The sequence below is a fragment of the Argiope bruennichi genome, chromosome 10 (genome assembly GCF_947563725.1).
Source record: "Argiope bruennichi chromosome 10, qqArgBrue1.1, whole genome shotgun sequence".
Lineage (NCBI taxonomy): Eukaryota > Metazoa > Arthropoda > Arachnida > Araneae > Araneidae > Argiope > Argiope bruennichi.
In genome coordinates, this window is record NC_079160.1 from 40,897,726 (window position 1) to 41,186,083 (window position 288,358).

General features: G+C 28.9%; 7 protein-coding genes across 7 annotated transcripts; 3 read left to right on the forward strand and 4 right to left on the reverse strand.

The window, feature by feature from the left end:
- Nucleotides 1-6,942: 6,942 nt before the first annotated feature.
- LOC129988396 (integrin alpha-PS1-like) lies at nucleotides 6,943-154,526 on the reverse strand. Its single transcript, XM_056096620.1, has 25 exons — nucleotides 154,258-154,526; nucleotides 38,725-38,855; nucleotides 35,147-35,226; nucleotides 33,457-33,639; nucleotides 32,155-32,308; nucleotides 30,586-30,790; nucleotides 26,595-26,679; nucleotides 26,199-26,304; nucleotides 24,124-24,367; nucleotides 23,851-23,955; nucleotides 21,722-21,953; nucleotides 21,458-21,607; nucleotides 21,223-21,302; nucleotides 18,966-19,113; nucleotides 16,692-16,772; nucleotides 15,807-15,886; nucleotides 15,553-15,633; nucleotides 14,722-14,824; nucleotides 14,008-14,127; nucleotides 13,331-13,390; nucleotides 12,813-12,941; nucleotides 11,789-11,908; nucleotides 10,832-10,933; nucleotides 10,604-10,732; nucleotides 6,943-9,438 (listed from the first exon to the last, which is right to left on the reverse strand). The coding sequence occupies exons 1-25, from the start codon at nucleotides 154,515-154,517 to the stop codon at nucleotides 9,349-9,351; spliced, it is 3,258 nt and encodes a 1,085-aa protein (XP_055952595.1). The 5' UTR covers nucleotides 154,518-154,526; the 3' UTR covers nucleotides 6,943-9,348.
- A 27,622-nt stretch (nucleotides 154,527-182,148) lies between these two features.
- Nucleotides 182,149-183,110, forward strand: LOC129987507 (degenerin mec-10-like). Its single transcript, XM_056095480.1, has 2 exons — nucleotides 182,149-182,983; nucleotides 183,067-183,110. The coding sequence occupies exons 1-2, from the start codon at nucleotides 182,149-182,151 to the stop codon at nucleotides 183,108-183,110; spliced, it is 879 nt and encodes a 292-aa protein (XP_055951455.1).
- Nucleotides 183,111-191,952: 8,842 nt separating this feature from the next.
- LOC129988197 (tubulin gamma-1 chain) lies at nucleotides 191,953-204,976 on the forward strand. Its single transcript, XM_056096355.1, has 11 exons — nucleotides 191,953-192,112; nucleotides 193,641-193,691; nucleotides 193,799-193,860; nucleotides 194,841-195,008; nucleotides 197,810-197,958; nucleotides 199,493-199,706; nucleotides 201,045-201,194; nucleotides 201,305-201,457; nucleotides 202,771-202,932; nucleotides 203,017-203,208; nucleotides 204,435-204,976. Exons 1-11 carry the CDS (start codon nucleotides 192,064-192,066, stop codon nucleotides 204,456-204,458), a joined length of 1,374 nt encoding a protein of 457 aa, XP_055952330.1. The 5' UTR covers nucleotides 191,953-192,063; the 3' UTR covers nucleotides 204,459-204,976.
- A 444-nt stretch (nucleotides 204,977-205,420) lies between these two features.
- On the reverse strand, nucleotides 205,421-210,760 carry LOC129988428 (BET1-like protein). The gene is made up of 4 exons (XM_056096654.1): nucleotides 210,590-210,760; nucleotides 207,578-207,651; nucleotides 206,490-206,546; nucleotides 205,421-205,731 (listed from the first exon to the last, which is right to left on the reverse strand). The coding sequence occupies exons 1-4, from the start codon at nucleotides 210,609-210,611 to the stop codon at nucleotides 205,564-205,566; spliced, it is 321 nt and encodes a 106-aa protein (XP_055952629.1). The 5' UTR covers nucleotides 210,612-210,760; the 3' UTR covers nucleotides 205,421-205,563.
- A 98-nt stretch (nucleotides 210,761-210,858) lies between these two features.
- LOC129988445 (coiled-coil domain-containing protein 113-like) lies at nucleotides 210,859-225,189 on the forward strand. Its single transcript, XM_056096673.1, has 8 exons — nucleotides 210,859-211,329; nucleotides 211,819-212,062; nucleotides 214,749-214,904; nucleotides 216,582-216,662; nucleotides 219,043-219,198; nucleotides 219,662-219,769; nucleotides 223,394-223,549; nucleotides 224,817-225,189. The coding sequence occupies exons 1-8, from the start codon at nucleotides 211,106-211,108 to the stop codon at nucleotides 224,868-224,870; spliced, it is 1,179 nt and encodes a 392-aa protein (XP_055952648.1). The 5' UTR covers nucleotides 210,859-211,105; the 3' UTR covers nucleotides 224,871-225,189.
- A 24,233-nt stretch (nucleotides 225,190-249,422) lies between these two features.
- On the reverse strand, nucleotides 249,423-253,122 carry LOC129987509 (ATP-dependent DNA helicase PIF1-like). Its single transcript, XM_056095481.1, has 2 exons — nucleotides 252,225-253,122; nucleotides 249,423-249,436 (listed from the first exon to the last, which is right to left on the reverse strand). Exons 1-2 carry the CDS (start codon nucleotides 253,120-253,122, stop codon nucleotides 249,423-249,425), a joined length of 912 nt encoding a protein of 303 aa, XP_055951456.1.
- A 69-nt stretch (nucleotides 253,123-253,191) lies between these two features.
- LOC129987510 (uncharacterized) lies at nucleotides 253,192-255,635 on the reverse strand. Its single transcript, XM_056095482.1, has 2 exons — nucleotides 254,843-255,635; nucleotides 253,192-254,741 (listed from the first exon to the last, which is right to left on the reverse strand). Exons 1-2 carry the CDS (start codon nucleotides 255,633-255,635, stop codon nucleotides 253,192-253,194), a joined length of 2,343 nt encoding a protein of 780 aa, XP_055951457.1.
- Nucleotides 255,636-288,358: the final 32,723 nt, after the last annotated feature.

Here is a 288,358-nt window from a genome sequence, read left to right on the forward strand (position 1 = left end):
TGAAAAAGATAACTCAAAAACACTAAAAGTTAGACGGGTGAAATATGTTGTATGATCTTTACTCCAACTTTTCAGATTTTTATTAAACTTTGAGTAAAATTTGCTCGGAGAAAGTCCGTCTGTCCGAATACACGTTAACAGGATAACTACAAAAATGAAGAGAGTTAGGTAGATATAAGATTCGGTACACAGATTTAACATCTATAATGTAGACATCTGCTAAATTTTGAGCCAAATCCAATGACGGGTTGACTGTATGTCGGTCAGTACTTTCAGAAACATGTAATCGCGATAATTCGAAAACACAATGGCTTAAATACATCGAATTTTGTATGAGAATTTGTGACTACAAATGCAGTTTTGGGCCAATTTTTTATTTTTTTCAATCGGTTGAGAAATATATGCTTAAAACAGAAATTAGATTTGCGGGTACTATTAGCAGATTAAATAAAAATTTCAAGTTCAAGCCAAAGATTGATGTTCCGTAACTATTGAACGTCATTGCCGTGCAAGGCGTTTTCTGGGATAACACCTTCATTAATTTGACTGAAACACAAATTCGATTTTTGGATATTATTAACCGCATGCCAGGGATTAATCGCCAAATAACTCGTCACAGATGACAAGACAGATTCAGTAAAAACACTGAATTCACGCCAAAAGTTAATATTTCGTATATGTTGTTCGCCAGTGCCCCATAAGGCATTCTCTGGCATGACAAATTTATTAGAGTATGTTAGAAAATTTTCTTTCCCTGGTTTATTTTTCGTATCCAACATAATTTATTCTTCTAAGAAATTCAACTGAGATATTTTGATGCATAGATCAAAAAAAAAAAAAAAAAAAAAAGAACCATTTTTGGAATTATGTTTGAGAACCTGTATGTTTAAATGTGAATGCGAGAGCCTGCATTGAATGGATGAATTTAGACAGATGGCAATTATATTAAAATTATAGATATGCATCAAATTTTGACTTAAATCTGACCAAAAAAGTATTTTATTAAAGCACATATTAGATTGTTTCCATTTTGCAACGGAATTAAGCAAATTAGGTGATATTTGCAAAAAAATTTAATATGCATATTATCAAATCGCGTTGAATGTAAATATTAAATGCACTTATTTACCTGCATACCACTGCTTATATAATCTCTCTGGTAAGTATATAGCTGACAAATTATCGAATAAGTAATAAAGTTCTTACTTCTTCGAAGGATAACTATAAGTAAGAAATTCTCACTGCGTCTTGGTGAATTATCCTTCCTTCACTTAAACATTGATTTGAAGACCGCCGTCACAACAGCACGGAGGCGGGAATTAAGTCTTGAGCCCATTCGTCATCGTCGATCTCGATACAACCTCTTCATGGAAGTGATAGTAACTCGACTCCACAGCTTTAATGAACTCATCTAATAAACAACAGCCAACTTCCAAATTGGAAACTTATCATTCCCTTGCTTAATGTTTTTTCTTGTTATAGTTTTTGAGGGAATTCTGTGAAAAGCAAAGCGCCAATTGTATAATTATATGTATTATCTAATGATGGATCATACCTATTAAGGAAGAGGCTGATAAATGGACCTGTATTGGCTATTTTGTAACTGATCTTAGATCTAGTTTATTACTCCCGGTGGCCGGTCAGTCGCACTGGACAATCTGTGAAGATGGGCAAGATGATTTCTTATGACCATTATTAATATTATTTTTACATACCCCTAAATTGTAAGGCACATATCCACAGAAGTACACGTATCACCGGCTAGATTCTTTTGTCCCTTCTATCCTAATAAATTAAAATGCCGTTGATATTGGTGTTGCAAAAAAAGAAAAAGAAAAAAAAACTGTCTTATTGGTTAACATAATCACTTCTTCAGCAAAGCAAAAAAAAAAAAAAAAAAAAAAAAAGCGAAAAAAATATAGTAAAATTTTGTGATTTCTATAGAATACTAATATATTTTGAACAGTTTGCGTTAATACCTATTATTAACATATTATTTTTAATAAAAATATTATCTTAAATTTGAATATTTCTAAACTCGAATGAAAATAAGAAAAACCCAAATACAACATGGCAAAAATAATTTAACTTTTTTTTTTCTTTTACGTAATTCATATCAGCTATTTTTATCAGAAATTTACCATTTTTTCTATTTTTTTAGATTAATGTCTTGAATGCGACGATTTGCAGCATGCGGAACATATGAAACGAGATGCGACTGAATTAAATATATTTATTTACTATCCTTTCGATAAAAATCATTTCGTAGAGTTTTATTGATTGCTATATTTACTTTATTGAATGGTTTACTACAAACGATGCTTTTATCATTTTTTTTATGATATATGTAATTCGACGTGAATACGTTGCAATAACTTTATTTTATCACATAAGTGATAAAACAAAGCTAACATTTGACATACAATAGCTAACATTTGAAAGAAATTTAAGAGAATTTTATTGATTTTTACATAATTAAGTAGGAAAAGTTTTAATACTTTCTACTCAGAAAAAGCGAGCAAATTTCTAAAAATAAAATGATTGTAAACATGAAAAAGCTTTAGAAAAATTGTATAAAAAGTAACAGAGAAAGAAGCAGACGATGTTTCTTTCAAATGTTAGCTATTTTAATCGTTTGCATTTTCCCAAAATAGCGAGAATGACAAATATTTGATTCAAATCGTTGTTTACTTGTATTTTTGAAAACCGTTGTTTATTTCCAACAGACAATTCATTTCTTTTTTTCAAAAATAGATGAATTGACCGTAAACAGTCACTTCCGCTTTTGAAAAAGGACTTATTTTCGCCGAAAATCAGTCCCTTTATAAAAGTCCCTTTGAAATTCTGAATCATTTTACTCAAACAAAGTGTGGAAAAATAAATCGAGAAAGGAAGATTTTGAAGATACAATCGTAATCTTCACCATATTGAGGTAGGCAAATGAACATCCGACACAAATAAATATTTTAATCCTTTGTAGTGTTTTGTACTTTCACTCTGATTTAAACAGCGGGTTAAGTATTTATACACGAGTGGTATACCTTTCGTTTATTAAAGATGAAGGTAGAGTTAAATATTATGTAGTTCTTTAACAAATTACTTTCTCTTACAGTTTCATATAAAACGACTTAAAAACAGCAATGCAGATTCATTGTCATGAGTTTATCTCAAGAGCAATTGTTGTAATAGGTTACCTACGTCGTGCTCGTTGCGTTTATTATTACAGCACAAAAATGAAAGTAAAGTAAAGAAAATATACATGGTGCACTGAAATCACATATTGAAGCTCACGACTATTCACAGAATTAGATAGTGTAGTAAAGAATTAGATAGTGTGCTATTAGTGCTAGACTATTCACAGAATTAGATAGTGTAGTAAAGAATAAGATAGTGTGCTATTAGTGCTAGACTATTCACAGAATTAGATAGTGTGGTAAAGATTTAGATAGTGTTCTATTAGTGCTAGACTATTCGCAGAATTAGATAAGCGAATTCCGCGAAGACTCAAAATAACTAAAAGAATGACACACACACACACACAAAAGAAAAAAAAAAGACCTCACGAACTTGTTTTTGAAAATCTTTTATTTAGAGAACAGAGGAAGGCCTACACAAACAATTATAGCTTGATAAACAATAAATCTCTGTATTTGCATGGGTTTTTTTTTCTTTTTTTTAAAGTGGTTTATTTTTTTAAAAAATAATATTGTGAATCACTTAGCCAACCATGAAACAAATTACACTCCATTTATCTTTAAGATATATATATATATATATATATATATATATATATATATATATAAATTCTGAGAATAATCATAAATAAAATTAAAAACCCTTGTGAATCAAATGAAAGCACAATAATTAGATATCTTGAAAATGTTACATAAAAAATCTCCAGACCTTGGGATTTACCAAAATAATAAGGTTCTTACGTATTTGTCTATTTTGTAGACAAGCACCGTTGAAGGAGGCGCAATTTCTTAGATAATTCTTTAAAAATGGCATAAGCGCCATCTGTAGGATAAAAATTAAAGCTAAAAATTTAAATGTTGTTCAAAGATTAACCAAAAGATGGCAGCACGACTCATGGATTCGAATTTTATCATGTTATTGCAAATTGCAAATACTGACTAGCAATTTTACTAACAGAATAATAGATGGCAGCACGATTTATTGATGTAATGGTGGCTTGTTATTTGCAGAGACTGCCAATGAAATAAAAAATGCTGAAACATGTTTTGAGGACTCGCATGATAAATAATTGTATCCAGAAAGCTTCGAGTTATGTCTTCGGAAAATACCATAAAAACCATTGAAAAGAAATTTCAAATTTTATTCTTTCGTGTTTAAAACTATTTGAAAAAGAGCAAAAACTTTATTCTGATTATTTAGATATAATTTATTTTTTTCTTACAATAAATACAGTCACATCACAATTTGTAAATATAAATTTCATTTTCATCTATGGAGCTCAAACAGAGCACGATATAGCAAAAGCAAAAGGCATCTAGGATAATTTTTTGTGAGAAAATAGGGCAAAAGGGACCGCCCTATTTTCTCACCCTCTCCATCACATTTGATTTTGAAAAGTAAAATAAATTAATTATTTTTTTGTCTCTGTGATATCTCGTCTCCCAGATTAATATCTGCAATATTCATGCCTCCTATCTTTATTGCTTCTATATATCCCAAGGTTAAAGTATTTGATGTAATATGAAGGCAGTAAAATTATTAAAGTGAACTATTAAGTGTCTTAAATAACTTACTCTACATGTAAATCTTTACATAAATGAAACCATTTTGCTTTTGCTGCGCCATCTGAAAATGAGGCTTTCTTGATATTTATTTTACAAAGTAATTTGGTAAGAGCTCATTTTGTTAAGTTAATATTTCCAAGCAACTTTAAATTTTGCACCTCGCGTTCATTAAACCCTCGGTTGTGTATGCGTATGAACTGCAATTATTTTAGTTGGTAACATGTTCTAAAATATCTGCAGTTAAGTATCAGAAATCCTCTTACGAAATTTGAACTTCTTGGGTTAGAGAATTTATCACCCCATCAGACCAGTAACAAGTAAATAAAAATTTGTATCAAATAAAATAATTGAGAAGAAAAATAACCATCTGTTTTGGAAATCAGGAATGCCCTTGCCCCTTAGATTAGATGCCTTAATTAGTACCATATAATTTGCAGTCACTTCCATGAACTTGATAATTTAAGTGATATTCATAATCAAATAACTTAATATAACTTTTGATGTGATTGATGCATCAGTTCTATGTATTACCATTTTTGATTATGTATAAACATTGTTATTTTTTTACTGATCTCGGTTTTACATGCATTTTCCTAACTCAAAATTAGACAATCTTTTGGAATGATAACTCATAATTGTATCTCACAACAATTTTTAAAAATTCATTCAAATCATAGATACAATTTTACAAATTAGAAAGAACATAAATTGATTTTTTATCATGGGGATTAAGAAATACAAAGAGATTATACGTCCCGAGAGTTTCTGTAGGTTCATTGTGTAACTGGTCAATTTTAATTTCTTATTTTAGTAATTTTTGCTTCTTAGTCCGTATTTGATAAAATCTAGGAAAGAAACCAAATGCTCACATAAATATATAAAGATATTGTGAATATCAAATGCAAATTTCTTCAGCTCATGAATGTGAACTATTTTTACAGAAGCTATTTTTTATATAGATGTTATACAGTAGTATGATTATGTAATGAAAATAAGATTTCACTTTTTTTTTTTTTCCTCATTTATTTAAGTTCAACAAATTTGGAGCTCCATAAATCAGTCAAATGACAAAAAAATTCTTATCGGTATTTGTAATAATGATGTGCTGTAAATTCAATAAAATCTAAGAATTAAGTTCTTTTACACATTTTTTCTAGATTTCTCCACACAAGAAAATCGAATCTGCAATATTTATTTTGGACTGAAGTAATGCTGAATATTTTAAAATACAAGCAACTTAAAATCGAGTATTGGTAATGAATTTAAACCTTTTAATACATAGCGATGTAGATCTGCATTGTATGTTTTATCACCTCAAATCTCTTTATGTAGCAACCTTTGCATAGTGTTTTTTTTAATTTACCAAAACTATTTTATTATTTCTAAATGCAACTAGTTCTTTGATAGTTTATTTCTTATTCTATGACAATTTTCATTGTTGGTGCGTTTTGTCATTTGACTTATTATCCGAGTACAATTTCGTTTCGGCGGGTGTTACGAATTACGATTATTTATGCAAAAGTAACAAAAAATATACAAGAAAAATTATTTTCGAATAGAAACAAAGAAAGCGCAACGAATAATATTTAAATTTTTGCATATATTGATAAATTTATGAAAGAAAATTGTAACTTTTTCGTGATGTAAATATATATCAATATGCAAAATGACTTCTACATAAGTTCACTAAACCATGAGGATCATCTTATCTTTTGTCGTCTATGGATACAGTACGAAGAGACAGTGTTGATCACTGGCTTATATTTTCAAACCGATTGAGGTATAAAATTCCACTATATAAAATACCACAGCGGTCATGAATCAAATGCTATATCCCTTTATGTTTAAATGCTAAAAACAATTGTTTCATGAATTTTCATTTTTTGTAATGTAATGAGAGGTATTATTTATGTTTGAAATATAATATTAATTTGTGCAGAAGATTTGTAGAACTCAAGAAATGATTGTTCTTGATGATGTAGAAATATATCAATATGTTCTTTTGAAAAAAAAAATTCTTATGATTCTTTTTTCCCCCATTAGCTACAAACATCTCCCATTTTATTTAAAATTTTATTTCTTAAAAATAAATATTCATGTTAATGTTATGATGTTTTAAACTAATTAAATATTATTACTATATCGTCCAAGACAAAATTTCAAGAAACACTACAAAGATGGATTTTTACACAAGCATACAATCTTTATTAAATTTCATATTTCAAGCACAACCAAACATAATTGACAAATTTCTCTACTAAACGAAATACACCAACTTGCACAATTTCAATAAATGAACAATTTAGGTAACAATTATAAAGGATATATAATGCAAGCAATGATACTAATGAACATTAAGAAAACACATTTCATATGATACAAATAAGGGGAAATGTATGTACAAATCACTGGGTTCCAAACACAGTATGTCAATAAATAACTGAAAGATGAAGCTCTTTGTAAGCATGGAGGAAGACAAGACATCATTCATCCATGCTTATTTGATGCGAAAATGCAAGTATGTACATAGTCGACATTATTAATTTAAATTCATTAAGTGGTACAAGTGCCTAAATGAAGTAGACAAAGTAATTATGCTGAGAATATGCATGCCATAAGTACATTTACAGTTCATTATTATAGTTTTAATTTAAATTCATTAGTTTATTTATGTTTGCTTTTGATACAATAATTTTAATATTTATTTCTAATTAAGTATGATTACAATACTTGAAAAAGTATTTGGAATAAAATTCATGACAGATCCACAAAAAGTTATGCAATTGGAAACACAATCAATACATCCATGAGTGCCAGATTATTTTGATGAAATAAATAATAATTTAATGACATGAAAATATTTCATTATTTTTAAATATATTAATTATTTATTATAGTTATGCTCAGTATTCTTGAAATTAAGCCAAAATAAATATGCATATTAGTTTCTAAATACACATTCAATTAGAGAAAAATAAATGAGAATAAAATTGAACAGAAATCAGTGCATAAATACTTCAAATATTTCTCTAATGTATAAATATTCACTTTAAATTTGATATGGTCAAAAGCATTCATGAATTATGTAAAAATTTAATAAATTTAAATAAAAATATGTATTCAATTTTTTTAAAAAGTTGTCTTATAAAAATATAAAAAAAAGACTATACAATCCTCTTTCCCCATTATTATGTTTTACGTCTTATGAGGACACACTCTCTTACACTTATTTATAGGGTCCTGAATATATTGTTTTTAACTATATAAACGTATTTGATATTTGATGAATTCATTTTGTTGATTTCAATGAACTCGAATGCATGTGCATCATTTCAGCTACGGAGAATAACATTTTAACAGGAAAATAAGTACAATTGAAATTAATGTCAGGTTCATCCTGGACATAAAAATGGCACTTGTTAAAGGTTGAGAATTTCAGAGTTAACAGTGCAGAATAAATAAAAAAAATTTATTTGAGTAAATTATCAGCATAACAAATTATTATATTTATTATTAACATGAATAACAAAAAACGATTTTAAAGATGTAAAAAATTGCCATCGGTGAAAAGTCTAAGCATTAAAATTTTATGACTAGATAAAAAATGGATTAATTAATTGATTTTTAACTTAATTAGTTATATACTGACGCCAAATAATTACGCACTTAGGGAAAACAACATCGAAAAGATCATAACTTCAAGATGCTGAATATAAAGTAATTTATAATATTAAACATTAAGCTTTAATGTAAAGAATAAAAAAGATAAGCTTGAAATATAATCTAGCATTTTCAATATGCATTTTCATTGTTTTTTAGCATTTTTGCTTAAATTCATCAATTATGCTTCTGCACCAAGCAAATAAATGCAAATATCTCGAAGAATATAAATATTTAACAAATATAAATTTATAAAATAGACTACACAAATTAGAAAATATATTACCTCAATTACAGTATATCTTCTAGTCAGATTTAGAATAAATGTGGAAATAACTTTTAAATCTTCGTATTCATTTGAAACAAGTGCATTTTTATATAAAGTGAAAATAACAAATAGTAATAATTTATCTAGGAGCAAAAAAATTTTTTCTTCTTCCAGTTCAAATGAATAAAAATTTCTTAAGTTAAATTATTTTTAAAAAAAGCAATAACTAAATTTAGATGCATTATAAAATAATTATTTTAAAGCTATATTTATAGTCGAGTTGGGAAAAACATTTCACAATATTTAACAATGAATATACATGTCACCAACTTAACATAAGCAAAAATTTTGTTTTGTACAAGGATTCAAAATATGTCTAAAATAAAACAACAGAAAACACAATAATTTTCCAAGAAAGCATTTAATTTTAACACCACATAGAACTCCTCTGTAAAACTTTATACATATGTACAAGTTAATTGAAATTTTGTCCAATGATTGTTATTATCTTGAAATCATTAAGGAATTCAATCACAGATAACTTCTGTAGAGTTAAAACTTGAAAATGGTAGCATAGTCTTTGATAGTGTGGCCCAAGTTTTAATGTCATTCAATTAAAAAAAATCACAGATTTCTTCATGACAAAGTTTATGTATCTCTTCATATGCCATTATATTCCTTCTCACGTAATTCTTTATCATGCATTTCAGCTGGCATATAACCTGGCTTCTTTCTCTTGAAGAATCCAAGCTGGAAGGGAAATAAAAATTTTCAACAACACAAATTTGATTATATGTATATTCGACATAAAATATTAGAATTTTCATAGGCATTTAATTTTAGAGCAAGATACTTTCCCCAATTCTAGGAATCAATAAGCTGATTGTATGCTTAAAAAATATTTAAAAAAATGTTTATTAGATCCTGCACAGTGAGTATTTAAAAAGTAATAAAATTACGAGTGTCGTCTTATCTTTTTACAAGAGGGAAGAGTACATGAAAAATCAAAAAAGTATAACCATTCAGTTTTAATATTATCTAATATCTAAAATACAACTTTACTTTAATATATATATGATAGGCTAATGTGATTAATAGATATCATTAATAAAAACCAGTAAAAGTGATTAATAAATTTATCACATTCAACAATACCAGTTTATTAATACAATATGTATTATTAAAGCTACATTAGTACTTATAAATTAACGTTGAAAGAGTCAATATATAGTACCAAAACCAAATTGGAATTGCAATCCTATGAGCGCACTTCTAACTTCAGGAAAGAAAACAAACATCTTTTTAGTTTAATAAACATTTCATTTGTTTGTTTGCTTTTGCCAACTAATCCTTCATTGTTAATTAATAAATACCGCTATTTTTAAGCAATGAAAATTAGTTTTTCATAATGATAATATATGGCATAACAACAGTATATTATATACATATATATATGTAATGATATTTTATCATTACATACATATATATATATATATGCAATTCAAAAACATAAAAAAATGAAACGAAAATAATAAGTGCATTTATATATTATTATTAAATGTTTTTGCATAGTTATGTTTATTTGACAATAAAAAATGTTTCTAGCGTAATATACAGCTGTTATGAATAATTAAGGGAATAAATTAAATAACAAGTACTACTATATTTATGTCATGGAAACTAATGTTCTTATAATAATTATATGATGCATAATAACAAAAACTATTAATAAATATATATAAATATACAATTAAAAAACATAAAATGAACCGAAGATAATAAGTGCATTTATACATATTATTAGATTTCTTTGCAAAGTTATGTTTTCTAAGTAATAAAAAAATGTTTCTAGCACAACATACAGCGGTTATGAATAATTAAGAGAATAAATTAAAAAAGCTGTTAAAATATTTACCTTCCACAAACAGAATATGAGAAGGATAAGAAGAAGAAGGCCTCCACATACAGCTAGAATTATTATCCATAAAGGAACCTCTTCTGGCTTCTGATAGAGAGGAAGATCTGGCAAAGCTTTTGTAACAGCCTGTTTATAAAAACATACACATTTAGTTGAAGACACAACAAAATGATATTAAAGATTGCATGTATAGTTAGACTAATCACAACAAATATTAAAACTTACAATAGCTTTATCATTATCTGTCTTCTGACGAATATCCAGTTGAGGATCCAAGTAAATACTAGCACGAGATAAAATGTCTACTCTATCAACTGTTGCATAATCCTAAGAAGTAACAAGAGGTTTCAGTTTTCTTGATTTAAACGTACTACAGATAAATTTTTGTACCTCAAAAGGATACACATGTGAGCTATGGCTCACATACAATATGATTCATTATTTGTTTACTAAAAGACATATGTGCATAGATTTTAAAATATCTATAAATAAAGGCATGCAGTAATTTTATATAAATATAGCACTAAATGCTAAATCTAAACCAGCAGAAATTTCAAATGCTCTCATTTAAATTAATAAATAATATAAATTCAAGAGAAGATAATTAATATTTTTTATGCAAAATAATACATTATTCGATTAAATCTCAAAATGAATTGACAATATATAATTAGATAAGCTTTTTAAAAATTATATTTGAACATTTAATTTATATGAAATATAACTGATTGACAATTGTGTAAAAAAAAAGTATTTCAGGTAAATGTAGATTAATGCAGAGAAAAGCTTTTCAGAAATTAGTTCTTACAGCAAAATGATGAAGGAACTGTCATAGCAGTTAATCATAACAACATGATTTTTTCAAATATTATAAAAAAACTGACAAAAAAGTAAATAGAAAAGATTATTAATGATCTAAAATGGGGGATGCTAATACTTTATTATTTTAATTTATAATTTGTCAATCTTCCATGTTATTATTCTAGACTTATGAATTCTCAGTAACACTACAAAAATCTTGTAGAATCTTAAAAACACTACATATCTTTAAAAAATGCAATTAATAATAAATCATAAGTAGCAGCTTTACAAAATGTAACATTTTTATAGATTATATCCATACTGTATATCTTTTAAAATATTAAAATGAAACATAATATGCTTGAGAAAAAGGAAACAAACCTCCACAAAAGTCTGACTCCATAATCTTGCTCTTATACTTATTAAAACATTTTTGTCAGGTTGAAGATCTCGGAAATAACATTTGAAATAATGACATTTTGCTGTTCCTTCTTCACAATCCTAAAAACAAAAATTGAAATGTAAATTCAAATTATATCAAATATAAAACTATTGCTTTATACATATTATTTCTTTTTCTTATTAAATTACATCATGGAACTGAAGCAATAAAAAGTGAACAGTTCTATTCGAATGTTACTGAAACAATAAATCTAAATATATTTAATTTATCCATTAAATGATTTTTCTCACAAATATTTAAACCTCAATTTTAAAACCATATGTTTAAAATTTTTAAACCTGAATTTATAAAAAACTTTTGAATTAAGAGAAGTAAATTGTCCTAAATAAATTGTTATTTAAATTCATCAAAAAAATTTAACAACTGTAAAAAAAAATGCATCTAAGATAATTTATATTATAGAAAATAAGCGTTAATAAACTAGCTACCGACATATTTTTTTAGAATTTATTAATTTTACATGAGTAGACATATAGAAATATAAAGAAATTCACAAATACACGAAATGAAAAATGATGGGGAAATCTTGGATTATACATATCTATATGTATAATCCAAGTATTGAGAAAATGTACACAGATAGAAATCAAAAGAAATTCACAAATAAATGAAATGAAAAATTAGGAGGAAAATTTTAGATTATACACATTGATATTTATAATCTAAATATTGAGGAAATGTGCATAGAATACAAATGTAGAAGAAATTTAAATTTTAAAATAATAATAATAATGCTGAAAAGCATTACTTCATTTTAGACATAATGTAAATATTTATTAAAAAATGCTTGGATGTCATGCATACAACTATTAAAGTGCAGATTAAGGTAGCTATTTAATTAAGAATAAACAACGAACCAAAAATCAATTCCTTGAATTTAGACCAATTTGTAAATTATATATATATATATATATATATTAGAAACAACAAAATTTTACAAACCATAGTAGCTATATTGAGGGTCCTGGGATCCAATCTAATTTCTTCAGGAGCTTGTCGTTTGACTCGAGCTTCAGATTTAGCATGTTCACCTTCAAATTCTCTAATGAATTGATCTTCTTCTCTTTTTACCTAAAAATGACAAAAAAATATGTTAGAATGATAATAAATATAAAAAAAATGAAATTTCAAAATTTAAGAACTTTTAAACACCGCATAGATTTAAATTCTAATTAAAAGCTTATTCATTATTAATTTTGAAGAACTCAAGCATAACAGTTTATCATCAATTTGTAGGAATTATGCAAAATTTCATTTTGGAAAGTTTTAATAACAGACATGTATATTTTCATTATGGGAATGAAAATTATATGATGAAAGAAATATAGTTATTTTATTCATTTATTAATGTTTGGTAAATTTGTAATCCATATTTTTGATATTTCATGCATATCAAAAATATCATTAATAATTACGTTATAATATAAACGATTTACATTATGAAAAAGTATTACAAGTACCTGAAGTTGAAGAGGATTTACAATATATTGATCAACAACACAATATCCATTACCTTGCACCTAAGAATTAAAAAAAATATTGTTAATGTATTAGCAATTTGTGTGCAGAATTTAAGTAATACATCTCTGTTACATATTTAAAAATTACTCAAACAGTTCCAAATAAAAAAATTATCAAAATGAATAACTGAAAAATAAACTTCATTTTAAAATCTCATGAAATGTTGCAGGTATTATGAAATAACATGAGATACAATAATACAGTCAAATATTTCAGACTTTTCTTTTTTATGTTACAGATTTTTATTATAGTGTGGCAAATGTTTAAACAGCAGATTTACATCTTACTGATTATAAACTGCTACGGCTTTATCTGTTTGCTTTTGATGATAAATTTTAGAATAGTAATGTAGCTAATATTTTAAAAAACATGCATACGATGCAAGTTTATAATTTATGGTTTCAAGATTTGTCACATTAAATTGTTAAACAAATTATATCTTATGTTCTAAAAAGCAATTTTAATTATTTTAAAAAGAATTTTAGGAATTTGATATCCACAACAATATTGACTATTTTCAGATATTTATTAAAAAATATCTTAATTTTGCATACTCATCTTTTATAAGGAAAAAATGCAATAATATCAAAGTGAATTTCAAATGATCAACACTTACTTTTGGGGTTTCCATCATATATAACAACCACTTTCCATTTTTAGTGAATGTCTCGGTTTGATAAGGCCATTTCACATGAATTTCGATTTCTTTTGCTTTCCAAGGGCCATAATTTATCAACTGAAATGATTGTTATAATTATATAAGTTACATTTTATAGAAATAAAAGACCATAAATAAATGAGAAGGATTATTCTAACTAAGCATTCAATTGAAAAATAAAAAAAAATAATTCATAATTTTTAAAAAGAATCAATTAAAAAGCAATTTATTTTTATTACATATTTCTACTAAAATTGTTTTTTGGGAATATTCTAAAACTTTTTTTTAAGAAAGCAATTCATGTATTTTAAAAAGGGAGAATTATAGAAATATTTAAATAAATTGGCTACATAAGGTTTATTTTTTTACTATTCAAAAAAAAATCAACATTAAAAATGAAATTATTAATCATCTTAAAATACCACTTTCATAGCCTCATTACATCAATTAATCATTTAATACAATAATATTTAAATATGATTCAATAACTGTACTGTTTGCTACTGAGCAAATAAGTAATAATATTAACATTTAAAATAATCACAAGCAAATGTGAGTAAATTAAATATGCATTTCTAAGAATAATTTAGGACATTATTGCACAGTTACATTAGTCAAAGGAAATTTAATAATCAATCTTAATCTAATCTAAAAATCTCAAATTTTACATACTTCATATGTGTGTATGACGAGGCTGCCAATATCTTCACCAGTTTTCATTTCTTCTTGTGGAACAACATGTTCCCCATATACCACTTGTTCAGGATTAGAAACACTGCAAATTAATACAAAAATATTAGAATGCAAAGTTAAAAAAGATTTCCTTTATTAATCTTCAATATTTTATTTAAAAAATTTTGGGATACAATATTAGTTATACATATACTATAAAATATGTTTATATCCCAGACTATCATCTACATAACATTAAAAATTATTTGTACTAATTTCCTAAAAGATATTTCAAGCAGAAAAGTTTTTCATAACTGCTCTCTATTTGCATTTCTCAAAAAAAAAATTATTAAGAAGGAACTTTTACTTTAAATTATTATATTATTTTATAAAGTATCTAAAAAAAATCATAAAGATTTATATTAACACTGCATAGTTTAAAACAGTTCGTATAAAGAAACACAGAAAACAGTTTTAGAAAATTCAATTTCAGGGAAAGAATATATAATTATTCTTATTACAAATGCTCTGAAACATAAATAGAAAGTGGTCATTCTTTTAAATTGTGAAAAGGATGCACGGACAACAAAAATTTGACATAAAATCCCTCAAATACCTAATTCTTCAAAATGAAATGATTATATATGCGTATTTCAATTGTGATATATACAGAAATAAGTGATGCAGGAAAAAATTTTTGACAGAATTTTTTTGCTTTTAAGAATAATTTCATTTGAATAATTTCTTTAAAATGAATGCATCTGGAATTTTTATTTTCAATAAACTGTTAAAATTTTTTAGAGTGCTTGACAAAATTAAAAATGTGCTTACCCTCTAAGTTCTAATTCTGCTACTCTCACTATATCGGCAACCAACACAAAATCATCTTCAGGTTTTTGTTCAATGCTTGTTCTACAAAAAATATGAAACAGTCATAAGGAGTAATCTTTAGGAACGGTACAGCACATATTAAATATAAATGAATTGCCATCTAGTAATCAAAAAATAAAATTTTCTCATACAGAAATTAAAATCTAGATTATCTGCTTAAAAAAAAATTGATGCTTTTTTTTTAATGTACTTACGTATTGGCTTTCAAAGTAAATTTGAGTCGTTTTTCATCATCAGAAACATTCCTTGGGCTGAATCGAAGTTGAAATTCCACCTGGTGGATGATTAAAAATATTTTACCAATAATTTATATAATTGAAAATATCGGTGAGAAATTTCACAGTATGTAAAATTCAAATCTTACAAAAAGATAGCAAATAAATTCCATTTTTTTTATATTGTTTAATTTCAAAATCATACATTTAAGTTTGCAAATATCAGAAACTCAGTATTTTAGGTTTATGTAATAAAGATGGTAACGTATACTCCTAAATATAAGGCTAAAATAAATGAAGTTATCATGGAAAAACGAATTATTATTATTACTTTTGTATTGCATAGTTTCTATATATGAAATACAAGTTTTATCCTCTGTTGATAAAGATTTGGAAAAAATGAAAAATTTTGACTCATTTATGCTATTTAGTAATGATTAGAAAATATACATGTTTGTAACTAGATGCTTCTGTTGGTTATTATCTTATTGTTTTAATCAGAAGGCAAAAATTATAAGCTGCTGTTTAAAAAAGCCTATTTAAAAATTAAAAAAAATAGCACTATAATTTAATAAATAAAGATTTGGAATTTGATCCGAGAAAGTTATTAATATAAGCAAAATTTTTCAAAGCTAACACCTAGCATTCTTAATTTAATATAATTTTTCATAAGAACATAAATTATACACATGAAATGACCACTGACATTAATAATTCACAATAGTTTGCAAATCATTCAGTGTGGGAAGCCAAGGCATGAAGTATAAAATTTGGAATTTCAAATTTATTATATTTGTGATAATAGGTAATCAGAATGTAGAAATTTTTATTAATAGTTATCACGAAAATAATAAAGATACATACCTCGCCCTTATTCATTGGATTCCCTATTTCGCATTTTAGAACAGTACTGTTGTGAGGCACACATTCAACTGGCTCTCCTCTCTAAAAAGTGAACAGAAAAAAAAATGTTATTATTATTATTTGATTGTTGAGTTAGCTTTTTATATTTTTCTCCCAGTAGGAAACACTGGAGAGTAGGGGGAGGGAGAATGCAAAGTGAATGGGAAACTGCAAATGTGCAAAGCGTGATTATAATGTAACTATTGTATTTCAATATAATTTGTTTTGATATTTAAAAAAATGAACTCAGAATAAAAAGTCAATAATTTTTTTCCCTGAAAAGATAACTTTTAAAATTAGACACCCAAATAGCAAAAGATATTTTTACAATATTGTGATAATATTTTAATTTTACTTGCATTAAACAGTAATGTAAAAATATTTCACAATATCTTGATTATGTCAACTCAACATAACACGTTCAAGATCACCTTCAATATTTACAGAGTCATAAAACAAGCGGAAGGGAGTCAAGGATAAGGTAAATACTGATACCAGAGCACTAGTTTCTGAGAGGAAACCATGGAAATAAATCACAACAGTTTAGAGATAAATTTAGAATCATGAATGGAAATAAATCGTAAATAGTTTAAATAATTTTTTCAAAGGCAGTGTTCAGTCCTGAGTATCATTCAGATGTAATATGCCACAGATAAGGATAAAGTGTATTTCAGGACAAGTCACTATATTGAACTCAAAAATAATGGAAAGTTATACAGAAAGTATCGTATTCACAACAGAAAGCTGGTGGTACATAAAGTACAGTGTTATTGGTGAAGCAGAGATAAATGGAGATGGACAAGATATTAATATTTTGATGTTTTAATAACATTTGACTAAAAAAAGTGATATAAATTTTATAATATATAGTTTTTGTGACCTATTATTAAATTTGCATAAGAATCTTTTTTAAATCCCCTTTTTCCTATCGCCGCGCAACTGACGATGATGCCGCGTTTTTAACATTTTAAATTATATCTACTAGACATGTAAATATTTTGCAGTTGTATAAAAAACAAATCGAAACTAAATGAAATAATTCCCCAAAAAATGAAATTACAATATTACCAACATTTTTCAAGAGACCTAAGGATTAGTGATAAAAGGGAGGGAAACCTAAATAGCGAAAATCTCCTTATCATTAAGCTCCCCCTTTCCTCCTCTAAGCCTACAAAATTAAATATTTATTCGGTTTTGATTTAATCTTTACATAAATAATTTTAAGTTGCAAATTTTGACAAAATAAATTAAAGTGCTTAATTGCATATTACTTTCTAGCACGTTTTGAGTGTATCATATAGAAAAAAAAAATGTGCAAGTAAAATTTAAATAAAATAATAAAAGGCATAATTATTTAAAAATCAGAGTGTAATTAAATTTTAAAGTATAAAGCGCTACATTAATATAATAAAAAAACTTGCAATTGGTAATTTATCAAGAATAATACTACAATAAAGCTTCAAAATTAAGTTAAATAATATTTTATTTTTATTTGAATGATTCGATTAAACAATAAATAAATAAATAAATAACTTAAAAAATCGCAAAATTTTTTTTAAAAAATCTATAATTTATAATATATATATCTATAATTTATTTTGAAATTTAATAGATATTAAAAGCAAATTCATCTTCACAATATTAAACAAAGTAAATTAACACTATGTCGCCCAGTGACAAAAACTTCGGCCAAATGGCGTGTACTAAATAATTTCATTACCATGCCATTTACCCTCTTCACCTATGTGTCCGGAGGTAAAGAACCTATTATATCCGGTGGTAAAGAACCTTGAGTTCAAGCATTCCGTGACATTTCCTTCAAATCGGCAAATACCGATGACACAACAATGGTGTTATGCAAACTTTTATTTATTTTGTGAATTTTCATTTTATTTTAATTATTTACAATTATTATTTATATCAAGATAAATGTTATTAATTTAATTATTTGTTTATTCATTTTATAAATATAAGATATTATAAAATCTCGAAAAAAGCCAGCGACAGAAGTCTCACCAGCAGCACCAAAAAAAGAATTCTTATCAGATGTGTGGACGGCATAATGTTAATCTGGCAAAAATTAAAACAAATATTATTATTGAAATTTAAACGACACATTAGTCACAGACTCTATTGCAAGATTTAAAACTACGTACTAATTACCACTATAAATTTATAAAGAATTTAATATTTTAAATAAATCTCAGATTAAATTATAAATTTTTGAGAACTTACCACAACTTTCCGACCAATATAGCTTAGAGTGTTAGGATGAAAAACATACAACGAGGCATCGTACGCCGGTTCTTGATGGTTGTATAAAGTAATTGAAAGGTTCACTTGTTGCTCTCCCAAGTATAAAACAGGGATACCAGATTCTTGCCTGGAAATATCAAATAAGCACATTCAAACACTTTAGAGCAAGGAAATATACCAGACATTTCAAAACTATTTTTAATAAATTAAATTAGAAATTAAAATGTCAAATGTGTTCTCATAGATTAGTGTTAATGCATGAAAAATCTAGAGCAATTAAAATTAAATATTTGAGATAGAAGTTGATTTGCTCTGTTTAGAATAAAAGATGACAGTTTAAAAAAAATGTAAAATGTTTTTCACGTTTTTTTAGAGTAAAAATTGGTCCAGTAATTAAAAAAAGAAAACACACTTCTTTAAAAAAAAAAAGGAAAAAAAAATAACATAAAATTTCGGTGAAAATAAAAATATATTTCATATAATTTACTAATAGTGGATCAATACAAATATTTAATATTTTTAATTAAAATCGGGTAATCAAAAAATTATAAAGCTGATTCATTTTTCTTTCATTTCATGCCAATCTGATAAAAAATTTTAAATAAATTTTTTTAAAAATTGAGCAGATGAGACAACGTTAAATCTAAAATCAGTATATTTCGGACTTGATTCGCCATGATCGGCCAGAAAGGGGAAGGGAATATAAATGTCTCGGGAACCAATTCAAAGAGGCAGGTATGTAATGATATTTCAAATCTAGTTTAAATTCTAATTAATTTCCTAATTTTTATCTTAAATTCGTCACAGCTACATTCAAAAAATTTCTCATATTTCCTGATCCAATTCCCATTTTTTAAATTTAATTCATTCAACATGCTCTCTAGAAAACTGATGACGTTCGCATTTCCCAAACTCAGAACGAAGGGATAAAAATCCTCAATGTTCATAACATTCCTTTAAAGATACCCAAGATTCCCTTTTCTACATCGACATGTGGCAAAGAAATCCTTATCAGAATCTCATAGAAAAATCACTAAAGGGAAAAATTTCTGTCACTTTGCTTTTAGATCGCGATGTAAAAATACATCCTCGTACACAAATTATGGCTCCCGTGGTGAAATAAATCGAAATTAAAATTTCAAAAGTATCTTCTTTTCAACCACGTATCTTCTAAAATATTTATATGTATATAATTCAGATTTTAAAAACATAAATCAGTAAATAAGGGAAGAGGAGAAAAAAAATGAATACTTGGTCACTGTATACTTTTCCTACGTATGTGCTGTAAAAGGCTGAATTTTTACAATCGAATTTGATTCTAAAAATGAAAGATCTATGATCTTGAATACATCGTTCAATGAAGATAATTTATTAATTTGAGGCTCTTTTGAAGAGGCACAACGAAATGTTCAGGGACAGATCTCGTAAAGTTTGGCTAAGTTTATATTACAATGTGTCAGTGCAGACACCCCTTCCACATATTTTGATGTAACACCATCATAAGGATGCTTGTTCCTTCAGAATTTAGATTTAACGTTCACTAAATCCGCACAAAAGAAGGTTGGTTGATTGATTTAAGTTTAGCAGCACAAGAATAGCCAAGAATAGGCTATACTCCGCTAAACGTATGGTTTGAAAAAGGCCGCGGTGCCCTGGTGGTAAGGTCTCGGCTTCGGAACCGGATGGTTTCAGGTTCGTGACCCGATTCCACCGAAGAATCGTCGTGTAAGGGGGTCAGTTGCACGTTAAATCCGTCATGACCAAACGTCCTCCCGCTGGTGTTTTGTGGTGTGGCGTAGAGAGGGGGGTGCCAGCTCAGGTGTCGTCTTCGTCATCTGAACGCGGTTCAAAATGACGAGGTCCGTCCCAAAATAGCCCTACTGTTGCTTCAAACGGGACGTTAATATAACCAAATCAAACCAAAGTATGGTTTGAAATGAAACCGAGTGAGGGAAACCTTACATAAAAGAGGGATCTTTTATAGAATTGGATCTCGAAATAGCGATTCTTTGATTTCTAAACAAATGTAAATCAAATTAAAGAAGGAAAACCACTTCAAAACTAAAATAGGTTGGATTAACAAAGAAATTGAAATAAAGGTATAAGTATACAATAAATCATATCGGTTATCAACATTTGGAACAAATAAAAATTCAAGAAAGAATATGTATAAACTGTATATATAAAAAAAATTTGACTGGCATTTTTACATAAATAAAAATTTAAATTTATTTACTTGGGTAGATTTAATTCTGCAGTCACATGTAGATCGGATTCACAGATGTCATTGTCTCCACAATCTTTGAGGAATTTAGCCTTTTTTTTTAAAAATAAATATATTTTAATATCATTCAAACAAAGGAAAAAAATAACATGCAAAGATTTTAAATTGATTATGAGAATAATGAATGCAAAAATGAGATTTTATATGCAACAGTAATGTATTCAGTGTTCGTTGAATAAAAAGTTACCTCAAAAACTTTGGATGCCTCTTGTTGATTCAAGATGGGATATAAATTAATATCTGGCAATTTGCTGCCTTCTGGCGTCATACGAGGTTCTTTTTGAATTAAGGTGTAAGTCAATTTGAATTTGATAGGAGTCTGAATATCTGTTTTTTCCTGAAAAAAGAAACATAAAAATAAACAAATCTGAATGATTTAGCCATATCAATGCAATTCTAAAAAGTTTATTATAACAAATATTTAATAGGAGTAAAAAAAATTATGAGTTACTTTCAAATAGACAAGCTGTCTGGAACAGTGTGGATCATACAGTGAAACTCCCCGAATGACAAGTTCTTTTTCTACAATATTAGGAGTTTCCGAATCTAAAGAAGCCTTGAATTTGGCACGGTAATATTTCTTTCCAGTAAAAGTTTCGGCTTCTATCCTGTATCGCAGTTTGATGTAGGTTCCATGAGAAAGTACTGATGAATTGAACTGGAAGCAGGCTTCGAAAGAAAAACTGAAAAAAAAAGTAAATTTAAATTTTAAAAATCTTTTTAATTTCAGAAAATTTTAATTTAATACTGCAAAAGAAAACGTTAAAAAGAATAATATCTTATTATCTTCTGTAATTTTTTAAAGCTTATTTTGAAATTCAAATTAAATTTTGCTTAAGGTTAATCCAGAGGAAAATGACATTGAAGGAACGAATAGTTTTACTGGCACAGATACGAAGCACGGAATGCAGAATTTCCTAAATATCAAAGAAATATAATTTAGCAAATAAAAAGTGCAAATGAAATGATTTGAAGTATTCAGAACAGGTTGCAAGTATTCCACAATAAACTGCAGATTAACGGAGTTATATTTAAAAAATGGGTTGAACTAATGCATAATTTTGAGCTATACATTAATTTCATAAACACGGAAACTATACCATATGCCAAGTGCTACGAACTAGTGAGCACTTTTGATCTACTCTGGTTTTGAAAGTAAATATTTCCATTCCAATGAGATGCCTAGCTCAGTTTAGCTGAAATTTCAGCTCGATCCATTCTAATTCTGAACTGACTGTGAACTATCTCGCCCACTGCATTTTGAATTCCAAGTTAGAATCAGAAAAATCTCTAATATTAGCAAATAAAATTAGGCACTATTTTACTTTAAATACAGAACAACATGTAAAGCTCATAGTTCAAAATTTTGTTGTGAATTTTCATTAGACTAGCCTCCTAACTTCCGTCAACCCTTTGCTTTCCTTTAATCTTTGGCCAAATTTCTTAAGGGGACAAAGCTACTATGAACACTAAACGGAAAGTATGAAAATCATTAGCCAGCACTTCAAATAAAAAATTCTAAATAAAACAAAAGGATAAAATATTCACCTTAATAAATTCTTATAAGTATGCACAAAACCGTAATGATACATTTGAAAAATGGATATAAAGAAATACAAGACGGGAGGAAAAAATATTTCGTATATTAAACATTAGAGTATGGCAAGGCGAAATACAAGACCTAGTTTAAAGAGAGAGATTTTGTGAAAAGCAGTACGCTGCATTCAAGTCATTTTTGTCAGGCAATTCATTTTTCCTAAAGCTTTGGTGCCTTTATATTGCATGAAGATTTACCAATTCTTGTTTCTCCACATCTCTAATAATAATAAAAGCCAAAATCCACCAGTATTTATACCTATAAGTACTCTACATGAAAGATTACTACATGAGAGACTTGGTCTAGTTAGCAATTAAATTATTTAACCTACATTTCATAGTACAGCAAGGCCACCTTTAACCACCCCTTGCACTGGAAAGATCTGCCACAGCCACGCACGTCGAAATGCTTTTATCCAAAACTGTCAATGACGTGTGCCACACATCAGCACACAATCATCACATAAGTAAAAATGATTTTCGAGATCATCAACTGAAATTTTTGCCAGAACATAGTTTATAGAAGCTCAGACTTATTTCGAAAATTAGTTCAATTAGAAGTTATAATTTTTTTTCTTTTTTTTTTTTTTTTTTCTGATTTCAAATACTTTTGTGTGATCCCACTATGAGTTACACTGAACTGTTTTGGCATGCGCATTTATGAATATTTTGCAAGCCCAAGTGGTTAAATTATATACAAGGCGATTAAAGCTTCAACTGATTAAGGCCTCGATGCGAGCGAAATCCAAATATTTTAACTGTACAGTGCTTATACTAGTTTATAAACAGAGGTAAAGATCTGCCGATGCAATATATGTATATACGACATATGTTCAGGGAATTGCTAAATAAACATGCAATTAATTGTGTTTAAAGCAATTACTTGATATCGAAAAGATATTTGTGCTTTCTCTGTTTATTCTTTTTCATATTTCCAAAGTGAAAATATTTAATAAGAGTAACATAAATGTTGCTATGACTCACCAAACAAGAGATGAATTTTTATCCTCGGGGCATCCTTTTTGTTTGGGATCAATGCTAGAAATATTTCCTTCGACATGGGTTATGATGTCTATTATCGGTCTAGATCTAAAAATAGAAAATGCTTATTAAAGAGAATATCTTTAAAACATTCATTAAAAAAATTTCACATAAAAGAAAACGAATATGCAAGTTGAAACATGACCATAAGCAAACTAATTAATAATTTAACATTTAGATAATAGGTAAACACAGATTAAAACAATTTTTAATTACCTAAGTAATATGATACTATCACTTCCGTAAGCACCAACTAGAAGATCCGGATAACCATTGCTATCTAAATCAATTCCGCCAGACAAAGAATAGCCAAATGTGCTCAAATCCCTTCTCGATCGAACTTCTTTGGCGAGATTTTCAACTTTAATCACTTGCGAAGGCTCTGTAATAAGTCCATTTTCGGATCCTAGATAAATGTAAACGACTCCTTTCTCTTCATACGGAGCACCAATTGCTAGATCTAAAAAATAATGGATAAAATAAATGAGGGAAAAAAAACTTTTTATGATAAGTTCCATGTTTTATTCTTTAATAGTGAACTGAACGGAGCAAATAATGTTGATCGATGATGTTTATTTGTGTGCTACTTCTTCGAAATTAAAACAATGTGATGAAAATTTTAAAATAAGCAAAAAATTTTAATGTGTTTAAAAAATATTTACTAATTTAATCTGGGTAGCAAAATAAGAAATCCGAGTATTTTTTTCCCAAGCTCTGATGAAACATAAAATAATAATAATAATTAAAAAAAAAGACAAGTGTCGAGAAAAAAATGAATTCAGTTTTAAAAGTTTTGTATTAACATTGATATTTTTCGATATAATCGGCATGAATATTCAGGCATTTAACATATAAATCGACCTAGTTTTTTTTTTTTTTTTTTTTTTTTTGACATTGACAAATTCGATTTGGGTACCAGAATAATAAAGCCGACTTTTTTTTTCCAAGTTCTGTTGAACCATTAAAAAAATGACGTCGTGAAGAAAATGAATTCAATATCAAAAATTTTGTACTAACATTGCTATTTTTTGACATAATCGGCGTGCATATTCAGGCATTTCTCATATAGATGGACCTAGTATCGCTTTTTCTCTTCGAAGAACATTGCAGCCGAAGATGTAACACAAACTTGGAACCTTCCTATGAAGTATCTAATTAGACTGGGAGTTTAATTTTCTTTTAAAGAAAGAACATGGAATAGGAATGCCTAAACCTTAAAAAAAATCGCAATTTTGACATGCTAGCTGCCCAATTCATTGCTTAGGATTCTAATATTTTCTGTTTCCCTCGAACGACTTGAACAATCTTATTGGACCTTATCTTCTATCGTGACAGTCATGTGCCCTCATCCATTTTCATGAAAAAATGCGATACTGAGTCGAGTAATTTTCATCTCTCTTCTGAAATGCAAAACTAATAAAGAAGCCAAAAGAGTAATTCTAGATTAATAAGTAGTTTCAAATGAATTTGAAGGTCCATCTCAAAGCTCTGGCAGCAAAGTTCTTCGAAAAGAAAACCAGACTGACAAATGACACCGATCAGAGAAATATCTGAATTTTCATAATGGTTATGTTAAAAAGTAACCATGATTATGCATAATGTATTGTAATAAGTTAATTTTTGTTTTTTCATTCTTGTCTTTTTTTACGGTCCATTGAAGCTAAGGGGAAAAGTGGTCCCTTGCATATAAATATTATGTATATATATATATAAATTTGTATATGCATATAAATATTATGTATATTATATATATTATATATATATATATATATATATATATATATATATATATATATATATATATATATAATTTGTATATGCATATAAAAATAATGTATGTATATGTATATAAATTATTAATATCAGCAAAATCGAGCATGTCTACCAACATCGACGGACTGCATAAAGATTTAAAAATCGTAATTTTTCGTAATTAAAAATCGTAATTTTGAAACAATATATCTATTGGTTCAAATAACATAAAATATTATTCTTTACACAATTTAAGGAAATTTTAATTTAACATTTTTACGGAAGAATTCAGACTGAAAATAAAATGATCCAATATCTAGAGAGGGAAAAAAAAAATCCAATATAATAAATAAAATATATCATAACGAACACAACAAAACACTACTCTTCAGGCAAAGTTAGACTTCAAACAAAATTCCGTAAAAACTCTATATGCTTTTAAATTATAATATTATTTAAAAACTGCAAAACCGATATTTAAGGCTGGTATTTTATTCATTCGATCGGTTTGAAAGCCTGATATTAATTTTGATTTTTACCTGGATAGCCATCTTTATTCAAATCACCCAAAGACGCCAGAGAAAATCCAAACTGCGATTCGGATTTTCCAGTCAGTTTTAAGGGTTCTGTTTCTGGTGTTATGCCCTGGAAAAATATTGCGTTAAGTATTTATTAGATTTTACAAAAACTATATATTTGCAAAGATAAAATATAAATTATGTATAAATTTCAGCAAAATATATAAATAAATAAAACAACATATTAGATATTTAATCTTCAATATAAATGTATAAAAAAACTATAGTCTTTTCCCTAAAGGAAATCGAAATTAAAAGTATTAAATTCAGATAATAAATTGCATAGAAATCTATTTCGTGAAATATTTTTAAATACTTTAAATTAAATTGAAAAAATAAATAAATCTGTATGCTTACTTCTTCAGAGTTCATATAAATATAAACTGCACCTCCAATTCCCTTTGAATAGTAAAAAGGTGCACCAACTATAAGATCTAAATACCTGTAAAAAAATAATAAAGATTTAACTCTAATGGAAATAATTTACTCTTCCCATTTTTATACTAGCCGTTGTACAAGCGACTCCGCCAATATTTAATCGTTTTATATGTATGTAAGAAAAAGGAAAATATATACATCTAGGGAAGCAACAAAATTATTTAAAAGAACTTCTAAAGGCTGGTATGTTTTTGCGTTTAGTTTAAAATTATTAAATAGTTTATTATGCTAGAGGATATCTTACTTTACAAAACATAAACATTAAAAAATAGTATAAAAAATTTATTTACCTTTAAAATAAAAATAATTTAACTCAAAAGTGCAAAATTTCATATATTTTAATATTCATTTACAATGATTTTAAGCGATTTTAATCATTTGAAGACAGATATCCAGTAAAATAAAATATTTTTTCCGAAAATATATTTAAAATCATTTCACAACCAACACAACGAAATAAAAAATATTGATGCAGATATAATAATGTAGATGAGTTTTGCTAAAGCCATAAAATGAGACACAATAATTCAAAATAATAAAAATTATAACAATTTTTCGATTTAATTTTTTAAAAAAAATAGAAACGCAGTTAATAAAAATAGTTACAAAATAAACATTAAAAATGTTGGTAAAATGCTAAAAATTTAGACAATTAACCAAATTCTAAGGCAACAAAAACAAAAATTCATTTAAAATGATTAGAAGAGATTTATTAACATTTTTAGTTTCATAATAAAATCTATTGATTTGGTGATGGAAAAATATCATTTAAATTTAAATAAGAAATAATAATAGTAATAAAATTAAGAATGATCCAGCTGAAGTTTTGAAATGGAAAGAATTGCGTGAAAATAACGTAGCAATCACGTCAACAATGATTTTAGATTCAATTCATGATACCAAATGGCATTGTTCAGGTGTCAATATTCTGCAAGCTAATCGTCTGATTGGCTTGTAAATGCAATCCTGCTTAAATTTGTCTGACAATGCGTTTGTTTCTTTATGCGTGACATTTTCGATATCAAAACAATTTTAAAAACAGAATATCAATAAATGCATCAATCATAAAAAATAAAAAAATATATCAATCTAAATATGACATTGATTTTCACAATAAAAGCTTTTATTCATTATGTTAGAGTTTGCATGCAGGAAGACTTAGAATTATTGTAATTAATATGACATAATAAAATCATTTTTCTCTGTAATATATTCGGAAATTATCGCAGAAAAACGCCAGAATTTCGTTTATTTTTAATTAATTAAAATTAAAATTTCAACCAGCAGATATATGTTTTAGTGCAGTTTTATCCTCCAAAGTTTAAACGTGCCAAGTTTGGTAGCTCCAGGTCAAACAGTTTTGCTTGTGGAACGTCAACACACAGACAGATACTAAATTTTTAATACAACACACTTCTTTCTTGCTGACTTATTACCAAAAAAAAAGATAAAAAAAAGATAACTCAATATTTCAATAATTAAAAAAAAATAAACATAGTTTTTACAAATAAAATGATTTAATTAGAAGGATTTACAAAATTTGTCTTCTTATTCTGCCATGAATATTTTAGTGATACATGCAAAACTTGTAATTGTTTTCTTTTAAATACTATGCTAATTTTCCTTAAAAATTAAATTTAGCGTAGTTTAATTATTTATACCATCGTCCATGCACATTTGAAATGAATTTCTTAACTATCAGTCTTATTCAGATGAAAAGGATGATATCAGAGCAGGCATTCTCCAAACTCCTATGCCATACAGGAGAGAGGAAATTTCATCTCCGACATCGTATTTAATGTGATCCTGATTCTTTAAGTGACATTGATTTCCGAACCTAATCAACCCCAAGCTCCGAAGTGCAAAATTTTAGTTAACAGTGGCTCCAAGAATAAAAAAAAATAACCGATCTTTATTAATAATAAAGACGAAAGTGCGTATAAGTGTGTTGTCGCTTAATAGACTAGACCATTTGACTTAGAGCTACCAAATTTGGCACATAAATTCCCTGGATGATAGGAATGTGCATCTCGGAGAGATGTTGTTGAAATTTCAATTCCTTAAAAATCAAGCGAAATTGGGGTTATTTTGTGATAATTTCCGAAAATATTATTGTTCAAAAATGAGTTTTACATCATTTCAAAGATTGCCTTTATAATCATACAAATTTAGTAGTTATGCACTTTTTTTTAAAATTTTTTAATACAATTTCCACCATTGGATTAAAATTATTGCCCTAAATTTTAAACCGTTTTCATTGTTTCTTCAAATACTTAAACACATGATTCCCTTTCAATGAAGAAAACCAAAAAAAGAAAGGCTGTATTTAGCATCTATATAGTTTAAAAAACGAATTAAAAAAGTAAAATATCAATACTGTAAAATGTGGAAGATACATGAAGCGGACATTTATGTTTTTAACAGTGTTATGATGTCATAGGACTAGTCTCCATTAAAACAGCTCGTACAGAGAAGGGACACACATTTAAAATAGCACCACCTTAATGTCTGACAATTCGATGGAATCATGGACATGAACTTATATATAAACGATATAATTGTATTGTAATAAAGTCAATCAGAGAATCAGCTGGTCTTTAATGGTACTAGTATATTAATAAAGTAATATTCTATTTGCAAGTGATATATTTAGCAAGATTAATAAGTCCAGATCTATGCTTTCTTGCATTTAGTACCTTTTTCAGGTACAATATGATTGTATATCATACATGAACTCGACATTTATTAGGATTTAACTACTAAAAGTATTAATTTCATGTATAAATTCTACTAGCTTTTCCCCCAGACGAACCCAGTACAAAACGATAAAAATTCACCAACCGTCTGGCTTTTGAATTAGAAGAACATTAAGTTCAACATCCGATTATAACAAAAGGATAATCGCCGATTCAATATCCAATCACAGCAAAAGGATCTATTATATGCAAAAACCTGGTTTATCCATGTCCCACCTACCTTTCCGCTGATATGATGTGAAGTTCAGGAAAAGGAACAACTAGATTAAGTGCTGCTTTCGTTATTAACCGCGGTTGGAAATCAAGAATTTTTTTTTTCTTCAAAACAATCGTCATGCAACTTCAAAGGAGACGTTAATATATCTATAGCAGCAGGAAATTAATTCCCTTTGTTGTTTTGTAATTTACATTTAAAAAATGTTTAGAATTTTAAAACTCTAGTCCCAAATATAAAGACATGATAATGTTTTAAGTTTGTACGTCTTTATATTATTATTAAAAATCTACTCTTTGATTATAGCAAATACAAAGTGCATATAAAATATATATTTAATGCAAGCGCAATACGCGTGCGAATGAACACAATTATTACCCGGTACACTTCAGTTTTAACGGCGATCAAACTGCGCCAAGAAAAAATTTCGCCAAGTTATAAAAACATACTGAAATCGCCAAATTTCCGAATTTTTTTTTTTTTTTTTTTTTTTTTTTTTTTTTTTGGTTGTTGTTAAAACCGAATTGTACCACTCAGTCATTAAAAAAAATTGTTAGAAAAGTTAGTTAAAAATATTTTTAAATATTTACAAAAATTAAAACAAAAGAGTATAAAAATAAAACTGAAATCACTGGAAAGATATTTTTTTAAATTTTAAAATGGTATAGAAGTTGAATTTGTTTGATAAAATGCTCAGGAATTACTGAAAGTGAAAAATTTGAACATTTCGATTAATTTCAACTTAATTAAAATTTAATTAATATTTTATAAAATCCTTTGTTAGTGAATGCCTAAATGATTCAAGAAATAACTACGTGCCGAATTTGCCCAGTAGAGGATTTTGTATTAAGCAACATGCAATTTATAAAAAGTTCCTAGCCATAATAATTAAAAAAAAAATTCAAATTGGTCCTTTTAAAATATTAAATCTGTAACTTACCCATCACTATTTATATCCATAGATGCCAATGAGTAACCGTAAGATGATGCAAATTGTTCTCCATCTAAAACCACTTCAGTGGAAAATGTCGATTCCATTTTATTCTTCTTGTAAAATACAACTTGACCGGTTCCGTTACCTCTGGGAGCTCCTCCGACAAAACTGGTTTCATTTCCAAAAAATTTCCCAGTAGTGACGGACATCCCTGAAAGATTGGATTTTAGATAAAATAAAAGTAAATGGAATGTAGGTAATTTTTACATACATGGCGATATTCATGAAAGACGTATAACAACATGCAATAGAATGATAAAGATTAGTTGAATAGTGAAACTTTCTGTAGTAAAACACTTTTAAAAAAAAAATCATATTCTGTAAAATTTAGAATTATTTGAGATTATATATATCTGAATTAGAGAAGATCTGTTCTCTTCTCCATTTACAACTATCGTAGAATTAATTGCACTTTGGCGACATCTTCAACTCGCGAGCTCATGAGCAATATTTGGATGATGACATTACTATCCATAGGTGCAAAGTTATTTACATGTTGTAAATTGCCTACAAGCATAAGACAGAGATGCAAATGTGTTACGTGGCCATTCAGAGTTGGGAGGTACGTGGTGAGCGCCTCTTACTCCTATACGCCTAACCGCTAATGTCATCTCTACATTTAAAGAGAAGCAAAAAGTTTCTAATAAAAAGAAAGAAATGAATGCAATAGTTGCGAATTTCAGATGTATCGGCTACCATCTATGGTTGATAAATGAGATTTTTTTATAACTTCGCAGTTTATGCTTTCAATTTAAAAATGAGTAAATTTGAAATTTCATGGATAAAGTATGGGTAGTATAAAGAATGACTTTAAAATGAATGTATAAAGTATAAATGTATAAAGAATGTATAAGATGCAAATCCATAAAGAATGCATAAAGAATGAATGTGTAAAATGTATAAAATGATAATGATGACGTTTTAAATCAATCCGTTTAATCGTTTCATAAAAACATAATAGTCTTTGGTTTATTTTCTTACGTGGAAACGTAAGATTCGCTTGAACTGTTTCAATTAGAATTCAAATGCAATGCCAATAGGATTTTTTTAAAGCATACTAAAAGAAAAATGTGCAATGTGAATGCTATATTGAAAGTTAAGTGCATGTAATAAAAAAATATGAATAGAGACAAAAGAATGTTTTGTTACATAATTATAACTGAATTTCCTGTATTTTACTATTTTAATTTCTGCATTTTATAACTATATTTTTAATCTTTTTTTCTTATTCAAAATGTTGCTTTATTTTCAATATGGTAGCAGGGCAAATATTTAGTTCTACTTGGAAAAATGCATTTATTATGATTTTTCTGCATTTATACGATAATGCATTTATTATGATTTCTATAACTGTTTAATATGTGCATGGACTTACCGTATTGCTTCATATAATTTTCCTGTGAATTTTTAAAATTAAACTTTTTAATGAATGCACCACCATTGATTTTTAAAAAAAAAATAAATGCATTTCTTGTATTAATTTTAAAAAGGGTACAAAAACATAATAAAAAATACCTAAATAACTGTATTTGTCAATAGGTGCATCGTCGTCCAGAAGAGGTCCATAGTACCACGTTTTATCGTCCCTAATGCCAAATTTCACACTGTTGACAAACACTGTTCCTCTCCATGTGTATGGTCCGGGAGAACCGATTATTAGCTTGTGATCCTTTAAATAATAAATACATTTAAACAATATCATAAATTGTAAATATAATGGATTAAACAAATCTTATGCAAGTTCTTAAATGGAAATATCCTTCATTATTTTTTACACAACTAATTTTGTTTATCACAGTAATTTAAACATTTAATTTTTAAGTAAATTCGACTAAATTTGTAAAAGTCACAAGTGGTAAGACACTTGATCATTTTAGAAATCCCCCATAGTATCTCGTCAAATATTTGCATCCATAACACTGAATGTTAAGGAATATTTTAGAAATGTACTCAAAGAGCAAAAAGAAAACATGCACCTTTTCCTAATTACCCAAATAAAAAGGGAAAACGTCAATAAATCAAAAAAAGACGGATATTACAATTTTATTCAGCAAAAGAGTACGAAAAAAAAATGCATGAATATTGTTTCTCAATTACCACAGATGAGTTTAGTTCAGTTATATTTGTATTCCACTTTAAAGCAATACAAGAACATATTTGGAACATCGTAACTTTCAATCATGGTCAGGTAACGAAAGCAACACTTTAGCAGGCGCCCTCGTATACTGGTTTTCACTCCACACTAATGGGAAAATATTTGTGATCTCAGTATTCGATAGATTTGTAATCTGCCTCGATGGAGAGCATTTGTGGTTTCAACACTTCAACCGGCGCCCTCGTATACTGGCTTTCAATCTGAAATAATGGGAGGGCAATTGTGGTCTCGATGGATTTAGAGGGAAAATGGTTCAGTTTTCATTGAAATCGAGTTTTCGAAACTGTGACTCACTGATTACGATCAAATGACTGTCGCACTCAAAATGAAATCGGAGTTCGTTGAATAGTTCACGAAGTGAACCAGAATTCAGGTTTGCAAAGACACAAACTGAATTGCCACCAATTCATAAAATGCCTACTGCAAATTATTCAAACCAACTTTGGAGGCAACACCATACATACATACATACCTAAATACAACAGACATTGATTAAAATATGCATCAATATTTATACAACATCGATTTTGAATCAGATATTTTAAGTACCGACATTAAATCAAATTACAATTGTAATTGTAAAATCATTAACAGAATAATAGACTGCCCAGTTGATTTTGTAGGCAATAAGAATATTAAGTCTAATTACATGGTATGCATACTTCTGATATGTCTGCACTGGTACCAGCCTGGCAGTAACCAAACTGCTCGTGTGCTTTTGCTACTGGACGGTTGAGGCAAGGCTCCCATTCCCTATGGTTGGCCAAAGTCTGGCTGAGAGAATAACAGATTCCAAGACCCCATTGGTAATCAGGACCCTTTTTGATGTAACGGTGAGCACAGGCCTGCAAATAAAATAAAAATATTTCAAAACTTATTATCTTTTAGGAAATAGTCTTAATGTTTCATTATAATTAATAATGAAAAAATAAAAAGAATGAATGATTTAATAACATAACCTTCAATAGTGAGATAGCAGGAGCAATTTAAAAAATAATCAAATTCCGGCTTACAAACGTCCAAGAACTCAAATAATTATGTTCTATAATGAAGTTTTCCGAGCTCAAAGTATCTTGGACGACATAGTATGTCTCTTATCTATAGACAATAAACATCATTAACACGACTTCAAGGAATAAACCAATGATCTACAAGTTTATTTAAGCTCTTTTAACTCTTGGATCCTATGCCTGCATGTATGTAAGCTGATGTCCGAGAAAAAGGTGGACCTACAAAGTTTTAAATACTGATCATAATGTTTTAGCTCTTCAAGATATAACATAAATTTTGTAAGATATTTCAGTCCCAGATTTTCATAAAAAATGTTTAACATAGAAAGGATTTATGAGAAATAAAAGATAATGCGATGATTATATTCCTACATATTTAAATGGACTTCTGAATAATTCCATACGTTATGAAAAAACCCCAAAAGCATTATAAATCACGAGTATGCGGATGGAAATCACTGGGGATATAGAAATGATTTGATATCGAGTTATTCCACTGTGATGACGGAATTTCTCTTGTGGGAGACATTCGGCCATAGTCGGCGATGGCCATCAAGATATCCATTCGCAGTTCCTCTATTACTATAGCGACAATATCATGTAAATTACCCAAAATGCTTAGAAAAGACGGGGTAGGTCTTCATTCGATGCATTATGGTATTTAATTATAAAGAAACTTTTAATTGTTTTCAGTAAAAGCTTCTTTCAAGAAAGGGGTGAAAAATTTCACATTACTAATGCGGGAGTTCTTAACATTCTAAAAAGAATAAAATCATTAATTCTTCATACGATTTAAAACGTAGTGCAAAACGGGATAAGATCATGCAAAATCTGATGAGAACGTGCCAATACGGTTAATTTCACACAATTGCAATAAACCGTAACACAGTGACAGATGTCATATATGACTAACAGTGTAAGCCAGCATCTTCTTAAGTTACCATCAATTAAACGCCGTGGATACAAACAATTGTCTTTTATTATTACCCAATAAAATGAATTTGTATGAAATAAAAACTAGATTTTGCACCTTTATAACACCATCTAGTAACCACCATTTACAGTATCACACTATTCATATGAAACAACTTATCCGATTTATTTATCTTGTTTCAGATGCAAAGAAAGTTAATACCCTCATAAATCAAGAAGATAACAAATAAAAATTCTAATAATGCAAAAAAGCATTAAACGTGGAAAGATTTCAAATGCAATCGATAAATGTCAATGAAGTAGCAAAGATATATTAACAAATCATTCACACACAGATTATTATAATTAACGTCGTGAGAATTTAAATCGTGCTGCTCAAATGTAAAGGATTACAGAATATAATTATTACCAAAACATAGCCTCCAGGACCTTGACTTTTCACAGTAACTCCAAGCCATTGATCATCTTTAATGACATCTTCTTCGGGAGCTACAAAAATAAAAGAATAAAGTTATTCAAATACATGCAAAATACAATTCAATGATTCAAAGATTTTTCATACGAAACAATCATGAAAAATTAAAAAAAAAATCATAGCTTATGAGATTTAAATAACTATATTCATGATTCCCTTGCTGTTCATAATTTAATGATTATATTAACTTTTAATCACGTGAAAATAATTATCAAAATTTGAAATGAAGAACACATTTTTGATCAACACTTCTTACGCTAAAAGAATGAAGTGGACGAGGAGGGAAAACCTTTATTAAATAAGGATAGAATGGAAATGATGTATTGAAAAACTATTTTAATAAAATAAAAATGAAGGCATTTTAAAAATAGCTTCAGCCTGATACTTTTAAAAATATATTATGAGCATCTTTGCATGTTTTATCTTCCGAACACAAAATATGTCCTCAATCAGAAAGATGCTAAAAATTCATGTCAGAAAAGACTTTCCTAAATTGTATAGTGAATGATATTTAGAAACATTCTTAAGAAAAATAATAAAAAGGATGAGATTGATCCATCAAGAGAAGGAATGCATAAATTAGATTTTTTTAAAAGTAATATACCTTTCCGAAACTACACGAGATCAATTTGGCCTCATAGAGGTGTCGAAAATTTCATCTCAGCTAACATATCATGTTAAGAATTCAGTTAACCACGTGGTCTTACTGGGCGGAGCTAGCTGCCAATCATGTAAATATCACATGGTCTCCCTGTTGATGTTAGTATATTTTTTTTCCAGTAGAAGCGAACTTGACTCCTGTACTAGGGGGAGTGTTATCTCGGCTCTCTCTCTCTCTCTCCTGAGAAATTTTATGTCTAGTTCGCTAGGCCTACTACACTATGGCGTAATCCTGTGCCTTTTGTTGTTGATGTTACCAATAAACCACATACAAGACAATATGTGTCTTCAAGTCATTTCACCCAGACCACAATCTTCACTATCAAATAAATTATTGTGCAATCAAGAAAAGCATCAGTAATTTATTCATATATCACACTTAAGAGGTAGGATACTCAAGTCTCGATTTCAGGAAAAAGTGAATTGCGGGTTCACGAGTCGATTCCATCAAAGATACATCTGGTAGGTGTTCTAGAAACATTTTATCTGCGAGCGTAGGTTCAAAGAACGCAGGTGGTGACGGAGAGGCTTAGAAAAAGGCCCTTTTAACACTCTTCATCTGACTAGAATCAAAATTATGCAGTTGGTTCCGAAATAGTTATGATGTAACCTCAAACCAACATCAATCAAATTATTAATAAATCATTAGCACACTAACGTGAAGACACAACATTGTAGGTTATATACTTCACGTAGTGATGTGGATGTCTGATGAGTGGCATATCATCAGATGACGCATGTTTATCTGACTGCAAACCAAAATCAAAAGGCAGTTCCGAAGTAGTTCTCATGCAACCTCAATATCAATTAAATGATTATGGAATTCAACCATACTAAAGTGGAGATGGCATCACTGTGAGACAAATACCTTCACATGATTGTCTGGTGTTTGATGTCTGCTGTTTGGCGTAACAATTCAGATAACATTATGTTCACCTGATTATGCATCAAAATTAAAAAGTTTATTTCGAAATAGTTCTTACGTAATTTTTCAAAACGGGATGACAGATTGAATTTGACTGCTATCTATAAACATGATGGTTTTTCAGTGGAAATGGATGACGATATAAGTTATTGAAGAATCAGCTTAACAAGACACGGAACATGCAACGAAAATCAAGACATTCTTACACTTAAGAATGGTTAATTTTTCATAATTTAAATAAGCTCCTGGTATAAGAAAAATATTGTTAATAAGGCATGGTAATTTCGAGAATGGGTGATTGATTCAGGCGTTGCCTTTGTTATTTGAATTCCTCATTGCGGTTAAAATAACATGGTACATACCAAGTAGTTCACGTATAGATTTAAAACACACACACACACACACACACACACACACACACACACACACACACACACACACACACACACACACACACACACACACACACACACACACACACACAACGTTAATTTGATCAAACCTAACTAAAAGAAATAAAATTTCAATTCGTGGAAAATTGAAAAAAAAAAAATGAAGAATCATATTTCATAAAAAGATTTCCGTTTACAAATTAATAAATGATTTTAGTACGGAAAATTAATTAAAAAATGAAGTAAAATCCTTTCAAAAATTAGGAATTTATTTCATATTTCACTGATTATTTGTCTTTATTTTATCGATATTTTTCCTTCAAATTTCCACTCCAACTAGTTTTCGTAGAAGCTGAAGAAATAAGACGCATGTAAATTTATGCAGTCGAGGATGACAGTCAAAACATCATTTTGTAAGCAGTTTTCTGTTCAGATAATTTATTGCTCAAATTCTAAATAAAATATTTGTTTCTTGATTGAAAAATCTCGAGACTTGCAGCTCCAGCACATTTTAACACGACTTTGTTCTGCAATATAATGATGCATTGTTTTCTAACTGAATAGAAAATTGAAGATGAATAATTCCGATTGTTTAAATGCAAGCTTATTTGTCAAATCTGCGGCAACGGGTAGCTATAAACTCGTCATCATAAATATATACAGATCGATCTTTTGTTTCCATTTTATTCAATGCCTGCGCTGGACTTCATTATTATGTGGCTGTACATTATAATTCAACAATGTTTTGATAGGAAATTTAACGGCTAACCAAACGAATTATTAAGATTATAGTACACAATTCAAAACATGAAATTCTAAATTTTTCACGATTTGCATGAGTTTTATAATGTTCATTAATAATATGTTGTTAGTATTAGCTGAATAAAATTTTAAAAAACTTTATAAAAACACAATTTTTATAAATACATTGTAAAGTAAATATCCCCCCCCCCCACTACTAGTTATTTTCTCCTCTGTAATCTTCAATTTGTAATTCATGATTATAAATATTATAGAATCGGGGAGACAATTTTTATCAAATTCACTACCATATGGCACCACTAGTATAGAATCAAATTTTAATTATAATAATTGATTGGTAAGCTCTAAAAATGCTTGCCATCGACAATAGACAAGTATGCCTAATTTTAAAACTTTAGCACAATAGAAAGTGAATAAAAAACAATAACAAAAAGAAATAACGAAAATAAAACAGGTATTAAGAATCTTTAATTTTAAGAGAGAAATAATTTTTGCTTAAAATCTTTATTCGTTTCTCCCTCATACAAAGTTCCATTATTTATCTATTTTAATATCTATCTATTAATTTCTTTATCTATCCGTTTTAGTGAAATCATTGCAATAAATGAGAAAATATTCTACACAGATATAATCCGTTTTTCAAAAATGCGAAATTATTAAAAATAATCTGATTTTGACAATCAAAAACGTTCAGTAATGTATTAAATTCTATGACTGTTAATTAGGAAGACTACGCTTTTCTATTATTGAGGATGTGAGAATGAAATACTTACGATCGTCTTCGTTTTCTATATTGATTTGCTGGCAGTCTTTGAACCACGTGGTAATCGGACATCTATACACAGCTCCGGAATGGTTTGTACCTGGTTGACTAGTTGAAGCACGGGGAGATCCCACCAACAAACTGTAACAGATACAAGATACAGTTAACTTGTATTATAAGGCAACGTACATTTTACATACTATTAAAAGAAATAATACAAGCAATAATAAAGCCTTAAAAAAGTATGTTTTGGCAATTCTTTAAAATGTATGAAATATTAATTGATTTTCATCAGAAATCAAGAAATCAGATAAAAATTTGAAACTTCTACTTTTTAAAAATTCTTTTGTTTTAAAAGTTTTAAAAACAGCTTCAAATATTTTCTACTTTTTAATCTGTAATACAGTTAATAATCCGTCACTCTAATTATTTTGGAAATTTATAATAAAATTTTCTCAAATTCACTACCAGATAAAGCATCTCTAATACTGAAGACGAACTAAATACAATTAATCAGTTTAACAACAATTAAATTTTACAAATATTACGGTATTGCATTGATATCGAAAGAGCATAACTGTATAGAATTTAAACCTCTAGCATATCAGAAGAATCGATTGAAAAATTTTACCATTACAAGCAAAAAACATAATCAAATTAAATAAAAATATGCAAGACATTTTAAAATCATGAATAAGAAAGAAATGCTCCAGAGAAATATTTTCCTGCGCCACATGCAGTTTAAGAAGCACCGCCTTACAGAATGTTTTCTTTGAAATATATTTTTCATTACACTGACATCAAGGAAAGTGTTAGAATTATTTTTCATCAAAAAATATCGTGCAATTAAAATTTGGATCTATTTAAAATCCATCCAAATTATATAAAATACTCATATAAGTATTTTGTTCTTTCTATAACCTAGTTAAGATGATACTTTGTGTTATCGCATTAATTCAAATTAGTCTTGATTCCATATAATTTTTCTACTAATTTATGATAACTATAAATGACTGACTTCAATTTATAAATTTTAAAAAATAGAATATTCGATGAATGTGTCGCATGGAGGAATCAGTGAAGTGGTAAAAGTATAACAAAATGAAAAAGTTTATTCTCGTGAAAATCCGTGAGTGAAACATTCTAATCTATGATCATAAACACGATCATTATGCAGTCAATGTGCTTCAGTTAGTTAAAATTACAGTTAAAAAGATCAAAATTCAACGCTAAACGAAACAAAATGTAAAGAGATACAAACTCCTAGTTCGAAAAGTCGAAGCCTGATAGTGTTTTAGGCTTGATTCATAGCTACCTTTATTTTTCAAATTTACTTTTAATTACATGACAACGATAATTTGCACATAAAAAAATATAATTAATACCGTCGCAACATGCATCGAATACAAATCCAGTAATTAAAACAACGAAAAGTACTGCTGCAAATTATACTAAAAAGTAATTTGTGATTTTTTAAAACTTAGTTTAGTTATATTAACGTCCCGTTGTAAAGCAACACTAGGGCTAGGGTCAGATGACGAGGACAACACCTGAGCTGGCACCCCCCCTCTCCACACCACACCAGTGGGAGGACGTTTGGCATGACGGATTTAACGTGCAACAGACCCCCTTACACGACGGTTCTTCAGTGGAATCGGGTCTCGAACCTAAAACCCTACCACCAGGCCACCCCGTCCTTTTTTTAACTTAGAGAAAAGAACTACAAATGAATAAAATTTGTATAGTTGAAAAGTTTATTTTTAAATATTGAAATATTTGCTGTAAAAGGTGAAATTTAAGTGATTTTGAGCGATAATTTCGATTTTTTAATCAAAGTTTTGAAAACACTTTTTTAGCGTGCGCCAATCACTTGGAGAATTTAAATTTGGTTCCTCTAGATTCAACGGTAGATAAAGTGGAGCAGAACTTTGACGGAGTCCTCAATTTCAAAAACTGGACTAATTCTACTAATTTATTTTACCACTTTGTAGATGTATTTAACAAAACGGAATGCTCAAAGTTCATTTTTTAAGTGAAATTTAAAACAATACCTTTTACTTTCTAGTATACGTAATATAGAAAAAATATAGTAACCTTTAAAAAAATTCAAACTCGAGATTTTGACGAATCTCCACGTTTTTGACCTCTCTGAGTTCGAAAAACACAAATTTTAGAAAATGTTTCTCAGTCTGTTGCAAAGATAACTTAGAAACGCTTTGAACTAGACGGTTGAAATTTGTTATGCGATCTTTACGCCACATTTGGGGATTCCTATTAAATTATGAGTAGAATCTGCTCAAAGGAAGTCCGTCTGTTCAGCTGCTCGAATATAAGTGTAAGTTCGATTATAATGTAAGTTAACACGATAACTTAAAAACGGAGATAGATAGATAAGATTCGGTACACAGACTTAACATCTATAGTGTAGACACATATTAAAATGTGAACCAAATCCAACAACGGGTTGACAGTCTGTCGGTCAGTACTTTTGGAAACATGTAAATGCGCCAATTGAGAAAGCAATAACTTAAATACATCATATTTGGTATGTTGTTTTGATATTACAAGTGCAGTTTTGTTCCAATTAGTTAGAAAAAAATCGTGTCTAAAACACAAATTCGATTTTTGGATACATGTAATGCACAATAGAAATTAATCGCCAATGATGACACGATAGATTCAATAGAAATGCTACATTCACGCCAAAATTTAATATTTCATAACTTATTGTACGCCAAAGCCATGTAAGGTGTTCTCTGGCATAACAAGTTTATTAGAGAGTATGCGAGAGACCATTCCCGCTGTTGGAGACCATTCTCAAAGTTGGTTGACGTCGCTGAATTAATACTATAAATATGGTGAGTGAACAGCTGGGCACTAAAAGCAACTAGTTATCCATATTAATTTTTGACAATCTTTCATGAACGAAATATCATTTAAAAACATACAAATAAGATTTCTTTTTATCATAAACAATCCTGTGAACCAACTACATAATGTAAGAATAATAATAATAAATAAGAAAAATAAATGAAATTCTTTTCCTATTTGATTGGAACAAGTGAAGCAGAAATTAAAGTACCAGACATTACGTCAAATTCGCTCACAAATTTACGAACTCGCCCATTCGTTCATTAGAAAGGAGAGAGGGGAACGAACACGTTCAGGAAGTGCCTAATTGTAGTTGATGATGATTGTTGCCAACCGTCACTGTCACTTTCTCGGTATTCGTCGGAAAACCGCCTTTGACACTGCTCAGAAAAACATAAAGTACGGCTCAACAGGGTGCTCTTTAGTTTTTACATCAGATGTTTCAAACGTGATTCACAGCATTCAGAAAAAATGAACCCAAAATAATGGCCATTCCTGTCAGTGTTCATGAAAAAAGTACATTTTTTCCGAAAGAAGTTGTCAGAAACGTTGAAGAGGGCATTCGTATATGAACTCTGGCGTGCAATTCGTGGAAAAAAAATTAGCTTTAATTTTGGTGACAGTGAATATAATAGGTTTAAAGAATAGCACATTTGGCACCAATTATTGTCGGTTTCGTTTAGCGATTTATACAAAGGAATCAAATCACATGACAAAAGTAATGGCGCATGTCACTTAACTGTTTGTTCTCTTGACGCTTTTTTTAACGATGAATAAGTAGGTGGTGATGGTTCGATGGATTTAACTTGCATCGCGTAAACATGAATTGACATCTTTTTTTCCAGAAAAATTATCAAAATCTATTTATCTAAAATTGACTTGAAAACCTTTCTCCTCTCTAATCAATTTCATTAATAGATTAGAGATGTCTCCAATCTCCCCTTTAATAGCTGATGAACTGATAAAAAACGCACAAAAGTATTCAATTATTTCCGTAATTATATAACATCAAATATGTTATCTGCAAATAAGCTAGAATCTTATAAACATTTTTGCTTCAGGCTATACTCGGAGAATGTGGGTTTATATTTCATGCACCATGCTTCATAAAAGTAGTGGACATAAAACAACGTTTACACTAGAGATTAGTACTTACAAACGTTACTTATATAACAAACAATGTTTTATCATTTCAATGCATAAATATCAATAATAACATTTGCTCTTTTCAAAAAATATATTTACATTACTATGTTGTAATTACAATACCATCATGTCTTTCAGCAAACGTACTAAATGCATTCTATGGGTTGATAATTTAAAGTATTGCTTAATTTAAAGGCAAGGATTACATAACTCACTTTTGAAAATGTTACGGTTTCTTTTTTGGAAGATTTATTTTGAAGACACATGAAGCTAGGATTTCTTCTTCCGCATTTTTTAAATATAGTTCCTAGTTTCAATTCTTGCTCCTATACCTTATTTAAAATTTATTGCTGACAAAATCCATTTTGAATTTTGAATAGTTCAGGAACACGTGAAATGATTATGGTGAATTCCTAAATTCATAAAAGATTAAAAAATAGTGTTTAACTTATTAAAATATGAAATTTTCGAATACTGCCATTAAATGTATGATAATTCTTTCCTTCTATTATTTTTTTTAGTCTTGTCCCATCCTATCACATCATTAACCATGAGAATTATAGGAATATATTCAGATATTTTCTTACAAATGCAAAGGATTTCTATAAGTAGAATTAATATACCTCCAATACTTTTAGTAGTGTTAAAAGTTTGTCACTATTTAGGCTTAAAAACTATTAAGAAGATCTTTAGTTCAATTGGTAAGTGAACTCAAAACTTGTCTTTGTTTGAATTCTAGGATTACAGCCCATTTTGAAGTTGCATGAGGACTTGATGCACTTTACAGCTTTTGATCTGCTTTTGAAATACAAGGACAACACTTCTGCCTTCATTTCACTTTCCAAACTTCTATATACCTGTCAGTATGAAGATGTTTAATCATCATTAATATACGTTTAGCATTCACAAAAGGAATCGAATCATTAAATAAACACTTATCTTTGAAATGAGACCTCATAGCAAACCGTCAATTCTCGAACCAGAGATTCAGCGGTATTAAACACCGAGATATTTTAAAGATTGTTGCCTTTTTATTGTTACGTTATTCCATTTAATTGTTGACCTGTTGACTAATTTGCTTATCAAGATATTATATGATTTTTCTACAGATCTCTAGGCCTACTACACTATAGCGTAATCATGTGCCTTTTGTTGTTGATGTTACCAATAAACCACAAAAAAGGCAACATGTGTCTTCAAGTCATTTCACCCATGCAACACTCTTCACTATCAAATAAATTATTGTGTAATCATGAAATGCAATAATTTTTATCCTTCATGAAAAAAGTAATGATTTTTTTATATAACATATTATATCTGCAAAATAAAAATAAATAAATAAATAAAATTGAAAAAGTAGTTACACAATCTTTTCATCTTGATAATTTTGTTCAGAAAACTCAGAATACATTCTTAGGGGTATAATGGCTTGATTTCATAATTTTATGAGAACTGCAATGCTTCAACTATCCGATTTCTAATTTAACCAAATACTGCATTAAAAAACAAACATTTTGGTTTCTCTATCCAAATATACACAAAAGAAAATTATTCACTTGTCGTTAACAAAAGGGTTGGAGAAAGGACACGAAAAAAGAAGAAGAATGTTGCATCTTGAGCTATAACATTCTTCTTAAGGAGTGACGATGCCATTAAGGGTACTTGGGCGCCAAACGATTAAGAAGGTCATCGGGCGAAGACGTGCTCGAAGCGACCCGCAAGATGAATCGTCTGCTACAAGTGGCTCGTGGCACCAATTGCTTTGCTCTTGAGTAACAGCACAGAAATATAACAAATGGACTTTCACTCAGGTCAGAGTGCTTGGAAAGGTGCCGAATAAATATTAAATAACTCCTTCAACCACGTATTTAACCGGTCAAAAGTATGAGAAAGTCTTGCATAATGCATTGGAAGTCTCTGTTATGCATTCTCTAATAACCTGTGGACCGCTCATTATATTCCTCTAACCGTACAAAGAAAATAAAAGGTAAATTTTGTTAGAAAGGCTTGACATAGAAAGTATTTGGACCATCCAGGCATTTTAACAACTTGGAAACAGTAAATGAAAAATAAAACAAATGCATAATGTTTTTGGGTTTTTCAGTAATAACAGTAGTAGGCAGTCAGTGAGACCTTTATAGTTTCAATAATCTTTTGATTCTATAAAAAAACCTTAATATTAATAACCTTAATAATAACCTGTAGATAAGCCCTCTGTATTAATAAAAGTATTCAAAGTCAATTGTCAAAAAGATAAAAATATTAATTTACACAGAGTAGAAGAAATCAAAGATCAATGCAATAAAATTTGCGCGGATTAGACTAAGATAGAGCACTAAAATAATAAAGCCTTGTATTTTATTACCTTTGGAACATCCATTACCATTTTTTTTTGAATAATTACCAAGATTTCTTATAATAATTTAATAAAATAACGTTATATAATTATTTCCATCAGGTAGGTAACAATATAGGGAATACAAGGTCAATAACGAAAGAATTTTATAGCAGCTATATCAAGTTATTTATAAGAGAAAGATTAAGCACACACATGCAATTACAATATTATCTAAAAACTTCAGAATGCTATTTATCATTCTTCTGTCCGTATCTCTTATTTATACGAAAATGTATCTTAATGTTTCAGAATCTACGACCATCAGCAATAGAGTGATTATAATAATATTGACAGACCCCATGAGAGATGGGCAATTTTGAGCGTATCGTATTTCACTGGCAGGATATTCATTTTGTGTGTGTATTTATAGCAAATTAAGCGTATCTTAATGGATCAAAATCTAAGCACATCAGAAATAGGGATGAGTGAAATAATACTGATAGCCCCCACGAGAAATGGGTAATTTTGTCCCTATCAGATTTCATAGAAAGGATATTTATTCCTGCAAACTCCATGTCAGGGGGAGAGAGAATGTATAGCTATTTCATTCAGGGGATTGTACTGTATAGGAGATTCCCTTCCTATTCCAAATAGTGATTTGCCGAATAGATAGTCTTACCAATATTCTTCAGTGCTAAATTTGTTGTAGAAGAGAAGTGACTAGCAGATTAGAATATGATTTTTCGTGTAGATAAAATTTGTTATGAATAAGAAAAATATTTGATTGATGCAGTAGAAGCTTTCACATCCTTCCGAAAACAGAATTTATTAAATGTTTTATTTTAATTAAGATATCTGAGCAGTTCTTTTATTTTAAAATTTTTATTTTGAATTCTGCTTATGTGACTAAACGACTCGTATCAGACAGATACATTCTAAATTACTGCCTTTTGGTTTGTAAAAAAATAATAGTAATAAAACAAATATAATTTTTTAAATAATTAGTTCCAGAAGAATTATTTTTCAAATTTATATGGAATATGGTTTCTCTTTTTTCAATAGTGGTAATTATAATATTTTAAAGGCCGTTCAATTGGTATTCGTACTATACACTGTCTCAAAGTCAAATTCCCAAAAATCCCGAATAGAAGTCACATGTGCTGGCTTTTCTGATTCAATTTCACAAAATATCTAAAATAACTTTCCAAATTAAATTTTATAAAATCTAGTTATTTAAATTCAAGATAAAATCTAGTTATACTAAGTTAAGAATTATAATTCAGTTTTATAAAATCTAGTTATATTAAGTTAAGAAATAACTTCAGAAAGAAAAATATGCATAATTACTTAATAGTTCTTTTTATATTATTTTTCATCAAAATCATAAAAGGGAAAAAAATTGTTTCCCCTTTTAAATTTCATATTACTAATATTTATTTACTTATTTCTAAAGATGACATTTTCTTAGTAACAGAATATTTTTGTTTTGCTTCCAATTATCAGTTATTTTCTTTATTATTTTTCGAGATTTTTTTCAGCTTTTTCAGAATTTCTCTTTCTATCATTTCATTACCTACTAAGAAAAAGCAATCGACAGTTTATTATTCATTATCTCATATTAACACAAATGAACAAAAATTCAGAGAAGATTGTTCACATGGATAGTTATGTTTAGTTTACACTTATATCAAAACTACATTGATATGTATATGCGTGTGTGACTTTTAAAACATATCTATAGTTTTCAACTTTTCTTGATAAAGCTTGTACTTATGTTTTTCAACACAGGGTGAAGTTCACTATCGCCCATCCGAAAGATAATTAAAAAATAAGTTAAACATTTTTTAAAATGTATTTTGACTATTTTTCCAAAAAAATATCTCACAAACATGTCTTTTTACATCGGCTAAAATTCTGAAAAAAATTACCTTTTTAATAATACAAAAAAAAATTTATATACAATTTGTAACAATATTTTTAATGTGAAAAATTCAAACTATAATAATTTCATTGTTCAATCAAACCATTGAATCGCGTGTTTTCACCAATATTAAATTGAGATTACAAAAACTACTCTTTCTTAAAAAGAACTTTTTCTAACGTACAGAATTTTAAATCATCTGCAAACTGATTCCATTAAATTCATATTTGTTTCTATCTTATCAAAAAACAAGGTGAAATTTGAAATAAATTCATTTCTTATTAATAATTTAACAGCCAGAAAATTCAATACTCGGACGAGCAAGTTGCCAAATGTAGCCTGTAGAGGAATAAACGAGCAAAATCAATTTAAATAAGACAAAAAAAAAAAAACATAAAAAACAATGCAGAAAAATATATAATCTTGAAGAGCAGTTTCTTTAGACATTTAAAAGTTGTACATAAAAGGTTAAAAGTCACTAAATAATATTAATTCAGTTCCGTGTTAATTAACCTGAGCCATGAAAAAGGGTAGCAAATTAATTAACTGACAGAAGAAACACGGGAATAATTTATTGTGAATGCATTACCTTAGCTTACATTTCGTTAAAATGCAAATCTGAAAGAAAATTGAAATAATTTATTTACATAGGAAACCAATCTTCCCAAATGAAGATTTCTGACCTTCATCACAATTAATTAGGAGACAAAAATGGCATTTAAAAACAAGACATTTCATGTAATGCAATTAAAAATAAATTCTTAAAATACTTTCAGATAATCAGTAATTAATATGATTAATTTTGTGGCTATCCAAATGTCAATCAATAACTGACAGTTACTTCATTATTTAAAATGCACTCTTTTTTGTGAGGAAATGTAACAAGCATAAAATAAAACTTGTTTTTATTCTGATCATAAATATAACTGCTAAGCTACCAGAAAACGTTTTTGGAAGCTAGTTTTTTTTTGTCTGTAATCCAAAAATATAATTGAAAAATATAAATTCAATCTGTTTAGACTTTTTCTAGATTGCATTCTTCTTTGTATGAAAATTTTCATAATAATTCCAAAATTTGAGAACACAACTGAAAGTATAGGTTTAAACAGTAACAAAAAATTCTATCTCAAATAATTTTTTTCATTTATTTTAATAAGTAGTTTTGTCAATATGATCTTAGTTACTATTAAAACTTAAATATAAAAGCACTTTGAGAATTTTGTTATATCGAATAAACATCAAAAGGGGATTTTCAAACATGAAGGGGAAGGGATTTTTCTTATAGTTGCGTAAACTTTTCAAAATTCCAATATAGTTCTAAAACAACCACCAACTTTCCCAGGAGTTGTGAAAACAATTTCACTGATTCGGAAGAGATTGGAAACCTCTGCGCAACGTAAATATATAAATAAACTTCAATGAACTAGGATTTCTGATACATAATATATAAAATAAATTCATCAACTAAAAAGGAAGTAAATATAAGTATTCAGAATAAAATGAAGAAAACGATTTTATTAAGAATCAAGTTTAGAAGAGATTATATTTTAATCTTTCACTGCATATGGTATTTGATCAATTTTTTTAAAAAAATTTTAATGTTAAAAGTAAATAGAACATTTTTTGAAGTGAAAAATTAATTCAGAATTTTTACAATAAAATTTGGAATAGAAAAAAAAAAGACTTTTTAGAATAGAATTTAGAATAATGAAATTTTTGAAAATTCTATTTTGATTTTGTGTGTGTGTGTATGTGTTTTCTGCTATTATATGTGAGCTTCCGATGTCAAAAACACTTCTTATTTTGAAATTTAAGAAATCGTGCACTGAAGGGTTAATCATTTATACCTATTTAGATATGTATATTCAGAGGAATCAAACCACTGATGTCACAAACAATCTTGAGAAAAATTGAGGAGTATTTATAACAAATGTCATATACACACGCAAAAAATAAAAAGTCATACACTCCAAAACTACTTTTTCAGTAGCAAATCCAACAGCTACTCTTTAAAATAAAATAATGTCACCCACTGGAGAAAGAGCATAAAAATTTACTGCACGGGGTAAATCCAGGCGCGTCGGTTGCCAAGGCAACCGGATTCTCGTCCAATGTAGCAACATCAGTAATCCCAAAACGAGCTTACCGTATTACATAAGGATATCCTCCGCTTTAGCCCCACGTTCCTTCCATTTACTCCCTCCCCCCAATCCCTCAACTCCAAGGGAGATTTTCTCATCTCCAAATGTCAGATCTCTATCTCAAACGCGTGTGGGTGGATGAGATGGGCTCGTGACAGACACGACAGGGGTATGTGGGATATGATTTTCTTCCCAGATGTTTCAATTACAAATGGATAGATGTTTATTTGGAGAAATTTTATAGTAGGAGGAATCGAGGTAGGAAATTAAAATTGTGGTTTGAAAAAGAATGTAATAATATGGGTATTTATAAACTGTAATTGGGGAATGAAAATTTAAAGACATGACAATAAGAAATGCACAAAAAAGGGGGAAAAGAGATAAAAGTGAAATGTAAAGTAAAGTAAAATATCACCATTTAATGGCTATCCTTTTTGATATTGAGACTGATTCGATCACGCAAGTGCACTTTATAATCCATGAATTCAATGAATGAATTTTCATAAGCTGAATTAACGCAATATATTTTTATTATTTTTTTTATTTAAATTGCTTATGTATTAGCATTCTACAACATTTAATTTTCATTTTATTAATTTATTGGCATTTTACGGCCGGCATCCTTGCATAGGGGAAGCGCATCTTCCCCATGATCTGGGCGTTCCGGGTTCGAATTCCGGTTCGGGCATGGTTGTTCTTCATCTGTGTTCTATCTGTGAGGTGTGTGAATGTGCCCCCTTGTAAAAAGGGGTTGTGCAAGCGAATGTGTGAGTTTCATCTTCATATGAGCTAGAAGTCAGACTTCTGCCCTCGGGTGCTCAGGGGTCTTTACCCTCAGAAGTTACTGCACCCACTTTCCATGGTAACGCGGACACGACATCATCGTCATTGGTATTTTACTTATTTATTATTTTACTATTATTACTGGTTATGCAGTCATCAGCAACACTTCTTACAGATATATATTACTTTTGTCATGGCATCAACAAATTATTCAAGAATAAATGTTTCCAAAGAATTTTAATTGATTAAAATAAATAATTGAAAACATTATTCAAAATTATTTAACACACATTTATTACCGATTGGGTGAGTATATGAGCGAAATAATTTTTTTTTAAAATCACACGGCGTAATTTAGTTGATCAAACAAATGAATTGTAAGACATTTACAAATTTTTTTCATTAAATAGTCACTAATCTCATAGTCAGTTTCATTCATTTATGCTTTTTTTTAAAGTCATCATTGCTCGGTTTATCATCATAATAAACTCCCACATATATTTGTAATAATTAGCGGACTCCAATGTTTTTGCGTTCATGTTGGGAAAAAATGCCATTTTTTTAGCCATGTTAAAAAATTATTTCACCTTCAGCATCACTATGAGTGAGATTTTGAGAAGTAGGCATTTTCGACTATTTTTATAGTTTTTGTTATCTATCAGTTTTTCGTAGCTTTCCATAGTTTTTCACTGTATATCCGTAACTTCGTAGTTTTGACCTAATTTCCGTAGCCATTACGGAACTTCCTTAGCTGTTGGAGGGTAAGTATAAAAACCTTAAATTGCTACAGAACACTCAAATTTAAGTTCGAGCGCTATTTTTAGTGGTTCCCTCCAAGCGTTCAAATGTTATGATTTTACAGCGGAGGAGACAAAACTATAAAATTATAGTGCCCGATGTTATGTATCGCGGCGGCTCGATCATTCAGTTCACCCCAAATACCAAAGAAGGGCAAGGGTAATTCGTTGTGGTTACAGATTTAAGGTCAGAACATTTAGCTTTTGTAATGAATGAAATGACCTTTTATGCATTTAATAATATTTCTGAATATTATTAAATGCAAAAATAATATCTGATATACAATACCGACATCATATTGGGAGCTGTGGCCTGGTGGCAAGGTCTCATCTTCAAGACCGGAGGACTCCAGGCTCGACACCCGATTGCACCAACGAAACGTCGGGTAAGCGGCCCTGGTGCACGCGAAATCCGTCGGAGCCAAATGTCCTCCTAATGATGTGATGAGAAAGTCTTGTCATCCACTCTATCATCTGACCGCGGAACAAAATTACGAGGCCCGTCCCGAAATAGCACTAGTGCTGCTTTAAAATAGGATGCGAATATAACTAAATTCAACTTCTTTTACTGCAAAATTTTCGGATGTTATAATTTTTTATCGCACAAAATTATTTATGTAATAAAGTGATAACCAATATATTTAGTAAAATATCACCATATGTGTCTCTATTTATTGTTGTTAATTATAAATAAATATTTTAAACCAGCTCTTTCTTTTTGAATAACTTTATATATCTAATAAAATCTCTATAAAAACAAAAACAAAAAACTGCAAAAATCATAAATAAAGGCGATGATTAATAAGATCTGAAAAAAAAATATATCTTATAACCTAAAAAAAATTTGCAAAAAGTAACCCACGCAAAAGAAACGCATGGAATTTACATATGCTAACTACTGAATGTCATAATCTTCACAGTTGTTAGCATGACGACTTGGTAGAGTGTTTACACTAACAAGCGGTTCTGTTTACTCTTTCTTGACCTCAAAAACCTTAATTACTCTTAGTTCTACTTATCCAATTTAGATATGACTAGGACGTTATCGCTCGCTCATCATTGATGTTGATACGGGTAAATTTAGAATTTTTATGTATGTCCTTCCGAACCAAAAGTCGTGAGAACTCGACCAGGACGTGAATCAACTCAAGAATCTAACCATGTAAACAAAGTGAAAAAAAAAAAAAAAAAAAAAAGAACATGCTTATCATTTATTCAATTTGAATTTTTAGACGCTTTTGGATGAAGGATGCTGGACGATATTGGTTGAAGGTTAAGGACTGAGAAGTGATATATTGTTATTTTTAAGAAAGCTTTCTGCAAGTTTTTCTTTAAGAAAGAATATAAACAATTTATGAAGTAGTAAAAATTTATTGTATTTTTTTATAACTATAACTATATTTGATAAATATGACAATTATAAACCCTCCACCGTTTAGTTCCCTAAGCTGTTGTAATATTTTCAATAAACTTTGATGAAGTAATTTGTACGTTAATTCATCATTGGTTGACCTTGGATAAACTTTTTTTAATAAATAGATATTGCGGTAAACTTTTTCTTGTAATAAATTATCTTGTAATAAGAAATAACATAATTTTTTATTCATCTATCATCACAAATAAATCATCTATACTTATAATAAAGCTCAATGTGTGTGTGTGTGTGTTGGCGCTCTACAGGCCAGGTCATTTGACATACAGCTATCAAACTTGGTACATGTATACCTTAGAGGTCGGGAATGTGCACCTGGGGTCCCTTTTTTTGAAATTTTAATTAGAATTTTAATTATTAATTAAAAACTAACTTTCCCGCCAAAAAAATCTTCCGTTTTCCCCACCGCCAACTTTTCCGCCAAAAAAAAATCTTCCATTTTCTCCACCACCAAATGAGTAAGGCTTTAGTTCTTTTTTTCTCCCAACAGTAATGAGGCAAGGGTTAACATTTTTCGGTGGATTATTTCAAACGATTCTGTTTATTTTCTTAATGTTTGATGCATTTAAAATTAAACATTATTAATGAATCGATCTTTGAGATTCATTCTGAAGTACTTTTGAATTAAAATAACACAGAATAAAGGAAATTAAAAATGTATAATCTGCATAGCGTTACCCCAACTGGCGTAGAAAAATTCACGCATTTGCGTTACCGTAAGTGGCGAAGAAAATTCACGCATGCGCATTATGTTCTGATTGTTGCCATGACAACCAACGGACGATTTAAATTATTTTTAGGTTAGTTGCATGCTTTTGTAAGTAAATTGTATTTATGTTAGTTATATATTTTTTGTATATGCTTATAGTTTTAAGTACATCGTTTTTTAAGTAGTTTTTTTTATTCTGTTTTCAATGATTTAAATTATTTTTAGGTTAATTGCATGCTTTTGTAATTAAATTGTATTTATGTTAGTTATATATTTTTTTGTATATGCTTATAGTTTTAAGTACATTATTTTTTTGGTAGTTTTTTTAAACCTGTTTTCGACCGATTATTTTAAACGATTCATTTTATTTTCTTAGTGTTTGATGCATTTAAAATGAAACATTATTAATTAATCGATCTTTTCATGATGAATCTGAGAAATTTTTGTTGACAAATTCTTGAGATATTACATAAATTACGAAAGATATTATTTAGTGACCATAAAGTTTAAACGCTCAGTGACTCTATTATCAGTAATCATATTATTAAAAAAATGCTTTGTTTCAGTAAAAAATATTATATTAATTGCAGATTAATCATTTACACTTTAATTTAAAGCATAATTTCTACGAGGGGTAACAGAAAATTAGAGAGATACATATGACGTAATGACTGAAGGCCTTTATAATATTATGAGTGAATTATATGACTATCAAAATTTGAAGTTTTAAAATATTTTGCTGAAGAATCTATTAAAGTTGGAATCGCGAAAAATATTTAATGGTACGACCGGAGTATTCCGGTTCAACTTATTTAATTATTAAAATTTAAACGAACATTAAGATTGGCGAACCGGCTGGTCGCCAAAGGCGGCTAGTTGGTTTATATATTGAGATGAACTTCCATTTATAATAAATAGAGAAATACAAATAATATAATTTATTGGCTGACTTATTATCAGAAACAAGTCACTGATTGATATGAGATAAATTTTTTCTAATAGTAAATAGAAATTATATTATTCTTAATAAACCACAGTGAAATAATTTATTTGTCAATCGATCATTCAAAACGAATTTATTGGTTAATATTGAGATAAATTTTCTTATAACTAACAGATATTGCGGTAAACTTTTTCTTGTAATAAAATAGAAATAACATAATTTTTGGTTCCTCATAAACCATCTTCATCAACAAATCATTGGTTGATATATTAAGATAAATTTTTTTTATAATAAATTGAGAAGTATAAATAATATAATTATTGGTTTATATATTATCACAAATATACCATTGTTTGATACTGAGATAATTTTTTTTCCAATAGCAAACAGAAAAATAGAAATTACATAATTTTTAATTCCCCACAATGAAATAATTTATTGGTCGATCATTTATTAAAAACGAATTATTGAATGATATTGAGATAAATTTCATCTTAGTGCAAATAAAAGTAATAATAATTAGCAGAGAATTTTCAAAATGGTTGGAAACTCTAAGCTATTTACTACTATGCATACATTTAAATTAAAAAAAATATTTAATTCACAATATTATGAAGTATTTTAATTAACAGTGAATTATTACCAGCCAATATATAGAAAATAATTTCCGATTTCTCTACAGGAGTTAATAATTCACAAGTAAAAAGTTATTTCTCGTCTTTTCACTATATTAAAGATGCTAATTTCAAATTAAAACTAAAAACTGTAATATATATATATATATACTGGTCAAGAGTAATTGATTTCCATATGAAATTAAAATTATAATTTCGTTAATTTTTTTAGCAGACTAAATTGGCATTCTGAATCTTATGTTATATATTTCGTTTCTCAATGAGATGTAGCTATCAATATTTTTTTAAAAATATAGGCCCGTTAAAATTTATTTTATTATATTACTGGAATAATGGACTGACAAAACCAGCAAGAACTCAAAGGCAGACATGTTTGTTTTTTTAAATTTTAAAGCAAATTTTACATTATTTTATAATACTGTTACTAATAAACCATTTGAATTATAACAGGGATATCATATGGAAATTGATCGAAGGAAACAATTAAAAAGTTTTCATATGATCAGGAAATAAATCTAGAACAGTGATTCTGAAACATTAATCTCTCAAAATCCCTTTTTGAGTTAATAACATTTTTTTAATGAAAAAAATCTATTTCCGCCAAAAAATTAAAAAACTTTTTAAAAAAAGTTTTTAAAAATGAATAATAGTAATAAATAAATAAATTTAAAAAATGAATGGTTCGAAATTGGAATATACATGGCGCAAAGTGTTACTTTTACCTGACTTTATTTTTGAAATCGTAGAACGAAGACATGTTCTTAGTACAAGAAAAAAATCAAATGAGATATATATTGCATGTTATGGTATTTTTGAAAGCTAAAAAAATTATGAAAATAACAAAAAATTTTATACGAAATCTTTATACCACCTATAGGAATTTTATTTAAATTTATTTATTTATTTTTTTACTTTCAGAAATACTATAACATGAATGTATACCTTTTTTTAAAGGTTTTCGTAACAGTAAGTATACATTTATGATCGAAGAATGTGAAAATAAAGACCAGGGAAGGATAACGTTGTTTTATAAGAAAATGAAGCTTTAAATAAGAAATAATAAAAGGAAACACAAGTCATGCATATTTAGCACATTTTAAGAGAATATTTTATGAAGATGAGTATTTTATTTACTTGTTTTTACAAATGATTAAGAATCCTAGAAAAAGCAGTTCTTTGATAGAGTTTTGAACACCTTCTTTGTTCCGTCTAACAATTTACAAAATTTTGCTCTATAGAATGCCTTGAAATTATTCAGTCAAGAAATGTATAGTTCCAACTAACACTGACGTGAAAAAATCATCTCACAGTTAAGAAAGGAGAAAATGCTAACCCTTCTACATTTAGCAACGTCAAATATCTAATTAACGAAACTTGCAAGCATTAAAGAAAGGAAATTATAATTACTAAGGAAATGAAAGAAAGGATGTATCTATATAATGTTATATATGCGTCATTCATTAAGTTACTTACAGTAGTAAATATTCTTAAAACCACAAAGAAAAAAAAATGAATGAATTTAATAAGACACAAGCAGCCTTCAAAGATGCCGAAGCATTCTCTTTGCCTAATTTTTTCGGAATTAATCAGCAGAAATACGTTCCCACGCTTTAGTTGCAAAATTTTATAACGCTTTACCAAGAAATACTTGAGTAACATATTGAGAAACAAAATTCCAAGTATTTTTTAAATCCCTAATTTCTACAGAAAAGATTCCTGTTCCAATTTATAATAAAGTAAATAAAATCATTTTAAACGGTTATTAGAAAGGAAAAAAAGAACCGTCCAAGCATTCAGTTACGTAAAGAATCCTTTAAAGGAAGTCTTATCATTCCGGAGAAAGAGATAACGCGGAATTTTGCATAATATGTATTGCTTCCGCAGACAGAGGCATACATTGTCTCTCTGTTCCCTCTGGAAATCTCGGTAAGACGATAAGGCACTATATTTCCCACATTTAGGCTAGAAATCACGAAAATGTCTATTAGATATGCAATAAATAATAAAAAGAAGTGAGAAGTAGAGGAAAGAAAAAAAAAAAAAAAAAAAGACCCTGAACTTAGAGGTTAACTGGAGCAGATAGGACTTCCGGACCAGAAGAGATGATCCAATTTGAGGCTAGACAGTGATGATGGTGATAATAATCTGGAAGGAAATGATTCATTTCGCGGTTATTACTCTTATGATGCTACAACTCCCCAAGTTTTCACCCCCTCCCCCATCGCTTTGGCGTGAGAGCTGGACCTAACAGACAAAATGCAGTCACTGAAAGTGACAGTTTGGACAATAATAGTGTTACTACTTCCCATGGTACAGCTGAAAGTGCGAAAAAAAGATATATTAAGTGTTCAAAATGAGAAAAGAATGGCTCTCCGTTTTAAAATATGACACAGAGGATGTTAATGAGAAAAGAAAATGATAGTCCGAGATTTCCGTGAATAAGAATCTGATTTTTAACGACAGGGATCAATTTGCCAGAGAAGGATGTAAATGCTCACATAAATTCAAGTGGCTAATGCGGATATTTATTCACAAATAAAAGTATATCAAAATGAAACAGAAAAAAAATCGAGGAAAATCCATTCAACAGAAACTAATACTATTTTTAAATACATTCAAATTTTTCAATTCTTTACTTCTAAAACAACAACTTCTTACACTTTTGAATGCTTTGTTATCAATCCAGCCTCGAATCTGATTTGAAATTTTGAATTATGCATTGTTTTCAAATTCTTGTTAGGTAATGATTGTTATGAAAGCAGTAAAATAGCAAAAACTCTCCATTAATTTTTAGGAAAACTTTTAATCATACTTTTGGACTTCCTAAGCAATGAAGAAATCCTTACACTCACAAATGCAATTCTTCTTACGTTTCGGACTGTAAAAAAATATAATTTCAACAAATAAATTAAATTGAAATGCAAAAGATAGTAGCATTACAGAAGAAGTTAAATATAACCAGAGGAAAAGATTTACCTTCGATAGTATAAAACAGTGGCAGATTTAGACAATTAGCGGGCCTAAATAGTGTACATTACCACTTTTAATAAACAAGCCAATTTAATTACAAACCACCACATTTTTAATACAAACAACATGTTAATGATTTTTAGGTTATTTTTATTTTATTTACTTTGAAAAATGTACATATAATTATTTATTTGTTTATTATGACGTATGTTTGTAAGGTATCGATGTTTGCACACAATATCATTAAAGCGGATGCTTATTATTACCATCATAATTAAATAATCATAATAAACAAAAAATGATCGGGTTATTTATAATTGATAAAGTATTGACAATATCTTAATAATTTATAATTAAATGAATTCTTATTTTTTACATATTTATTTACTTGTAAACTAGACCAATGATATCTTTGAGCCGGCGTCCCGGCATAGGGATAGTGCGTCTTCCGAGTGATTACCATGCGGGACCCGCCGGCGTCCTACATGGTTATTCTTCTGCGTTCTATCTGTGAAGTGTGTGAATGTGCCCCCCTATAAAAAGGGGTTGTGCAAGCGAATGCGACTCATGAAGTGGCTAAGTCGTACGACGCTACTGAAAAAACAAGAGACGCTCACTCGGTTTAAATCGCTGAGAGATCTGTCAGCGGGCTTGAAAAGTGCCGTAAGCAACAACAACAACATCTTTTAAATGGACCTAGGAAATCGGAACATCCGTCAAGGGCTTGAACGTATATTGATCTGCACTTTTGTAAGCATGCAAACACGATAATTCAAAAAGCATCGACTTAAATAAAGAAAATTTGGTATGTGATACAATTGCAATTCTGCGCTATATTTTGATTTTAAACGATAACATTCGAAATACACAATACTTTATCTGATACTTTATAATAAGCCGCATCGCAGTGATTAATCACCTAAAAATACACTCTAATAAGCTTTTTCATAACTATTATGTAGCATTTACATGGTTAATACTACATTAGTACATTTATATAGAAAATATGCGAGAATGTTTCAGGGTGACCATTCCCAAAACTTTAATATAATTTATCTATTTATAAGTAAAAATTATGACAAATCAAGTCACTTTATTTAAAAACAGAAAAGAAGAAAGAGATTTTCAACTTATGATAAATAATCAAAATAATAATAATAATAATAATTTATCGGAATATATTTCCACCCTTATTTAATATAAGTTTAGTTTAGTTATATTAACGTCCCGTTGTAAAGCAACACTAGGGCTATTTTGGGACGGACCTCGTCATTTTGAACCGCGGTCAGATGACGAGGACGACAGCTGAGCTGGCCTTTATTTAATATAAAACATATCGTTTAGTTATTATGATATAATTAAATATACAGGCTTTTTTTTTAAATTACAGAACCCGTTATCACAGAACTAAGCCGTATAAATATGGATTAGAAATATGCAGGCTGACGATATTTTAATACAAATTATTAAAAAAAATCCTTCAAAATTAAATTTAAAATATTTTGAATTTCTGAAGTTAAAACGGATGTGAAAGTTGCCTACCCTAAAGACAGGCTGTAATAACACTTAACGTTTTTGATCATTTTCATTTTCTTATCAATAAACATTAAGAAGCACATCAACTCTTGTAAAAAAAACAGTTTACAGCTTTTTCATATTAAATTACTAAACCACTTACATAGACAAATGTATAATTATGCTTCTTATTACTTTTCGGATTGCAAACGGTTAATAATAAATTCAACAAATAAAGTAGATTGAAATACAAAAGGTAATAGCATTACAGAAGTTGGATATAACCAGAGGAAGAGTATTTCCCTCATTTTCTCATCAATAAACATTAGAAAGCATATGTAATTCGTGTAAAAAAACAGCCTTATTCACGTTAAATGACTACGCCATAACCAACATTGATGACAAAGGCCAAATTCGGGAAGAGGAAGAAGATTCCGACTGCTCAAGCATTTCCTTCCCAGGCTGATAGCAGAAAGAGAGCGAAAGCAAATAAATTAAACAAAATAACAATATCACTCAACGCACAAGATCAAGGGCAAGAAGACATCGCTGACAGACAAGGTGGAAGAACTCGGTCGCAGTTAACTCCTCGAGGTCCTCCACCCTCCATAAAGAGCCATGGTAGTGAAAATTTTATGGGCTACCAAACAAATAAGTACAGACAGAAATCGGGTGAAAACGGGGCCAGTTTTATGATGATCCGATCACCGATTAACGGATAAAACGGAAGCGGCAGTTAAGTGTTGAAAGGAAGGATTTCTGGGTGCGGCACTTGCCGATATCTTGGAATTCCTATCTTAACAATGATGTGTGAAAAAGCAGAGGATGACGATGTCTTCATCTATTCATGGACAGCCGATGCACGCGTAAATGCTGTAAAGATAAAATGATTGCATGTGAGGTCACTACCATGTTTCTCTTTCAACACTGCATACAGTCCACCATTGTTAAATGAAATTTCTAGAATACAACGGTTTACAATTTTGAGTATTAGTCATATAACTAAATTTAGAGAAAAGTTTAACATTTATTTAAGATTCTCTATAAAATTTTGATTATGATCGTTCAGAAAAAAAGATTCGGTTTTTCTGGTATTTTTGTATTAACCAAATACCAGCGATTAATCACCAAAAATGGCACTCTAATAGTTTCGTTCATAACTAGTGTAAAACAATGATATATGTTTAATACTACATTATTTTATTTATTAGCGAGTAAACTAGAAAGTTTATGGGGAACCATTCCAACTGGTTTCTACAATACGTATAGCAAATGGCAATATAGTAATAAAAATTGTGATACAAAAAATTTAAGCCTAAAGAAAAATAAAATCTTATGTTCGAAACAAAATAATGATACAGTTGAGAAAATTCTTAATAACCTAGATATGATTTCTGAACAGCTATGAAAGAATATAGTAATCTCCTAATTTTTATTGTGAAATATAAATTATTTCTTACAAAAAAACTCACAGGAACTACAACAGTCATATATTTCTGCTCCATTCATGAAATATTTCACACCATATGTAATCGATAAGATCTGTGGTTACAGCAGAGACACGGAATGGATGGTAAATATTGTATCAGATACAACTAAATAAAGCTACTTAAATGGAAACAGAAAGTAACTGCCTCCCACTTATCAGCGAAGACCGAATGCGTAAGTGATAGATTTTAGGAATTCCGGAGTGCTAAGCGAATGCAATTCCACGAAAGAAGCAATAACTATTTTATCCAATCTCATCAAAGAAAAGTTGAGGGGTCGTATACAACATTTTAAAATGAAATAATCGTTTTAGTTTTAGTTGAATTATTCAATAGTTTTGAAGCCACATTGGACTATTTTCAGATGGTCCTTGTTAATTTGATCCATGGTTGAATGATGAGGTCATGTCAGAATTGGCATCCCTCTCCAACCTTTAAGCCAAACACACAGATTGTAGTTCGAATGAATTAATATACACTAGTAGCATCATAACGAGGATGAACGGAGTTCGGTGTATAATATTTATTTATCACTCCCTTTACTCGAATAATGAGTTTATTTTTACTTCTAGAAACGTAAAATAGGCGTAAAAATATTATCCTGACGTCACTCTTATAGACTTGCACACGGTGCATGCATACCCTCCCCTCTCCTCTCCTTTCCCTCTCTCAAATAATAAATCATAAGTGGAATCATGCCTCGAAAAATATTAGGGTGTCGTTGCATAAAATGAAACAATAAGATTTCATTAAATAATTTTTCACATAAATATACAGCAAAATTTCAAAAAATTCTGTTTATTTCCAAATTTAAAAGAGTGTTAAAGAAAGATTACTAATTCTAAGTGAACAAAAATAAAAGTGTTTTTAAAAAGGATATTTTTAATAATTTACTAGCCGCCTTTGAGGAATTATGGAATGCAATCGTTTTTTGCTGCAATCATTAAATTATTTATATGGAATACATTTACTTAAAAATTTCTAAACAAAAACTATGAATGGCTTTATCTGGCTCTGCTAATGCAAACATGCAGGCTTATCTTTTAGCCGTCTATGCCATCGGTTTCAGTCATACCAGAGTTCTTTTACAGTACGTTTCATTTGCAACCTCAAAAAAGTTCTTTTGACTTTTTGGTGAGATTGGAAAGGCGTAATTTTCTACGAGCTCCTTCCTCAAGGTGAAAAATTAAATTCTTCTAAATACTGTTATCAACTGGGTCAATTAAAAGCTGCCATAGAAAAAAAAACTGGCCAGAATTAATGAAGCGACGAGGAGTGGTTTTCCATAATGACAACGCGAGACCATATATTGCATTAGTCGTAAGAGAGAAGCTCTTGCAGTTTCATTTGGATGTCTTATCGCATTCTGCATACTCTCCAGATCTCGTTCCATCTGATTATTACTTCTTCTGTCTTTACAAAATTCTCTTCGTGATAAGCGGTTAAATATGCACCAGCGAAATAAAAGCGCGCATCGAGGATTATTTCTTGTCCAAAATACAACAATTTTGGGAAGAAGGCTTAATGAGGCTTCCTGAGAGATGAAAGAATGTAATAGAGCAAAAGGCTTCTTATATAACAAAATAAATAATATCTTAAATAGTAAATATTGTGTATTCATTTCATAATAGAAATACGGAAGAAACGTATAGGGCACCCTAATAGATGGGTATACTCTAAAAAGAATCATTTATGTCTTAACATATTTTTCAGGATAAAAACTCAGTAAAATGATTTACATTGATTAGCTTTATGTTTTTTTTTATTCAAATTCAATTATTCCAACAGCTCTTATTTTCAGTTCTTCAGAAATTCTAAAGAACTCTTCCGCTAATTCTTAGTCACAAGTCTACCTCCGAACACAAAATGAGAAACCGAATTACAATCATGGAACAACCCCTTCCGGTCTTGTTTTCCGAGTAGCCATCGTAGGAGGCAGATGGACAGAAAAGTGAGACATCGTCGTAATTCGAGAGCTTCTCTAAGGAAATTGCGTCATTTAGAAAAAGCACTGACAGCGGCGGAAGTAGCGAGTAAGCTCCTCTGACCTACGCAGAGCAACAATCGGATCTTTTTACACTTTTCTTAAACCCACAACCGTCGTACCCAACGTTAGGACAGAGAAAGAAAGAAAAAAAAATGCGATGCTATTTGCCTGACCTCAACAATTCGCATGAAAACGCATGTACGAAGTGTTACGACATAATGTGACGTTGCTTTGGAAGATGAGTATTTCTTCTCCCTTTTTAAGTCGGGATGCACACACAGGAATGACTTAAATTACAAGAAGATGCGCCGCTTCTCATTATTCACCGGATTGTGAAATCGTTAATAACACAGAACCGAATGAACAAATCCATCGCAAAACAATGAGATATTTTGAAATCGGATTGCATCGAAGGTAACGCTCAGAACAAATTCTTCGCATGGAAATTTGGTGATTTGGAAAGTTCTAGCAAAAAGACTTAAAAAATTTTTTAATATTAACTTTGATAACATAGTATTAGGAAATATTGCACAGAAACTGACTTGATGTGTAATATGTTTATTTTATATAAATCCATCTCATACACATATAGGGCTGAATTAAGTTTTCTAAGGGCAACTTTTTTCCCCCGCCACAGAATATCCCTGATCTTGGAATCTCTAGAATGCTCTATTGTTTGAATGGATATGCCTGGAAAGATTTATTAAGAAGAAAAAAAAATAATAAAGTTTACATACAGCGCACAAAATAATTATACACAATACAATAATGAAAAAGGGAGTGTTTGGTAGGGAGTATGAGTTGAGGAATTTTGATGATGTTAATATTCCTTGGAGAAGGACTTTATTGAGGAAGGGAAAAAAATTATCCAGGGTTTTGGTCAGGGAAGATCAGTGCTTCGTTATCTTGAAGAAACCGCACAAGATTTCTAATTTTGATTTTGGACATCTTGTTTCCCAAAACGTTGATCCACCAGATTCGTTCGTGGTTGAGTGTGGGTTTTCGAAAGGCACTAAGGTAATACAAACATCAGGATCCATTTTCCTGCATAAACTTTCAAAACCAAATAATTTTTCAATGGTTTTAATTTAATATTTATATAAACAATTTTAAGCAGAACATTTTTGACAATAAGAAAATAGCAATCATTGTATTTGTATTTCAGTATATCGCATATAAAAAAATATACAGTGGATATTTCAAAGTAATTTTAAATGTAATAGCTAAAAAAAGAGTTACAACAATTTTCTAACCATAATTAAAATAATATTTAAAAATAGGTCCGACTTTTACTAGAATTTCACACTTTTTTAGAATTATAAAATAACATGACATAATACTTGCAAATGATAAGTAATTAGGAATGTCGTTACAACAATGTTTAATTAAATTAGTATTTGATTTTAATTTGAATAAATTCGATTGCATCATTATAATTAAATGAAAGAGTAAAATTAAATAACGTTCAAAATATAATGAGATTTTGAAATAGGATTTCTTCAATAGGTGATGTTCATAACAAACTCTTCGTATCGAAATTTGGAGGGGAAAAAAAATCCCGAGTTTCTCTAATCTCGAAAATCTAAATGTGCGAGTTCCCTAGGCCTATGTCCTTAGGTCTGTGTTTCTTATTAATAATTCGGCGCCGTATACAAGTATCTTATATGCCACGAGCATTTCTTTCCAAAACTAGATAGAATGAATAATACAATGTAAAAATTACTCATTTTGATGCATTTCTATATGAATATAACATTGAAGTTCATTCTAAATGTGTACTTCAACCCTTAAACAAAGAATTTATTTAACCCTCTACTCAGATTATGGATTCTATTTGAGAATTTTGTTTTTCTATCCATATAAAAACTTAAGAGACATCAGAGATACTTAAAGATATCCACGTGGATTTTATCATTTAAATTAACTGTTGATTCGACTCAACTGCAACTTTAACCGCTTAACTGTTTTGCCCGAGTGTCTGCCATACGTTCATCGATTTATCGAATTTTGATAGTTGTAAGCAAAAAATAAACCATTCATAACGATTATAATTCAATATTAAAATTACTTCGAATACATAGATAAGTCAAGTATTCAATGGATTTCTATTTGAATCAAAATAAGAAAATATTCCCAAAACAGAAGATGTCATCTTATTAGACAGTAAAGAAAATAAAACAGTTAAGGGGTTAAATATCGAAAATTCTGTAATTGGATGTTTGAGACAGGCATGTTATTGTAAGCAAAGAGGATAAAGGATTCGATAAAATTTAAGAAACATACATCAGATCTTTATAAAAAAAAAAAAGAAGAAAAATTAAGTATTTAGTTCCATTTTTTATATGCACATAAATAAAACAAATTCATTTTCTTCTCCCAATATGGTGGAATTTTAGCATTTGTCTTTTATATAATGGGAACTAATTATATACTTTTAAAAAGAAAATTATTTTTCGGATTTTCATCTGGTTTGTTAGAATTAGAGAAATTTTGAATTTAAACTATGCGTTATTATGTATGAAACTTACAATTTTGAACCTCGATTATGTGATTAAGTATCTTCATTTTAGAATTCGGCATTTTTAACATATCATAACAAGACTGTTACACCGTATTGGATCTTCAGATATATGAAACCTAGATACGCATGTAGCATTTTAGCAGTTATCTCTTTTGATTGCAAAGTCACCGTCAAATCACTTTTTTACTTAAGATAATCATACTTATTTAGATTCGAAGAAACAATATCTAGATCCTCGGAGTTTCAAAGCTACACGGTTCTCAATTTTTAAGCAAATCTATCGTTACTTTAAACAGAATGCAATATAGTAAATTATTCCTTTTATATTCTGGCTTTCCCAGAAAGAAGAGTGAAAAGAATGCAGATACAAATTTCAGTGAACCTACTTTAGCTTAAACAATAATAATCTATTGTAAATTTATTTTATAATATTGATACAACGTACTTTTCAATAGAATTTTATTCAATATAATACACTTTTCTATATAACTTTGTTTTATATAACATATTTCTCTGTATAATTATTTTATTCAGCATATTTTTTACTACAATTTTATCTCATTTGATATATTTTTCTGTATAACTTCGTTTTAATTAATATACTTTTCTTTATAATTTTATAAAATATAATTATCTGCCTAATTCTGTATATTTTGACAAAAAAACATGTTTTGTAGTTAAAATGAATTTTTTATATGAACTTTAATCCTTTTGTCTGATATCTGATCGGATTACTGAGAGTCAATAGCATCTGACTTTTACAAATAAAGAAAAGGTGTTTATTCAGGCTAAAAAGATTCAAGACCTTATATGCATTATTCAAAATAAGCAACCACAATTTTTAATCAGAAATCGCCAAAGGGAAAGATTAAAAAAAAAGAAAAGAACCGAGAATAACATAGACTTTTCTTTTCAAATCCGTTGCCATTTAAGCTGCAATCCCTATCATTCGAAGTCATATTCTAAATTATACAGGATTCAGGATTGTAGTAGTAATAATAGGTTCAGTCACCGAGGCATAAAAAAAGCGATATTTGTCCTCGAAGCACAATGCAGTTGTCGTTTGTAATTACAAGAAAAAGGTTAATACACGAAACAAAGAGGAACTCAGAAGGGGTTGAAAGGATTACGTATCGGGAATCTAATTACTGACGTCTAATAATTACATTGTCCAATCAGTATTCGGCAGAGAAAAGGAACTAGAGTATTAATTTGGGTTGACATCATGATTAGAAGATGAATTACTAAAACGGCACATTCAGAAATTTAGCTTCTAATTTCCTTATGTTTACAGAAAAAAATTACTTAATTAAAAAGAATACATGTTTATTAATGCATGTATGTATTAGATTATTTGAGTAAAACTTGGGTTATAAAAAGGTGAATTTTCAATAAAAAATAAGCAATTAAAAAAACACATGGTTACTAATGCATTTATGTATTAGATTATTTGAATAAAACTTGAGTTATAAAAAAGTAAATTTTCAATAAAAAATAATTATAAAAGATATAATAAGTTAATCAAATGAATGATAACTTTTATATTACGGTAAAATGAGCCTAAAAATCATAAAAGATATAAAAAGTAAACCAAATGAATTATAACTTTTATATCAGTAAAAGAAGCCTAACAACAACAACAACAAAAGACCTAACATTTTGTTTCCATTTATAAATTTTTTCGTAACAGTTAAATATATCAGAAGACTGAAACTTTACCCCCAGCTATAAATTCTACGATATTTCGTTAAGATTGAGTAAAATAAATAAATAAAAAATAAATAGAATAAAAAGTTGCGACTTTTCTAAATGCATCAAGTCGAAATTCAAAACCTTTTCGTAAATTTCCTGACCACACGCATGCTGGCTAACCCTCAAATATTTATTAATATATTTGAAAAAGCTTTTAAGAATTAAAGAGATTATAATAGTGCGTTTTTAAACTACATATTTTTTTTTCTTATTAAAGAATACGATTTCAGATTAATGAGTCTATATTTATGACATAAAATGATCCTATAACAATTTTGGATTATAAAATCATTTCATTAACATCCATAAATGATATTTTCATTTTTCTTTAAAATATTATAAATATTTATTGCATTTATTTTTCATCCGGAATGATATTACAATGATATAAACATTTTAAAGTAAATATAGACATATAAACTTTAAAGATAAACAATATTAAAGTAAATAATATATATATATATATTATATAAACAATAATTATATAATGTTATTTTTATCATTTATAAACAATAATAAAGATAAAACTATATAAATGATATTACAATGATATAAACATTTCAAAATAAATATAGACATATAAACTTTAAAGATAAACAATTGTATTCCTCAAGGAAGTTTTGAATAAAGCTTCGGTCAAAGCATTCTTACTTCAAAGCGGAGTATTGTATATGATTGACCCTGCAGCCCCAATCTGAACAAGGAAGACGAAATTGAGGCTAAAAATTTACAGTAAATATAAATATGTAAACTGAATCATTTTAAATGGAAGACAATGAAATAAACGCAGCTTTAAATGTGATTTCTAAGTCATAGCCTAGAACTGTTTTTCTTCGTGAATAATGTAGTTGTTAAGAATAGTTTCCACATCCTTGAAGTTTAAACTGTATTTTCTTAAATATTTTTTTTGGTGGAAATCCGGAAATGTCTTGGCAAGATTGAATTTTCTTAAACGGCGCCGCCGTGTAGTTTGAAAACACAATTTAATTTTTTTTCCCCTCCTTGGCAAAAGTCTAATGTTTACTGTTTTGTAAACAAGTTTTTAAAAATAAATTTTGTTATACTAATGGCAATGGCTAGCAGCCAAATAAATAAGAATAGAAATGTTACAATATCGATTCTATACATTATCGCTACATATCAAAATGATAATCTAATCTAATCTAATTATTAGATTAGATTATCATATTTTGCTGTCCGCGCTTATTATTTTTAGAATTTAAATATTGAATTTTTATGACAAGAACATCAAACGGAAAAAACTAAATCGTTTGCAAAGCAAACGATAAAATAATTTATTTTATATTTTTGTTTTATATTAGGATGTCCCAAAAGTTTCTTTATCATCGCGCTATGAATGGCAATATCTGGCTCTGATTGCGTAAATATGCAGACTTATCTATTAGCCGTCTATGTCATCGGTTTCAGTCGTCCCAGAGCTCTTTTACAGTACGTTTCATTTGTGCCACAGTCCTTTTTAAGACTTTCCTCCACAGCGTTAAACATGGGTAAAGAAAGGCGACATTTACGGCATTTAGGTGGCATCACTGAAGACAAAACTTGGATTTTATATGAAAATATGTATAGAAAACGCACTTGGTGAAGGACAATAGGCTTTCAAATGTCGCTGGGACTACACCCCCAAAAAAGTTCTTTTTTCCATTTGGTGAGATTCGAAAGGAGTAATTTTCTACGAGCACCTTCCTCAAGGTGAAACAATAAATTCTACGAAATACTGTCATCAACTGGATGAATTAAAAGCTGCCATAGTAAAAAATCGTCCAAAACTAATGAACTGACGAGGCGTTGTTTTCATTATGACAACGCTGAGATCACATATTGCATTAGTCGTAAGAGAGAATCTCTTACAGTTTGATTGGGATGTTTTACTGCATCCTGCATACTCTCCAGATCTCGCTCCAGCTGATTATTATTTCTTTCTGTCCTTAAAAAAATTCTCTTCGCGATAAGGGCTTTAAATCCATCAGAGCGAAGTAAAAGCGCAGCTCGAGGATTATTTCTTGTCCAAAACTCAACAATTTTGGAAAGAACACATAATGAGACTTCACCAAAATTAGAAATAAATATTAAGTTAACAGCCAAGGAATCAAAAAGAAAGATTAAATGAATCCGGCCCGAAGACTTTCTCAAGGGTCACCCTCAGGCAAGGATTCAAACCAGGGATTTTTTCTGTGAGGGGTCTGACTTTCGTCCAACAAACTGACCCCTCGTGACCCGAAAATCCCAGAAAATTGAGGTTTTGGAGATAAATTAGTATCACAAGATTAAAACAAGTAAAAACACAAGCAAAAAAAACAATCCAAATAAGACCACAGAAAAATCCCTGGTTTGAATCCTTGCCTTAGGGTGACCCTTGAGAAAGTCTTCGGGCCGGATTCATTTAATCTTTCTTTTTGATTCCTTGGCTGTTAACTTAATATTTATTTCTAATTTTGGTTAAGTTCATTTGTGTTTTAGTTGTAGCAGCATTAGCGCTCTCTGAATACAATGTATATTTTATAATTTATTATATAGATTCAGAAAAATTATATAGGTGTTTTTTGCACATTGTTTATTTATGGATTGATAGTTTCTTATAATGAGACTTCCTGAGAGATGGAAGAAGGTGATAGAGCAAAATGGTTCTTATATAACAAAATAAATAATTTAATAAACTGTAAATATTGTCTATTCATTTCATATTAGAAATAGGAAAGAAACTTTTGGAACACCCTAATACTTAATAATAGAAATTTATAAACTAAAAAATAGGTGTTCAAAATCTTAGTTGAATTGAGTTGATTGAGACGTGTTATTCATTATTTTGACTAATTAACCTAATTTATTGCGCCAAGGGCAAAAAAATGAAATCTTAACGTTTATAAATATTTTTCCACCTCTGTTTATTCCGCACGCTATGCCCCCCCCTGAGTAATTTTCGACTAAACATTTTTCAGCAAGAAAAATGTATCTGCTGACAGAAACGCGTGTAAAAAATAACTCAACAAGATTGGTGGGTTAAAGATGATGAGTAGGGAATGGAGAAAAAGATGTTGGAGAGGAGGGGAACCATAGCAATAACCCTGTTCTCACTTTTTATAGATGTCAACGGGGAGGCAGGAGAAACATGAAAGCATTCCTTATTCTTTATTGGTATGATTTACGCTTGTAGCAATCCGTTTTGTGAATACTTTCTTCTAAGACTCTATATAGTTCTATTATCAAATAAAAGCACTGAGCATACGTTTGGGACATATGTGGAAAAATAGCAAAAGCTGAGTATAACAAGGCTAAATAAACAAAAATTAGATGGAAGTTTCCTATTTTTTTTTTAATTGTACCTCATAAATAAGTATAAAAAATATGTAGAGCATCATACAAACATTTACAAATTAAGACTCAAAACATTCTAAATAGTGTGTTGGCAATCAAAGAATAAAATAATTTAACTTCATATTCTTCAGTTATATTCGTAAATAATCTTATATCATTATAAAATATAGTTAAATATTGTAATAAATATTAATAATATATAATAGCATGATAATTAAAGATCCATTTTCTTGTCAAAATAATTTAAATTCATAATATTCAATTATTATATAATATAATATAACTAAATATTGTAACAAGTAGTTATTAATTATATATAATAGCTTCATTATTAATGAAGATTAATGAGCCAGTGTTTAATTATAACTAATTTTAGATGTATTAGAATAACTATTTATATTTGTCTAGGATATATAGTTTTAATTAACAGCATGGCTGAAAATACAGTTTTGTAAAGATGTTATGCCTTGAAAAGCATTAAAATTTTATCGTTTTGCCGGAAACATATTGATGTTTCTTTCTTAACCAAAAAAATCGCCTATTATCTTTCCTGCTCAAAATAATTTTTTGGGATCTTTCATGAGATTTCTGTCACATAAAATATTTAAACATTGATCTCCAACTTGAAATGAAACGCACAGTTATCACAAAATTACCTAGCTCAGAATTTCAGCATATCATCAAAATGGCCAAATATATATGTTTGTGTGTGTGTCAAGGAAAGGCATTTTACATTCATTATGAGCATGCATTAAAATTATTTTATGTAAAAATTATATATCCAAAAATAAAGCAATGTGCAGCATATATTGAGAATCTTCCTCCACCACATGATATAAATTGACGCGGATTTAAGATTATAAATAAATAAAATAAAACAAATTAAAATACTTTGATTTTTTTAATAGAAATATAAAACGCCTATAATACATTAAAAGCAGCAAATTTATGAGTGCGTTTGCTTCAAAGAAAGGGATATATTTCGAAAAATAAAGCAATGTGAAAATTAAGAATTGCTCTCTTTATTTCTACATTTAAGTTCTTAGCTAAATTAAAGATAATTCTTTTACGAAAGCTTACTTTTTACTATCAGCTGGCATGTTTTCTAGATAAGAGAAGTCTCGTTCTCGTTGATAATTAACGAAACAGACCCTGAGTGAATCTTCGTAACTCTAAATCTGACAAAGGACTCATTTCGTGAATGTTCGTAAGGATGCAAATTTTGCAGGACGTAAATGTTCAGAATTGTTCACATAGTTTCATTATAATTATCTTCCTAGTGTTCTGTTGACTATCCTTCAATAAATTTAAGTTGTAAGTACAGATATTAGATAGAGGATTTTTTTTCTACAAAAGTAACTTTTGCTCAATAATCAAAGAAGTTCTTTTACAGTATATCCTTGTTATTTTATATTTATCAAAATAAAACAAAAATATTTAAATCAAAACTGTCTTATAGCCATTCGAATTATTATAAAATAACAAACCTTTAAACCACGTTTGAGACAGAAGGAAAAAAAAAAGACAAATATTATAACATACACAGACATAAAAATTGTGGTAAGCCGCCTCCAGCTGTTTTGCAATTTTCTATGTTAATAAAAACCACACATCTATTAAAATAAAACAAAAAATATTGCAATCAAAACTATCTTACAAACCATTCAAATTGAAATTAAATAACAAACTTGAGCGGTAGGCTTGGGAAAAAAAAAAAAAAAGGAAACAACAATGCAACACGCACAATCATAAAAGAATTGTGGTAAGTCCACTATAACCTCAAATCTTTGCGGTTTCACTTTACGGTCATTTCATTTCTCGTTAGTTTAAAAATAATCAAGTCACGCTTGAGATTCATTTCGGCATCATAAAAGATGTCACACATCGTTGCGATCAACTGCTTTGCACATTCTTTACCTAAATAGGTTGTGGTGAGTATTACACAAAATAAACCACATCAAAAAATGAAAATATAAAATTCGTATTATGTTTAATGGCAGAGCGTGAGAAGTAACTGTAATCTTTTTCTCCGCACACACACAAAGCTAATTCTTTATCCTGATTTTTTTCCCCTGCGCATGATATAATTCACAATGAAATCAGTATGAAATCCTATAATGTACTAGAAGCGCAAGTTGATTAAAATTCTTATCAGAAAGGACTAAGAATATGGAATGTCCGAGAAAGAAAAATTGACTGTAAATATTCTTTAATGTTGGCCGACAAAGTTATAACCGAAAGATTAAGTTTTTACAGAATTCGATTAAATTACAGAATAAAGACCAGCGCAAGATATATACAAGATATTCCTGAATTCATGGACCAGACTTTAGTTATATACACATAAAGAATTTTTTAATAGCAATGTGGGTTCGGAAATGAAAAGTTTTGGCTTAAAAACAAAAATGTTAAGGAAATGAAAAGGAAGCTCTTTACCTTCATAATATTACAATAAGAGCACAAATGTGCCACTACCAACATCGATTTAACCTAGTAGCGTTTAACAAGTGATTGGCGTCTATTTACATCGCGATAAAAGAGCAAAAGAAACAGAAATTTTTCCCTTCAGTGATTTTACTACCAAATTCTGATAGGGATTTCTTCGACGCATGCCGACTTGGGAAAGGGAATCTTAGGTATCTTTGAATAAATGCATATAGGTATTAGGGATTTTTATTTCTTCGCTCGGAGCGTGAAACTGGAAAAGTCATTAGTTTTCTAGAGCGCGAGTTGGAAATAATTAAGTAAAAAAATAGGATTCAGATCAGGAAATAAGAGAACCTTTTAGAATAAAATATGGGTTAATTTAAGATAAAAATTAGGAGAACAAAGTTTAAATTAGATTAAAAATATCATTACATGTATATATATGCAATAAAGGTAAATTTTCCGTGTTTTTAATTCATATGTATGCTTTGGACTAGTTCTTTTCCTTTCGCTTGGATATCCATGTTTTTAAAATTCAAATTTTTCTTTAACTTCAGGGTAGCAGAAGACTTCCGTTTTCCCATGCTTCTTATTTCTGTAACTTGTAACTATCCAAAGTAAAGCTGCAATATCACGTGAAATACAGCTCATATCACACTCTCTCAACCTAATTTGAAAAATAACTTTTTTAAAATATGCTTAAATAAATAAAATTGTCATTTTAAGAAATCTTTTTTAGTTCCTTTATCAGAAATTATACATATTAAATGCAAAAAATACTTTTTCATGAGATTTTATAAAATCTTTTTTTTTTCGTTTATATATATATATATATTTAGTAAAATGGGAATTTGGAGTGCGTTCTTTCAATATATACGACATATTCAAGAAATAAATGTTTTCTTTGAAAACCGAGTACTATTAAAATGAAATTCTCTTTTAAAATTTATGTACAATCTATAAAAACAAATGATTAAAGGAAAAAGAAAAAGAAGCCATCTCAGCAACGCACACAAGAAAATATATAAGAAAACTAAACAATCATAAACAGCGATAACTCGCCAAAGCCTTTCCACCCCGTTTCGAAACCACAATTTTTCTAGGTTGAAATGAACAAGATTTCTTCTCTCTCTTTGCCCGCATTTCAATTTCAGAGCACGGAGAAAAGCAAGTAAGATGACAGATATATTTTTAGATGGTCGTCGCTGTAACAGGTTCTCTATCCAAGAGGAGCAGAAACAGAGCATTCACATTTTTCTAAAAGTGCCTCTGAGTGGTTCTAAGACATTACAACAGGAGAATTTCAACTTGAGAGCGCAATCAGACAAAGTTCATGGAAGTAAGACTTAAAAGATATTGTCAGGGTAAATGGTGGTACACGGCATCTATTTTTAGGGGATGAGCTCGGATCGGATGAGACAGACTTCTGCTACGCTTTTCACTGTAAATTTTTCCGATTATCTGCGAATTACTAAACCGTCAGTAGATAATCCATTTTCAAGGTGAAGAAAATGCGACTCCTTCCGCAATTTGAGGAAAGATGTATTTCAATTGTCAGTTGGTTTTATTTTTAAACTTTGCTATGTGTTGTCATATTCGTACCTAAGACTTGTTTTATTCCATTTATTAACTTTCATAATCATGTAACCAGATGCATTAAAATAAAACCGACGATCAAGTTTCATTCAGTTTATTATTTTTAATATTTATATAGTTTAAGTAAAGAGATCAGACAACTTGGAATAAAAAGGGCGTTTGAATAAATTCTCTGAATAGTCCGATTTTTACTTAAAATAAATCTTCGTAATAACAAAATAGCTTAGGCAGAATTCTGCTGCTTAACTTTTACTAAATTTATACATACCATATTTGAATAATGTAATAAATTATTGTAATTTCTATGAATATTATTAGCTACTTGCATGTATTTTGATCATTTTTTTCACTTTAAAAAAAGCATTTATTGGGGGAAATTGATACAATATATAACAATAAAAATATTTTCCATCATTTTCTACAATTTTTCCCGCCATTTTCTGCCCAATAAGTCTTGCATTGATTGTTTTCGAATTTTTTTTTGGTCTTCGAGGCCGTTCTTCGTCATTGACATCGAAATCGCCACTCAAACCGATAATTAGAATATAACGGAGCAGCATCACCATAAGTTTCTAAAATTATCTGATGGGCTTCGGCAGCAGATTTCTTCAAAAAAAAAAACACTGAATGTCGAAAATGAAATTTAGAGCGTTCCATGATTGGGGTCTTTATACACTGAATAACCCAATAATATTAAATGGAAAACTTTCAAAATGATAACAATAAAGTAATAGAAAATTAGTAAAACCCAAAACCATTGTCGTTTATACAGATACTTCGCATGTTTATTAGTAGGTGTCGCTGATTAAAACACATGCAAGCACCTAATACAATTTTCTGTGACATGTAGGTTCTGCTATCATTAGTGTCAATGGTAAAATGATCAGACGTTCTGGGTTAGTAGAAACGATAATGTTTCCTAATTCTTTATCCTGAATCAGTTGTATTTCCAATGTCTTCCTGCTAAGTAACATTAATGTTTTCTTTCAAAACCTTCAGAAACATTTTATTTTATTCTTTTTCTAAACAACTGATCAAAAAATAGTAGCTTTTATTCTTAAATTGATCATACTGGTTAAAAAAATCTCAATTACATTTAATGTAAAATCAAATTAATTAATTTTCATAATTTTAAGATGGGTTTTATTGTTATTAATATTTTTCTTAATTCCAAAACGATAAGTTGTGTTCAAACATCGATATGTTCGAATATCTTTAAGTAGTACAAAGACATTTTCAATTTTTTTAGATAAATATTTCCATTGAATAATGTTATTATGTAATACCAAAAGAAAAGAAATAATAGACGGTTTAATAATAAATAAGTGTGATATCCAAAATCCGAAAATCACTAAAAATACTTTTCTAAACACATTATTTCACACAAAATATTATATTAAGTATAGTTTCTGTGGCAACATATATCATTTGACGCATTAGGTTACTACAGAATCTTCATGAAAGGCATATCAATATTTGATAAGGGAATAATAAAATACCTCCTTTTTCTGCATCAAAACTCAATAACTTTTATCAATAAAATAACAGATCATGGGGAATATAATACAGTTATCTATTTATATTCATGTACATGTTTCATAAGTGCAGCAGAGTGGCCTTTTTCTGAAGAAAATTACCGGCAATCGGCCAGGCACGGAGCAGGTGATGACACGCAAGTAATATAGCATCTGATGGCCGTCGAAAACACAGGGAAATGATTCATACTTTCAGCGGAAATCGTTTGCTCAGTTTTGTCTCAATGTCAAGCTCAGAAAATTGTAAAAAAGCAGCGAGAAATAGAAAGTGCTTTTGTTTAATGAATATTTACATTTTAGATAATTTAAGTTATCAAAATAGTATAAAATTGTGGAAAGAAGAGAATATACAAGGATTTTATTCAAAATTAAGTTAAATGCCCTGCATGCTCAAGTTAATGTCAATATGTAAAATAAATGTTCAAGTTAAATGTTTACATTTTTCTAGATTTTTAATTCTAAAATTTTTAAAATGGAAAAAGCTTCTAGTGAACTCATTTAGCATATTATTAAAATTTATTCACAAGAGAGATTTTATTATCTTTATATAATAAATTATTTTTCAATGAAATGAAAGCAATACTACTCTACATTGCGATGTATATATATATAGTATTTTCATTCAAATAAAATTGGAATATTTCATTGTAAAATTCATGTTCGAAAATATTTTAATGCTTTTAAGATTTATTGTTAGCAAGATTATCTCACTAACAGAATCATTCGTAAACATTTCATATTCTTTAAAAAATTGTTTAAAATAAAATCAAAAGCACAATAGATCCTTAATTTAACGATTTTAATTATTTTCGATTCAATGGAATACGGATTTAATGGACAAAATTTGACTATTGTAACAAATGTAACGGGGGAAAAAAGTGTTGAGGCAAAAATTGGACCAGAACTAAATGAATTCTTTTTATTTAATTATTAGCCGCCTTTGGTGACCAATTGGTTTAGCAAAAATACTGGTTGTAATTAATACTGGTTAATTGTGCCAATTCTGTTTAGTGTGTGTGCAATAATTTAAAAGCAATCGAATTTCATGACGTCATACAGCTATTAAGAATTTAAGTCTCAGGGTAATCTATTTCAAATTATTTTTACTGTTCAATTTCAAATGTGATATCCCATTTTAAATGAATTCACGATTCATAGACATCCTTTCGTTCCAATCAAGGTTTTACTCTTTCTTTGAAATATATTTGCATTATTCATGTAACAGAAACAATAGTAAGTATTCTTGAAATGCATTTCTTTTTATGTACTTACTTGCACATTCTAATTGATAAATTTAAAATAATTATTTTTGATTATTTTACCTTTTTATTTTTAAAACAGATTATTATGTCAAAAGAACATTTTAAAATGTTTCCTTTTTATTATGATATTATATGCTAATTACTTTAAATCAGATTTTCTGAAATTAACTATAACTATAACACTGTTACTAATGTGTTAACCGTAGGCCAGGGATTTATTGTCAAAAAAAAATCAACCAATATTTCACGGTTTATGACAATTAGTCACCGATAAATCACCAAAAATTGCACGCCAATAGATTCTTCTGTAGCTAAAATTTCATATTGATCATCAATGGCATGCGATTAGTATATAGTCAAAAACGTAGTGACCAGGGAGCAAGGTAAGCAGAGAGGCCCAGAGCATCAGACAAAGTGCCTTGGTGATAAAATGATGGTGAAAGAGAGCAAAAATGATACCAAGCCACGAACGCAATTTGCACATGCTAATGATAAGTAAGAATGAAAAAAAAATAATATTACACCTGGACGCCATTTAACTCCACTACGCCAAATTTTAAAAAAATGATTCTGTATTCAATTCAAATAAAACTGTTATATTAGTCAGATCTTTAAAATCAAACTGATCACCGTGTAAATATTATCGATGGTAAATATTTTTTCGCAACATTATTCTTCAGAACAAAAATTATTAAGAAGAATTTATGAAGCGAATTTATGAAGCAATCTGCAAGAATATACTTCGAAAGTTCAAAAATTGGATTTTACCTTCAACCAAACATTCACCTTGCAGCATAGATTTTTTTATATCAGTCGTCACATGAAACTTTTAAACATAACATTTGCTGCCCACATAGTTATTTATCCACCTCTTGCATAATGAATTAGATTTTAAAATTTCTCCATTATTGCAAAGCCATTTATTGTTTATATTCCAGGAAGTATCAGAAATGAAAAAAAGATTAAGTTACATAATTGAATATTAAATTAGGTTTTTCCAACTTCATAGGATGTAAACAACCATTATTTTTCACCATCATTCGCTATATATGAATGTAGCTCAACTTAATTAATTTTATAAGTTAAGTCAGTGCTACTCTATAAAAACAAGTTTTATAGCAATTTTTAGCTTTAAGCATTTGGTACCAATTCTGATGAAGCTATGCAACACTGGAAACCTTTTAGATGCGTAATGATTACAATTACACACTAAAACAATTCAGGAAAGTAATGACAAAAATTACTACTAAAATGGCGCGTCTGATTTGCTGAAGCACCATTTCCTTTAAATTGTGTCCTTTCATAGTACGACTGATTGCAGAAATTTATTTTAAGACCGCTATTGTTATGTATTTTACGAGAAGAAAGGCCAAATTGTCAAGGAGATTTAAATATTACCCAATATTTCGCTAGAATATATATACTAAAAAAAAAAAAAAAAAGGAAAAGAAGTTGTAATCCTGTTATTTGTCGCTAAGGTGCCAAGATGCAAGAGAAAAAAAGAATAAAATTTCCGACGTCTGCCGTGGCCGCACAGGTGGTCGGCCTTGAAACTTGGTTACGGTCATTCCCATCAATACATACAGCAGCTGCGGGAACAGAGCAGATAGTGAAGGTTGGATGGATTGATAAAAAAAATAATAAAAAGGATGAACTTATATTCCAATACATTATTTCGTGCAGTTCAACAATGACAGAGCCTGAAAGGAAGAATTTAAAAGAGGAGTTTCAGCCCAAATAAGAAGTTTTCTCATGTTGTAGCAGAAGGGAGAAAAACTGGTAAAGCAAGTCTTGGAAACGACAGCAACTGCTGAATTTGAGATGACGCAAGATAACTTTAACACCTTTGCGTAAATATTTAATTATTATTGCGTGCACGAAGATATTAATAAAACATGACATCTTAATTTATTATCAGATTTTTTTTTCTAAACAAGGGCATTTGTGTAAGCGGTTGAATGAATGTAAAGATCATGATAAAATACATTGTAGTTGCTGATGATTTATGTGGTAATAGGGATGATGAGTATGATCTACAAGAAAACTTGAAAAAAAGGAACAATTTTATTTTTAAAATATTATGATTTGCCCGATATTAACTTCTACACTTTAAATTTATAAAATGTAATTTTATATGAAGAGGAAATGATTTTTTATTGAAAAAAATAGCAATTTTTATCTGATATTTCTTTTTTTTTTCCGACAAAAAAAAAGTGTCAAGAACACAGCAAAAAAAATTTACGTTTCCACATAGTTGTGGTTATGAAGAAAGCTTTAAGTGCTTATCTCACTTAAACAAGACCAGAAAAACCACAAGAGTTTCAGATATTGAATTTCGATTAGGCACTGTAGTGACCTCTCACACAAAAGATTATGAACTCTTGCCTAAGAGGTCTGCGCGCTTCAGGATTAACGTCACCACGTTAGCCCTCTTTTACATCGAGGTATGAACAAAGATCTAAGAATAACCAATTCTTACAGCAAAATACTTTGTTCCTTGATAAAAACCTCTTGACACGTCCTTGCCCACGCTTTCTGCAGGACTTTTCTGTATTACTAAGCATCCTCCCACGCAAAACTCTTCAAATCATTATTTGCATAGAAAATGCAAAAGGGTGAGATGTTGCAAAAGTTGACAGTGCAGCTATCGCAACAGGGCACGTTGTCTGTTTGCCCTCCTTATTACAGGAGTGCTAATTCCAGACGTCTTTATTTTCAGAGGAAGATGTCTGCCAGTCTCATCAGACGAACTTTCTATCCGCTGCTGGCATGCCACCAACGCGATAAGGTGCTACTGCTGAGGTCAGGGAGAATTGAGAGAAAAAAAAAAGAATATGTGAGTGGGAGGGAACAAAAAAAATATTAGTTCTGAAAAGAATTTGTTGAGTTGTTGAATAGAGCTTTCTGAGGAAATGAAAACTGTCAAAGTGGGTTACAGTCAACAGATAATTTTGTCAGGTAAGCATCAACGTGAAAGTTTTATTGCTTTTTTGTTTGCAAGATCATGAATAACTTAGCTCAAAGGGAATTTTCAACAGTTACAGTCAATGGCAAATCAAGCTGACATTAATACTGATGGATGACGTCATGTATCTTTTCAGACAACTTAAAGCAATCGAATGAGTTCTCTATAAATAAATCCTAACAGTATTTCTTTCTTTCTTCTTTTTTTCGTTTTACTTTATGAATATAATTATGTCAAATAGAATATCAATTATATATAATTGAAATTATTTTTTAACTCATAATATCATATTACAAAGATTACTTAAACAGTATAGTAATATACCAAGGGACTATCCAGATGCTATGAATGGGTTAATCAATGACTATAATATAGCTAATGAGTTAATCAATGACTATAGCTTCCGAATCCTAGTGGAATTGCGAGAATGTTCGTGACACAAAACCTTGAAACATGTGCTTTTGTCTCAATAATTAACAAGAGAAAATCCCAGCTAATTGAAAAAAATCACAAGAGTTTTTTTTTTTTTAATTAAAAGATGAAAAAGTATGTTAGTGCAGTATTCTAAAATAGTGCATTATAAACATTCAAATTGAAAGTCAATAATTAAATATTAAATTGTTAAAATATAATAACAGCCAAATCATGTAATGAAAATGTATCATCAAAATTAATAAAAGACGAAAATTAATTACCAGCATTAATAAAAGAAGATAGCAACTAACTGGTTTCTTTTAATACGGTACAAAATATTCAAATACCGAAAGAAAAGAAACAACCCCCTCCCTCAAAAAAAAAAAAAAAAGTGAAAATAGACTGACTAGCTTTAAACTTAAGGAACTCACACAGTAACTAGAGAGTTCACAGCTTTTCCGTCAGCAGATTTTTTTTAAGGAGGATCAAGAATTCGTGAAAAACTTTCAAAAATTATCCACTCCATAATCAATCATTCTTATTATTAAGAACTACTTTATGAAAGGAATAGCACTTGAGTCACCCAGTGTATCTCTAAGAATCAGTATCAAATCTCCCCACCGGCGAGAAACGCTACAAAATTAAAAACTTCGACTAAAAAAATTGAGCCCACTATTCAACTAAGTTTCCCTCTCAGCCATTTTTCATCGGTTATAAAAGTAAACCGCAATCTTAACCCAAAGTCTCTTCATGACCCAGTGGGGGTCAACGGATGACAGACAGTTCAAAAAATCTGAATTAAAGTCTACAAAAACGAACGTGAAGAAGATTAAGGAAGAAGTGCACCCAAAATTGACAGAACAGAACCTTATTTTTTTTAACGACCGATCTTGCTACTCTGAGAAATACTCATGAGACAGGCAGTGAAAAGGGAGACGAGATACCAGAAGGAAGAAAGGAGAAAAAAAAATCCTAACACGAGTTGAATTTTTTTCTCTGGATTGGGGTGGGAAGAGAGCCAGTCCCCAAAATGCGGGCCCCTCCCATGAGATATGAGGAGGGAATAATGATGATCAATTCCTCTGGAACAACTTGGAGGGCAGGGTTTCCGTTCCCGCTCAAATTTCTTCATTTGGATGATGCCAATTTTTTTTTTCGGTTTTCTGGGAGATCGTGTCAATTTCTCGCCAAATTAAGCACGCCGCTGCCCACATCAAGCCAAATAAATATAGATGAAGTGAGGCAATCGTGCTTGATAGGCAGTTCCTAGATTTTCATTCGATACCTATTACTATGGTGAAAGAATGCTACTTGTTGTGATTCGATGATACATAGAAGTAAATTAGTCTTCCGAGCAGAAAATGAAGGAGTGCCTATGTGGCGTAACATCAAGAAGTCCACACCAAGAATGGTAGAGTTAGTTTTATTTTCTGCCTTAGATTACGATATTTTGAGTTATAAGGCAGAATTAAAGTAATTCCACACCTCAGAAGATAACTTTACTCAGTTCAAATAAAATTATAAAAAATGCATCCGACATTCGTCTCATGGAGAAGAAATAAAAAATGAATCCCCGCAATAGAAAATCGTGCTTTTTGAGAATAATGCTGTTATTTTTATATTACAAATTCAAGGCTGGCTGCCAGATTTCTTCAGATATAAACTCATATCGTTGTTAAAAACTAATCTGCATATTTGCATAATTATAAAAACTATAATACTATCAAGCAAATTTCATTCATAAATCAATATAATTAGTGATTTATTATTTTATAAGAGGAATCGCTTTATATACAAACAGTTCTCACAATAACTTCGTTATCCAATTCGCACTGCAGAAAATCTAGTTATTCGGAAATCTGTGTCTTAAAGATATGCAAGATTATATCTTTCAAATAGTTGAATTAAATTTACAATGTATTGTGAGGATCATTTGTTAATATCAATATAGTTTTTCCTTTATTTACAGAAAAAATAAAAGAGATAATTTTCGGAATTAAATATAAACCTTTCATACATTCCAAGGGCTACTTTTCCAAAAGAATAGAGAAATTGAACAATTGTTAATGAAAAAAAAACTATAATTTATTCTATTAAAAACCTCGCAGCAAATTTATCAGATCAGTATGATAAGTATCATGTAAGAGAAATGTGAAACAAGAAGGTAATAAACATTCATGCAATTCTCATACCACAGTCTTTTTAAATACTTACTATAAAAAAATTAGCTATCTCTTAACAAGTAACGGTTCCTTATCGAAAATTAATGACATATTTTCGGTAGCAGAATAACATTATTAATTTCAAATAATTATTATTTTGAGAACATTTTCGACAGGGTTTTTCTTCGTATAAAAATTAATGATTAAACGCATATTGATAACATAGAGATGTCCAGTAATTAGTCATTAATTACAATGATTAAGTGAAAGCTTAATTATAAGCTTTCCGCTCTAAATAGTTTCAAATTACAGCACAGAAGTTCCTTTTTGAAACATTTATCATTTCGCTAAAGGGGCAGCATTTTTTCAACGCGTGTGGTGCAGAGGGATTAGATCTCCAAGTAGATGACAAAATTCTTTCGAAGCTGAATACCGTTATAAAAAAAAGAAACAATGGAAAGAGAGGAGAGAATGAAAATTTAAGAGTCTATGTTATTAATTAATCATGAAAAAAATTTTGTTCTGGCGTAGAGATAACCAGATATTTGAAATTTATTTTCAAACTGAAAATTTCATTTGATTTTATTATTCTTTTGATGAAAGATAGAACTGTTTATAGAACGCACTTTACATTTTTAGGAAATAGCATAACCATCTAACTCATTTGACTTTATAGAATGTAACCGCAGAAATGAAATTACTAAATGAATTAGACTTTTGAAATTATTTTAGATAAATATTATTATAGAATATTAAAAAATTCTACAAATTAATTTATGTTAATAAGAAAAGTATGTCTATAACTAAAATTAAAACTATTTTTAGAATTCGCTTACCACATTACAGTACTTTTAGATTTGTATTTTCATTAGAATAATTATATTTATTTCAACTAAAATTCAGATTAGCACTTCCAAGAAACTGATGAGGAAGAATTGGAGTATTGTAACTTCTGTTAAAGAATATTAGCTTTTAATCATACGATTAATTGGAAACATACTATTAATCGGAAAAATTAATTAATTGAAATCTCAAAGAGAACAAATTACAGTGGAGTCTCTATTCAATGATATTCAGTTTAATAAAGTTTTCTGTTTACTGAAATTTTCTGCAGACCTTGACTTTAAACCCATTAACGAGTTATTTACTTTCCATATTATGGGAGGTAATATCTCTTTTCCAACTTTTTTCAACTATTAATTTATTTTTTTTAATTTTAAGAATCGTTGCGATCTTTTCATTTGTCGAAGAATTTCTTACAAAATCTATCAAATCGAATGTCGCAGCCTTACATGCCTTTATTCTATTACGGAAGCCACAGAGATGTTTTACTTGCTTCACGTTCATGATGACATTGTGACTGCTGCATGTCATATGATGCATGACACAATGCAATGTGTTACAATAGGCTATGAAGACAATATAATAAGAGATCGAGATGATGATGGAAAGGATATTTAAACGATTTTCACATGAAATGCTAAGAGCATTCAGGACAATACGAAAGGCATTAAAGTTTCAACATTTATTAGTATATGGAAATTTTTATGATAAAATGGGTTCTTCATATTAAACTTAAATAAAGACTGTTTTTACAGTTTTGGTTATGGGTTAAAGGAAATAAAAGGAGTAAAAAATTTCAGTCTTTGCTTTTCTCTTTTCGTTTCTACAATCTAATTTACAAATTTCTATTTAACAAATTTTCTTTTTAACAGTTTTTATTTGGAATGATGAAATTTGGTTGAATAAAGACTCAACTGTAGTTTTTAAATAAAAACCAAAAGGCAAAGAAAAAAAAAGCTATCCTTTTTAACCGATATACCATTTTGTTGAATATCGAGCAGTAAAACCCGTCTGTAAAGGAAGATGTCAAGACTATGTTTGAATTTAAAGAAAAGTATTACATAATTTGCGAAAAAAGCTGCAAGCAGATTATTTTATTCCTAGCAGTTTCACACTTTTTTCTTTCACAAGCACCAGACCGAAAAAGGGAAAGAATGAACGAGTCCGTTGTGAAGGCCACATACATCTTGGCATCTTTACGAGCTTAAATTCTTCTTGCTCTCACCCAAAATCCATAGCTTCCGCACTTAATGTCACGGTTTCGTTATTTGAAGTTTCCGCGTTTCACACACCAATGAAAATCGGACCACTACCAAGTAATTGTTGGGGTGCAATCCTGATGGATTAATGTGCTTTTAAATTTGTGGATTGAATTGTTAGAAAGTTGAGGAGGGAAAATAAAAAAAAGTTTTCTACAATTATAAAAGATTAGAGAAATTTTTGATACAATAAACATGGAACATTTGTTTCATAAAAATACCCCCCGGCGCTTCTCTCAGATAGAAAAATTATAATAAAAGAAATATGAATCACCTGTACAATTAATTACCAAAATATATAGCACCAATAGTGGTTTAGTTTAGTTTAGTTACATTAACGTCCCGTTTGAAGCAACACTAGGGCTATTTTGGGATGGATCTCGTAATTTTGAACCGCGGCCAGATGACGAGGACGACACCTGAGCTTGCACCCCCGTCTCCACACCACACCAGCGGGAGGACGTTTGGTCAGGACGGATTTAACGTGCAACAGACTCCCTTACATGACGGTTCTTCGGTGGAATCGGGTCTTGAAACTGAAACCCTCCGGTTCCGAAGCCGAGACTTTACCACCAGGCCACCGCGGCCTTCGTACCAATAGTGGTAATGAAGAAAATAAATGTTCCTTTTGATTTTAAATAAATGCATTTATTATTTAAAAAATCCTAAGAATGTGAATTTAAAACAAAGTAAATACTTACATCATGATGAAGAGAATTCAATAAAATTATTGTTTCTAAGATTTACTTTTTTGATAATAACTTCAAAATAAATACCAATAATGGTCAGGTTATACAAAAATAAACGGAAGTAAAAACTCATCATTATATTTTAATTGGTTCAAATAATGCGTTGCGAATGAATACAGAAAGGTTACGTGACCAATCCAAAATAAATAAAAACTATTGGAGAAACGCAAGAAGGAGTGAGATGGGGATCATATGTACAAAAAATATATACAGATATAAAACCCACACAGTTAAGTCATGACATGGCTGGAAAAGAAGAAGTTTATGAGTTATATCTTTTAACTGTACTCATAACTAGTTTTAAACTGAATTCACAAATATGGGCTTTAGCGATGAGTTGGTCGCTAAAGTCGGACTGGCTGCTAGAGGCTCTTCTCTAATCGAAACATAAACGTAAGCCATATTTCTTGAAATAATCCATTTAGGCAACTTATATCTATACATTTGTGGGGACTGAGGATTCGAATCTCGGTGATTATCCACCAGCATTCTAACTTTTTCATTACTCGTATATTAGCTGTAACTGTAATTTATATATGTGCCTATATAAAAGCCAATATCGGCAACAACCTTCAGTATAATTCTCCATGTCGACATGAAATAAAAGCCTTTGTTTTAGTTTTAAAATGGCTAGTCCTATCTATCATCTCATACACCACACATAAGCAAAATTTCAACTTTAAGTGATACTTAGAGACTCAGATATCGATTAATGTATACCAGTAGAATGAGTTTTAGGCTAAATATATACCAGTAGTACACCAATAGAATGAATGGATAGGCTAAGCAATTTAGAGCAAATGGAATTAGAGCCACTATAAAAATATAACTAATAATATAAGCGAATTTTCATTTATTATCTTTATTACATCGAAAAACACAAAAATATATCATACAAAAATAAGAATATACACGACAAGCCTACAAAAATCTTTTTCAAGTAATTCTCTTCATATGGAATAACATATATATCAAAGAAAATAATATTTATGTAATTTAAAAAAAAATCCCTATTACTCATTTTCCTTGAACATATTTTTTGCTAAGCATATCCATTCATCAAAAAAAGCACTGATTTATTTTATCCTTAACAAAGAAATTCCGCAGGACCTCAAGAATTTTGCGCACTCATTCGAAAACGGGGCCTTTATTTTTCTCTCCTTCCCGAATAGATATTATCTCGATATTAACAGGGGCTGTAAAGATAGAGATAAGAATGGAGGAGGCGGAGGGTGCATATAAATAAAATTCCACGTAAACTATTTCATAACAGAAGCGGAGCAGCTGTCAGGGTCGTTCAGAGGAGAAAGAATGGATCCCCTCTCGCTAAGCAGTGGGAGGGGGAGTAAAAAGTCTCACCTTTCAGGTTAAACAGTTCGCGAGTAAGTAGGAGTTGGTGATCGTGGTATAGAGGTGAAAGATCAAAGTAAATCGATTTACCGTTGAAATTGCGTTACGGAACGCGTTTAAGAAAGTCAATAGTAGTGATTTCAGCATTGATGTTCAAGAGTGTTGTTTTTCACGCTTTCATATGTAATTCCGCTTTCAAAATTAACCTTGATTGCGAGTCCCTTCTCCCCCTTTTTTTTTTTGAATGAATTTTGTGAAATTTATTCTCAACCGAAAACATTTTGGTATTTCAAATAACAATGCCTTAAGTAGAAAGTACGACTTCCTGAAAATGTTTAGGTTTATAAATCATACCTTACTTAAATTCTTTCCCAAAATTATCGATTGGGTAGTTATTCAATGAATAATTTAGAATGTTGTTGCTGTGACTTATGGCACTTTACAAGCCCGCTGACAACAATTTAAGCCGAGCGAGCGCCTATTGTTTTTTCAATAGCACCAACTAACGCCAAGAGCATAACTTAGCTACTTCATGCGTCACATTCGCTTGCACAACCCCTTTTTACAGGGGGGCACATTCACACACCTCACAGATAGAACATACAAAAAGATCAACCATCCCCGCCCGAACAGGAACTCGAACGCGGAACACCCAGATCATGGGGAAGACGTGTTACTCCTATGCCAGGACGCCGGCATAATTTAGTATGAGATGCCATAATTATTTTTTTCACTATTGGACCCTAATTCACTAAGGACAATGGAAATATCTAAGTGCTAATATAGCTGTAACACATTGAGACGGGTCCTAAAGATCAGAAATTCAACAAATATAATTTCTTCAGTAAGCATGCCAATATTATGTTGGTTTAATATATCATCGAATATAATCTGATAACATGTTTCATGAAACAGACTCTATTTCATGAATTGGAGATGGATTTCATACTTTGGCGATTTGACATTTTTGGCCTTTTGAAAAATGCCGAAAGAATGAGAGAAATGTTTCATTGTTTCATACGTAGACTAGAGGCTTTCGACATTCTATAAAATATTGGCTTACATACACTGACAGTAATATGCCTGTTAGTAATGAATGGATCACAAATGAAAGATCGAATTAATCCACTGCGTACTAATTACATCTAGCTGACTACTTAATTCAAATTAACTTTTTACATCAATTTACCGACTTTTAATAGGATATTTTATTTTTGAATTGCCCCCAAACCTTTTATAATTTTGATTCCAATGATAATCTTTTTCCCGTTTTTATTTCATCCGTGTCTTTTTTTCGTTTTGTTATTTCACTCACCCATAAAGTTTGCGACACATAAGTTGGGGGGGGGATCTCAATTACTAGCGAAATTCACCACAGGCTTGATTTTATTTCCTTCAAAATGTAAAATTTACACGATTGTTTATTTCCCTTAACTAAACATTTGATTTAAATATAAAATCCACCAAGAGAAAATAAATATTATGGATAAATTTAGTTTTTGATTTTGAAGAAAAAAATATCTCAACATTAACAAGGGCTTTAAAAGATGGATGCAAAAATATCAGAACAGGGTCGCAAATGTAAATACAATACCAAACTATTTTATAAAGCAACATAGTAGCTATCCATGTCGTTCAGACAGAAATAAATGTATCTCTCTCTCTCAGGTAGTTGAGAGGGAAAGGGATAAAAGTCTCGCTTTTCAGGTTAAACTATTTGCAAGTATGGACGAGTTGGCAACCATGGTTACGGATCAAAAGTTGACGCGAAACTATTAATCAGTTAAGGCACATTTTGGTAAGTCAATAATAGTTATAAGAAAATTGAAACATTAACTGAAATGTTTATATTGATGTATTTTAATATGTTTACAGATCCAATAAAATAACAGATATCGTAAATTTAGTGCAATTAATCAGGAATTTAAAAAAAAATTACTGATGCTTTAATGATATTTTATAATATAAAATTATAAAATTAACTATGAATGAAATGTAAAATTTACAACAAGTTCTTTTATTACTAACCGAAATTTTTTTTTGAAAAATTAATTTATCCAAAGACAAAATCATTCCAATATTTAATTTAATATTTCAGCATCTTCTATATCTAAGAGTATAGAAGAAGCGATATGCAGACATTTTATAGATTTGAAATTTTAAGGCAAAATACATAAATATAAGAAAAACATAATCAGAACCGAAATTCTTCAGGTAAAAAAGAAAATGCCCTCACTGTCTTTGTTTTGCAGCGACAAACAAAATTAACTGATGTTTACCATTCCAAAGATCGAAATTGCATTCAAGAAAAACCGGTATTTCTCTCCATCCGCACATACATTCAAACGTTATTTATCCTCATCTATAAAACGTATATCTTTCCACTCCCTTCTCTTCCTCCATCTTTCTTAAAACGTTTTCACTTTCTCATCCCTCCTTTTACTGTTCTTTTTTCTCTTTCTCTTTTCTTTTCTCCTTTTTTCATCTAAGCTTTTAGAAGTGGAGCGTTAAGATACAAAAGAAGAAGAAAATAATAACAAAAAAAAAAAAAAAAAAAGACGAAGAGAAAAAGTACAGCGCGCACAGCACCTGAGAAACCTGTCCGATAGAGGGGGGGGGGACGACAAAGAAAAAAAAAATTGAGTAATTTTTAGACGGTAATCTGTGAAAGAACGCGAAAGAACCATCACGTGATCACTCCCCACGAATTACAGGATTCGTTTTTCAAAGCATGGGGTTAACGATACTGCGGTCATTGAGGTGTAACTCGCAAAGGAAAAGAAGGATTTTTCCTCTTCTTTATGGCAATTGTGTAGTACTAAGGCAGACAAGAAAAGAAGTTATTGCTGCCAGTATGAGCTTTGTAACTTTAAACCCTCCTCAAAGATAGTTACATGCAAGATTTACATCGAAAAGACGTCAACAATGATCTGGAATTCCAGACACACGATGTGGAGCAGAATTTTTTCGAAAAGAATCGCTTTTTTTAAAAAATCAAAAAGATTCAAAATTGTTTATAATGATGGTTAGGGTTATTAATTATAAATGATACGACATACGAAAGCAAACAAATTTAATTAATATCGCTTATTCACGAAATTTTTTCATGGCTTTAAGATTTTACAAAGAAAATGTACGAATAAATGCATCAACGGAGAATACAGTGAAATGAGAAGACATTAATGTCTGCTTTTTTTAATTGCCTTATTTAATGCACTTCTATATCACCCACCAAGATGGGTATACAGTTTCTGCCGTCTTCTCTATAGCATAGTAGCATCAATGGTGGCAATAGCATTAGTCCAATCTTTTCTTTATTATTCAATGTCATTCTCCATAAATTTATAGTCTGTGAACGAGTTGATAGACCTAAAGATGGATATTTTTCATAACTATAGTTTCACGGAAAATGTGCATGCAATTAAACTAAAATACATGTTGTGTTAGCAATGACATAGGGGTTTATTTAATAATCTCTCTTTCATCAACAAATATCCTATATACACAAAAGTGGAGTTATTATAAAATTAGCCTATTAATGTAAAAAAAACTACTATATGAAACAAACTATGACTATATGAATATATGAAACAAATCTGATTACCGTATCCGCTCAATTGTCTTTTCGGTAATTTCCTAAAAATATAAAGATATTTCTTAGATGCTCAGTATTACTTATTTTAGAACTTTTTTCCCTTTCCTTTGTAGAAAAAATATGAATGCAATTTGCAAGAATGAAATATCATGTTAACTGCATTACTATTACAGAAAGACTTATTTTTTTTATCAAACAAGCTCATTTGATATTTAATAGTCAAAGTTGTCATAGTTTAAACAGCATGCTACAAAATTGAAGAAATCAGATAGAAGTAACAGAGTATTATATACATGTGAAATTAAAATTGTACGTTCAAGTTTTATAAAAACTGATAACAGTTGGTAATTTTTTTCCAGAAGCGCTTTCAATATTTCATTAAATAATTTTTACAGTATCTCTTAAAAAGAGTTTGTTTGTTTCTTATGGCACTTGCCACTGACAAGCCCGCTGTTACGAAGACAGCGATTTAAGCCTGAGGGGGAACGTCTCTTATTTTGTATAGCAGCGCCAACTAGGGCCAAGAGTACGACTTTGCCACTCACGCATCATTCATTCGCTTGCACAACCCCCTTTACAGGAGGGCACATTCACACATAGAACAACAGAAGAACAACCATGCCCAAACCGGGACTCGAACCCGGGACGCCCAGATCACGGGGAAGACGCGCTACCCCTATGCCAGGACGCCGGCTTAAAAAGAGTTAATAATTGGTTTGTTTTGTATTTCTTTTACACTGAATTTCTTTTACATTTCTTTTTAACTTCTTGTTTCCGTATGAAATAAATTCTTCATATGAATAACATTAATAAAATATACTGACACACACAAAAAAAATACTTGCCATGGTTCAGCCGTGGCTCTCTTGGTGCTACAATGAGATACGAATCTATTCATCTGTGGTTTCGAAATACAGTCACTCCAAGAACTTATACATTAATCCAAAATGTTGATTTAATGTATTATTAAAGAAATGTATTGTAATCAAAGAAATCCTAGATCTTTCTTTAAAATTCTGTGTAATTATTCTGGAATATTATTTAAATATAAAAATGCAAATCTCACAAGTTATGGATCAATTCTTTGTTATCCTATGTAACGCATTGACTTGAACTGATAAATTTATTTTACGATTTTTTGCAACTAAAAATTTAAATATAAGTTTTAAATTATTAAAAACGAAGCACAGGACATATGAAAATCTGAGCATTTATTCGAGAATTTAATTAAAATCTTTTGTAGTTCATAAAAAAGTTGCTTATCTACTTCTTGACTCTAGAACATTTTTATAAAAATTTTTGGTAACTCTCATACTTTGCAGCATTAATACATATTAATCAGATGAATAAGGCAGATACAAATTTTAATCATAAAGACTTTTTCAAATAATGGAATACTAAAGAGAAGGTGAGAAATTGACCAAATTAAGATTCAACACAAACTTACTATGATTCCAAATTATTTATTTATTTAAAAAGTCACACTCTTACTAAGAAGCTAAATCAATAATAGTCATAAAAAGAAACTTCAAAAAAATATTTCTTTAAAAAATTTTTAAAAATAAAAATTTTTAAATGTGTGAACTCAGTTTTGATTCAATAAGACAAGAATCTACAATGGAAAAGAAAATACAAATATATAATGCATTATATTAATATATTGGGCTAAAATGCCTATTCGGATTTCAAAGACAAAGAAAACTCAGGCTATAACAAACATCAAGTCACTTGTAATAAACAGTTTAAAATAAATAATAATAATAATAAACAGAATCTGACAAATAAAAATTTTAATTGTTTGAAAAATAACATAAAAGAAAAGAAAAGTTCCACCACTTTAATGGCAAAAGAAAGACAAGATTTTATGAAGCATAAAACTCCATCGCCAATAATTAAGTTCTTACAATGGCACTCCCATCCACAAACAGATGAAACAGAACTAATAAGAGTAACGTAATAAATAATCCTGGGAACTGTCAATACGACCACATGACACGCTACAGGGGTACATCAGGTATCACAAAGAACCCCTTCATGATTCGCTAACAGGAGGTGGTCGGCATCACGAAGTTGCCGTCAGTCAAGCACTAAACGAAAAACGAACCCTCACGTGCACGTTTATTAAAACGTCGTTTCCCATTCATATTAACAGACAAAGAAACATGAACAATCCACACATCCTTTCATTGGTATAAATGGTTAACATAGAGAGAGAGAGAATCTTATTTCCTCTGGCCACAGGATCCGAAACACCTGCTCTTAAAATATTTACAGCTATATAAAACAAAAGACTAGTTATGGTAAATGGATAGGGCGGAGAATGAAGACGGGTTTTCGTGTTATGTTATGTAAAGTAAACATCGATGGAGATGTAGGAAATTTGGAATACAACAAGGAGACACACCTGTGCATACTTGTTGCAGTGAGGGAGGGTTTGCTATTTACTCCCCCCTCCCTATATTTCCACCTGAGAATCAAGTGTCATGGATGAGCGATCATCGTATGAGATTTCTCTATTGAACTTCTGAAATATGAAACAGGAGTTTGCTATGGAAAAGGCGGGAAAGATCATAGAAATGGAAGTACGTTTTTACATGTTTATGATTTTTTTTTTTTTTGTCCTAGTATACCATTTGTCCTACAAAATATCTCTGATCTATTTTTTAAAGCAAAATTTTTATATTTCACATTTTTATTCTTTACTTTATTACGCTGAATTCTTTATAGTTTTAATCTATTATGATGTTAAATTATATGTTAATATATACTTTTTCTTGTTGCTATAAGATCAGATTTAACATTTTTTTTTTGTCTTTTTTTTGTGCATAAATTTTCATTTTACATTATGTATTTCACGCAACGTGGCCAAAGATCACTTTTAAACCAGAAATTCTAATCAAGCAATTCATCCTATCTTTCTCAATAAATCAGATACAAATGTATATGCACAAATAATTGATACATAATGAGAGAATAAGTTTTTTGGAATAAGTTTTAGTAGATAATAAATAAATTCATATACCATAGTTTGATGAAGATAATAAATAACGCTATTTCTGCCTGTTTCAATTTTTCTGCTAATGCTACGCAAATGCTAAAATGATTTTCGACTTTCTAGAATAAACGATTTATAAATGGTAAAGAAATGTCAATAAAAACTAGTAAATAACCAATGTAGATCAATTAATGAATAGACTTAAGGAAAAATGATTAATTAAATATTTTTAGAAATAGAAATTAAAATTAAAATGATGGTCACTTGTTGTGTTTGGCTGTATCTATATTTTTTTGTTTTCTGCTATTGCGCTTTGTATAATATATGTATTGATCAACGAATAACCATAACTAAAGTTCTGCAAACATTAATAATCTGAAATGATATGGTCACTGTGTTTTGCTGTGTTTTTTTTTAATTGAAAAACAGCTGACAAAAATAGCATTGTGTAAATTCTATTGATGTCCTAATAATATTTTTCAGAACTATATTGCTTTTTCAAAACAACAACAAAAATACAAGGCAACATATTATAACTTGTATATAATATGGTATTCACTTTCAGAATTTTTTTAATTTCTGTGTCCTAGTATATAGTGAAGTTAGCACTATATTTCTGAGAAGTGCATTTTCTTATACCTCTCCCTCAACCTGAGCAAGTTTCAGTCTTAACAATAAGGTAGTTTGTATACTTCATGGAAGAAGAGGATGAAGTTCAGTCGCTGAAACGAGGTTGCGTTCAGCAGATGACGAGTGATAAAAGATTATGCGGGGACTGTTCATCGTCAACAACAGACCACTTGGCACCCGCCACCAAGTAAATGTAGAGAACTAATTCTTCAAATTGAGTCTAAGTCGTAATCTTCCTGCAAGTTGCCAAAGCACGCGCAGCTGGCGTTGACATAAATTACTTCGGTTGAGAATTATCGGCATTTCTAAATACGAAACAAACTCAGTCATCGTAAAATATTTCATAAAACTGATCTTGCAAAGCCTTTTTTTAAGCTGGTTATTCGATAAAATAAATATATAACTGAAAAATGTGCATATAAATACATTCTAGGCAGAGTAAGAATAATAAAATATATTCCAAAATAAAACTTTTTTTTTTTTTTTCATATTAAGGGAACGGTGGCATTTTATTAGGCATTTTGGGGAATTATTCATTTAGAGTTATGAAATTTTTACGCATCTGTATCAAAATATAAATACGTCAAATTTCTTTTTTAAAAAGACTTTTTAAAACGAAATGATATTTTTAAAAACTTTAAAAAATATATAATTTTTAAAAATTTTAAAATATCCCAGGCTATTCCATTTTTAATTTTTTTTTATTATTTTTGCCTTATTCCCCAATATAATAAACTTATTTGAAATAAAACTGTGAACAATTTTGAAATTCCAATTAAATTTTAATTTTTTAAAAATATTTTTATGCACACTTACTGAATTTTTATATGAATTTTATGTCCTTCGGAACTAAAATTGACTTTTGACTATCTAAAAAAAATTCGAAATATAAAATGCATACCCTATTTTATTTTAATGTTTAAAAGAAATCTCTATTATCAATTCTATAGAATTTCGTCAAAAATTAAGACACCTGGAACATTTCAAAAATATTTAAATCTAATTACAATAACATTTTGTGGAAAGTAATTAAAATGTGCTTTTTTTCTCTTGGCCTTTGAAATATTCATTTTACTCAGCAATATATCTTATAACACTATTTTAGCTGAATATGAACATATATTTTGGTGAGGAAACGATAAAAATAAAATTTTATGTTTCTGTTCATATTTGCTTAGTCCGAAGTCCACTGTCCTCCTAAATGCAGAAAATATTTGAAAAACAAAACAATATTTAAATAAAGAAGAAAATGAGATAAATCTAAAAGCTTTCGTTTATTGTTACTATTAACTTAAATGACAAAATGTTAAAAAATATATCGCTGAAAAAACAACAACATAAGTAAGAATTAAGTTCTTTGTTTCATTAACGAATCAATTCGATAAACATGGATCTAAACTCTAAGTATAAGAGGCAACATCCAACCTCAACACTATTTATTATGCTCCTTTCTTTGGTTCCAAATTGCATTTTAAAGTTTAAAAGCAAAGGAAAATAACACCAGTCCAAACTTTGAAAAGCCTGATATATCGAATTGAGAAATTTATACTACTGTTCTTCTTCACAAAGATTTATATACTTGATATTGACTACTTTTTTAGGCTTTTAAACATTATTTAGCCTTACAAAGCATCCAAAATAACCTGATTATTTATTACGTGTACAAAAGTAAACACAAACTTTTTTTTTTTGACGGAAATAAAACTGATAGTAAATTAAAAGGAAGTGCTATCATTACAGATACACTTCCTCAATGTTAAGGTGCATAATTCAGGAGGGAGTAAAATACTAACATTATATAACTAAATGAAAGAAAATGAAATTAATCTTGTTCTCAATAACCGTTTGTTAATTACAGGAATATAAAAATTTCACTAAACTGAGGAAAAAAACTATGTAAATAAAAGCATTCCAGTCCAACAGCATGAATTCTTTCTGTTGACATTCCACTGTCAAGCACAAATTCTTCAAAATGTCATTAGTCTTCCCAGAACTAAAACATCTTTTTTCTGACTAAATATAACTTTCTCGAGGAAGTATTTTTGCCTCAAAGAGAAGCAAAGTTAATTGTCAAGTTCACTTTGAAACGCACAGTGATGCGCATTGTTAACAAACTTTTAGATATCTTTTCTAAGTTTAACAAAGTTTATTTTTACGAAAGTAGGTAGGTATTTGATTTTAATATTTCTATAGATCATTAATTGGTGACTCAAATACGACACTCACATTTAAATTGCATGAATACATGTCTAAATGCATTGAAAACATAAAACTATATTCAAAAAGTGATACAAATTCACTTAAATAATCTTATAAAGAGTAAAATTAATGATGAGTAGTCATATTGGTATCAGTCTAAATGTACCGATACTGAAAAGAATATGAATTATGCGATACTTTTGAAAAGTACACACAGAAGCTTAAAATCAGATTTTTCAGTATTCAACCCTAAATTTTTTGCATTCAGTAATACATAATTTAAATTATTTTGGTATAAAATTTAAATTTAAAACAATTACAGGACTCTGAAAAGAAGCCTTATCTAAAAACTATTGTATCAGTATTATGTCTGTTGCCTATCTAAGATAGTAAAATCAAAATTTAAAATAAAAATCATGTTATTTAAAAAGAAGTTTTTAATGTTATTTAAAAAGAGGTTTAAAACATACTATTATGCATTCAAAATATAAAAAATACAGTAAAATTCCTTCTACACGTGCAAAGAATATGAAAAATATCAACATATGTATCTTCCACATAATATTTAATATACGCCTGGCCAAATAGAGATAGCAAGTAAAAATGTCGTTAACTTTATCACATATGGCTAGAAATGATTGTATCCTTTCCATGAATGAATATTTATGAGAACATTTTTTTCAGAAAAGGTTAATAAAAATCTCACCTTTGAAGTATTTCAGGTGTCTTGAAATAAATTAGAGGGCTATGCTGCCAAATTATTCACGCAAGATTTTTTAAATTCCGATTACAACTTATTTCATAATTTATTACATGCAATCAACTTTATAAATTACTTTATAACTAAAAATGCATAACCGAAAATTAAAATTCCACAAATGCTTTCATTGAAGAAATGAAAAAGAATAAAAAGCTTATCATTAGTTTGTAATTCAAAAAATATTCCATAAAAAATAAAAATAGTTGCAATTCGCTTTTTTAAATAACATATAAAAAGATTAAAAAAATTCATAAAAAGATTAGCAGAATTTGTCTCTTCAAAACCTTTTTTGCAAATTTTCTAATAAAGGCGTTATCCCCCTCTTACCACACATAAAAATTGTATAAATTGAGTAGGGACTGTACAATAGTTGCGAAAAAAATAATAGTTCGGTAAAGCCGAAGTTAATCTTACCATAATTAATAGCAGAATAGTACCATATAGAGCATCTAATCGAAAATGTATCGAAAAATGCGACGAATAATCATAATGTATGCATTCATAGAGGTGAAATTGGCGCATGTAGAAAAAAATTATGAGGAATTAGTATCTTATGTAGAAATGTAGTTAAAGATATAAAAACAGATAAAAAGAAGCATTATGAATACATGTATACCAATTCGATTTCCAAAGAATTGAAAATATGGTTTCATTACACAAGGTGAACGGTAAAGTCCTTTTAAATTTCAAAAGGACGTCTTATATAACTAGTACTAGTCTGTACGTATTGTAAACTGATTATGGTGAGTTGAGATGTTACAAGGAAATAAGGAATTACAAATAATAGCTCACAAAAATAAAGGAGATCAATCAAAAAGTCAATTAGAAAACTGTACACTGTACCATAATAAAAACACAGGAAAAAGTTTGGTGGAATTGACTGTAAAATCGGCGGAGATATTTGTAATTAAAATTATGAACTTTCCGTGCCTTATAAAGGTTTGTCCAAAAACTGAAAAATGTATATTCCCGTATTCGTCCCACCGATTGCGTTTTTCAGAGTTTGTTTTTATTACTTTTGTTTACTTTCTTCATTATTTAACAAGGAAACACTGTACAGTAATATCAAATAATCCATTTTTCAATTTAGGACGAACTCTTTTTCCAAGTCACGAAAAGTTAATATTTTTAATCACAAGTATCTTTCATAATTTTACAGACTCCATGAAACTTAAACCTGTATTTTTATTATGGTATAGGATACATTGTTCTAATCGGACTTTTTGGCCAATATTCTTTATTTTTCTAGTTATTTACTTATTTCGCCCCTAGGGGCGCTGCAACCTGCACCAATAAAATCATCATAATCACTTTACCATAAATACATGTTACTTTCCTAGCTACACGAGACGCTGTTTTGAATTTAAAGGGCTTAAAAAGACTTTACCGATTACTATGTATATATTTTCATTTTATTCTGAATAAATTTATCTCAGAAGACGCTTTTACATTCACTCGTTTCATTACTATATACTACAGATCCAGATCAAGACTGATAATCTCTCATATTGTAAACTCTCTCATGGATCTACAACTCTGATCATATTTTCTTATTTATTTACATGTCTTGAAGAGAAGTTTAATACGGCAAGAAAACGTTCCTAAGAATTCATACTCATTACCAGAGTTAAACGGTCTTTTCATACCAACCACTAAGTTCTGGTCAAAGGTGAAACAGATAAGAAGCCATATTAAGTGCCATTCACTGAAAATTATTGCCGGATAACAGTGAATGAGTATCTCCCTTGAGTCACGCTTTAAGATCGAGTTAACCGCTCTTCGCCTAGATAACCGATTTCGGTGAATGAATGAATCCACGATCCGTACCGCGAATCATTGTCAAGTTCTAAAGATACAGTTCTTTTGAACAGAATCCAGGGAATAGAACTTGACATTTCAGCAACTTTATCCACTTTCAAAGCCACCGCCACCATGATAACAGGGCGTCATCTTGAAGCAGAATCACTGCGGAAAAAATTATAACTTTCCGACGTTCGTTGATTTCAGTATAAGGATAGCAGACAAAAGACCCGGTGCTTTAGTCACGTTTGGCCGCATTTCAAATTCCAGGTCCCTGAAAAAGATCTATCCACATGTAGGAGAGATTTGTCCTGGATTACTGCCCAAGAAATGTGTTGTCACCTAACACAGTTCTTATCTTTTCAGAGGAGCTCAAGCTCCAAAACAATTAATGTCATTTGCGTAGCGATTAGAATGAAAAATCAATCGGAGTAGTCTTCTAAAAACTTGCTCGTATACTCTCTAATAAACTTGTCATGTCAGAGAACGCCTTACATGGCACTGGCTGACAGTAGTTACGAAATATGAATTTTTGGTGTACATTTAGCATTTTTACTGAATCTATCATGCCATCCTAGGCGAGTTGTTTGGAGATTAATCTCTGGAAAGCGTTAATAGCATTTAAAAATCAAATTTGTGCTTTAGAAGGTTTTTCTCAACCAATTGAAACAAAATTTTGATATAAAACTGCACTTGTAGTCACAAAATCCCATACCAAATTTGATATATTTAAGTCATTGAGTTTTTGAATTACCGTGTTTGTATGTTTCTGAAAATACAGACCAACAGACAGTCAGCCAGTAGTTATATTTTGCTTAAAACTTGTGAGGTGTCTACTCTATAGATATTAAATCTGTGTACCGAATTTTATCTATCTAACTATCCGTTTTGTTATGTTATATTCGAACAACCGAACAGGCGGACTTCTTTTAAACATATTTTTACCCAAAATTTGATAGAATTTTACAAATTTGTTGTTAAGACCGTTACCAAATTTCAACCGTCTAGCTCGAAGTTGAATTATCTTGGTCGCAGGTACGCAGACATTTTCTAAAAATGCGTTTTTGAGCTCAGGGAGATATAACACGTGGAGATTTATCAAAATCTTGAGTTAAAATTTTCTAATGATTACTACATTTTCTCTATACTACGTACACGAAAAAGCAAAAATTGTATTTATCAAAAAAGAAGAGAATTTCAGCAAAATAACATGAGTCATTATAAGTTGAATTATAAGTTCTATTCTGTGATTTCGCCAGAAATAGTAATTGTATTTAATTTTAATTAAAATTCTTATAACTCGGTATTCATCGTTCCTTGAATAAAACATTTGAACAGAATCAAATTACGATAGACATTATAATTGAATTATTTTAATCGGCCAATACATGTTCTATTTACTGCGCACCTTTCTACTAAATCAAGTTCCATGACATTAGAATGATGTTAAAAACAGATTTGTTTGGGAAAACTGCTTTTAAAAACTCGTACGAGTAAATTTCTCTAAATATCTTGCCCATTTTAATGTCTTAAGATATGAACAAACGAACGAAACAGAGCAAACGAAATTATACATAAATTATCATTCTGAAGAAAAATGTAGCAACTTAATTCAGTAAGAACCTCATATTCTTCATCTAAGACATGTAATTAAATAAATTTGCTGTTTCACAAAATATCAATTGATCAAAATAAAAAATAAAACCCAGTATGCTCAGTTAAGTTTTACTTAACTATTTTAATGATTCCACAGTCTGCATCGATAAAATTACAGGGAAATACCACTGATAAATTCCATCTTACCATTACATTAATTTTTTATTATTATTATTTCCAAGAACCTTGAGACTCAGAAGTTAGATTTTTAGGCGTGGTAATTATCACCTCTAACCACTTGGATGGATTGAAAATAATAATAATAACTGATAAAACTTAGAAATTCTTTGTTTAATAGATTTGCAACTACGTATTCCAACTTCATTTTTTTCCTAATAAGAAGTTTCAAAGAAATTAAGAAGATTCAAATTTATGATTATGTTTTAGCCTTTATTCCATAATCTTTTTTCTTTTTTTTTACATAGGCAATAACGTGAATACAAAAAAATGTATTTAATATCACTCCAATGATCATGAGTATAAATAATTAAGCATGAGTAATTAAATGATGAAAAGTATAGTAAAATGTACTTAAAAATTTACTAAAATCACAGGGGAGGGGAAATTATGGAAATAAAAACGTTATCACGGAATGCCATTTTTTGCAGTTGAGTAAAAATAGTTTTTTTTTCTCAATAATATGCTTCAAAGTTATAGAGAAAAAAATTGTAGATTTTATTTATTTTTAATTAAGAACTAATTAATATTTTGAAAAATCCATCTTTTGAGACACATTTGGAATTTCAGATCCAGCATTGTAGAGCGTATTGAACGATTTTTACTCTCTCGTATACAAGAGAAAACATTGCAATTGTCAAAAAATTTGATATCGAGATATTATAAACGAATCTCAACTTGTTAGATCTCCCTAGGTTCGATAAATTTATTTTTGACATTGCATCTCATCGTCTGTTTGTCTGGGAAGATGGCGACTTAAAAAGCTAGACGGATGAAATTTGGTATATGGACGTAAGACCAAATTTGTCGATATCCATTCAGAAGAAGTCTATATGTTAGGCTGTTGAAGTGCAAATGAAGCCGGTAAATATGAAACGTAAGGAAGCAGATAGATAAAATTTGGTACTAAGGTATATAGCATCTAAAATTCAGATTCTCACTAAAATTTTGAATGAAATCTGTCAGAGGGTTGATGATTTGTACACTTGCATGCATGTAATGACTGTAGACTGACTTAAATTAATGAAATGCGGTATGTGATCTTGAAACTACAACTATAATTTCATGTCAAAAATTCGGTTTCAACCGGTGGTAAAAAGTAAAAAAAGATTTATAAACATATATTTGCACTATGGATTCAGTAAAAATGTAGATTCATGCCAAAGATCTATATGTCATTACTATAGTTCGAAACTCTATGCGAGGCATTCGCTACCTTACATAAGGTCCATCATTTTATGCGGGATGAGAAGGATATGGTTTTACTGGAGGATATGCGAGAAAGTTTAAAAGAGACTACCCCGCTGATTTCATTATGCACAACCCGTTTACAGATAGCATGCTAACCTATTATCCTATTAAAAAAAGAGCAAATTGGTTGATACATAATATAAATTATATTTACCTCCATAATAATTTAAAACAAATAAGGAAAAAAAAAAAATGGTATCGAAAAAATGTATTTTTCTCGCAGTGCTGCATTCTGAAGATGCATAAAAAAATCACACTTTCCATAGCAAAATATTTTTAAAAAAGAGTTATACTTCCTTCATTTGAAATGCAAATCATTTCAAGGAACGATAAAAAAAAATACAAAATTCTATTTAAAATAATAATAATAACTGGAACATTAGATACAGACAGAATCAAATAATAACACCAAAGAAAGAAGTATCATATGTTACGACCAGAGTGATGAGATAATAAAAGTTATCATAAACAAATCTGAGACGAACCATATTAAAATAGAATCCAGTTTGCATATCTTAAAAAAGAACTTAGAACTCCACTAGACTGATCAGATTTTCTTTCAAATATGTTCATTCTCGGAAGTCAGGACTTGGAAAAACTATTTGGCAACGCAACCGTGTCTGAGGTGACGTCACGGCCTTGAAAGTCGAGCGGCCCATCACGACATAAACGAGTTTCAGCAGACTGCATGGCATCATCTTACGTTACTCCGAAAGGGTCAACATCAAGATCACGGCCTTCCCGAATTTTTTTACTATTATTTTTCCCCCACACTTCGGAGCAGCCTTGTAAAGAATAAAAGGTACTGTCGGGTTATGTGGGAGGTTTATGGGATTGTAGTGTGTAATTTCCTTTTAACATGCCGAAACATAGATCTGATTTTCCTTACAGATAAGTACATATTAAAAAATGACAGTTCTTAGGAAACATATTTTCCTTATATAAAACCTTGAAACAATTTTTGGAAAACAGTAAACACATTTTGAAAGAACTTTCGTAACTATTTTTTTTTAAAAACATCCACCAAGTTTGATTATGGTTACAGTAAACAAACAATAATTGATAATTACAGCTCATAAATTTTACATCCATTTACTTGTATTAGAAATTTATTTACAAACAAATACTCAAATGGAGATTGAATCGATTTAAGCAACGTTTACGTTTTTTAAGCAAATTACGTTTTTTTTTTTTGGAAGGGATGGGGCAATTATTTTCGGTAAGAATCAAATACTTTTTTAAATGTAAAATTATTATTATTTTTTTAATTGCTGGCAGATGTGGCACAAAATAAGAATAAAATTTTCATAAATTCAAGGACTTAGCTGTCTAAATTGGCACTCGAAAGTAAGTTTTTAAATAAGATAATTATGCTTTTAACGTTGCCATTTTTGAGATCATAAGTGAGAAAAGATTCTTCCAAATTTTTAAATATCTAACTTGGATTACATGGCGTTCAACAGACAGGATTCAAAATACTGGACAAGAATGAAATAAAAATAAAGAACTAGATTGTTGCATTTTGATAAGAATTTTTAATTACATTATCAATTATTTAACAAATTCAGAAAGCATTATTAAATAATACATACATTTATTAAAAGATTTCTTAAATTATTGAATTATGTTAGAATGAAATTGTGTTGTATGAGGCATTTTCGGAAACTTCGATTCATGCTGCAACAAAGCCGTGCTACAGACAATTGCTATGCAAGAGTTACTTATAAATTATTTTTAACTAGTTCTTGTAAAGGTCCCTTTTAAATATAATTAAAAATTTACTCAGTTTTACAAAATGTAAAAGATTATCATATACCTAGATTCATATTGGAAAATAAACTAAATTTGAAAGGTATAAATTATAAAGAAAGTATTATAAGGAAATAATTAGTTTTTGGATGACAAAGAGTTATTAAAAGGTATAAAAAGAATTTTAAATTTGCTGACAGATGTTTCGCTGTTTCGTTTTAATTGTTCACCTGTTTCGTTTTAATTGTTTAAACAATGTGCATTAAACTTATAATGCTTTCTTCAGTAGCTTGCATTTTTAATTTGTAAACTTAAAAAAATAAAAGAATAAAACGTTTAATTAAAAATATGCAAATAGGAAAATATTCTCATTCATAATTTAAAAAACTGAAATATGTAGGCGAAAATACTGCAAATTATTTCACAAATAATATGCACGATTAAAAAAAATTGCACAATCACTTTTTTATTGCTTTTTATTTTAAAAAATGAAATCAAATAACAGTAAAAGTATACAAAAACATGGCCCAATCTTGTTGAAAAAAAGAGCTGTTTCGCAAGTGTCGAAAGATCTCTTAAGAAATGGCTTCTATTTCATTGATAGAAAGTAGGAAGGTTAGAGAGGGTTAAATCCTACATACATTACGATTCGCGACCCAGTAACCCAATGAATGGAAATGGAAAGGCCACATCCTTCTTTGGTGATAAAACATGACTTCATCAATACCTGCATGAAGAAACATGGTTTTCTATGTTTTTAATTATTGCCAGGTAAGCAGATGGAAATTCGTAGATGTATAAAAGAAAGTTTATTATTTAGGAAGAAATTTTATGAGCATTAAAAAGAAACTTTATAAATGGCCTCCATGTTTTAGTAAATATTCAATGTTATTTTTAATCATTTTATAAGTTTGTTGCTGATAGTAATGGAATTGGGGCAAAATAAATGAAGGCTCGATGTCTGATTCCCTCAATGATCTTAAAACATGGTATTTTATTGGTAAATATCTTCATACTGTTGCGGTAAGACAGCTTGTGATGATGGTGAGGGCTTAGATGTATTTTTTTAAGGATCAGGATAGATAGAGAACAGGATATCGAGAAAGATCGAGATAGGAAAACATTGCAAACAAAACAAGTCACACCACTAATTTGATATGCGCGTGACTTGCAAAATCTAAATCATAATACTTTAATGATTATATTTTTTACTCAGTTACTATATGCTATAATGATCACATTTTTTACTAACTGACATACGAAAGAAGTACAGAGAAAATATAATAATCGTCCAAAAATTCAAATTCGAGATTTTGTCGAATCTCTTCGTTATAGACCTCTCCGAGTTCGAAAAACACATTTCTGGAAAATGTTTGCCTGTCAGTCTGCCTCTGACAAGATAATTCAAAAACGCTTTAATCTAGAGGGATGAAATTTGGTATACAGTATTTACACCAAATTGGCAGATTTCTATCCATTTTGAGTAAACCTATTCAGAGGAAATTCATCTGTCCGGCTGTTCGAATGTAAGTTAACACGATATCTACAAAACGAAGAATGCTAGATAAATATCATTCAGTACACAGATTTAACACTTACAAAGTAGACATCTGTCAAATTTTGGGCCAAATCCAACTACGGGTTGACTGTCTATCGGTCTGTACTTTCAGTATAATGATACATTATACAGTCTGTACTTTCAGTATAAGTAAAAGCGATAAATCGAAAACGCAATGACTTAAAAATATCAAATGTAGTAGTACTACGGGGTTTGGCGACTTTAAGTGTAGTTTTATGTCAAATTTTTGTTTCAATCGGTTGAAAAAAGTGCGTCTGAATCCCAAATTCGATTTTAGGATACTATTAACTGCATTAGAGGGATTAATCGCCAAAACACTCTTCCAGAATAACACCTCTTTTTCCCCTTGAGCAATGACCACCCCCTTGTGGTGTTTTACAACAAGGGAGACAACCAGTTGAACGGCAGACATGCACCCTGATGTCGACTTTTTCCCATGCGCAACTCTTGCGCTAACGCCGAATGCTTTCGGCTGGACATCGTGGAATCCCTCCACCATACTGTTCTTTAACCTAATTTTCTATGTGTGTCTGTTGTAATAAGTGTTTGTGAATTTTGTAGTGTAGCTGTGTTTGTGAATATTAAAATTAGTGTATGTAAAGCCGGGCAATTCCTTAGAAAATGACAATATACCACTATAGCTGTAATTATTTATTAACGAAAAAAAACTACGTTTTGCTTTATCAAAATTTTCTTATCCTTTTAATAACTTCATACTGTAAATCCCTTTTCCTCTCTATTTCTTTAGGCAATTCAGATTTCCGGTGTTTTACGCTAATAAGAAATAGTTAGAAAATTATAAAAATAACTTAATGTCTTTTATTAACTATTGCAAGAAAAACATCTTTGATGTCAAATTTCCGCTGGAAAACGGCCACAAGTGCAACATTAAATTATTCCAAAAGAAAAGTAGTCAGGGCTTCTTGGCGACATGTGTTGAAGGTCGCTGCAAAATTAGATGCCACAAAATGGTTTGCGGAAATCTAGATAAGTTGAACAAAGACAAGTGTTGCTGAGGAGAGAAAACTGAATGTTTAAAAAATAGTTTTTATAGTTTAATAAATAAGATTTTTTTTTCATTAGGAATTTAAAAATTATAATAATTTAAACACAGAAATAGAAATTTGCAAACTTAAAATGAAATACACGAACACATAATATATTAGATTACTATATCTCTATATACAGATGAATGTTTATTTGCGTGTTATTCTATACAAATCAACACTTTTGTCCGATGTTGATGAAAATCGGCATAAGTGTTCTTCAAGGTAAGAAGAAGGTGAATGTCAACTTTATAAACTCTAAATTTAATTAAGATGTAAGTAAATTGAAAATAAAGTAAGATTTGGTGTTTTTCAACTATATCTTCCGAAAATATCATTCAACAAAAATTATTTTTATACTGTCTTAAAACTAAAATTTACTTTAATAATGGTATCAATTTTATTTCCAATATTTATTTTTGATTTTGATAATTTTTAAAATTTGAAATACAGTTTTTTAACGATATTTTTACCTCTGTAACAGTTATGATGTCATCAGATGTTACCAAACAGGTTAATTGCGTGCTTTTGCAAATGTTAAAATTACGATGAAAAAATTTGCTTTCTTTGGCTATTTACTTCCAACTATTTTCATTTCAGCCTTTATTTCGTACCTCTCGACAGCAAATTAGTGCGTGCAGTAAATTGTAATAAAATGGTTATAATAAATTCATATTTTCAAAACAACAAGCTCAAATTTTAATTAATGTCACCCATATTAACAATTTAAAAATCAGGAAAACTGAAGTAGGGAGCAAACTGCTACCCAATAGCGGCTAAACGAATTATATTTCATTTAAACTAACTAAGGTTGTAGATCCTATAGAAAATTAAGTATATTTAGATCAATTTCAAAAATATACAGTAAAAATTTTAGTAACGACATTTTTGACAATAAAATTAACCCCTACTGAAAAATTTTTTCAGCAACACTATTTTTATATGCTTATGATTTAAGAGTAGTAATCAAAATTTTATCTTTTTTACAAAAAAAAAAAAAAAAATTAAAAAGGGTCAGCAAGGCACAAACAAGGTACAAGGTCAGCCAACAAGTTCTGAAGAGGTAGCTATAATTTTATTATGAGGGACTTCCGATGTTAGGTTAGTCCCTTAGATCCATAAATTTACCTTAGCCACTGCCATTATTATAGGAACGTCTGAGCCTATTCTTTGATTAACATTCTGCCGCGTTACATTTATCAGTCAATTTATGCGCTATTTTCCAAGAACAATTTAAAGCATTTCTTTGAAAGTCTGGTTAAAGAAAAAAAAATCATCTGATTTTTCCCTTCAAAATTCTAGGAAGTAAAAAAGGAAGCTAAAAGCAGTAAAGCAAGAAACCTGTATTTGAGTTAAGTAAGGAGGGTAGAAATGCTTCTTTAACAATACATATCGGCAAGCCATTCAATTCCGAGGATTACAAAAGTGAAGTAGCACTCTATATCATTAAATAACCATTTGCGAAGCTCACATTTTTTGGTTTAAAAGCGGCGGAATTCCATTTTACCATTCGGATTCGTTTAAAACAGATAAATAAATAAAAAAAAAGAAAGAAAAAGCGGGCGGCAGGGTCAAGAGTTCGCCTAAAAGATGCCGAAAAAATTCTAAGCAAGATTAGGGACGAAATAATAATATGTGTTTCTTAATGAGCCGTCCAATAAGAACGAATTCGTGAACTCATTACGTCATGATGCTCTTGTTTGTTTACGTCTTCGAAGGCACAGAAAAGGAAATGGCAAAGCCCTCTTTTTTTCTTTCTTTTCTTATCCATTCTTGTAAGACACTCGTTTTTTTTCTCTCTTCCGTCATCGTTAATAATTTTATAAGTGACAGTAATAAATGAATTACACCTACACAAACAAGATTTAGAGATCTCTTCAATTAATATTTGTCAGCATCATGAGGCTCTGTTAAGGGAGACAGCGACCTACAGAATGCTGATAACTGCTGTAATCATTCCAGGGGGAAGCGGGCACATTTCTTTTCTTAGGACATTCAAAGAAAAAATTTACCTTTAATTTGTCATTTAATAAGGTGTACACACACACACACCACCAACAACAACAACGAAAAAAAAAAAAAAAAACAGAAACAGAAATGTCCATAAAAATACTAAAACTTTCTCAGAGCACTTCAGCATTCGTAATGACTGAATTTTAAAGTCTCACAACTGAAGAAATTTTCCATAGTACTTTTTTTTTTACTTAATATGATTCACTGAGATTTATAGATCCGATAAAGATACGAATTATTAGTATAAAAAAAGGAATAAGATTAAGTGTTTTAGAGATTTAAAAATACTTTACGAGGAATATTTTACATTTTTACTAAGACAAATGGCTATTTTAGAATTTCAGAAACATCATTCACATTAAATTGTTACAATATATCTTTATAATAAGGTTCTTTATACAGGGAGTTGCCGAATTCGGCCGACAAATTCAGAGGGATGATAGTAGGCATCAAAAGGATAAGGAATCACCATACAACATGGGTGCCCAAACGACGTTTTGTAAAGGAAAATCGCAAAAATATAGGAAGTCGGAGAACTGTGGAAACTTAAAAAATTAATAAAAAGATAGCAAATGGTGTTTCAAGTATAATTTTTTAAGTGAAAGCGCATTTTTAAAAGTTTTTTTTTCATGTTGGTAACTTGCGGATTTGATGATCTAGGGGTTCGTAAATTATTGAAAACAAGGAAGTAGTTTAGAACCCATATTTGCAAATAAAAACTTGTAAATGCAGGGAATTTTATATTCTATAATTTGATATAAGCGAGTAGCGTGAAAACTCAAGAGTTTTAAAGATATTCAAGAAAAACTAATATGGGAACCAGAAAACATCGCTGCAACATCAGTACTGATGTTCGCAGAGAGCGTTGTCAAATTCGAAAGATAAATTCCACGCAAGGAAAACAAGCGTTATGTAGATGAAAAATTACCAGAAAACATAGGGTCAAAGGTAACGTGTTTCAATAAAAATGGGAAATCGGCTGTAGATCACACGCTGGGTGCTTGATGCCGCAAAGAAAGATGCACACTTTTCTGCTAGAGTTTTATTCTCAGATAAAGCCTACTTTACGAGAAAAGGTGTCTTCAATATGCACAATGCGAATATTTGGTCATTCGAAAATTCCCACAACATAACATTGATATTAACATCTGGGCAGAGTCATTCATATATGAGGTCCATATCTTCTGCCCGAACGCTTCAGCGGCACTAAGTACCTTGTTTTCTTGCAACACGTTCCTCCCGATTTACTGCAGGGAACACCGACAATTGCAAGCCAGAACATTTGATTAATGCATGATGGAGCACCAGCACATTTTAGTTGCTTTCGTGAAATCTAACGTTGTTTGCGAATGAAGTTTAACGATCATCAATTCTGCACTGCTCATTAAGTAATACTTGCTCGATCCTTTTATTTTTCTCGAAAGCATGAAAAATTTATATACGAGAAGGCTTCTTCTCAATTACCTCGCATTCATAATAGGGCCATTCTCTTCGCCAGACTCATAGTCTTTTCGACGTCTGTTTTTGCTATTTTCACTGAATAAACGTTACTTGCGACCCTATGTTTTCTGGTAACTTTTCATCTACTTAATGTCTATTATCCTTACTCTGAATTTGTCTTTCGAACTTGATAACGATCTCTACGAACATCAGTACTGATATTGCAGCGAAGTTTTCTGGCTCAAATTTTAGTTTTTCTTGAATATCCTTAAAACTTCCCAGTTCTCACACTACGCGTTTATATCAAATTATAGAATATAAAATTCTTTACAATTTCAAGTTTTTATTTTTCTTCAAGTTTTAATATTTTTACAAATATGGGTTCTAAACTACCTTCTTATTTTCAGTAATTTAAGACCCCCTAGATCATCAAATCAGCATGTTACCAACATGACACTTTCACTTAAAAAAATCTAGTTGAAACACCATTTGCTATCTTTTTATTAATTTTTTAAGTTTCCAACAGTTCTCCGACTCCCTATATTTTTGCGATTTTCCTCTATTAAATGTCGTTTGGGCCCCTATGCAGTATGGTGATTCCTTATTCTCTTGATGCCCACTACCACCCCTCTGAATTTGTCGGTCGAATTCGGCAATATAATAATGTATAATGACTATATATAATATATATAGACCCTGTATAATGACTATAATATTCATTTTTGTTATGATGTTTTATCTTAAATAACATTCATTTAAAATGATATATACTGTCCGAGTTTAACTCACTATGATTGCAAAAAAAAGCAACAAAATTACGGATTTTTAATAATTTTTACAACCAGCTCATTTATAAAACCAAATAAAAATGGCATAAAAATCTAATATTGTATTTTTTTTTTTTTTGAAGTTAAGATATTTTTTAGCTTTTGGATCACAATTTTCATGCAACATACTGTTTTGACACTAAACTAGATTTTAAATTAACGGTCATTTTAGAACAGATTCAACGAAATATGTTAAGTTACAATAAAAAAAAGAAAATAGCCCGTTAAAAATATGAAAAGAACTTCATTTTGAGCTTCTTGAAAATAAAATTTTTTACTTAAAATATACTCAGAAATTCATACAACAAGAACATAAAATCGTAATGGATTATTTTTAATATAATTTTATTTGGTATGATTTCATAAAGATGCATTATATTGTATAATTCTTAATACAGCTCCTAAAAAGGAATGGTATTTAAGTGCTAACTATATTCTTTCTGTATTTTTTAGAAATTTTTCTTTTAAATGAGACAATTAGAATTAAGATTTTTAAAAATGAACATTTCCCCTTTAATAAATATATAGGTAGAAATGCATTTAAAAATGAATTTCGTTCTAATAAAGCAGTTACTATCATTATGCGTTCGATTCAATACTTTTTTAACGGTAGCAAAGAATGCAATTTCGAAGTTGGAAGCAATCATAAACATCACTTTATTAATAGGCCTGTTAATCATAGTGGAAAATTCTCGTCTTTGAAACGACTGAAGCTGGAGACTCAGACTCATAAATTTTGCGTAACTAGGATAAGATACAGCTTTCATGGCGACTAACTGAAATAGTTCGACGATAAGCTAGAGGATCTGTACAGTAAACAGCTATGAATATAAAATTTATTTTACAGCTGACAAAAATTATTTTCGTTGGCACAGGAAAGAACAGGCACTATTCCAAACTCGGTTCAGTATCAGCACAATGAAAAAATAAACTTATGGCAGGTGATATTGATATCAGACAATTTATCAATTTTTTAGTATAATAAACAAAACTATCAATAAGAAAAACAGGTGTGATTTTAAAAACTAAATGTTTACATTTATTTATTTGCTCATTGAGCTAAAATTATCATCAACTGTTTTATTCAACATGAAATCGCATCATAGTTTTCAAACAATCCGAAACGAATAAGGTCATTAAAACAAGACAGTAAAAATAAGCATTGTTCTCGTTGGAAACATTCTTGTAATTTCAAAGCAAAGGAAATTAAGTAACTGCAAGCAAACGTTTTACATATAAAAAAATTCATGTTACCTAAATTCTTCGGTGGAAAATCAATAAAACGTGATTTTAATATTGTCTCAGTAAACAAATCTACCGAAAAAAATTCTTTCACTATTTATATTAATTGAATTTGTTAACGAAGTTAAACGTTTTTTTTCTCATCATTTTTAGAAAACAAAGATGATTCAGTAGAATATTTCTTCGATAAAATCTTGAGAATTTCATGACAGATGAGAATGACATGTAATGATGACTAAGATGTTAAATTTCGCCAGAAAAACAGGTTGATAAATGATCTTAAATATGTTTAATTCTCATTTTACATCTGTCAACTATCTTGAGTAATTCACATAAATCAGTACTATCCTGTTGTTCGTAAATTAGAGACAACTCGTTCAACCAGTTTTGACTAGCCGATCAATCATCTATATTCGATCATGACGAATTAAAAAAAAATCTAAAAGAGAAGAGTTTTGTTTATTTCTCCTCCTCCCTCCCCTACCTTCCTCGTTTTCTTTCTTTCTTTTTCTTTTTTTTTTTACTTATTTATTTTAAAGTCGAATAAAAGATGCAATAAAAAATTATAATAATGAATGTATTTAATAATATTCTACTTTTTTTAAAATAGCAGACTAATAAAATTAAGAGGATGTAGGAGATGGACAAATTTTTTAGAGGCCAAAAAAATTGAAAAAAAAATTGATCCAATATAATCTTAATATAAAGTAGCTTACAATCTTAATATAAAGTAACTTATAATCTTAATATAAAATGATTGCGCTTAATCTGAAAAATATTGAAAGAATATCTATGGTAAAGCGTTATTAATATAAATATCAATAAATCACGCTCTCGATTGTTAGGACACCTCAAATAAATATCTAAAATGCATTCATAAAACTTAGATGATAGTGTTCGAAAAAGAAATGTTCATGTCTATTGCCAGTTAATAAATATTAAATAGCATAGCGTATAGCCATTAATAAATGATTTTCGTTTCCAATGTTATTAAAACAGCAATTTTTTTTTTTTTTTTTTTTTTTGCTCTTGAAGCCATATATTATAGCGTCACTAGATAGCACAATGTTATGTAATACATATATGCATTATGAACATGTTCTTATTACATGTTCATTATGTGCATGTAATATGCATTATGTACATGTTTTCTTGTATAAATTTCAAAAGTTTGCCCCCAGGTTCCAACACAAGAAGGGCAAATGCAAACAATTGGTATTTTTATACTCCATTTTATTTCCGAATAGAAAAAAATTAAAATTAAATTGGCAGAAACAGAAAAATAAATTTATATGTACATATTATTTATATGTACATATTTATATGTACATAAAAATACATATTATTGGTTCAAAACTAAGAATTTCAGTAATGTGCTAATAACAAGGACAGAAAATCAAAGGGCTCCTTGCTGCTTATAAGCTATTGTCTACAGCAAATAACATTCATTTTCTACTTAAACCAAAATTCTGCGTAAAATATAAATACCTTCTCATTATTTATCCAACATATCATAAAAAAATCTGGTTTTAAGATTTATAGAGAAGCACAGATAAGAGTTAAACGTGTTTTCAGAAAATTAACAGCTTGCCAAAAGATAATAAATTATGCTAATAATGTTTAACTAAATAAAAATTGCTTAACTTTCCGTTAATGCATATTAAATGAATGAACCTTGACTGTCGGGCATTCACGATTTTATCTTTCTGGTGGCCAATCTAAACAAACGCGCAATTTACCAATTCAGAGAATAATCTTTTATTATGCACAGGTGGATATACAGAACTTTTATGACAAAGAAATGGCATTTACAAAATGCTAATAATAGTAGAAATGTTTCTTCAATAATTATTATTTATTCACAACTGTACAAATAAAAAAATTTTGGAGGTCCAGCAAATTCATGTACAATAACAGGGATTTAAAAAGTGCAAGTAATTTTTTATTAAAGTTTTAACACTCATAGATTAAAGTTTTAACACTTATAGATCTAATTAAAACTTATCAAGTAGCACTAGGCCGTTAAAAATCTGTCGTACATTTCAACAAAATAGAGTCTAAAGTATTGTATATTTCAAAGAAATGAATTTTAATGAATTTTGTAACACAGACATATAAAAATTAAACTTCCTTGATAAGAGAAAGATTTCTCATCACTGACATTACATTTCCCTGATAAGATTTCAACAAAATAAAGTATAAAATATCGTTTATTTCAAATAAGTAAATTTTAAAGAATTTTGTAATTTTTTTCAAAACATAAGTAGTTTTTTTTTATTCACAGACAAATAAAAAATTAAACTTCATTAATAAGAGAGAGATTTCTTATCATTTTTATATTAGATTACATTTTATTAGATTACATTTTATAAGATTTCAACAAAATAATGTATAAAATATGGTATATTTCTTAGAAGTAAATTTTAATGAATTTTGTAATTTTTTTTTCAGAACATAACAAGTAGCTTTTTTAAATTCACAGACAAATAAAAATTAAATTCCATTAATAAGAGAGAGATTCTACGAAACAGTCGCAATTTCAAAAACAATACATGCATTAATCTTCAAAAGGTTTTTTTTTATAATTAAAGCTTTAAAAAAATTCTAATTTCTGGTATTGAATTTGGCTTAATATATAATGCTGTAGATTGTATTAAATCAAGGAAACAGATGAATAGCTTTTATCGTTTTTCTGTTTAATCTATGAAAATCTGTAACGCCCCTTTACAAGGACACTTGGACCACCTTCCCTCCTAAAGTTATTTGAATTCAACATGATTTACCTTGAAATGCACGTGTTGGTATTTTCTCAGAAATGCCAAAATATATTGTTTTCTCTTTAACTGTCACTTCAAGACTTAAAAAGAAATTAATTGATAAAGTGAATTTACCAAACTACCATTAATATGGAAATAAGACAAATAAGGTTATCTTTTCTAGCTGAATAATAAATAGTTTTCATTAACATACCATCAGATCAAGCGCACAGTAAATTATAGCTTCTCGAATAAATACAAGTCGCTTAATTCTATGTTGATTGTAATTTTGGTATTTTGGTTTGTAAACATAGGTTTTCGTTGTCAAAAATTAGAGGTTTTATCTTTCTTAATTTACATCCCATGCCAATTAATTTGCCAATCCCTGCCAAATTTTTGCAGAATTTAGCATCTTTTTCAATAAACTTATACGTTTTAAATAATTAATATCAAAACACTTCATTTTCGGTGTTTAAAATAATTATTAAATTTAAGAGTGTCATTTATATATTATGTTATGTTTTTTTACTTTGATTTCAATAATAAACGAAATAACTGAATTGCAGAGATTCTATATAATTTATTTCTAGAAAATTTAAAATCTTTTAGTCATAAGCTTAACAAAATTTTATGATTAAATTTTGTACTTCTGTTATTCTTTTTAAATTAATTCTACTTTTCTAGGTCTTCATGTGTTCTGCTTTGCTCCATTATTTGTGTCGCCTCTACCCAAGCAGCACGGCCTGTTGCACAATACTGTACAATACTGACCGATATTATTGTGTATTATTCAATACTCAGCAATATCATAAAATATTGTGAATATTATGTAATATAAAAAATATGAGCGTTTTAGTAGGGGAAATAAGGCCCTTGACACATACAGGGAATAGCTGATTTAAGCAATCAAATCGTAAACAAAAATATCTTCATCAGTTGCCGTTACAGCTATACTGATTTTATAACAATTGCGAATGAACTGTCTAGAAATATTTTTCAGACAACGAGAAACATCGCAAAATTAGGAGATGCAGTTGGAAATAGGATTCACAGAATCCAAAACAACAATTATTATAGCTAAAGCGAAAAACCATAAAACAATTCTCTTTCATCGACTGCCGTCGTAATTTCAATTAGGGAAGAAGTCGGCTGCATTTTTATGGTGCCGTAAATACACAGACATCGGTTTCGCTCCATTAAACAATATTCCCACGGCTATTTAATAAGGATTAAGCATCATTTAAGTGCACGAGACTAAATTAACAGGTCTTTTTAATTACCTGAACATTGAGATTAAATAGATTTCTAGGAACTGTTTCATGAAATGCATGGGTTTTCTCTGCAGAATGTTCTAAGTTCATTCTAGAAATGGTCCCAAACAATATTCTTTAGATATAAAGTAACTTATTTTGACATGGTTCGAAATAGAGCCTGATGAATCATTTGTTATTGCGTTATAAGTTAGAATCCAGTCAATGATGTTTAAAAAAAATAATTCGTTATAAGCTTTTTATTTATGACTTTGAAAAGCATTTTTCAATATTATTTTCATTTAACATAAAATCCTTTTTGAAAAAAATAATCATTAAAATAAAAAGCAGACAACAGATCAATGAATGCATCATGGCTGAATCAGTACATTGACATTAAAGGTACAAATGTTATTTTAATAAATAAAAAACAAACTATTTCGTTCTTTCTTTAGATATAAATTAATGCATATATTAACTTTTTAATTGTTTTTAAATACAGAAATATGTCTAAAAGAATATATGTATATCTTTAAACAAAATAATTAATCTCATTTATAGTATTCCCTAATTAAATTTTAAAACTTAAAATACTTTTATAAACATTGATATTTAATTATTCTACTGAAATAAATGATATTTAATCAAAATAAAATTCTTAATAAATAATTTACAATCTATATATTAAAGATAAAATACTTTTTAAGATAAGAAAAATAAATTCAAAATAAATCCTTTCTGACATTAATATGGATCTGGGAAATAAAGACAAAATTAATATATAAACCTTTCACGAATACAAAAAAAAATTAAAATAACTTTTCAAAATTGTCAAAAGATAATGATGCTTTTTTGGGTGGACGAGGGATGAAGACATTTGGGTTAATGACTTGGCCAGCAGTTATTCACTAAATTATCTTTTTTTTTAACATTCATTAACTGGGAAAATATTGCTACACATGACTTTTTAAATAACCCTTTAATAGATAACTCCAGATTTTTTCCGATAAATTTTCATCACTCTGGTATACGACACCGAAATATCTTCCCGGAAAATGTTATCGGAAAGAGGCAAACTAAACAAGGCTTCAATCAATTTATGTTTAATTCCAAGTTGCTACATACATTTTTTGATAAAGCAATTATCCATAAAGATGACCCCGATAAGCCGTCATTAAATGATTTTATAGAGATATTGAAAGCTATACTTTCTTAAAACCTGTTTCATAATTCCGAGGGTTAAAAAAAAAAAAAAAAAAACGCTAATAGAATACTTTTGGCCTATTATATTTCTTTAAATAAAATTTCCATAAAATATTAATTGCGTAAATCAATCATTAAAATAGACTAAATTAAAATTGATAAGTTGTTATATATCGACAATTTTTTTCCCTATACACCAAAATATTCTTTTTTTCTGAGTGTGAATTAATATACTTTACACCACAGTAATTGCTAAAAATATTTGTATATTTTAAGTCAACTCTAAGTTGAACTGGATTAAAACTCGTATAACTCGTTATAAGTCATATAACTAAAAAAATTAATCCATTAAAAATTAAGGTTTTGGAAAGAAAAATTTATTAAAATAATGATAAAATATTGCTCGAAAGATACTCACTGATGGTCGATCATGAATAGAAATAATATCAGAATGTAGTAATCTGAATTGGATTATAATTTCTAGAATATGCATATAATTTTAAAAAATTAAGGTTTTGGAAAGAAGAATTATTAAAATAATGATAAAATAGAAGATACTGATAGCTGGTCGATCGTGGACTATAGTAAAATCAGAATGTAGTAAGTAGAATTGGAATATAATCCTTTCATATAATATTAAAAAATTAATCTATTAAAAATAAAGGTTTTGGAAAGAAAAATTTATTAAATCAATGTTAAAATATTGCTCGTAAGATACTGACTGATGGTCGGTCGGACTGAAATAATATTAGGATGTAGTCATCTGAATTGGATTATAACACGTAGAATATTCACATAATTTTAAAAAATTAATCTGAATTGGATTATAACTCGTAGAATATTCACATAATTTTAAAAAATTAATCTGAATTGGATTATAACTCGTAGAATATTCACATAGAAAAATTTATTAAATTAATGATAAAATACTTCCCGTAAGATACTGACTGATGTTGGATCATTGACTGAAATAATATTAAAATGCAGTAACCTGAATTGGATCGTAGAATAGTCATATAATTAAAAAAAAATTAAAATTTTGAAAAGAAAAATTTAGTATTAAACTAATGATAAAATATTGATGATTGATGGTTGATCGTGGACTGAAATAATATCAGAATGTAGTGGACTTTAGTTTCTAAAATATCAAAATCTGTAGAAAAAATAATGGACATCGCTTTTCTAATTTAGACAAGCAGGGTTCATTTTCAGTTAAAGAGAATTATGAAACCACTGATGAAATGCGATAGTGCAAAATTATTCAATATAACTGAAATCCTTATATTTAGTACTGGGGATAATAATAAATCTATTTTAGTTTAGTTATATTTATGTGGCATTTTAGAGCAACACAAGTGCAATTTTGGAAAGGACCTCGTAATTTTATATCGCAGTCAAATGATATAAGCACAGATTCTTCGGTTGAACCGGATTAGGAGCTTGAAACCTCCACCTTCGAATCTTTGGAACTAAATATATAAATTAATAAATAAACAATACTAATAAAGAAAATTACCAAATTTATCTTATGTAGCATTTAGAGAATCTTAAATCAGTTCACAAACAAAGAGCTAAAATCCCAAAATTAAACGGACACGAATATAAAGCTACATATAAAGAGCAGGTTTTTGGAACACGATTGGATATTTTTTAATTATTTTCACAGCGTGCTGCACAAAAAGCGATTATTGTGTTTCGTGACACCAGAACAGAAGTAATCCTATTTTTCTATTTAGCAGCGTCACGCTTGATAGTAATTGTTGAACTTATTGCATCACGCAAAACGTCAACAACTTCTAATGTCATATTTAGGGATTAACACAAAGTGATCGAAAGCTTTTATCGCATTTCGTAAGCTATATTTATTAAGCAATAAACCGTAGTTTAACGTGTTTAGCTTTATTTATGAAGGATTTACAGCCTATGAGAGCATCAATACAAGCAGCTGTAACTAAATAATTAGCAATTTTAATACATTTTTTGGTAATGAAATATTTTCCTGGAAAAAAAACATTTTACAGAAAAATAAGAATTAAAATACATCCATTTATTTAATTTTATATAGAACATGATGATCTGAATCGATTTCCAATTCCTAAAATTTATAGAAATATATAAGGATTTTTTAATGAAACACTGAAGCTGTATTTTACAATAGTCATAGTTTCATTGGAGAATTTTTATACAGAAAATAGGAGATAATGAGTTTTTTATATGCTTCCATACAGAATCTTCGAATTCTTATATAACTTGATGAAATTAAATCAAATGTTCCTGATGGATTTGTTTTTCAATTAATCGGAAGAAAAAAAACCTTTTCAGATAAATAACATTTCCGAGAAAACTTGCGAAATTGAATTTATTCGAAAGTTTTGTTAAATGTAAATTATAAAACTTAAAATAATAACCTACGACTGTACGAGAAAAATCATAGTCGTAAACATTTTATAGAATGTCAATATTAAAATAATAAAAAAAAGTGCAAACTACCCAAGTAAAATCACTCAATAAAATTTCGCATCCCTACTTTTCTAAAACTTTCGCTCCTGTCTTATTTCAACTTGTATACATCTACAGCGGCGGATTTCTGATTAAGCAGGCTAGGCATCTCCCTAGAAAAGCTGAACTAAAGAAGGAAGGCACAGACAGGTCGAAGAATTGTTATTATTAAATAAATTTGTTAAAATGAAAATTCCATTAATTATAACATATTACGATATTATTAACACTTTTTAAATATAACTGATCAGATTCCTATCTGTTTTATTAATTTCACTTAGTTATTACACCATTTATAAAGATTAACAGTCAGTGTAAAAAAAAATATTATGTATAAACATGAATGCTGCTGAGTAGAAGTACGAATAGCAGCATAATAAATAAATAAATAATAAATATATATCCGAAAAATTATTTAAAATAAATTATTCGCATGTCGATGAAAATTGTATTAAAATATGAAACTAAACTAACCATTTTATTAAAAGAGGAACCACATAATGTATATGATTTTTTTATTAATATAATTATGATTTTTATCATATATATATTGAAGAAAAAATCGCTCGGTTTTTCACATCCATGAATCAATGAAAAATAAATTTCTATGGCTTTCTCACGCATTTATTCTTTTATTTCCGCTCTTATCAAAAACCAGTATCTATTGCATTAACAATAACAAAAGAAGAAACGCACGATACGAACAGGAGCCGAAATTATCCAACTGAAAAGAAAAGGTTCACACACCGAATGGGCATCGCCTTTTTTTCTCCGAACTTGAACTACTCTTTCTTTCTATATCCCGATATAGTAAAAGATAGCGGTCTAATAATACGTGCAGTTACTCATTTATAGCATACCCCAGTGAATGCTATAAAAAAGTGACCAATGACCGCCGACGTACAATTTAAAACAATTAGACATCGCCTACATCCGCTTTGGGAGCCGCACGGGAAAAACAACTCTACAGGAAAAACAGAATTCCACACCTTTCCAGTTCCAGAAGACCGACCAAGCGAGCTAACACTCCAGTCAATGATGCTATTCGTTTTTTATGTTCCTTGCTGTTTTAATGAAAAAGAAAGAAAGAAAGCAGTGGCTTGACCACCAAACTCCAACCGGTTCCTTTGCTTCAAGAAGTAGTCAATCAACGTTCCGCCACTCCTGAACAGTCACGTATTTACTGTACCGAAAAAGAAAGCAAAAATAACTTCAACTGCCTGGATAACGCCTCTGAAGCCTTAATGATGTGAATTCTTTAGCATATATAAAAATGCTAATGTGAGAACAAAGGAAGAAAACGATAGCTTACGGAACAAAAGAGGTGTGGGTTTGATCCAGACATTCGTAGTGTTTTAGCCCCGTTATTGCGTGGAAATATAGAAGGAATTTTTTTTTTTTTAATTTGGTAAACAAATGAATGTAAGAAGCTTTTCTTAAGTACAGAATCTATTATTCGGTACTTGCACATTAAGAACTATACTGATTTAAACACTTTGGTATTTAATTTTTGCAAAGAAAATTATTTAGAAACGTTATTTCCAAAGAATTCTGTTACTAAGTTAATACTATAAAGGCTTATACAATATGTTCTAGTTAGTTATTCGTTCAAGTTCTTTAAAGCAAATTATCAGAATAACTTAAAAATAACTAATAATTGTCTTATTTAAATTGAACATTTTCAATCTGTTATTAAGCTATTCCCCTATTTCAATCAATAATGAAGAATTTAGAAAACAATTTTTTATAAAAGGTTTTAGGTAGTTCCTGAAGCAGGGTCGTTCGACAGTTTATGTTAGATTGTTTAATAAAGGATTTAGGTAGCTCCTAAGGTTGCAAGCATTGTTATTCTATTAGCCTCGATACCAAATAAATTAATTTGTAAAAAATACAAATTCTATAAATGATAAAATACTAGGCTAATATTCACATTTTTATCAAATATTGTGTTTTCTTCTATTCACTTGGCTATAATAAAAGCTCGCACTAATTGAAAGTCAGATGTATATACAAAATATATGTATATGTCTGTCTAAATTTACAAAACTTTTAAATCCGATGTCCGCATATCTGCGGTTTCACTAACCGAATGGTATAAAATTATAGTCATCATATTTCCGCAAATCATTTTTCTTTTAGAATATAATTAATAATTTGTAAAATCATATAAAAACATTTTATTAAAGATGTCTGGAGCTTAAAGATCGAAATAGAAGAACAAATATTGAGAAAGAGGAAAATTGCAAAATTCTTAGGAATAAATAAATAAATAAATAAAAAGCTTAAACAGCAATAGTAGCAAACACACTCTTCAATTCGAAAAAAAAAAAAAACACTTTTAATGCATTTTAATTTCGTAGAAAATGTGATTTCTCGCAACCTATGATTACCAGTCAAGCTTGTCAAGTTAATGGATGATCAGCAACATATATCAATAAAAATAATAGTACGTTACAAGATCTTGTTCGTTAATGTGTTTTTTCCTCAGGCATTGGCTACTACAGATAAGAATTTTGATCAAGTTGATTTGCAATGAAGATTTCAGCCTTAAAGAACTTTTACAAAAACTCAGAATTTTCGTGATCGAAATATTAATAAGAAATAGAAAAGAACGCACAACGAAATCCAAACAAAATTCCATAAAAAAATTTCCTGGGGTAAATTAATATTGAGCAACAATTACAAATTAGACGCGGTCGTCCTCGAATATTTTTTTCAAGGTCAAATGTTAGAGGTCAGTTAGGTGAAATGAATTTTTTTGCCCGGCATTTATAATTTGGGAAATCTGTCAATATTTTTAAAGGAAAACATGTCCTTTATCTAGGAAAAGAAATATAATCTGACCTGAATGGACAATTTAACATAATTCTGTAGTAAACAAATTTATATGCAGGTTTCGGAGGATTTAGTTTTTTTAATGTATTTTATGACATTTGAGTTTAATAAGAAAAAAAAATTGAAAACCTTGACGATTTTTTTCAAAATAAATATATTTTTTCATTTGAAAATTACTTTTTATTGAATTTATGACGGCACACTCGCCATGAATAGAAACAATTTCTTATTCAGATCTAAAAACCCGGGAAAAAAATTTCTCCTTTAAGAATGAGTACAAATTGAAACAGGTTAAACTTCGCAATAATAAGATAAATTAGTATTTTGCTACATCTTGGTTATTGGTAAAAATTTATTATATTGAAATTTCAGCTATTCTTGTTAGATATATGTTATAAAAATTTCAAATTGAAAGCTTTTAATTTTTATAATAAAATAGAATTTATAAATATTTAGATAGAATGGATAAATATGTAAGGCTCATTTTAAAATTTCTACAAATGCCTTTGAAATGCTAAATTGCAAAAACTGGATATTGCTACAAGATAATCTACTCATTTTTTTATAAATTAAAATCAAAAATATAAAAAGAATACTTGAAATTGCAAATCAAACACAATAATCGACAGAAGGAACTTGTTGATGATTTTCCAATTCACTCAAATTATCTTAAAAAATATCTTAATAAATTCAACAAAATGAGTTTAATGTTATTGTTAAAAATTTTATAGATCAACAAAAAATAACTGACAGTCTTACAAAAAATTTGAATTAAAAAAAATCTTTCAATCCTGGTTTGGACTATTATGTTTGTATATTTTAAACAAGATTATGCAAACCATTTCTAACAAAAATTCAAATCAACAAAACATACTAGATTTTTTATGCCCAATTAAGAAGCTCGAAAATTAATAAGTAAAGTAAGAAATGGCATCCCACTTGCATGAGATTTGTCTTTGGTTCACATTTTTTTAGTGAACAAAACCGGGTGTTTCTTGTCGACATATGTCAACCGGTTAGATAAGCCCCCAGTTATCCCTCCTAATTAATGTTGCTTCAGTCTTTCAAAAAGCTTATAAAAAAACAAGAAAAAATTCATTAAAAAATGAATGAAGAGTCTCTGACAAAACGGTTTAGATTACTTCATTTCTTAGAATACAATCCGAAAACAGTTTATGATGTCGTATGAAACAAAAAAGGGAAAATGCATAAGAAAATAATTTGGCAACCCATCATTGGCCCATTCAGTTAAAAAATGCATTAAAAATTAATTGTTTCATATTAAAAACTAATATTAAAACTTAATTTCCTTGATGGACTTATAACTATAACATTTAATGGTTAGAATTTAAGGATCTTTGTTATATCAAAGAGGAGAAAAACATATTCGAATTATAATGCGATTAGGGATTGCAATACCGGTATACCGGGATACCGAATACCGGTATTTTGAGCCATCTGTACAATTTTGTAATACCGGTATTCACAAGTTTAAATACCGGTTTTTCGGTATTTACTAGAAATTTTTAAAATTTCTCCACTATATGTTCAGGTATCGCGAATATAGCAAAATAGTATGCGTTTTTGTTTTTATGTCTCCATAACGGGCGAAATTAATTAGCTAATTAACGGCTTAATTAATTGCTTAAATCTAAATTAGCGAAACATGAATTATCCCTGAAAGAAAATATTGTAACTTTAACGACTGATGGAGCAACAATTATGAAAAAAGTTGAAAAGTTGATTGGTGCAAATCAGCAGTTGTGCTATGCACATGGAATTCAATTAGGAGTAATAGTATAATTACTATTTGGTATAATTGTATTTGGTATAATATATAATAATTTAGTATAATAATTACTATTTGGCATAATTGTATCATACCAAAAAAATAAAGAACAGAAGAATCCAAATACTGTGGATATAGAAATTTCGGATTCCAACTTTGAAACGAGTAAGAGTGAGAGTGATATTGACAATGAAGATAATGACAATGTAATTGTTGAAGAAGATATTGCTAATGAGGATGAAATATTAACCTATCAAGGTTTGCTTCCTATAATTTATGAAGTTCGAAAAATTGTTAAGATATTTAAACGTTCTCCTATAAAAAGGATATTTTACTAAAATATATACTAACTAAAAATAAAACAGAATATATGTTAATATTAGATTCTAAAACACGTTGGAATAGTTTAACTCCTAATGATGGAACGATTTTTGAAACTGAGAAGTCCAATCCAAAAAGCAATAATCGACTTAAACCTGTAAATTAATTTTTCAGATAGTGAATTCGACTTAATATCCAGAGATATATCAGCTCTAATTCCAATAAAACTGACTACTGAGGCATTGTGTCGGAGAGATTCTAATTTATTAACAGCTAATGCAACAATAAATTTCATGTTGCAGTCACTGAAAGAACAGCACACATCACTATCTGAAGAATTATATATTACATTGAAAAATCGCACAGAAGAAAGGCATACCGAAATAGAAAATGTCTTACGGTATTTACATAATTATAATGATTTTAAAAATGAAAAAGAAGAAAAGAAAATAACCAATTCAAATCTGATTATGTTTAGAAGAGATTTTCTTAAAATTTTTTACCCACAACCCTATCCACATTCTGAAGAATTCGGTTCAATTATGGAAGATTATGATGTCACTACTGTCGATAGTGAAAAGGAATTGTCTCTTGAACAAAAATTAGAATTAGCGATAAATAAAAAAAATTTCAACGAACCAAAATACAATACAGAAATCAGCTATATCCAAAACCATCCGACGAGAAATCGATTTATTTGAAGATGAGGGATTTAGAGGTAAATATTTGGAAAAAGTATATTGCGCATTGCTAACAGTACCACCAATTAGCGTAGATGCCGAAAGAGCGTTTTCGACAGCTGGTCATTTTTACACAAAATTACTTTTCAGGCTTAATGACAGTACAATTGATGCATTATGTTTTTTAAGATCACATTTCAAAAAATTGTAATAGTACCCCAGATTGAATAGTGATATTTACACTTTTTTGTGATTTAAATAAATAAGATGCTTCTTTACTTTTTTGTGATTATATACTGTTATAATTTATAAGTTACAAATTATTTTTTGTGATATTTACACTCTCTAACAAAACTGGCAAATAAAACAAAGAAACACCTGTGTTTTCTTTCTTTTTCTAAAATTTCTAATACCGGTATTAAAACCGGTATCCCGGTATTAAGATTTAAAAAAATACCGAATACCGGTATTGAACTTTTGGTCGGTATTGCAATCCCTAAATGCGATATTTCATAGCAAGAGAATATTAAAGAACGTGATTCGTTTGCCTTCCTTGCGTTAGCTGTGAGTAAAAAATTTTACATCGCACAATTTATGGAGATAGCCAGCAAAAACATTGTCATGTCAAAACAAACCACGCAATGTCTTCATATACACTGAATTATTAGTTAGAAATAAACTGAAAAGTTCAGTTTATATCTGTTGAATGGTACGAGAGATATAAAAACATTCACAAGGATGATTTACTATTTTATTGTACAGGCAGCCATATAAAAGAAAAACACTATTATAAAATCGTGTTTAAAAGAAATTTTTTTAAAATCCAATAAAAATTAGAGGCACTATTACACATAAACAACAATTATATCGCCGAAAAGCTAAGTTCTTGAGTTTTCAATTTCTCTAAAAAATTGTTTTTATGCTATAACATATCAAGAATTTAATGATAAACATTAAAATTTCAATTGGTTTTTAATTGAATTAATCAAAATCGATGCTCATTTATTATTTAAGAATCAAATTTGGTACTTTAAATCTAGCGATCAGCCAGCCCCGTAGTGCAGTTTGGACGATTTTTACATCTCATATGTCACATGGCGCCATTTACTGTTACTATTCCAGTCTGTAAACATTATCGTGCTAAAATCAAACATCAAAGCTAAATGTGTCGCGACAATTTAGTTCAATGCCTTTATTTCATAAAAAAATTATGGCAATGGTTACGCATTAATGCCTTTGTTGATGAAAACAAATTCAAAAGGGCGTAATTAAAAGGTCATTAAAGAGCTTCATATCGTTAATGTAAGTGCATCATTTAAAGGACGCTGTTTTGGCTCTCTCATGGCAGAGGAAACGGCCAATTATACTTGCTGCTAGTCATAAAAGATGCACATGGGTAAATTCTATTAATGCCAACCCTGAGAACTAACCAAGTTAATTTAGGTAATTTAGAATAGGAAATTGCCATTGCGAGTAATGTCCTCTCAAATTATTTCATATTATGACAGTACACTTCTGTAATTAACCCTTTTTTTTATACAGTACCAGAAACCCAACCAAGCTAGTGTCTTTATTAATATTTTTTTTTTCTCATCCCAATTATGAAAGTTTGGATATTCAGTCAATCAAAGATTAATTTTAGCAACTTAAAATAGGAAATTGCCATTGCGAGTAATGTCCTCTCAAATTATTTCATATTATGACAGTACACTTCTGTAATTAACCCTTTTTTATATCCAGTACCAGAAACCCAACCAAGCTTGCGTCATTATACATATATGTTTTTTTCCTCATCTCATTTGAATATTCACTGTGTCAAAGATTCATTGAAAGAAAAATAACAAGTGAAATATTTTTATAAGATTATCTGCAAATATTCCCATATGGCCTACAACACTGACGCTATTCAGGATTTAAAAAAAAAAAAATATCTGTGTCAGTGAGATGTTTTAAATCTACATACCAAGACCGAAAAAAAATCATGAGAAAAGCAAATAAAAATCTTAACTAAGCAAAAAAAAAAAAAAAAGTCGCGGGTGACGGAGAGATCGTCATTTCGAGGTGGGAGAAAAAAATCTGTGTCAAAGTATTCGCGGTGAATGTGGGGATGGTTCTCTTTTTATAGGTAGGCAAGCTAAATTCTTTTCGAAGTCTAAATGCCCCATTATACTTTTGATTTCCCCTAAGCGCTTCTAAAGCTGTGGTTTAAAAAGTAGAATGAGTATATAGAAAAGCAAGGAACCTCAATATTATTTCTTTTTTTTACCAGCATCTACTATATGGGAATAGTATACATATATATATATATATATATATATATATATATATATATATATATATATATATATAAACAAAAAAATAAAACTTAGCTAACCTCAATCTAGTATTATACATTTTTTTTTGTCAATACGTTTTTATATGGCAATCCTGAATTAAGATTAAAAAAATTGGGTTAAATAAAATTAGGTTACAGTTACAAGTTAATAAATAATGACAGTTCTTTCCCAATAGAAGAATAGACTTGTTTGTATTAGTTCCACGTTGTAAGATTTTTTTTTAAACTTAAAAAAAAACAAAAACATCTTGTAGCTGCGTTAAAACCAAAAAGCCGTCATTATGAGGAAAGTCATTATTTTATTATCTAAATTGCATGCAAAATAATTTATTCAAGAAATTATACTATCCATTGCGTCGTGCTGATTCTAGTTTATCAAAACTATTTCATTATATTCGGGAAAACCCTAACCCTCAGGTTAAATGGAGATTATTTGAATGCTCAAGAACCGAAATAAATAAATTCGTATGAAACAATGACAGAATAAAATCCCACAAGAAAGAATGTGCAAATACAAATAAAAATAATTTAACAACTACAAAAATCCAATTTATTTGTTGATTGCAAAAAAAATAACAACTTCTGTTATTTTAAAAAATACTATATTAAAAACATGATGCGCTACCTAATTTAAAATAAATAACCATGGAATATATGAGGCTCAAATGAATAAAAATAGACAAACCTTCTATCATATTTTAGTTAGCTTTATTTGTTGCACGGATTGAAGCAAAAAAGTTTCGCAAAGAAAACCACAAAGTCACCCCAAAAGCGGGAAATTAGCAGAGCTTCCTTTGGCCCTTCTAAAGATAGATTGCGAAGCCCTGCACATCATAAACAGACGTCTGACCTACAAAACAAGCCCATCGTCGTTTACCGAAAAAGAGATCTTCGTTCAGAAAAATTCTTTGTTAACTTCAGTATCTGGTTACAGAACTGTGGAAAAAATTATGTGGCTTGGACAGAAAAATCACCTAGAGGATATTCCTTTTTTAAAAGAACGTTTCCTTGTTTTGAGATGATTTTTTTGAGTAGAGGTAGAGTATGGGTGAAAAAAAAAGAATGAAAAGACATTTGTTAAATTTTATGATTATCATTATTTTATTAAAAGAAGAATTTTTAGTAAGGCACAAGTTTGAGAGCAGAACAAAAACAGTAACACTAATTTTTAAAAAAGTAGTTTTTTTTTACGTTTAACAACTTATAATATTCAACAATAATATTTAAATGGTGAATAAATACAATTTGCGGTGATGACTACATATAATTCTTGTTTTAAAACATAGCAGTCTCACAGCATTCCAAACAGCGGCCTAAATTTCCTTTTTTGCTTTGGATGTTTAACATAGTTTATTGATATTTAAGAGTCTCAATTCTCCAAGCATAGATTTTCATTAAATTCGTCCTGATATAATAGCCCATAGATTCAAATTTAAAAAAATTATCTTAATAAAATGCAAGCTCATTTTATGGATATACATTAATATTACATCATATGCAGTTATGTATAAATTCTATTATTAATACAGCAAATCTTCTACCACAACAACATTAATCCCGTAATACCCAATGAACACGGTATATGAAATTACTGAAATGAAAGCAATTTTTCAAAACATCGCAGTTAAAGATAAGAGATAAATAAAGAAAAGATTATAACAACGAACTGAGGAGTATTTAGAGATATCATTGATTCATCCTGAAAAAAAATCTCAACTAAATAGTACTATCCCCATACTGTCTTTTATTCGCATGTGTGTGTGTGTGTGTGTGTGTGTGTGTGTGTGTGTGTGTGTGTGTGTGTGTGCGTAATAACAGAAAGAGGGAGAGATCAGATATGATGAGTAATAAAGGAAAAATAAATTTAATAAAATTCATTTTACATGAAGAAAATTAAAAAAAAAACGATGAAAAATAAATCAGAAACATATTCGAATATCAACAAGGAAATAATAATCAAAACAAGGAAAATATCTTCCACACTTTTAAGATAAAATAATTTTTCTGACTTATATTAAATAAACAATCATCGATGATATTATTTTTGAGTTAATGTTCTCATCCATAAACCATCCATAAACATATTACCTCATTAAAGACAAAATGGCACAAAAAATGAACAATGAACTCATGGCAGCTAACACCAAATATACACATAATAAAACTTTTTAAAGTGACAGAAGTTTTATTTCTATCCTTTTATTAAATTATTTCCATCCTTGGTCCTAATAAGAAACCTAAGTTATTATTTTATACACAGGATATAAAAACCTAAGTTGTCATTTATATAAATGACGCAGATTTATTGAAATAAATGGTTGAAAAAGTTATTTCTCGATTTTCCCTGTCACATGATTTAAAAGAACAAGACAAATCAAATAAACAAGACGTGTTCCGATTGCCAGATGACACAATAACGGTTTTCTCAAGAAATAACTACAAGGGAAGGGGAAAAAAATGTAATAAAATACTCGGTCGTCATGTTCAGTGCAGCGTTTCTCGTAAATTTTCCGCCCGACAGCTTCATATGACTGATGAAAGGATAACTTTTTGCGGGGGGAATTCGCCATTTTTATTTCACATTTTATTTCATTTTTTGTCCTTTCATCTTCTTAACATTTTTGCTTGGGATCACTTGACAAAGAGAAACATTGTTGTAAAACTACGTGAGATGAGAACTTCGGGATAAGTATAAAGTGAGAAAATCGTAAAAATATATAAATATATCCCATTTAGGAGGGGAGTAAGAGCCCACAATTCTTTGAAAGCTGTAACTTCTGTCTCATTCGAAATTTGAATCTTCTGGTAGTAAGCTCACGGTAGAATAGGCATGACTACACAGCGATAAAACTAGTTTAGCAAAACAATATAAAAAAGAACGGTGGTAGTTTTTATTTATTTATTTTGCGTGTATGTGTGTGTGAGAGAGAAAGAGAATATAAAATCTGTGGAAGGAATCATATATGCTGTTTTTCACTTCAATTCCTTTTACTTAGTGTTTTTCATTAATAATTCGAACAAGTGTCCTCACTGTAAAAGCATCTTTTCATAAGCATAGAAAGTTCTCTAAATATTTCTTAAAAAGCATTATAATTGCACCACCAAAAATAAAATAAGAATATTATTTTTTAGCAATTTTTTAAAGGCATTTGTTTCAAATTCATCATCAAATGGAAAATATTACATACAAGCAATTAAACACACCACAACTGATCTATCAAATAATCATTCCAGTTTGAAAGAATCAAGTTTCGTAATTTTGTACTGAAATGATAACGAAGAAAAAGGGCTTGCTTAACTCTCATAATTACTCTATCAAATAAGGACATCTAATTGAATAGCTTCAGAACTATGCGTTAATGTAATTATGAAATTGATTAGTGATGTAGTACAGCAACGTGAGAACACATTTAATCCATAAGAAAATTAATTAAACGAGTCTAAGACTAACAAATGTGATGAATCTTCGTTTGAATCGAGATTCAAACTGGCAATCCTCCAGTCATTAGGCTGACAATCGGTTGTCACCAAACCACTGTATCCTAGCAATTAAGTGGTGCTAATTATTCTATAGTTTTAATTATAAAACATCAGTAATCATCAAAGTCAAACACGTGCCAAAGTTAAAATAAGTAAGTCAACTTATGTCTACAGAATAACAGTATACGTTGAATCTGAAATTGTTATATCATATAAGTAGGCAATGATTTTTTTTTTCATTAATTGCGCATTTGTACAAATTTAAAATTTATTTGATTATAAATATATTTTCATTACCGAAAATAATGACAATAATAAATAAAAATCGCTACTATGCATGCAGTTAAAGGTTCTTTTATGGTACTTTTAACTGCCGTTACATCATGGATAGTTAAAATCAATCAAAATTATAAATCCTATTGTCTAGCTCTCTCCCTTTCTTTCGGAAAGCCTTTTCCATTTCATTTTATTAAACATTTATTAAATATAATCTATGATTAAAATGAATATAAATATAGAATTTGTTATTACGTAAAAGAACAAATAATATCTATTTTAAATTTCTACTGATTAAAAAGTATTAATAATTGATATCTTTTGTACTTTTGTTTATTAAAATTTCATTCTCATATAAATTAAAGTGGCTCAACCTGTGTGATGAAATATTAACTTCTGGAACAATAACCTTTAATGAACAGCATCATAAAATTGAATTATGTGCACACAACAGTTAATGAACGCGTCCTTATGCCAAGCTAAATACGAAATAAATCATTAAGAAACGAAAAGATTGACAAAGTCTCATCAAGCAATTAGATGAAAAGTGAGTCAGTTCGAAATTTTGTCACTTGCATGTAATTATAAAGAGGAACATTAGAAAAATTTATGACACTCCGTCGTAACTTATAAAAGTAATTCATGTGGTTACGCCAGAATAATTTATTAAACGTACTAAATTATCTTTAGAACGTTTTTAGATTATTCTTGAATGTTCATACATTTTATTATTTGTTCGCAATTTTAGAAAAAAAAACATTAATGGAAAGATTATTCTGAGGTTTGCAACAAATCTTAAGACTTGTATAAATTTACCACAAATATCAAACAAAAGTGACATTTTATTCAAAAATTTTAAAATCATATATTGCTAAACATCATAATTTGTACAGCATTGACAATTTGCGTGAATATGCATGCAAGACTTCATTTTTTATTATCTTATACCAATTTCCTTTCATAATTCATAAATTTTATAAATTATGAAAGAAAATATATAAAGGTTCATCTGTATTGGGTACTTGAAAAACCATTTATGAACTATTTATATGATTTCACTAAATCACATGACTGCCAGCCGTTATATTTAATACCAATTTCCTTTCATAATTCATAAATTTTATAAATTATGAAAGAAAAATATATAAAGGTTCATCTGTATTGGGTACTTGAAAAACCATTTATGAACTATTTATATGATTTCACTAAATCACATGACTGCCAACCGTTATATTTGTTATTTTGAAATAAACAATTAGAATTGCATGGTTCATAATAACAAAGCAATATTAATTATGATAATAACAAATAATATTCATTTTTCAGGCTTTTGAATGGTAATTTATATGATTATAACAACAGTACAACTATGTTTGTATAATAAAAATATTCAAGCAAAACTATTCTAAGGAATAAATACTCAAAAAAGATATTTTAATTTTCAAAAAAATATAAAAAATAAGCATTATCTGTAGTATCAGTGAAATACGCTGAATCAGTTGTAAAACATTCCAAGCAAAAATAATTAAGATTATTATAATTAAAGTTTTATATTCTTAAATAAGGATTTAAAAGATAGCCATGAAACCGAAGGGCTCATTTATTCAAGTTTTATTCTTTAAATTAAAAAAAAAAATGCGAAAGTAAAAAAAAAAAAAAAAAATATGATTTTTTTTTTTTTTTTATTAACAAAGAAAAAAGTTCGTGATTTTTTCTATCAATATCTAGAATACGAAGCATCTACTTTAACACTATCGCATCATTAAAAGGTAATAACAGGAATACACTTAAAACAATTACTTCTTCAATTTATGCAACGTCACGCGTCACTCTACATGGATTCGAATGAAACAGAGAGGGAAAACAATGAAGTATTATTTTTCATGCAGTTAAACATCTTGCAAATAAAGCGTAATGAAAGCAATGCACGTATATCAAATTCCCGAAAGAATATTTCAGACAGTCACTACTAGAATATTATGATGTAAATGCATTAATTCGAAACAATGTTGATAGACGAAGCAAAATAAATAAATTGAAATTCCACAGTATGTTTGAAATAAAACTATTTAAAATTACTATCACTTACAACGATTCTAGAATAAGGAAAATATAATAAAAAATATAAGCAAAAATCAGAATAATAAATTATGTAGGATCAAAATGGAAAAAAATATAGAAAGAAAAGAGAGAGAGAAAGAGATTCCTTTTTTTCAATCATAAAAAATATGATAATAAATATTCCTTGAAAGAACGGATGGAGAATATCTTTATCAGGTAAATGTGAAAAACTGGATAATTTATTGTAATGGTAATGATAAGCATTTTTTCCAAGAATTATTGCTTGAGATACATATTTTCATAATTCATTTTCACATAAAATAACTCCATTTTCAGTAATCTTTCGATTTCTTTTGTGATGTTGGTTTATACAATTCCTTCCACCTGAAGTTTTATTTTTATTTATTAATGATAATTTTTATTTATCGAGTAATTCATTCTGCAGCTAGTTATAAATTAGGCAAAACACCGATGTTTTATTTATTAACTAAGGTATTTTTTTTAAATTTTTGATATCTTATATTTATAAAACATAATGAATAAAATATTAAAGAACTTGTTCCACCAAACAGAATTCTAGATATTTCTTTGACTAAGCCCATTTTTTAATCTGATTACAAGACATACCTAGAAAACGATAGTAAATTAAATCTTTTACTATTTCTCTCAACTATTTTCATGAAAAGAAAGTAAATGGTTTTACTATAAAATCATATCATCTGAAATAATTTTTAATTAAATATAAATGTATTAAACAATTAAAGTTGGATCATTCTCCTTTACTTTTTTTCTAAGATGGCAAATTTGTAAATAAATTCATAACCAAGAAATTCTTTTTCCTCTTTATTTTATTCATTTATTGAAAACTCAGGTATTTTTTGAACAGTTGCCAAGAAAGAAATGCATAATCTGTAAAGCGAATCATTAGAAACTTGAAACTAATTATACAAAATCGTACAACATTTTCATATCATATGATTTTTTGATTCAATATCATTTTGAAATAAAAAAAAAATACGAAAAAAACTTTCCATCTTAAAATTTTGAAGGGAATAGAAAAAAGTTATTCATTAAATCTTGAAAAATAAGGATTTTCAAGCAAAATGAACATAATATAAATCGTCTGCAACAGCTTAAACGGAAATGACATCAGCAAATCATTGTTTGTTTTTTAAACATTCAAGCTTGAGCATATTTTTTATTTCAAAAATTCAGTTTCCCTTTCCAAAAACATATCTTGAAATAAAATGTGACTCAATGTTACGACTGTAACCCAACCACAGAGATTACATCCAGGAAAATGGTAAGGAGGAAAGATCTTGCTCCAAGGAAAACATGTCTGGCCCGAAATAAAAACGAATTTTTCTATCAACACATGAAAGCAAACAAAAACACTTCAAAGGTTCCATTTTAATCTTTCATCGAAAGTGTTTTCTACCTCAAGAAGGGAGGGATGCTGATCCCTCACGTGTAGAAAAGTTGTCTTCAACCAATGAGGGTCAGAAGAGGGCCCAGAAAGGAAGTGGTTGTAGATAACAAACAGTCGATGGTACTTCAGAAAATGGTATGGAGGACCAAGCAAATACTAACAGTCAAATTTCGTTAAACTGACTTCCAGTGGTTTGGGGAATTTCCGATTACAACGGCGCCGATTAGTTCGTTCGCTGAACCATTTAATGTTATATACCTTCCAGACAGAGTAACTTTTGTTTTCGAGGTAATTGCTTGCGCGAAAGTGACAGCTTTGACCTTATCCTAGATTGTAAGATGACATCGCTTGCAATTGAGACGGCGGTTATAGGGCTGTAATTGCTGTAGGTTTAACATTCTGAAACAACATCAAAATACTTCGTAACTTGATGCTTCGATGATTTTTTCCTTCTCAATCTTGAAGATTAATTTTATTGAAAAGCCTTGATATGAGTCACTAGCTAATTTTCGAAAAAATTCCCTACGTTTTAGCGTGTAATGAGAGGGACAGAACAGTAATAATAATTAAAAAAATTATGAAAACTAATACTTGTTTATAAAATTTCTAGGTCATAAGCAGCATGAAAAAGAATTTAAATTAAAAAACAACAACTGTATTTCGAAGGATTTTTATCCTATTTAATTTGGATTAAAGATAAATATTAATAGAAATGATATTATTTCTTCGGTAATACTTCGAAAATTTTTTGTTGTAGCAGCTTTTTACAATGCAATTAAAAACCACTAACTGAGAGATAAAATTTCTATAATAAACTATTATTATAAAATATGAAATAATTTATCCAATAAAATGTCAGTTATGTTTAGATCGGAAAAAAATGCTTGGTAAAATTAATTCAATTAAAACAGTCTTTTGATTTTTAATAGCAGATTACAAAACATTCCAAGTAAGATATTTTATACGCATTTTAATAATATACAATTCAAAAAAGTATCAGAAGTTATGTTTTACAGTTTTTCGAAGATTTTATGACATTTAAGAAAATTTGTAAAGTTAGTGAAGTTCTTGAACAAAAGAATTGCAATTACATTACTTTTCAAAGAAAAACACAAACTAATGAAAAGCATGGGACTGGACTACTTCATGACTTTTATTATAACATTCAAATTCAAATCACTAACAAACGGGTTTTTTGAAAAAAAGAATAATATGAAAAATTCCTTCAAAAATATCTTTTTTCTAACCTAATCTTTACATAGATGAAAAGAAATACCTTTTCCACATTCTCTAAATATGCAAATGACAAAAGTATAAATTCTGAATGAAATAAACAGAATTCAAAACATATATTACTAGCTATTTCTGTTTGGGAGGTTTTAATGTTCCTTGAAAATAATTTAAATAAAAAAAATTATCAAATAATAATTTAATTTCTTATCATCTACCATTATTATTCTTTTATAAATATTTACGTAGGAATGTAATAACAAGTGTTCTGGCATTTTTAATCAAAATAACACATTCTAAATAAAATAAGCGGAATTCGTTCACACATGCCAAGCAAAGAATACATGCTACTTCTATTTGAAAGGTAGCAGAATGGTGCTTTGATAATAAGCTCTCTTCTTGGAAAAGCAAGTAAACAAATCCAAATCCCGTCTGAAGAAGTAATCGAAACTGTAGAACGTCGAGAACTGATAGGAATGTTTAGGTTTCACCCGGCACATCTAAGAGCTTGACCACTTCAAAATCCTCTTATCAAGTACAGCTGGCTATCAACTCTCGCCTATTCCGTGCTTTGAAGCGGATACTTCAGAAGAAGGCAGTGGCGGTTGAAAAAAATTATTCGTAAACGGAAATGCTAACCAAGATAGACGTTTTATGAATAAACTTTGAAAAGAGTTTTTTTCAACATATATTATGCTTCATGTAATTTTATTGAATTTGTTCATAATTATTTACAGATCAAAACAATAAATAAGTTATTAAATTAGAAAATCTACTTACAAACAGGTACCAGTAATGATTTGCTTAAAGCATCTATATTAAAACGATAAATAAAACAAAAATCAAATGCCTTCTCTGAGAAATAAATCAGACAAATGATTTAGAGAGCTGAAAATATCGTTTGCTTTCGATAGTTGCCAAAACAAAAGAAGGAAATGAAAATTTCCGTGTTTCAAAATTTCAGCTACTTTCTATTGGCAAATTATTCATTTGTATTTCAAAAAGCATCTTGATTCAGTAAAAAATATATAAAAATATAAATTTTGGTTTAAAAATTTATTTTCATGGAGTTCTGCAATTTCCTTTTCTAAGAATATTAATACTTAAATAACCAGCTGAAACTAAAATAAATCGTCAGAACTTTCACAACTAAATTCGATAGAGAAAAAATCTTTTGTTTTTTTTCTATTATTGCCGGATATGAAATTAATAAAAAGATAAATTTTAATATTTCTGAATGATAGTAAAAACATCCGCTATTGATATTTTAAACTTCCTTTTTTTGACATAAATAACACTTTAATATATTAGCATCCATTAATGATGTCAAAAAGAAAGAAAAATTAAATGAATGTAAAAATAAATGATATTAATGATAGTTATGAATTAAAATTCTATTCTTTCGGTTCAACATTACATAATGGATTAATTAAAGTTTAATTAATAAACTATATTAATTTATTAATAAACATTCTTTAAAAAAGATCAAGGGCAAAAATAAGAGATCTTGAAGCGATTCTAAACATATCAATCGCTATGAAAACAATAGAAGAATTATGTAATCTTTCTCTAAATAGCATTAGGCAGAGGAGAAGGGTTCAGAAATAAGTGCAGGCCTTGTGTGGTCTCAGCGGGGTTTTGAGATCCAGCCTTTTCTTACTTGAAGCAAACAAATTCTACGGGACCCCCGACGACCTTTCCAGCCGAGATAAGAGGACCATAACCGTAACTCAGATGCTTCAGCTGCAGAAATGCATCTTCCCCATGGAAAGCAGGAAGATTTTTGGGGGCAGAGAGAAAATAGCAACCTTTATGTCACTTGCCGAAAACAACTTAACCGTGAAATGTAGAGTAACACAGATGCAGTAACAATAAAGTTCCGAACAATCATGATAAATTGATGATGTAATTATGTGAACACTCCTGAAAATTTCATTTAATTATGAATAATTGAGATGAGCGTCATGACTTTAAGTATGAAAAAACTGAATTTTGTTTCATAATTAGTTTACTTTATTTTATATTTATTTTTTATTTCTTAATAGTTTTTTTTAATTATTTACACAATAAAGCAGTTTTTCATTTAAAAAAGCAGACAGTTGAAAGAAACCATGTTGTTTCTAATTTTTGTAACTAATCCAATAATTCAAATATAGTACATTAATGAATTATGTATCTTATCATTATTCATTCATTCAGATTTTACATATGTTTAAGTATTTTTACTAGTTTCTGCAGAAAAATGTTATCATCAAACTATAATAGAAGTTTTCAATTCTGTTCGATATCAGGATATCATTTAAACCATCCTCAGAGCGTGCTTCTATTTCGAAATAACAACAAATAAAACAAAATAAAATGAAATAGACTTTGAAATCAGATGAACATACTTTATTCATATAAAAAATAATTTAAATATACAGTAAACATTAAAATATGCTGCAGCCCATAGAAGATTTTTAAGAATTTGTGCCAACACATATTTGAATATCTATCTAATCATTTATTTATAGTTAGTATCTAGAAGGAAATGTAAATGTTATGAAAATCGTATATACTGAAATTTTGTTAAAATATATGATATAATAAAAAATCACAGCCCTCCTCCACGATTTTTTTTGGCAGCATGGAATAAAGTTTCAAAATTAAATTTAGTTCTTCGAGCTAAGAATTGCCATTTCATGTAGAATATAGTTTACCATTTTTCATGGTAATATAGATTACCATGAAATATAGAATTACCATAAAATATAGTTTTCATGTAGAATATAGATTACTATTACCATTCAAAAATATTTTCAAAGTATCTTTTATTATTATTTCATTACAGGTATCTTTTATTATTATTTCATTACAGGTATCTTTTATTCACTTCCGTATACATACTTATAACAGCTTTTTTTTTTTTTTAAAGTGTCCAGTTAACTTGGAAAAAAAAAAAAAAAAAAACTGGAAATTCTAAGCAACAAAAACATCAGCCATCAGAGTAGAAAGAAAATAAGTGTTAATCATATATAGCAATCAAAACAAGCGTATGAATATGAAAAAAAAAATAATAATGAAAAAAAATGAATAAAAAACTTGCTAAAACTCATCCTGGCATCGGTAACAGTACCGCTGAATCGTTGCAGATTGCACCTGCAGCGACAACAGCCAAAACGAAAAGAAAACAAATAATTCACGATGCTGATGCTTTTTTCCGGGTTTACGTAATCTCTAATATCGAAGGGGGGGGGGAAGAAACAGTTGACAGAGGTGGCAGCAGAAGCAACGCAGTTTGTGCACGTGCACGCCAAGAAAAACGTGGGCGACTCTGCAAACCGGCGTCTCATTTGACTTCCTCTTAATAACGGCTTGCCTCGATAAATTTTACCCACCAGCGACAAGGCTAAGAAGTCTCGGCATTATTAAAGTATTCCGGTGACTTAATGTATCATTTGGGGGCCCATAATTTAATCAAATGAAGGGACTAAATTACGTCTGTGGTTAAATTGAAACTGGGCAATTTCGCTTCCTGTAGATTAACTTGACAGTTCTAAAATGAGAGATAGCCGTTACAGATTACCTGCCTTTTATAAAGTTAAACAAAGTCTGCATAATATATATTATATATTGGTTTCATATTTAAAAAAAAATCAAAAACATCTAACATTTTCTAAGAAATAAAATCGAATTTTATATAAACTTCTTAAAAAGTATTCATTAAGACTTATTATCCGTTATTGTCATTTTTTTTCTCTCCTAACGACTTCAAGTATAACAACTTTATGAACATACTTCAATATATGCACATCATATGTATAAACAATACAATGCACGTATTAGTAAGCATGTACTGTACTTACTAATACGTGTACAAATCTTCCTCGGCATGTGATCGAATTTTGTTTCTATTTATAGGTTTTAAATAGTTTTGCTCGTAAATAAGATTTATATCTTTCCAATACTATTTTTTTTCATTCCATTATAAAAATTGTACATAAGGCATAAACTTAAATTTAATTACGTAGAATTATTGTATATTATATGAAAATGCATAATATGTACCCCATAGTTCGTACTTTTAATAAAAGTACAACTTTAAATTATGTTTTATTTTAAAATTCAAAATTTAATTTTTGTGGTTCTTAAATCGAGATTAAGGTGCACTTATACATCGTATATGACTTTGAAAATGCATAAAATTTTATACTGTAAACTATTTTAATCATTATTGAAATAATATTATTGAATTATATTTAACTATGTAATAATAAAATTATTTAATAATACACTCGTTGTATTGCAATGGTTGTAGTTTATTGACGTTTTAATGAGTTTATTTATGAGATGCAGATGCAACTCGAGTAACTTAAAAAAGTATGTCTAAATATATCTTGTTAGCTTTTCATTTTTGGAAAAACAGTTATGTTCCAAAATTGTACAAAACCATACATTAAACAGCATTTCTAATAAATAAACAACAAATTATTAAGTGATATTTTCAGTATATTAATTAAATAACAAAATAATTTTTATATAATTATATGAAATATTACATATTTTCACACCATATTTTGCAATTTAATTAAAAAGACCCTTAACGTAAGTTCATAAAAACTGGAATTTTTCTTAAAAGAATTCATGACTAAAAAATCTCTATATTGTTTAGCTTTAATAATTTAAAAAATTTACTACTTCAAATTTCAATTTTTTTATATCTTCGCACAGCATGAAATTTATAATTACTTTATTTCAAAGCAATGCATAGAGAAAATATCATTATGATAAATTTAAAGGGAATACCACCTGGAAAATAAACGTAAGATTGTATTTTCTTAACAAGATGAAGAATAAAAAGTTTTCATCCATTACTAAACTAAAGAAAATGCAACTTAACATAAAACAACATTAATAGTTTGGGTTAGCAAGGGGAAGGTGACAAAAGAAAAATATGTATTCACTTTTCTTTGCACGCCCAAGAGACCATGACCTAATCCTATTATACCTGTTAGAACTGGCATGAGAAAAAGTTACGTTTTTTGAAAAAACTTTCTAGAAGAAAATTAAGCACATTGAAATAAATTAGCATTCTATTGAAGAAAATTTTATTAGTTAGTTAAGCCCATTTGCAATTGAACAAATAAAGGATTTGGCCTTCAGTATGTTTATGAAATACAATTTTTAATGCAGCGCGCCCTATAATTTCGAAATCAGTTTGAGATAAATTCTGAAATGGTCAAATCTAACATGTAATTTGCAGTATGTTTACTAGAAGATGGTTTGAAGATTCAGTCTTTTCTGCATAAAATTCTTTATAACAGTTTTAAAATCCTATCAGCTATGATATGAATTAGTTACAGCTATTTAAATATGTTTTAAAGTTAGAAGGGACAAACCTCCTTCAGAATTTGCAAGCTCGCTTTTTGTAGTATCACGCAAGACCAAAAAAAAAAAAAAATTCTGTCAGAACTTAGTGCAAAGTAATCATGTTAGTAAAAATAATGCAAGAAAATCATTTTTATGGGGAGGGGGGATAGAAAACTTAATGTTCTTAATTCTACAAAGAGTGCCAACAATTTCGAATTGTTAAAATCGAAATTAAAGCTTTCTATCTTTATTCAAGGTCTGATCCAAGCATAAAATTAAAAGTCTATTGGCTAAAAATTAAAAAAGACCCAAGTCTGTTATTAAAAACCTTTAAATTAGATATATAACCTAATATAAAATTAATTAGATCTATAACCTATATGTAAAATTAATTAGATCTATAACCTATATATAAAATTAATTAGATCTATAACCTATATATAAAATTAATTAGGTCTATAACCTATATATATAATTAATTAGGTCTATAACCTATATATAAAATTAATTAAACAATAAGAACTGTCAAATTGAATATAGATGACCAGTAAATGATTCCATAATATAAATAATTAATTGATCAAACTTTAATTAATGTAATAATCATTTTAACAATTAATACAAACTAATTAATACGTCCAAGCACTAATATTTATATTTCAAAGAATTTGCATTTTTTACAAATATACTGATTTAGTAACTAGGTTAATAACCTATTTGTCAAAGTCTAGTCCGCTAGACACTTGTATAATCGTAAATCGGCCACTGTTTGGAACACATGAATCTATTTAATGTTCTTACGATACCTAAGTCACATTTAACTTCTTCATTCTAAATCACTGTTAGTACACTGTGGAAATGCTAGGTGAGATTCTAAATCACTATTTTGTGTAGTGCGAAATGAGAAGCCATCTAGCATTATATAAAATAAATTTACAGCTCAATAACAAGCTATTGTCACAACAAAAGCATTCATACATTACTCCAGGAAATCAAAAGCAGACACTTACAGCTGAGGTTTCAACTTCGGAAGTGTTCACGAGACAAGCTAAGGCAGTGAAAATGAATTAAATCCCTGCATCAACTGCAAAAGTCCTGATCTTTCGTTTCAGCCAGGGGTGGCAAGGCGAAGCTAGATGCTGTTTTGATAGCGGAGTGTCAAAGCAGTTCAAATTGGGCACTTGAGTAAACAGACATCAGAGACCTCCAAAAAAATCTCAGTGGGGGTTAATTTACTTCTCCGCACACTTGCAAAGACAGGAAAGAAATAAGAATGGTAAAAAAGGATGTTTTTCTGCCAATTTTATCGAAAAAGAGAGAGAAAAAAAAAAGACGAAGAAAGAATATAGATTAGAAGCATGCTGTTTATTAAAAGTACCGAATTAGCAATGAGGAAGATATGGAAGTTTGAAATACACTGTAGTAAAAATTTGAAAATACATGTAATTTCGTAACATAATATTGCTAAACGAACGCAAGGCGATTCCTATTTTTTAAGTACAGCAAAGACGAAAATTGACATTTGTTTTAGACCGAATAAAAAAATGATAGGTTTTAATAATTCGGTTTCAATTAACCTTGCTAGAGCCATGGGAACCATGCTTCCCACCAAATTCTTCAATCTTTGTATGAAATTAAGCAGGTTAGTATAAATTCTCACAAATTTTTCAATAAAACAGAAACTTTGATGCTTCAGCTCCTTATTTCATACAAAATGGTGCGCCTTGATATGTAACTTAATTATTAATTAACCAGATTGATTAATTAATCAAATTAAATTTATCTAATCAGCTAAATCAATCACTTTTCTTAAACCAATCTTAGTCCTAAAATATTTTAACATATCATGACTATAAAAAAATGGACTTTTATAGGATTAAGTTAATTATTCTATTCTGAAATACCCAACGATTATTTTTGGAAAAACTTGGCCATTTTAAACTTTCGGGTGACAAGAAAGACAGCTGAACCGGTAAACTTTTTCCAAGTTTCCAAAATAACAGGAGGAAGTTTCGCTTCAACAGAATTAAACCATTCTGGGTCCACGTACCTGATATATCTTTGTGGACACGGGTCTCGAACCCGTGATTCCAAGACCGAATTCGAGATTCTACCAACAGAGCCCTTTATAATTAGATTATACAATTATAACATGAAATTATTACTGAAAATAATTCAATATCGTATCATTAATTTCCTTCGCATGCAATTAACATGATTAGGATTTCTGAAATTTAATTCGGGATATTTGGAACTCTAATTAGGGATTCTCTAGAACGTTGCCACACCATTAGGGACCACTTAGGACTTTAGCACACAATCAGAGACACTCAACAAACCAAGCACATAAGTAGGAATGCTCCAGAACCCTAGCATATAATAGAGACGCTTTAAACCTTAAATCAGGCATTTCTTGAATCAATGCATACAATCAGAAATGCTCTACAATTCAAATGCATTATCAGGGATACTGTAGACCAAAGCACACAAAATGGGATGCTTGTTAAAAGAAGAATGTCTGGGACTACCTAAAAATTGAATTGAATGAAAAGATAAAAAAGAAATCAAACACAATAAAAGAGAAAATTATAAAAAAATAACAAGACGACTAAGACATAAATAAATAAAAACATATGTTCAAGTTTCGAATAACTATTTCACAAATCATCTTAAAAGGGTTAAGAAGAAATTTGTCTTGTCATCACAAATTTTTTTAAAGAATGGTAGCGCTTTCTCTACTTTTTTTTTACGGCATGCAATTTGAATAGCAAAGAGCAATCACCGTAAAAAGACAAGAAAATTCCGAGAAGAATTTTTTGTTAAGCAAAGGAAACAGTGCTTCCTCCTGACACTGACACGATAATGCTGCCATTGAGGCGATAGTTGATCCTTTTATGTCCATTATTACATTGGTGAAAAAGAAGAAATTTACGTAGCTGGGACAAAGAGAAAAAAAAAATACTAGAGCAGTATTTTACGTGAGGGGCAAAGTGGAATGCCTGAATTTTGAATAACATCAAAATGGGGCAATGCGTAAGTTTCTCAACAGAATTTTCTGACTTGATTGTTTTAGAATCTCCATGATTTATCTAAAACACAGAATCAAGTGTTTCAGTTCTCAAGTTCAATTAGATTAATTAAACCATCTTCTGATTGCAACTTTTTTTTTCATTTTCATTTTTCATTTTCAAGTATTCTTATAAAAATTAATGCCAATTATTTAACAAAATAACTATGTTAAATAATTTGCCTGAAATATCGAGGACTTAATTTTATGGAAGACTTTTAAGAGAAGATTAACTAACTGAAGATGCTTTTACAAAGAGTCTTTGAACAACAATTTTTACAACTTAAGAATAACAATTAATCGCTCATAAATGAATCTTAAATTTGTTGATTTCATGTAGAATTTCAAGATATATTTATAAAAAAAATATTAGATTGTTTAAATTAAAACTTAATGATAGAAAAATACTTTCTAACAACAAAAGATAAAAATTAATTATTGAAGAAATCTAAAGCAATGTTGCCAAAAATTAATCATAAAATATAATTAGACTTATTACAATACATCTATAAAAATAAAATTAGTGAATAGTTTGTACGTTACAGAACTCCAAAATACTTAACAGTTTCTCCAACTTTTCACTTATATTACGTATAAAGGAAGTTTCAAGGAAGATTTCTTAGCAATTAATGGTCAATTTCTTATTAAATAAAATCTAGGTTTCCACGTAAAGAAAAAATTATGTTCTCTGTATTCTACAAATCTATTCTATTCCACTTAATGAAAGTAGAATAGATATTTTAAATAATTTCATTTATTTGCCTCCAAGTTGCCACCTTAAATGTTTATTTAATTTTTTCATCACTTGACATTTATTTACTAAAAAATTATCTTCTGGTGATTTTTAACAATCGCTTGATACATCACGCAGTTCTTAGGTGATTAAAAAATAATTTGGTACGACTTGAATTCTTGTTTCAATAAAAGAATAAAATTGCAGACGATAAAAGGTTTCTGTATGTTATAATATTTTATATAATTTTTTACAAAAAAGTTTAATTAAAAAAATGACTTTATTTACGTACGAAATGCAATTTCAAAGAGTACTAGTATTCATAAATATTACATCATGTATACGTCATCAATTTAAGTGATAATTATAAAATTGTTATACTTAAAGTAATTTAAATTTTACTTATAAATATGAAAGTTTTACTGAAACTTTTATTACAGTTAATTAAACAGTTATTTTTTATTAATAAAAGACGATAAAAAATACATATTCTTAAAGAAATTAATTAGATATAAAGCCCAATATTAATGTTCTTTACTTTTTCAAAATCAACGAAATATAAGTACCAATAAAAAATTTATTTTGCTTGAGTTATGAGATGAAAAAAAATTGTCTGCATGGAAGAAAAGGATAGTCGTAAACTTAGAGAAGAATTTTTAACTGTAGTCATTCATAAAATTGTCCTTAAATGAAAAAGAAAGTTTAACATAAAGCCTGGACAAAAAAAAAAAAAAAATACTTGCGAGAAAACTAACAAATAAAACTTTGAATCTACAAGGAGAAAAGATACAAATTTATGCAAGAATGATTCAAATGTTTCTTTTTTTCATGCTGTGTTATCTTTTGAGTTCAATAGCGCCGGTATCATCACGAACACGGTTTAGCAGAATTCAGCTCTAAAAGAACCCAACCAAATGCTGAAGTGAGCAGAGTAAGCAAAAGAAATTATTTCAGTCAGTGATTTGGAAAATAATATTCAAAGATTTTTATCATTTAAGAGACAATAATTGCCTTTAAAGTAGCCTACTACTTTGAAAATAGCTATACGTGTATTTATTTAAAAGGAATCGTGCACGAATTTTTAAGTTTCGTTACAGTAATATTGATTTTTAGAGTTTTGAATTTTGTATTCATATTTATTTAAACGGAAATATTATTTTCGAATGAGAAAAGTTACCATTCAGCATCAATCTTAAAATACAATTTAGTTCCTTGATTTTCAGCCCGATTTAAATATAAATGTAGATTTTATTAATATACATAATAAAAAATGAAATTGTTTTTATTTCAAGATATAAATTACAATAAAAATTTATCTTCGTGATTATCGTTTAAATTTCCATTATTTAAATGTTAAAAACTCGTCCGATGATTCTATTTCTTAAGAAGAACTGCACATTGGATACCCTTTAACAATTATCAGTGGCGCTCATGTATTTCAACGTAACTATTGCTTGTTTGTTTGGCGTTTTTTGGAGCCATATTTGGCTATTCTGCGCCAAGCAAATGGTGACAACGTAACTAACTACCTATAAAAAAAGCTTGATGCTCCAATGTAGGCGTTAGTTAAACTTATTATTTAATTATAAGTTTAAATCAAGTCATTATCCAATAATAAGGTCAAATCATCTCATTATCTAATAAAAAGGTATTTTAAAAGAGCAATTAAAGAAAAGAAATTTGAAAAAAAGTACTAAATTTTAACCATAAATATTTATGTTACTAGTTAATCTCTGATAATTATTCTCTATTGCTGGTTATTTTAATATATTGCTGTTTTTTTTTTCTAGAAGCATCAGCCTAGATTTCTGAAATACAAATAGTCTTTCGATAAGTGTGGTATTCCAAAAAAAAAAAAAAAATTGAATATGCTTTTAAAGCAGTGGTTTCCAACGGATGATTTGCGAAAGATTCATGCAGCACATAAAAAAGTATATTAAAAGTTAATGCACTATAGAACTACCTCAAAATGTACTTTTCAGCATCTGTCTTAATTTCCAAAAATTTTCTGGGAGGAAAGTGGGGAATCCTCGGGTCCATTAGATGATTCTCCCCCCCCTTCCAATTGGGGTGAGATTAGTCCGCCTATGGTTCAATTTCAGGCTTAGTGGTTCTCGGACTTCAATAGGTTGAAGACAACTATTCTAAAGCAAGATTCCTCTGCAAGTTGACGAATGTGTAAATCTTACTAATATCAGGATAAGTAAGAAATCATGTGATATTGAGGCAGATATGGTGATATCATATGATATTGGCGACAGAGTAGAAGATATTATTCATATTCAGAATAAAAATCAACATATCATCAACAAAATCAACATAACAAATCAAAAATCAACATCATAGCTGCTAAGAATGGACTAACATGTAAATCTGGAAACATATAACGATATTAATTTCACTACGAGTGCCATATTATATATATTAATTACACACTTATGGAATTTCGTTCGTTATTCAGAAATATGAACGGCAGTTGACAAGTAATATGGGACAACAATTATATTATAAATAATATCTAAGCTGTAAGACTTGTACTTTCCTTTTGAGGTATTTGTAATAGTTAGATTTGATACTAAAAAAGTTCTCATTTTATACAGCACTTAATATGTTGCAGAATAAATCCATATCATTCCGATCATTCTATTTTAAAAATTTACACGTAGTAAAATTTCAATCTAAATGGCCCAGTAAAGATTTTTCTATTGAATATTTAACATATTATCTAATAAACTAATCGCAAAACATATTTATCAATTAAATTACCAGTTTTAGAAACTAAAACACATATATATAAAATGATCAGAAAGGATTATCAACAAATCTTTGTCATTCACCAAGCAAGAACTGAATCGTAAATAGTAGATTAACATCTCGTTTTAGAACAACTCGAAGATTATTTTTTTTATTTATTAAGTTACAGTCTAATGAGAAAGACGATGCATTAGCTAGTATGCATGTTTCTCATAACTTCTGAACTAAATGAATCCAGATATTTGAGTACTGTTATACAGTATTATACAAATGTATATCATATAACCAAAAGATATAATAAACAAATGCTATGAGAACAAATGCGATATTTTTGTGATATATGAGTATGTGATATATGAATATCAAACGATTTTAAATATCCTTCAAAATTCTTTTGTAAGGCTTCATTTCACAATTTCTTCGTAGGTTTCAAGAAGTTTATTATTATTGTTATTATTTTCTTATCTTCGTTGGAAACTGTTCACACTGATACAATTTCACAGCATGAAATGAAAAACAAATTACAAATAAAAAGAAATACTTCTATTTCAGATAAGGTTTGGATACTTTTTCTTTTCTTCATTTTTACTGACAGATTCCTAAAATAATAGCAACCAAAAAAATAATCGACTGATTAGAACAGGATCTTTCACTAACACTGGACCCAGCAAAAATATACGCCGGTGTCATCGCCGGTGTTGAAAACCACTCAAAGATCATTACAAAAAGTTCCACACATTCGCCTCACGATACCGAATCATTTAAGAACTTATTCCAAATCATTCTGTGAGGCGTAAAGCACAGCTGCCTTGTTGTGATTGCCAGATCTTTCACGTTTATTTCTGAAGCATGCAGACGATTTCTTTGAAACATGATCGGATCGGATCTCTTACGGTCCGATCTCCGGCTGTCGCTGCCAGAACAAGAGGAAAAATAACCCACTGGGAGAGAGAAGTAACAAACAACATAAAAAGAATATGCAAAAATGCTGTTCGCACAACCAACCATGCACATGTAGTACGAAATGGAGCAGTTTTCAAGTGTTAGAACAAGTGGTGGGTTCGAAAGCTGGCAACACAAATGAGAAGCGTGGCACTTCAGATAGCTTATCGAACATTTCATTAAATTTTGAAGAGGAAGTGAAGAAAAATTTCAGAATGTTAAAGAACTTGAAGAGGTCCTTGGTTAATAAGGTCAGGTGGAATTACTTAAATGCAAATCTGCAATAACTCTATGTGCTTTGGTTTGAGATTAAGTGTGCAGTAAATTTTAATTGGATATCTGTGATTGAAGAGTGATTTTTTTTTGTCCTCCTAAATTGTGTATGCAAACAACAACCGCAAACAATACTTTATGGCTTATTATGCAACAGAACAATTTGTATAATAAGAAGCTGAGTAAATATTAATCCACATGTCGTAAAAGGAATGCGGATTTCACTTATTACTGGTAGTGCCTTATTTATAATTTTTTCCTCCAAATTAGGAAATCCAACTTTAATAGGGTATAGAGCAGGGGTGAGCATTAAGACGATCGTGATCGACCGGTGGACCACCAAGACATTTTGGGGTGACCGCCTTTACTAAGACCTAAGACGTGCATACTAAAAGAAACATATTTATGGAACATCGACGCCTATTATTATCTCGTTTGTATCTTGCTATTATTATTATTATGTTTGAAGTTACGTAAGTAAGTACATATTCCATATTTATTATTAAGTTCCATAGTTATTAAGTTCATATTCCATATTTATTATTATAATAAATAATGCAGACCTTTTTTTTTTAGCTCACCAAACCTACGACAGTGGGTGGACCGTAACACCTTGAAAAAATTAAACGTAGTCTGTACTCTGGAAAAGTCAGCCCACCCCTAATATAGAGATATCAAGAAGAATTTTACAAGGAAGCTTAATAACTTCGTTAATAGTAGTTTAAAAATCTAATTATACTCAAGCGAAAAACAAATTAATTTTTTAAATCTAATTACCATAATTTCTTAATTCCGGAAAAATCTTAGGGATGATGATCCTTTAGTACGCAGGGGGTGGAGGTGGAATCAAAGCATAGAATAAAATTTTAATAGCTGTCGACCATTGACCTTCTTTTGTAACACTTGAGTAGAGTTTGAGAAAGAGAAAAATCAATGAAAATGCCAAAATGCAAACTAGGTACAGTTTTTATTAATGCTTTGAGAAATAAAATTATAAAAATGAAATGGAAATAGAAGATGAAATTAATGAAATTATAACAAAATTAATGAAAAACAGAAAAAAAAAACTGTCAAAACTTTTAATATCCAATTTCAACTGGTCCTGGATTTGAAAAAAAAAAAAAAAAAAAAAAAAAAAAAAAAAAGATATCCATCTTTTTTTTTTTTTTTTATTTAATCCAATTTATTATTGATTTTTTTTTTTTTTTTTGTTCTAGAAAATCTTACTAATGATATTATCACTATTTATTTATTTTAGTGATTTTAAATACTTTAAAGTTACGACTAAATTTCTCTCTCGCTAAATTTCTAACTAGAGTAAATCTGAGAATTTTGAAATACCGGACACTACGCGGAAGTGCGCTTGAAATCGAAGACTATCCGGCGAGACCCGGGCGTATGCTAACTATAATTAATCATGTCTTTATATATGTCGTCGAAATATTCGATAGAGAAAAAATATCGAACTAATAGAAAAGTCATTTGTTGTTTCTATTTATTGTTTAAATATTTGTTTAAAAACTAAGCAGGTTTCGAATGACATCTAAATAAAAAATTAAATAAATGTTGCTAACTTTCCGGCAACAGGTATCCCTACAAGTAGTTTCAACAAAGTATAAATAATAAACTTGGACATTTTTTTATATTAAAATAGCATACATTTGGTACTGGTTACATAAATTTCGTTTAGCCCAATTTTGACAAAATACTAAACGAAGAAGCGTTGAATGCAGCTTCTGATTAAGAATTAAAAGAACAAATAGCAATACATAGATTAATATTTCACCGAAAGATCAATTTTTATATAATTAATTTTTTTATATCCAACTTATTAGTTTTAACGTTTCATAGAGTATCTGTCCATTTCATTGTTTATTTGTATAAAGCATAATACTGATATCATTTTGCTTATTGATACTTTACTTACATAATACTGATATCAATTTATTTACTGATATAACTTTATTTTACTTACTGATACTTTACTTACATAATACTGATATCAATTTATTTACTGATATAACTTTATTTTACTTACTGATACTTTACTTACATAATACTGATATCAATTTATTTACTGATATAACTTTATTTTACTTACTGATACTTTACTTACATAATACTGATATCAATTTATTTACTGATATAACTTTATTTTACTTACTGATACTTTACTTACATAATACTGATATCAATTTATTTACTGATATAACTTTATTTTACTTACTGATACTTTACTTACATAATACTGATATCATTATATCAATAAGCATAGCCAAATGGCTGAAATAAATCACTGATTAATAGGTACACAATGCATTTGATTTCCGAAAATAAGACAAATTAATAAGTCAATTTTTCATTTTCCCCGCTTATGTTTACAAGAAAAATAAACTTGGATAAAAAATAATAACCACACGGATATATTACAGACAAATCACAAGACAAATGAGACAATTTCCAAAAATAAGACAAATTCATAAGTCTATTTTTGAATTTTTTTTTCTCTCCTTAAGTTTTATACCCGAAAAACAAGCAGCTAAATATAAACAACCACATGGGCATATTACAGTATGAAGACAATATAAACTTTAAAATAGAGACACATTGTTTGAATTAAAAATGAATAAGTGGAATATTCTGTATAATGACTGATAGTTGCCATGAAAAGCACCAAATCACAAGACAAATATAACTGCGACTATAACTCTACGCTGCTGCTGCGCTATTACCTCATGTTCTTTTCCTCCAGCAAGATGGAATACCGGCTCGAATATTTGACGTGTAACATGTGAACATGAGTTAACTATTTCAAGTAAAATAAATACGGAACAGAATTCGGAGGTTTAAAAGTTCTTAAGATACTAATTGGGTGGCAAAACTATTGTTTATGATGAATTTAATATATAATTCAGAATTATATGCAAAGATAAATATGGATTGTTGCATTTCAAAAATTGCAAACATCTCTTTAAAATATGCCTCATGAGTTTTTTAATATGAAAATTATTAAAATAACGCAGCTCATTTCTGGGAGATAAAACAGTAATTATCATTAATCTTTATGTTGTTTTTTAACTTTAACACCTTAAAAAGTTTAAGTTTTAACACCTTTAAAACCTTTTGGGAATCAAAAGTTACTGGCAATTATCATTCTAAAAATAGCCCATAAATTAATATCTTTAAGCTGTCACCCTGAGGATCCGGGGCGACAAGTTATTAGCACGTGTAATTAGTTCAAATCAAATGTCTTCCCACTTGTGTGGCATGAAAATTTGAAGAGTTAAAATGCTGATTCTGAAATCGCCCTCGTCATTAGACAATGCTTCAGAACTAAGAAGTCCGTCCCATAGTGAACTTCATATAACAAACATAACAATTTCAACTTTAAATTATAAATTTTACAAAACGAAACTGTAAATTTCATTTTTAATATTAAGAAATCCAACCTTTATTTCAAAAATAATACTATTATTTTTCATATAAAAATACATAAAATGTATTCTAAAGAAACGGCCTAGAATCAAAAAGTTTTTATTTCTTATAAAATGGGCCAGTAGCGTAAGGTGGTTCAGTGGAGTTCGGGGCGTGATATGATTTTGTCGCTCTAGTCGTCATTAATGGCTTTACCCGAATACATGGCATCCAAGGTATGGTGAGAATTACATTTGATTTTAAAAAAATGTTTTAAGCGCAGAAATATTTTGCCCCCCATAGGGCTACATAAGCCCTGCACTTGAGTCATGGATATCCCCCCCCCCTTATTCTCATATCTTACGCCATTGGGTTCGATTTTTAAACAAATTTATATGTTATCGAAATTATATAGAACAGATGAATATTCCATTAATCTAATACTTCTGAGGCATCAAATATTGCTACAATAAAGCGCAAAACTTTTCTGATCTATAGATATTTTCAATAATTTATGCAGAATAGATGACGCGATTTTGAAAATTTCCAGTAGATTTTTGGCTATGCTCTACACATGCAGCAGTTTTTTTAGAAGTAAACATAACGTAATACACGACAAAAAATGCTGTTCCAAGAAGCAACTTCTGGCATTAATTCTGAAAAATTTAGTGATCCAAGCGATAGTGATGAGAGATCAATTGGTTCTTATCTTCGCTTAGATCACGTAAACTACGTTTTCAAGATGAAACCATTTAGCGGGCCTCGAGATTTAGGCTAGTTCACATACTTAAAAAAATTATATATATTCTACAATATATAATACAAAAACTTTTAAATGTATGAGCAAGATTGAAAAATGTTAATAATAAAAAAGAAACCCAAATGAAAATTCAACGATAAATTTGCATGAGAGAAATAGGGTTAAAAGTCCTATGTGTTACAGCTTTTAATGTTAGAATGTACTTAATTGAAATAAATCAAAACGCAATAGAGTGTATATTTAATAAAACTATTTTTTTTTTTTTTCTAAAAATACGAAACGAAACTTTAGCCCTCAAAAACTATTTAAGGAAATAACTTCGAATTAATATTTTGACCGGCTTCTTTTTAAATAATTGATTCATAAGTAAGTTTAGTAATACATATAAAATAAAGAAAAAGAAAAGATAGAAACTACCGGTTTACGTAAAAAAAAAATTAATGGTTTTAAAAATCCTCCTCTGAAAAAAATAATTCTCTTGATTATAATAAAAGAGAGAATAAAATTAATTCTATTTATATTTAAAAAAGGATTATTTTTCAATATTTATAATTTTCGTTTGGCTCTAAACAAATCATGAAATTAATATTTACATTTTAATAGCAAGCAGATTTAAATTAAATATTTCAATAATAATTATAGGTTATAAACATTATAAAGGTTTCAGGATCACCATTCATAAATCAAAATCCAATTAAGAATTTTTCCATAATATTTCATTTCATTTAAAGCACGCACATATTATTCTTAATTTGTTTTTTTAAGATATCAAATTTTTTATTTAAAATTTATTTTATTTATTTATCTTAATTTTTTAGCCATTAAACAAAATGAATCTTAAAAGAATACTTTATTCTAAATAAAAATTTATCCCATCCTCTTTTTTCATGAAAACGAAATAAAGCTGTATTTTTTTCATTTGAAAAATTCTAAAATTATGTCATTCGAATGATTTTTTCTTTTTGGAATAAACTACATCGCTTTTACAAATTAACATATATTTATAAATTTAATTTGATGGGAATAGAAAGCATTTTTAGAAACCATATGGCAACTAAATAGAGCCCCTTTATAATCCAAAAAATATACTTAAATATATCGCATGAAAAATTAATAAAGTTTTTAAATTCTTTTCTAACATCCATACCACTTTCTACCTGCATGGATTTCCCGCACTGCTTTTTTTAAGAATGATAAAAAAATAAATAAATAAAAGAATATTCACTGTAAGAAAATAAAATATTTTACAAAATTAATAATATTTTAATGACAAAAAAATAAAATTTTATATTTTTTTTAACTTACACATGTTCTTGGACGGAGTTCCTTGCTTCATTTAAAATCTGATGTTCGGCCACAGAATATCCAAAATAAGAGTCTTTGTCCCCCAATTTAAAAACAGGTATCCTAGGTTCTAAGTTAAATGCATTGGCAACACAAAAGAGTACACACATATAATAATACGACATTTTAAACATGTTGCGGAGGGTCACACTGTTAGCTGCGCTAGATGTAAACACATGCTGGCCGGCTACCATACTATGCTCGCAACAGGACAAACGCATGTGGCAAGCTTTTCATCAAACTAAGGGTTACACAAGTTCTTACAGAAATTTCCCTCCACTTGTGGCGCTCAACTTGCTCGCCAATGGCGTCAGAAAGTATCACCGGAAAAAACTTTTCCGAGCCAGTCTCGGTTATCGACAAATAAGAGCAGATGCTGCCGGAGTCTTGCTGTACAACAAATGAACGCATTGTCTACCATGGTTTCCTGGTGTTTTTCTTTTCGGTTAAGGAAGTTAATGAATGTATCTGTAGTCCATTTTAGGGTAAAGTAAATCCGAGAGGTTGACTCGAGTAGGAAACGATTTGAATAATAAGTGATGAGTAATTAAAATAATGTGATAGGGTGGAATCCGAAGAATTTCTGATTATTCCTTTTATTGAAATTGGGATGATAATTATGTCTCAGTATCCCTTTATGCCAGATGCTGTGATATAAATGGATATAAATTTTCGTATTTTATTAGATTTTGTACATTGTATATTCCCGGAAACGATAAGTATAAGTCAAGTGATTAAACTGTTGCAACAGGAAAAAGAAAATCTAAATTCAGTTTCTTGTTTTGTGAAATGTCAAACGATAATCTTCGTTTAGATTTCTTTCTCTCTCTCTCTCTCTCTCTTTTTTTTTTTTTTTTTTTTTTTTCCCCATCTACCACCTATGGAAATTTTGTTTTATCCCTGAAAATAAGATAGGTTCTTGTATTATTATTTCTTTGTTTCTAAAAGTCATCATATGTTTACTAAGAAAAATCTATCTTTCTTTTTAAATCTGACAACCACACTCGCATTAACAAAAACAATAAATCTACTCTTTATTTAAAAATGTTTAACTTAGAAATTCCACTAGGAAGAAAATTCGTTAAAAAGAAATTATGATGTAAAATTAATTAAGTAAAGTTTTAACAAATATAATATTCTCTCTATTTAAAGAAGTTTCATTGTTTCACCCAAAAACCTTATTAGAAAGAAAAATCATTAAAAAGAAATTATTTAAAGATTTAACAAATACAATCTTCTGTCCATTTAAAGGAGCTTCTTTGTTTCTCTTAAAAACTTCGTTTGAAAGAAAATTCCTTAAAAAGAAATTAAGATATAAAATTAATTAAGCAAATTAGGATATAAATAATTAAAAAAAAAACAAAGACTGAAATTTACCAATCCATTTTATTAAATTTAACGCAATAAAACTATAAAAAAATTTTAATCTTGTTTTTATTAACTTTTTTTTATAAATAAAAACATTTTTTATAAAAAAATTTTCATTTTTGTAAAGATTAAAACACATTATCTGTAATATTTTCTTAAGACCTTAAAATTCTCGTCATAAAAAATACTGTTAGCATTTCTTCTTCTGTATGCATTTTTTAAATAACCTATTCCTTATTATCACCATCACTCACTGAAGTGACCCTGACCGACTACATTTTGTAATATTTTGCAATATGTCTTGTTCCGTTTAATATTGGGTAAAAAAAATATTATTTTTATTTGAGAACTCTTAATTCTTATAACATTTCTTACGCCTTTTAAATATTCCCATTTTTCACTGAACGATTTCGTTAATTTTGTTTGGAACTTCAACAAATAAAAAGTACGAAATGGTGAAAAAAAAATCGGAAGGAAAATTTTGTTATATACAAATTGTCTTTCGTAATATAATGAGTAAATAATGCGCAAGTATTCAATTTTCCTGACAAATTTAACGTGCAGCAAGTCCCTGTATCTAATCTTAGATGAAATCAGTTTCTAGGCCTAAATTTATTATTTTAATTTCATTCAAACATGCAGCTGCGGAACTACTAAATATTTTTTTAAATCTATTAGATTTAAAAAAAAAAAGTAAAATAAAAAATTATAATTACTTTTTCTTTACGGACCTTCGAATTAATTATGAATTAGGTTCATCTACCTGCAGTTAATCAAAACTTGCATTTAATCTTTGTTCTACAAATTTGAATTATGATCTTTATTGTTCTGGTATTATAGTACTCATTCATTTTTATAGAATGAAGAAATAACTTTTTGAAAAGACATTATTTATTAATAAATTAACGTGATAATAAATTATACTTGGATGTAAGTATGAATTTGTTCTAACAGAAGCAATATTGCCCGAGGTAAATCGTTGTTCTAGTTTGTGGTTTCAATGAATTTTAATAATTTTTTTGATGCGTTGCCTTCAGTAATTTCTTAACCAGTTTCTTTTAATGAAAGAAAAATTGTTGTATCTGTGTAGGATGAATTAAGTATGATTTATTAACTTGATCTGAGTAGATGAATGGATAGATTTTAGATTTATTTCACAAGAACCAGTACTGGCCATGCTGCACCATGGCCTAATCTGAGGAAAATTTAAGTAATGAGATGAATATTTAAAATAACATGGAAGGGAGGAGAAATTTCTGTAGTTCTTTCTTCTTAAGTTCTTAATAAAAATATTTTAATATTATTGCATTATTATTTCTATTTTACTAATTGGAAACAATATAAATAAAATAAAAAATAAATAAATAATAGAGTGGTTTTTTTTGTTTTTTTTTACTATTGAGTGAAAAATGAGAATGAAACTTCTCTTACTATTTCAAATGGTCTTCCTGTTTGATCAGTAAAGATAAATATAATTTTATTTTTCACCGCTTCATTCATGATTTATTTGTTATACGTTTGCATGAAAATCAAATTCTTCATATTTTTTAATCGTATAGTTTGAATTTTTAGGCACAAAGGTCACGTATGGATTTATTCTATTGCACTCAGCATTAAAAGATATAACCGTCAACAAAACAATATTCAAATCCGAAACATAAACTCCTGCGCGAATTTCAGACACATATAATATATATTCTTCATTTATTCTTTCATTATAAACAATCTGTTTGGGATGCATTGATTTTTAATTGGAAATTCCTTTTATGATAGTCCCTATATCTTTGATTTTTATTTTTGTGGTATAAAATTTTCAGATATTGAGAACTCCTTCTTTAGAAAAAGAAAGTGACCAATACGAGGAGATATGAATATAAATATTTCAAAAGAGGATGAAATTTTTGAAAAAAAATACATTATGTTGTGAAACAAAGCAACTTGGCAAGGCAAGACTAGGACTGGCAAGAAAGTATAAAACAAGCATTAAATAATTGCAAACTTATCATGATTTCATTCGATTTATTTAAAAAACTTCTCTTAATATCTTAAGCCATTTATAATACTGTTACTATATTTCATTTTTGGTATACCTTACATATGATTAGATATCTAGAATATGATTTAAAATATCTTAGAACCTAAACAGTTTTTTTCAGAGATTTTGTAAATAAAAAATATGAATTAGAAAATCAGTATATTTAAAAGCATTCATTTCCTCTTTAATTTTCAAAAATTTCTAACGTGAAATTCTTAGCAAAATTAATAAATAGCTTAAACAGAATTGCTAAAAAAAGAAGGCGTTTTTTTTTTTTTTTTTTGTGGCATTCACACAATTTTGAAAAAGGAATACATGTTTAATATACAGTCCAAGAATTTTACTGTAAATAACTCTTAAGAAAACGAAAAGTTTAGTTAGATATTTTTTTTCCTCCTTATAATAAAATTACTCAATTCAATTATATTTTTAGACGGTTTTTCCAAAAAAATTCTTCAAATAAAATGATCATATAAAAATTGTTTGTAATGATTTTTCAAAATCTGTTAAAAGCTATTATTTGCTTAATATTTTTTACACCGATGGCAGTTCTAAGGACATTTGTTCACGTCAAATTTCTGAAGGAAGTATTGCCATTTTCTCAATTTTTTGTCCCCTTATTTCTTCAACTTCCACATTTGAAATATTTTACCAATAAATCGTGTAGATGCATATGCAAAATACAATGAGTGTTCTTTTCTTTTCTTTTTACTGCAAAAATAAAATAAAATATTGCATTAAATTCAAAACTTTCAGAGTCGTTGAACTGCTAAATATAAATATGGATGTTTGTTTGCCAGTTTTTTAAAAACAATTTACAACTTTTGTGTGATTTTGATGAAATTTGGCAAACATACTCTACAAGACAATCGAAAGGTCTCTGTCGACATTTCAGAGTTCAAAAGTTCACTAAAGCATAAGTTTATAAAAAATCCAGAAAATTTTTAATATTTTTCAGTTATATATTCCTAAAATATTACTCCACGAAAATGAAGTTTTTACTTTAACTTAAAACTCAAAAAAAAATCCCCTATTAAATTATACCATTTTCATTTTCATTCAGTTTTTTTTCTCTCGAATTTAAAGCATTTTTAAAGAATTTGATTTGATACACAATCTATAATGTATTCTTTTTATTTTTATGATTTTCATTTTAGCTCTTATTTCGTTATAAGTAGTTTCTTTTTAATTTGCACGAGCAGTAATTTTAATATTTTATCAATTAAGAAGATGCAATTTTAAATCAATGCATTCCATATTAGTAGGATAACAATCAAGAAAGCCAATATTCCAGGTGGAAAAGAATTGGTCATCAGAGATAATATGGCAAACGATTCTTAAATTGCAACTATTGCAAACGATTCTAAATTTGCACTGAATAACAAGCAGAACAATACGAATGGAAGGCATTGTTTAGTAAAAAATAAATAAATAAATTACTAAGGGGGAAAAAAACGTTTCTTTATTTTATTATTATCAGTATCATAGCATTAAGGACAGCATTCATCATGATTAATCGGGATTTAGATATAAATTCGCTAATAGAACAATTAATTAAGTGTAAGCATTCCATTCCGTGTAATTAATTGGTAGTCAATAAGAACAACAAACTCTAAGCTTTATAATCTTACAAACATGCAAGGTAGAGCTATCATTTCTATTGTTTTCATATGTGTGTGCATACATCGATCTTATACTGACGGCTTACATCAGTTTAAGACAGATATCCTTATCTGCGATGGCACGAAGTTTTGTCTTTCGTAAACAGAAGCGATATAATCCGTATTAAAGATTTCATCCGGATTACTTTCTGTCTACTAAAATTTCTTCAGATTACATCGAGTGTTTGTTTTTCATTAGCCACTTATTTTTAAATTCTTAAGAAGGCCAATGACCAAAAATATTTGGTCAAGATGAGTATCATATGTTGTTTTAATTGAAGTAATTAAACGTTCGATTTTTGTGCCATTGTCCAGATTTTATTTCTGTATGTATCCATTAGGTACCATACATGAAGTATAGAATACAGTACCAAAAGGATATGACTGAAGGTAACAAGACCATTTTTATTTCGAACTAAAATTGTGCCGATTATAGTAATATCAAAAAAGTGTAAAGCGTTTGACTGTTAGTGCGCACTGTTCTATTTAAATTTCTTTAAAGTATGTGATTACGTTTGAAAAGAATCTTTTGAAAAATCTTCGAAAGTAGTTATATTTTTGAATATTTGCATAAAAAAATGAAAAAACATCTGCGAAACTAAAATATATCAGTTAAATGGCAAAAGTGTTTTTAAAAATTGGAAAAAAAAGGGCTTGAAGGGGTTAAAAAGAGGTATAAACCAAATCTTCTAGTTTAGAGATTTATTAAATGATTTGCTTAAAATTTCGCAGATAACTCAAGAAATATACTATCGAGTTCATGAAATAAACATAAGCTGAATTTCTTTCATTTCTTTAAATATTACGGTTTGATAATAAATAACACAGAATTTTTCCAATTTTTTTTTTCACATTGTGAAACACTTAAACAACTAGAAAATATTTCTAAATGAATAGATTACTTATTCTTCAGTTCAAGAACTGCAGAAAAAGTTTAGAAATCAGCATGCCAAATTTGAACAAAAAATACGGATTAGATTTTAATTTATGAAGTGTTTCGAAAAAAAATTCTATCAAAGATTACAATTTGCGAAAATAGCATTAAAGCATATGCAAATACAAATGTAAAAATAAATGCAACTGCCCAAAAAATAGACTTAGAAACAAAACTCTAATGGTTTTATAAGAAAAACTGTTTAAACATTTAGAATGTTAAATAAAGAAAATTTATAATTCCTCAAAAAGTTGAAACGGGCACCTTATGAATGGTAAAACCTTACGCTTACTAAATACTTAAATTAAAAATAAATATTATAACTAAACGCTTACCTTATGAACTAACTTTTAAAGTAGATAAAAACTCACCTATATTAAAAAAAATTTTTGCTTCCACTTTTAATTTCAAATGAAAAATGAGTTCAAATTTAAAATTTCATAGGAAGCTGTTTATTAAAGATAATATGGCAAGTAAAAATAATTACTCATAAAAGTAAAGGAAATTCATTTTTCTGAATTTTTATTAATAAATCTAATTTTATTTTTATTTTAATTAAACCGAAAAGAAATATATATGTACAGGGTGTTTATAAAGTCCCGGACCCATTTTGATGTTTAATAACTCATAAAATAATAAAGATAGATTTAAATTAATAACATAAATGGTTAAATAGACTCAAAAAGTTTCATGACCCTTGTCAATGAACTTCCACGTGTGCCCCCTTCGTCGCACGGAGAATATCAAGTCGATAGTCAATTTCACGCCAGGTAGCGACAAGCATGTCGGCATCCACAGAGCCATTTGCGCACTTTATGGCGATTAACAATGCCAGAAACATGAAAGGATGCTTCATCGCAGAACATTATGCTCTTCAGAAAATCAGCAGCATCTTCTATCCTCCTTAGCATATCTGTTGCAAAGGCCATCCTCCTAGGTCTATCGTTCGGTTCCAAAACTTGAACAATTTGAACTTTGTATGCATGCAGTCTTAATTTTTTCTTAATAACCTTGTACACCGTCGAAATTGGCATATCCAATTCTGTTGCCGCTGATCTCACAGATATTCTAGGATTGTGTAAAAATGTCTCTCTGACACGCTCAACATCAAAATCACTTGTGCAAGGACGTCTGGAACGTTTCTTATCTTCGATACTTCCAATTTCTAGAAAATTCTTTTTCCACCGCAAGGTGCTGTTTTTGGATGGAGGATCTTTTTGGTAAATTCTTCTGAAATTTCTCTGTGCTTGCACTATCGATTTCATTTCTATGAACCACCATAAAATCTGTGCTTTCTCTTGTGGTGTATGCATTCTCCTTAATATCCGCTCGAATAAAACATCACATACAAAAGTACTACATAGAACAAACACATCAAAAGTAAACATAACATTGCAATAGTTGCCAAAAACAAAAGAGAGAAAAATGCAATTAATAAGCAGACAATATTTAGAAAAGTACAGATATTTAGACTGGAAAATGAAATTATCTGAAATTAACCACACGCGCAGACGATATTTACAAAAGTAAAAATATTCAAACCTGAAAAGGAAAATATATGAGTTATTCCATCAATAAATGTCATAAGTGTGTTTATATCTTTATTATTTTATGAGTTATTAAACATCAAAATGGGTCCGGGACTTTATAAACACCCTGTATATATATAAACACAACTTCCGAAATTTCCAGAATAAAAAAAAAGTCGAACATCTTTTTTTTTTTTGTTTCTTATTTAATTTATATTCATTATTATACTTAATTCTTATTCATTTATAATTCTTATTCACTTAATTCTTATTTTTATTCATAATTCTTATTCATTATTATTTAATTTATATTCTTTTTTTTTACTACAATAGGTATACACCAAGACTTTCTGGGAGCTTCAAGCTTGGACATAGGAGTTCATTAACTTAGAGGGGAATGTCTGAATTAGACAGTATAAGACACCCTTATCCGACCAACTGAAATAAAAATTTGGCATAAAAACTACAATTAAAGTCACAGATTATATAACAAATTAAATTTATTTGCCATTGGTTTTTGAGTCGCATTTACATGCTTATAAAAGAATAGAACGAAAGGCGATTAATCCTTTGACAGGTGTGATTGAACATTTAAGAAAATAAACCAAATTTCATTTATATAAGTTTTTACAATTTTCAATATTCGATTTTAGATACTTGCAAAAGGACAGAAAGTCAATTCTTTGATAGATTAGGTTAAACATTCGATAACACTTTAAATGTTAATTATGTATTTTAAATTTTATCTATATAGTATTTTCGTTTCCTAGTAATCGTATTAACTTATATGCGGATAGCCAGATTTTTTTAATGAATTTCGTTCAAAATTTTATAAAAATGTACAAATGTAGTATGAAATATATCAAATTTCATTCGTGTAGCTCAAAGCATGTTTCAATTATCATATTCTCAGACAGACATTATTCCCAAGAACATGTTTTCCTGATTCAAGGAAGAATGAAATGTAGATCTACAATAATATCTTTGAAGTTCGACATTTTTGACTATTATAATACTTTATCTTTGTATATGCATATGAAAAATTAAAAATAAAATTAATTATTTGAAAATAACAAAAGAAAAAAAAAAGAAAAGAAATGAATTAATGAAAAATAAATCCAACGACAGTATATATGTATATATATTATTTATTCAAAATTATATAAATAATATTAAAAGTTAAAATTAATATTTTAACTACAAATAAATTCTCGATACAGTAAATACATTGAGTTCAAGTAAAGCGACACAAATTTAAAAACCCATCTGCTGATCGAAATATAATAATAATAAGAAGAAGAAACTAATAAGATGTGGTTGATCCACAATTCGCTTTATTTAAACTCAACAAAAAAAGAAAATAAGACATATTTTGTGTCATATATATACTAAAAAAAGCATATTTTAGAGGCATTTTCTTCCATAAAATTTCGAAAGAATAGATCATTTATTTTGAAAGTGATGCAAGTCCATTTTTTCCAGTTTCAAGAAAATTTCGAAATATCGTTATCAATCGTCTCACTTTCTTTTATTGACTAATTTTAAATTGAACAAATTTTTCCGATCTCTTTTAAGATATTAACTAGTCAAATTAAATTAATCACAGATTATGTGACATTTCATTTTTTAAAAAATGGACTTACACCACTTTCAAAATAAACGGTCTGTTTATTTCACCGTGACTGAAAAATATTACCCGGAACTCGTTAAGTATTCAACACTGTTGATTCTTTTTTTTAGGCAGGAAAAATTTTAAAGTTCCAAAAACTTGATTTAAATTAGAAAGTGAAGAATTTTTTTAAAGAGATTGAGGGATATTGAATAAAATTTTAAAGAATATTTTAAAATAATTTTCTGAATTATGTTTGTTACCGAAATATTGATAAATTCTGTAAAAACACCATTGGATATGATATTATTAGGAATTCTGACTCATTGTTTGAGGACATCAGTTCCAAAGATTAATAATTTTTCTATCTGTGATTGATAAAAATTAAATGCGAGCAAAAATGGATTAGGGCAAAAACTCCTTAAAAATTATTTATATATTAGAAAATAAATGAAAAATTCTTAGAATTCATTCTTTTACTGACAAAAATGCGACATTTTTTATGAGAAATAAAAAATTCTTAGATTTCATTCTTTAACTGATAAAATGTGACACTTTTTTTATAAGATAATGATTATAAGCTGAATACAGTCGTTTAAAATGCTTTACAAGGCAGACCGCCGGAATTCGATCGACAATTTAATGTATAGTTAGTTACTTCTTGGACAATAAGTGCTTATTAAAAATGGATTTTTCTAATTCAACTAACTCAATACAAGTTTTGTCCTCAATAATTTCAAAGCTTATAACTGCATAAAATCAATTTTTACATCTTTTTTAAAATACAAATAATAAGTGTTTTTCAGTGATATCTATTCGAATCCTGAAAAAAAAAACCCTTTTCCTAATTTTAATAAACTTTAAAAAATATTTTTAAATATATTTTACAATAATTCTTTTTTTGATATCTTAGCTAACTACATTTATCAACATGATATTAAGTGCACGTTTATCGCTGTTATATAATTAAGGCCAAATTTTGAAAATGAAATAAAAATAAATTATTCAAGCATAAAATATCATCATGTTACGATGCTTTTGGGTAGAGTTTCAAATGCCCTTGAAATTTTTTTGACATGAAACAGTTGAAGCTAACGAACCACAATTTCCCCAACGTCTCTCAACTAAATGAACTCAAGATCCATCATACCACTCGAAGTAAATCTCCACTTATACTGAGAGGCCTCTGAAGTGCCCTTTCGGATCCTTGCACCACTTTCTTACACAAAAGATGGAGTATTTTATACTTAACCATACGTCTTCGAGAGAATATTCGAAGAATGCTACATGATTTATGATACCTTCAACAACGAGAACATCCTATTCGTCCAGAGAATTGTGAAAATGATTTGTATCGCAGATTATTCATTTAGCCACGAAAGCTTTTGAAGTGATTGGAAATAATTTTAGGTTTACTGAAGTACGATTATAGATGCACAGAAGCATGGGAGTTATGAACATTGTTTTTTTAAAGATCTTTTAAACAAACCATGGAAGCATTTCGCTGGTAAGCAACGTGATGATATTTTATGTCATAATTTATTCATTTAACCACAAAAACTTTTGAAGTAATTGGAAATAATTTTAGCTTTACTGAAGTGTGTTTATAAATATACAGAAGTATGGGAGTTTTGAACTAACTGTTTTTCAAGAGATATTCCAACTGTTTTCAAGACCACTGGAGAGTACAGCATTTCGCTGAAAGTCAAGACGGTGGCATGTTCTGTCACAATTTATTCATTTGATCATAAAGATTATTGAAATTACAAAAGACCTTTGAAATAAAAGAATGTTCGGCATTGCGTCGAGAAAATTCCGATAATGCATCGTATCACAGATTATTTATTTAGTTACAAAAGCTTTTGAGGGAGTTGTAGGTAATTTTAGTTTTACTGAAGTACTATTATGGATATGCAGCAGTCAGAGAATTTTGAGCTTACTGTTTTTCGAGAGTTTTTTTTTTAAAAACAACCACGGGAGAGTACAGCATTACGCTGAAAGGCAAGGCGGTGATATGTTCTGTCACAATTTATGCATTTGACCATAAAGATCTTTGAAATAACAAAATACTTTTGAAATACAAGTATGTCCAGCGTTTTGTCGAGATAATTCCGTTAAAGCATTGTATCATAGTTTATTTATTTGGTCACAAACACTTTTGAGGTCATTGGAAATAATTTTAGCTTTAATGAAGTGCTATTATGGATATACAGAAGTATGGGAATTATTAAGTAACTGTTTTTCAATAGATTTTTTAAACAACCACGGGAGAGTACAGCATTTCGCTAAAAGTCAAGGCGGTGATATGTTCTGTCCCAATTTATTCATTTGACCATAAAGATCTTAAATGATAATATCTTAAATAATAAATTGACCATAAGATCTTAAATAATAAAAATAACAAAAGACCTTTGAAATATAAGACCAACCAGCATTTCGTCGAGAAAATTGAGAAAATGCATTGTATCACAGTTTATTCATTTAACCACAAATGTTTTTTAAGTTGGATATAATTTCACCATTTCTGAAGTACGATTATGGATACACAGAAAAACAAAAACTTTGAACTTATTGTTTTTATTAGCTCTAGAAATAATTCATAAAAATACCCAGTTTTACTTTCAGAAACTCGAGAAAATTGTAATAATGCATTGTATCATAGTTCATCATTCATTTAGCCACAAAGTTTTTGAAGTTGGAAATAATTTCAAAATTACTAAAGTGCAGTTATAGATATGCAGAAAAACCGAAGCTTTGAACTCGCTGTTTTTATGGGCCTTTTTAAACATTCATAAGAATATTCAGCATTTCGTTTGGAAACCAGAGATAATATGTTGTATCATAATAAATGTGAAAAGGATACTAAAGTTGTGAACAGAATTTTATTTACCAAAATTGTTACCTTTTTGAAGTATCGCATTTAAATGCATACAAATTACAGACGCACACAGAAAGACGATCAGCTTCTTGAAGAATATGGTTCCAAATTTGATATAGATCTTCATTTTAGGCACTTAAACTGTGCATGAAATTTTATCTATCTTGTTGTTAATACTTTCTAATTACTGTGTTCTCTTGTACTAAGATAGCCGGACAAACAGCATTTCTCGGAATGGTTTTTTTTTAATTTGACAGGCATCTACACATTTGTTTTGAAGATGTATACCAAAATTTATCTGTTTCGCTCGAAGCACATTTGAGTTATTGTCTTAAAAGTTTAATGAACAGATTTAATGCCGAAAATGTCCTTTTCGGACACCAGGAAGTCTTCAATGTGGGAATTAGACTAAATCTCGAATCAGAATTTCTAACAATACTTATTTGCACAACTAGTGTAAAAAAAAAAAAAAAAAAAAAAAAAAAAATCAGACTAAAACTTTCCACAGTACAAAAAAAAATGAATATTACTTTTCATTTTCTTGTCATATTTCATTCGTATTACTGTTCACAATTAGATTATATCCTGTCTCAAATAAATGCAAAAACGAGAGCTCTTTTGAGTATCTAACAGAATTTTTTTATTATAAAGAGCAGTTTCAGAGCAACGCTATTTTTTATTAAATGTCACAGATTATATGGTATTTTATGTATATCTAAATAATTCGTACTAAAAACGATTACTTAGATTTAAAATTAAAAAAGTTAAGATAGAAAATGGGTTTCAAATACTGCAAAAGCTGAAAAAAATTTACAATTCTAAAAGTTGCAGTATGTTTCAAATGGCTAGACGATCCAAACCAGCCGGGATTACCCAAATTTTTTATTCTTTGCCCTGGTTTGAAAATGTGTCTAGTATTTGTAGTAAATTTCTCTAATAATCCCGTGATTTTTTTTTATTAACTAATATATTAAACCAAAAAATAAAATTAACTAAATATATGCTTTACAAAATTTTGAACCTGATGAATTCACTTTCCTAATTTCTGCAATAAAAAGAATAACCTTCCGAATATGATCTATATCGAAAAATCAATCTGAAGAAAAAAAATATTGGAAGTAATAACAAAATATAATATTTATGTCCCTTTACTTCTTTTTGTATTTTAATTTTTAATAATTATCTATTTTATTATTCCATAATATATTTATTTTATTTATATGTATTAGCACATGATTGGCGATGCAGGCGTCCTGGCTTAGGGGTAGCGCATCTCCCCCCTGATCTAGACATTCCTGATTCGGGCATGGTTGTTCTCTTCCTTGTGTGTTCTTTCTGTGAGGTGCGTGAATGAGCCCCCCTGTAAAAAGGGGTTGTGCAAGCGAGTGTGTGTATGCTATCTTCATTTGAGCAAGAAGTTAGACTTCTGCTTCTTCGGGTGCTCAGAGATCTTTACCCTCAGAAGCTACTGCGCAAAAAGTTGGCTTAAAATAGTAAAAAAAAAACAAAAAAACGCATGATTGAGGTTTTGTCCAATTTTCTCAACTCGTCTCCTTAGCAATCGACTTGGATGGCTCAAAAATATTTAGCGCCGCATCGGATAGAAATTCAGAAAAATCTAGGGATTTTCCCTTTAATAGGTCTTTTATTTCCAGTTTCCACCTTGAATTATAGTTTTTTTCTTACCCAATAGTTCTTGGACACATATTACCTCAATGCAACTCATTCACCGTGATATTCTGCCCATATTAGGAAAGCTAAGATGGCGAGCCATTTTGCAATAGTTGCTTCTGGAACATTAAATTACTATTTTGAGATAATACCGAAAATCTTTTCACTATGACATTCAATCAAAGATTCTTGCTGATTCCCACGCTCTCCACGGACTGTGGGAAAAAAATAAAACATGTCTTGGCTCTTATCGAACTAAGAAAGCATTACACCGCTTTTAGCTTTCGGCATTTCTTTCAGATAACAATCCCACCTGTACCAGAAGCAATGAAATCCACCTCCAGAAAGTTCAAGGCAGCACAAACTGCTGTTGGCATTGTGAGCGACATTCATATTGACTTCTAGACGACGAACCTGATATAGTTCCGACCTCCAGTTGAATTTAATGTTTTCTGAAACACAAGTGAAAGTGATAACAGCCAAACATGCAATATAAAAGAACACAAAAAAGATATTTCTTCTAAAGATGCTATCGGTGAAACTGATTGGATTCAACAGTCTGTCGATGTTAGAGAACTTAAAAAAATTTATGTCCAATTGTTAACTGGAGTTTATGGATAAAGATCTGTGTCTTCTCATGTTACAACAGACGCCGGGATCTTACAATGAGGCCATAAAAGGTTGCAGTTAAGACTCCGCATCGAAATAAGATCAGAGAACGACCGCAGCGATTATAAGCGTTAATTTAAAGTGGATTTTGGCGTCGTCACTAAGTTATTCTTCTGTAAAGATTCGTAGTGAAGATTTTTGTGGCTTTTTAAAGGATTTTATACAGAATTTAGATGATCACGGTCACGTTGTGACAAAATAAGATCGGCATTTAAGATAAAATACAATAACAAGATTCATTTACACTTAATGTGACTAATTTCTTAATCATTTAAGCCAGATGCTTTAATAAGCGTTACTCATTAAAGCTTTACTCGTTTTTATGAATATTAACAATAATCTTTAAAACGTTAAAGAATACGAGAAAATAATATTAATTTCAGTCGCAAGATTTCTCATTGGATGTTAAACCGGGAATAACAAAATATAAACTAGGTGACAATTAGGAAAAAAAAAATTAATTTATTGTCCTTGCCATGTTACTAAATAGACATTTATGTGGTAAAACTGCTATTAAAAAATATGTTACTCTGTACATATCCATGCTATCCAATTTTTCTATCAACATTTTTGAATTTAATCTAAGATTTTAGTTGTCATGAGACAGAGAAAAATATGACATTAATAGACCTTAAATTAGTTACTCCGACCCTCCTGAAAGCACACGGAAAAATCTAAATGACCGGACCTCCGCAACAGCAACACTGGCGGGAACTGTGGTTGAGTCCTAAGGGTCATCACCGGCCACGGTACAACCCTTCCCATAGGAAGTACGTTCCGTACGTAAGCCAAATTCCCACCTTTTTCTGTACCCACCAGGATGGCGAGAACCAACCACTATGCCAATAGCTTCTCATCCTCAATTACGAGGGGCCCACTGGGGGATTATTACCTTAATAAAAAGAAACAACAAAAATACTTATGTATCTATCATATTTTATATTATTGATATACTTTTAATTATTTTAATTCTTTATAATATTATAGAAAAAATATATTCTAAAATAACTTAAAAAATTTCTGGACGAAAAAAAAACTTTTGGAAATATAAGGATTTTATTGTGTTTATGATAACTATCTAGAGAACTTTAGAAAGTTTTATATTGTTACGAACCTATAATATTGCTACCCGGCACGAATAGAGTCATCTTAAGAAAGACCGTTGTACGATCGGTTCTGTACGTGCTGAGATCAATGAACTTAGAGCTTGGCGACAGACTTGGCGCGCATTTGGCGGCTTGGCGATAAATTTGGCGAGTTTGGCGACTAAATGGATAGTACCGGAAAGTTCGAGAACTTTCAAGATCCATCCACTAACAACCGAGATGCAGCCAGGTACGCCCTGATTGGTCAGAAGATTCTAGCCCCGCCTCCCGGAACTATAAAAGACGGGCACTCAGAAGCTACGAGGTTGTTGTGTGGATCGTCCGAGTTGTCGTGTGTATCGTCACAAGTGGTGTGAGAGGAGTCGGAGTCGCCGACACGTAGAGAAACTGGAGGATTAGACAGCAAGAAAGCTGCTGAACTATAGCAATTAAATGTGCTGCGTTATTTCGATTAATTTGCGATATTTGTAGTAGAAGAAAATTTTGTAACAATATATAGTTATCTATATTAATTCTACAAGTCATTCCATTTGATCTACAACTACCAAATTTCGCAACTGTATACCTTGGATGTCGGAAATCAGAAGGATTTTTTAAGAAATTTTGGAGTTTTTTTGTAGTAAATTTCAAAAATATTACAGCAGATAATTGATTTTTACATCATCTTAAAGTTTAAAAAATTATTTTTTCTGTGATATCAAATTTTTGGCCATATAGATTTTCTTTCTACTTTAAATATTTTTAGTAGATTTTATTACAGTTTACCTTATTGTCGAAGTGAAAATCAAACTGTTCACATCGTAGCTACCAATATCTCATCCAACCTTTTTTTTTTTTTTTTCATCATTAATTTTTTGGGTATTTTGTTGCACTTAAAATTAAGGCTTAAGATCAGAATCAGGCAATGGTGAAATTTTTTTAAAGTGGCTGCAGTTTAAAATACTGCTACTTTTTCCTTTGATATATTTGGATGTAAAAAAATGCACAGAAAATTAACGCCATTATTGGTTAGTTATACATATAATGAAAATAATGTCTACTAAACTTTTTACCTGTTCCATGTTTATGTAATTAAATACTTTTTCAATCGAAAATACTTTCTATTGTTACTATAGCACGATATAAGTCAAAAGTTCGAATAAGCTCGAGTGATTGATTTAGGCATAATGCTGTTTTAAACACCACACTTTACTAGACCATCTTTTCAATAAGTTTGTCCCTTTAGTTTCATATCTCGGCCTATTTTCAACTTAATCAACATGCTAATGATTTATTTTACATAGCTTTTTTTTAATAGCAACGCGAAAATGTATGCTTTTATTTATTTTTATAACTTATAGCAGACATATAAACACAATCATATCGAAGCAGAAGCTTTGTGCTTCTAGTTACAATAATAACTAAATGGATTTAATGATATATAAACCTGATAAATAAAGTTAACCAAATGTTAATATTACCTTAACAATTTTTTACTCACAGAATTTATATTCTTTACATATTATATCTTTGGCAAGTAGGCTAGAAACATTTTTTTAAAAAAAATCTACTTGTCTTCAAATCTGCTCTTTCACCCCTCTTTTGGTCCAGCGGTCCTATATAACAGCCTATTCGAAATCCACCAGTGATAACAAACTCTGCGTTCGTCAATTCGCGTGGCTTAATAAAATTTATGCTAGATTTATTGTTAAGATTAAGAACAAATCAATTGTTTAATGCTGAATTTTTAATAATTTACTTTACCATCGTTCAGTTTTGTAAATAATTAGTACAAAGTTGATCTTTTAATCTGTAGTACATCGAATATTACAGAATTTTTTTAAATAATTTGTCTTTATTGTAAACCTACAAAAGAAAGGAAAATTCCAATAGTGTCAAGCCAAGCTCATGTGAAAAACGTCACTTGTACAACATGGACTAAATTTTGAAATGTATAAATCGTAACATATGGGGAAAGAGGAATGTGGCAATACCGCGCGGTTGAAGATAACATGCAATTTGATATAAAATGACATGTAATATCACATCAATAATTTGACACATTATATGAGCTGAATCTATTCATTATTGTTCAATAAGAAAGGTTTTAGCAAAACATTTATTTTAGTATAACTCACAGAATGCCACTTTTATATGAGTAAAAAATTAGAAAAACAAATTTTATTTTACAAAAAAATTATGTAGAGCTTATAAAGAGTTAGTATTTTTATTAGCAATAATTTCGATATCTAATCACTATAATGTCACTTTACTCCTCTAGTATAGTTACTGAACTTGAAAAATCAGATATTACGAGAGTGAAATTCGATCATGCTGCCATCTATTGGTAATGATTTGCATTAATATTATGTTGTTTTTTTTATCACATTGGTTAGTCAATGTTTCTTGTAACAATTAATGAAAGAATTTCGATATTTACGAAATCATTCTGATTTTAAGATACATCGACGATTTCAGAGTAGATTTATTTCAGATTTCAATGTTGGTAAACCACTTTAGATAAAGCAAGACAGCATTCACATAAATAAGTTTTTGTCCTATTATCATAAAGCAAAACAAATTTCTTTTTCGCATTAAGCTACTTTTAATTGGTGCAATTTATTAAAATTTTTATTTAAATCAATTAGAAGCGTGAATGGTGCAATTAATTAAATTTTTTATTTAAATCAATTAGAAGCGTGATAACTCAAATCAATTATCTATCAGAAATTTCGCCTATTTTAATTTCGCAAAAAATTTTGCAGTTGTAATGTATGAATCGAATTTATTAAAAGTCCAATTATTCAATCAAGTAAAAAAAAACTGATAAAATAAAATCAAAGTCAATAAATTCAGTGGACATAATTTTTTTAAACATTTGTAATAAACGGGGGGAGGGGCAAACACGAAATTTCCCTTATTTAAATTGAAAATAACACTCAATAATTAATTAATAATAGTAAATAATAAATAATAAATAAATAATTAATAATAGTAAATAAAAAATTCAAGACAATTAATTATCTGTATGGTGTCAGAGATGATGGAACGATGTTGAACAATGAAAAAATGACATGACTATGATTGTTAATCTAATAATAGTAATAAAATTATTAGATTAATAATTAATAATAAAATCTCAAAATGGAAGCTGACATGGAAACAAATATCTGCATTGTAATTTAATTTTATACCAAAATAAAATAAAAGCCGAAGCAAGAGAAGATAATTATTAGCTTATTATGATACTTGACTATTGTCCAGTATACCATATTGAATAAAAATATAATAAGTTAGAAAATTTTGAAAATTTGTTACAAAAAATAATGATTGAATACATAAAATGTCGCTTCTTTTCTTAAGTGTTCAGTAAGATTTGAAATGTGGAAAGTAAGTCAAAAGGTGCCCATACGTTCACTGCTTTATCCTAACTCCCAGTCTAGAATAATACTAATATTCTATTTATTTATTTTTAAATCCATTGATAAATGAACAAATTATGTGAAAAAGATATAACCTACACAAATAAAAAGTATGATAATAAAAACTTTCTTCCTCAGTTGATAGTTTTTGACTTAAATGGATACTATCAATCTTATCCTCTCCTTACAAAAAATAAATAAATAAAAAAGAAAAGAACCTTACGAAAATAAGAGTAAAAAGATCAAATCTAAGATAACTAAGATAACTATTAAGATTTCATTTTCGAATGTGATCACCCCCCCCATATATATATATATATGTGTGTGTGTGTGTGTGTGTGTGTGTGTGTGTGTGTGTGTGTGTGTGTGTGTGTGTGTGTGTGTGTGTGTGTGTACTCTGACTAATAATAAAAGAAAATATCGGAAACGTGAAAACATTTAGCTGCAAAATTTTGATGAATTCGGAATTTCAACCTTTCAAACTTCTTAAAAAAATTTGTATCTATATTTAGGTGTTCTTGTGAATGTAAATACAATTTGTTACAAAAAGCATAACAAGTAAGAACAGTGGAATTTAGCACGTTCGACTTTCTCTAAAATTGTTGATTTTATCTAATTTTTTAGTAAATCCGTTATTTTCCTTTTTGCTGCAAGGTTTCAAGATTGTTGAGTTAAGGGGTTTGGGCACTTTCCAACTTCCGAGTTTATGCGGCATCATGTACGTTTATTCTCAATTGTAAGATGATCCCCAAATCGTTTTCTTAGGACACTAAGTTACTGCTTAAGTTATTATCGGATCAAAACCAAAGATGAATACAAGATATACAAAATTAAGAAATCAAAACATATGAACACACATGTCAATCTTGAATATTTCTTTAAATTTTTTTATATCATTGTTGTTGTTTTTTACACGGAAGTTTCTATAAAAATTTACAGAACGTTTTATCCGCAACATCTAAATGGAGTGTCTCTTGGAACTTCGAATTTTGTAGAATTCGGACCATCGATTATATAAGGGAGTTGTAGGTGATGGTGAGGTCAAACAAAAAGTAGTTAGGTTTAAATTTAAAGCAAATTTAAATAATTGATAATTTTGGGACAATGGAAATGAAAAAAATAATTAAAGTACACGACTATCTATTTAAAAAATTATCCCTTTCACTTATAAATAATGTTTAGTGTTTTTTAAAATGCATTATAATAAAATTTCTCTAAACTTTCACTTCTGTCTAGGAAGCGCTCCTCTCAATAGCCAGTTTTGTCTGGCACAGAATTTTTGATCAATAAGCATAATGTTAAAAAAAGAAATCTTAAATAAATTCACTCGAAACCTTAACATGGGCAGGGTTGGTCGCCCTTTCAATTTCAAAGAAATTCATTTCTTGTGTCTCTCTGATCTTGAGTCTTTTGCTAAGAGAAAGGATAGAAAACAACATCATACAAAGTATGTATACTAAAAAAAAAAACAAAAAAAAAAAACAATTCTGCACATCAAATAGAATTAAATCGTCTTGTGAAGCAATGGAACTTCTCTTGCTATAAGACTGGGAGAATTATCCGCTGTTACTAGACATAGAGCAAGAAGCCGTTTTTCGCCTCAAGCATAGCCTTTCGATATTTAAATGATACCCCAGCCTGTTTTACTAAATCTATTTTAGCTCAGAAAAATAAAGAAAAATCTCTACGAATGTTAGCCAATTTTTTAGTTGCGAGGAACCGAAAATAAACAAAATCAATAGCTCGACAGACCTTGAAAAGAATTAATGATATCATTGCCCATTTATTTACAACAGCCATCAATTATAGTAAATAGTAATTTACAATCGATTACAAATTTACTTTTTCAAATTAAAAACCAAATTAGGAAAAATAATATCCGAAAATACTGTAAAATCTAATAGCCTATGTACCTCTCAATGTATCATTAAAAACATCTTCGAATAAAATACTTCTTTCTTCAGCTAACTTTTAAAATTCATTATATCATAAAAAATGAAATGGGGTATGTTTTAGTAACCATGCAGTCTTAAAAAAAATGAAAACTTTTCTAAGAGGTCCAATTTCGCCGATTTTCCTTGATAGAAACGAAGGTTGAAACTCTTGTAGAGAAGTTTCACTGTATTTAAAGTGCTAAAATATCTTGAAAACCAATAGGCAAGTTTAGCAAGAACCACTGTTAGTGGATCCTGTTAAACAACTTTGTAACTGTTTCAAAACTGCATACTAAAACGAAAAGTACATTTTTTACATGTACATAACATTGTTCCTGAAAATTATGCAAACCTGAAGATCTCGGAATTCAAATTTGATGAAAGATAAAACTACTTTCACGGTTTTCCTAAAACGATAATTGCACCATATCTATTAACTGCAATATCTAGAACTGGAATCGAGATGTCCAAAATAAATATTAAGGAAGTAATTTTTCAGCATTTAACATCTTGTATTTCTCAAATGAGAAGCCTTCTTATTACTTTTTGTGATTATGATCAAACGATCGCCATTGTAAATTCGATGGACATCGCTTATGGGCGGTTCTAGGCGATTAGAACTCGTTTCATATTCAGATGACCATAATTTGGATAATGAGGCAATATTATTTAAATAACTATCTTGTGCTTGAAAATTCATTAACTATTACGACAGGAAATACTAGTTCTTTTTGGTTCTTTAAATAGAAATAAGTATGATATTGTATCGAAATTAAGAAATAGGCTATGAATAAATTATACTGCTAAATTTAAAGCTGGAACACTTTATGTATAAAAAGATTAAAAAGCCTTAATGATAGCTAATTAATTAAACCTTTGGCAATAAGTAGACATAGAATTTTAAATCACCTTTTCCTTGCTTAACTATCTATAATTATTGAAATTAATGATCCATCTTTAAAGAAGTAGTAATTTTCGTAGCAATACGAATAAATTATTTTCGTATTCTTATTTTACTTTCGAAATAACGAATTTTAATGAAATGTTATATAATGTGCTGTTTTCATCATTTATTCTAATCAGAAATCTTTTGTTTAATACAACTATTTTATTTCATTTTATTCATTTTTTGCCGTAATCATCTGTTTTGATTTGTCCAAAAATATTTGTGGCGCTTATTTTTATTTAAAATTGATTAATATCTGATCAAACTAATTATATATTTTAAATTAAGTAAATTATTGAAAACGATTTTTTTTCCCATCAACAAAAACTGATTAATTTCTTGCAAACGATATTTATGCATTAATTCATTTTAGCTAAGTTTAGTAAGCAAAAAATGGCATTAAGAATTAAATTCGAAATTCTTATCTTTTGTTTAATTTTGCCCTGAAAAAGGAAAATGACTTTTAGTGCTCGACTACATTTGATCGTTTTATATTATGTTAAAAAAGAAAAAAAAATCTCTTTACATTAAATTCTAAAATTAAAATAGCTCTGCATACTTTACAAAGTTTTGAGAATCAGGAAGATTTGATTAAATTATCTAAAAGAAGAAATAAAATTTACAAAGACATATGACTATTTATATGTTGATAAATTCATTAATTTTAAACAGAAATGAAAAATTTTGTATATACAGTGGCTCAAAAAATTGAGAGTACACCTTATTTTTACTTGATAAATCCGACTTTCAATATAAATAACACATTACCGGGAAGTGCAAACATGTTTTTATTTTTACACATAATAAAAGATTTAATTTAGAGTAAAAATAAAGCAAAATCGACGCAAAACTTCTAAACTGAAAAACTTCAGAAGCATTTTAAATAAACATACGCAGAATTTTGCCTCAAAAAATTGAAAATACACCAATGAAATTCTTGTAATATCTTGCATAGAAAGAACGTGTCAGTATTTAGTTGCATGTCTTTTGGCTTTTATAATGGCCTCGATTCGACCAATAGTAATAGACCAATTTTGTGTGTTATCTGAAGATATTTTACCCCATTCTTCTTGCACCACTTGTTTTAAATGGGTTTTGTTTCTAATTTTGTGTTTTTGGACCACTGCTTCGAGTGTGGACCACAGAAATTCAAAGGCATTGATGTCGGGGTACTGTGGTGGTGTGTGTAACTGCTGTTTAGAATGAAAAAGACACCATATTTTGACGTTACGTGCGGGTCGTTGTCCTACTGGAAAAGGAAATTCCCATCTAATGTTTAGCACTTTCCTTTATATTGCTGCGAAGTATATCCAAGTAAACCCTATCGTTTATAATGCCATCTATAAAAATTAAATTTTCTACCCAGGATGAAGCCATGCAACCTCAAATCATGACTGAGTCACCATCATGTTTAACTGTAGTATGTAAATTTTTTTGGGTCCAAAGCAGAATTAGGCTTTCTCCATACAGAACGATGGCTGTCACTACCAAAAATGTTGAGTTTTCTTTCATTACTAAATATAGCTTTCTTCCAAGGGTTATTGGTCTTCAATTGATGAGTTTTTGCAAACTTCAAATGCTTTTTCTGAATTTGTAAGCTGATGAACGGTTTCTCTCTAAAAATGCGAATTTTATATCCAGCTTGTCTAATGGCATTTCGCACAGTTTCAGCACTTACACTTCTGCCTATGATTTGAAAAGTTTCTAAAACAAGTTGTATTAACCATATGGTCGCAGCAATTTAAAGGAAAGTGCTAAAAATTTGGGTTTAGATGGAAATTCCATTTTCACGTAAGACAATGACCCCAAACAGAATGCACGTAACGTCAAAATATGGTGTCTTTTTCATTCTAAACAGCAGTTACACACACCACCACAGTACCCTTACATCAATGCCATTGAATATTCGTGAGCCATATTTGAAAAAGTTATTCAAAAACACAAAATTAGAAACAAAACCCAATTAAAACAAGTGTTGCCAGAAGAATGGGGTAAAATATCTTCAGATACCACCCAAAATGGGTCGAATCGGTACCATGACGTTAAGAGGCAATTATAAGAGCTAAAAGACATGCAACTTATTAGTGACACGTTGTTTCTATTCGAGATATTGCAAAAATTTCATTGGTGTACTCTCAATTTTTTGAGGCAAAATTCTGCGTATGTTTATTTAAAATGCTTCTGAAACTTTTCAATTTAGAAGAATTTCGTTGATTTTTCTTTATTTTTACTCTAAATTAAACCATTTGTTATGTGTGAAAATAAAAACAAGTTTGCATTTCTCGGTAATGTGTTATTTATATTGAAAGTCGTATTTATCAAGCAAAAATAAGGTGTACTCTCAATTTTTTTAGCCACTGTATATTTTTGGACTTAAAATATATCAAAATAAGTTCCTGCAAGGTTAAATAATCACTTTAAATGTAATGTCTAAAAAAATCAGCGTTTATTAAAAATGAGTACTAAATATACAAAATTGCACAAAAGTATTTAATTTTAGTCAGAGTAATACATTTCAATTTTTCGCAAAATAAAAATTTTAGCAGTATATAAATTTGAAGCCATTAGTAATTCAGTTGTGAAGTGCTGCATATACTTCTGTCAAATTTCGAGCTTTTGGAAACAGCTAATGATTTTAAATCGCAGAGTAATGCTTTATTTAAATCATATGGTAGTAGCATGTTGACATTTAACTGCGTACTGAATTAAGTAAAACATTTCGTATATATATATATACTTATGCCGGGTTTATACTCGGCCAGTTATAAGATGGCCAGTAGGCAAAGCATGCACAGAAAGGGACTGATTTCTATTTACCACAATTTCATAAATTAGATTCGGGCATTTCATACTTGGCTATAAATTGCCGTTTTGGCGTTCCTGGATTTTTCTTTTTCACTGCGTATCTAATTAAAATGATGGATATTTACACAAAGAAACATGGTAATATAAAAAAAAAGTTCAACATACCTAAATTTGGAAAACGATAGAAAAAAAAATCAAATAAATTTAAAAAAAAACATACACACAACCTGGAATCAAAGAGAACAAAGAGCAAAAAATGTCGGAATTAATCGATGATAAATAATCAATTTTTTCATGTCAAAACAGCTGCCAAATTCTACAAACGCATGCGCATTAAGAAAAAAAAAAAAAATACAATACAGTGGCATGTTGTTGTCCCGTCTGGACAATTACATGGGTTTCTGTCTTATAACTGGCCGAGTGTAAACCCATGCATTAAACTAAGCATATATATATATATATATATATATATATATATATATATATATATATATATATATATATATATATATATATATATTCAAATTTAGAAAAAGAAAAGAAAAATCCTACTTCATTTCTCCTTTTATTTTCTACACACTTTCATCTAAAAATATGAAATTCTTTGTCAAAAAATAATTGCATTACGCAGTCTAACATTTTCGAATAAGATCAGTAATAATCTAAAAATTATTCAAAATCACATTCTTTGCAAGGAGATTACCATTATTAAATGGATAACCTCTGATAGCAGAAAAAGAATGTATATGAAAGCATATGAATTGGATCAGCATTGTACAGAAATTAGAATTAAAAAAAAGAAAATAGTGTTACGAAATTTCCTGGGTTCGTTTGGATAGTGGGAGTTGTATGGTGTGAAGAACGCTCAATCACCAGGCGGCAGTAGAAAATAAAACAACGACGCTTATTTACACGAAGACACACAGGACAGCACAAAGACGATAACTATATACAGCACAGAAGACGATTATCTTCAGCCGAGACGTGCAGCATACACAGCAGCTCTACTCCGTCGCTGCTCCGCTAGTCCCTGGAAGACGAGTTCTTCACCGTCGCTTCCGACTGCTCTTCGACTCCACTGGTCCACGACTCAATTCACCACTACTAGGCAGCTGCGAGCCACTCCTGTTATAGGTCTCAGGAGGCAGGGCTAGAAACCTCTCAACCAATCAGGAACGTTCGAGGCGTATCTCCGTTCCTACTGGACGGATCGGGAAAATTCTCGGTGTTTCGTGTATAACCTATTTTGGCGCCAAAGTCGCCAATGGTCGGCAAGTTTGTCGCCAAGCTCTGGGACCTCCTAAGGAACCGACTATGCTGGGAAGCCGCCTCACAGATTCGTAACAATAGGAAAAAGTAAAGAAACTAAATCAACAAAGCAAAGGCAGCCTTTATGAAAAGAGATTTTTTTAAAAAAATCTTCTTTTTTTCCATAAGTTTGCGCAGCAATTACATAACGATCGAATTTTGATGCCTTATGACGCCAGTCTATCCATGTAGCACCAACTCACATATCCCCTATTTATCGATGCTTTTCCTGCCTTTTCTCTTTACTTCCATTATTATCGATATGTTTATTTCCATTGTCCATAAAACTCTTAATGTAACAAAAACCACAAAATAAATTTAAAAAAAAAACACTAAAAATATACACAAAAAAAAGATTTTAAGATAATTTCCAGGAATACTACAGCCCTGAAGTCTTAATGGACAAGTCTCAATTGTCACTAGAAAATAATTCCATTTAATAGCTATGATTATCGCAGATGAGACTCAGATACAAAAATAACGAGCAACATTTACTTAACGAGTTATTCTTAAAGCTTTGTATTTACTCATCGATTTGCAAGTCTCCAACAAAACATACATTTGATTTGCACGTATTTCTAAGTAATAAGAGAATGAAAGAAGTCATTATGCATATTAAGTATGGCAAATGATACTTTTTTATTATTATTTCAACATCATCCAATACATATGTTAACTATACACACAAAAGACTGTATACACAACAAATCTTGCAATCTATTTTTGATGGAGAAATCCTTTCAATACTTGAATTTAAAATTTTCAAAAATGGAAGAGAGGTCACAATGTGTTTAGATAATTTAGGAAAAGTAGTTCTACTTAATTTATACTACTATATATTAACATAAAATTAACACAACTACACCATAATATTTTAAGAAAATGAAACAGAACTATAGATTTAAAATAACAAAAAGACATATAAATAAATGTTATATTTCTATGTCAGAAATATAAGTACTAGAATAGCAACTCTTTGAGCATGAGTACATTAAAGCAGTGTTATCTAAATTTCTTCTGTGGAAACTCGAAGAAAGCTTCCATTAGATAAAAAAGGATAAATTTTTTTCCATGTGTTATCACTATTTCTGAAGAAATAATCCATGAAGTTGATTCATAGTTTGTACGATGTATGACAAGTATTATTATTAATATCTAGTTATCTGGGATGATCTGATTGACCAGTCATATAAACAGAAACTCATGATGACTAACGGCCACCATTGAACATTTGCAGGCTACGGTTCAACCTCTCTCACAGAATGTGATTCCGCCATTGGAGTGGTAATGACACGTCATGGCACCATCGCAATACCTACCAGGAAGGCAAGAATCTACTTACTTATAAGGCAACTTCTCACAAACTAATTCATGGTGAATTAGACAAATGCTATGAGAACCATAATAGCTGAATTTAGCAGTTCATTAGGTATTATTACTGAAGAGAAATGAATATGGAATCCCAGGAAATACATTGAAGTTACATGTCAGATGGCATCCAATCACACTCCTGTGATTGGCACGTTATATGAGAGAATGCACAGTGTTTTAAGCAATTTATGTCACAGTAAATTTGTTTAAACTATGATACTTTAATAGCAAAAATCAGTTATGTCATATGTACAATATACCTAAGCTAATTTCATGGAATAAATCTATTCCAATAGAACAAAGATGAAATCTCTGAGAAGTAAAATTGCACCACCGAACTCGCTTACTTTCCTTGCTAGAAGTTTGTACATTTGCATGGAAGGCTTGTGCTACAGCTTTTCAATATTATTGAAAAATTCATCTGTGTACGTTTGTACTAGAGTAGTTCAATCTTTATTCAAACGGGCATGGTTTCTGGTTCTTGTGATAAGCCTCATAGTGTCCTCGTACAAAATATGGAAATTTTGTCAATTATATTGGCAGTATCCCATTGTAGTCAGCCTTCAAATAAATGAAACGAAAACTCTGAAATTTCCTGCTGTAACTATGTGTAATTTAAATCGCCAAATGGGAGAATTCAATGTAAAGGAAGATACCGATCCAATCACAGGAGAACCCCTCTTGATCTCTGAAAGGAGGAATCTGTACTACTGCCAAAATGGCACAATAAAAAATGATAAAACGAATCAAGAGAAAATAGACTATTTAATGGCCTACTATGCAATGGATGAGAAAGAAAGGCACATCTTTGGAATGAACCCTTTGATGTTTATGGAGAGTTGCACGTTCAACGGCAAATTTTGTTCACTTGCTCAATTAAATTTTTTTACTGATTTCCGATATGGAAATTGTATAACTTTTAATAAGAAAAAACAATACATGGAGACTTTGCGAACTTCAGAAATTGGACCAGGAAGTGGTTTGAATGTTTACTTAAATCTGTATAAATTTTACTACCAAGCCATACAACATACTTTGGGAATCAAATTAATAATTCATGATCCTACAGAAGTTCCAAGCACAGAAGACGATGGAGTGTTTGTTGGTCCCGGTTTTGAAGTGTTAGCATCTTTGAAACAAACTATTAATATTCGTTTACCAAAACCGTATCAGGACCACTGCGTAACTTACGATTCGGAAACAAAAGGCTTTGCGAAAAACAAAAAGGAATGCATTCGAGCCTGCATCCAGGCAAAGAGTTACGAGACATGTGGTTGCGTCGACCAGTCTTTGGGAGTGATGAACCACCTGAAGCAGTGTGATTTCAGGAACGTCTCGGAATCTTGCTGCTTAGATGAAGTTTTGGACAGTATGTCCCATCATGGAACGGTTTGCAGTTGCCCTTTACCTTGCTTCTCTGTAACTTACAACGAAAAAATATCAAAGTCTTTATTAGTACCTCGTAAACTCTGGGACCCGAATCACGGCTCAATAAAATACAATAACATTAAATTAAATGTGTTTTATTCAACTTTGGAACAACAGATATATCAACAACATCCGAAGTTGAAAGAATCGGAGCTGCTTAGCTGCATAGGAAATGAATTTGCGCTATGGCTAGGAATGTCTTTGATGGCCTTTTGTGAAATTTTTGAAAAATTAATCCTACTTTTTAAATTTGTAATACATCGTTTAATCGTAGTTTTGCAAAAGTGAAAAAAGAAAAAAAAATTATTTTATTGTGCTTTTATCTTGAACAAAATTTTGTAATAATAAATGTAATAAATTATGTGTAATGAGATGACCACATTGAACTATAATATGGCTGTTCGGTGCATTAAACTAGCTTTCTGTTTTTTTATTTCAAAGATCATTGTAAAGGGTGTCCCAGAATTAACGCGAGATTTGAATTTGCCATCATTCGTGCAGTAAAGTGTTGGCAACCCTATTAAAAAATCAGTTTGACAGCTGATACTTTAGGGTTAGTAAAAATGGAGCGTTACAAAATAGCTTACCGTGTTTTCACTGTTGAAAAATATTTCAAAAATAATGAAAGTCTTGCTGCCACAGCTCCAAAATTTGAGAATTAGCCCCCTAGATCGTGTGACTTAACACCATTGGATTTCTTTTTATGGTGTTATTTGAACTCAAAAGTGTATGCCAACAAGCACACATGCATTGAAAGAAGAAATTCAACGTTGCATCAAGGAAATTCATTCACATTTATGTAAAATGGTTATGGAAAATTTCGACAAAGGAGTGCGTATGTGCCAGAAAAGCCGTGGAGGCTATTTGCTTTATGTGTTATTCCATACATAACCCTATTCTGTGTACTTTACTATTCAATAAAAATATAGCAATTTAAAGAAAAAAACTCCGTTTTTTTTATTTAATTCAAATATTGTTCTATCGTGTATGTAAACTATCAGCTGTGAAATGGCTTTTTAAATAGGGTTGCCAATACTTTATTGCACGAACGGTGGTAAATTCAAATATCGCGTTAATTTTGGGACATCCTTTATATAATTTATTTTAACTTAAAATGTGAATGTTTTCGTAAAAATATTTATGTTTATCTAGAACAAAGCGTGTTAGTAATAATGCTTGTGGTCAACAAGTTCACCAGCAAGCATGCATCGAAAGAGAAAATTCAACGTTGCATCAACGAAATTCAGCCATACTTATGCGAAATGGTCAAGGAAAATTTCGATAAAAGAATGCGTATGTGCCTATAAAGCCGTAGTGACAATTTGTCCTATGTATTATTCCATACATACCCTATCCTGTGTACTCTACCATTCAATAAAAATATAGCAATTTAAAGCAAAAAAAAAAGCTGTGTTTTTTTAAATTTAAATCTTGCGTTAACACGTTGTTATATCGCGCTCTCCATTTTTATTAACCTTAAACTATCATCTATCTAAACTATCAAATAGGTACTTCCAAGGTTTGCGATTTGCCCTTTTGAGCATTAATGCGCACACATCTGCTTTATTATTTGTAAAAACTATGAAGGTAATACGAAATAATATAATTTCTTAGATTTGCATTGAATAAATTAATCGGTCTCATGCAGAAACGTTGATAAGTTGATAAATGCTTAATAAACAATGTGAGCTTCGAACATTTATTTAACGCTACTTAGGTTAACCTATAATACAATGTATTTTAACTTAAGAACAAAATTTCCTGCTTATCTTATATAATCTTATTATTAGATATTTATTATCGAAATACTTATTGTTGTTATTGTTTCTTATGGCACTTGCCATAGAAAAGCCCGCTTTTACGAAGACAGCTATTTTAAGTCGGTGGGGGAACGTCTCTTGTTTTAATAGTAGCGCCATCTAGGGCCAAGAGAACGACTTAGCTACACACACGTCACAACCCTTTTTACGGGGCGGACTTCATTTACGCATACTTATTAATCATGATAAAAAGAACCTATACATAGTAATTTTATTTATAAATACTTGCCATATAAACTCTGAAGAAAATGTAGAACCCGAAAGAAAATAATTTTATAAATTATTATCCATATTTCGCATTTATAAATCTAAACTTGAAGCCTAAAACGAAATCAAAGAAAAGTTTTACGATGCTCAACGCAACAAATTACTTTCTGAGATAATTACCAGAAAGCATACTTAAACATATAAATAACTCCATTGTGACTGGTACATCATTTCACTTGCTATAAACATAATTTTCCAGTGAATTTATCACTAGATATGAAACCATTGCAAAATAAAGTTACTGACCCCCCCATCATATTATGCATTGTCTTTTTCTTATTAAATAAATCTAAATAAAAAAAAACACAAACTATTTAAGTAATTTCTGAAAAACTGTTCTAATTTAAATACTCTCTTAAGAATCACAGCCTAATTTTACTTAAAAATGCTACAAAACCAGAACACATTTTTGGCAATGTATATTGCATAAAGACATTTTAATTAACATGGAAGTGAATAATAAATTTCATATATGCCTGTTTCATCAGTGATTTCACAAGGAAAGCTCCAACGATTAAGGGCTATATTTCTGCAATCTTTTAATAAAAGAGTTCTATAAAAATAAAAAATAAAATTAAATGCGAGTAATTTTTTAATTTTTTTCTAACGGTCATTTAAAAGACATCTAAATGAATGAGGCATGTTATAAAATTTTGTCAACATTCTTCAGAAACTACAATCTATTTGTGTTTTAGTGATAGGTCAAATGTTGTGAAAGTTTAATTTTTTTACTTTAATAGGCAACTTTTCAAATGAAAATTTGCTTAAATTCAAATGCATTTCCAGTTACAGTATTTATCATATGAGATTGGCAACACACAGAAAATGTGCTTTCTGTTGATAATCAACTTTCAATAGCGTGCTTAAACCTTATTAAAACAGAAATAAATTTCCACTTTATTATAATTCAAATGAAAACAGCGCTTACGTCATCAAAAAAATAATCAGTTTTTGATTTCATGAAATCAGCTTATTTAAAAGGTAAAATAAATAAATCCTTAATAAAAGTTTGCAACCTTTCAAGAAAAGATCGAGCAACAATTTTTCAAAACTATTGAAAAATTCTTCTATATATTCTATACGAAAATATACCAGTATTGTAACGTTTCCTCTTTTTCCTCACATGGTCATTGCAGATGTAACGTCACCTGTTTTCCCACAAATGATTAAGTGCATACGGATCGCCAAATGAGGATCCTCTTCACCAGTATAGCCATTGTGTCTGGTAATTTGCTGTATCCAGATAAAGGACTACAGATGTGCGTTTCGAAATTTCAAAAAAAGATCTATCATATCATAAAAGGAGAAGAACGTCAAAACATCCATAAGTTTTTTTTTCCATTATGAAGGGACTTCTCAAATTTTCGTGAGACAATCAATCACCAGCAACCGTTGTCATTGTGTCGATGGACTTAAGCTGTTGTTAGCTGTGAATTAATTATAATTAACATGTGTTCGGAAAGAGTCAGCTACAAAGATGGATAATTAACAGACTTCCCCAAGATCGAATGGAGACATTGAGGAAGCATTGCTGAGCAACAGTTGGGTGGTAAGAAACTCATATTCACCAATGAGAAAGTCAGACGCAGAGATCCGACAGAAATAAAATACGGGTTTTTTGTTTCGAGAAAAAGAGAGAGGTGAGGAGAACAGTTAGAGGAGCCGAAGGAGATTCAGGGAGAAGTCGATGTTCGAAGAAGATGTTTTGTGAGAAGCGCCATGTGATTCGAGTTTCTGCGTTAGTATCCACCCGATAAAGATCGATGGATTTCTGGAGCGGCCCCCTGGAGTAGCCGTTTGAGCTAACAGCCTGTTAGCGTTTTTTGGTGTCTATTTTCTGATTCGATCTGGGTACTATTTCATGATTAAACTTTCAACCGTTGTGTGAATTTTGAAAATAATATTAAGTTAAAAGAGAACAAGTTATTTTTGTGTACATATATAAGGCTGTAAATAAAAGAATTGTTTGTTACACTACTGTCTTATTTGATCGCTCTGGATCAAGATATTGCAGTATTCACACGGGCATCGTTTTTTGCTTGTTTTTATTTTAAACCTAACTGTATGCTCGTACGAAATATAAAAGTTTTGTCAATTGAATTGGCAATATCCGTTGTAGTAATTTTCTAATAAATGAAATAGAGAGCTTAGAAATTCCTGCAGTAACTTTATTTAATTTAATTCGGTAAAGCGGAGATTTCGATGTACATAAAAATACTGACGCATTCACGTGACTACTCTTCTTAATCTCCAAAAAGAAGAAAAAAAAATTGTATTACTGCCTTGTTAGTACAACAAAAATTGATAAACGGAATCAAGAAAAAGTAAAGTACGTAATGGAACACTAAAGATTGAACGAGGAAGAAAGATGCAATTACGAAATGGATACTTCCGAATTTTTGGAGCTGTTGTAATATCTTGATCAAGACCGATCAAATAAGAGAGTAGCGTAGCAAAATAATTCTTTTATTTACAGCCTTATATATTTACAAAAAGTAACTGGTTCTCATACAGGTTAATATTATTTACAAAAATCAAATAACAGTTCAATTACGAACTAGTTCCTCGATCAAATCGGAGAATATGTCACTAAAAAAAAGCAACAACCCTAACAGCCTGTTAGCTTTGAACTGTTACTCCAGGATCACTCCAGAAATTTACAGATCTTCATCGTGTGGACCCTAACACAGAAACCGGAATCACACGGAGCTTCTCAAAAAAATCCGAAACAACTTTTTCACCTTCCGAAGTCTTCCCGATTTCGAATTCGAAGCCTTTTCCTTCCTCTTCTCCGGAATAAAATACCGTATTTTATTTCCATCAGATATCTGCCTCCGGTTTTCTCATTGGTGAACTTGTTTCCTATCACCCAATAGCTGCTCAGCAACGCTTCCTCACAGGTCTCCCCCCATATGTGTTCAATTTGCCAAATGTTGCTCAAATACTCTATTCTGTATAGTGCTAACACACACACACACACACACACACACACACACACACACACACACACACACACACACACACACACACACACACACACACACACACACACACACATTTTCTTTAATTATTTGCAGACATTATGAGCATAGAAATTAATAGAGCAATTCCTTAATTATTGTAATGTGTTTATTTTCTAGAAAAAAAAGTAGAAAACAGAATCCATGGCAAATCGATAAAAGGCTAATAAACAATCGAACATCGACAGTTTTTGAATTAGAACAAAAAAATAGTTCACTGTATTGTGACTTAAGAACCACACACACACACACGCGCGCGCGCTCGCGATATTGATATTTTAAATTATTTATTATAGTGTGTCTTAAAAGTATATGGACAGACGAATTTTTTCAAATAAAAATTCAAAAAAATGATGCAATAATCACAAAAAATAAAAATATGGAATCATAACATAAATTTATTAAAACAAAGAAATACAGTATAACTTTTAAATTTGTGTAAGAAAATTAAAATAAAAGTAGGCTGCCCTAAAAATATTTATGAATATTTGATATGAACTTGTCGAATATTTGGTATTTAAATTCAAATTTTGGATTCGTTGCTTTGAATTATCTTGAAAATCTGATCACTTAAAACCCTACTTGTGGTTTTAATTCTTGAATAGTCGAAAACTGACGACCTTGGGCATACACAAATACTCCCCTAAGATTTTCCATACGATTCAAGTCTGAGATGATGGCTGGCAAGTTTATAATAGTTGTTTGATTTTGCGTAAACCAATCTATTGTTAAATGGGAGGAATAAATCGACGCATTGTCCTGTTGAAATTTCCATTTTTCCCCTCCTAAGATGTTTCCAGTTGGAAGTAGATTGCTTCTGTGCACATTTTGATAATCCTTAGAATATTGCCGATCATTAAGAAAAACAATATTCGTTGTTCCATTGAACCAGAACGCGTCCCACACCACGAGAGAATTCCCACCTTATTGTCGACTAAAGAACTCGCTAAGTTCTCGTTGTAGATTATGCCCAGCCATCAAAGCCATCTAATTAAATTTTTTTTATCACTGAGGAAAACATTTAATCATTCATGTGTCCAATAGAAAAGAAAAATAAAATTATGCAAAAGAATTCAAGATTAGGAAACTGTTTATTTCATGAACTAAAACTAGAGAGAAACTTTTATCGATTAAGGTATCCGAATACGTTCGGAGCACTTTTTTTGAAAATTATCATATAGAAACAAATTAACATGTTTTTTGACTTCAGTTTATGTGTACATAAGCTATTATAAGTTAAAATTTGCAATAATTTTTTTTAGTTTTAGAAAATTGGTAGATATATGGTGAATTTTGAAGAAATTTTAGGAAAACTTCAAAAATGGTACACGAAATTCTATTTAACCAAATTCAATAAATTTAGTATTTAAATAATCCTTATGCAATTACCTAGGGAATGACCTAAAATTTTAAGGCTACCCCAATAAATAAAACTTCTAGAGCTAGTCGAAGAACCATCACAGGGTATTTTGCATATTTTATAACACCATTATTCAAATAACATACCATAATTTAAAAAATATTCCTATTATGAACATTCTTTTAGTTCACGCTCTAGAAAACATTATAAGGAAAGATTATACCAAGTTTCAAAGCAATTGCTTTAGAATAATTCAAGTTATCATTTTTATCGCTGGCAAAATATGCAAAAAAAGTGATTTTGAGAAAAATGCATTTTTATTACAACTTACCACATATATGCTATATACATGTGACTACTAACCTAAAATGTCCCAGATTTATAAGTTAAACCTTCTGCTTGCTCATTTTTAACTAATTTTTTCTTTTTAGCTGCCCGATTTTTTTTTCTGGCAACTTTAACTCCGGGCAAAGAATGTCGCTTGGATTCGTTAACTCGCACTTCGTCGAGTTCAGCAAAACCTTTGAGGGTAAACACCCCCAAACTTACACCAAAATGCCTTAAAATATCTAGCAGTCCTTCAAATCCTTTATTAAATTGAATCACTGCCATGTATGCACCCAACCGCAATGTTGACAACTCAACGAAAATTTCTTTTGGAATAAATTTCCAAAGAATTCCATTGAACGATTCATTTGCATTTTGGGTTTTCCCATGCAAGCATTTTTGTAGCAAATTTTTGTCACATAATTGCATGTATACAGGCTTGATGCTATTGAGGACATTTTTTGGAAGCCCTTTTGATTTTTCCTTGTATTTTTTTCCGTTCGATATGGCTTGCTGATATCTACACCAGCTCTCGGGCCCAACTGGACATTGACCATGCATTGGTTGTTTTGCACTGGAACAGCAGTGAAAAAATGCTGCAATTACTGCCTTTTGCATGCCTTCCAAATCATTCACATTACTACGGATAGCAATTCCGTAGTAATTTTGCAATTTATCGATGAAGGTGTCTGTAAGTTTTCCTCGACCTCCAAGACCTTTTTGCTTCGATTTTAATTTTCTTAGCCTTGTGCCAACACGCTTCTGTATATGTCCAATACACTCATATTTTGTAACGCTATCCTTCCCATAAACATCTTTCACAGCATCATATCCTTTTGAATCCCCGTCGCCATAGAATTTTATATATTGTAGTTTCCTCATGTCAGCAGACCTTTCAAAAATACGATAAGCACCAAGAGGTTCCATAGCACCAGACGAACCTGTATGTTTTGTACAGGTATGACTAGAGTTTATTGCTTCGCTGTTTTTTTTGTCACAAATTCTACACACTTTCGACATCACTTCAATGTCTAACACCTTTCCAGTGTCTATTGAAATGACCGTGACACATCCATTCAGAGATGAATACCCTCTTCGTTGCCATGTGCCATCAACTGACACACCGCACTGAGCTATTTCTTCAGTTACTGAGTCACCGTTTTCCGTTTGCGAGAGTAACACTTGTTTTTATTATTACCCATTACTAGCACTGTTAAAAACACTAACACTTTCTAAAATTTCACTAATAATCTATCAAATTAATGCAGATTACTATTATTTTTGTAAAAACTAAACAAGAAGATCACAACAAAATCGCAACGCACGCTACAAATGTAAACAAACTAATGTTGCCAGATTTCCTTAAATTTTACGTTGCCAGATATCCTTAAGGTGCAGAATTATTTTAAATATTAAATTAATAATATACTAAAATTATTTTTTAAAAAAATCGCGGAATTTCAATCAAATTTGACAGTTTTATGGGCATTTAAATGCTTACTTCCGGTTACTTGAACACCCACTTCCGGTTTACCGAGCTTTACTAATTTGCTAATATCTCGGCTTGTAATTGACGTAGAAACAAAGTACAAGCTGTTTTGTAAAGCTAAATAACTGCTTTATTCAATAAAACCAAAAACTAAAAATACGATTTTTTGAAAAAAATAGCCATTTCAACGTATTCGGATACCTTAATTAGTTTGTAGCTCTTTGATTCGGGCGATTATTGAAATTGTAAAGGATGCATTATCTTTTCTGTTTGGTGAAATATTTTTCATTTCTGTTAGAAACGGGAGCTAATTCATTATATCGCATAAAATTTGTTTATAATACAGATGGATATCATAAAATGTCTATTGTCTGAAAGGTTCAATGAAAACATTTGCCCCCAAATGTTTTCAGAATGTCAATAATCTTTTTGCTAGCGCATATGCTGTTTATTAATTTTAATTGCCATTAGCTTAAAGCAGTAGAAAATAATAGGATCGAATTATTTTTAAATTATAATATTAATCAATTAAAAATTTATTTTTCTTTATTAAAGAAGCTATATTTTTTAAATATTAAAACAATATACGATCTCTTTTTCCTGAAATATGAATTACATATGATTTCATCATCATTTTGTTTTCAATTTTTATCGAGTTTCTCTGTCAGTTTTAATTGAGACTGCGCAGATTGACGTTTAGAAATCGATTGGTCTCCGAATACTAGTGGTATTTCGCGCCTAATCGCCAATGTTTTGATTTAACTCGTTAGTAGCAATAAGGTGTTATCGTAAATATCTTTTCTTTGTAAATCTTAATACAATTTTTTAAATATGCCTCGGGAAATGATAACACTCCAGATTGGCCAATGCGGGAATCAAAGTAAGAAAATATTTTGATGATGTTTTATATTTTAACATCATTGTGTAACGTTTTATTTGACATTATATCTATTTCCGTTGAAATTGTTCGGCATAATTTATTTTTTCTTTTTACTGCATATACAGAAATGTTTTTCATTTATTATTAATAACTTTGTATGCTATGATACAAATAATTCGCTCATTGTTTTTAATTTATTATTCATGAAAACCCAATTAATATTGAATTAATATTTCCAAACTGTTAACTACGAACATCTGCGTTTGTTATAGAATTTTTAGTTTCATCTTACTTCAGGTTATGCCTTTCACATCATGTTAAATATTAATTTTTGAATTTTATCTAAAACATTTGAATCCGAAAGAGTGAATTATTTTTGTTAAATGTAAATTAATATACTACCTTTGATTATTTCTTTTCTTGTTTAAGTATAAAAAATAAATGAATTTGTGAATATTAATTTTGTTTTTATTTAGTTACTTCTAATTTCTTTCTTGTTTTGTTAAGGCAATGTTTTTGATTTAAATTAAATGCTTTCTTTGCCAATTGACACAATTTTCTATTTTATTTATATCATACTTTTATGTTTTTTGCATCAGTTCAAATTTAGGCGTTTCATATTTTATGTATTTCACATTATGAACAATTATATTTATCATCCAACAAGATATATGTTTTGTGAACTTCATTCATTTATAACAAACACACACACACACAAATACATTGTTTGAAAAATGTAGAAATGGGTAACGTTTAATTCTAATGTTTGTTAATGCTATAATTTTTTAAAATTTTCATTACATTTTTAACTCACATTGAAATTTTTGATTTGTGTTCTTTTTTTAAATGTTAGATGTTTTCTTTTCTTTTTTTTCTAGTTTTATACTTAAATTAGTTTTTTTTATAATAATCATGAATTTTCTTTGAAATTAAGTCGTAATCATGATTTTAGCTAGAAAATAATTAAAAAAAAAACTGAAATGATACAGAAAGAGATATACTATGTTCATTAATTGACCTTGATTATATTTTAAAGTGAGTAATTTTTACCGTGTAATATGTTTTAAAAATTAATTTTAATTGTTTACTGATTTAATAAAAAATGAATTATGGGATTTTTGGGTGTCAAATGTCATCTCTACTTTTATAGAGTTTTTATTTAATGTATATAAAAATGAATTTCAAAGAAAATAAGGAGGCTATTTTCAAAGATTTTGTTTCTTGAATCTGAAGATTGCTAAACTGTTTCGGATTAGTTTGTTGCAGAGACAACAATGAGTGGTTGAAGCAATGAAGTTAAATATGATTTTATTGCATGTATTACATATATTGGACTATTAAGAAGATTAATTCAGTGATTTATTAAGAAAAGGAAAATATTCTTAATATTGAACCTTCTTATACAAACTTTTATAGTTATTTTATACAAGTTATTAAACAACCTTTTTATTTGCTTTAATTGAGACTGGAAGTTGTGATATTTATATATTTTTTCTAGTACTAAATAATGTGATTTTTCTGTTTATAGTTGGTGATGAATTTTGGAAAAAGCTTTGTGCTGAACATGGCATCAATCCTGGTATGATATTTTTTCTTGCTTTCAAAATATTATTTAAGTTATTGATTTTTGGATTGTAAGATTTATTATATAAAAATATTTTTATTTCTCTTTTAACTATGACACAGAGGGTATCTTGGAAGATTTTGCTGCAGAAGGAACAGATCGAAAAGATGTTTTCTTTTATCAGGTATGCTTTTTTTTTTTGTCTATAACCATATTGTTTGAAAAAATATAAAAGATTTATTGAAAGTTTTTTTGACTTATGTGATATTTGATTTATATTTGTAAATTTTATTTAAAACTGAATTTTTTTAAAAATATGAAATTGTAGTACCTTTTTATAAACCTTTGTGAATTGTAACCTTTTTTAAAAATTTCAGTTTGGTCATCATGAAATGTAAAATTAACTTTACTTGTTTTATTGATTTAAATGGAAGTTCTTATTGAAAAGGAATTTAAGTAAAATTTAATATCTTTGAGAAAAATATGAACTAATTTTTTCAAATAATTGCTCTCATAGTGAAAGTATTAAAGATGCAATCTATATGATTAATAATATTTCATGATTTGTGAAATTTAAATTCTGAAGATTCATAAAGTCTTCATAACAATAACTTTGATCTTTAGGATTTCTTATAAGCTCAAGCATTATTTTTATCCGAATTTTGCATTATTTAGCTTTCTTTAAAGGGGGGGGGGGGGAACTGTTCTTAATTTGTATTGTGACAATTAATTGATTTTTATATTATGTTATTCATTCAAATAAAATTTAATTAACATTTTAAAATTAAATAAAATTAGCTATTTTAAATAAATGAGCTAGATTTTTTTTCTTTTAGTATAGTGCAAAATAAGTAGTTATAAGGGAGATAAGCTATAGAAAGGAAAACAATTTTTCTCAATACTTTTATGTATTAAAAATTATTTCTACTCTTGATCTTATAGAATTTCTTGATATTGTAGATTGTATTTAAAAGTTGCAGTAAGAAAATTTTTAGATTTGTATAGTTATAATAATCACAAATTTAAATAACAATTTTGAATATATATTAGGATTTTTTTTATATAAATCATTATGATTTTGATCATCCATTTTTTTCTTCTTTTCTTAAAATAAGTGCTCTTTTAAATAATTGAAGCACTGATTGTAATGTTTAAATATTTTAGGCTGATGATGAGCACTATATCCCAAGAGCTGTATTGTTAGATTTGGAACCTCGTGTCATTCATTCCATTATGAAATCTCCATATGCTAAGTTATATAATCCAGAAAATATTTATCTGTCCGAAAGTGGGGGTGGTGCTGGAAACAACTGGGCTGTTGGACACACTCAAGTATGACAATTTAGTATTATTATTGAAAAGAGAATATATGTCTTATATTAGATGCCCTATATCAGTGCTTTCATTGCATTTAATCCATGTTCTGCCATATATGGTATAAAAATTATTAATTATTTAATGTCTGATGTACTATATTTTTTAACTCTTAATCTTGCAAATTTATAGTTCATATATTAGCATAGAAGACAGGATTAATCTTGGCCATATAAGCCTTTGGTTGGATTGGTACTTCTGTAGTATAATACTGTCGTTAAATGCTATTCGCTCTTTAATTCATTTTCCTTTTTTTTTTTTGTGTGTGTGTGTGTGTGTGTGAATCTCAAATTATTTGCCATTTCAGAGTAATGGCAGTTATACCTAATGGCCACAAATGATGATTATTTATTTTCGTTCTCATTAGTATCTAACTTTCATGCATGCTGTTTTTATGAATTATAAAAGACAATATATTGTTCTGTTGGTATTTGATAAACTAGTCCTTTTGTCCTGCAGCTTCCAAATTTGGAATGAATATGCTTTGAAGGGCCATAGCATCTTCCCTTGAATAATTTTTTGAAGTTTTGTTAATTAAAATTTGAGCAACATTTTGGCTTATTTTAATTTCAGAACTGAAATTTAAATAAGCCAAACGATTTTTAAGTAACTATAATATAAATTCCAAATATATAACACTTCACAAAAATAATTTTTATACCATTTTTAAATTTACAAAATTATCTTTTAGTGATATCATTTTAGTTGTACAATTTTTCTTGTAAATTTTAATAATTTTTCATATTTTTGCATAATTTTCACCAATATCTTCCATTACTGCAATGCAAATTGTTTCCATTGTTTCATGAAATATTTCATGTCAGTTTTCTTCCTTTGTCTGTTTCATCTCAAAAAGAAACATTCCATTTTGAGGGAAAAGAAAGTGAAGATATATAGTTTATTTGAGAATTAATTAATTTGAATTGAGAGTAATTAGAAGAATTTTTAGTGTTAGGTGGAGATATTTGGTATCATGGAACTTAATTCCATTAGAAAGATTCATATGCACTATAAATAGAATAGATGTAAACCTTTAATGCCCCTCTTAGTTTGATGGCTATAAATACTTCATTGAGGGAATTGTGAAAATCAAATATGCGTCAGAGATTTAATTGAAATCAAACACTACAATTATATTCTCACTGAACCAAATGGCTATCGAGGGTGGCAAATCTTTGCTAATAATAAAAAAGAATTTGCCTCTTTTCAATTATAGGGTTAACTGTTTGATCTACTCCAAATATGGCACAAAGGTAATTGGGAGAGTAAAAATGTGGACCTTGTAGAAACTTTTCTGATATTTTTAATTAAAAATTGAAGTGCATTTTGGCATTTCTTCATAATGACTTCTGAAAATATTATTGTAAAAAAAAATGATTTTTACATTGATTTAAAATTAAGAATTGTGCTTTTAACAATTTTAATTTATTTATTTTGTAATTTTTTGTGCAAATTTTGACAATTAAAATGTGATTTTTTTTTTGCATAATATTTAAGAATGTCCCATTGTTGTTAAAAATATTCAGTCTTTATTGTTCCATGAAATATGTTAATAATTATTTTTCAGTTGTTGTTAAAAACTAATCAAAGTTTGTTTATTATCTGCACTTTCTATGAAGAGCAATAAAGTGAAGTTATATTACCATGAAAAATAATATGTGTTTAGAAGATAGGTTGTTCATATAGGTTACATTTTTAATTGCTTCATAATTTTTATGGCACTGTTAAGAAGTTAAAAGTTAGGGAGTGTTAATGGAGCAAATGTTGTATGCTAAAATAATATCATAGTATGTGTAAATAATATTTAGTTTCCTTTGGAATTTTATACTTAAGAATACTATTTTAGAGAATCATGTATACCATATTTATGTATAAAAATTCATTAGAAACCAAGCACTACTAATATTTCAAGAAAATAGTCATTATCAATTTAATAAAACAGAAGTGCAAGAGACCATTTAGGTATATAAGACTTTAGCAAATTAGTTTCACAGAGATAATGCAATCCAAATAGTTTGTCAATATAATAAACATACCAGTGTTTAAATATAATTGGAAGATTTTTAAGTATCACAATTGTTTGATCCTATGGAAAAGGTTAATATATAATAAATTAAAGGCACAAGTTGTACCTTACTTTAATATAAACTAATCTGATAACTATTATATTCTGCTCTTTTTCAACTCGCTTACTTAATAACCTAAAAGGGGGAGTGAATGATTGCAATACTTCTCTCTTGTGTACTTCCTTATATTATGTTTTAATTTTTTGCCATTTTTTTCTCATTAATTTTTTATTACCTACATCAAAGTTTTTCTTTAAAAAATAAATAAATTTTGTTATAAAATACTGATTTATAGCATAATTGAATCTATCGTTTGAAAAAAAAGATGACTTTCCCCTAAAAAGCTGTTTTCCCTTGAGTAATACAATAAAATAAAACTTATTTTTCTTTTTCACTATTTTTTTCAAATCAAACTTTTATCTGAAATTCTTAATGTTAGTGGTTTCTCCCCCCCCCTTTTTTTTTCTATTGGTAGCAGAAAACATGTATACTATAATATTTTTTGTGAGTTGAAAACACTTTCAGTTTATTGATCTCATCAAGCTTCTGATTTAATTTTGATAGATGGTTAAACATATGCAATATATTTTTAGCTTTAATTTGTTAAATATAAAAAACTATAAGCTTATCATATAGTATCATTATCATTAGTAGCTTAGTACTGATTACATATTCTAATACATATATTTTCAGGGTGAAAAACTGAATGAAGAAATATTTGATATTATTGACCGAGAAGCAGATGGAAGTGATAGTTTAGAAGGTTTTCTTTTATGCCATTCTATAGCTGGTGGAACAGGGTCAGGAATGGGTTCATATTTATTAGAAAGGATAAATGACAGGTATTACGTTAGTATTTTTATAAATGAAAAATTATAAATGATGATTTATATCATAAATTATGTTAGATTTTTTATTAGGTTAGGTTTATTAGAAATTATTTTTGCAAAAGCATTATTTATTCAGATACAGGCCATTGATGCTTTTATAAATGTAATCTTTATATGAAATAAAGACATTATTGAAAAAATTGTCTGATACAATATAATAGAATATCTAATATTTACTACTAATGAAAGGTAATATGTATCTATTCATATTTTGCAGGGTGGATTTTTGAACTATCAAATTTGTCAAAGATAGATTTTGCAGGTGGCGATATGCACCTTGTAGCAATTTTTTAAAAATATTTTATTTCTATTTTATTTAATTGGATATTAATCAAAATTTCAGGAGCCCTCTCCCTGATAACTGGTATACATTACCAAACGAAAATGATTTTTACACTATTTTATATTTCTTATAAAGATAATCCTGTTAATACAAATTTACTTATTGTTCAATTTTCTCTGATTTTAAATATACAGTAAAAATTGAGTCTTTTTTTATGAATTTTCTTTCTGAATTAATAAAGAACACTATTTCAGAATTGTGCGGATTTTTGCTTCCTACAGTCTAAATACTGTAACTTTATCTATATAATGATGAACTGTCTATATGAACTATCTATATAACATAAAAAAAAAAAAAAAAAAAAAAAATGTTGGGTCAACATTTTTTTCCCTGGTAAAATCTCCATCTCAAAAAAGATTAAATACTTTCTCATGTGTTTGTTTATCATATTGTTTGTACTGCAATAATGCAATTCTGGTTGAAAAAAAAAAATCTTTTTGGGTCAAATTTTTTCTGATAAAATCCCCATTTCAAGCACATAAAAAGATTAAATGCTTTCCCATGTTTTCTCTCTCTTTTTTTTTTTTTGCTTTGTTCTTTGTATTGTGATGATTTAACTCAGGTTACTGTTTCTGGTTTATTGAAAGAATTAGTAAATGAAACTGGTCCTTAATCTAATATTGAAGAAGAAAATAAAAATGTCTTTCTGAGTGTGTTTAAAGGATAACTCTTTTGCTATAAAAAGAAATAGTGATTGAAGTTCATTTTAATCAAAGTATGAAAAAACTAAATAGTTTAAATATCATTATTAAACTTCATAACCATATTGATTTTTTTGCATTTCATAATACATTTTCATACACTAAATTTATAATTGTACATCTCATTTAGTACATAATGTGTTACATAATTGGATTTCTTACTTTCAATTACAGAATATTTAAAATATATAGTTTATTTACTTATAAAAAAGCAATGTTCTATTTAAGAGCCTGTGTATTAATCAAAACTTAAATCAGAAATTAAAATTGATCAATACTATATACTTGAATTAAATTCCATTGCTGCATTTCTGAAATAGCAAAATATTTTAAAAATTAACTTATTGAAATATATATATATATATATATATATATATATAGGTTTTTTATTTTGAGTTCCTTTGTGTGAATTTGTAAAAAAAAAAATTCTGTATATTTTAAGGTTTCCAAAGAAATTGATTCAAACGTACTCAGTATTTCCAAACCAAGATGAAATCAGTGATGTAGTGGTTCAACCATACAATTCTCTGTTGACTTTGAAACGACTGACACAGAATGCTGACTGTGTTGTTGTATTGGATAACACTTCTTTGAACAGAATAGCTGTCGATAGATTACACATAACCAACCCAACTTTTGAACAGATTAATGCATTAGTATGTATTGTTTATTTTTTGTGGTATGTGTACATATAAAATAATGTAAATATGCATGAATTTCCATGCTAATTTATTTTGTATATAAATAATTTGTCTTGTTTGTAACTTCTATAATATAACGGTCATTTTTTAAAACCAATGATTTCTTTTTTTTATTAGCTAAATTTTTTTCTTTCACAGTTTTCTAATTGTGCTGCAGATATTTTGATTTATGTAAATAACACTCTTTTTTTTTAGCTCCAAATATGTTTTATTAAGTTTCATAACATATATTCTACTCTAAATTAATTCTTTTTTGTCTTAATTAAAAACATCCCACTTTTATGCAATTTAATTTAAATTGATGGTTATATTTTTGCTTTTGTGATAGATATAAACTCATTTTTTTAAATGGTCTATTCATTAAATTACTCATTCATGTGACATTAGTTTGCTGTAATGGTTCATAGTATATAGCTATTGAGGCCTTTAACAAAGAACTATTAAGGGAAGATATATGTTTCTATTGTGAAACGATAGCAAGTTCACATTCATGAGTATATTTCGAAGTCTGCATTCATCAGAATATATATTTAAAAAAATTGATCTGTCTTTCACATCTTTAGTTTGTTTTTGGTAAAAGGATATCCATTTAATCTGTTGTTATTGATAATTTAATAATCAAGATAGAATAATTTGTGTACTGCATGCTTATTCTATAAAGAAGTTGAAGTAAAATAATAAACTGCTGAAAGATTTTTAATTTCACTTGTTTTCCCAATCTGTCTTGCATATTTTGTGCAAATTATTTTTTTAAAATTGGCAATAATAAAAACACACTTTGCAAAATCTGTAGCAAATTTTTCTATGATTTGTATACTATCTTAATTGAAGCGCTAATTACATAATTTGATTGATAATGGAATTAATTTATTTATTATTTAACAGATAATTTTTTTAAAATTTGATGAAAGAAGGAATTTACTATGAGACTGTTGAAATAATAGCTGTAATTATGTAAAATTTTTATTTTATAAATAATAATTATAAATAAGTATTTAATAAAAGGCAAATAAAAAATTGAGACATAGCTGTTTTTGCTAAACATCTTGAAAAAACTCTATTGCTGCTCTATTGATTATTTTAAAAGTTATTTATTGCATTATAAATAGTCTGTTGTACAATTAATTGAGGTTAGTTCAAATTTGCATTGAAAAGTAATAAGTTTGCAGTTGTAAAACATAAATCCTTAAATTGATAATTCTTGACTACATAGTTGTGCCCAATATAAAATTTTACATATAAGAAATTTATAGATTATAATTGTATTTAACTAATTTTGTGCTTTTGTTAAAGGTATCTACAATTATGTCTGTTAGTACAGCTACTCTAAGGTATCCTAGTTACATGAACAATGACTTGATTGGCCTTCTTGCACCTTTAATACCCATGCCACGTTTACATTTTCTTATGACAGGCTATACTCCTCTCACTACAGACCAAGAGGTAAAATTTGGGTTTAAAATTAATTTTCTTCTGCCACGTTATTCTCAATGTTTTACTTTATTATTCGGAGTAATATTTAAGGTGTTTAAACTATTTTTATTTCTTCTCAGGTTGCTAGTGTTCGTAAAACAACAGTTTTAGATGTTATGAGGCGTTTATTACAGCCAAAGAATATGATGGTGTCCAATGCATATGATCGTAATTCTGGTCATTGTTATATAAGCATTTTAAATATTATTCAAGGTGAAGTGGATCCTACACAGGTAATGTTATATTCGATATTCAATACATAGTGTAAATGTATTTGGATTATTACTTTAATCATTCAAATAAATGTTCATAGAAAATCTGTTTCTGTATTGTTTTTATGATTTTATTTACATGATAATTGATTTCAGAAAACTATACATATGTTTCAAATAATTAAAAGATTTGCTGCAAAAAAAAAAGAACCCTTGCAAAATGCATTTAAATATTTAAAATCCCAAGTTGTGTGCAAAGTATTCTTTTTGATTAATTTTCTTATCTGAACTTATACATTATAGGATAATATTTTCCATCAAAAGAGGATTAATTACCATAAGGAATAGTGCATATAACTCTAAATTTTTATAATATAGATTTACCTTCTTTTATTAGTAAACTCTTCAGTTACTGTTTTTCTTTATAGTTTTTATTTATAAGCTCTAAATTTTTATTTTTATTCAATAATATTATAATTACATTTCCTATGTCTGCATTTTCCCCCTAATCAAAATTTATGTGATTCTTGTTGTCAAATGTTGCTAAATAAATTGGCTTAATAAGTATAAATTGAATAGTTTTTATATATTAGCATTGTTAAATTGATGAATTACATGTTAAATCTATAATTATGTGTCTTATATTTTGCATATATAGTGCATATAACTCTAAATTTTCTAAATTGTTTCTAATTTTTTTTTTCTAATTTTTTCTAACTAATTTAATGTTTTCTAAATTGTAACTCTAAATTGTTAATGAAGTGGAGTACCAGCTTCAGGGTCAATTAAACGTGGCTTAAATATAAAAAGTGTTTCCTAAAACAGACTCTATAGCTCTAAAATAGTATGCTTACATATTGAACTTATGAATGTAGCTGGCGTCCTGGCATAGGGTTATTAGCGCATCTTCCCCATGATCTAGGCGTCCTGGGTTCGAGTCCCGGTTTGTGCATGGTTGTTCTTCATCTGTAAGGTGTGTGAATGTGCCCCCCTGTAAAAAGGGGCTGTGCAAGCGAATGTGACACATGAGTAGCTAAGATTTACTCTTGACTGTAGATGGCGTTACTGAAACAAGAGACACTCTCTCGTCTTAAAATCACTGACTTTGTCAGCGGGCTTGTGTATGACAAGTGCCATAAGAAACAACAATTTATGAATAAAGTTTCATGTCAACCTTTAAGTCCTTGTATAAATATTTTTTTATCAGCAATTAAGTTCCAAATTGATATATTTTTTGTATAGTTATTTTAAAATTAAGGACCTTTCTTTCCGTTAATTAAAAACTTATTAATGAAAGTTTTATCATACATTTGAAACTTATTTTTGTTCTTTAGGTTCATAAAAGTTTGATGAGAATTCGTGAAAGAAAGCTTGCCCAGTTTATACCTTGGGGCCCAGCAAGTATTCAGGTTGCTCTGTCACGTAAATCTCCATATATTCCTACAGCTCACCGAGTTAGTGGCCTCATGTTAGCAAATCATACTAGCATATCCATGGTATGTAACTTTATAATAACTTTCTTTGTGTGTTTATTTCTATTAAAATACTTCTTGCAATAAACTACATTTTACTTTGTATAGCTCTTTGAAAGAACTCTGAAGCAGTATGACAAATTACGTAAAAATGAAGCTTTCCTGGCCCAATTCCGTAAAGAAGATATGTTTAAAGATAATCTTGATGAATTTGATAACTCTAGAGAAACAGTGCAACAATTAGTGAATGAATATATAGCCGCTAAAAGAAAAGATTATCTCACCTGGGGAATGGAGCAGGTAAATTTATTTAAAAAATATTTGAAAGTGAAATTTTTATATTCCTCTACAATGTAATATACATATCTATATATATTTACCAATGAATATTCTATGCTACTCTTTATTTCTAATAAAATAAACTTGGAAATTTTCTATCTTGTCATTCTTAAGACAAATCTTCTTTTTGCATATAAATAAATTTTTAGGTTTTTATAAAGCACATTTTATTGGGCTTATTTTAAAATCCTCTAAATGTATGTTTGCTATAATTTCTTTCAGAATTTATATATCTGATGTAATCAATGCTATCAGAATCTTAAAATTTTATATCTTAAATTTTAATTTCAAACTACAAGTTGATAATAGTTTTTAAATTTCCTTTTCTTAGATTGTAATATAATACCAGTGGTAATATCTTTAGTTTTAAAAGATGATTTTTATGATTTATTTCAACTTCAAGTTTAATGTCTTTTCATTAAATAAAATTAAATGCTGAATTTATATATTTATGATTAGCATCAAACCGATAATTATTAATTTTATAGTACAGTTGGTGATTGACAAAGAGAGATAGTTATAAAATCAGTTGCCAGAAAGTTTGTAATTTATTTATTTACAATATATACATTAGAAAACCTATGGAAGTAAGGTCATGTTTATGTTAAAACCTTTTTATGAATTATTAATATAATTAATTATGAGTATAGTTTGCTATATCGTTTTAATTTTTTAGAAATGTATTTTTTTATGTAATCCAATCATAAAAGTAATCTATAAATTTCTCTCATTGAATTTTGATATCAATTTAATTAATGGATGTAATATATATTTTATTTCCCAAAATCAAAATTTCTTTATGTTCTGTAGAAATTTTCTTCCCTGTATAGATTATGCTTTTTTTTAGTGCTCCTAGACTTATAATTTATTTTGGATATTTATGTAAATTATATGAAAATTTTATATTTGTAGGATTTTGATATTTAGTAGGCATTTAAGGTTATTAATATTAACCAATGAATTAAATATGTTTTTACTATTATATCATGTTACAATTACTGCATGAAATATAAAATTGATTTAGTATCATATTTTTTAAAACCTATTTTTATCAAAGTAATTATTTTTAAACTTAGGTTTCTGTTTTAATATAAATTACTCAATATTTCAGTAAAAAAAAAAAAAAAAAAGTTGGATATGATGAATATTTTGCAACTATTAAATTTGATTTATTTTCTCTATTTTAGGCAGAAAAGGAGTCTGCAAATTAAAAAAAGAAAGTCACCTGGACATTTTTCTTATGTACAGTCATATTGACGATATAAATGATCTTTCCTGTGAGAAGATTTCTAGTTATAAATGTACTTCCATTTTTACTGATCAAGAATTGTTATACATTTGAGCTCATTTCTCAGTATTATAACTGTTGAAAGAGTTATTTTGGTTTGTGAAATCATCATACTACTTCCATTGATTAAGCAATTGTTACATTTTGCAACTTCAACCTTTTAGCTTTCTTTTTTTAAATAACTTATTAATGAGGCATAAAGAAGCAGTGCTCATGCTAACATTAACCTGAAAGTGGCCATAACAGTTATGTAAATTGTAAAGTATTTGTAAATATTAAGTGTTGAAAATAAATAAAGCTGCATGGTTTGTGTTAATGGCAAAAACTGTATGTGGAATATATATATGTGTGTGAATTTCATTGTTCTTTGTATTTAAACTTGTTAGTCGATTGTTTTAAGCTTTTGATTTTTATTGTACTAAAATAAAGATATGTTGATCACACTTGCAGTTATATATTAACCATATTATAATACATTTATGCAATATGGAACTGATTCCAAGATACACATATTAAGATTTAGGATTTTTTTTGTAAATTTTTAAATTGTATTTCAGTCTAAAAACAATGCAGAACAAATATAAGTTCCTCTTTTTAAATTATTTAATTTAAATAAATTCTTTTATATATTTTAGTGTATATTAGCAAAATGTGTGCAATTTTTTTTGAATTTTGCAGTTTTTCTATATGTACTAAACTAGATAGTGCAAAAATTAAATATTGACATAAAACAGCAGCAATCTTAATATGTGTAACAATTATTTAATGATAAGAATTGAACAGATATGGATTTTTAAATGCAAATATTTTAAAATGAATGCATAAATATTTTTTTATTAAAAGCAAAAAATGGATATAATACTATTAGAAAAAAAAATAATCAAATTATTCTTTCAGGATACTGTTTATTTACATGCTAATATATTTTAATGCTTAATATACATATTTGTTCACAGTAACAATATATATACATATTTCAAAGAGCTCAACATTCATAAATACATGGAATTTTGAAATATGTTTTTGTGTTATCGCGTTACTTTATTGGCCAAATAATAAAAAACAATAAAAAGGCCAACAGTTATCAGCACCACATAGCACATCAGTCTCCTATCACTACGACCAGTAAACATCATCTTGTTAACTTTGTTGAGACTTCCAGATAAAAATCCTGTGCTGCTGTCAAATTCATTATCCTGTAAAATTATTATTAATAATTATTTCAGATTGACCATAGAATAAACTTAATGATATTTAACCCATTTAATTTAAATGAATATAATTTAGATTCCTCTTTCAAAACAAATATTTTAATGGCTTTTATAACTACAACAATTCATTTACTTCAGTGTAGTTGTAGTTTATCTTTTCTAGCTTCAGAGATAATATCTAAATGATTTTTTAACATATCATTTATCCATTTAATATCACCATATAAAATATTTTTCTTGCCTACTTCTCTGATAAGACAGTCACTGAAAATTAAAAATTTCTTTTGACTATTTCCCTATTTAATTTAGATGGCCTATTAAAATATTCTGCATTGGAATCATTCTTTTACGATTAATTTAATTAACAATATTTTAAAAATGTATTCGTTTCAGATGAGGACATAAAAAAATCGCATTTTAAGTCAAATTATAAATGCAATTTCTGACATTTTAAATAATTATTAATAGTATTCTTTGAAGTATGAAGTATTCTTTGTCTTATAGCTTATAAAATATTTAATTCAACACAATTATTAACTAATAAATATATTCATTGCAAAGAAAATTTAATTTTGACTGCAAGGAAGCTAAAAATTTGTTAAATTTTTGATTCTGATGAAAAAGGAATTAATGCGTAAAATAAAATTTACTTTATTCACACTTAATCTGTAATTGATTAATTACAGTAAATTGAAATGCTTTCAAAACTTTGTTAATATTTAAATTATGAATATAAAAATTACCACATCATCCAATAATCTGTTATGATCTTTGGCTTCAACTTCAATATCATATGCAACCTGTGAAAGAGTATAAAAAAATAAGGCTGAAAACAAATATTATGTAATTACACATTTTTTGTTAAAAAAAAATTAAAGATATTGTAATGTGTAAACTATTTAATAAAATGCAGATTTAATACTGTTAATTCAATATGATTATTTCATACTTTAACAGAATTTAATCTGCATCCTAAATAGATCTTTGTTTCCATATAAGAAATTAAATCATATTTATAACTAAGGTATAATTAAAGTTAACTCCCAAAAGAAACTGTTCAACACTGAATTAAATATCCATACAAAAATAATCTTATGTGGCATTTTCTATTATAAAAGTTCATATATTTTTAGTACTGTGAATTAAAGATTGCACAAAATCTAAAGAGATCAAATTTGTTTTGAGTGTGCATGATACAGCCTTAGAATAAAAATGTTGAAGCTCAAAAAAAATGAATTGTGCTAACATAAATATTGAGAAATAAAATAGGTACGATTAATTGAACAATAAATTTATACAAAAAGCTCTAGAAATATTATTTTAGAATTATTACATAACAGAAAATTAATCAAACTGAAGAATGAAATTTAATTCTGAAAATGTTGAAATAAGCAATATTAGAAACATGTCATGTTTATTTCAACATGTCATATTAAAATTATTATAGCTGAACTGTTTAGAAAATCTATATTCACATTTATAAATATTTAAAAAGCAACATGATTTATATTAATATATTGTGCACCATTGTCTTAAGTTATGTCATTTTCATTCAGATGGCATCAGTCATTGTAGATTGGCACATTAAAAAAAATTATATTCTCCTAATAACTTTTAATATGAAGATTACAAAATAATATAGCTATATTCATGCAGACTTTTGTAATGTAAAGTAACTCTGCTTATTAGCATACCAAAGAAATTGGAAACTGCTGCCAAAATAGTCGGCACTTGACAAATTAAAAATACTTTTTATTTTTTTATTAAAAAAAAGAAAAAAGGTTGTCAATTGCTTGAAATTAAATAATGCAAGACAGTAGTATTTGTTTACCGATTTCAGTTTTGAGATTTTCTTAGCCAACTCATCAGCACGGTATCGATTTTGAGCTTCAAGAGCATCTTCACCTAAAAATAATGAATTTTTTTAAAGCCTATAATGTATATAAGAGTTGCTAAGAAGCCAATCTGGATAAATCCATATTTAATATTTTCTGATTTTGTAAATTTGATGGAATTAATAATATATTTAATTATTACAGGAGTTATTTGTTTCTTTGTAATCCAAAATTGTATACTTATAAAAAAATAATAAGACCAAACAATTTTAAAAGCAATTTTTTCATTTTTGGGATTTAACTTCATTGGCTCCTGAGCAACTTATTAAAAAGAAAATACAAAAAAAAAAAAAAAAAATGATTTAGCAGCTAGCTAATAGCAATTATAATCACTGTTTTTTGGTTTCATTTTCTCTCTTTTTCTTTTTTTTCACTTGAAAGATATTACTGTTTCAGTGAAAAATGAAAATGCAAACAAAAAGTTGTTGATGTTTGCAAATAAAAGTTTAGCTGATGATAGACAATTACAGAGCAGTTAATATTCAACCATAAACAGAAATTACAATAAATAATGCTTCAAAATTTTACAAAGAAAGAGGCAATTCAACAAAAAAACAATATGATAATACAGTTTTAAACTTAATTATTATAATTGAATAAAAAATGACAAAGAATTATTGATTAAAATATGGTATTTAGTACATTTGCTATGTAGCAACATACATTTAGGCATGCCAAATTACCCTCATACTAAGAAACAAAATGATTGATGATGAGAAGACTTAGTATGCCTTTGCACATCTTTTTATAGATTTATTGAAATCAAAAACCGACACAATACTACAGATTTAATAGCAATACTTATTTATCAAATTTCATTAATCTCTGTCATGTTTCTGAGTTGTTTTTACAAGTATACAAAAGTAAAAACTAATAGATGGGCAATTCCTTGATGCGTTTGATTCAAAATTTGATAAAATCTATATTTTTGACATTAAAACTGTTTCCAAATTTCATTTATCTAAGTTGTTGTATTCTTGAGTCATATGCAAGTGCAACAGTTAAGTCTAACAAGTGGTCAGTGTCTTAATTTACTTGATTTAAAATTTAATATGAATCTGTACTTAAGATCTTAATCTGTGTACTAAATTTTATACATCTAGTTCTTTATATTTTGTAGTTATCGTACTCACCTGTTGCTAGACTTCCAGACAAACTTTCTGTGCATAGATTTTGTTCAAAATTGGATAGAAATCTACAAATTTTGTGTTACAATCACACACTAAATTTGATCTGTTTAACTAAATCATTCACAGGTATAAATAATTCCAAAAATTGTTTTTTGGACTCAAAGAGGGCAGAAATGGTGAATTCATCAACATCTTTAGTTTGAAGATTAACATACTTTCTCTGTAGATATGAGAAAAATAAAAGTATCAGATATTTTAACGCTACTATTTTTTTTGTATTTTCAAAAAAAAAAAAAAAAAAAAGTCAAAGTTTATTAGGAATCAAAAATTGTGGTACTGGTATATATCACAAGGCTTCCATAAGAAATCACTAAAAAGGATGAATACATTGTAAAAATAGCTAACTGCACATCATCCAACAATAAAGTTTCGGAAAAAAAATGATGGTAAAATGCAGATGATCAACTAAGTGAAACAAGAGGTTGCATGCATATATATATATATATATATTTCTTTCTCTCTTTTTTCCCAATGACCCTAGTGTCAGATCACATAAATAAATAAATTGGATAATTTTGTATAAATCTGCCCCTCCCCCCCAAAAAAAAATATTTCCAATAAATGGATATAATATAATTTCCAGAAAATATCACTTCAATTTTCTAAAAAACTGTATTTTACTCAAACAATGATTACTTGGCAAATCTTCATATGCTTTGAATGAGAAGTTTTGGTTAGTACATTTGGTTTACTAAAGACTTCTGAGAATTCTTTGTTTATTTCTTTCAAGAATAAGATCTGATCTTTATTTACTAAAAACTTTTACAATTTTCTTATTCAGGTATTTCTCTTATCAGACACATTTAGATATATAAATTGCACCTTTCTGAATTAAATAAATCATAAAGTTTAATGACCATGCCATATTTTTAAGTATCCAATGAAGTAGTTATGTTATCCATATTTGCAGTACTAGCACACTGGCAGTTTGAACGACATTAATATTCTAGATAAAACAGTAACTGTTAATGATATTATACTTTAAAACATCCTGAGCAGTACAGATTTTTTTAATATGAATTAGACTGAACAGTTTCTGCTATATCATATATTTTGCCAATCTAACTCAAAAGTGCACTATTTTCGGTCTTAATAAAAACAAAACACAAACAATAGTTTCTAAATATATTAAGTATAACTCAGGAATAAAAGGACTTTCCCTTAAGAATGTTTTTGATACCATTCATTCTGCTAAAAATGCTAGTTATTTACACAGACATATGGCAAATTGAAATAATTATATATTACTCGATTTTCGGAGTATAAATATAAAAACTATTCAGCAAAAATAATGCTATAAAATTATTTTGAAGCATTCTCTTTGAAATAACCAGATATATAACTTAAAAATTATTTCCGCCAAGCCATTTTTAATTATTTCTCATATAAAAAATTCGGGCAAATAAGAATTGTATTTTAGCAATATATATAAAAAATATTAGTTTTTTCATTAGTTAATATTAAATTGTTTTTTTAATACTTTTTTAAACACCACAAATTCAGCACATAGAATAACATATATATATAACACATATATTGGAAATAGAAATATTAAATGCATTTTCTTCATTTCTAAGAATTGTTTTATATGATTTCTATGAACATTTATATATGACACTATAACAGATTTCGCAGTGTACCTACAACAAAAGAAATTTTGATGAATTAGTCTTTTCTTTTCAATAATTCTATTATAATAATATTTATATTTTTTAAAAAACAAATTCCAATTGTTTGTAGAAAAAACGAATTACTTACCAAGCTGTCTCGATGAATTCATTTTAAATCATTCACAAAACAATTCAAATAAACATTCCAGAATTTTGACTTTCAAAATATTTATTAGCTACACTGATAAACAAAACAAAACAAAACAACTTTCTTCATTACTTTGATCCGTCAGCATTCTGGAAATGTGCAGCATATAGAGACAGTAAGAAACAAGGAAGTGACGTCATAATATTTCAACTGACGTTGCAAATGATCCTAGGAAAAATTCGCGTTGTCAAGGCAACTGTGATTAAGACGATGCCGTTCGAGAAGTAAACAATCTGCACTATATGGTTGTTCTATTATCTAGCATTACAAAACATTTAGATTAACCGTGAATAATTTTATGTACATAATGTGTGTGATGGAATATTATGATTTGTGCCATTATTTCCCTCCCTAAATGAGATTAACGAGTGTCAAAATTATTTGTTTATGTAATTCATGATGAAGAACAACTTTGTCTCGGATTGGTGTAATTAATTCCAGTGAGAAGAGAATAATATGGAAGATTCCGAAGGCAAATTATTAAATACAAATAATAATAATACTGAATCGTTTGAAAACGAAAGGGATGTCTCTGAACAACCGCCAAATTTGAACGAGAAAGTTGATTATCAAGAGCTTGATCGGTGGAGGGAATCTGCAGACTTTGATGAGTTTAAATTACACAATTATTTAAATAATTTATCTGAAGAGTCTTTGTCAGCATTATTAAAAGATATCAAGTAAGCAACTGCTTTAATTGTAGTTTTTGATATTTTTATTTCGATAAATAATATTGACAAAGATTTATGCATGGCACATAATGTGCAAAAATTTATTATAGAATGGGAAATAACTTATAGTGATGTGTGTTTTGAAAAAGTAATGATTTTTTTCCTTGTCAACTTTGTAAAGGAACTTCAGTTATTCATTAAATGAACTAAAAGAATTTTAGAAATCTGTTTAAAAGCTACATAAAAAAAAAATCATGGCATTTATTTTAATATCTGAAAACAATTGTGTTTTAGATAAATAATAATTTTTTTTATTTCACCTCATTTTTTAAACTTTTTATTCCATTTATATAATTTTATTTTTGTAATTGTATTACTTAACCTAAAATATTTATTCCATAATATAAAATGGATTATATGCATCTTATGTTATATAAATAAATGTCATGAGCAAAAGTATTGCTTTCATGCTAAAATTCTAAAATGTTTTATTTTTAGTGAAGCTAACAATATTTTGGTGAAAGAAAATGATATATATGAGTTTGTTTTAAAACATGATGATACAGTTCACAATGTACTGGAAATGCTTGATATGGACATTCATTCACAAACATCAGAAGATACATATTCCCCTCTGTCTTATCCTGCAAAATGTTACTTTGCTCATAAACGGTTAAAAAGTTTGGAAGAGGATCTGGAAAGAAAACTATCTTTTTGGAAACTTGAAGTTCAAGATTTAGAGGTAAATATGGAAAATGGAGCTCTAATATTAATTCAGAATATATAAATTATAGGGCTAAAGTAATTTATAAGGAAGAGTTTTACATTCTTATTTCCTAATTAGTGAGACAAATGACTTTATGTGTTGAAAAAAATTATCATATTTTTATGCAGTTTGCCTGTGTTTTTCATTATCCTTAAAAGAATTAAATTAATATCTATGTAATTATTTCTTTTATCAGTTTTTCAAATTTTTTTTAGTTTTCAAATTTAAAGGTATATAAGATTTTTCATTCATCATTTATCACTTATTAATGTCTTAGTTTTCAACAATTTTACATTTAAAGTTTAAAAATTGATATATAATGATATTTTAAACTCTAATTTCTATTTAATTAATTTCCAAGATTTTATCCTAATTTAGCCCCTAGTAACTTCATTCTAAAATTTATTTCGTGATGAAATTCCACTTTCTCTACTTAATTAATTCAAGAGAAGCTTCATAAAATTGCTTAATCAGCTAAACGCCACACGCTCGGCGTGAAAGGGTAAAAATGTCCAGTAAGCACATTCTTTCTTAAAAGATCCCTGTGTTTCCCTTACATGTGATTGACATGCATCAGAAATCCCTATCAGAATCTTAATAATATATTAGCACTGTGGAGAAATATTTTCCGTATCAAAATCTAAGGTTATATAAGGCGAGGGATAATTTATTTCACCCTTCTTCCCTACTTCTGCTTTTGTAATGCGCTGTGGCGGACGTCTTGTCCGTGTCTCTGCTTGTAAATAATTACATTTCCCGATGAATATTAAAAAGTATTTAAAAATGTTAAAAGTATCTTCACTGTCTTCAAACTGCATTCTGCTTCACATAAAATAATGTTACATATATATATATATATATATATATATATATATTAAAGCTTAAATTTCAATATATTTATGAATATGTATTATTTTGAATCAATGAAATAATTATAACATGAATTTCTCAATGTGTGTGCTTGCAATATTTTATATTCAGTTTATCTTATTATTAAAAGAAAAAATACATTTGATTTTTTATTAAGTAATTGTCTCTATAATATTATTTTTGAGTTTTCTTAATTGTACTTTTTCAATCCTTAAAATTTTCCAATTATGTTTTCAATATTGACTGTGAAGTTTCAGTCATTGCATAAATTAAATAAATGAAATTTTATACTTTTTGTTAGATTGAAAGTAGTCAAAATATGTTTCAAATATACTAGGTACAACAGTCATATGTACCGACACATATAATTTTCTCTTAATTTTTTATGAAATTTGAACAACAGGTACATTTTGGTAATAGCAATTTTAATGATAAAAATTGGTATTTTGTATAATTTTTATGCTTACTAATGATTGTTGTTCATTTAATAAAAATGCATCCATTCTCCTTAAAAAAATTGTTATTGTGTATTTGTGATTTATGTTAAGACCTACACTTTTATTTCCCTGTATTAGTTCACAGAAATAATATATATTAAAAAGGATAATCATGTTGCCTAGATTCTTAATCATTCCATAGAGTCCAGACCAGAGAAAGTTTGAAATTAATAGAGATTTATTAAAAATTCTTTTTTGATTGAAATCTGGGCTTATTTTTCAAGATATTTGAAAATTATACAGAAAATTTCACTATTTTTGATAACAGAACATATAATAACATTATATATAATAGTTATTTATAACTTTTATAAAACATTGTTGCAGAATTTGTCCAGCAGTTGCATGGTAAAAGAAGCCCAATAGGATGAATAATGGATAACGATGGTATTATACCACAAGAAAGCATATAAATGCATCCGAAGCATGCACAGAGATAGTACTTGCAAAAATCAATAATTCTGTAGCAAATAGTAAAATGCTTAGCATAAAACAACTGCATATCTCATTTTGACCAAAGAAAGAATTCACTTCTGTCTTAATTCATATTCACCACTACCTTTATATAGATTCCCTGACAAAGCAAAGAACTTTCTAGATTAATCACTGGATCTCGAGATTAAATAGAAATATCACTTTAATTCCTGCACTTTTGAAAACTTTACTTATTATTATTGCTAAACCCAAGAGTCATTATCCTGATATCCATTCAACACTCATTAGGATATCTAAAAAACTATCTTTCTTACTATAAGATTAACAGCAGCGATTCATAACAATATATGAACTGCAGTCTTTTTTTATATCACTGTAAGTCCTTGACATCAGGAAGTTGGGACTTGATTCTCTTTAATGCATTTTACTTATTCTACTGAAAATACTAAACTATAGGAAGGACCAGATTGGTGCATTTTGGGATAATGGCACATCTGTATTATTATAAAACAAAGTATCTCTAATTCATGATAATTATCTTCAATAATCATTTTAATGTTTTACATCTTATATCGGTATTTTGGGATTATCCTGTCAACACTCGCAAAAAGTGCCAAAGGATTGGCGATTTTCGAATATCCGCAGAAGTTACCTTTTGGCGATAATATCAGGTTTGGCAAAATTGGTCAACGGGATAATCTCAAAGTACCCTTATATCAATACTGCAAATCTCAAGAATTCAAACTTTATGTCAATGTAATAACAATAATCAATGCATTATGTAACAAAATTCATATATTTTTCTTATAAATAAGATATATAAAGAATCACATTAAATTTTTATTATTGTGCTATTTCAGTGCAGAATGAAATCCATAAGTTTGTCATTAGAAGCTCTGAAAGAAGAACAAGAGACATTTAACAAAAACGTTCGATTTGGTGGCAGGAATCCAGTTACAAAGAGAGTAATTTTACAAAAAGTAGCCAAGTATTTTGATGACAGTATTAAACATAAAGTAAGAATTTTTTTCATACTTTCTAAAAATGAAAAAGACAAAGTTATTTACATCTTTTATTTTAGGTGCAGGTTAGTCTAAAAGGTGTTCATAAATTGTTAGATGGATGTATCATATATAAACTTTATTATTATGTGGCCATAAACTCCCACTATAGAATGTTTCCAATTACACTAACTTAAAGAATAAAGATCAGGCATACAATATTGCTTTATTAGTCATCATAGGAATTTATCATTTCCAATTAATTTGCAGTATCACTTGAAGCTTCTTTCTTCGTATGTGAAATTTCTATTCAAAATTTTTGGATCTATAGCAACAATGCATATTTTGCAAATGCTTGATTAGGCAATGCATTCAAAATTCACAAAATTTTTCCAAATACATACTTATTTATTTATTATTTTTAAGAAGTCAGAATGAGATGTGGATATATTATAAACAACACTTCTGAAAATTCATAAGCTAAGAGATTGTTATGACAAACTGATGAATATTACTTAACCAACCAATCATAGAAGAAAGGCACTATTGAGATAGTTGTTTATTCCTGAAAATGTTTCATTGAATGTTATGTTTCATCGAAATATATTGGTGCCTCTTCATTTTGAAACTATATGATAAAAAAAAGAAATACCATAATACAATAATAAAAAGGCATAATCTTTAAAAAAATGTTTTGTTAAAATATCACATATTAGCTAAATAATGTAGAATTTTTAGCTAAATATTCTATAATAATTCATATTCTAAGAATTTGCAGTCTTTCATAATATTGTTTATATGCACTGCTTTCTATACTTTCACCATTTATATGACCAGTTATTTTAATGACTTTTCTAGTAGCTAACTCATGAATTGCCATGGGTTATATCTACCAGCCATCTTTTCATGGACATGTAGATTCACTAGTAAAGAAATTTTATGTTAAAATTTGCAGCTTTGCAAATTTCTATGAAAAAATTTCTATGGTCTGTAATTGTGTAAAAGACATTGACTTGCTTCTAATGTCTAAATTATTTGGATATGAATCAAATGGTAAAATCTTTCCTTGAACTATTTACATCCCAATTGAGAAAGATATGGCAGAATTCCTGACCACAGCTCTTAACTATATTTAAATTGAATTTGCTTTATATATATCCATTTTTCTATATTATATGTCTGATGGCATACAGAGATTTGATAGCTACCTAAGAAACTTTTTTGAAGTGCAACAGGTGTTTGATTTATCCATTGTCATTTTCTATTTTTTAAATTAAATTCATTTTTGTTTCTTGCTGTACAATGGGTTTCCATACCTTTCATATTGTTTCTTTGAACGATAGTAATTCCTGCCATCTCCTGTCATAGAATAAATTAGTGACAAAAGCATGCAACTGCAATTTTGATAACACATTTTTACTTTAGGTTTAAAGTTTGTTTGGTGAAATTAAGCTTAAAGTCTCTTAAATTACTTTGCTTATGAATTATTTATGCATTACCTATATAATTCAAATCTGTGAATATTAATGGCATAGTGTTGTTGATTTTTTTTAATTTTATCTTTTGACCAATATTTTTTAATAATAAAATTAATCTGAATTTGTTAATTAGATAATATTTGTGTTTTTAATTTGTTTTATATAATTAATTTCTTAATTTAACAGTGTCTGTATTTTTTGGAAAATTTTTTAGATGGCAATGACCAACAGATATAAAATTCAAATTCAAAGTGATATCATGGAACGGAACAAACTTGCATGTCAATTTAAAGAGGTAAGTTATTTTAAATGGAATGTGATATAGTTGAATTTTGATGTATTATACTTCATCAAAATTTTTATTTATCATGATGATTATTGTTAATTACATATTTTATTAAGTATTTTTTTATTTAAAATTTTTTGAAAAATATAAATGCAAAACTTTATTTTGTGTCTGAAACAATCTTTAAGGCATAGTATGATGTTTTTTCTGTTGATTGATTGATTTCACCAGTTTAATTATTTATTTGTATTATATTCAAATAAAGTATATTTTGGTTGAGAGTAAATTAATCAACATTATAGAAAAACATAAGTAGCTATCCTAAATTGAATATTCATCTTTGTAATTTTTTATGACATATATAAAATTGTATTTCCAATTAAAATATTTTATTTTAAGCCATTTAAATATGTCACAATTATATATTTGATAGTTTTTCTTTAAAGATATTAATTTTTGGGGCAATTCTATTAATTTTCAATAAATTTATTGCATATTATTGAAAGATTTCTTTAAATGAAAGTTTAAAATTATAATAAAATAAGATGCATAAGGTGGATTGAGAATATTAAACCATGTGTTCGGCATGAATTTATTAAACCATGAGTTTGTTATGAAGAATTTTGATTAGTTACATTATACATATAAAACAGAACAGAAAATGAGAAATTGAAAAGGCAGAACTTACATAGATTTGCAAATTCTCATATGTTATCAAGGTTAACTTAAAATAAAAAAAATAATAAATGCAAAAAATGTGAAGATATATTGCTTCATTTACCCTAACACCTCAGCCAGTTGTTCTGGTGAGAGAACTTGATATCACCTTGATCAAGCACATTTTTCATACAAGCATCTTTTTCTATTAAAGGGATCTTGTATGAACATCATGATTTTATGGTCATAATTATGAAAATTGATTTTATGGTCATAATTATGAAAATTGATTTTATGGTCATACTTATTTTAACCAATTGCAATTTTTTTAATCACCATACTTTTATGGTGCATCATCTCTAAACATTTGTGATTCTATAACCACCTCAAGTAAAGCATTTTAGTTACTTGAAGTCCATTGATTTTTATCCTTACATTTATATAAATTTCAGATTTTATAATTTTATACATGTTATAATCTTTTTTTTAATGCAGGATTTTAATGATTTAAAGCCATGCTTCATTTTTGATATTTTAAATTTTACCATTTGATCATGTTTTAATTGTATCATTGGCACAACATGGCCAGATGTGACCCTTGTATCATAAAACCCAGAATAACAAAAGCAAAAAAGTGCATGCTTAATTAGCTTGATTAAAGTGCCTATTAGCAAATGAAAGTTGAGTGAAAATAAGAACAATAAATTCAAAAAATTTATTATTTTTATTTTTTTACATTATACTTGCACCTTTAGCATATTATTGTATTTTTCGGCCACTGTCACGTTAATGGGAAAGGGCTCATAAGATTTGTAAGATATTACATGAATTATTGCATTTTTTCTCCTCAAAACTGTCTTAAAAGCTCATTTATGCATAATGTTAGTCATTTTAAAAATGTTTCAATAATAATAATAATAATAATAAAAAGTGGTGCCTTTGTTATATAATTTGCATCAAACTACACTTTAATAAATATAACTATCAATTATTTTATTAAATAATCGCCTTTTTTTTTCTTTTTATGGTTTTCAAAATGAAATAAGTTACTGAGTTTAATTAATAAATGATTAAAAATAAATGAGCAAGTTTACTTAAAAGATATTGCAAAGAACTACTGTTTTAAAAAATACAATTATGTCATTATATTTTATTGTTTATTATGATTAACATTAAACTAATTTAGATAAAATTTAATTGAAAAGTATTTAAACAGCAATAATTTAAAAAGATTATGTGTAATTTTCTCAAAAGATTTGCATTTAAGATAATGAAAAAATGATATAATTAGTTTTTAATAATGAAATCAAATATATACGCTTAATTTTAAAGATTGCTTTTGAAAAATTTTGTCTTTCTATACTGCTGAATTAAAAAAAAATAATCCAATAAGTTATTAAGTAATTTAATGACTCAGAAATGAATTATTTATAAAAGAATTTTTTAATTGTCACAGAAAAGTTTTTAAGTTTTCTTATCATTTGATGCTTACATAATGCTCTTATATAGTTGCAATATCTTGATGAAGTATTTTCTTAATTTTTTTCCTTAAATGGTACATATTTTGAACAGAAATAGCTTTGTATAAATAAAAATGATAGTACATATTTTTGAAATTTATTCTTCAATTTTATAAATCAATAATTTATCATAATGTTTTCTATATATAATATTTCTTATTTTTCATATAATATTTTTAGCATACTTAAAAATAATTAATGTTTTTCCTAAGCAAGAAAAGCGACTTGCTTCATTGGATTTGATGAAATATAAAGAAGCCAAGTTTGAGCATGATAAATCTTGTAAAGCTTTACACAAGCACAAAGAACAACTTTCAAAATGCAAATCAAAATATAGCTTCTTACTTCAAAGTATTGCTGATATAAAGGTGGGTAACATATTTTGATGATAAAACAATTCCCATTTTTCAAGAAATTCTTATTCTGTCATATTATGAAAGAGGATTAGAATATATATGTGTGATATGTGCGTGAATATTGTTTCAATGAAAAAAAAAAAAATGCATAATTTAAATACAACAATTACTATACTAATATAAAATGCTCTTTGATTATCTTTGTTACCCTTTTCAGCATACCTTTGTGTTCATTTTTATTGTGAAAATGTAATTTAAATACAAAATAAATTTTTTTGCAAGAAACTTATTTTTAATAACAATTGACAAAACAATTCTTTTTGTAATATCATGAACATCTGTGATTAGCCCTAAGGGCAAATGCTCATACCTTTTCAAAATGGCTAATTTTCAGTGTTGTTTATTTTGGAGTATACAACCATAGATTAACGAAAATATACCAAGCTATATATATATACTGATATTATACTTTCAGAAATCCTTAGAAAAAGAGGGAAAGGAAATACAAGAATTACAAGCTGCTGTATCCAAGAAAGAAGCAATGAAAAATGTCATGTTATCTGAAAAAACTCGCAATGACCAGGTATTCCTTTAAAGTAAACATTTATTTGCATACTTTTTGTTACACTTTTATGTATGTAAGTTAGAAGTTAGATATGTGATTTTATAATCTCAAAACTGATATTTAGGAATAAGACTTGCTGAGAAATATTTTCAAAGTATAATTTTAATCTAATAAAATTTTGGATGCCATATTTTCTGTATTTGAAATGGTAAAAAACAAGCAAACAAAAAACAAACAAACTGATATAGCTATTTAGTTACCGGTATTTTATTTCATGAAATATGTCATGTTTTTCAGGCTCACTGTCTACTTCAGAAAAGTCTTGACTGTCATTTCAAAGATTTGCTTAATAGATTTTAAAACTTATGTATAGATTCTTATACATTTAATTCAATGCTCTGATATTTTACCTCACTATAAATTCTCTAATGTGTCAAAACATTTTCTAATCCACAAGTAATTTTCAAAATTTCTGAACAGAAGAAAGAGAGAATATAACACTTTTGTTATTTATTTATTGATTGAAATACTGTCTAAAGAGATATCTAAATTTGTAGCACATACAGCTATTCCATGCTGCACATATCAGTCTGTGTTGACATGTGACACCACTTATGGAATTTTTGTGTGGTAGAACTGATAAAATGTCTGGAACCCGCTTTCTGAAATGGTCTCTAATCAAAGTGTTGCAATTACGTACACACATAAACACTTCTACTGTGACATTCCTGTAGTCTTGGAAAAAGTATTCGAAATTTTCAATCAACTCTTAGAGAGAAAATAATTTGTTAAGCAATTTGAAGATTTTTTAATCACAAAAAAATGTATAAAATTTTTTTTTGTGTGTGAATGATATTTCCTGATATACGTTTTGGTTAAATGTCATTTTTAATCATTTCTTTCATCATGGTTAGTTTGAAATGTTCTGTAGTTAATGCCTATCATAAATCATATCTGTAAACTACAGGCTCCGTCGAGGCTGTGTGTGACGTCATTGCTGGCCGCTCATCATCCGGATATGACGCGCGAAGCTTCTAAAAAAGCTATTCTTTCCTCTTCGGAACTCTCTCGCAAACTGCCACGGTAAAATGCGTAGTAAAAATCAAATGTTTAATTTCTTTAGTTAAACTGTAAATAAAATTATTTTTCTAAAACATCCCAATAATTGGAGTTGCAACAAATACACACAAGCGGCAGTTCATTTCAAATTTAAATGAGTAACATCCTTCTTCAATTTCATGGAACAGGAGAAGTTAGATAATATGCTGTTAATTGAATTTTCTGTAGCCCAGATATTGGATATTGGTGAAATAATAGATACTTTTTTAAAATGATAATTTGAAATAAACAAGCATGCACTTTTGTACAATTTTGTAATACCGGTATTCACAAGTTTAAATACCGTTTTTTCGGTATTTACTAGAAATTTTTTTAAATTGTCCCCACTATATGTTCAGGGATCGCCAATATAGCAAAATAGTATACGTTTTTGTTTTTATGTCATCCTAAAGGGCGAAATTAACTAGACTGTGAATACAAAGTTGCATCGTACAATCAAGAAAAGTGATAAAATACTGTTTGACAACGGATTGTAAAACCCTCCGCGCTTTAGATCATGGCTTAGGATGGGTTTAATTCGGCAAAATAGGGGTGAGAGGAAAGATGAAAGGAGATGTTTACATTTAACAATGAAGACTCGAGGTTTTATGAGACGTAAATATTAAATATAATTAGTAATACAGAATGTCTTACGGTGTTTACATAATTATAATGATTTTAAAAATGAAAATGAAAAAGAAGAAAAGAGACTAAACAATTTAAATCTGACCAAGTTTATAGTAAATTTTCATAAAATTTTTTACCGGCAAACCTATCCACATTCAGAAGAATTGGGTACAGTTTTCGAAGATTATGATGACACTAATGTCGATAGTGAAAAGGAATTGTCTCTTGAATAAAAATTAGAATTAGCGATAAATAAAAAAAAATTCAACAAACCAAAATACAATATAGAAATCAGTTATATCCAAAACTATCCGAAGATAAATCGATTAATTCGAAGATGATGGATTTAGAGCTAAATACTTGGAAAAAGTATATCGCGCATTGCTAACCATTGCTAACAGAACCACTAACCAGCGTAGATGCCGAAAGATCGTTTTCGCCAGCTAGTAATTTTTGAACAAAATTACGTTCCAGGCTTAATGACAGTACAATTGATGAATTATGTTTTTTAAGATCACATTTCAAAATTTGTAATAGTATCATAAACAATAGTAATATTTACACATTTTTGTGATTTAAATAAGTAAGATATTCCTTATGATTCTTTATATACTGTTATAATTTGTAAGTTACAAATTATTTTTTGTGATATTTACACTCTCTAATAAAACTGGCAAATAAAACAAAGAAACATCTGCGTTTTCTTTCTTTTTCTGAAATTTCTAATTCCGGTATTAAAACCGGTATCCTGGTATTAAGATTTAAAAAATACCGAATACCGGTATTGAACTTCTGGTTCGATATTGCAATCCCTAAGTGTGAATTTACAATAATAATAATAGCTGAATTAATTTTTTTAGTCTTTCTAAATTATAATATCTTTTAAAATAACTTAATAATATTATAAATAATTATAACACTTCTAAAAAAATGAAGGATTTTCATATATATTGATAATAAGAGTTTAATTTTTTTTGTAAATCACACCCTAAATATTTAATTTGGTGTACTGTTGTCTAGTTATGTCATTGTTTGACACTTCATCATATATTATGATAACTCCTCATTGAATATTATGAAAGAAAAGATATTATAGCGAATATGAAAATAAATTAAAAGTATGTACAATTTGCAAAAAGAACTGACAAGCTTTCATGAATCATCAAGTTAGTTTTTGAAAAAAAAAATTAAAATTATTATAGGTTTGATAATTTTTATTTTAATGTATGATGCATATTAATTGATCAAACATAAGATGGATTTGTGAAGAATATTTATATCCAATATATATTAAAATGCAAGAATATGCATATTTTTATGTTTAAAATATTTTAAAATGTTTACAGCATTTTCATTTTTTTAAAGTTTCTTAATTCTTTTGGAATTTTAAGTCAATAGTATTATAAGATAAATTTGTTTTTAGTTTTATGTAATAATTTCATTCAGAAAAAATGAATAGAAGATTCTGGAACGGGAAATTTGTGCATCATATTTAACCGTAAGCTAATATGCTTTAATATGTTGTCTTGAATATTGAAAGAGCATTAGTATTAAAATCATATAAGAAATCAAAGCTTATTTTGTACATCTTTTTATAAAATATTTATGTACAGATTTCATCCCTTCTGCTCAGAAGGTCATTTAAAGGTCTACTCCTAAATCATTCATGTATAACATCTAAGTGCATGCTAAGTTTTTAATTTTGAAAAATAATAATTTATTTTTCTCATCTAAATAGTATTAAATTAATGTTCAATAGTTTGAAATAATTTTCTATTAATATTATTTTATTATTACTTATAAATAAAAAGCAAGTATAAGCACAAAATAATTAAGTAAATCAATATATTTGTGAAGCATCAAAAATTTTCAGCATATTTAATTGTATTTGTTTTATGATTTACTATCATTCCTCAGAGAGTTGCAGAATTAAATGCTGCCATGCGTAAAATACAGCTAGATCCTAGGCGTCATGGTTTGCCAGAAGTAGCTGAATATGCTGTAGTCAAGAAAGAAAATGAAATTCTGAAACGAAATATTAAAAAATGGAGGAAGAAAGTTGCTGTTGCTGAAGTAGGGAATAATAATTATTTTATTGTATTTTTTGTAGGATAATGAACATATGCTGTATGCGGTTTTAGATAATTCTACAAATTTGTTTATTTACCGACATTGTTCTGACCTAAAAAGAATAATTATAATATAATCTTAAAAAAAAGGAACAATTATAAAACTTAAATGACTTGATTCATAAGAATTATGAAAACATAATTTTCAGATTGAATATGAGACTAATTAAAAAAATGATTACTCACATATTGATAGGTTAAAGTTACAATGGAATAAGCTATTTCTTCCCCTCCCACTCAGAAATTAGCACATTGCATAAGGCATTGTTCCAGGAACAGAAATGTTGCAATGTCTTCATTTTAGCTATCCTTTGGATGCAGTTTAACATAGCAGTAGAATTAAAATTTTGTGTATTGTTTAAAATGTTAAACTTTTTTCCTGTGAAAAATTAACTTACAATAATTTTAAGATGTCCATTTATTCACAAAATAAATTATACCCTTTTTAGAGGTATTCATAACCAGGCATGTTTATAAGTAAATAAATAAATAAATATGATTTAGAAAAATAACAATGCAGTTTATGGGAGTTGAACCATTTATTTGAATTTGAAACTAATCTTTAATATTCATTAAACTTTTCCCATTTTTTAAATTTATGTTTACACTATGAATATTATGTTTTAACTTGTATCATTTTTAAATATAATAATTATTAAAATATTAACATTAAAATATATTTTATATTAACATTAACATGTAATGCATGATATTTTGACTTCCATTTTTAATACCTTATTTTCACCTCTTCCAAATTTGTCTTGAATGCATTGGCGAATAATATACAATGATTTCCAATGGCTGTGTATTTATAATTTAATTTCTCATAATAAAAGAGTTAGAATTATAATGTATTCAGAAATAATTCCATTATAGATAAGACAGAAGTACTTTCATTATATAAAAGCTGGATAAGAATCAAAATGAATTATTTTAATTATATTGATTATTTCTTAATATTTAAATGCAAAAACTTATATTGCATATAATAATTCATAGCAGATTAAGAAATATGTATTTCATAAGAATTTATTCTTTGGTACTGCTTTGTATACTCAAAAGAAGAGAAATTATTGTATTGTTTGCTGTTTCATTTGTATGTTATTAATTTTCGACTTACTGTTAAACTGGAATATCTTATGAAATTCTTCAATTGTATGTGAGTTAATTGGAAATGAATAAAGATGATTCAAAATTTCAATTTATTGCAGCAAGCGAAGCTCATGCACCTGAGTGCTTTAAAGAAGAAAGCCAAGCATAAGTAAAAAGAAGTAATTAATCCTTTTTTATGAATGTTTAATAAAATTTCTATAAAAATATGAATTGTTTATGCTGCATATCTTAGTTGAATTAATTTCTTTTCAATAAGTTTGTATTTTATTTTCTCAGTTTTATTCATTTGCATTTTTTTTGTCTTCTCACGAGATTTTTATATACAATACTTGATTCTGATGAATTGCAAGAGTTACAGAATAATGCTGTTTCACTGTTTGGATGACAGAAGAATGTGGTCCAAAATTTTTAAATGAATAAAATGAAATATTTTCAAGAGTGTTATGTTCACATATTTCAATCTGGGACCTCTTTCCTTTTACCAAAATAGTCGAAAATTCGAAGCAGATCACATCCTAAAATTCATCTTTCTAGATTATTGTGCTTTAAAATATCGCTAAATCGATTAAAGACCATATACCAAATTTGCTCAAAACGTATATGATTTATCATTATCACAGATTGACAGACATTTTCTAATAATGTGTTTTTTGAATTCAGGGAGGTATAAAATATGGATATTCGTCACAATCTAGATTTTGAATTTTTTGAGAATTACAATATTTTTTCTATACTTCTCATGCGAGAAAGTAAAATAGTTTTTTTTTTATCGTTTTCACAGACTATGGAAATTGAGCTTCCTTGGAATCCACAATACTTATACTTTTTACATTTTGTATAAAAGAAAATTAAAGTTAGTTGTGATAACTGCTTTTGAAAGAGTCATTTTAGATGATTGGTTGCAGATCTCATTGGCAATATTATAGGGTCGAATTATCAGATAGAAAAAATAGATAATTACCTGCCCCCAGCTTTGAAATGGTGGAGTTCCCATACCTTGATTTCTTTTGTGGAATTATTATTGTAAATTAATTTATTGCTTTCGTTCAATTTATTGAGGCCTGTATCTTATACACGAACCTATTCGAATAAAAATTATGTATCTTTAAACTTCAGAACAGTATATTTATGTTTTTTAAAAAAAATGTTTTCAAAGTCGTTTGCAGGATAATATAGCGAATTTTTTCTTTTGCATTCGGCTTATTGACTCACTTCTAATCAATATTCATAAAATTTTTATTAATTTTTAAATTATGTTAAAAAAGGTGTAATTTTTTACTATTTTGTTTAAAATTATTTTTGAATTAAAATAATTTTTTTGTAACTCTGTTAAAGGTAACTTGTCTGAAACTAACTCTATTAAAGGTAACCCTCATTTAAATATTTTTTGCATCTTAGTCTATTTTAACTACTTATATTTATATTAATAGTTAAACCAATATGTTATAAAATATAAAAAATATAGACAGTGTAAGCAATTTAAATTTCTTATGTGGATATTAAATAAAGACCAAACAAAAATATCTGGATTTGGAAGGTGAGGAGAAGAAAGGAATCATTCGGAACTTACATTATGTATGGTCTGCATAATTCGTCCTTAACTATAAGTAATATCTATGTACAAAAGTATTTTAAAAAAAACAACAATCGAATTTCTGTAGGTTTTAAATACATTTATTATCACTAGATGGCGCACTAAAGCTAATATCGGAAAGAACTGAACATTTTCAGATGAAGAATCGTTTCCTAGTATTTATAACATTCAGCATGTTTATAATTCACATTTCATTGACTAATGCATCAATTTTGTGAATTATTTAACTGTTAAAACCTGTATTTAAATGCATAAAGTTTCCAAAAATGTAATTTTAATAATTTTTTTTCCTTGGAAGAGAGTGAAGAATACACTATTCAGATTTAAAAAAACAATAATCCTCTTATATATGATTTGTAAGCTAGTAGGCAGAATAAAACAAAGCTAAATATTTTAAACTTATAAGGCTTTTCATTTGTTAAGACTGTAGTTCACGAATTAAAATGAAACTAAAATTTGATATATTGCATTATAATAGTTTTTAATGATAGTTTTAAGCTCAGTATGTTGTTATGTGCATTTTATGTCACTAATATAAGCAAATGCAAAGCAATGAAAACTGAATTTTCATCATTGTATAAATATAAAAATCTCTGTATTTGATTGACATGTAATGTTTGGCAAATCGTGATTTTTTCTTTCTTTTTGGATTTAAGATTTTCTCTATCTGAATTTAACCTACCTTTTTTTATAATTTATTACAATTTGATTCCGAAGGAGGAACTACCTTATTGCGTTTCTTTACCGCACAGTTATCGAGTTTCTTAAAGTGATAGATTGTTCCATCGGAGCTTCGGCAGAATTGGTAGTGTTTCTGTTATTCTACGATTTTTACATTGCTTGGAAACGAATTGCACTCAGCCGTGCTGACTTTTTTCTTACTTATTTCTTTTTCTTCTTTCTGACATAGAGTTTTTAAATTTGCAAGGGTAATTTATTGACTGAAGCAAAATAAAATATAATTATCTACATCATTGATAGCATCTTGTATATGCTTTACTATAACGCCGAGAGACATCCTATATATTTACAAAGACGGATACCCTATATATTTAAAGGCTTGACTCGTGTAAATCGAAGACTCGCTTCCACCGATGTTTGTACCTGTTTCATATGGAATTCCTCACTATCGGATGACCACCTTCTGATATGTTGTGAACAGTAAAAAAAAAAGGAAAGTGACTCAGGAGATGTTCTTCTCTTGTGACTTTGTGCAAAATGATGACATTTTCCCCGCAAGATCGCGTTCTTGTGTCTTCAAAACGGGGGATGAATTTAATTAAACTCACCTACAATATTTAAAACAGTGAATTGTTTCCGACTGCTAATTTCTATTTACAGATCTTCATATAAAAAGATTTAAACACCCAAGAAATTCCATTCCTTTAAAGCAAAAATAGTCCTGTCCCTATTAGCAACAGATATTGCACGATATTCCCATGATGTTGTTCAAAGTTTTGAATGCCGGTCGATGTCGGTAGATATGGAACAATGTTGTTCGGCATTTTAGCTAATATGATAGAATTGTTGAGTGAAAAGTAATGAAAATATGGGAAAAATGCATAACGTAATATTAATTTTGAAGTTGGATTTTTTTGTCAAAACAAGCTATACTATATTTGCTGCTTGATATCGAATCGAACATAAGAGTGGGAAAGTTGAAACAATGGTTTTCACGATTAAATAAAGATTGTTAATTTGAGTAGAAAAATTGAAATTGAAAAGATATAGGTATTTAAAAAAATCCTATTCAATAACCAGTCAAGCATTAAGACAATTTAATTAAACGATAAATAAATTTAAAAAGTATAAATTAAAAAAATTAATACTTTTTAAATTTTGAGAATTCTAATAAATTATGAAAGTTACATATAGAAGAATATCTAGTAAATATTTCTGATCAATATCTATTTTTTTTTCGAAAAAAAAACAAAAAACAGTTTTATTGAAAATAAAGTATAATTGAAAAGTGCCTGTAAATATATTTTTCCAGCTGTCCAAATTCGAGGACGGGGGAAAAAAATTCTAATGGTATTTCCCCCCCATTTTATGTATTATTATATTGGCCGAGTTTCATAAAAAAAAGTGGTAGAAATTTAATTTAAAAGAAAAGCGAAAGAAAATTTTACTCTATGGTGAGAATGACGCATGGTTTGAGCCAGCGGACATTATGTTTATGCGCAATGACCGACACAAGATGCTTACTTCAAATCTAACACCATTTCCACCCTTATCCAGGAGCTAATGTAATGACCTGTTTTGGATGGTCAACCCAATAACTTAAGCAATAAAATTGTTGATATATATTTTTTCTTGGCATTTCGTATCAGTATAATTCAATTACAATAATGGAGTGGAGTGTGGTTGATACAGCACTTGGCATTAACCCTTATCGTGGCAAGGTTGCTTTTTTGAAAAAAAGCAAAAAAAAAAAAAAAATGTATATAGGTAGCTTCTTTACGCTATAAAAAACATAAAAAAAATCGTGTAATAAAAATCGTTTAATAAAACTAAGTTAAAAATTATTTTATAGTGGTAGTATATTTTTATAAAGTTGTATGTATGGTATACTATACAAAAGGAACATAAGGGTTAAAGTGGCAGCAATAAATTGGTGGCATGGAAACATGATATAACGCATTGAAAAGAAGTATTATTTTGAAAAGAAAAGAAAAGAAACTTCTCTATTTATTATCTTTTAGGACTTTTTTATCAAGTGTCTTTCAAATATAAATATATTTGATTGGCTATATCCCTAAAACAATTAATTTCATCTCTACTGCTAATAAAGATGAATGGATATGTATGTTACGGTCTAGCCCGCGTTGGCACTCTGCGGGCTAGACCATTTCACTTACAGATACCATACCTTGGAGTTGGTCGTTAAAATACCTTGGAGGGCGCATCTAGGGGAGCGATTTTTTCGATATTTAATTAGAATTATAATTATTTATAAATTAAGTTCCATTATGATGTTTTCCGCAATAACTTCCTAAAATATCATAGCACATATATAGCATTCGCATCATTTTAAAATTCAAAGAAATTATTTTTCCCATGATATCAATTTAATAGTCGCACAAATTATTTCTAAATTTTGGCAATTAAAAAAATATTTTTTCTGTCTAATTTCTAATAGTAGATTGCAATTTTGTTCTAAAGTTCAAACAATTTTCATTATTTTTATCAGATAATTATCACGATTTTCTTTCTGAGTTAAAGAAGAATGATTCTGTTTAATATCTGTGTAGATTTCAATATAAATAAAAAAAAAAAAAAAAAAAGGGGAAGATAAGTTAACCTTAAATTTGCGTTTTTAACAGCGCTATGATGTTATTGGACTGTCACAATTTGAAATGTTTATGCACAGAATGTACAGAACATATGTAAGTCAATCAAAATAATAGAGTTTTAATATCTCCCAATTTGAGAGAATAATGGAAATGAATTTATATCTAAATGATTTAATAAAATGAATTATAACCAATATTCACGACTCGTCAACAGAGGCGATCAGTAAAATAACAGTGCAAATGTTGAAAAATGGATGCAGTTTAAGATTTTTTTCTTTCACGTGTTTGTTGTGAAATAAGCGTGATTAAAAGAGAGAATAATAACGCTGTAAGCAAAGAATGAATTAGCATATAAAAAATGTTCATCATTTCATTATTGAAAAAAGCTTAAGAGAACATCAGCAAAAGATAAAATAATTTTGAAAACTGACTTTAGATGAATTTGTGAAAATCGATTTTCGTTTAGCTGGCGTTATTGGCACAGTAGAATTAATACAAGAATGTTAAAATGAATAGCAGAATTTAAACATTCATTACGTGAGATTGTACTGAAAAGAAAAGAAGTTTCCATATGTTTTTTTTTTTTTTTAAATTTATGAAAATCTCGATCAGAAGTTATTGACGTTAACGAGTTCAGGAAAAGATTGAATCGGTAAAAGAGTGTTTTTTATAATTGACTAGCTGATTTAACCTCCTTTGCTGGAGATTAAAATATTTTCATACCTATTTATTGAGATGTATATGCAATATTTTTAATGCAAAAATGCTTTTTTTATTAAAATATCAGAAAAAAATTCCTCTTTTCGTCTACAGTTCCTTATTTAATAACGATAGTACCAATTGTACCAAACGATTATTCATTATTGTAAATTTTAGAAAAAAAAATCATATTGCACCAAACGATTTTTTAAAAGTGAAAAAAGTTTAATTTTTCCCAAACTCAAAAATTACTAATGAAGAACGATACAAAATATTATTAAATATTTCGAGTGGCAATCCAAAAACTAATTAAATATCAGGATTTAAAATATTTACGATACTTTCATTTAATAGGAATGGCAATACCAAACACAAAACGATATTTTTTATGAACGAACACATAATTTTTGATTAATAACAAATAAACTGTTAATCAATTTCCACAAAACTTGACGAGAATTTTCCTTATCCTTAATTGTATATGTGAGCAAAATTTGAAGAAAATCCGTTGAATAATTTTGATTTTTATTAATGTATTTCCTTTTTATTAATGTATATTAGAATTTCTGTGTTCTAACAAATGTATAATTGTCGACAAACTCATATTTCTGAAAAAATAGTACATTCAACCCTTTTAAAATTAGTTAATTTGTTCTGTGTTATGAGATATAGCATTAATTTTAGTTGTTAAATATATTTACTATAGTGAAAATTTTACATTTTTTCCACCGAGATCATTATTTTTGCATCATGGTACATGAAATTATTATTTTGAATTATTTATTTTATTTTTCAAATGGAAATTTCTAATTTAGCATTGTTTTATATGGAAACATTAATTTAAAATACCATAGTGGAAGAGAATCGATAATGTTTGTTTTTATTTAATGGGGGTTTTTATCAATATTCTATGCAAATACTAAAATAATGAAAACTGTGCATTTCTTTATGTCATAACGATTCAGAAAAAATGACATAAATTATTCATAAACCAGCATTGCTCATCAATTTGTCTAAATTAGAGTATGCATCTGAGTAAATTATTTGTTTTGTTTCATTAATATATTAAAAGTTTCATTTTAATATTTTATGCTTGAATTTTTATGTACTCTAGAGCATTTATGCTGTCTAAAAAAACGATGGAGGTATTTTTCATACCCACCTTAAAAAAAAGAAGAAAAATGTTGTATTAGATCTTCTAGTTCCAAATTTTTCATGCCTTTTCACATCAAAATCTAAATTGTAATGAAATAAAAAATCATTGCTATGTTATCAGGAAGGCTTCTAAAATTATCGTACATTATGTTTTCTGCTGAGGTCACTTTTATTATTTTTATTAGTTAATTTTGACGTTTTTGGATGATAATTTTGAAAACTATTATCAACAGAGAAATTATTTTCACCATATTAAAATTAAATTAAAAATTCTGTTTGATGATAGCACATTTTTATAGCATTCTTTTCTCTCTGATTTACAAAATTTTCTAAAAGTTCATTTGCATTTATTGTATGATAACCTGTACAAAAATAAGTGTAATAATATTAATGTTTTTATATATAAAACAGTTTTTCCCGCTTGTGAAAATAAGCTAACTTTACAGAATATCAACCTTTATCATGGCCTAATAGTTAATTCTAAAACTGAAAATTAAATTCATATTTTTAAATCATTAGAGATAATATATAATCTCAGTTGAAATGAGCTTTATATGACAGGAATAACTATATTTTATATTTTTGAGTCAATTAATGTAAGCTTAAAAAAGTCATGTATTCAAATATTTTATACGGTTTTCCTGTCTTATCAGTCATATTTAGTAAAAGATTGCAGGCACTCTAAAATATACAAAGAAATTTTTTTCATCGTTTTATTGTTAAATTTGTCCGAGTTATAAATATTTAATCTAAATAGGGATCATATACATATTTATTTTACATGATTTTATTAAGTAACGCGATGTATACATCATTTAAATTTTCAATGATCCGTTAAGATTGCTCTTGAGGGCTATAATTTATCTTTAAAATTCGCATAAAACTGAAATTTTCAACATTTTAAAATCGGCCAGTTTTAGTCTCAGAAGAATGGATATTTTGAGTTTAAAATGTTATAGTGTTAAGAATATTTTACGAATTCTGATTGATAGGACCGGGGACTATGTAAAAAGTTAGATTTCATAACTTTCTGAGAAAAACTTGAGACTCAAACAACATAAAATTCTTTTTTCATTCAAAGTATTTTTATAAATAGTGCTATAAATCTATCTCTGACCATTTTGGAGTTTACTGTTAGGCCACAATGAGAGTGGGTAACTTGTATATAATTCAAAATAGTTTTTAAAAATACCTTTTTACTGGTGTACTGTACAATGGGCGTTCTTTATTTAAATTATTTTCCCCTTTTTCAACTTTGCGATTTTTTTTTTCTAACGTTCTGACAGATGGAGCCACTGATACGGAATTGAGATTTAATATAATCACCGATTAATTGATAATTCATTCTGAAAATATTAAAATAATGTATTTTTATCGAGAATCAACAAGTGTACAGAATTTCGAAACAATAGCAGATTGCGGAATGAAGAATTGATTACAAAATTCGATCTTTACAAACATGAAATAAATCAAGTTGAACAAAGGCGTTTAAAATAGTCATTATCCGAAAGTGATGTATTTTCTAAAGTGGAGAATCCGATAATTTTGTGCTTATGTGTGACATCAATGATTTAATGAGATTTGATTATGTAAGTCAGTTTACTAAATTATTATCCGCCTAATCATTAAAGGAGATAATAGATTAAATCTGCTTAATATTAAAATATTTTCTAAATTAATTCTCCATCTTAGAATTTCGACAGATTTTCTGCATCTTAAACATCTAAAATTGACTATAATACTGATGACAGAAGAAGCATTTGTAATTATTTCTGCAAACCACAGAAAGCACAATGAAGATTATGTTAATCTAAAGATTAATTGCGAAGACCATAGATACAAAAGTGTGCATTATTATTATTTATATTGTTTTAATATGTAAGCGTAGAGTATCTGGAAATTAGTTAGAGATTAGACAAATTAATTTAGTGGTATTACTCTGAGAATTTACTGACAATGAAGATCTTGGAGGCTTGATCAAAACTTGAGCTTTTATTATTAACACAGAATGTGAGCTTTGAGAGAGTTATTTTGAGAAACCGCTAATCTCTATTAAATAAGATGAAGTGTTTGTGTTAGCCCTTTGTACCGGACGAGTTAACCAAGAGCTACCAAATCTGGCACAAGTACACTTTGAAGGGCAGCAACGTGTACTTAGGAGCGACTTTTTTAAAGATTTTAACCTAGAATTTTAATTAATAAAAATTAATCAAAATTTTAAAATTTCAGAAGAAATTTGGTCCCATTTTTAAATACCGTTATTTTCTATGATATAATTGGATATATAAAGATATAAGCAGAAAATTTGGGAAATGAATATATAATGAACAAAACGATGTAAGATTTCTAAAATAGTAGGAGTTAAGTACTTATTAGAATGTGAAGTTTGAAAATATTTCACAGACGAAGCCAATAAGACCAAGGTAGACAAGGCTAATATCGACGAATTAATTGCACGCCAAAGACGGCTAGTTAAAAATAAAAACACGTTTTATAATTAATTCTGAAAATTGCATAGTTTTATGAAATGAGTCTTTCTCGGCAATGTAAATTTATTACAAAAAGTTGTTGAATATGTGTATTTTAGTGAAATGCCAAAAAATATAAATTATTTATAAATATTCGCAATTTTGAAATCAATTTTTCTCGAGTTTAACAAGTGATCCGTTGATACGGAATCAAAATGTATTTGAATTAGTTGATTAGTAAGTTGATAAGATATTAAAATAAACTAATATTATTTTAGAAATTATAAAGATTGATTCAAAGTTGACTTCATATATTGTTTTGGCATCGGCAATGAGAATCACGTATTTAAGACTAGTTAATTGAGCGAGTTCGCAAATTGTACAGAAAAAGTCTATGGCAAAGGATACCGACGTGCTCTGATTGGTTTAAGCCTTGGCATCTTTTTGGCAATGTTTTGCACTCATAATAGTGTAGCTTTCGCTTATTTGGCTCAAACCTTGTACCTTTCATTAGTTTTATGGAAGATACGAGTGAATATCAACACGATCTAATTTTTATTAATATAATTGTTTTCTCTAAATATTACTAGTCATACTAATAATACTAATTAATAAAAATAATAATAAATATTACTAATAATACTAGTAATACAAGTAACTAATGTTGTTTATGCACAGAAGTATAAAAACTGAATGAAAGTAATTACTCAATATATGATGCAGCAATTAAATAATTCTTATTTTTCTATGATTTTCGTGCCTTTATTAGATAATATATGCAGTCATTGAAATTTGTTGCTTAACTTTTGTTACTTTCCCATCAACTACATATGGGGAGATGATTACTTAATGCCCAAAACGTATAAATATGTAAGCTTTAACGGAATATGTGATTTCGTAGCTAATTGTTTTTAGTTATATCATAATAATATTAAGAAGAAACACACACACAAAAATTTTTAATAAATTGTAATTTTTATATTTCCTGAATTCAGGTTTCAGGATTTGATCTTTTCTGCTGTATATATGTTCCAGATTAATATTACATGTAAACCGTAAAAAATAGGGGGGGGGGATAAATTCACAAATTTTATTTATTTTTATAAAAATATATTTCGGTATGGCATCTTTTTGGCAAAACATTGCCAAAAAGATGCCAAGGCTTAAACTAATCAGAGCACGTCGGTATCCTTTGCCATAGACTTAGTCTGTACAATTTGCGAACTCGCGTTAATTGAACAATCACCATTTTATCTCAATTCTGATGCATTTACTTTGAATATTTTGGCTTGGATCAACATACTGAAGTTGGAGTGGCATAGAAACTTAAATAATAGGTAGTTTGCTAAGATGTCGCCCTCATTAATGGATTTCGTTTCAAAATGTTGAAGATCGTCCCAAAAATAGCTTTCGTTACAATTGTCAGCAAGGGACTTTAAAAAGAATGCCACAGTTATTCTTTTTTATACATGATGAAGTTTCTGTAATATAATTTAAGAGTTTTAATTATAATGTAGTCTATGTAAGTCAACCATCTAACTCTCTGACCCACCCGAAGGCACACGGATTTAAACCATAAATGACCGGACAGCCGCAACGGCAACATTGGCGGGAACTGTGGTTGAGTCCTAAGGGCCGTCACCGGCCACGGTACAACCCTCCCCGAAGGAAGTACGTCCCGTCATCGATGGGAGGAGCCAGATCCCCCACCTATTAGTGTACCCTCCAGGGTGGCGAGATCCAACCACCATGCCGGAAGCATCTCATCCTCATTTCGAGGTGCCCACCCCCGGGGGGATATGTAGTCTATGTAAAAATAATTTTCAAAAGCATTTAAACAACTGATAAAAATTAGTTATATAATGATTTTATATATTTATTTTACTAAGATATTTTATACAATGATTTATATACGAAATATTTAATAATTTTTTTTTTTACTCATTTCAACCTAACGGTACTCACTAGAAATTTTATTAAACTTTTCAATAATTATTATGTACTTATATTTAATTACTGTTCTTAAGGAATACAATTTCATTTCAGATGCTGTTAGGCTACATATTCTTAATTTAATTCTCTCAATAAGTAAGACAAGAATATATTATAAAAATGTGTTAATAATTATTTACACATTCGCTTCTGTTGTTTCAAAACTATTTTATGACAAATATTTCGAAAAGAATTTTTTTTTATCTAAACATGCGATGTATTACAGAAGACAGACAACACCATTTTATTCCTTTTTTGTCATTTTTCTTTTAGAAGAATAACCCATTTAATATGTAATTTTTTTGCCACTTTTGGCGGCATCAATATTTTAATTTCAATAGAAATTAAATTTACATTTTTTAGTAATCTACAACAGAATAACAAGGCCGTTCTTTTAGATTAATAATAAAAAAATATCTATTCTAGAATATCTAAAATGGACAGAAAAAGGGTTATACTAATCAACAAGCTCTATGAGTAATTTAATTTAAAGCTTCGTTTCTGTTGTGTCTCAACTCTTAATTTTCAGGATTTCAGTTAAATTAATTTCAGTCATTTTTTACTTACCTTTCAAAATTTTATTCCTTTCTTTATGTCTTTTTTTCGCTTTGGAAAAATATCCCATTTAATACGAAAATTTTGTTGCCTCCTTTGGCATCAATATATTTAATGCAATTGAAATTAAATCTACATATGATTGATAGCAATCTACAAAAGAATAATTAGTCTGTTCTTTTAAATTAATAATAATAATAAAAAAAAATATCTATTCTAGAATATCCAAAATGAAATGAATATCCAAATGAAATCAACAAGGTCTTTGAGATTAATTTAATTTAGAACTTTAATTTAGAATCTTTGTTGGATAAACTCTTAAATTTCATGATTTCACTTCAATTAATTTCAATCACTTTTACTTATCTTACAAAATTTCTTCGTATCCAAAGAAAATAATAAATTAATCCACTAGATATCATAAATTACTTGACCCGACTATGAGTGGAAGATTAATCACCAGTTCAATTTTACTAGGTTTAGAATCGTAAATCAAAGTTTCTGCATCCGGAATGAATGAATTCTTTGCAGAAGAATTATAACTACGGAAGCAGGGATTATTATTGATGATAAGGACAAATGAAGGATAATTTAATTTTTTTTTCACTTTCTTCTTTTTTAAACTTTTGCAAATTTAGAGGATTGATAAGACTAAGGGATTATATAGAGAATTTTTTTATAAATATTTGTATTTGTACTTAATTTAATTTGATATTAATGGAAGTCTCTTGTTTTTCAAGAAATTCATCAAAGTTTGCATATCAAGTAACTGCGTTATCAAAGTTAATTTACTTCTCTAAGTTTAATTTTAGAACTTTAAACGAGTAATTATTGTATATATATATATATATATATATATATATATATATATATATATATATATATATATATATATATATATATATAAATATATATATATATATATATATATATATATATATATATATATATATAAATATATATATATATATATATATATATATATATATATATATATATATATATATATATATATATATATATATATATATATATATATATATATATATATATAATATAGATTAAACAAGGTATGGTTTGGGATTAATCCTTAATCCTTTGGCTTAAATAAAAATAGAACTTTCTTTGCATATTAGATCACTCAATAGATGGCGCTGGGAGCCTACAATTTTTTACCTAATTTACCGTTATATTTTTTACCGTTAGTGTTTTTAAAAAGCGGGAATCACAATCGATAGCTTAAAATTTCCTTGACTGCAGATGGTATGTGCTTGTCTTTTCGTTTTACCTTTAGTGGTATTTTAGGGTATTTTTTGTTTTTATTGTTATTTTTGTTATTGTATTTTTACTTGGTAGTGGTTATTTTCTTCTAATTTGTTGTTTCGTATTTTCCTTTCTGTTAAAATGGTATATCTCTTGGGCCTAATTTCAGGGGATTTTCGGGTCACGGGGAATCATTATTAGACAAATGTCTGCATTTCCTTCACAGAAAAAATCCCTTTCTTCGAATCCCTGCCTGAGGGTGACCCTTGAAAAAGTCTTCAGGCCGGATTCTTTTTTATATTTTTTTGGTTTAATTTTTATTTGGTTTTTTTTTGATTTTCCTATTAACTTGATTTTAATACTTTTATATATATATATAAATTTATTTATATCGTATATCTCGGAAACGGTTATAACGAATTTGGATCAAATTTTATATTTAGATAAGGTTTTGATTTTTAAAGTTATGTATGTAGGTGCCTTTCCGGGAAAGGAAACGCTATTTTACACACACAAGAATCCTTTTTTCGTTACTAATCATTAGAGCCTTTTTCTATCCGCTCTCATGATGACAATGTCATATAGCGCCATTTCAGACCCGATTTCATCATGCGAAAACTGAGTGCAAGTTCAAAAATATAAGTAATGATAGATAAACTGTAAAATGAATACTGTAATAGAACAGATTATTTCGAATAACATATTGAACTAATTGCATTCATAAATTTTTTTATTTAAATGACCAATTCATACGTAGGTAAGATTGAAAAATATTTATATGCAATCAGTATGCTATTCATATCTAAATACTTTTTCTGAAAAAATAAAATTAAAAAAAAAATGCCGAGCAAAGTTTGGTCTTCCAAATATTTTATTTTAATGAATAACTGAACACATTTTTAATCCTTTATTTGGCAAACGGTATGAAGTTGCAGTAATTTTTTTTTGGTGAGTATACTAAATAAGTAGGATATGTGTAATATATTTACGTGTTCTTAGAAACTTATTTAAATTTTAATTAATTATTTTTAATTTAATTAATTCTTAGAAATCTATTTGAATTATTACCTAGAAATCTGTGTATAAAGGCATGATTACAATATTTATTTAAAGCATTTGGATTTGTTTATTTCATTTACATTTATTAGATTACATTACACATACATTTGTATTTACACATTACACATTTGTTTATTTTGAACATGTGTTTCTTCATGTACAAAATAAACCGCTTCTATCATTTCATTTAAATATTTAATCTCGTAATTTTCTCCTATTGTTGATAATTAAAGAAGAAGGATTCTGATTAATATCTACATTGTTCTTAAGACTAATAATAAAAAAAAGTAAAGTTAGAATACCAAGTAATTTAGAAAATAAATGAGCAGCATATTTACGATTTTAATAGCATTGTGATATTATGAGATTGCTTCCATTAGAAAGGTTCATAAGCACAATAAATAGAACTTAAATAAGACAATTATATTAGCAAATTTTTAATATATTATTTGGCGAAATCATGGATATGTAATTATATCCAAATGATTTATTTGGAATCAAATATAATCTGGCGATCCTAGCGGTCGTCCTTGTATCGTCAGGAAGGGCACTGTTGTTTTATAGCCTTGTCGTTAAGGGCACTGGTGTTTTATAATTGTTGGAATTTCTATTTCTTTATAAGTTTATTTATTTGACAATTAGACAAATAACACTTTTTAATTTTTCTGTCTACTGTTTTATCAGCCCCATAAAAAAGCTGTAGCATCCATCAGAAGAACACTGAGAATACTATTAAAAAACTAGCCGCCTTTAAAGACCAGTTGGTTCATCAAATTTAACGGTTGTTAAAAATTTCAATTAAGTTTTCTGTGCATCTCTGTCTTATTGGCTTCCTTCAAATTTTAATAGATATATAACTAGTACTGTTTTCGAAGGGTTACACAGGTTTGTACTTTATATTATTTAATTCTCTGATATTCCTCTATATCTTTATATATCCGTTTATCTATACTTATAATAAAGCTCAATGTGTGTGTGTGTGTGTGTGTGTTGGCGCTGTACAGGCCAGGTCATTTGACATACAGCTATCAAATTTGGTACATGTATACCTTAGAGGTCGGGAATGTGCACCTGGGGTCCCTTTTTTTGAAATTTTAATTAGAATTTTAATTATTAATTAAAAACTAACTTTCTCGTCAAAAAAATCTTCCATTTTCCCCACCGCCAGATGAGTAAGGCTTAAATTTTTTTTTCTCCCAACAGCTATGAGGCTAGGGTTAAGATTTTTCGGCGGATTATTTCAAACGATTCTATTCATTTTCTTAATGTTTTATGCATTTAAAATTAAACGTTGTTAATTAATCCATGTTTCAGATTCATTCTGAAGTACTTTTGAATTAAAATAACACAGAATAAAGGAAATTAAAAATGTATAATCTGCATAGCGTTACCCCAACTGGCGTAGAAAAATTCCCGCATTTGCGTTACCGGAGCTGGCGAAGAAATTTCACGCATGCGCATTCTGATTGTTGCCATGACAACCGTTATCAACGGATGATTTAAATTATTTTTAGGTTAGTTGCATGCTTTTGTAAGTAAATTGTATTTATGTTAGTTATACATATTTTTTGTATATGCTTATAGTTTTAAGTACATCGTTTTTTAAGTAGATTTTTTTACCTGTTTTCAATTATTTTTAGGTTCGTTGCATGCTTTTGCAATTAAATTGTATTTATGTTAGTTATATATTTTTTTGTATATGCTTATAGTTTTAAGTACATCGTTTTTTAAGTAGTTTTTTAAACCTGTTTTCGACCGATTATTTTAAACGATTCATTTTATTTTCTTAAAGTTTGATGCATTTAAAATGAAACATTGTTAATGAATCGATCTGTTCATGATGAATCTGAGAAAATTTTGTTGACAAATTCTTGAGATATTACATAACTTAAGGAAGATATTCTTTAGTGCCCATAAAGTTTAAACGCTCAGTGACTCTGTTTTCAGTAATCATATTACAAAAAAAAAAAATGCTTTGTTTCAGTAAAAAATATTATTATATTAATTGCAGTTTAGTCATTTCCATTTTAATTTTAAGCATAAATTCTACCGGAACTAACAGAAAATTAGAGAGATACATATTATGTTAGGGCTGAAGGACTTTATATTATTATGAGTGAATTACATGACTATCAAAATTTGAAGCTTTAAACTATTTGATGAAGAAGCTATTAAAGTAGGAATTACATAAAATATTTAATTATTAAAATTTTAACGAGCATTAAGATTGGCGAACCGGCTGGTCGCCAAAGGCGGCTAGTATCTCATAAAAGAACTATGTTATGAAACATATTCAACATAAAAAAATCTTCATATCTTGATCATCAAAATTGGGAAAACCTCCAGGATGAAATATTAATAGAGAAAAATGCAAACGATTTGAGTTTTACTTCATCAATAAAATACATGTGTGCGAAATGATCTTAAAATATTTCTAAATTAATTGAAAATAGAAAAATTATGGAGTGAAAAATTGATATTGTTGGAAAGAAACCAATTTTTTGAATTTAAAATGATGTAAGAATTATTTTTGTGCTACAATATTTTCGGAACTTATTAAAACACTAGCCGGCATCATTTGGTCTAATCTTGAATTAAACGAAATTCTTATTAAAATTTCTAAAAAAATTGTTCCAAGAGGCATATTTTTATCCTCCAAAGTAAGTATATTTGCCAAATTTGTTGATTGTAGGTCAAACGGTCTGGTCTGCAGAGCGCCCATACACACATGCATACATTATTCTTTTTTAATATTAAAAATTCTTTTTTTTATAAGTATGCATTATCTCAGTAAAAAACTAAAAACCATCATTCACTAAGTCCACCATTGATTTTCTGATAAATTTCCTTGACGTGTAAACACTATTGTATTTACAAGTCAAAACGCAGTTCAACCCTCCTTTAGACCTAAAATAAACTTTAAAAAAATCTTGACAGCTTTTATAAACACGAAAAGCTGCATAACGAAATTTAAAAAAAAGGAAACAATCAAGACTTCTTTCTAAAAAGATATTGAATCCCTGGCGGTGACAACACATCAATAACTCTCCGGTTGCTTTCCGTTTAAAGCGTGCTGTTCGTGAAAAAACTTCAAATTATAGGACATCGAAAGTGAAGGCCAGAAACCTTTCTTTACCCGACTTACTTTCTCTTGGAAAGTCTTCCCCGCCTATGTCCAATAACAGATTTTCTTTTTCAACTTCAGCGCGTCTCAAAAAAGATTTCTTTTCCTTCGGCTGCACTGGAGATGTTTCCTGTGAAAAAGAGCATTATTCTTGTCTTTCATAGTTCCTGAAGGACTGTGCTTAAGTTTTCGATCTGCTGTCCATCCGTGAATGTAACAAATAGGTGATGGTTACAGTGAAATAATGGCGTTGAAAACGGAATCAAAACTCTAAGATGCTTCTCTTAAAAAAAAAAAAAAAGAACTTCCCTTGATGTAAATATTTTCATACATATTTCTTACATCTTTCATCGGATGAAAATAAGTTTCTTTGCAAAATAAAGCCCCCTCTCAAGCGTGTACTTTAATGACAAATTGATTTATATTGCTGGTAAAAATATGTCTAGTATTTTATTTTTTAAAAAAACTTTTGCATGCATTTATCATTTAAGTAAGCTTTATCTTTATGTGTTTCCAGCCATTTGAAGAATGATGATCGAACTTTTTGATCTGCCGTCTTCCCTCGAGAAAAATAAATATGGTAATAGAATAGAGAAATAATATATTTATATTAAAAATTGCAACGTATTTCTTCAAAAAACAAAAAAGAAATGCTATCATCGATATTTTGCAGCAAAGATACTTCACATTTTATTGGATGTAGAAAATGTTATTCTCATCGCGATTGTACTTTTTCTGCTTATAATATAATGATAAACTGCTATTTTTTTTGTAAAACAATATTTTACTTATAAATTTAGTTTTTCCCCCCAGTTTTATAAATTAAATATACAAAGAGAAAGTATTATTATGTTCGCAAAATTAAAATTTGAGATTTTGACAAATATCCCCGTTTCAGACTTCTTTGATATGATGCAAAGACATAATTCAAAAAATACAATTTTCGAATTATATCTGTATATCTGCGAGCAAAATAACTGAAAATAGATTTCAGTTAGATGAATAAAATTTAGCTTGTAGTTTTTTTCACCTAATTTGTAAAGTAAGATCACATTTTGTGCATTTTATTAAATTTTAAGAGATATTCCTTAGTTTCAATATATGGGTATTAATGTTTTTCAAAGATAAACATTATTAAATTAAATTAAATTAAATTACAGCTACATATGTAAAATAATTGATGAAATCAAGCAACCAGCACCAACTATTCTGATTTCTCCAATTTTTATTTTATATAAAATTTATGACCCTAGATAAGTCCTGAATGATCGCCTACTCTTCCATCCCTCCTCCCGTTTTCGAGATAAACCTTAAAGGCTTTACTTCACTTTATATTTTGTATGGGAACAAGACTCGGCATAATCCGCCTGCTGCAATCGCCTTACCGATTTTGATTATTTTTACCTCATTTTAAGCACATAGTTCCTGCATGCATCACTTTCACCTTTATACTTAATTTCTCAAAAACTTTATTTCGCTTACTCTTTAAACATTTCGTCTTTGCAAGGTAACTTAACAGAGTGCACTAATCACAATCAATATACTGATTTCAACAATTTTTATATTATTTGAATGTTTTTGTCATCTGTGTACATCATCAATAGTCTTATAATCCCTGCGTCCTCAATTTTTTTCAAAAATGTCATAAAATAAAACCTTCGCGCAGCCCTAAACTTTATTAAATGGGACTGATTCTTCCAATTTGTGAGTTCAGCTAATCAATCAGAAAGCTCTGTGTTTATTGTGTAATTTAAAATAATCCTTTCATCTGTTGTGATAACATGTGCATCAAATTTGGTTGACATTTCTACACAGCTAGCATAAATACAAAATATAATAGGTTCTCTCTTTCACTCTTTTAGTGTCCTCATACTTACAGAAAACTTTCAAAATTTACTGTCAGAAAGTTAAAAAAATATCAATTTATCCTTATTTTTTTCTGCCACGATTCTTATTTCCTAAATTCCATTTCCTTCTTCAAAAGATACATTTATCTCGGTTGCAGAAAACTTGATTCATGATTCTAATCCTAGAAAAATTTTATTGATGATTAATCATCCGCTGAGAGATGAATCAGGTAATTTATGACTTCTGGTGGACCAATTTATCTTCCAGTCCATCCAGACCAGGAAAAATATTCAAGGTGCGTTAAATGGATGGATTGTAATTGGATCGGAACCAGGAAAATTAGATTTAAAGCTCAGATATTTCATCGCTAGGTGAATATTCTTCAATTAATGTAATATGATAGAGCTTGTTGGGTTTAAAAGAATTTTTAAAACTTTGTAGCCTTTATTTATTTTTTGTTTCTGTAATATAAGATAAATTCTTGTTTGACAGCGTAAATTTATTATCTAGTTTAATCATATCATTGATTGCAATAAACATCGTAAAGTGAATTAAATCATTCAACAATTTCTTTACTTGGAATTTATTATTTTTTTAGAAACGAAATAATAGTGAGAAATGGAATATAGCCTTATTTTTGCAATAATTTTGAGACTTCAATGTGATATTAAATATTAACACTTTCAACGCTACCGACGAGATATCTCGTCTTTCAGATACTTCGAATTACAGGTTTCTGTGGGCTAAAATTTGTTTCTTATGCCAGTTTAGAAGTTTAGATAGTTGGAATTTTCTAATACATATCTGAAAAATACCTTTACTTTTTTCATTTATTTTTTGTATAAAAAATGTCTTCTGCCTGAGAATTGATATTTAAATTGATATCTCGTCGGCAGCGTTGAAAGTGTTAATGTAATTCTAAGAGAAATATTCATCATCAAGATAATTTATTATTATAATTATAATTAATAATCCAATATAACTGCAAATTATAAATTTATTTAATAAATATTCTCCCTACATGTCAATTCTTTTTTTATTGGGAAAATATGGTATAATGAAAATGAAATCATTAAAAATGAAATATAATAAAGGGATTTTCAGTCTCTCTCTGTGTGTTTAATCAAATTTACTAATGTGTACTTCTTACTTTAATATGAACATTCGTACTTTAATGTGAACTTCGAAATGATGTTTTTGGGATTTTAATTAGAAATTTAATTAATAAAATTTAATCGAAATTTTAAAATTTTATTAAATACTGTTAATCTTCTTGTGATATAATTGGATGTACAAACATATAAAAAGAAAACTAGGGAAATGTATAGTATATTGAATAAAACGATGTAAGATTTCTAAATGTTTAATAGTTAAATGTTTATTAAAATTTGAAATTTGAAAATGTTTCACAGACGAAGCCAATAAGATCAAGATGCACAAAACACTTAATTGAAATTTTTTGCAACTATTAATACCGAAGAATTAATTGATCGCCAAAATTATTGTAAATATCACGAAATCAGTTTTTATTGCATTCAGTAACAAGTGATGCGTTGATATGGAATCAAAATTTATTTAAAATAGTTGATAAATAAGTTTGGAAAATATCAAAATTAAGTTATGTTATTTAAGAAATTTTGAAAATTTATTTGAAGTTTACTTCATAGTATTATTTTGGCATTGAAATCGTGAATTACAATTAAGAATTACGTGTTCAAGATACAATTAATTGAACAACCACCATTTTATCTAATTTCTGATGTACTTACTTTGAATCTTTTGGTTTGGATTGAATATCCTGCACTTGGAGCATTGTGGAAGCTTGGAGAATAGATCTTCTAAGATGTCGTCCTCCTTAATGGTTTGGTTGGCGCAGTATAGCCAAATATGGCTCTTGCGAAAGTAAAACACACAAACCTTAATGGTTTGGTTTGGTTTGTTTTCTTGGCACAAGGGCCATAGATTTGGCGATGCTGCGCCAGACTAGGTAAAATTCTTTCAACTTGAATTTTCAAAATTCCTTGGTATAGTAAACAATGTGGAATAAAAATTAATAGTAGATAACCTTAAAAAAAGAAAGGACAGTAGACTAAATATATGAATGAAAACCAATTGATTTTAGAAAGGGTAAGAGGTTATCATGTGGAGTTTTTCCAATTAAAGTAGATAAAACAATATTATTAGATTAAAAAAAATGTAAACGGTGAAACGGTCCTCCTTAATGGATTTCGGTTCAAAATGATGAGGGTCGTCCCCAAAATAATTTTCATTACAACTGTCAGCAAGGGGCGTTAAAAAAAATGTTGCAGTAACGCAAGTCAAAACGCAAGTTCAATCCTCCTTTCGACCTAAAATAAACTTTAAAAAAATCTTGACATCTTTTATAAACAAGAAAAGCGGCATAACAAAAATTTTTTTTAAAAAAAGAAATAAAGAATCAAGACTTCTTTCAAAAAAGATATTGAATCCCTTGCAGCGACAACACATCAATAACACTGCGGTTGCTTTTCGGTTAAAGTGTGTTGCTCGTGAAGAAACTTCAAATTATAGGACATCGAAAGTGAGGGTTAGAAAACCTTACTTTACCCGCTGTATTTTCTCTTAGAAAACCTTCCCCGCCTATGCCTAATAACAGATTTTGTTTTTCAACATCTCAACGTGTCTCAAAAAAGATTCTGGAGAAGTTTTCTATGAAAACAGCGCATTATTCTTGTCCTTCAGAATATCTGAAGGACAGTGCTTAAGCTTTCGATCTGTTGTCCATCTACGAACATAACAAGTAGGGTGATGGTTACAGTGAAATAATGGCATTGAAAATGGAATAAAAATTCTAAGTTCTTTTTCTTAAAAGAAAGAACTTTTCTTGATGTAAATATTTTCTTAATCTTTTATCGGATGAAAGTATGTTTCTTTGCAAAATAAATCTTCATTTCAAGCAGGTAGTTTAATGACAAATTGATTGATACTGTTGGTAAAAATATGTCTATACAATAAATTTTTCTAAACTTTTGTATGCATTTTTCATTCAAATAAACTTTATCTTTAAGTGTTCTTAGCCATCTGAGGAATGATGATTGAAGTTCATGATATGTCTACTCTCATGAAAAAAAATAATTATGGTTATAGAACGGAGAAATAATATATTTAAATATGATAATAGAAAGAGAAATAATGTATTTGAATATGGTAATAGAAAAGAGAAACAATGTATTTAAATATGATAATAGAAAGAGAAACAATGTATTTAAATATGATAATAGAAAGAGAAATAATGTATTTGAATATGGTAATAGAAAAGAGAAACAATGTATTTAAATATGATAATAGAAAGAGAAATAATGTATTTAAATATGATAATAGAAAGAGAAATAATGTATTTGAATATGGTAATAGAAAAGAGAAACAATGTATTTAAATACGATAATAGAAAGAGAAATAATGTATTTAAATATGATAATAGAAAGAGAAATAATATATTTAAATATGATAATAGAAAGAGAAATAATGTATTTAAATATGGTAATAGAAAAGAGAAACAATGTATTTAAATATGATAATAGAAAGAGAAACAATGTATTTAAATATGATAATAGAAAGAGAAATAATATATTTAAATATGATAATAGAAAGAGAAATAATGTATTTAAATATGGTAATAGAAAAGAGAAACAATGTATTTAAATATGATAATAGAAAGAGAAATAATGTATTTGAATATGGTAATAGAAAAGAGAAACAATGTATTTAAATATGATAATAGAAAAGAGAAACAATGTATTTAAATATGATAATAGAAAGAGAAATAATGTATTTGAATATGGTAATAGAAAAGAGAAACAATGTATTTAAATATGATAATAGAAAGAGAAATAATGTATTTAAATATGATAATAGAAAGAGAAATAATATATTTAAATATGATAATAGAAAGAGAAATAATGTATTTAAATATGGTAATAGAAAAGAGAAACAATGTATTTAAATATGATAATAGAAAGAGAAACAATGTATTTAAATATGATAATAGAAAGAGAAATAATGTATTTAAATATGGTAATAGAAAAGAGAAATAATGTATTTATTTTTAATATTGCAGCGTATTTATTCCAAAAATAAAAAAGAAATATTTTCATCGATATTTTGAGTTTAAAATTCTCCATACATTTTATTGAACATAGGAAGTCTTCTTATGAAAATGAATGCCCTTTTCCTGCGTATAATTTGATGACAAATCGAATATTTTGTAAAATAATACCTAGATTATAAATTTTGGTATTTGTAATTTTATAAATAAAATATACAAAGTCCTACAATCGTTAAAAATTATTATATCAAATAAGTTGTTATAAATATATTAAATAAATCATAAAAATTACCAAAATTTTATATTATATTAAATTAACAAAAAAAATCAGTTTTTAAGAAATATTCCACGTTTTATACATTTACATTCAAACAAAGAAGTTTTAAAATAATGAAATTAAATAAAAACAGCATATCTAAAAAAAATTGCAAAAATCAAATAACTGACACTAACTAGTCTGATTTCGCTAATTTTTATTTCATACAAACGTTTTTGATTCTAGATACGTTAGCAACAGTCGTCTATCCTCCCATGTTGCGCCCATTTTCAAGAGTAATCTCTCTCTTCAATGAACATTGTCTATGAAGTAGGACGCTATAATAGTGCGCCAGCTGCCAATTTGTACTTCCTTTGCAGCATATAGTTCACATATATGCGTTACTTTCATCATTATATATCATTTTCAATAGAAAAATGGAAAACCCTTTATCATTTACATCCTAAATACTTTATCTTTACGAGAAATTTGATAGACTTTCCTTACCCTAATCCCCACACCGATTTCCTCAATTTTTATTTGTTTTTGGATTAAAAGGTACTTTAAATCAATCGAAATCAATGGTCGCTTATCCTCCCATCTCGCTCCCATTTTCAGGAGTAATCTCAAAGGTGTTACTTCACTGCACAATGTCTACAAAGAAAGTCGCCAATAATAACTCGAACACTGCCAATTTCGCCAATTTTTATTTAATTTGAAACTCATAGTTCCTACATGCATCACTTTCACCATTTTACGTCATTTCCAACAGAAATATTCAAGACCATTTTTCACTTAATTCCTAAATATTTTATCTTTACAAAGAAATTTGAAAGAATCTCCTAACCACAATTACTATACCGATTTTACCAATTTTTATTTTATTTGAAAGTTTACAATGTGTATATTACTACTCCTAATGCCGTCACTTTTCGAGAAATATCATAAAATAAAACTGTGCTTCCCTAACCTTATGAACTGGCCCGATTTCGCCAATTTGTGAGCTCAATTAATCAATCAGAAACCTCTGTGTTTATGATGTAGTTTAAAATAATAGTTTCATTTGATATGATAAAATGTAATTCATCAGATTATAACATTTATGTATAGCTAGTATAAATAAAAGTAAAATAGATTCTCTTTTACTCCCTTTTAGTGTCCTCATAGTTTCTGAAAATCTCCAATATTTATTAAGAGAAAGTGAAAAAAAATTCAATTTACTCTTAATTTATCCTGATTTATAACGATTCCTTTTCCCTTAATTACGTTTCCTTCTTTAGAGGATACAATCATTCCGGATGCAGAAAACTTGATTCATGATTCTAATCCTAGAAAAATTTTATTTATTATTAATCTTACGCTGAGAGATGAATCATGTAATTTATGACATCTGGTGGACCGATTTGTCATCCATTCTGGATGCCAGGAAAAATATTCAAGGTGCGTGAAATGGATGGATCGTGACTGGATCGAACTAGGAAAATTAGATTTAAAGCTCAGATATTTCATCGCTAGGTGAATATTCTTCGATTAATATAATTTGATAGGATTTTTAGGTTTATAAAACTTTTTTTTTGGTAAGATTTGTAACATTCATTTGCTTTTTATGCCTGTAACTTAAAAGAAAATTTTTAATTTGAGAGCGTGAATTTATTATAGAGTTTCATCATGTTATTGATTGCTCAAAACCGCGTAATGTGTTACTATTTGTTTACGTGGAATTTTTTATTCTTTATAAACGAAATAATGGTGATAAATGGAATACTATCTTCTTTTTACAATAATTTTGAGGCTTTAGTGTATTATTAATCTGATTCTAGAAAAGAGAAATAGATGGAGAAATGCTCATCAACAAGACACTTTATTATTTTAATCAATCTAACTTAAAAATCGAAATTTTTTTAAATTATAAATTTGTTTAATAATTATTTTCCCTACATGTCAATTCTTCATTAAAATGGAAGAATATGTAATAATGAAAATTAAATCAATAAAAATGAAATACTATAAAGGAATTCTTCCTCTCTCTCTCTGTGTGTGCTTTATCAACTTTACGAATATGTACTTCTTATTTTAATGCATACATTCATACTTTAATATGTTCTTCTGATGTTTTTGGGATTTTAATTAGAAATTTAGTTAATAAAATTTAATCGAAATTTTAATATTTTTAGAAGAAATTTGAAAATTTCATTATTAAATACTGTTAATTTGTGATATAATTGGATATATAAACATATAGAAAGAAAATTAGGGAAATGCAAAGTACTATGATAAAACTATGTAAAATTTTCTAAAATAGCATGAGTTAAATGCCTGTTAAAATTTGTAATTTGAAAATATTTCACAGACGAAGTCAATAAGACCAAGATACGCAAAACATTTAACTAAGATTTTTTCCAAATATTAATACCAACGAATTAACTGATCGCCAAAATTATTATAAATATTATGCAATAATGGAATCGGTTTTTTCCGCAAAATTTATTTGAATTAGTTGATAAATAAGTTTGGAAAATATCAAAATAAAGTTATGCTGTTTTAGAAATTATGAAGATTTATTCAAAGTTTATTTCATAGTACTGTTTTGGCATTAGGAACGAGAATCAAGTGTTCAAGATACAATAAATTTGAACAATCACCATTTTATCTCATTTCTAATGTACTTACTTTGAATCTTTTGGTTTAGATTGAATATCCTGAACTTGGAGCATTGGGGAAGCTTGGAGAATATGTCTACTAAGATGTTATCCTCCTTAATGGGTTTCGGTTCAAAATGATGATGACCGTCCCCAAAACAGTTTTCGTTACAAGTGTCAGGCAAGGGGCGTTAAAAAGAACGTTATAGTTATTATTCTTCAGACATATTTCGATGAAGTTCTTGTAATGTAATTTAATAGTCTTAATATTAATGTAGTCTGTTTAAAAATAATTTTCAAAAGCATTTAAACATTTGATAAAAAATTAGTTATATAATAATTTTATAAATTTACAAGCTGACCCGGCAAACGTTGTTTTGCCATATAAATAATTTCCTAGTAATTTCTAGTGTAGACAAAAAATAGCTTACTTATTGTAAGTATGTATGTATGTTAGAATGTGTATATTGTATGTATGTAAGAATGTGGTATATGCGTGAAATAAGCATGGAGCGCTGTGAACGATGAGGGAATATAAAAATAACAAAAGGCAAACATTATTTTTAAGTTATTATAATTTATTCCTTAAAATTATATATCATTAATTAAACAATTACGACAGTAACACTATTAAACAATATCAATCTCTTAATGCTATAGCGTGAACAATATTTTTTGTTAGTCCATCTTTAGCTAACACAAACAAACTGGATGGTTTACCCACTCGAGAGCATGCCACGTATAATTGTCCGTGTGAAAAACATGGTGTTCTCAAATCTAATCCACAAACAGACATCGTTTGACCTTGGGATAGTCATTGCAAATGCCAATCTAATCGGAAACTGAATACGTTTGAATTGAATTGGCACATCTGTAGGTATAATAGGAATCCGTGGTATGAGTATATTTTCACCTCTGAACTTGCCATTTAAAATCCTGGCTTCGATCACGTTTTTCATTAATTTTTGAATGACTAATCGCGTACCGTTGCACAGCCTGGGCGGGTTCAAATTACGAAGCAAGATAATTGGAGATCCAACCTTTAATTGTAAATTATGCGGTGGCATGCCTGGCAAATCCAGTGAGTTCAAAAACTCTGTGGGAAAATTTACTGCTTCGCTGTCGTCGCAAACTGTATCAATAGATTTATATGATACCAAGTTCCCTGGCAACAACATTTGTATCTTCAGATTTAAATTGTCAACGTCTACATTTTTTGCCGCTAAAATCGCTCTTTCTGCAAGCCACTCATGATTTATGTACTGTGTGTGTACATCTGGAAATATTTGTTCAATGAGAGTATCTTGCGAATCAGCGATTGTGCAGAAATCGGTCGGTAATTTTACGTATCCAGTTTCATCTATAGCAACTTTTCCATCACCGATATCTAAGAGTTGTTTTGAAAATGTTTCAGCGGATGGATCTTGAAGCATTTGAACGCGCATATTTATTTTTAGGTGTAATTTTTCAACATTACGCCACAATGGAGATGATTTTAAGCAAGCGTTGATCTCATCAGCGTATGTTGAACGTGGAATGACTGGAAGTGTTTGTCTGAAATCACCTGAAAGGACCAACAGAGTTCCGCCAAATAGTTTGTCACTGTTTTTAATATCTTTCAATGTCCTGTTCAACGCCTCAAGTGAATGTTTGTGTGCCATAGTACATTCATCCCAAATAATAATTTTACACCGTTTCAGCACAGTGGCCATGGACGATTGTTTCTTAATGTTGCATACTGCGTCAGGGTTATTCTGAATATTTAGTGGCAGCTTAAATACTGAATGAGCTGTTCTACCTCCATCCAATAAAGTTGCTGCAATGCCCGATGATGCAACGGCCAATGCGATGCCATTATTTGATCGTATTTCAGCAAGAATTAGCGAAATAACGAATGTTTTGCCAGTTCCACCCGGTGCATCCAAAAAGAAGAACCCACCTTGTCCAGCTGAAACTGCGAGCATAATGCGATCATAAATGGTTCTTTGTTCCTCATTCATTAGTGGGACATTGCGGGCAACAATCGCTGCCATTTCTACAGTACTGTACTGCAGTTCACGATTCATTTCAGTATTCATTAAATCAGATGCAGTTCGATTTGGCGAATTCATACCGAAATTACTAAGTGGTAAGTTGGCAATGACAATGCAAAGATCCTCAATAGCAATCAATGCTTCATTGTACATTTCGTCGCTGAATGTTATGGTTAGATCGTGGCACCGTATACGATGTTGATGCAATATATCATCAGTCATTGAATCTTTGTGATTTTCCCATAATATCTGTGCTCGGGCTGGGAAACATGTAGTCAACACTATAGCGAATAGTAGACGAATTTGTATAGCTGTACAGTTCAATGCAGCTTCAGCAAGCATGCATTCCCACTGGTTGTCGTCTTCCAGCAAGCCGAGTGCAAGGCATGCATCTTTATACGTTGGATATTGTTACCCATTCACTTTACGTATATCTTGAAATGATAATGGGCCAGTAACATTAACCAACAACAGTCGAAGATAAAAGTACTCCGTGTGTCTTGGATTGACTGTAAATAATCGCCCCAAGGCGTTTGATTTAAATAAATTGAGACATGCAGCAACTGATGAGCCTTGCTTGCGGGGCATCCATGTTTTTGTTTGAGTCCATGTGAAATAGCGTGGTACTTGTGAATAGAGTAATGTTCGTGCAAAGGCACCAAAATCATCCGCACGATTACACAATTCAAAAAATGCAGTGAGTGTAGTTTTAGGTGGATTTATTGCACGATCAATCGCTGTCTCGTTCGTGAAAAATACACGCTGACCGTTTTCAAGATGGATGGCTAACTGAACAACTGCTGGATCCCGTTCATGAATTGGAAAACCAAAGATACGCCAAGCAGCTTCATTGGAGCTGATGTACCGACCAATTTGGTAGAGCGTTATTTCATCGTTTTTATTCACTGGAGGAGCATTCACATTAGCATTTTCCACTCTAAAAACAGCCATATCACTGCCTTTATGGACATACTTGTAAATGTATTTGATGCTCTTCACAGAACTGCAGAACTCAACATTAATATGAGCATTATATGTCTTGCTCAGCAGAGGCGAATATGGCACCACCCAACGATTGTCAATATCAATGTCTGTGTTGATGATATTTTTAATAAATGACTGTCCGCCATTTTCAGGATTTCTTCGACGATATATTGGGTATCCGTCGACATTTGTGACCGTATCATTGGTAAAATCTTTAGGGAAATTTTTAGTACATTTTCCATCAGCCATGCAAGGTGATGAACTATTAAGAGTACCACATGGACCATGAATCATGTTTGTTGTAACAATATCAAATAGCAGTTGGTCAGTGGATGGATCTGGAATTTCCGCAGAAATGATACTATCGATTTCTTCAGGACGGATTTTGTCGATGAACCAAACCAAAATGTGTGCATGAGGTAATCCTCGCTTTTGCCACTCAACCGAATACATCCAGCAACGTGTGGGACCAAATACATGTGATTTAGTAATGAAACTTATTAAAGACTTCAACTTTTGTCTGAACACACGTGCTGTAATGTCATGGCGATGTATTGCATTTTGGCCAGGCAGTAGCAAAGATGTAATCTCTGGCCATTTTGGATTACATGTGAACGTGATAAATAAACATGGTCGTCCATATTCGCGCACGAAAGTCAGAGCATCCTGTATATATTCTTGCATATGACGTGGACTGCCTACGTACGATGATGGTAAAATGACATGGTTACCAATTTCGGCGACGTCGGCGTTGTTGTTGATAGCGTCTCGCAAATGAATGTACTCTTCCGCGCGCAGCTTTTGTTGATTATATCGTAAGTATCGTAGTCGTTCGCTCTCAATCTTCGCGTACATGTCGACCATGAATTGTTGACAAAGTTCACGACATCGTAAAATGACGTTGTCCAGGCCACGTCTAATCATTAATCGGTACGCATAATAATCCTTTGAGCTAACGTTCTTGTTTGTTTCAGCTCCTGTAATATTTGTTCATAAAAATTAATTTAAATTTATTACGTTCAATAATTTAATTGTTTTGTTAAATGATTAATGATCAAATTAATAATCAATGAAGTACCTGATACGGGATCTCGTTGTTTTATGTTTATGCAATATCCGTCTTGTCCCTTCCAGAATATTAGCGGATATTGGAGAGCGTCATATGAACGATGTGTGTCAGCAATGAACTGAAGATTATTATTTCTTCTACGAATCAGAATTTCTCGTGCAGCTGTACAATCGCCAACCATGATTCCAGCAACATCATCAACAACGGGTGCATTGAATCGACGAATATGCTCTCCAGCTGGTGTTTTATCAGGATTAATGACGATAGCGTGATTATCGCTTTGTAATTGGTGCATATGTGATTTGAATATTTTCAACAACTCGTTGTGCTCGTTCAAAAGAGCATCTAGCTCGCTGACGATGCGCCTGGCATAAAGTGAATCAAGGTTATTATAATCACAACGTGCATTCACGCGATTGGCAAGTGCGCTTCCGGAATCCTCGCCGCCCATAAAGTAGATTTGTAAGAATTTATGTGGTTCGTTTGGCATTGGCAGCAGTGAGCCCATTTTATGATAAACTTGGCCTCTGATTTTGAATGTAGAATTGAATTGTTGACCATTTGCATTAGTATTTCGAACTATTTCTGTTGCTCCGAACGATGTCATTTGAAAGCATGAATTGAATCTTCGAATTGACTTCAGGAACACGTTAGAATCTGGATCCGTGCCGATAAGTAAGCCGTTCAATGGTTCAGGTGGTGTTTCAATTTCAGGTAGTTGCACTTTTCCTGACGCGCAACACATCCCAGCTGGCTCATTTTTGAATTTCAGAGCATGACAATACGGACATTCCTTGTCCATAGCACCAATTACCACTTTTGAATGAGCATAATATTCAATATCGGGCTCATACTGGAATGCTAGACGCAGGAATGAATCAGATATAAATGCTCGATGTACCTGTTGTCGTTGTTGGTCATTTGTTCTTCGTCTATTGACTGTGAAACGGCGTGATTGTCGTTGTTCTAATCTTCTGACTTCATTGCGTTCAGCTCGTGTATCTTCTGGCTCTTCTTGATGCAATTGCGCCATTCTGACACGTGCATCAGTATTTTGTTGCTGGATTTGTTCTTCTGTTCTTTCGGATCTGCTATTTCGCAAGTTTCGAGCTTTACTTGTACTGCGGCTCAAATCAGCCCCTTTGCGTTTTCTTGGCATTGCTCACTGTAAAAATTGAAACTATGAAAATCTTAATTGTTCAATTACATTTTTTTTAATAAAATTAAATTAAAATTACATTTTTATAAGATCAACAACATTTTCGATATAAATAAAAAAAAGTATACTTACAACACAAAATCCGTTGTTATTGGAAGCTCGTGTCACGTGTTGAGTACTTTTGAAGTTATAAAATCACTTGATTAACTAATCGTGCAAAATACACTCAAAATTGATAATTTAATTATTATTGATAAAATAGGAATGATTAAAAGTTAATATGAGAGTTACACTGAGATAGCAAAATAATAATTGTCAACGTTACTACTACACTTGATGCATAAACAATAATGATGGCCGACAACTGTGTAGGGAGTGAGAAAGAAAGGAGACCGGCTTCGTTCTCATCCCTACTCCGTGCTGTTTACTGGGTCAGAAGTGACACCTGTAGACATCTGGCGGGGATAACTAATTAAATGACGATTGATCAGTTTTCGACCGGAGAGGAAAAATGATTAAATTACTAAAATGGCTATTAAAAAATAAGGGTTGACCGTAGAAGGGGGAAAATTGAGGATTGTATGTATTTTTGTATGTTGTATCATAAAAAAATAGAAATTAAAAATTTTGTCTAAAAAAAAAATTTAGGGGTGGACTACCCCTAACATTTAGGGGGATGAAAAATAGATGTTGGCCGATTCTCATAGATACCGGATAAGCACAAAAAATTTCATCAAAATCGGTCAAGCCGTTTCGGAGGAGTATGGCAACGAAAACTGTGACACGAGAATTTTATATATTAGATTTTACTAAGATTTTTTATATAAAGATTTATATAAGAATCATTTAATATTTTTTTTTTTACTTATTTCAACCTTAGTACTACCTGGAAATTTTATTAAACTTTGCTATAATTGTTTTCTACAAATATTTGATTAAAGAATTCTTCTTAAGATAGATAGCTTAATCAGCTTCGGATACTGTTGAACTACTGTTTTTAATATGATTCTCTCATTAAATAAGGCAAAATTATAAAAGTGTGTTAATAATTATTTAACATTCGCTTTTTTTGCTTCAAAATTTTTTTATGATAAATAGTACGATAAAAACATGCGATGCATTACAAAGTACAAATAATTCCATTTCATTTATTTTTCTTATTTTTTTTCCGTTTTAGAAGATTAATAAAAATTAAAAAAAAAATGTTCCGGGAGGCACATTTCTACCCACCAGTAAATATTTTTGCCCATTTTGATGACTTCTTCTTGTGTACATCCGACCACCTCGCCACCACTGAACGTAGCAGTATCGACAGACCCAATTTGATGACTGTAGGTCAAACGGTCTGGCCTACAGAGAGCCCATACACACATAGACACATTCTTCTTTAATTATATTAAAAAATCATTTTTTATGAATATGTATTATCTCAGTTAAAAACTAAAAGCAATCATTCACAAAGTCCACCATTCACTTTCTGATAATTTTGTTTGACTTGTAAACACAATAGTTTTCAATCTTCTTTTCGACCTAAAACAAACTTAAAATTTTTTTTGAAATCTTTTATAAACACGAAAAGCTGGATAACAAAATTTCGAAAAAAGAAACAATCAAGACTTCTTTCAAAAAAGTATTGAATCCCTGGCGGTGACAACACATCAATAACTCTCCGGTTGCTTTCCGTTTAAAGCGTGTTGGTAGTGAAAAACTTCAAATTATAGGACATCGAAAGTGAGGGTTAGAAAACCTTACTTTACCCGCCGTATTTTCTCTTAGAAAGCCTTCCCTGCCTATGTCCAATAACAGATTTTGTTTTCCAACATCTCAACGCGTCTCAAAAAAAAATTTCTTTTCCTTCGGCTGCACTGGAGAAGTTTTCTGCGAAAACAGCGCGTTATTCTTATCTTTCAGAGTATCTGAAGGACAGTGCTTAAGCTTTCGATCTGTTGTCCTTCCACGAACATAACAAGTGGGGCTATGGTTACAGTGAAATAATTGCGTTGAAAAGCGAGGGAAAATTCTTAGATCCTTCTCTTAAAAGAAAGAACTTCTCTTCGATGTAAATATTTTTTACATCTTTTATCGGATGAAATTATGTTTCTTTGCAAAATAAATCCTTCTTTCAAGCGTGCAGTTTAATGACAAAATGATTTATTTTGTTGGTAAAAAACGTGTCTAATCCATTAATTTTTTAATTATTTGTATTTATCGTTTATATAATCTTTATGTTTTAGTTTCTTAAATATTTGATGAATGATGTTTGAAGTTTCTAATCTGCTGCCTTCCTTACAGGAAAGCAGTTATGATAATAGAACAGAAAAATAATATATTTATTTTAAAAATTGCAACATATTTAATCTAAAAACGTGTATACTAATTGGTAATGGAAGTATCATTAGTATACATAAGTATTGTGAGTTAATCCTAATTCAAGTGTTTGCTCAATATAACGAATTCCTTGTATAGCTTAGAAGTATTGAAACATTTCGCAAATGCAGCTTTTAATTTTTGTACTTGGTTGAATAAAATTGAGGAATTAATATGAATCTTTAACTTGCTTCCCTGCTCAATTAATTTCATAATAAGGAAGAAAAATTTAGGCATTTTTTATTGGATGTTAAATCAATACCATGTCAGTGAATTACTGAATTGGCGGTAAAAAATGATCTCAAGAAAATACAAGCATTATAGTGATATCTGTATTAGAAGCCGGAATTGTAGATTTTTTTCTAGGAAATTCTGTACCCTGTTTGGGAACTATAAAAATCGGAGTGGATAGAGCGAGACCTCTGATTGTTTACACTCAGGTATTTTCTATTTACCGCTTTGTGTCTGCTTGTGTTGTGAGTTTCTACAAGTGCTTTTTTTTTCTGTACAAATCAATTGTGTCTTTTTCCACCCGTGATTTGTGCTTTTTACGGAATAAAGTTTCATAATCCCTTACAAAACTGATTGGATTTCTTGCATCGAATTTGAATGTTTAAATATTCTTGTTTAAATATTAAAATTCTTGTATCGAATTTTGAATGTTTAAATATTAAAATTCTTGCATCGAATTTGAATGTTCTACAATTTATATCTTAAGACCATTTATCAAATTGGAAAACACTAAACAAATCACTGTTTTATGCTAATTGGAAGCACATGCAATGCATAATTATTAACTTTTAATTTTATTATGCTTAAAGGATGTATAGAAAAAGTGTTGCAATCTTCCAAAACATAATAAATTCTAAATTTTGACGAATTTACGTATTTTTAGGCCTTCTTGAGTTCGAACAAGCCCGTTTTGAAATTATATTTATGTCTATATGATGAAAATAACTTAAAATGCTACGTGCAAGATGATTGATATTTAGCATGAAATCCTCAAATCAAAATCCTAAATGTAGGTCAAGTGCTCGGGTTTTTTAAAATGAGCAGACTTTTAAGGTAAGCTGACTTTATAGAAATTACCATTTACCTGACATTATTTACATAAATTGACAAGGAAACGATATTTAAACAATTAATTATTAGTGCATGCCAATTAATTATTAGTCATATTGTTATGTCTTACAGTTATGTAATTACCTATAACCACCCCATTAGCCAGCTGTATTTATCAACGCAGGGTGCAGAACTCCCTACATCAGAACTCCCTATACAATACATCAAGTACAGACAGTCTTTCTTCTGCTGTCTATTCTCAGATACGTAAATCCTCTGTGGTTATGCGCAAGCGCAAAGGATGAGTTTATTTTGACTAAAGGGGGAGGGAGGCGAAATGAAAGAAAATCTAACGGGACAGAAGTGAAAACCAAACCCTTACAAAGATTTTGGGTATATCACCTCATATCACTTCTTTGAGGAGAAAAATCGACCAAAAATGCTGGTCTTGAAACGAACAGCACATGGTTAGGGTAGTAATTACGCTTTAGCTTCAGGATCCATAAAAAACTTTAGCCAAATATATTAGAAATGAGGCTAATTAAAATTGTTCTGTTCTATCCTCTGTCTTTTAGATAACTCATTATATTATCAATTAGTTATCATTATAGAAATTATATACTACATTATCATATAATATCATACTGTTATCATGTAATCATATAATTATCATTTTAGAGACTGTCAAATACTTATCGTTAGAGAAATCTCTACAACATAAGTACGTAGATTTGAATCGGAAAAGAAATTTCTATGAGACCGATGTATTTTTAAGAAATATACGTAATTATTATCTTCCAATTTATACAGAAGATTTTAAATTCTTTGGTAAATCTGGTATAATACTTGCCTCTAAATCACCTTTGGATTAATCGAGTCAAGTAATTCCATTTTGTGATAATTATATGATTTCAAATTTCATTAAACTGAAATCCCTGAAATAGGATATTTTGTTTGCTGATCTTCGGCCTCTGAAGTGTTCGTTATTTCTTTAAGAAATGTTTCTTGACAAGAATGAAGAATGAGTGTGTTTATTGAAGAACTTTCTTAAAGAAGAAGGATAATTAGTTTTAATTCTCGTGAGAAAATCTTTTATCTTGACAATATATATTTTTATTACATTTTTTTGTCTAGTATGACTTGTCTGATTAAAAGTTTTCAAGCTGAAAAAAACGGAACCTTTGTTACGACGATAGAGATGAAAAGAGTGCGTTTCAGTTGACGATAAAAAACATTGGATACAAGAAAAATTGAATTGAACTAACAAGAAATTTTATACTTTTTTATATACTTTTATTTGGCTAGACTTGTTTCATGCTTGTAAAAATGGAATTGCATTCACTTTCTGATATCGTAGTGTTTCTACGCTTTGTGTTCTCGATGACTATATACTATTTTAATATTTTCAAAACAAAATCAAATAATACAGAATCAAAAAATTATTATATTAATTATTTAAATAATAATTTTAACCAATTAATATATAAAATTTAAATTTCGTATTAGAGTTATCACTTTATAGGGAGTTTGAGAAAGTGTTAAATTCAAGATTTTGTAAAATGTACATCATTTATGTACATCATCTATATATAAAATAGTAGAACAATTAAAGTGTTAATTTAATTCCTTCATCTTTAACATCTCAGACAATAGATACAACTCAAACAATCATTCCCGTCAATCCAAATATATCCTAAATGCAGCAAATTGACAAAATTTCACCATTTTATCTAATCTTCAACCCAATATAATCCATCCTCCACCATAGATGATGCACTAAATTACAACTAAATTATAATTGAGGCAGCAAATAATTCAATCCCGAAATCATCCTGTAAACAGAAAAGCAAAACAAACCTTGTGAATTATTTTTGTCACAGACTGACAGACATAATTCCAAAAATGTGTTTTTGTACTCGGTAGGTTTAGAAGGTGGATTTAGCCGGCGACCTGGCCTATCGGCAGCACGTCTCCCCCCTGATCTGGGTGTCCTGGGTTCGAGTCCTGGTTTGGGCATGGTTGTTCAATACCCTGTGTTCTATCTGTGAAGTCTGTGAAAGAGCCTCCCTATAAAAAAGGGTTGTGCAAGCGAATGTGTGTGTTACCTTAATATGAGATAGAAGTCAGACTTCTGCCCTCAGAAGCTACTGAACACTTGGCTTGAATCGCTGACAGTTCGTCAGCGGGTTTGAAAAGTGCCATAAGTACGGCAACAGAACTTAAAGTTTCGTCCAAATCTTGAGTTTCAATTTTTTTTTGTCAATGACACTGGCATTTTTCTGTATGCCTCACATTTGAGAAAGTAAAAATATATTACTTTTATATTGCTTAGAGAAATTAGTGTTCGCATTTTTGTAACTAATTCTTTAATTGGACTCATGGCTCACTTTTTATGTTCCTTTAAAATTTTTTTAAGGATATTTATTAAAAAAATTAGTTGCATTAGTTGTTTTCAAAATGAATAAATTACAAAAAAAAAAATCTATTGCATTTTTTAATTAAAATTACTTTCATATCAAGAAAGGTTAAAATGATATAAATCAAATCATATTCCCCTGAAAGTATCTACGATAAATATGCAGATATTTTTAATACCCCTGTCTTTATAAATAATTTAATTTTTCTATTCTGAACATTTTTCGTAACCTCAAGCCACGAAATTCTATCGTGTAACATTAAGAGAAAATCTCACTGCTATTCAGCTAAGCGAAAATGTCGAATCAAATCTTTCAACTACTAATCTGTTGGTCGCAAATCTCTGGCCATTTGAGCGTCCGACATTCCCTCAAGGGTCGAACATGAAGGATTCAAGTGTCCGGAGAGGGCTTTCGTTCAGAAAAAGGATAATTGGGTTTAACTCTCTTGAGGGACTGTCCTCTCTTGTCTAGGTTATTCTTATTCTTTCCAGAGTACGATAAGAATCGAGTACGTTTGTGCAAAAAGAAACGATTCTTTATTCAGATAGCTGAGATTAATGGAATGGATTTTCACTAGAAAAGGAAAAAAAAATATTCTTTTATTATACGAGGAAAGGAAAGTGCAGTATAATATAAATGCCTACCTTGATATAGGACGGAAGATAATTACAGATAATCTTTCACTTTTTATTGACTTAGAACTCCTTTGGCCACAAGTTGGTCATTGATTTAAATTAAATCTCTTATTCACAGCTTATTCAAGGCTCTTTTAACAAAGCATTTTTTGATGTGTATAAAGCGCTTGCTGTAGTGTTGTTTTAATGCGAGTTCTACAAATTCTACAGACTAAGTCTATGGCAAAGGATACCGACGTGCTCTGATTGGTTTAAGCCTTGGCATCTTTTTGGCAATGTTTTGCACTCATAATAGTGTAGTTATCGCTTATTTGGCTCAAACCTTGTACCTTTCATTAGTTTTATGGAAGATACGAGTGAATATCAACACGATCTAATTTTTATTAATATAATTGTTTTCTCTGAATATTTCTAGTAATACTACTCATACTAATTATTATTAATAATAATAAAGATTACTAATAATACTAGTAATACAAGTAACTAATGTTGTTTATGCACAGAAGTATAAAAACAATATGAAAGTAATTATTCAACATATGATGCAGCAATTAAATAATTCTTATTTTTCTATGATTTTCGTGCCCTTATTAGATAATTTTATGCAGTCATTGAAACTTGTTGCTGAACGTTTGTTACTTTCCCATTATATACATATGGGGAGATGATTACTTAATGCCCAAAACGTATAAATATGTAAGCTTTAACGGAATATGTGATTTCGTAGCTAATTTTTTTAGTTATATCAAAATAATATTAAGAAGAAACACACACACAAAATATGTTTAATAAATTGTAATTTTTATATTTCCTGAATTTAGGTTTCAGGATTTGATCTTTTCTGCTGGATATGTGTTCCAGAGTAATATTAGATGTAAACCGTAAAAAATAGGGGGGGGGGGGATAAACTCACAAATTTTATTTATTTTTATAAAAATATATTTCTGTATGGCATCTTTTTGGCAATGTTTTACCAAAATGGCCAAATGGCAAAACATTGCCAAAAAGATGCCAAGACTTAAACCAATCAGAGCACGTCGGTATCCTTTGCCATAGACTTAGTCTGTACAATTTGCGAACTCGTTGTTTTAATAGCTATATATATGGCTAGTATAATGCGGATATGAATTTTCTAATGGAGTTAAGTTCTACGATATCATTATGTCATTAAAAGCATAATTATATTTTATAATTGCACATTATCTTTTGTGGACTAAGAATTCACTTTCTGATTACGCATATAAACTGCACAAATAATATACATAATCTTTTTTCAGCTTTCAAAGAGGGGAAAAAACATGATAAAGCATTAAATGAAATGATGAAAACGTTTTAGATTTCCTAAAAACAATTAAATCTATTTTTTTAAATTAAAAAAGAATTACTTTTAAAAAAGAGCCAGAACTTTTTCGTTTGGATTTTTCTGGCGCAAGAGCCATTGTTTTGACTAAGCTGCGCCAAACTAAGGAAAAGTGTCAGAAATTTACTAAAATATTGCAAGACATTTAAGTTGATGTCATTAAAAAGATATTTTTGACTTTAAAGCAGAACTAGTACACTCTCTAATAAAAGTGTTACCCCCTTCTAAAACTTAAAATTTTTGTAGAAATTTTGAACTAAAATTTTTGAGGAATTAAAATTCTTTGTCTATACTTAGTATGTAAAAGGTATAAAAATTATATGTTCGTGCTATAATATTTACAGAAGATACAGCGACCCCCCTCTCAAATTTTGCTTACTTGCTAATTAATTAATATATATTTTTAAAAATCTCTCTGATATGCGCTTTATCATTCCGTGTGCCTAACTTGATATTTCTGGATTACACACAACCTGGGAGAAATTGAAATAAGACTTAAGTAATACAAAACAAACTTCTCAGAACTAGTATTAAAACTGATTGAACGATTTTGTTATTCAGCCACTGGATTTTTAATAAATCTTTCATTTTGGTATTAAAGAATAAAGGGAGAAAAAGAATAAAATAAATAAGTCTATTTTTAAATGACTTCAAGCATGATTCAAAATATGATATTTCGAATCAATAATTTATATGAGTCACCATCTCCACTGACTAGATGCTTGCTTACCATATTATGCGCAATTTTACCACATGGGAGGAAAACGTCGATATCTTGGAGAACTTTATGATTACCAAGCTGATCACGGAAAGGAATTAATTGCCAATATATAGCTTTGCTGTTGTTATTTTACACCCTCCCTTTCCAGACATCAGATCAGATAAACGAATTTTCTCTCACTCCAGTGTACAAGAATTTAGCTTACGTGTAAGAACTGAAATAACATCTACCTGTTGGGAGTTTAGTTTAGTTATATTAGCGCCCCATTTGAAGCAACACTAGGGCTATTTTGGGACGGACCTCGTCATTTTGAACCACGGTCAGATGACGAGGACGACACTTGAGCTGGCACCCCCCTCTCCACACCAGTGGGAGGACGTTTGGTCTTGACGGATTTAACGTGCAACAGACTCCCTTACACGATGGTTCTTCGGTGGAATCGGGTCTCGAACCTGAAACCCTATGGCTCACGAGGCGAGACCTTACCACCGCGGCCCCTACCTGTTGGGAGAACAATATGCTTATAGTTTTATCATCAAAAATATATGTAAAATTTTATGTCGAATCTGTGAGAGTTGACTATCTCTCGATCTTTCTATTCGTATGCATTTGAAAGGGATAACTCGAAAATTCTACAGCTTAAAATGATTGACTTTATATCAAATATGGACCTTTGTATTTATATCAAAATAGTAGATAGATATTTCTTTTATCTTGATCTAACAATAAATAGTCGATCTGTTTTATATTAATTATTTCTTCTCATCCCTTCTTCAACAGGTGAACACGATAAATAGGAAAAAAATCATGTTGTTATGCCGGAAAGCAGACTCCGTTTGTATAAGTTGGGGATAATCTCACATGTATGACGAATATCAGGTGGAATTACGACTTGAACATGCAATCCTATGACATTTAATCAGCAGGACTCGATATCTTCTTAAACGTATATGGTGAGGTGTTATTTTCAGTTTCGAGTATATTTCTCGATTCTCAATTTCTGAAGGAAGAGAAGTTATTAAAGAACATTTAATCTTAAAATATTTATATATAATAAGGCAATTATCCACCTAAAATACATTTTTAACTTTAATAGTTTAATAATCAAATAGAAAGAAAAAAAATACCCTTTTTTTTTCACCATTTCCTCCTCCTTTGAGCTCTCTACGAATTTGTCGAGGATTTTCAATCTTCGTCATTATCCGATGACTGAATCAATTTGAGCTTGTTTTATTTGTCGTAATCATAATATAAACAGGTATGCGTATGGTAGGGTGCTGGATTCGCGTCCCTTCTGTTCCGAGTTCGAACCCCACCGGCCGAAGATTCCCCGCGTGTGTGGTTAAATCTGTCGTGGTCACAAAATCTCTCCATGTCCAGAGTAATACCACTGGGGGTACTGGAATAGGGGTGATCGTTCTCTGAATCAGGTCTAAATTACGATCGGTGGATGAGTGAATGAAATGTATGAATGAAGTCCGCCCCGTAAAAAGGGTTGTGGCGTGTGTGTAGCTAAGTCATTCTCTTGGCCCTAGATGACGCTACTGTAAAAACAAGAGACGTACTCTTGGCTTAAACTACAATTGACTTCTTAAAGTCAGTGGGCTTGTCTAGACATGAGCCATCAGAAACAACAACAATGTTTGAGTATGCATCTGTCTGCACTTGTGTATGTATTTGTATACTGACTTTTAAACCAAAATTTGTGCATGCATGTTTTTGTATGTATAAATGAAATTAAAATTAAAAATTAAATTCAGTATGTTGTTTTGATATTAAATTTATTTATCTATATCAGGCTTTGCGGCTATTTGTTTAACACTGACAAGTTTAAATTACAAATTTTCTTCTCTTCATTACGTCAGAAAGCTACGCACGCACACACATACACACACAACACACACACACACGCACACACACACAACTAAAAGATAAGATATATAATTCAAGCTGCGACGAAATCTCGATTTGAAAGGATATTGAAAATTATTTTCTAGTTTAAAAAAAAAATCAAAACACAGCCAATTTGCAGGACTAATGCAAAAATATTAAAAAGTTGTTATGCAATTAATTGAATTCCTCAATGAATTAAAGGACATTTCATTGCAAAAATCTCCACCCCTTTTTAAGTTCAACATGTATGCATAATTACGTGAACAAATATTCATTGACACGTAATTATTTTGATTTATTCAGTAATTGGATTTAATCAAATATTTATTCGAAATTTTTGCTAAGAGGTATTAGCGTTCAAAATCCCTTTAATCTTTTTAAATAGATTTTGTCTGGATTTTTTCAATTAAAATGGAGTTTTTTTTTTATGTCCAAAAAGTGTTTTAAGCAAAGAGTCCGGGTTGTGAAATGTTCAAACACAATTGAACCAATTATCAGAAACACAATAAAAGCCAAATTACTCTCAAAGTCATTCAAATTAAAACGGAAATGCTAAAAATTTTACTGAATTCAAAAAAAAAAAAAAAAAAAATTAATTCAAAGAATCGTTTTAATTCAAATGAAGTCCTTTTTTATTATTAACTAGGCAAATTAATATCTCATACCGCCTCTAACAAATAAAAAATATTTTAAAGACATTTTTTTCAAATTTTTGCAAATTTGATTCTAAAAATATGATGGTGTTTCAAGAGTTCAAAACTGATCAAGTCTTTCAAAAATTTGAAGTGATGTTGGAAGAATAGGATTTTGTTTCAACAAATTAAACTTCACCGATAAATCATCCATAATTTTTCAAAAACAGACAAAAACAAATGTAAATTTATCAAAAGAAATTTATATTTCTGATTTATTGACAAATAAAGTGCTCGAACAATTATTTCAACAGCGAATAAAAAAATGTATAATAATGTATCTTTTTAACTGTACGTATCATCTCAGTATTATAACTGTATCCTGTACTGTTCAGCTAATCATGACATTCGATCAGCCGTTATTCTAAATTACTCTGCTAAAGAACAAAGAACAATAAAAAAAATCGCAACATTTTATTCCACAACAAAGAAATACGTAATCGTATCATTATCTTCAGAGATACGTGGTGGATACGTTTATATTATATAACGAATATATAATATAAAAGAGTATGTAACTGCCACGATTTGGTGGGATTTTGATAGGGAATATTAACTTTTGAAACAATTTGACAAATTTTAAATATTTATTTAATTTAAGGTGTACGTACACACTAGAAGATTTTTTTTGAACTTTAACTTTAAAATTCCAGTTTTTTCACAGTAGGTCATTAATATATGTTTAAACTCATTTCAGTGAGAAAAAAAACCATATTACATTAATTGTTAATTAATTAAATAATATTTAATGAGCTAATTAGCATATTTTTTGAAACATGATATCTCAAATTCTAATTTGTACAGACACCCAATTCTAGTTGGAAATTATGCCTAATATTAGTCTACATGTTGTCTGTTTTTCAAGTTATAAAAATATATAGTTTTTTAACAAATTTTTCATCAACAATGAATAGAAAAAGCGAGATTTTATCTGTAATTTTAACATTTAAATAGCTATTAAAAATTTATTTCTATAAATATAACTTTGATTGAGGCACAAAACATCCACTGTTTCATACAGATTATTTTGATATATAAATAATTGTATTTGGTTTATTTCTTGTTGAGTTATGATTGTTTGAATGAAGCAACATAGTGGGAAAATATCATTCTTCATAAAATGAGTTTAAAAAAAACCGTAACTAGAGATTTTAATGAAAGCACCTCAAGAAAAATAATTTTAACTCGAGAAATATTTCGAATATTGACAACATCTTGATATTGTTTGAAAGCTAAAGGGCCAGAGAGCATTATTAAGCAATAAAAAAAATATTCGATATTTTGAACGATTTTCGAAGTTTCAAGTGTGTACATACACCTTAATGAGAAAAATAAAATAAAATTACTATATATTTATTACATTTCTTTAAATAAGAAAATTAACATGGAAGAGAAAATCCCGTCATTTGAGTGGAGGTAACTCGATTCTATAACATGGCTATCCTTTCTAGAAAATTGTGTGTATTTATAGGTATATCTTGTACCTCGGACTGAATGTGCCTGGCAGATTGACGTAATATATGCATGATAATGAATAGAAAGTAATGATTAAAAATTGTTACAGAAATATATAAAGTTTTGGTTTTTATGATCGAGAAAAATGAAATATTCAATGTTTTATTTTAAATTTAAATAGATGAAGAACACTTTTGAACGACTGCAAAATCGTACCGTGAAACATGTTTGCAAGATCAGTTAATATATATTTATTGAAAACTCTTAAAAAGAATTTGATTGCTTGTTTCATTTTTCTCACATTATTGGTAAAATGTAATTATTACACACTGATCATTTTTTCTTTTGAAGAACAATTTTATCTCAAAAGAATAAATAATGAATGCATTGGCTTGCTTCCTTCAGAGGTAAAAGATTCGTTTTTAGATTTTACATTGTTTTGAATTGTCTATTCAGTTGTTAATTTTAGTCTAGCTATTTGAGCTTTACGATTTAGAGTGAATTAATAGAAAAGTTTGAGAGAAAGTGATATAAATTGCAAAGATGTTTAATAAATCTTTTATTTGCGTGTTGTCTGCAGTTTCTGTGGATTTGTAGTGCTGAAATTAAAAGAAAAGATGTCAGCACTCAAGTCACAATTTTTTTCACAAAATCTGGATACTAACCCATTTTTAAACATGATGAGCAATCGTTATGCGAATGAAAATGGACATTTTTTAAATCCATTTCTAGATAACGAATTTATAGAAGGAACAAAGAATCCTTTTCTGGAAATACATCAACAACTGCTCCTGATGAAAAATGAAGAAAATTGGATTTATTTGTTATCCTCCAATCCATTCTTCAAGGATTGTCTTACTGACTGCTCTACATGTATCATTAATCCGTCATACTATCCACTTGAATCTGTGCTTCAGAATCTAAGGGACAATAACACTTATTGCAAAGAATGGGAGAAAAATTACAGAATATATCACCTTAAGAAACTGAGATCTTTTTCACTCTAGTGATGATCAAATTACTGTCTTCATCTTTGAACTTGCATATATTCTTTGCTGCAAACATCCACATACTTATTTTCGATATTTTTATTCTCTACATTGCCAACGACTCTATTTCCCATTAACATTTTGACTTGAATGAAAAGATGATAATTTCTGAATTCTTAACATGGAACATATTGTTGGTTCTCCACATATTCAATTTAACAACGACGTAAAAAATAACATTAAGAATTTGGTTTGGTTTTATAGCACAAGGACCAGATTTGGTCATTCTGTGCCAAACATATAACATTAAGAAAACAGCTTTTGTTTTTTAGTTAATGGGATATATATAGCAAAAATATACACAAATCTCGTGAAACCAGAAAAAAATACAGTGGGTTCGTGCATCGCATAATTAATCTGTTGGCACGAGCAAGCAGCTTAAACCACTACTTCCTCTTGATAAAAACTGAACCGCAGTAGTACTCCTCTTCATCTGGTAGTGCAGCTGACACTGAAATTAGAGGTAAAGAATTGCAAAATGTACTAAATGGCTAGATCTGGTCACATAAAGCAGTGGAGTAGAATTCGAGGGTATCTCAGGACTCGACGGAAAAGGCTCAAGTATGACTGCTTTGTAAATGGAACTGCAGCTGATGGGGGCGACATGATTGGTGTAGATGACTGGTGAGAATTTTCGAACAAAGCGGGCTTCACACAATCAATGCTGATCGTAGATTCTTTGGCGTTCTTCTCAATCTTGGAGGTTTTATTAGTACGTTTGAGTACACGGTAAGGGCCATCACACGATGCCTGCAGTGGTTTCTTAACTACGATGAGGCGCACAACACATGAATGCAAGTATCTAAAGCTGGATGCATGGATACTTTTCTTATTATCAAGAGATGTAGTTGATTCAGGTTTGAGTAGTTCCGTCTCAGTTCGTACATTCTTTTAAAACTCACGAGGTTCGACATTAAGTGAAGGGGTCTCAAAAACTCCTCTGATATTTCAGGGCTGAGCCATTAACCAATTACGTTGATTTGCAAATTCTTCTTTAATGCTGTTCTGAGTTCGAGTAAAACTAGTGGAGTTGATTCAGTCCATTTTGTGAGGGCGTGACATGCGAGACTTTGTTTTAAAGAACGATGAAGTCGCTCGACTATACTATTGCTGGATGGGTGATAAGGGATTTTTCTGATCTTTTGGACACCCAAAAGTTTGATTAGCAAGGACAACAAATTACTTTCGAATTGTTGTCCCTGATTCGTCTGATGACTGAAGGTAAATGACAAAGGTCTGAATGAAAGGTCTGATGACGAAGCGTCAGACCCACTGACCAATGAATGTACGCTCAACAGTTTCGGCAGAAATGTCCGAGACGAGAACTGCTTCAGGCCATCGTGTGAAACTGTCTTACATGTGAGTAAGTATTCGCAATTGTTTGAAGGTGGAAGAAGTCCTTTGAGATCAAGATGAAAATGATTGAATCTCATTGAAGGCAGGTGGTAGGATTTAAGAGGACTATTGATGTGTCTGATTAGCATGCATTTTTGGCAATTTAGACTTGAACGAGACCAGTTCTAAATGTCTTTTTGCATAGATGGCCATAAAAATCTCTCCTCTGGTATGGTATGGTGCGGTTTATTGGCACAAGGTCCTATTTATTACAAGCTGCGCCATTCATAGGGATTTTTAAATAGTTCCAATATAAAAAAAGTGTAAAATAAAAACAAGATTTCATTGTAAAATGTCAAAAGTTAAGATTCATGACTTATCGCAATTTGGCACAAGGTTTAAAATAAGTCAAATTTTAAATGCTATGAAAGAGACCAATTGCTTTTAAAAAGTCAAAAAGTTTTGAGTGAGGTTTCTCACCCACCAGGTCCCGTAAATTTAAAATAGGTGAATGAAAGTGAGTTAAATGTTCAGAAGTAAAATTAGGACATTAAGAAAGAATATGTGCAATAGAATTGACCACTCCACAGCTCCACACCACTCCAAAATGTCCAATAGATATATTTCCTCAATTTTGATATTACTATATTACCGCTATTAAAATAATGAGCAAATAGTTAGTGGCCATAGGCAGCTAAGAATATTTAAAGTGTTACTATCTAATTTAAGATACTGGTAACATTTCCGCTTTTGCTATACATAGCAATATCTAATAACCTAGAATAGGGCAATTTTTTTTCTAAAATAAAAATGAAAACATCCATTCAAACTAATGACAAAACAAATATCAAATGACGGCGAAATAAAGAATGTAGTGGATCTTAAGACATTTACGAATCGAGAAAAACAATAAGTCATTCGAGGAAATGTGTCCCAAAGGGGCTCTTGCAACTGGAAAACGTTGCTACTGTGTTTTGTTCTCTTGAAAGAGTGACGCATTCCGATCATTCTCTTAGAAAAAAAAGTTTATTTTATTGTTTTATGCTCTGCCATCATTTTGTCAAAACAGATATCGATTAAAGTTGTGAAATGACACGGGAGATGTTGACTGAGGTGTGATGTTTTTATTGTAAGTGGAAAGAATTTTATCCGAGTATATTGTTTACGCATTTGGTTTTTTGTTGTTGTGTGAAATGCGAGTGCATTTTTTGTTTTATCTCTTGTTAGCCGTCTTTGGAAACCAGTTGGTTCCCCGGAGATATTGGTTGTATTAAATTGTAATAAAATTGCTGAGACAAAACTGCATGTTCACGATTCCATCAAACTAGTAGATATTAAAATCATATTGTTTTAATATCCTTTTATCTGTTTTCAGCTCATTTTCCATTTGAACTATCCCAATACAGATAAATAAAATGACATCAGAATGCTATTACAAACAAAGGGTCCGATTCCTTTATCTTCTAAGTTTCGTGATATTTAACCCTTTGCTCTCGAATGTTTTCTCTCAGTTACCATTCAAGACGATGCATCATTTTGACATTTTATTTATTTATTTATTAATTTTAATTCTTAAAAATACGTACAAAATTTAAAAAAAGATGTAGATTCATTATTTAGAGAAATCCAACTTAAAACGTCTGAATGTATTTATTTTTTGCAATAAACAGGTCCATGAATTAAGTGAATAATCATGCACCGAATTATCTTTCCGTATGAAAAGAGTTAATTTCACTTACTTATGTCTTATATAAACTGAGGAGATATTGAATAGAATTTTTTTTAGCTTTCAACAATGGAAGAAAATCGTATAACTAAACATTTGAAAAAACAAACAAAAAAAAAGTATGATTTGAGTTTCATACGCAATAATAAAATAATTATTTCGATGAAACATTAATTAAATCTATGCTAACGAATTTTACAGCAACCAAGTTGCTATGAGAGGCAAGTTTTTTTGGATTTTAAAATGACATAAACATATTTTTCATACGGATTTCAAACATATTTTTCATATTTGTTGATTATAATATTTTCTCTGTTCTAGATTTACGAGAAAGTATTATACAACGCATACGTGAAAGTAAAAAGGACCAATAGCCTCCACTCTGTTTTGAAGTCGGAAGCAAAATAGGGTATTGCATCTCAGAGAGGAAATTTGTTAACAAATTACTATTTCAAAGTAATGACATTTTTCTAAATTACAATAATAAATGTTGCTCTAAATTCACCTAAAACTTTCAATTGCGGAGCAGCCCAGAAACACATGATGATCAACATCACTCATACATTAGAATCAGAGAGAAAACCTCCCCCTTTCCTTGCCCCTTCCCACATCAGTGGGAATAATCTAACCGAAATTTTCGTTTGCACTTCATAATATAAGATGATATTCCATCTCACATGAAACTTGGCAAAGCCTTGAATGCACTGATTATTCATTTTAGAAATCCGCACACGATAATTTTCGACTTCTTTATCTATACTTATAATAAAGCTCAATGTGTGTGTGTGTGTTGGCGCTCTACAGGCCAGGTCATTTGACATACAGCTATCAAATTTGGTACATGTATAACTTAGAGGTCTGAATGTGCACCTGGGGTCCCTTTTTTTGAAATTTAATTAGAATTTTAATTATTAATTAAAAACTAACTTTCCCGCCAAAAAAATCTTCCATTTTCCCCACCACCAACTTTTTCGCCAAAAAAAAAAATCTTCCATTTCCCTCACCGCCAAATGAGTAAGACTTCAATTTTTTTTTCTCCCAACAGCAATGAGGCTAAGGTTAACATTTTTCGGCGGATTATTTCAAACGATTCTGTTTATTTTCTTAATGTTTTATGCATTTAAAATTAAACATTGTTAATTAATCCATGTTTCAGATTCATTCTGAAGTACTTTTGAATTAAAATAACACAGAATAAAGGAAATTAAAAATGTATAATCTGCATAGCGTTACCCCAACTGGCGTAGAAAAATTCTCGCATTTGCGTTACCGGAGCTGGCGAAGAAAATTCACGCATGCGCATTCTGATTGTTGCCATGACAACCGTTATCAACGGATGATTTAAATTATTTTTAGGTTAGTTGCATGCTTTCGTAAGTAAATTGTATTTATGTTAGTTATATATTTTTTGTATATGCTTATAGTTTTAAGTACATCGTTTTTTAAGTGGATTTTTTTAACCTGTTTTCAATTATTTAAATTATTTTTAGGTTAGTTGCATGCTTTTGTAATTAAATTGTATTTATGTTAGTTATATATTTTTTTGTATATGCTTATAGTTTTAAGTACATCGTTTTTTAACTAGTTTTTTAAACCTGTTTTCGACCGATTATTTTAAACGATTCATTTTATTTTCTTAAAGTTTGATGCATTTAAAATTAAACATCGTTAATGAATCGATCTGTTCATGATGAATCTGAGAAAATTTTGTTGACAAATTCTTGAGATATTACATAACTTAAGAAAGATATTCTTTAGTGCCCATAAAGTTTAAACGCTCAGTGACTCTATTATCAGTAATCATATTATTAAAAAAAATGCTTTGTTTCAGTAAAAAATATTATTATATTAATTGCAGTTTAGTCATTTCCATTTTAATTTTAAGCATAAATTCTACCGGAACTAATAGAAAATTAGAGAGATACATATTATGTTATGGCTGAAGGACTTTATATTATTATGAGTGAATTACATGACTATCAAAATTTGAAGCTTTAAAATATTTGATGAAGAAGCTATTAAAGTAGGAATTACATAAAATATTTAATTATTAAAATTTTAACGAGCATTAAGATTGGCGAACCGGCTGGTCGCCAAAGGCGGCTAGTTATGAATAAAATAATATGACTGAAATACTGGTTGACCAAAAAAAGCAAACAACATGGTTCACATGTTTATTTATTAGTTATCTTAATCTTCGTACTGAATGTGTCTCTCAGATTGACGTAATATATGCGTAAGAAAGAATCGAAAATAAGTATAAGTAATGTAAAAGAAAGAAATCATGTTTTGATTTTTTTATTAAAAGAAAAATAAAATTCAATGTAATATTTCAAATTGAATTAGACCAAGAAAGTTCTGAATGAATGCCAATTTTATATTTTGTCGTAAAATATATTTTTAAAATCCGTTGAAATATTTTTTATTAAATAAATACCCATGATAAATATTTGTTCTTTACATTATTACGAAATGTAATTACAATAAACTAACTACTGTTATTTCAAATTTAACTTATAACAATAAGAAAAAATGTATATATTGTTGTGCTATCTTCAGAAATAAATACTTCCCTTTTATGTTTTATCTCATTGTTTGGCACTATTGTTTGGATCTGTTTGTTCAGTTGTTAATTTCAATCCAACTGTTTAAGCCGTACGATTAAGCGTCAGTAAAAAAGTTCTGATAGTAAATGATTTGAACTCAAAGATGTTTAATAAGAATTTGTTCGCTTGTTGTCTCCCATTTGCGTGCTTTGGTAGTGGTAAAACTAAAAAGAAAGACGTCACGACTCAAGTCGCAAATGAGGATTTTTTCCATGGAAATATGCATAATAATCCTTTTGCCAACATGACCAGCAATCCTTACACCCTTGAAAATGGTCATTTCCCTAACCCATTTCTTGATTTTTAATTCATAGATGGCACAAAAAACCCTTTTCTAGAAAGACATCAAGAAATGCGCTTGATGAAAAATGGGGACACTTGGACACCCTTGATATCATCGAACCCATTCTTCAACGAATGTCTCGCAGACGTCAATATTTGTATTATCAATCCATCAGAAGATGCATTAGAATCTATGCCACAAAATCCAATTGACTACAAATCCTACTGTGAAAAATGGGTTAGAGACCACAGAAAGTATCAAATGAAGAAACTGAGGTCCTTTTCGATTTAGTGATCACCTGCGAACTTGTACATCTTTCCTAGAACAACTTTCTTTTATTTATTTTCAATATTTATATTCTCTATGCTGAAGTCGACATTTTTTCCTTGTAACTTTTAGACCTTTTATAATTTCTGAATTCATAATACGGACGCATTGTTTTTCAAGAGAATTCATTGGATCACTTTTCCGAAAAAATATTGAAGATCGTTACTGCTACTAATCTGAACAGATAATAACAAGGCATTGAAAAGTTTCTTCACTTATACAATTCTGACTTCATTGAGAAGAACATCGAATTTGAGGACATAAAAGTGGACAAAATAATTCTATGTATTGCGACTGAAAATTTGACTGTGACATCGGACTTTGACTTGGTAATGTTTCCCCATTTCAACGCAGTGGGCTGAGCTCTGCAGATTGGGAAATGTTGGTACCATACATACGAATGACTTCATCAACTTCTTTTCATCATTTAGGACACCAAAATGCCTTTCTTTTCCATCGTTATGGGCTGAGCACCATAGATGGGATGGGACTCATATGGCGTCCTTTTGCTAATCTTATATTTGTAAAATATCTTCTTGAATTGTGTTCACTGAAAACTTCTTAAGAAAAAGGACTTATTTTTATAGTGTCTTCGACGTTGTAACTTTTTTTGGAATTGAATGAATTATATCACCGACTCAAACCAGAGATTTGCAGATTTTCTCGTCTTTCATTATAGTGGGCTGAGCACTATAAAGAAGAAATATGTGTTTATGAATCAATTCATCGGATATTAATTTTCTCATGGCATCCTGGACTTTCGGATTGTCTGAAAAGAAACTACATCATGTTCGTATCCTACAACTGTAATTCAATGCCATTCATAATTTGATGGTGATATCGGTCTTTGACCTACTGACGTTTCCCTGTTGCACCACAGTGGGCTGAGCTTTGCAGTTGGAGAAATGTTGCATTCAACATACGAAAGACTTCGTCAAATTCTTTATCTTTTCACTTTTTGAGGACACCAGAACTGAGGATGCCTTTCCAATCCATTGTGGTGGGCTGAGCATCATATATGGGATGGGACTCATATGGCGTCATTTTGCCATTCTTATAACTGTTAAATATCTTCTTGAATTGTGTTTACTGAAAACTTTCTAAGAAAAAAAAAAGAATTTATTTTTATAATGTCTTCGACATTGTAACTTTTTTTAGAATTGAATGAATTATATCGCCGACTCAAGTCTGAGATTAGTAGATTTTCTCGTCTTTCATTATAACGTGATCATCCAGACCATGTACCAAAGTTTCTGCGCTAATGTTGCGAACTGAAGAAACCGAAAAATATGCTATAGTAGTGAACGAACGGTTGCCGGAAAGAATCCATCCAAATAACGTAGGTATTAACACATGAGTCGCAGAAAGTCTAATAGGAGATTTAGTGTGCACTATAGTCCAATAAAAATCAGCACCTATCAGAATTTCTATAGGTAAGTCGTTTAAGCTGTCTGATGGATCAGCAAGTTTCAACTTTTGACTATGAGCAAAAGAAGAGACAGGTTAGGGAGTTGATGGATGAAAGGCATAAGTATTTGAACTTTCAAATGCTTGTATATTTATTTTTGAGTTGTTCCAAATGCTTGACAAGATAAATTTGACTTTCAGTCTTGTTTCAATGTTTGTTGAAATGCATTCGAATGCTTGAAGGTTCAGTTTTTTTGAGCTAGTGATTTCCAGTTGCAGGAAGTCGATCAAACTAAGTTGAATAAAGCCAGACTGACTCCCAACGTCTAAGAGCCACAGCGTTACTTTTGTTTTACCAGTTGGGCCAATTACATATACTCGAACAGTTTGTAGATAAGTAAATTTGGGAGTTATAATATCAACGTTATTGGTAGAAGTAACTGGAATAGTAGTGAAATTCGGATTCTCAGTTACAGTTTTACAGATGGAAACATGATGCCTTTCTTTGCATTGATAGCAATGGGCTTTGTCTTTCCTGGGGCAATTATTTTCGTTATGGCCACGGTTTGTGCATAAAAAAACCGATTACTATTTTTTAACTTTTGCTTACGAGTATCTATATCAGTTACAATGTTACAGTCTTGCAGCCAGTTTTCATTAGTGTCACAGAAAGTACAAAATGGAGAACGTTTTATAATTGGCGCAGTGTTCTTGGAATTAACATATAAGTTAGCAGTGAAAGGTTTAAAATCATAGTGAACAGACTGCTCACCTCTAATTTTCAGAGTTGTAAGTGCGCCTTCTACCTCTTCCGAGAGGAATTGTATTAATTTTGTTATGTCACCTTGCGCAGTTTTCTGTCGTTTTGCAAAAATAATCCAACGGCGGCAAATGTTATCCGGAAACGCTCGTAAAATTTTAGGAGTTAAAATTCGGCCATATGCATTAACATCCTCTCCCAAGGCACGTATAGCTTGTAATCTTCTATTACACTCAATAAAAACTTCATTTAGGGGTGTCGGCGATAGATTTCGTATTGGCGTCAAATTTTCTAAAAAGTCCAAATGAGCTTGAATGATTCTGTTTTTGTCACCATATTTCTGCATAAGGAGTGTTTTAGTAGCTTCTTACGTATCGGCAATAATGCTTATACCATCTACCAATCGTTATGGATCGTCTTGTAAATAGCCTCTTAAAAAAACATGTTTATCAATTACTGAAAGATTTGGATTATTATCTATGGAAGACTGGAATTGTTCCCAAAAGCTTTGCCATTGTTCTACATCGCCGTTAAGCGGTTCTAGTTTAATTGTAGGCAGTTTTACAGTATACGATTGAATAGCAGGCGTTGTAATGCAAAGGTTTAAATTCATCGCCAAATTATTGTTATTAATAGCCAAATCAGTAAAGTTATTTGTAGTTGGCGCTAATTTATTTTGATTTTTTTTTGGCTTTAAAAATCGCGAATTCAGCATTATCGTTATAGATTTCACATTATAAAATATCGTTTTCGTATTCTTCATCAGAAAGTAAACTGTGTATTTCATTATACGTTATTTTCATTTCATTTAAGGAAGCATTTAAACGATTACAAATATATTTCACATCTTCAATTGAAAAATCATCTTTTATGTTAATTATTTCAACAGAAAAACGAGTAATGTTACCGCGAATAGTTTTCCGTTTTCGCTTGAGTTGCGCCATCTTGTTTGCAGTTTCATCTGGCGTCGCCATTGCAGTAATCCGAAGTATAAACACAAAAAATTCAGCAAGAAAGTAAATTTGCCGATATTTCGTAAAAAGCAGGAATTATAAATTCACGGTCCTGATTCAAATAGAGATTTCGGCACCATGTATTAAAGACAACGGCGTAAGTATCACAAATATTTATTCTTCACTATAAGTGGACGTACAAGCATATAAGTAGTTTTATAGAATAACAAATGATGATGATGCCACTCAAGCTAAAAGTAACTATACAGAATTGTTTGTTTGCTTACTTGCCACAACAGAGGGTGTTTTTCCCTTCCATTGTGGTGGGCTGAGCACCGCAGATGGGATGGGACTCAAATGGCGTCTCTTAGCCATTCTTGTAACTGTTAAATATCTTCTTGAATTGTGTTTACTGAAAACTTCCTAAAATTTTATTTTATTTTTATAATTTTTCGATGTTATAACTTTTTTTTGGAATGGTATGAATTATATCGTCGATAAAAGTCAGACATTTGCAGATTTCCTTGTCTTTCATTATACTGGACTGAGCGTTATATAAAAGGAAACTGTGTTTAAGAATTTATTCATCAGACATTAATCATCTCGTGACATCATGTGCCTTTCGAACTGTCTAAGAAAAAACCATGCACTATTAATCCTACAACACTCTAAACATGAACTAAGCTTTCTAACGGCTTGCTTTGATAAATGGATGCCACTAACTTTTTTTAATACTTTGCGTCTATGTTATAGGTTTGAAAAGAAACTTTGATTTAACTGATTTGCATCTCAAGATCTTCTTAATTTTATTTAAATTCCACTTAACTGATTAAGAAGAAACTATCGTGGCGATGATCGCTGCTCTTTAACGTTTCAAAAATGTAAGTAATATTGAAACGCGTTGATGTAATCATTTTCTGGACTAAGTTGATGCTTATGCCAGACTCTTAATACTCCAGACTTTTAATACTCTTTTCACTAAAGTGATGTGGCTGAGCTGAGCGAAGTAATATTGACTTGGATGACTTCATGGGGTCATTGCAGGTATTCATAAATCCTGGATAACTAATCAGTGGATCCCGGATAACGAATCACAAATGATTCTTTCTTCCTTTGTAGTGGGCTGAACACTGCAGATTGAAGGGGGGAGGGATTAAAATATTGACTGAAATGACTTATCTCTCTGTCTCTCAAATGACCTTTAAATATCTTTTAGAATTATGCTTAGTTGTAACTTGGAAAGAAAAAAAATATTTAGATATATCCACGAATTTTGTACTGATATGAAAGAGAATAAAATATTTTGACCTTTTGATGTTCTTATATACTGTAGACCCTGGGCATCGGATTGCTGATATTTCTAATTTCCATTTTAGTGGGCTAAGCACTATAAATGTAGAAATGAAGCAATGAATTAAATATTTAAATGAATGTTAAAAAATTAGAATTTTGTCTCCTTCAATGTAAAATACAACGTTTTTATAATGCAAACTTTATCTTTGCTCTGAAGCTTTAAGTTATTAAGAAGAAATTAAAGAATCGTTTCAACGCTTTGATGTTTTCAATTCCTGGTATACCGGAGCTAGTTGATGCTTGTTCCTCCTGTCTCTCTCTGTTGGGCATGAAAGGACTAAAGAATACTTTAGAACTAAAGAATATTGGATCTGTCCGTCTTGTATTTTCTGGAACGGAATTCTCCATCATCCCTTACAAATTTCATCTCAAGTTTGGATGCCTGAAAGACTGCCTTTAGTTCTGCTCCTGTATTTCTTCAAACTGATAACCATTTCAATTTATCTAATCGTTTATTAAATATTAAGATTTATACTCATAATTCCAAAATGTTTCCACTATAATGTAAAGTACAATTTCTGTAACAGCTTGTTTTAATATATATAAATTACGTGTCACGTTGTTTGTCCGCGATGGACTTCTAAACTACTAAACCGATTTTAATCAAATTTGCACACCGTGTGCAGTTTGATCTAACTTTAAAGATAGGATAGCTTACATCTCAATATATAGCCGCAATATTATTTTATTGCAAATTTATTAATTAAAAACTAACTTTCCCGCCAAAATGAGTAAGGCTTCAGTTTTTTTCCCCAACAGTCATGAGGCTAGGCTTAAGATTTTTCGGCCGATTATTTCAAACGATTCTGTTTATTTTCTTAATGTTTGATGCATTTAAAACTAAACATTGTTAATTAATCGGTCTTTCAGATTCATTCTGAAGTACTTTTGAACTAAAATAAAACAGAATGAAGGAAATTAAAAATGTCTAATCTGCATAGCGTTACCCCAACTGGCGTAGAAAAACTCACGCATTTGCGTTACTGTAACTGGCGTTGAAAATTCACGCATGCGCATTGTGTTCTGATTATTGACAATATTATCATCGGATGATTCTTGATTTAAATTATTTTTAGGTTAGTTTTATGCTTTTGTAATTAAATTTTATTTATGTTAGTTATATATTTTTTGTACATGCTTATAGTTTTAAGTACATCATTTTTTAAGAAGTTATTTTAAACCTGTTTTCGACCGATTATTTAAAAGGATTCATTTTATTTTCTTAGTGATTGATGCATTTAAAAGTAAACATTGTTAATTAATTGATCTGCTCATGATGAATCTGAGAAAATTTTGTTAACAAATTCTTGAGATATTACATAAATTAAGAAAGATATTCTTTAGTGCCCATAAAGTTTAAACGCTCAGTGACTCTGTTTTCAGTAATCACATTATAAAAAAATGCTTTGTTTCAGTAAAAAATATTATTATATTAATTGCAAATTCATCCTTTCCACTTTAATTTAAATCATAAATTCTACGGGAGCTAACAGAAACTTAGAGAGATACATATCACGTTATGACTGAAGGTCTTTATAATATTATGAGTAAATTATATGACTATCAAAATTTGAAGTTTTAAAATATTTTGATGATGAAGTTATTAAAGTAGGAATTGCATAAAATATTTAATTATTAAAATTTTAACTAACATTAAGATTGGCGAACCGGCTGGTCGCCAAAGGCGGCTAGTAATGATTAATAAAATAATTTGGTTCCTGTCGTTTTTGTCTTTATTTTTCTGATTGTGCGTGATTTCATGAGCTGAAGAATGATCCACTAATATCTGTTAGTGTGATTTTTCATCGTCATGCTTTACAGCGCGAATGATATTAAGTCATCAATAATTAAATTTCCTATTTAGGCAAGTTATAAAGTGAAGCAGTTCGTCGAAGGGTTTCTTACGGGTAATGTTTGAAGGCTTGTTTTGCAGTAATTGAGAGAAACCAAGGGTCACATTAAATTTGAATTTATTTAGCTTATCTTTTTATTGTGTTTAACGATCATGGAAATTCGCTTCTGAAGAAAAAAACATTTTTTTAATGTAATTTATATGATGGGATATTTTAATTTTCTAATATTCCTACGCAAAATTGTTAGAATAGACTTGAATAAACAATTCTCATACAATAAAGATGAAGCAACAGTAATTATTTTAAAAACTCCAGATATAGAGTAAGTGAAAAGAAGAAAAGAAAGAGAAGGTAAATGTCATGTCCAATTTTGAGATAAATCTTTTCTTTTTTTTTTTTGTATCGAACATACTTTTTTATCACATATTAAGCAAATTTGTAAATTATATATATATTTCTTAAAATTTTTTTGATAATATAAAATTCTAAGTAGACCTTTGGCTTAAACATTTAAATTGTTAAATTAACCCTTAAAATTAGAAAAAGTATTTATTTTTGTAAAGAAGGTGATAAGGAATCTCTACTAATACGGAAAATGAATGAATATTTCCTCTCTCCATCTTTCATCTTGTGGAACTATTTTTTCATTCCTGCTTTTAGTTAAAATTTCAAACATGAATTGCTAAAAGATTGTAATAACAGGCCTGTATTTCTTGGAACATCCAGCAATTTATTTTTTTCCAATTATTTTATTAGATATTTCTGTCTCTTATGGTCCCGTTATAATACCTCTTCTGAAGCGTTAAATTCCCCTTTTGTAATATCTTTTATGATTAATAAAATAGTTTGGATAATTTTACTTTTGATTTCATTCTATTAATTCAGAGGGTGTTTTAAAAATTAAGAATGATTTGTTGAAATTTACTTTTTGATTTGTGATATCTATAATAATAATGGCAAATCGGTCTTGTGGAAAAGAAATTACCAGTTTCTGTCAAGCAATGCAGTGAAGTAGTAACGGAAGAGATTTTAGTGGAAACATTTTGAATGCTAATATTGCCTTAAGGGCGATAAAATCTAAGAATATATTAATAGAATTATCAATTTATTTCTCATATCATATATAAATATTCAATTACGAAGAATCAATTATTATTTTTTGAATGAAAGTTAGACGAAGATGCATTTAAATTTTCATATATTTATAAGTTAAAATGTAAAATTACGCATATATAAAGAATTGCGCTATTCTCAGTATGAACAATAAAAATATTAATTTTAACAAATATGCAGGCATTTAGAATAACAACGCAAATAGAATTATTTTAAATATTCAAAATAGTAATTCGAAACAACATCTGTATATTACATTTTTAGAAAAGCAAATATTGAATAGAGTTTTAAAAAAATTAAAAATAATTACACAGACTTTTATTATAATTGACCTTATATATATTAGAAAACTATCATATTAAAATAACTTGGTATTATTTCCATATATTCATTTCTCTATAGAATTTTCAAGACTCAAATTTTCAAAAATCAAATGAGAATATCAAGGTGCTTTGTTTAAATGCTAAAAAGTACAAGTAATTTGCTTATCTTGCAAATCTTATGATTTGAATAAATTATGACAAATCTGTTTAGAAATGCGTTTTTTTTTCCTTCGCGCGTGTTATTTTCTCTATTAATGCATTTCTGAGATAGTGAGCTGAGTCAGCGTCTCATTAATAAAGCGAAGAAGTATTTTAAATGAGACAACCGTTAAAATTATCACCATTAAAATTATTCATCCTTGATGTTACGTTCGAATTCTTTTTCAAAAATGTGTAAATGTCTCGTAGTGAAGATCTTTAAGTGTGAAAGAGAATTTAATATTTAATACAGATAATAATTTGGCTTCTTTTCTTTTTATTTTAATATAAGCATGTTTTTAGCACATTGTAATTAAATTTACATAAATAATATATATATTTAAAAAATATATCTGATAGCTTACATTTTTAAGTTTTCCTTTTCCTTACATCTTAAAATTAAAGCTTTATCAAAAGATTATAAAGTAAAAAAAAATGGTGTAAGAAAAAGTGGATAAGTTTTTAATATCTATCTACAGAAATTTTTTCTAAGAACCATTCAATTCGGTTTGCATTAGTTCGTCTGTATATTAAAAAAATTTCATTTTTTTCTTCAATTTCATTTTTCCTAAAGGATTATGTTTAATTCCCAGTTTTATAAAAAAAATGAAAGAAAATTGAAAGCAAAAAATGATCCTTTTAAAAGAAAATCTCCAATTTCAAAGTTTTTTGGAGAAGAAATTAAAATTTTATTTCAGAATTGTAATTTTTGCAGGAAAAAAAATATTTGTTATCGAATTTAAAAATGTAATATTATAATTTTACAACAGGGCGTATCTGAAATATTAAAAAATATCACAGCTCAGATTTCGATTATCTAATTCTGCATTTCATGACAATGAATTTTTTTAAAAATTTATCAACTTAAGATATTAATAATTTCAAATTTATCTTCCCAATACAGATTATCTATTATTTTCTTAAAGAAAGAGTTAAAATATTTTCGAAATATGCACGGAATGAAAAGGTTTTATGGGGCAGAAATTTTTTTTATCCTATTAGAATTTCTGATTTTTAAAGATTTTATTCTAAGAAAATTACGTTTTTTTACATTGGTTCTCCAAAGTGTGCAAGATTATAGCAAAACATTAAAATATTTCATATTTTGGATTTGCCATTCTATCGAAGAGAACATAATTTAAAAGAACTCGCATCTCAAAAGAAATAATAATTTTAGTTTTAACATATTTTGTTATTTTTTATAATGTCTCTGTTGTCTTCAGGTCTTAAGAAAAAATATTGAAACGCTTCAGACAGTGTCAGAGCAGGTTCTTATGATTTCAATCTCAAATTTCAACGAATGTTTCCGCTCTGTGTCGTCTAGCCATGCTTAAAAATGAGAAAATACATCAGGAAATAACCTCGATATAGTTTCAAAAATAGGTATTAATCTTTATCAAACAAAATCCTTCCCATTGAAATGGCAAGGGTTTCCCGAAACTTTCTCACATGCTCTCTAATATAGGTATTATCTTCTCTTTCTTCCATTTCTTCTATTTCTAGCTTATAATGGCATCTCAAACTTGCATCGTGCAAGTTTGAGAACATCCCAATAGTTCAGATTTGTTTTCGCAGTAAACTCGTACATGAAAGCTTTTTGCTTCTCAACATAGTAAAGAAGACCATATGTGCATTTTGGACGACTTTTTTTTCAACTTATAGCCACCAAAAATTGAAATACAACTATGACTTTTATATGAAATATGATTACATAAAAAATTGCATTTAATTAAATTATTGCCTTTTTGAACTATCATACTTTCATACCTACGAAAATACAGACTAACAGACATTTAACCCCTTGGTGAGTAGTTCAAAATTTGGAATGGATCTACATTTTGATGCTAAAACTGTGCAAAACATTTGATATTTCTAGTTGTTATTATTATTTATATTTTGTTATTATTATTTATCTATTATATAGACAATCAGTAAGGCAGGCCTTCTGTGAAAGAATTTCACAAAAATGTTGTTAGGAATCTAAGTCTAAGTCTAAATCTAAGAAGTCACTACTTTTTATATTTAAGGGATCTAGGATAATTAGGAAATCCATTAAGCAGCTTAAAAAATAAATCAGAAAATATTTAAATGTTCTGACATTATTTCTTTTGTTAAATTATTGTTATAAAATTGAAGAATGAACCTAAAATTGAGTGTTTTTCATCAAATAAACATAATATAAATTAATTAAATAATAATATGGAATTTTGAGTATTCAGTTAGAAAATATATATAAAAAAAGTAATTATAAATCCATAAATTCAGTTGAACTTCTCCCTCAATACTATTAAATACAAAGTGAAAAGTCAAAGATTCCCATATTTCACCGCTTGGAATATAAGATTTTAAAATTGATTTAGTACACAAACAATTAATTCTTCTTCTTTAAAACCATGTTAATATATTTATAAAAATAAAGTTTAGAGCTGGCACTTGTTATATTCAAAAAATAATAAAAATATATTTCCCCACTGAAAATCCGCTAAAAAATGACAGTCAGTTTCTACAGGAAAAAAAGAGGTTCAATATGTCTAATTAAACTTCGCCATCAAATGGATCGCTGAACAAAATAGTGTAATTTCAGATTATCTTATTTGTACCGATTCACTATCATCCTTGGATTCTCTGAAGTGTATTTCCTCTTCTAACAACATAATCGTTGAAATCCAAAAGCAAATTAAAAGCCTGAAAGATAAAAATATCTTAATAGTTTTGCATTTGTTCGTGGACACACGGGCATTTATGGAAATGAGCGGGCCGATTGGCTTGCTAAAGCTGCCACTAAGCGCAAAATCGACATTGACGTTAATATTCCTAAATCCTTTTACAAGAAGATTACGAGAGAAAAAATGGTGGAGTCTTGGAATCAAGAATACCTCCTTTCAAATAAAGGGAGCTTAACAAAGAAATTTTTTCCATCCATTAATAAGAGACTGTCATGCCATCATTTTTATACTAATTACAAAATAACCCAATTTCTAACTGGTCATGGTAACTTTAAAAGTTACTTGTACAAATTTAATTTGTTTCCGTCATCTTCCTGCGATTGTGATATTGGTGGGGAGGAAAATGTTGAACATGTGCTCCTTCAATGTTCCAAGTTTGTCAAAGAAAGACAGGTCCTAAGACTGGCTCTTAAGCACATGAATTTAAATTGGCCTACAGAGTTTCACCAACTTATTTCCACTAGATGTGCTTTTGAAAATTTCTGTAAATTTATTGTTGACATCTGTACTCCTTCATGACTGTTAAATTTTCTTCTTTTTCTTTTTGTAATGTGTTACATACTTACTTCTGTAAGCCCCGTGTGATACTTTGTGGTTCACGGGGGATTTATAAATGTTCAATAAAAAAAAATGTCTAATCATCCATTTTTTTAAATCTGCATCTGTCTATATATCAATTTTATTCATTCATAGCAAAATAGCTTTTCTGATGCTTGTAAAAATAACATTTCATATGGCACTAACTTCCTAACTCTTCCTAAACTAGCGGGAGTGTTTTCCTAAAAATTTTTTGCATACTCTTTAATAAAGGCAATATCCCGAAAAATGCCTCTTATGTCATTGGCGTAGTTACGAAATACTAACCATTGGCGTGAATTTTGCATTTTATTAAATATATTGCATGAACCTTGGCGAGTTATTTGGAGATTAATCCCTGGCATGGTGTTAATAATATCCGAGAATTGAATATGTGTTTTAGACGGGTGTTTTTCAAACCGATTGAAATAAAAATTTGACACAAAACTATTCTTGTTGTAACAACAGTCAGTGGCGAATTTGATGTATTTAAGTCTGAGTTATCGCGTTTTCATGTTTTTGAAAGAACAGATCGACAGAAGACATACCCTTGTTGGGAATTGGCTCGAAATTGGACAAGAGTCTATAAAATAGATATTAAATTTGAATACTAAATTTTCTCCATCTAGTTTTCTTCGTTTTTTACTTAGCCCTTTTCGGCGCTGGTCCTTAAAAGTTTTGTTTAATTTGAAAATTTTGACATATAGGCTCCCTCTGAATGGATTTTGATCAAAATTTGATAGATATCTATACATTTGGTGTGAAGATAGTAATGCAAATTTGATTCACCCAGTTAAAAGCGTTTTTTAATTATTTTTGTCGCAATTACGAAGACTGACATTTTCCAAAAATGTGTCTTTGGATACGTTTAAAACAAGGAGATTCGTCAAAATCTCGAGTATACGATAAAGGAAAAAAGAATAAAAACTTTATTGAATTAACTTTGTTTTTCATTGAATATGCAAGGCGACAATATAGATTTACAGCAATTACATCAACAAAAGTTTTATACTTTATTCTCAAAACATGCTAAAAATTTTGCAACTAAGTTACATGGATTTTAATACAATAACGAAGATAATTTTAGAAATTATATATATATATAAATGAATTAAAAGAATTTATTAAAAAAAGTAAAAAGAAAGTACTTCAAATATTGTTAAAATTGTGAAAATA

Excerpts from the sequence above, each read along its gene's own strand:
- LOC129987510 (XM_056095482.1), bottom strand. The coding sequence starts at position 255,635 with ATGGACAAGGAATGTCCGTATTGTCATGCTCTGAAATTCAAAAATGAG. Across the intron at positions 254,742-254,842 it reads ACAACGAGATCCCGTATCAG|GAGCTGAAACAAACAAGAAC; the intron begins GTACTTCATTGA and ends CAAATATTACAG.
- LOC129987507 (XM_056095480.1), top strand. The coding sequence starts at position 182,149 with ATGGGAGAATTCAATGTAAAGGAAGATACCGATCCAATCACAGGAGAA. Across the intron at positions 182,984-183,066 it reads AAAGTCTTTATTAGTACCTC|ATATATCAACAACATCCGAA; the intron begins GTAAACTCTGGG and ends TTGGAACAACAG.
- LOC129987509 (XM_056095481.1), bottom strand. The coding sequence starts at position 253,122 with ATGCTTGCTGAAGCTGCATTGAACTGTACAGCTATACAAATTCGTCTA.
- LOC129988396 (XM_056096620.1), bottom strand. The coding sequence starts at position 154,517 with ATGCGTTTGTCCTGTTGCGAGCATAGTATGGTAGCCGGCCAGCATGTG. Across the intron at positions 23,956-24,123 it reads GATAGTATCATATTACTTAG|ATCTAGACCGATAATAGACA; the intron begins GTAATTAAAAAT and ends TTCTATTTTTAG. Across the intron at positions 10,733-10,831 it reads CAGATAATGATAAAGCTATT|GCTGTTACAAAAGCTTTGCC; the intron begins GTAAGTTTTAAT and ends TTTTATAAACAG.
- LOC129988428 (XM_056096654.1), bottom strand. The coding sequence starts at position 210,611 with ATGAATTCATCGAGACAGCTTG. Across the intron at positions 207,652-210,589 it reads GAATTCATCGAGACAGCTTG|GTGAAGATGCTCTTGAAGCT; the intron begins GTAAGTAATTCG and ends CATTATTTTTAG. Across the intron at positions 206,547-207,577 it reads AAATCTCAAAACTGAAATCG|GTTGCATATGATATTGAAGT; the intron begins GTAAACAAATAC and ends ACTCTTTCACAG.
- LOC129988197 (XM_056096355.1), top strand. The coding sequence starts at position 192,064 with ATGCCTCGGGAAATGATAACACTCCAGATTGGCCAATGCGGGAATCAA. Across the intron at positions 201,458-202,770 it reads GTGAAGTGGATCCTACACAG|GTTCATAAAAGTTTGATGAG; the intron begins GTAATGTTATAT and ends TTTGTTCTTTAG. Across the intron at positions 203,209-204,434 it reads TCACCTGGGGAATGGAGCAG|GCAGAAAAGGAGTCTGCAAA; the intron begins GTAAATTTATTT and ends TCTCTATTTTAG.
- LOC129988445 (XM_056096673.1), top strand. The coding sequence starts at position 211,106 with ATGGAAGATTCCGAAGGCAAATTATTAAATACAAATAATAATAATACT. Across the intron at positions 216,663-219,042 it reads TTGCATGTCAATTTAAAGAG|CAAGAAAAGCGACTTGCTTC; the intron begins GTAAGTTATTTT and ends GTTTTTCCTAAG. Across the intron at positions 219,770-223,393 it reads AAAAAACTCGCAATGACCAG|AGAGTTGCAGAATTAAATGC; the intron begins GTATTCCTTTAA and ends ATCATTCCTCAG.